The sequence below is a fragment of the Fusarium poae genome, chromosome 3, assembly GCF_019609905.1.
Source record: "Fusarium poae strain DAOMC 252244 chromosome 3, whole genome shotgun sequence".
NCBI classification, from domain to species: domain Eukaryota; kingdom Fungi; phylum Ascomycota; class Sordariomycetes; order Hypocreales; family Nectriaceae; genus Fusarium; species Fusarium poae.
Genome location: NC_058401.1, coordinates 3349932 through 3621255, shown reverse-complemented (window position 1 = coordinate 3621255; position 271324 = coordinate 3349932). Strand labels below are relative to the sequence as shown.

The window sequence follows — 271324 nt, the reverse complement described above, 5'->3', positions numbered from 1 at the left end:
CCTCTTCCAGTGCTGAAGCCTTGCCTCCCTTTCGAAGCTCCTTGTCTCGCTGAGCGCGCACTTTCTCCATATCCTCTTCGAGATGGGAAATCTCGCTCTTCAGTCGAGCTGCTGAATCCTCGAGATCGCGCTGTCGTTGTTTCTTTCCTTCGAGATCTGCTGCTGATTGGCTCAAAGAATCCTGGTATCTGAGATAATCGTACGCGACAACCACTCGGGTCAGTCTTTCGAGATCGTTTTGCGTCTGTTGGAAGTCCAGGAAAGCACGTTTTTCAGTTCGTAACTTTTCCAACTTGGGCTCGATCTCTTCCTTCAAGAGTTCCTTGAGCTCGACCAATTTTGTCTCCTTCTTAGCCATTGTTTTTAGGGCCTTGTCTCGACGATCCTCGAACATCCGGGTTCCGGCTGCTTCCTCGATCATCGCTAGAATTTCCACAGCCTTCATGTTGAGAACCTTTGTGATGCGACCTTGCATAATTAGGAAGTTGGGGCTGTTTATGTTGAGCTGAACCGACTGGAAGAGGTTCTGCACTGTTTGTTGCTGAGCGCGGTGACCGTTGATGAGGTACTTGGAAGTGCCGCCAAGAACGATCTGTCGAGTGACGCTGATTGTGGCATATTCTTCGAATCCGATCGGCGATTTCTTGGTATCTCGGTTATCGAAAACGATGGTTACGCTGGCCTTGGTAACGCCAGCTTGACCGCGCTTGTAGATCAGGTCCTATAGTGTTGAAATTTAGTGATCAAGGACAAGTAGCGAAGCGGCGGTGACTGACCTGTATGTTTTGCGCTCGAACAGTTGCCATACTGGTAATTCCAAGAACGAAACATATCGCATCCAGGATGTTTGACTTTCCACTACCGTTGAGACCGGTGATCGAGTTGAAACTCTCGTCCCTAAGAATGTCGGTTGGTTTAGGCCGTTGACTATTTTGATACACAACTTACCATCCCGAGATCACCGTTCTAACGGCATAAGACTTGAAGCCCTAGAAAAAATGTCAGAAGACAGATACTGGTATGAATACATGTGATGTAAGTACTCACGTCAATAATTACTTCAATGACCCTCATTTTGGGCGTCGTCGTCGAGCGTCTACGACTTCGTTGAATCTATTGCTTTGTTTCATCGCTCCGCACTTTCAAGGGGGGGTACGACGCGAAAGTAAACAAGAGTTGCGACCGATAAGGCGTTATCAGCACGTGCCTGGCTGTATTGAGAACGCTGCATGCGTGAAAGAGGGTACTTGTGGTTTCGTTTCTGTAGGGACGTTGACTGTTCTGCAGGTTAAACCTGATGACAATTGAGTTTTTGGAGATCGTCCAAATACAATACATGCTGTTGTGAGTATTCCAATATCATTTGTGAACATATCTCTTCACTTTGAACTGTTTGTTTCACAAGACTATACCTTGTAATTAACGAATGGCGTGAATCGAAGCTTGTGCGTGTTCCACTTCTGAACTTGGAATTCCATCAACGCTAGTCCCGATATGGCACCTGAGTAAACATCCCTCTTTGTTATTGAGTACCTAGCTCCCTCACACCTGGACTTCCCAACTTTCAAACAACATCAAACATTTCGACTTCGATCTAACACCCAACCCGATGAGTACATAACCACTATCACACGAATATAGTTGGTCTACAGCTTCTTTTCCCACTTGTACACACTCATTTATAATCGATACAATGGCGGCAATGCGAGGACCGCGCATTCCAACGGGCTCAGCAGCCTGGGTTGCTGACGAGCGCGCCTCTGCCCTTACAATTGTCGATGTGGAAGTCGATGAGTTCACATACGCGGCTCAAAATGAGTTCGAATGGCTCAATGAACACATGGCTAGTATATTCAACGAGAATGAGACGTACGCGTCCTGATCCTTTTGTTTTTGACGCGATATTGATCATTCCACAGAAACATCGCCGAAACATTCAAAACACCCGGAAAGCTTCGAGGGAAGACACCTCGTACTGCGCGCAAATTGATATCGACAGAGACAAGAATGGTGAGTTTGGCTGGTCGGTGCTTGCGAGCAATAAGTATTAACTATCAAAAGCCCTTATCCAATGTGTTTGGGGGCACACCAACGAGTTCAGCAAACCGCTTTGCACAGCACCTCTACGCGCAATCACCCCAAAGGGAGCTGTTGAATCAGGCCAAGTCATCGTCTCCCCGTCGACCTGCCCCATCGCCGAAACCAGCCCAGTCTATTTCCGATGGCCCAATTGAAAATGCAGCACAAAACCCTACCAGCGAGGCTGAGCATATTCTTTCCGACCAGGACGCACTTATGACTGTTGACGAGGAGACGGATGCTTTAACTAGTGCCAAATCTCAACCCCAAATGCAAGCCGATTCAGGCTATTTCGGAAGCCAAGACGTCAATCCCGTTGTGCCTTTTGATCCTATGGCCGAAGATGAAGAAGACGACGACGACTCACTCCTTGATCCCACCAGCTTTGACGAAGACATCGCTTTCCCTCAGCCAAGCTCTTCGCGAGTTTCGCCCGCCAAGCCGACTACGAAGTCTTCATCACCAGCCAAGAATCAGCAACCAGCGACTGATGATATTGATATGGACGATGCTGAAATAGAACCTGAGGCCACCGACGACGCGATCCCAGACGATGCTCAGTCTCAGTCCGATGGCCCCAGTCCTGTACGACCAGGGTTCCGCAACAGTCTTCAATTTGCTTCCCTCCCCGCCCGAGAGCCTCTTACAGCAGGCAAGGCTAGAGTTTCTCGCACAAGTCATATTGATCCTAAGAGGACAAGCTATCTCGCAAGAGGTAAGAGCCTGGCAAGCCATGCTGGCGAGGATGCATCAGACGAGTCAGACCAAGATGACATGGAAGTGGATGAACTACCTCCCGTACCACAATCCAAGAATGCCGAGGAACTTGCTTTGCATCATAACAAGACATACACACAGATGCTGCAAGACAAGATCAGTGTTCTTGGAAAATCGCAGCCAAGCGCAAGTCGACCGTCAAAGTCAATTCACAGTATCACCAACTCTCAACAACCACAAACAGTTTCTCAGTCTGTACCCGAACCACAATCAACGCCCCCCAGGTCGCCCAAGAAGCAAGAAACGACCAGGACTCCTGGTGCTTTCCCTCAAGATGATGAGGATGATGACGACTGGATTGTTCCCCCCACCACTCAGCCATCTGCCATCGCGCCCATTCCTACACGACCATCACTTTCTAAGAGCCGGACAGCTGATGTCATGGAAGGAATTCACGGCAAGCAAACTCTCGGATCTTTCGACTTGGACGAAGACCGCGCGAGCATTCGTTCACCTGCTCGCTCCCACTCTCAACGTGAGAGGCCCAGTTATATGGGACATTCCAAGTCTGTTTCAGTACCAGCTGTGTCGATGTTCACTGCTTCTGAACGGCAGGAGGGAAGCCCTTTGAAGAACACAGTGCCTGGTTCAGACTCTCCTCCGAGACCAGCCACTGCTGTATCGATTGTATCAGCTGTTGTTTCCTCGTCCCCATCCAAATCCCCATCAAGACTCTTTCGTGATAGTCCTTTGAAGCATCTTAAGAACAAGATGTCGTCTATTCTAAGTACTTCCAAGGGTCTTATGGCCAGCAGCGCAGCGTTAAGCGCCGAGGGCAAATCATCTCTCCTCTCTCCTTCAAGGGTCCAACTTGGAACTTTCCCTGGTGATTCCGAAGAGTCGGTCGCTCATAAGCCAAGTATGGAGTCCTTCAGGAGTGGCAGCACTGCAACCGATCAGCAGTCAAATGCGCCTCGACCAGTTGCTAAGCGCACGAGGGCATCAGTTGAGCGCGAGAAGGAAGAAAAGCGTCGCGAAAAGGAGGCTAGATACCAAGCTGAGCAGATGGACAAGCTGGAGAAGGAGCGCGAGAAGGAGAGAGAAAAGGCACGAGTTTTCAGCAAAGAACAGGAGAAGCTTGCCAATTTGGAAAAGCAGGTCGTTGCTAGGAAAGAGGCCGAACCAACCGTGCAAGCTACGCCTCAGCCTAAACGAATTAGCCCCCGGAGGACTAAGCCGCAGGAGGAATCCGACAGCAGGTTTGCTGAGCCAGAGATGGAAATGGTCGACGCCCCCAGTCTGGTTCCCCCTCCTTCTGTTTCACGATCTGCTGCCCCTAGCCAATTGTCGCGTGCAAAGGAGATCAGACGAATCGGAAAACCAGCCAGGGAGACAACTACAAAATCAAAGCCAGCGCCTACTGTCCACATAAAGGTCAACACTGGCTCGCAGTTGCACCCTAGTAGCTCTATGGCCAACGGGTACCAAGACTTTGGCGCCTCTACAAGCTCTCAGCCGCCTCAAATGCCCAGCAAGGCAAGCAAGGCGTCTATGCAACCCAAGTCATCTGCTTCAGGCTTCGCTACTTCTACGGGATCAAACGGCCGTCCTAGAGCTCTTGACTTGGTGGCACAGAAGAAGGCGCAAGACGAGCAGGCCCAACGCCGACGTGATGCAAAGGCCAAGGCGGATCGAGATGTCAAAGCAAAGAGTGAGCGGGAGCGAGCAGCTTTGAAGGAGGAAAAGAAGAAACAGGAACTGCTACGCCGTCAAGAGGAAGAACGACAGAAGCGTGAGCAGGCTGAGGCAAAGAAGCGACAAGCACTCATCGAGAAGGCCAAGAAGACCCCTGCGCCACCTCCAGCCGTTCGATCGCAGCCAAACGGCCCCCCTGATTCCATTCAGCGTGATGGTATTCCTCGTCCTCCCTCTCGCATGAATTCAGGCATCTCTAGGCCAGGAGACGACCTGGGTCGTCCCATCAACGGGTCCAAGTCTGCCATCAAGAGACCCCTTGGCCGAGATGTTAACGAGGACGGACCTTCCAGACCCCCGCCCAGCCGTGGTCCTCAGTATCAAGCGAAGGATGCCAAGCGTCGCCGAACAAGTGACGATTTTGCCGATGAGCTGGATATGGAACAGCCTCCCAACATCAAGGGACCTCCCGTTCGTCCATCCAGCGCTTTTAAGAGGGTAAGCATCGCAATAACGTTTTGTACTTTGGAAGTGACTAACAATCATCAGGACCTGCAGGTGAAGAGCTTGGCCAGCGGCTACACCCAAGCCAGTGCACAGAACCTTTTCAAGACCAACATTGCTCAAAGTCATATGAAAGGAGGCAACCCTATGGATATGGCGCAGATCCACAAGGGAACTATTCCCTTCGCTCCTAATCCCAACCCTGCAGGACCTGCATACAAGACACCGGGACGTCCTGGCCCTGTTGGTGGGCTCAAGTCTGCAGTCAAGTCTGCCACAAGATCGTCGCCACGATTCCAGAACGGCGATGCAATCGATCTCCCAGAGATTCAAACAGATGACGAAGATGAGGAGGATGACGAACCACAGCCTGGCACAGTTGCTTCTTGGGCCAATTCTCCTGCTATTCGTGCGGCTCTATTGGCACAGGAAAAAATGAATCCTGCAGCGATCTTTGGAGAACCTGGACCTATCAACATGGATGAGGTCTTCCATGCCAGCAAAGATAGGCTTCACAAGTTCCGCGCTCGAACCTCAAGCGCTAACTGGAGCGGTAACGATCGTCTGACCGAAGAAGACATCCGAAAGGATCTCGCTGCCAGAGATAGGCTTCGACGAGAGGGAGGTTGGTCTTATCAACTGGGTAGAGATATGATGTAACGAATGACCTTTGGCGATGTGTATTTGATATGAGTACTTGATGAAGTCTCAAGTGGGAGTACATGAGGACTGTGTAAGTGGTGACATTAACCACAAGATGAAAAAGGAAACGCATTGGAGCGATTGATTACTTGTGCATTTGGGCAACGGGGTGTTGGATCAACAGATTGGCTGTGCATATCTGTAATAAGCTGTATGAGTTGGCATTTTGTTTGGCGTACGGCGAAAGGAAACGGGACTACTACGGGGATGAAGTATCCCATTTGGACTTGAAGCATGCAGGACATGGCAAGTATCACTGGAGCATCGTGAAGACAGCTCAATTACACGTTATTCTTAACTGAACTTTAATTACACACGATGATGTTTGATGTCAATAACGGTGTAGCGAGCCTGTTGATAGCATACGACATGACGCAGCAATTTGGTGATTGGCTGGGTCTCCTTCTATCTTCTAGAAAATCACGGGCAATATTTCATGATTAGTGGAAGACCACTCTTACTTATTAGAACGTGGACTGAGGCTTCATCTCACGATTATGGTTCTGTAAACATCAGCCGCCATTATTGTATGGATGTTGTCAACCTCTTTTGATAGATAAACTTGATGAGGCGTCTCACTCGCTAGGTTCTCCGCCTGGAAGTTGTGTCCTATTGGAAGATCAATCTTATCAATGCATTCAAGACCCTGGCCCATGGTTTCGTATAGTTCCACATCTCAACAATTCTTTTGGTTAGTACCCGTTTTCACATGTCAAAAGTAAACTGCGGAAGGGTACGGGACTACTCATAGAAAATTGATAAGGGTCTGCAGGAAAGGCGAGGCGAGACCTCGTGCAATGATCTATTTGATGCAATTGTTTCATGACATTAACTTTTGCTTTGTTTTTTTACTCAGCTGGTCTCTTTGTCATGAGATCTTTGTAACACCATTCGGTTAAAAAGTCCAGCATCCGCACCCATCACCCTCTACCTCCTGTCCCATCATGACATGTTAAATACTCCAGATTTTTGCTCAGTCTCTCGTCATCACCACCACGCACTGCTATCCTTCTGCTTCCACAATCACGACACAATACGCTCTTAGAATATGGCGTCGTATCTCGGATCGTTTACGCCCGCCATGGACGAGGTCAAGATTGACCAAATCACCGAAAGCAGGATTTTCAACGTTGTATCCATGCTTCCGACCTCGCTTCAATCAGGACCTATTCGATTCCTAAGACGGAGTATCAGTTCTCATACACTGCGGTCTGCTGTCGCTGTCTCGGGATCACAAGCCAAGCCTCGGCCTCTATCAGAAGCTGATGCAACTGCCATGAGGCGTCCACTTCAGTCTGACATGGTAAAACACAGCAACGGATATGCAGAGTCTCAAGACTTGTGCGCTCGGCCGATGAGTAGAGTTCTTTATTCAGAACTACCAGAAGATGAGCCAGTGATGAGAGCTGCATCTGGCCTGCATTGGAAGTTTGCGCGACAGGGTAAGTGACTTTGACCAGCCATCTAATCAGTGCATACTAATAATGCAAGGTACAAACCTTATCAATATCTCAGTTGATGGCAAAGCTGCGGTAGCCGAGGAAGATGTCGCCTTTGAGAGAAAGGCTTTTGTTGACGGGTTAACATATCTTCTCAAAGCACTACCACGGGATCTTGATGAAGGCGAATTGAAACGCATCCAATCCGCGTTGCCAGATAACGTCAAGCAACAAGACTTGAGCCTCATTCAGGCAGAAAGAGACCCAGACCGGGCGACGAATAGAACCAATCAACAGCGTTCTATCATTCATCGAGGGGTTCAGATGACTGTTGTCAATCTGATCTTCTTCTTCAGCTTCCTGATGCCATATCTGCTTTTGTTAGTCAGGTATGCAGCTCGGGTTGAGCGCAAGTACAAGATATCCGAGACGATTATAGGACATGGCGTTGATCTGGCCAACTCTATTGGAAAACAGAGTGCTTCTTTAACTGAAGCAGTCGGTCAAATGAACGATGGCAAAGTTGCGCAGGCTCTGTTGGAAGTCTTTGTCTGGACAGTAGATGGTGTCACCCAAGGCATCTCGGACGGACTCGGGGAGGGTCTCTCAATAGTGGGGTCGAGACAGACACTGGAGCGCTGAAGAAACTCGAGACCCTTACAAAAAGTGGAATTAACTAGAATGAGCAGACGGATACGACTTCTCGTCTTCATTATCGACGAAAAGAAAGAAGCCGACGAATCGACGATTAAAGAATTGATTATAGAACTGCATAGAATTAGTACATAGACGATAAGTAGCATGGGAATAGACGCGAAGATACCGCATTTTTCCATAATCGCCCCTCCAAAATCCCGAGTCTTTCGGAGGAACATCCGGCTGCACACGTGACAGCGGGATCTAACTGAAGTATAGTAGCGTCGCTCTAGCCAATTACAGTAGCAGATAAGATAACATGGAGGAAAAATTTCATTTTTCCTCAAAGTTATTGATGCGCGCGACCCTTGATCGCCCACCTTTCATCCGTTCATCCTACTATCCCACCTAATTTTTTATACCCATCCATATTTTTTCTCCTAGTTGCTCTCTGTTGGCAACTCTTTCAATAGCAGAACAGCAATCTCTGCAGAGGTCATCGTTTAATTTTCGGCATCATGTTTCGATCCAGTCTCAGGCGCTGTGCCACTCAGGCCAGGACCGCCACTACGGCTGCCCTCCTCTCTCAGACTCGGGCTGCTCTGCCTGTCGTCCGCAGCCAGGCCTTGACAACCCGTCTCCCTATTGCTTCCATCAACAAGATTGCCTCTTTCCGGGCCTACAGCAGCGAGGCCGCTGCTGAGCAAACACAGCCCGCTGCAGCAGATGCTGAGCCCGAGGTCCGCTTCGCCGATCTTGAGGGCGTGGACCAAAGCTTGATTCGCACTATCATCCAGAACATGGGATACGAAACCATGACACCCGTTCAGGCAAAGACAATCAAGCCTGCTCTCAAGGGAACTGACATGTAAGTACAATGTTCAACACACGCTGCAAAACCCCATTCTAACATACGACAGCGTTGCTCAAGCCAAGACCGGTACCGGAAAGACTATGGCCTTCCTTCTGCCTCTTTTGCAAAGAATGATTGCAGAGGACCCATCTCTCGCCGGCAAAAATGCTCGTCGACAAGCCCGATCTGACGACATCCGTGGCATCGTTCTATCACCTACTCGAGAGCTCGCTGAGCAAATTGCCACAGAGGCTCGCCGACTGTGCCAAAACACTGGACTCGTTGTTCAGTGTGCCGTTGGAGGTACTGATAAGCGTAGTATGCTGAACCAGACTCGCCGACAGGGTTGTCATCTCCTTGTCGCCACTCCCGGTCGTCTCAATGATGTGCTCCAGGACCCTGGCAGCGGCATCGATGCTCCTAACCTGGCTGCTCTGGTTCTTGATGAAGCCGACCGAATGCTCGACACTGGTTTCGAGAGAGAACTCAACGAAATTGTCAACCAACTTCCCCGCCCCGAAGAAAAGGTCCGCCAGACCATGCTCGTTTCTGCCACCATTCCTGACAGTGTCATTCGTCTGGCCCGCTCCATGGTCCGAGCCGATGACTTTGAGTTTGTTCAAACTATCCCCGAGAACGAGTCTCTCACACACGACAAGGTTCCTCAGCACATCGTTCCTGTCAGCAGCTGGACCCAGGTCTTCCCCACACTCTTTGAGCTTATGGACCGTGAGCACAAGAAGTCCATCGAAGACCCCAATGAGCGCCCCTTTAAGGCTATTGTCTACTTGAACACAACAGCCCTTGTCGAACTCGGTGGCGAGTTGGGCTTTCAAATGCGACAGAACGCTCGCAACGATGGCAAGCCTTTCCTTCCATCCTACGTCCTTCAGTCCAAGATGGGCCAGAACCAGCGCCAGAGAGCTGCAGACAGATTCCGTGAGGCCAAGTCTGGTGTTCTCTACTCTTCCGATGTCACCGCTCGTGGAATGGATTTCCCCGACGTGACACACGTTATCCAGATTGATACTCCCAGAGACCGTGAATCTTACATTCACCGTCTTGGACGAACCGGTCGACAGAACAAGGAGGGTCAGGGCTGGTTGATTCTCCCTCACTCCTCTGTTCGTGTTGCTCGCAAGATGCTTCAGGGTCTTCCCATCGCACAGAACAGCTCCCTTGAGAGTGCCGAGACCGATGTGGAGGGCGGCGAGTCCACTCCTTACCACGAGTCCACCAAGGCCCTCTTCAGTGTCATTCCTAGAGATCTTCTTTCTCAAACCTACACCTCCATGTTCGGTCTTGCCACCGATAAGGTGGAAACTGCCGAAGATGTAAACAAGTGGACAAAGCACGGATGGGGTTGGGATACCCCTCCCTATGTTAGTTCCATGTGGGTTAACAAGATGGGTCTGGGACGTGCCAGTGGTATGAACGTCAGGGAAAGGGACAGCTTTTCCGATTCACGAGGTGGTGACCGTGGTGGTGACCGTGGTGGTTTCAGCAATGATCGACGTGGTTCTGCCCGACCTTCACAAAGCAGCGATCCCTTTGACAACATGGCAGCCAATGTTCGCCGAGACGACTTTGGCCGTGGCGGCAACCGAACCGGCGGCTTTGGTGGCGGTTCTCGCGGTTTCGGCGGCCGTGATAACAATGGTGGCCGTGGCCGTGGTGGTGGCGGTGGTGGTTATTCCTCCCGCGACACCCGCAATGGCAGCCGTAACACCAGCCGTTCTAGGTACTAAGTTAGGAATGTGGATTAGTGAAAAGGGTAAAATGTAACAACACAAAACACGATGGACGGATGCATGATTTGTACTTATATTGGGCACTGGTGTATTTTGGACTGTTGTAAGATACCGGAAAAGGGGTTTGTTTATAGACAATGTCTGCAGGCGTCAATTATGTGGTAATCTCCACGACTACTCTACTTAGGAAATGATGATAATCCCAATATCTACTTCGTTCTCGTGATATCTGAAATTCTTGTTTATCACTTCCCTGGTCTCTGTTGACAGTACGTGCACATTATTATAAGGTCTTGACGATGAATCAAACCAGTAGTGTTGCTATATCGGCAAGACAAAGATCGAACTATACACGCTTACTCCCAATAACGCCATTATTACAAGGCGAATCTTGATGTTATTGTATTCGCTGGCCCATTAGCATGTTGGCATCCCACAACAACACTCTCTCATCCCAGCCAACAGTAGCCACCCATCCACCCATGCCAAACAGACACCAATCGACTCCTGTAACAAATTCGGTATGTCGATTCATTACACCCATCTGAGTACCTATTGATGGAGCCATCACCGGACCCTGCGGTTGTTGCTGCTGCATCGACCCGTCATTCCACAAACGCACCGTCATGTCGTAACTAGCACTGATGAGGGTGTCGCTCGAATGGGGGCTCCACGCAAGTCGCCGAACAGCATATTCGTGGCCCTGCATGACAGAAAGCGGTCCGCCAGTTGGGTTCCTTATGTCAAAGGTCCGTAGAATTCTGTCTACGCCACCCGTAGCTATGACCGTATCCCTGTACTTGTTCCAATCATGAGTCAGGATCTCGGCTGGCGCAGAAGCTCCAGGCGACAGCTGCGGCCCTGAAGCATGGACGGGTATTGTCGCTGTGAGGTGATACTTTGCTGATGAAGGTGTTCGGAGATCGAAGATGCGTAGGTGAGAGTCGGAGGACACAGCGGATATCAAGGCGGGATTGGAAGGGCAGAAGGATGTGCTGTAAGTACAAGTACCGACAGGAAGCGTTTTTATTGAGTGGTTGCGCGTTGGCGACCACTACTAAGCGTTAGTGTTCAGACATTCGGCATGTGAAGCGTGGCTTAACGTACGATCTTGACTGTACCGTCCCAGGAACTGGAAATAAAGGTATCTTTAGTTGTAGGGTTCCAGCAGACTGAGAATGTTTCTCTCTTATGTTCATGAAAGTTCATAACTGGAAAATCATTCACGCCCAAGTCGAAGAGCTTCAGAGACCCATCACCGCAAGCGACAATCAGCTGGTTCTCGTTGATCTCGGACCAGGCCAAGTCGTAAAGCGCATCGTTTGTATCGAACCTGCAGTACAACCGAATCAGTATCTACACCGCTAGCCAACATTCCAGAATGTCGCATACGTCTTCTCAACTTCAACGCCTTGCGCCGTCAATGCCAGAGCAAATACACGACCATTGCCTACAATGCCAAAATTGGCCGACGCCGCAACGGCGATTCGCGAGTCGTAGTATGGGGAGTACTTGACGGCATAGGGATTATACCCTTGCGTTCGGTATTCTAGCATCGCAGCCATGACGCCGGGGGGGAACAGTGCTGTTAAAAGACAGTTGCGCTTATCATGAGTTGTATTATGGCTGAGCAAAGCTACAGTAGACAATTGCTTGTCTAGATCAACCAGCTTCCCCTCGAAGCTATACTGACATGTGCCTCGGTTCCGGTAATCACACCGAGGCGGCGGGGCAGAAAGAGTGTATGTGTCTAACCAGGTTCTGCGTCATGACCGGGTTTATGCAGTAATCGAATCAGCCAATGACTGTCACGTGCTTACGTGTTCTAGATTTTTGGAAACGTCGCGGTACAGACGCTGCTAGGTCTTTTCCATCAACCACAGGATATGCCGGGTACGTGAAAAGTCTTCATTGCCAGAGGAGATCGCATGACATTTAAACCATTAGTGGCTCGCGATTGAGACTATGAAGGCATTTTTGACTCGCACAAAACGGAAAGCATCTCCAGAGCCTCAAACAGAGAACGCGGAACCAGAAGAGCCAACCGAAGTCAAATTAGCATTGCTATCGTCTTTACACCCGCAGCTCGACCAAGAAGACTTGCTCGATATCTTACTGGCTCATGAAGGATCTGTATCCGAGGCATCCGCGGCCCTCAAAGTCCAGATACCCATAAAGAAGGGTCCCCGAGTTGTTGGGTATCAGCAATCATTAAAACAATTTACTTCCACAAGTGATTCTAGTTCCTTGAATAATGCACCTACTAAAAAGAAGCTAAAGTCGAAAGCGGGAAGCACACTGCATCTGTACGACCCTGAAGACATTGCTGAGCATACCCCATGTACCATCATTCACAATTTTTTACCCCCTGAGGATGCCAATCGGTTGCTAGAAGAGCTATTAGAGGAATCAAAAACTTTCGAAAAGATCACGTTCCAGCTATTCGAGAGTGTCGTTTCTAGCCCACATACATCTAGCTTCTACGTCGAAAGTTACGACGAGATACAGCGTCAGAAAACAGAGTATCACTACAACGGCGGCCGACTCACGGTAAATATTCAAACAGTAGATTCGCTATACAACATTTGATTAACTGAACTCAGGATGTTCGGCGTATTACACCTCAGCTCGTCAGCGTGAAACCAAAAGTTCAGGAGGCTGTCAACGCCGAGATTCAGAAACGAATCAAGACTCGGTATCCTGGGGGCAAGAAGTTGAAATACCAATCTCCAAACCCTTGGGTTCCGAACTCGGCCTTTGTCAATGCCTACACAGGCCCACAGCAAAATGTCGGCTGGCACAGTGATCATTTAACGTACCTTGGGCCGAGAGCAGTCATTGGGTCGATCTCTTTGGGTGTCGCTCGCGAGTTCCGTGTCAGAAGGATACTTCCCAAGGATCGCGACAGAAAAACGACCCAGGACCAAGATGCGGAGGGACAGATATCGATTCATCTTCCTCATAACTCGCTCTTGGTAATGCATGCTGAGATGCAAGAGGAATGGAAGCACAGCATTGCACCAGCGTTATCGATCGATCCTCATCCCATTTCAGGGACAACCCGTATCAACATTACGTACCGAGACTATCGCGCTAATATGCACCCAAGACTTACCCCTAGATGCCAATGTGGGCTGCCATGCGTGCTGAGGGTAGTGACAAAGAAGAAAGATAATTTTGGGAGATACTTTTGGATGTGCTATGCTAATTCTCCAGGACAGGAGAATTGTGGTTTCTTTCAGTGGGCCGAGTTTGACGATGATGGGAACCCCCAGTTCAAGAAGCAGTTGGGTAAAACATAGCGATAGATAATCAATCTGTCAAAGACAACGGCCGTAATTGCTGTCAGCATATGCAAATAGTGCGCACATAAACAATCCCGAGAGTTGCCCAGGTTGCCCAAGGTACGACAACTCCGCAAAAGTTGGCTACTCTATTTTAATCTTGAAGTACCGTTATCGTCACCGTATGTTGTATGTAATTGCGTGGTAAATACTTTAGTTGTAGGTATAATTTTGAGATGAGTTCTTTGTTAAGACGAAGATAAGTTTGACTTGGTTGCCGGCTTGACCCCGTCAAATAGAAATGTTAACCAGGAAATCAAAGCCAATCCGACAAGAACCCGAATTAAATGGAGGCGATTTCGTGTTTAAGTGTCTTTTCAGCCCAGTGGTAGCGTTGCCTCGGTGTATGTCAACGCCCATGGCAGGCTACGAGGAGCATTGTTCTTTGCTTGACCAACTTGAAACCACATCACACATTGCAAAGTGGGATTGTTTGAATTTATTGATACAAATAATCATTCATCTGAAATGGCTGCGTCTCTATTTTGCCGATGGATGTAGACTCAGTCTCCTTATGACGTTTCCAAGTATCCAAGTACCTGGCTTGCTTAGAATACATGTGAAGAGCTTGTGATTATAATATCTAAATGTGCAAACGGATAGTACTAGTAACAAGGGCTTTCATGTAATTTCTTCCGGATTATCCAATGGTTTGCTGTTAGGATACACATGCTACACGGATTCCCTTTGTCCCTACGATCAATCCCCATCTACTCGCACATTCAGCAACAAAACAACTTGTAAACACAGATTGATCTGAAAGATCAAACCCAAGAACTCGGTTCAATTGTCTTAGATGATTGATGTTTGCCCCGCAACAACCGCAGATGCCCCCATCCATGTGACTTGGTGAGCCTGGTATCTGGGCCCTCGGATCCATTTATAGCCTTTTCGGCTATTTATAGCTTCATATGCGGGTCGGCAACTTCGAAGACCTATCATAGGTTCGAAATCTTTTACTATTGGAAATTGGTGGAGAGAAGAGAGGTTTTGAATATATAACGAGGGTGATATCAGGGTATATTTGTTCAAAGGCATCGGCGTCAACCGCATCGCATCAACTCCCCAAGCAGTAATATTCTAATCGAGAGGTGAGACATCTTTTCAGCTTATTATTCTTAGCCCAGAGATCCATGTATATATAATCGACTTCTCAAGTTCTATTACAGATCGTTTGGACGATAACTGCTCATTTCTACATCCATTAAGTTGAGATAAGTGTAGCAACATTTGCATCACGGCTGACCGTTTTCTCATTACATGTCAACGTGTTCCTTATCGGTTTATACATGATATAATGATTTGTAAAGATCTCAGCCGATAGAAAATTAATAAAGAGGATGTTTCCTTCCCGCCCGTCTGCCGAAACGTATGTGGGTCGTTCCTGCCGCTGTTACACCAGATACCCGCCCATCCCTCAATCAGCCACTTGTATCTCAGGAGTGTCATCATCCTTCCCATTAGAAAAGTCAATTTCAACTTCATCTCAACCACAACTCATCACAGCCCTGTCTTATTTGTCAGTGCCTGATTAAGTTGACAAGAAACTGCAGAGCAAACTTCAAGGATTTGTGTAGCCAATTGAGAGGAACTACAAAACCTGGCGTCATCAAATACGACTTCAAGTCTCTTCCAAAAAAGAATCAATACCATGTCGGAGCTTAGCTTTTCTACGTCCTCGGCAGCCATGCTTGAGCCCAGGCTACCACCGACGACAACAAACGAAGCGTTATCGCGGCCTTTTATAACTCTTACTTTCGCCACTTCGCTAGACTCATCGCTCTCCCTGGCACCGGGTGTCCGCACTCGACTCTCTGGACCTGACTCTAAAGCTATGACACACTACCTTCGCTCGCGTCATGACGCCATTCTTATTGGCGTATCTACTCTCCTGGCAGACTCTCCAGCTCTCAATTGTCGAATTAGTGGTGCTACGAGTCAGCCTCGTCCCATCATTATTGACCCTCATCTTCGTTGGACTCCTAGTCACACGGATAAAGTCCTGGAGGTTGCACGTCTCGGGAATGGCTTGGCCCCTTTTGTTTTGACTGGGATGGATACCCAGGACATACCTACCACGAGTCTTTCAATTCTCAAAGAGCACGGCGGCAAATATATCTACGTCCCTACCACACTGGGATCCAACGGCCGTAAGCGCTTCGACTGGCGCGACGTCTTTGACGCATTACTCCGCGAGGATCTTTCCAGTGTCATGGTTGAGGGAGGAGGCCAAATTATTAACTCCCTGCTTGATCCTCGGTTTCACAATGTTATCGACTCTGTGATCGTTACTATTGCACCGACTTGGCTTGGTCAAGGAGGAGTATTGGTGTCTCCAGACCGTCTCCAAGATTCGACTGGCACTCCTATCCCTGTCGCAAGACTATCCAACGTCTCATGGCATCCTTTTGGCGAAGACGTTGTCTTGTGTGGTACTTTGAACAAATAGCGCCCGAAGCTGGGCTGCAAGCACAGTTTCGTCTCTTCCATTACTGCTCGTGCCTCTTGGCCGCCATTCCCATGGCCTTCTATCTGGTTCGGACCCTCACGTTTCTAAGCATATTTTCACGCTCCGTATCGCTTCTCTCATTATCACCATATATCACAACTGTGTCGTTCCTTGTCTTATTCACGATAGTGAAATATGCGGAAACCCATGAATCTCTTTTTATTTTAAGACCATGTCAGCAGCCAGTGTTGGCCATTCTGATATGGGTATATCAAACACGACCCATCAACTTGATCTCTAAAGCTCGAAGAGGATAATAAGCAATCCCAGTGACTACGAAAGCCGCCTCGAAGCCAACATCACCAATCCTTGCTCCTATAGGCCCAGTGAACCACGGCGTGTTCATCGAAGGAATAACCAACCCAAGGCTGATTATTGACGCACCAATAGCTGCCAGTCCAGTGGGAAGTTTTCGCCCTTGGTTCCATGATTTGGGGTCGATCAAACCGTAGTCTCTGTTTCGGAACACTACGAGCTCTTCGATGATTACAGCGTCGAAGCACCCAGCCCAGTAACCGATCATGGACAGAAAATTCACCAAAGACTTCTCCCACTGTGCGGCCGCATATATTGACATTGGGACCATGATGGCCAATGTTACGATAACGAAGACAAATCGTGGCACTTTGGTGAAAACAGGAACGAGCATCTGTAAACACAAAGCGACCGAATAGTAGGACAGCAGCATGTTTCCCACGATACTCAAGGCGAGTACGACAAGAACGAATCTACCGAACCCACCAGCTGGCTTAAGCATTTCGGCCATGACTCCACCTATTCCATAGTCATTCCAGGCTGTTTGCCACGACTCAACATTTGGAATGGCACCTCCAATAGCAGCCCCAAGGATGAGAAGAGGCGTCGAAGGGATTAAGAAGCCTAGATACACGCAGGCGAACACTTTGCGCCTACCATGATGTTAGCCTACTTTGCCACTTCTATAACGGAGTGAGAATTACTTACCTGGATTCTTCAGGGCTGTGGTATACAGTGAAATCAGAGACAGTCCCCCCGAAGGTCATAAAATACCCTGCCATCAAACTCCCATACCCAACAACATTCTTGACAGTTGCTGGTTCATGCTCAGATTGATTCATCAGGTGTTTTCCGCCACAGCCAACAGCAATGACTATTGCGATCAGGCTTGGCAGCCACTGCCACCGTTGCCACAGATGGAGCGCCTTATAGCCCAGGAATGCTAATAAGAAGCTGAGGATGCAGACGATGCCGATGCCCACATTGATGCTGATGCCCGCTTCTTTATTTACAGCCGCAATAGCTTGCCCACTCACGATTGATCCCACAACCGTGAACCCGGTTACTGTGCCAGCATTAAGAAGGAGCGGAATGACGACGAGATATAGCCTGCAGGGCTCAGAAACTCGCAGCGTCAGTGCTATCCCTCCAATGAATGTTGGTATTGAGACTCACCCAAAGGAATACCGGGCTTGCACCATCTGGCGCATTCCTGTCTTATATCCTCCTATACTCATGAACGCCGGCGGTAGGCAAGTCACTATGTTGAAGAAGATGATGATCAACGAAACATCTCGCAGACCCAGACCGTACAGAACTGTGCCGAGTGCCCCAGTAGGAATACTTCTTAGTGTCAGTTTCTAAACACAGGCTTGGCAGTTCGATGACAACTAACGGTAGGATGCACAATAGGCAGGTAAAGAAGACAGTGAATAGGTTGCTGTATTGCGTCTCTGTTCTTTCCTCTGGGGGTACTGGTCGAATGCCATTCTCCTCCACGCCTGCTTGAAGCAATAGCTTATACCATTTCGAAAAGGGACGAGTAAATCGGTTCGAAGAGGACCAGGCACCAAGCGTGTTCCTTTCTTCATCAACTGCTATCATATCGACGGGTACAACGCATTCGCGGTTCGCTTCTGGATCTTTGTGTGCCATCATTTCATTATCTGATCAGTGATTTGCACCTGGGGTATGGGGCGAAAAAAAATCGAGAGTCAGGGCTCGCAAGAATGGGTTCCCTGTGGCCTTCAAATGGAGTCAGCCAAAATGTGCCCTTTGAGCGTTCCTCTTTTCTGCAGCTCCTCTCACTCTATAGTCGTTGCACCGCAGACTCGCGGAATCACTAACAAACGTTACGGCTCGACCCTATCCCTTAGGACTCTACATTGTATCATAACAAAGGTTAAAGGTATTCTGCTAGGGCCAAGATACGAGGTTCAATTCACACTTTCGAACGACAGCTCGGGTCATGATTCGAACACAGATGTCTCAGAGATAACAACGACGGGCCAGTCCAATACAACGGCGCAACCCTGAAACGCAACAAGACTGGGTTCTGGAAATATTGGAACTAAGCTTCGATGATCTTCCAGCTCATCAGTAGCTTCGGGCGGTTGTTCATGGATGATCGCCCGATAAGACATGGTTGATTCACGCCCACGCGTGCATCAAAAACAGTGAAAGTGATTTTCAACGTAGCATTGCACACCAACACATATGGCGCCGATACTTCCCCGATTATCCCGGGCGATCATCACTTGGGCGTAGACGATGGTGATACGGCCCGCCAAGGTCAAGTGACACATGCTTAGCAATGCATTGTGGATGTGCAAAAACTCTGATACCAGTCTCTAGGGCATCCAAGAACAGAAAGCACATCGTGGTCTATTACTTTTGTGGGAACGTGCTACACTTCGCGTGTTAAACCTGGCAGGCGTCTGGGTCGTCGGCTTCTTGGGGCGAGTCAAGCCAAGTCTGATGTACAGTACTGCTAATTTTGGTATTATAGTATTGTAATACCCACCACCTAAAATTGCAATTGACATGCGCCATGACAGAGATCCATTTAATGGCTCAGACAAGCCCGGTTGTAGTCGGTTACTTGGCTTGACTCGAGTACAGCAAGACAAGCTTTTATCCTTGCCCACCACTCATTACAGTATTTCAACCACCCATCATGAAAGAAAAAAGATGTTGATAGATCTGGACACGCAGCTGGGCCATCTGCCCTGATAGCTGAGTCTCCAAAAAGAGGGTATATGTAGACCAGGTACCGTTTAAGCCCTTCATGTTGCAGGATCCTGTTGCTGGACGTCGGGCCGATGGAAGGATGAAGGCACGTATTCATTTGACACAACGCCATGACTTTCGCCTGCATGTACTCAATCACTAGCGCTAACGGCTTCTATTGGGGGTTCCAACAGTAGCTAGATGTCATGGACGCCAAGTTAATTAGTATGAGTGGGTAACTCAGTAGGAAGAGTAGAATAACGATATCAGATAATGGCTTGTTTGGGGGAAAGCCTTCAAGCTAAAATTGACAGAATCCCTGCTGGATTTGCAGACGGGAACTAGTATGCCCTGAGTTGCAATGGGGAAAGAAAGTCGATGTGTGATTACAAAAATTGCATTGTCTCCTACATATGTACATAGAGTCCCCGAGGGTTACATTGTCCTATCCCGTATTCTGAAGGGAAGATTTTGCCACGATGGAATTAGGGAGGACAATTTAAGAAGGATGGCACAAAAAAATAAGTGTACAGACGTTTATAGTATGTATCCTTGGGCTGGGGGCTGCAATAAGCAATGACTTATGACGGCGCTTGGCTGTAATAAGTTAGATGCTTTGTCAGGTCCAGAAGCGCCGGCACATAACCGACAAGGTTCATCAGCCCAGCTTGAGAAATGGTTGTGCGCGTCCTTCTAGTGTAAAAGTACTTGCATTGCAAAGATGGCTCTGCCACTGGTCTCAGCTAGCGTTGATAAGTACCGTAGCCGTCGAATTTCGCCGTCTGATGTCACAATCGAAGTGTTCTGGGTGACTGGTGTGAAGGATCGTCAGTAACCTCATCAGCCGGCCTGTTTCATGTACTTAGGAGCAAAGACAAGGGTTCAGGTCAAGGGACTGTGGGGCTCAGATAGAAGCAGCGATCAATGAGCTGCGGGAAGGGATTGACTGACCAGGTTCCACCATTGGTGAATCGGACTCGAGGCTCAATTGGTCTTCCGTCCTGGGCCACCTTCTTGCAGAAATTCAGTGTGGACAGCATTGTTGCTACCATGATCCAGACACTGTTATCCGCTAGAAACCGACCGACGCAAATCCTGGAAGCCGTCGTCAGAAACCATGGCTCGAGTTAAGCTCTGTTACGTACCGACGCCCAAACCCGAAATTGCCAACGGGATATGGCTCCCCCGCGCTGTATCTGTCAGGATTGAAGTCATGAGGAGCTTTGTAGACTCGCTCATCATGTGCTATAGCATAAGAATTTGCATAAACAACAGTTCTATAGTTTGTCAGCATTCACACTTCGTCGTCATAATGTCGATAATATCAAAGAAAGTGATCGCACCCTATCGGCTGTCAGCTGACTGTATGTACACAACATGAACATTGTGTGTATTTTATCACTGTACCTTTAGGAATAAGCATGCCCTGGTAGACATCATCGTGAAGCGATTTGTGGGGGATCCCTACGGCGTGTTAGAAGTTGGCACGGTCCCTACTCCTATGCCAATACTGGGTGGGAAATACTGACCAAGAGGAGCTAATGGTGACCATCTTTCCAAGTGTACTCCAATGTCAGTATGCGGTATACTATTATTGGGATTTTGTTTATTAATTGGAACGTACCTGTAAATCTCCTGTACAATATGCTCGATGTATGGTAAAGAGGGTCGGTCTGAGAACTCAGGTAACTTCCCGGGTCCTATTACCGCATCAAGCTCATCTTGTGCCTTTTTTTGTATCTCGGGGTGAAGAACCATGTTCAGAACGAAGATAACGCAAGTTGCCCATGTCTATGAGTCGAGTTTTCAGCTTTCGAAATCAAGTGTTATAATAAATAAACTCACAGTGTCAGCGCCTGCAATGAAAACTGCACCTGCAGCCCCTTTGATATCATCCAGCGACCACTCTTGGTTCTTGCCCTGTAATTTGTTATATTCATAAGACCGCAGTAGCTGATGTGCAAGAGATGTATTGGCAGGATCATCATTACATGACGGTTGCGAAGTTAGCATTTTGATGTGTATAGTACGCAGAGTAGCTTGTCCGCTTAAGATCAACTCACACGCTTGGCTTGTGCAGCAGTGAAGGGTACGTCGTGTAGTTTCGTGATAGCCCATCTCCATTGTCGAGCAAATTGTAAAGACCAGTCATTGACAAGCCAATCTGGGAGATAGCGAACTGGGTTCGGCCTGTTAGCAAACACACCTTGGACCCCTGCTAGGCAAGTTGTACTCTTACCAAAAGGAACTAGATCAACAACACTATTTGCAGGAACTCCACCATTACCGGTAGCATGCATGGCATCGTTAGCAATTCGGATATAGGGGTCATCGTCGCTCGGTACTTCCGTGCCATAGCTCACTTGCAAAACAATGGCTACTGCGAATCGGCGCAAAGACGTTTGCCACGTGCCAGGTCTTGCCATGATGGCTTTTACCGTACGGTGGGCCTCATTCCTTTGTAAGTCATGATGCTGGCGGATGTTGGTGTTTCTAAAATATGTCTGAAGGAGCTTTCTGTGCATTTGCCAGCTTTTTCCAAATGGCATAAAAGTCAACGTCTTTCCCCATCCCATCCTGTGAGGGCCGAATTACTTAGTATCATGTCATGTTTTTGTTTCCAGCAAGTGAGGGGCGGGGCTAGGACTTACACTTCTAATAAAGTGAACCTAGGCCGGTCACAGAAATTGGCGCCTTTCTTCTCGAGGATGTCCTTGGCAACCTCTGCGCTATGGAGAACAATTGTAGACCGGCCTAAAGACCTGACATGGATAATGTCCGAGTCTTTCGAAACGTAAGTCAGAGGTCGATTATCAGGCTCCTAAAGCAAACTCACTGTACTCTTTTGACCATCTTGAGTAAACCTTGGCAGCATTCTCCTTGGGTATAACACGGGTATGGCCGAGAAGGAATTCAGATGGTGGCCCAGGTGGCAGTGGTAGTGTAGGTTGAAAATGTTTGTGGGCCCAGAAGCTTAACAAACCTACGAGGAAAAGAGCTGGCCCGAGTATGTGCGCAAATGAGTAGTGTTCTATCATGGTAGGTAGGAGCTTCGCAAGGGCGAATCAGTCAGGCAGGTAGGTTCTTGCTGAAATTGAATCACATACACGGGGCGCTGCGCAAGGCAGGAGCAATAGATATAATCTCCAAAGGAAGAAGGCAAGTGCTTGGCTACGTATTGGGTATCCATAGTTGCTCCAGTGAAACGCTGTTCACACATGAAGCACCCTCTTCCATCAGAAAGGTTGAATTTCAACATTATCGTGGTGAAATAGCGCAGTCGCCGGTAAGAAGTGACTAGAAGCGCTTACGCAAATCATGTAACATACCAAACTACTAAGGTACCTACATACAATAGAAGTCATTCTCGTCTTATTTCCAAAGCCCTACGTAGTTGAACCATCAAGTGGATAGCCAAGACTGGATTGTCGCCTATGTTGTTCTCATCACATCACCGCCACATCTGTACAATGCTGCAATAATGCACTTTGACACAATTGATTGGGTGAAATGGTTCCCTACAGATGTCTAAAGACTCGGTTCCATCCCTTTGGGCCCAACCCCTGACTGAGCAGGTTGACAACCTGAGCCTCGACTTGTCGAGGTCAAAACACAAGCTCCCATTTTGGGTACTATTGGGAGACGCTATCCAATATGGCTTTCCTAAGGATATATCCACTGATCTTGGTTGGTCAGGCAAGGTCAGAGGGGTTGGCAAGTATCTGTAGTTTGGTCTCGATTCGTAGGCATCTCACTACCTACCTACTACCAAACTAAATCTTAGTTGCCGCATTTACCTAGTACTGTCGGTCATGCACAAGGAGCCGTTGCCTCACTGATTCATCATTAGTGAGCTCCAATTTATGTCGGATAAATGGCCTGAGACGCGCTCTTGCTCTCGGTACCGAGACTAGGAGATTGTAAACCGGCACTTGTGCATGGATCTCTGGGTCCACCTACCATTGATTGGCCCGTTGGTCTTATCAATAACGTGGGAAAATGTTTAACCGCTGTGTATCCATACCATGTTGCTTGCCTTAGTACCTGATAACTTACTACTAAGGTACCTATCTACAGCATCCTCGAATTATAAAAGCTTCAGCGTACTCCATGTCAAAAAAAAAGAACAAAAAGAAAAAGAAAAGAAAAAGAAAAAGAATAACAGCACCTATGATAGTTAGATCGCCAGAATAGCGCACACTAGTACACAGGTAGGTACTACTTGCGTAGTAGAATCCTGGCAAAATGGAACTTTCCGTCCCCACAACCAACGTGGCTGGCTCACCTTTCGTACCTTCCTGGGGCAGGTGGGGAGCATATGCCACATGACTCGGTTCCTGACGAGACGACAAGTCATGAACTCATCAATCAATAATCAATATCCATTCAAGCAAAAGCACCATCCACAATACCGACTCGACTCGACTCGACTCAACCCGGGTAGATACGCTCAGAGAAGCATCTAGTTTCTTTTGCGAGTCTGTTTTCACGTCTTCGGCCTCTTACATCATACCACCGAGGCTATCATATCCACTCACTCAGCTTTTACGTGACGCTTCACTAACAGCGTCTCCTCTCCCGTCAACTTTGTGTTGTTCTGCAAAACACTGCCACTAGGACCATCTCATTCATTTGACCACTACAAACCGTCTCGAACCCTCTGTGCGATCGTTCATCATGGCTTCTCGCGCTAGCGCTCCGCAGATTACGGTCCTGGGTTCTCTCAATATGGATCTCGTTTCCTATGTCCCACACCATCCCCTACCTGGTGAAACACTCACTTCATCCCATTTCAACACTTCGCCCGGCGGCAAAGGCGCCAACCAGGCTGTAGCATGCGGCAAGCTGTCCCGGGATTCTGACCTGACCAACCCTTCAGCCAACGTCTCCATGGTGGGCGCCGTTGGTGCTGATCCCTACGGGACTCTCTTGCTTGATAGTCTTCGCTCTTTTGGCGTTTCCGTTGACGCGGTTAGTGCTCGTCAAGACCAGAAATCCGGGATCGCCATCATTATTGTCGATGAGCCTTCGGGCCAGAACCGTATTATTGTGTCTCCTGAGGCCAACCACTCTCTTCGGCCAACTGAGTTCGAGACTCTTCCAGGCCCTCACCCTGACCTTCTCATCATGCAACTGGAAATCCCTTTCGACACCGTGATGAAGGCTTTGAAGGTTGCTAAGAGAGATGGCGTCCCCGTGCTTCTCAATCCAGCTCCCGCTCAGACCTTGCCCATGGATGCTTATGACGGGCTCGCCCACCTTGTTGTTAACGAGACTGAAGCGGCGATCCTTGCAGAGTGTGATGAGTCCGAACTTGATAGTCTTGTCGGCTTGGACCGTATTGGCAGAGTCTTCATCGACCGTGGAGTCCACAATGTCATCATCACTCTGGGAGGTCGCGGCGTCTACTTTGTTAACAAGCAAGGCCAGAGTGCATTGCTCCCTGCCACCAAGACAACCGTAGTGGACACCACAGCCGCCGGAGACACCTTTGTTGGTTCTTACTCTTTGGCCGTTGTCGCCGCTAGGGGCGGTCAATTTGACATCGAAGCCGCTGTCACCGCGGCTAATCGAGCAGCTGCCTTGACTGTTGCGCGCAAGGGCGCTCAAATCTCTATTCCCTGGAAGGATGAACTATAACAAGGTAGCAACAGCTTTTCTTTCGTAGAAGAACCAACAAAAACATTCGAATACCACTAGGTACATGGAAACTGCCTACCCCGTTCACTCTCTAGACTAAAACCACGTCGCCCATCCCCATTTGCCTGTGTCCTTTTTGCTTCTGTCATGGGCTGGCGATACCGTTCGGAGTCCATTTTCGCCCTCTGGCCGTCGGTTGGTCTCCCGATTTCGAGCCGTTGTCGACAGGACCGCCATCGACGGGAATAGTCCTCTCAGGGTCTTAGCCCCCAGTGAACGCCCCTTCCATAACGTGCTGCTGTCGGATTTGCCTGAAGAACTCCTTTGTCCTCGGGGAACGGAAATATCAGGTTTCCCGCATGAGAAATCTGTTTCCATTAATTGTGCGGAGGCTGAACTGCCTGCCCCCATGCCCCTGTTAGTGCGAGCCATCAGAACCAGCGGGTCCTCTGGGCTCTTCCTCGCTATACAGGTTGAGGCTGAACTGCCGCATCTGGATGAGTCCTCTCTTATTGCCTGTTGTGAGCGGGCGTGGGACAATGTTGCTATGTGATCAAGTCCGGCATTATCACAGCGCCGCTGGAGACTCGCGTTTCTTAAAGGGATCACAGGAGTATACCCATCATCCAAAGGGGTCTGTACTCCCGCCCTTGTCGCCTCACTTTCTGGCTGGTTTTTGGTTAGCTGGTACCTTCATGTGAACAGATATGCCTTACAGTAGCCATCCGCCTTAATACATCCCTCGCGTTCGTGACGCCCTAGTGTCTCTCGATCAGAGGAAGCAATGGGTTGGACTGAAGCACTGGCGTAGGGGACCAAAGCGACATGGCATTGTGCAATTTTACAGAGGCCGTAGCCACTGTCTCGATCTTGCTCTGTGTAGTGAACATTGCGTCACCCACATTACCAACATCCTGCCATTCGGGAAATGCTGAAGGGCGATATGACAATCGCACTGTCATATAGCTTATGGTAGAGTCTCCAAGCTCTTGCTCAAGCGCCTCTATCAGGTTATCTATCTCTTTCTGCGGACATTCTTGTCTCTCTTCTTGCATATCCTTGGCAACATGGACTCCTACTTTGACCAAAAGACATATACTGGGACCAGGGTCGAGGCGGTCGCTGTTGACTGGTCAGCTAGCGTTCTTTTCAGTTCAATGCCTATTCTACTGTACACCTACAGGGGGAAAGGCTGCTCCTGCAGGATGCGAATGATCGACGACTTTTCTGTTGGTAGGATTTGGACGTTCAAGTCACGAAGGCCGTTGGTCTCGGATTGGTTCTCAGCTGCATTCGCTGTAAGTATCAGTCCGTATAGGGGCTTTGTTTTTGCACCCACGCTCCAAATTTTCTTGGGCTAGACCAGCTAGATCCGTGAATAGATCAGGTCGCTCCTAACGGGCCCCTGGCTGGATGTTGTTCTGTGCTGTACACCAAGGAGTAGCGGATATTTCAATAGCTACCCAAAATATATTACGCCCCGCCTCAATAACAGTTACTTCCGGTATAATGCTGATTTTCGGCGCCAGGTAAGACACTGTCCTCTGACGTGGTAAGGTGGTGAGACTTTTGATCGGCGGTAGTTGCAGATTGTTGTCAGGAGGCAAAGGATACCCAGTCCAGCCTTTTGCATGAGAAATAAGCGGTAGCTCTTCTCTGTGCATAGAGTCTCTGTCGTATAGGTTGGTCAAAGGGGAGCGGGCCTTTCCAGGACGCCGCATCTCATATGCCGCCGGCAGAGTATTGATTGAGAAGGGGGATAGCGAGCGGTTCTGGTCAGGCTGTACTCTTGCGTGTGTGTGTGCTTGTCTTTTCTTCCTGACCGATAGCTGTGGCAAAGGTGTGACTCCCAAAAGTCGAGGTGGACTATCGTTTTGTGCCCAATTCCCGGGCGTATACATGTTTCGTCTGCTTCGAGTGCTCAGTGTCTGGTTGTGTTGAAATGTCCTCACGTTCTCTTTCCCCGATTGCATCTCAACCTTTCGTCTCTTGGGGACTGTGAGCAAGCCATCTCCATGAAAGCTTTGACTGTGCTTCACGCTATTGTCCTTGTATCGATTCCCTAGATATAGGGTATTTTCCCGGAAGTTCTCATTGTATGTCGCAACTCTTAATGGACTCGGCTTTTCGTCGGCGATTGCGCGCTCACAGGCATCAAGATCCGCCCAAAAGGGGGTTTCGTAGCCGGGGTTCGTCATCATGGAGTGCACAAAGGCGATTTATCACGGTTGAGTGTTGACGAAAGTAACAAGAGAGTGTGTATTGAGCAAAAGAAAACTGATATATCTGTTTGCCTCAAGCCGGTTCGCAAGAATAGCTCAGAACAGTTGAAATTGAGATACAAAGCTGGCCTACTTTATTCATACAATAAGGAGGAAGATGTTGTTAAAAGGCAAACATTCTTTCACGGCAACTATACTGAAGCTGGCGAAGGTAATATTTCAAGGGTATCAGGGTTGCTCTTGCGATTTAAGAAAACATGGAAACAACCTGAGAAGTCGCTGCCAGGCTCATTGTGGAGATTCATTCTTACCATTCTTGCCCTGGTTTACAAAGAATAAATGCTGTCAAAGGGCAACAGCCATCCCAACTAAGCTTGAGCCCCCAAGAGGGCGAAGAGCCACGTACTTGTGAAGAAAAGGTGACCGCCACAAAAGCATCAAAAGGTACCAGGATAGGTAGGCAACTATTTTGTGATCCTCGCTCCAGAGTTACGTCTGGCCAAGTGTTCGGCGGAGGTTATCCTTTACTGAATCAATGTCGTTATCCTCCATCTCAAGGAATTTGATCTACACGATTTAGCAAGAGTCCACCGTCTCGACACCAACTCAATAGAGAAAACTTACTAGGTCGTCAGATATTTTCGTCTCGCCGTACAGGACGGGCTCTGATAAGCTGGATGAAACGTTCTTCTTTACTCTGTCCTCCCACACGCCATCCCAATTCCATTCTCCAGGATGTCTGGGTGTCGCTGTAGATGTAAGTTTCGCACTCTCTGTAGGTTGTTGGTCGTTCTCTTCACTCTTTTGTACTTCTTCAACCGCTTCATCCTGTACAAACTTCCCCGTCGCTTTTCGGTGCGTCCTCCATGCATGCCATGCTCCTGGGTTTCCAGCTGCTGTGAGAGGCACCGAGTCGAGGACTGATTCGTCATCAAACGCACTGCGGATGTAGTGTAGGACCTCATAAGCCGAAACACTCTTTTGACCAGTGCGCGTATATGAAGGAACTGTCGATACTGTTGGTATTGTAGAAGTGCTAGCAGCAGCAGCATCGGGACTCGTCAATCGTTGTTGATCTGTCTGCTTCGCCTCTGCCATGGTCCGTCTGCCTCGTCCAAACCAGTCTGGGAAACCATGACGCAAGCTGAATCCACCCGGTGGTAGTCGTTCCTGGTCTGATGCACTCACAGTACCGCTTTCTTGTATGTCGGTTGTGTACATGTATGTTGTTAGAGGCGTGATGAGGGGATGGAACATGTCTGTCGTAAAGACGACCACGGGCGGAAGCTGAGGATACGAATCGGGGAAGGATATTTGGAAACGGAGTATAGCAGGACAGTAGGGGCCTATCATGAGTGGTCAGTATCGCAAGATCGGTATCGCTGTTACACCTATGGGTTACCTTTGCGAACAAAGAGCACGCCAGACCAGAGCGTGGCATCTCCTGGGGTGAGACTAACAAATATCCCTTCTGGACAAGCCTGCTTGAGTCCAGCGCTGTCATTTTGCTATTAGTCAGGTTCATCACGCAAATGTTTGTCGAACGAACAATTCTGAGAGGAGTTGCTGTTTGCGCAGCGAAGGCAATGCGCCCATATTAAGAGGCGACATCGTGGGTTCAGTCGCGGTCGTTTATCAAACTGTAAGGTTCTATAGGCGCGCAGAAGATTGAGATGTTCAGGGGAGGTCAATAAAAAGCATTGTTAAGATGGCAAGGTTGGTTAAACAGGTAGTGGTATTACACCGGCTCAAGAGCTATGATTTGCGATCTGGCAGGCGGTGAAGCTTGTAAAACAGCCGACAGCGGGGTACTCATATAGCTAAAGTCATGAGAAACTGCGACGAGACATACACTCATGAAAAGTGTTATGATATATATTCGAAACCGGTTTATTAACATTTATTCTCCGCTGGGTCAAGCCCAACGATAAACTCGTTGTAAACTGTATCATGACAGCTCTGCACAAGTTTTGTCATGACACCACTTCTGAAGAGATATTACCCTATACATTAGTACACTATCGATTCTGCCAAAGTACCTACCTATGTCTGCTACTAGCTGATAATGGCGGGGTCATGCCAGAGGGGTATCACTGCTTCAAGATCATACTCATACTCATTCACACCAAGCAAGATATTCGTCAACCAAGGTATTCAAATCTATCTCTAAAGAATACTGCATATCTTCTAGACTCGTAATCATAAATTATAGCATAGTGTTAGCTTTGGAGAAAAAGCTGCAAAGATGCTACCCATGTATAGTCTAGGTATTCCCTAAACAAGTGTTCCACCATAATAAAAACTTTTGTCATCCTTCCCTCGTACATCCTGGCTTTGGTGATGATATCTACCTAGCCTCGCAAGCATAAAATAAAATGAAAGAGAAAAAACAGGGCTCTATCGTCCAAGGCGCTGCTCGATCTTGGTCTTCTCCTGTTCACGGATAGTTGCAACATCTTCCCTTGTAGCGTTGTACGAGGCCGTGACCTGGTTGAAAGGGTTATCGGGGTGCTTCTCGAACTCCTTTCTGATTCTAGTCTTTCTCTGGTCCAGACGTAGTCCGATGCCGCTGCCGTCCTTCTTCATCTCGTCGAGTCGTCTCTCCTCGTACTTGGCGTAGGCGGCAGGGTATCGTCGCTCGGGGTGTCGGTCGACCTTGCCATCGTCCTTGTTGCCTGTCAGGGACAGGGCATCTAGGGCGTTATCGATACCAGAGGCGTTGATGGCTGAAGGCTTGTCGTCGTCGAGTTGGGAAAGGTCAAGGCCACGCGATTTCTTAACTGGAGCCTTTGACTTCTTGGGACCCTTTGATGGATTGTTGGCATCCTCCTCGGCCTCGAGAGCAGCCTTCTCAGCTCTCTTCTTCTCAGCTTCAGCAGCTTTTGCAGCAGCAGCTTCCCTACGCGCAGAAACAAAAGGTTAGCGACTTTTACGAGCTGCATTACCTCGGCGGCAAAACTCACTTCTTGGCGTTGCTCTTGGCTCCCTTGTTCCACTTGTCGGCCTCGGCGGCTTCTTGACGGGCGTCTTCAGCGGCTTGCTTCTGGGCAGCGGACTCAGCCTTGCGAGCGTTGCCCTGAGCCTTCTTGCTATTGTCGCTCTTCTTGTTGCCAGCCATTGCGAAAAGGTCCGGAATGTGGGTGATGCGAATGGTGGGGGGGGAATGAAACCGACGTCTGCAGCAAAATCAGGAGATTAGTCAACTGCGAAACGTGAGGAAAGAAGGCGAAACAGGATAGAGTAGGCCATCCCTTGGGAGCTGTTTACTTACTTTTTGTTTGGTAGGTAGTATTCAGGAAAGAGTAAAAGTTGCGATGTCGTAACTAACCTCGGAGTCAGAGTGGAGGGTGATGCCTAACCGATGACGGATTAGATCAAGATGCCTTGGAACCCTGAATATACAGTGTTGTGAGTTGATGATCTGTACTGTGTCTGGATGCGATTGCGAATGTGCTGAATCGGTTAATGACTTAGGTAGGTTATTATTGCTTCTTTATATACATGCTCAATTGAATAAGAAACCCTATTAACAGGTTGTACCAACTCATTATTTAACTAAGTTTTAATATTTGCGCAGGAAACTCTGTAGGTAGGTAGGTAATGAATGGTATTGGAGGGCATTAACATATTAAATTAACATTCGAGGGTATAGATATTTTCTTGAAGAACAGAAAACTTAGTACCTATAATGAATACACTTATAGAGGTAGGTAATAGTGTTTTTCTGCCTGCCCATTTGAACTAAACCTTTTTCATGATTCTTCAACCCAAGCTATTAATTAGACTTTGAGGGACACCCACATCAATGATTCTTCTACCTGTCCATCTTCAACACCCATGCAATGAATGTCAGTGCAATATTCGGTGCTTTCCCAATAGAGCCAAACACGCATCAGTTCCAAAAACATATTATCTGCATTCAGTGTTATAATAGCATGGGCATCAATCCCTCAAACCTCGGCAAACCAAATGGTAACTTGGAAGCTCTCATTTGACTCAGTTGTGTTACCACGGGATCACTGGTAAACCTTGGCAGTTTGAGTCTATAGTAGCATCGCAGCATCACCTCAGCGTCAGCATCAGGTACGCTGCTGCTCATCACCCTCGCTTACAACTTGTCGTCGTTCAGTTTATGATGCGAACCCCCATGGGCGAATCAAAAACCTGCATGCTGTGAGACTTGACGAGTGTCTTCAAAGGTACAACAGAGACACAATGACAATAACAGCGACGTGCATCAATAGTTGAACTAGGCAGCCAACCCTTCAGCCTCAACACAAGGACGCTTGAACATGGGGGCGTTTGTCCAGAAAGATGGCGTTACACGGCATCAGAACTCTCTTTCAATCCATTAACAAAGGCAACCGAGTTTATAGCTCAGAAGTAACTTTGTGTAACCCGCGTCACTCCAGCATCACCTACCGCTTATACCACTATGTTTGCCAATCAACTCTTGGGTTTTTAGAAACAACCATTTTCCTGCCATGCCGTGGCACAAAACCTACAGACAAACAGACAAGCCACACAGGCTTCGACCTCTATAGCTTGTGAATGACAGGTCTTATTGTCCTCGAGACGTGGTTGGCTGCAATACGGGCCGTGACAACACCATCATATCTCCTTCATTATTGTTTCTGACCATCTTTGCCTCTGTCATGCAGCTCCCGAACCGCGGGATCGGTACGCTCGACGGACCCAACCCCCCGAATGGGAACTAACGTTACCTATCCTCTGATGGGCAACCAGCTCGGGTGCTCTCCCGCAAGCCGCGACTACCTACGGCTCAATGCTCAATGCTCAATGCTCAATGCTCAATGCTCAAGGCCCAAAAGCCCAAAGCCCAAGGCTCAATCACACAGGGCTGACCAGGTTGTTTAGTCTCCTGCGAGACAACGAGACAAGATAGGCGTTGATACGGTGTCTCTCGAGCCGGGGATAATCCCCTGTATGACCCGTCTTGCGAATTTCGTCTAAAGCCACTCGGGTTTAGCCTTGACCTTCGATTGCGTCCCATAAGTTAAAGGCTGACAAGACCGCACATGCTTGTGCTGACTGCACATGGTGGTCAAGTCTGTACTGGGCATGATCGATTACAGCAGCCTGCTTGATGGTATGATATGATGGCAACTCTGTCCATATCGGCTGGGGTAAGCATCTACCATGCTTCAGCCGCTCGTGATATAGGCAACCAAGGCAGCTTGCCGTGCGGACCCTTGAACATTTGCCTCATAGAGGGACGCACCTCGGGGATAATGTGTGTTATCTTTTTTACTTGCCCCTTTGTAAGGCTCTTCTTAAAGATATGCTAGACAGCCCGGATGATGTACCCGCAGCATGAAGACCGGGAATGTCAAAGATTACAGAGTACTTACTCCCTTGAAATTTCCCGTTGAAACCCTGCCAATTTGCAACCTCGTCAAGACCGAACACGTACGGCACTCTCCTTTGTGCTCACCGACTAGCAAGGCCTTGAGATACGTCAGATTCAACAAGAACGAGGTTTCAACATCCCTGGGCCCGTCTTTCTCGATTCGGTGGGATGCATGGCTACCGAACAAGCCGTATCCGTTTGGGAAGATCCTACGAGAGCTGAAAATAGTACATGATCCTTGTATTCAGTGTATTGACAAGGGAAGTCACATCGGATTCCTTGTGCGACATCAAAAAATGTGGCTTTATTCCCGTGTTCGTTTGAATCCTGTGAGACAAGATCAGAGTAGCGTCGTAGCCAAGGGTAGTCCTCGCCTGGAAGGGTATGTCGCGAATTCATATCAGGTGGTCGATTCGTGTGGGATTCAGTACCTTACAAGTACTATAAGCAGGGTGGGTGACATGAGCCAGGTACCGCAAGTGTGAGATGCCATGTTTCAGTATAAGATGGGGGTTTGAAACATTTTATTCCCGCGTGATTCGACTCGATCAGGGGGACTGACAGGTTGGTGTTAGTGAGAAGAAGAAACGTATGAGAGGACTAATTACTATTATACATATGACTTGGAGCTCGCAACAAGATTGTCCGCACTCCCAAGGTGGTGAAGGGCATAATAGTCCAATGCTATTGAGCTCAAGGATTCACAAAGAACCTTGTTAAAGGCTGACAAGAAGTGGTAGGCGAGGTCGAGGGCGCTTAACTGAGTACTGAGTCCCGAAAGAGCCACGAATAGTATTAGAATGTGCAGTAGTACTCGTGGTTGAAAATGCAGACAGACAGATCGATACGTGCAGATTACATACATACATGCCGCCCGCAAACTCGGGTAATCCTTCGCTATACCCATATTGTAGCGTCCTGTCAAGGGTGCGTTCGGCTGTGAGACTGTGCCGTGTCTGAGCTCTAGGATTATTGGCTTCACAGCCAGGATGTCCGTATCCTGACGACTGTTTTCTCTTTGCACGCGAGACTGCATGTTGGAAGCGAGAAGTGACGAATCACTCGAGCCATATATTACTGTACCGTAATGTAATGTAATCAATGTATAGTGCCAGGTATGGAGAATCATGCCAATATATGGCAAGGTACATAAAAAATCGTGTCGTTCTTGAGTCTGTCTCAACTGCAACTGCAACTGCTGTCACCGCTGGCACAAACGTAGCTAGCATAGACGCAATATTGAGCGAGCCTTGTTGAGAAAGAACATGGTTTCCCTCACCTCTTTTTTTCTATGTTTTTTTCTATGTTTTTTTGTACCCGGACCCGGCTCATATTCTTGATCTCTATGTCTCCATTACACACGCCCATCGTGAGGGTGAGGGTGTTGATGACAGGGACATAGACAACGCCCCCATGCTGTGCAACGTTGATTCTCGATCAAGGACGTTGTTGTTTTTATGCGGGGGCCCTGCACAATTTTGATGTGCTGTTAGTGAGGAGCAAATGAGACGAAGAAGAAGAAAAAAAGTCGCAGGGCAAGGCATCTAAGTCAAAGTCAAAAGCCAAGACAAAAAAAAAAGACTCCAAAGACAGTTTGCAAGGGTCACTCAGGAATGGATCGACAGCAAGGGACCTGGGACATGACCAAGTGAGACACAACAGGGCAGGGCGAGCAGGGTAAGGAAGGGCCTCGTTTGAGTGAATAATGATACCTGCGTCAAAAAGTCAAAGCCGTTTTATGGGGAAATCTGCCATGTCTTGGTCTGGGCTGGTCGATGTAAGTTGAGTCGGTGAGGTAGATCAACCTCACCGAGTTTAAGATGGACGACATGGTAGAGCGTGGGCATGAGCATGAGCATGGGCATGGCAGCATGGTTAAAATCAAGAATGAATGAATGAATGATCTGGCCAGACCAGGTCTGGTCAGATTACTCACTGTATTGTTGTCTCCTCAAGATGAAATTGGTGTTTACTTATCTGTGTGGTTGACTATGTATTTTCTATGTAACGTCGCTCATTGGTAGTTGAGAGATGTGCAGTGCCAATTGGTGATTAAGGCTGCAGATGGGAGATTACAAAAAGATACATAGACGGAATCTACAGTCAATCAATGTATATTCTTATTCTGATGACCCGATGATCTGGGACCGCCCTACCTGCGAATGCCAGATCGTCAGCATCAGCGAGATTTTCATGTGGGAACGAAATAAAAAGAAATGATGTAAGACGTGACAGTGTTGCAAAACTAAAATAATGTATATCATTCTGATATTCTCCATCCTTACTAAGTTTACAAGGTCCTGTTGATACGGTGTAAGTCGAGTATCGTTAAGCACGAGCAGAAGCACGAGCACATCGCTTGCGGCTGTGTGAGTACAGTAGGTACATAGAAAAAAAAGTCAATGCATCCATCGGACGTCATCAAGCAAAACGGCCACCAACGAACTACTGAATTAATTAATCACCAACCATGAAGAAGCGGGGCTGAAGAGGAGTAAGTCAGGCTCAGTATCAGGCTGTAACAAAGCTGCAAAATGCATGCTGAGCTGGTGATGCGATGTTGCTGTGATGTGTTGTACCGAAAACAGGAGGAGAGTCGAGACGAAACTTTACTGGGCAATAAACATGCAGAGACCCTTACTCCAAGCTTTGTCTAGCAATTTAGTTGCATTTCCCAACATCAAATCATGAAACAAAACCGGTCAAGATGATCATTTACCCGCATGGAAAGGGTTCCACTTGAGCAATCTATCTCTTTGACTCTCTGACCCTCTCTCGCGAGAGTAAAACTCATATACTCCTCAGTGAGGAGAGGAGTCGTCACTAACTCAAACTGTGACTTGTTTGCGGGCTATTGGTAATCCAGAACATTGGTGGAGAGCAGCAAATGCAGGGAGGGAGTTGGCAACTTATTAGCATCATCATCATAGTCACCAACTTTCTGTATCATATGTATCAAATTGCATTACACGATATGAACAACCAACCACCAAGAGTATCGTATCCATACCTCCCACACACTATTGTAAAAGTAAAATAGAGTACAGAAAACTCCAAAGTACATAGAGGGAGTTGACGGTGCACATCCAATTCGTCCGGATCATCCAAGCTCTCTTCCCCGTCCAGAGCAATCCAAGGATGGCTAGCAGAATGGACGGTAAAGTTAATAATTAGAGATGAAAATGGAAATACAAAATGGAGGTTGCCGTGGTTAAAAATCATGGATGGGATCCAGAGCCGCTTCCCGGAGCAAAAAGCAAAGCACAACTAACCTACCTACCTGCAGCTGGTTAGAGGCAGCAGCTTCAGTGGACGAACAGAAGAAAAGAAAAGAAAAAACAGAGCCCGAGCTCAAGCAAGCAAAAGCAAAGAAGAGAGAGGGGAAAAAAACGAAATTACTGGCCTGTGGCTTCTCTCTTCACTAAACTCACACCCCCATACCTCTTGCCAGGAAGGAAGGGCATCCTCCCTCAAACCATCCCTCCTCCTCTCTTTCTTTGCTTCTTTTCTTGGGTCCCCACTCCACTTCCCACCACCCGCACGTTCGAGTTCACAAACCCACGCTAATCCTGACCCTGGCCCCCTTTTCGAAACCTTCGAGAATTCCAACAAGAACCGGGGCGAGCAGAGCGGTCAATTCTACCCCTGCAGGTCTATTTTTCTTTTTCTTCTTTTTCTTGTCTCTCCCTTCAGCGCCAGTCAAGGACAAGGGTTGTACGATGCCCCGGACCACCAAAGTACAGAGGCAGTACGTGCGTGTACGTGCTCAAGTGGACGCTACAGAAAGTCAAGTAACCTACGGTCGACGCCGAAGGCTTGCGGGGTTCATGGCAATCAACACGAGATGACGGATGGATCCTCTCATTTCTGCCATGATGAGCGAACAGTCAACACCACAAACGCGTGGTGTTGCACAGAGTCGACGGCTCTACATACATACATACGTACATGCAATGCAGTAGTGCTGGTGGCGGTCCGAAAACGGCGGCGACAGGTCAACAACCTTTTTTTCAACCGTCGTGCAGACGCCTGCATACTACGTATGAATTGAAGGTACTGTGATGGTTGTCAATTATGAATCAACTTCAAGAAATCAAACACCCGTGTTGCCCTCCCTGCCTCCAGCGATCCGTTTGGATCGGGCCACCCGGCCTGCTGGGTTTGACATTTTTTGCAAGCTCATCTGAAACACCTTACGAGATTTTCTTACCCTCGCTCGTCCTCTTTTACACATATGCCTGTCAGGCAGGCTTCTGCCCGCTGTCTGCCTCACTTTTTTGCTTGTGCGGGCGGGGCTCCATCTGTTGTATTATTGCGTAGGTGCAGTTCATAATACACACAGATGCAGTTGCAGTAGTCTGCGACATGGGATGGGATGGGATGGGATAGCCTTCCCCTACCGAGACTACCTCATTTGTACATACGGTACAATCGACGAGATGCATCAGATCAACCCAGCCCACCGGGTCGCTTGTCCGTCGCCCCCTTTTTCCCCTGAGGCCAACGAGTCCGGCTCTTTTTTGTGGCCACTCGGCTTCTCCCCTTGAGCGGGGCGCCATGCGACAGGCTACAAGAAAAGTAGTCTCTTGGTAGCACGAGACCTCCCGCGGCCTCTCGAGCTGTACCGGCAAACACTGCCATGATCCACTTTCTACCAGTCCGGAAGACAGGATCTCCTTCCGGACCTCACAAGGATTTCAAAAGGGAAGAGTTAGACAATGTTATTGGACAACAAGAAGCGCCCGGACTCGACGATGACGACAGTAGATGTGCAACTCATCCACGGCTGACGCGACACCTTATCGTCTGTGGGCGATAGCGAAGCCGAGGTTGCTCAACACTGGCTACAGTTGAAAGACTAGGCTGTGTGAGGCTCTTTTTGCGCAATGCAGAATCAACAAAGTTTCAGGCTTCACCGACGATATGACTCTATCTGCACTTTGACTTGCAGATGCAACGCGGATCTGACACCTACCCGGCAGGCGCCTGAAAGCGTCCACGTCGTCGGTACCCATTTCGAGTCTATTTCAATCTCCTACTGCACATCATGCATACAGATCAAAGGAGCCGCGAGCGCGTGTGAAACAGGCGAGTGATACTGCACTATGCCGCTTCTGTGAAAGCCAGCCGCGAGCGTCCAAGTGGGGGGCCAGGCCTAGATTTTAGCCACTTCTTGTGCGACAAGAGACGTAGTATTCGGGGCTTGAACAAACGCACGCTGGCGAAGCTCCGTTCTTTTTTTTTTTGCCTTTGTCCTTCCCCAGCCCGGCAGTGTCCAACTTGAACCTGGTCACAATGCCGACATTCGGTGTACCGAAGTGGATTCGGACTTGGATATGGAAGACGCGATTTCATACCGACTACAGCAAAAGGGCGGCTCCCGAGTGGTGACAAGGCGCGGGTGTACGGTACAGAAACCGCATCCAGCATCTCAACCTGCTTGCAGACTAATTAAAGACGATCTAACAAATTGTATCTGTGGAGTCGGCTACACTTCCGGCAGTCTTTGTCGTTCGGGGCTTATTACGGCCCAGCGGGTTGGGTGCGGGTGGACCGCTTGACTGACTGGCAAGCTCAAAGTCGAGTCAGAGATGGATCACAGAACAAATCACTGGCGCGGATCCGTCCTAGGAGGGAAATATACCCTACAGCTTCTACGTCCGATACCCTAACTTGAAACCATCACATTAATTGCAGCATTTTCAAGCCTCAATCACCGCCAGTTTCGTCTTGATGCCAACCATACATATGTGTGGCTTTCGCGCCGCACCGCCGATTCCACGTGCATGCGGTAGGCGAAGGGTCCGGTGCGGCATGGCGGTGACAATGTCTCGGGTTCCTGATCAGAATCTCACACCTCAACGTCCGACCCCTTGCTCGCTCATCTATCAGTAGCTCCTCTTCTTTTAACCCTACTTTATGGGGCTCTCCGGGGATGGTGATATTTGCGTTTCTACTCCAAACACACATGTTTTACGTGTTTGTTGGTGCTTCATCTCGATGACTGTGAAAGTCGTGAAAATTTCTCATTCATGTCAAGTAGCGGCCCAATATGACTGTGACTCTCTGAATGCGCACATATTTCTTCGGTCAAAGTCAGCCACGTGTCTGTCAGACCGGCCTGTCAGGCTCTGGTTGACATGCGACAAATCAAATTACGGTGTTGCCTGCCGGTTCATTTTTGACAAGGACCGTTGTCGAGAAACCTGGGATCTTTCAGTAATAGCCCCGCCTGGCTGGGGGACGATGTCTGTATCGATCACTGGAGCAAGTGGTCTCATCTGCCTACTACGTAGAGATTTCCTTGAGCTTGGCAGTACTGACACATGGACTTCTCGGCCTAGTCGTGCCCTTCTCGGCCGACTGATATTGACAAGAAGGAACACATACTCCGCGCCCCAAAGTCGACATCTCGTGGTTCAGCATTGCTTCGTAATAAGCACGAGATAGTCACAACTCGATTCACTATACCAAAACATATCACAATCAAGTCCTTGGACAACATCCTAGTAATACTGCCCTGCACACCGAATAGAAGAGGAACCTTGGCGATTCCTCGTCTTCTTCTAGGTGAGCGAGCGTCTCGAGCTCGTATGCAGTAGGCAGTGAAACATGGTTGATGTATGACAAGGCTGTGGTGTTCTGATGGTGCTGGCAATGCAGGTCGATCCCGAATGACTCCTTCATGCATGGAAGTCACCTGCTGACTATGTGATCCATCGGTCTGGAAACCCCAACAACGGTATGAGATGTTTGGTTCAGGCATGCGGAATAAACCGCCGGGCGGTGGGTGTGAGCAAACAATAAAGAATCATCAAGCGAGTAACGCATTACAAATGAAGCAAGCATCGAATACAAGGAAAACTACCATGAAACAGCCATGTTGGCGCATCTCTGCTTGATATTGGCAATATGAGCTGGCTGAGCTGGCTAAGAATGTGGGGGGCAACAACATGGACTTCTTGGAATAGACATTTACAACACCGCAACTCCTATCACAGCATACACCGAACTGATATCTTTTTGTGCTCTACCCCAAAATCGACGTCACTACGCGCTGCCAAGACTGGGATAACGGGCCATGCCATGTGCCAGGTCAATTGGTGATGGTGCTGACTGACAGACATTCGGCTCCGCTGGAATCTCAATGCTGTGCTGTACGCTAGTTATTGTGCACCGAAGAGGTGTGGTGCAGTTCCGGGAGGTCTTCCCTAGTAACATTATCGCTCCACAGCCAGGCTGAGGCGACCCCGGGGAGGATTCCCGTGTGACGAGCCCCGGAGCCGTTGCTCGCGGTTCACCGCCTCCTATCTGATATCCTGTCTTTTTGGGCAACAGTGTGTGGGTTGAACTCGTCTATTACAGCCAATGCGATAACATGGAAGTCAACTGACCGTATTTCAGGTTGCTGATGTTTTGGATGCATAAGGCAGCTTTGAAACAAGAATCAATCTGATGTCGTCGTGGCATGGCATGGCATGGCATGGCATGGCATGGTAGTCAGGACTTTTTGACGACGGGTGCACCACTCAGAGCATGCACCTAGCCACGGCGGATATACCGGAGTGCAGGCAGTAGTAAGCCGCAGCGTTTGGTTATGTTTTCTGTTTTGGCTTTATGGTTCCAGCTCCATTCGCACCCAACAATTAAGCTCGAACCCAACCGTCAGTCCAAAAGAGATTACTCGAGACACATCCCCGTGGGCTGCAAAATGCGCCCTTGCAAACCTGACGAGAGAGACTCAGATACCCCTGCAGTGGTACTTGTTGAGTACTTTCGCCTGGTCGCTCAGGGCTCACCCCGTCTCCGTCTCCCTGGGACCCAGCCCCTGCAGGCCCAAGCCCAATGTCCAGTCCGCCCTGTCTACTGTCAAACTAGGATGACTGAGGTGTGTGTCGCCCTAGGCTGGAGCCCCACTGCCCATGTCATGCCCAAGAACTGGCCTTTCGCCGCATCGCAGCGCAGTTTAGTGAGTGTACCTAGTGTCGGACACGACAGGAGATTTGCCCTTTGGCGCTCATGTCACCGCTCGTTCCAAGCTTGTGGTCTAGGTAGGGGAGAAGCACCCCCAGGTAAGGGAAGGCCTGGCAACTAATTAATCCTATCCAAAGATGATCATTGTGACATGTACATGTACCCCAGTCCTGGTCTGTGAGGGGTGCAACTACACCCACTCCATAGCTGCTTCTTATAAGTTAATACGCCCCATCTTGGGTCCTTCTTCTTTCCTTCTGCGAACCTTCTATAACCCTTTAATTAGTCTCCCTCCTCCCTCCACCACCTCGGTTCTTGCTCTGTGTTCTTTCTCTACTTGTTTATCAACTCAACCTTTTTATCTATTCAAGAAAGAAGCTTCAGCTTGTATCTTGCATTCATATACAACCGTCTTTCACCTCTAACTCGACGACAACCTCTAGCGAACTCGCTTGTCTCATGCTGTTAGATACAACGAAACGAAGCAACTCAATTGGCGAATAAGTTTGAGATATCCAATAGAGGACGACATCAATTCACCAAGAGACACCCATTGTACCGAAAAAGAAAGCTTCTAGGAGGATCACAATCAGCAAATATGGCGAGGAGTCGTCAAATGTCCGCGGCCAACCGCGATGCTAGCCGCAAGGAGAGACAGCTTCCTCCATTTCCCACAAAGCAGATGTTTGTTCTAGGTATGAGCTGAGCTTTTATGATTTTTACCCGTTAGATCTAACAATTGGCAGCCTGTTGTAGAATATGCGAACCAATCGCATTCATGTCAATCTTCCCTTACATCTACTACATGATCCAGGACTTCAACATCACCGATGACACCAATAAGATTTCAGTATACGCTGGCATGGTGACTTCTGCCTTTACGTTGGCCGAGTTCTCCACTGGTGTTCTTTGGGGACGACTCAGCGACAAGATTGGCCGAAAGCCTGTTCTTCTGTTTGGTTTGCTTGGAACTGCTTTGAGCGTCTTGGTTTTCGGTTTTGCTCCCAGCCTGCCGGTTGCTCTTTTTGCCCGTGCTCTCGGTGGTCTTCTCAATGGTAACATTGGAGTCCTACAGACCACCGTTGCCGAGCTTGTGACTGTCAAGGAACATCAGCGTAAGTTGAACCAAACCATTGAAAACGATTTGCTCTAACACTTCGACAGCACGTGCTTATACTATCATGCCCATGGTGTGGTGCATTGGGTAAGCTAATATAATGCATGTAATCATTAATAGCAAATGCTGACTGGGTTACCTCTTTAGATCTATCGTTGGGCCTATGATTGGAGGAGCTCTCGCTCGACCATGCATCAGCTACCCCGAGATCTTTGCTCGTGGAACCATCTGGGATCGATACCCTTACCTCCTCCCTAACCTTTTCAGCGCCGCCACCGTTTTCTTTGGTGTCATTATCGGACTTCTCTTCCTTGATGAGACCCATTCCGAGAAGAAGAACCAGAGAGATCGTGGACGAGAAATTGGAGACTACATCGCCAGCTGGTTCGGTGGTGTCACCAGGTGCAACGGACGAGATCGCTCTCCTGAGAAGCAGGCTCTTCTCGATGGAAAGCACCACGTTCAGTATCTTTCTGCCGCTCCCCGACCTGGCTCTGCTCATTCCGAGGATGAGGCTCTCCCTGCTTATCGAAGCCAGGAGAACTCTCCCCGACTTTCTCCTCAGGCTGACACCCAGTCTCTGGTTGATGCCCCATTGGAGCCTGTTCTCGAGCGCAAGACCAAGACTTTCACCAAGCCTGTCATCATGAACATCATCTCTTACGGTATTCTCGCATTGTAAGTTCACTTCGCACAGGAAATGTTGTTTTGTCTAACACATCTTGCAGCCACACCATGACTTTTGACCAGCTTTTCCCCGTTTTTCTCAGCACCAAGCGACCCGAGCACCCTGTACACGACCTTCCTTTCAAGTTCACCGATGGATTCGGACTCGAGACTAAGATGATCGGTGTTATCATGTCCGTTCAAGGATTGTACTCACTCTTCTCCAACTACCTCATTGTTCCACCTGTTACCCGACGACTTGGTTCTCTCCGACTTTTCCGAATGCTCGCGTTCTCGTACTTTGCGCTTTACTTGGTCACGCCCTACCTAGTGCTTCTCCCCGACTCCATGAGAATGCCAGCTATCTACCTCCTGGTCATCTGGAAGTGCACCTTCTCCACCATGGCTTACCCCAGCAACGCTATCCTGCTTGCCAACTCAGCGCCCTCTAAGCAGGTTCTTGGCACGATCAACGGTATTGCGGCCTCAACTGCCAGCTTGTGCCGAGCTCTCGGCCCCACCCTGTCTGGCCTGCTGTACTCTTGGGGTCTCCAGACTGGATACTCTGGACTGGCTTGGTGGTTTAGCGGACTTATCACCATTGTTGGAGCTTACCTTAGCTCTCAAATCACTGAGGGGGGTGCTCAGGAGGAGACAGCGCTGCCCGAGGAGGATCCCCTCTTGGACGAAAGTCTTTTCACCGACTACGACGAGGAGAACAGTGTTTAAAAGGGGGGGGGGGGGGCGGCAACAGCAGCAGCAGCAACATGCGACTCGAATTTTTCACCTGGAGTTTGAATGTTTCGAGCAAAGCGAAGAATCGGAACAAAAAATCTGGCGTCATTGCTTTCAGGGACGGATTGTATAAAGGGCACGCAAGGCCCCGGTCGAATAATACCCCCCATTTTTTTCCAGCACAGCGACGAGGCATGGAACAGGCGTTTTTATTACAACAAGACGAAAAGGAAGACGGATGAATTGGGATATCTTCTTTTTTCTCTCTCACGACACATAGACTATGGATTCAGTACAGGACGGATTCAACGACAGGTAGAAGGACATTTTGGTTTTCGGTTCTTTTTTTTTTTTTTTTGGGGACAATTCTTTGTAATGGGATTGCTATACATACGGCTGATGGCACCATTGCCCATGCAGCATCGTCTACATCGCGACCCTGGAGGTTTAGAAGGCGTTTGTCGGTATGGGCCTTTTCTTTTCTCTTCATGTCGGTGGCCCCGAATGTCTCGATAGTGTTTGTTTTTTTCCAGGCTTTTAAGAGTATGCGATTTACTCAGTTCTGGCTACCTCGCGGGGCCAAACTGGCGGTGTAAGAAAGGAACGAAAGGGAAAGGATAGGAAAGGATATGTTAGGATAGTCTCATTTGCAGTAATTTCAAGACTGCAGTCTCATTGAACAAGATTTATGCACAGAACTTTTTCTACTTTGCTCTGTTTCTTCAAGTGACATGTTGCTAGCTAGGTACATGGTGATAGATGCATGAAGCGTTGTGTGGATGCAGGGAACATGGCTCTGCAAGCGGTCAAAACACGTATATTCCCGGCGGTCAGAGAGATAGGGAGGTGTGTAATTAATTATCTCGATCGGAAATGTAGTGAGATTTGTGAAAGTTCTTGAAGCATTGAATATGCATGTCAACTGGGCATATGAAATTGGTTCTAGACCTCGTGATGAATCCCGTGTGTGCCACAGGTATGGATGGTTTGGACTGTACAAGACAAATAGACAGCCAGGATGGATGTACGCAAATTCTTTTACTGAGTAGACCACCTATGGCCCGTCCAGTCGGCAACTCAAAAAGGTATTTACAAGAGAAGAGAGTCAGCAGTCAAGAAGAAAGTGAACAAGAACAAGACTTTGGCTGCTGCAAGTGAAACCCCATGATCTGATGTCCAGGGATATGGTATATACTATACTCTCTACATGGACTTGGTAGCAAATGTTTCTTTGGAACGACGCAGAGATCACAGAATGATAGTGATCAGATTCATTATGCAGTCATATGAGTAAGTTTGGAATTAAAGGTTGTACGATTCGTGCGCTCTTGAATGTTGATGTATCGAATTGACTTGATGGATGGTGTGGAGAGACCCTTGTTATGTGAAGAATAGGTCTGTACACCTTTTCCTACAAAAGCAATATGGCTGTTTGTCAGTAATACCATGTGCTGTGCTGTGCTGTGCCGTACTGTCATGCCAAAGCCCACTCATCCACTCCCCAATGTAGTATCTGACGGCGAGCTGAGAGGTAACTTACTGTGTGTAGAACAGGGAACTGAACCGACTGTGTAGCCGGGCAGTGTTTGTTTCCTTGAGAAGCGGGGGGGAGAAGAGAAGAAAAAGAGAGAAGAGGTTTAACTTGGTAGTTTGGAAGTAAGTTGCAAGAATTGGTAATGATATGATCGAGTCTAGCTACTGAGTGTTGGTCACCTCTGCCAAGGTAATAGAGTGTCGACACTGTACTCAGAGGACCCTTGTTTGCCTTAGTACCTACATCGTGTGAAACAAGTCCATGACAAAGGTCAAAGACAAAGAACGGCCATCAACCACCGTCATCTCCACCAACTGTTGACTGTACAAGTGCAGTTAAACCTGTAAGCTCTTAAATTCGGATGCTTCTAGAGCCTATTTGCCATCCTTATCTTGTACCGTTTTCATGACTGTTATTCCTGATTATACTTACCTAGGTATGCAATGTAGTTTCGATATTGTAATGCTTGATTAACCCTTGCAAACCAACCATTGAATACACTATAGTAAACCTACAGAAAAAGACCAATCTTACAAAGGTTTGTCCATATCTTTTTTTCTTATCGCTACAACCCACGCTTTGATAGCTCTTGTCTACCTGCTAACTATACGTTAGCGGCTGCCTCGGCTCCGTCGATCCTTTCCCGCATTTATTCTTTCGGTTGTCATCTTGTCTCATTTCCATCCACATCCTCAAACCATCCCACGTCCCTCTTTCAGCCTCAGCCTCCTCCTCCTCCCGTTGGCGCTCATGTTTTCTGCTTACCGTATTCTCCGTTAATTCATGGTTCCGGCCCGGATTACTCAATCTACCGCTCCGCTTTCCGACCCCCCGTCTCCGTTCCGTTTCAAGCTCAAGCTTCAAGCTTTCCATCATCAATCAATTCCCCCAAAAGAAACCAACCCTCGACCGACGCTGCCTCTCCGATTGACACTGTGACGTCTCACCTCCGCCTTTCGCTTCCCATCTCCGTCACATAAAATAAATCTAAGCGGCGCCACCACCGGTTGCCCGCCAGGCCCGTCACAATGCCTGCGCGTGGCCCTCCGTCTCCGAGCTCGCAACCTGCAAAGCGACAGCGACAAAACTCTTTTGACGATGATTCACCGCGCAACGGCCAGTCGAGCCCCCGTAACCGTGAACGTGAACGTCTCCAGGCCGACGGCGCATCTGCCCCCGCCTCGGCATCTTCCACCACCGCCTCTCCAACAGTAACGGCCAAGGCAGGCCAGAGCAGTAACTTTCGCAACGTCAGTGCCTGTAACCGTTGTCGCCTACGTAAGAACCGTTGCGATCAGAAGCTTCCGAGCTGCGCAAGCTGCGCCAAGGCGGGAGTTGCTTGTGTTGGTTATGATCCCATTACAAAGAAGGAAATACCACGAAGGTACGATAAGGATTTTCTGACAGCGCGCGACAATCCTGACGAGCTGCGCTGCGCTTCAGCTATCAGTCATTTGTTGTCGCGCACTACGGAATTGCTGCAAGAACAAGTGAATGAATACTGACTGACCTATCGCGCAGTTATGTTTTTTATCTCGAAACTCGAGTAGAGCAGTTAGAGAACTTGCTCAATGCCAACAACATCGCCTTCCCCCCAGCCGAAAATCTCGAATTGTGTTCCAGGTTAGGTGCCGACACCGCCAGTATCAACTCAAATACAGAAACAGGGTATTCTGCAGCATCAGAAACTGGCGATCGCGGTATGGGCAGACCCCAGACTCAAGCAGTCGAATCGCTGAAAAAGAAGTCAGGCCAAGCGGGTTTCCTCAACAACATTGTGAGCCCTTCGAAACCTCGTTCTCTTGCTTCTGCATCCGGCGTCTCTTTTGCGCGGGTCGTGTATGCTGCAGTTCAATATTCGGCTGCTGGACAACCGAACTCGAATGATTCGAGAGCTCCTAGGCAACCGAGCGGAAATGGAGCTTCTCTGCGCGATTCCTTCTTTGGTCTGCATACCAGGCCTTCAATCAAGCCCGCCGCTTTCCCCAGCAAAGAGGTTGGCTTGCGACTTGTGCGATTATATTTTGAACATTCTAACCCTCAGATCCCTATTCTGCACAGGGGAGAGTTTATGCAGACATTTGAACGTATTTACGCGACTAAGGATCCGGCTCGAGGTTCGCGAGAATTGTACCTGTTGAATATGGTTTTCGCTATTGGCTGTGGTGTCATTGTGGGTGAACCAGTTAAAACAGAATCATCTGGTGATTCTGGTATGGACAACAGGAGCCGTTGTGAGCCCGAAGAGTATCATGCGAGCGCCATTGTGCACCTGGAATCGTGCTTGAGCAACAGCGGGGGAGGTTTAGAGGTGCTGCAAGCTGTGCTTCTTCTCGCCAATTTTGCTCTCCTTCGTCCCGTCCCCCCTGGTCTTTGGTATGTGCTGATTGATCGTATGTGGTATTTGGAACTTGCCTGACTAACATGGACCAGGTACATTATTGGAGTTGCTGTGCGACTCGCAGTTGATCTTGGTCTACACTATGAGGATGACCGAGAAATCGATGCTGGGCCCAACGAAACTGAACAGACTGACGGTGCTCGGGAGAATGGCGCTCAGGGTCGTGGAAAGAAATTGTGGATTCGAGATATGCGACGACGTCTCTGGTGGTGCACGTACTCTCTAGATCGCCTGGTCAGCACATGCGTTGGAAGACCATTTGGCGTGAGTGATCAGGTCATCACAACCGAGTTTCCCTCACTGTTGGACGACGACTATATTACGCCGACTGGGTTTCGGGATTCACCACCAGACCAGATCCAACCCAGCTACAAGCATGTTGCGCATCATTATTTCCGCCTGCGGCTGCTGCAGTCCGAGATTCTCCAAGTGTTGCAGTACAACCAGGCCCAGATCGCCAAAGCTGGCGTGCAAGGCAAGTATCCCGATATGCACATTCATTTGCCGTCGCCGTTTCTGGTGCAATTCGATTCGTTTCGGTCGTGGCGCATAGACATCGATCGACGGCTGTATCAATGGAAGACGTCAGCACCGTCAAAACAGGAGACTGGTGTCATGTTTTCGACGGAGTTCCTGGAGCTCAACTACTGGCAGGCCATCATCATGCTTTATCGTCAGAGTCTCAGCGTTCCAGCTATGTTTGAGGGCGAGTACAACTCATCAAACGAGGTCAACAGCCCAACGGCCTTCCAAGCAGAGCTTCGTGAAGACGAGGACCGTATTTATCTCAAGGTCGCTGAGGCAGGGCAAAAGATTCTTCGTTTGTATCGACAACTTCACCTCAGTGGGCTTGTGAGCTATACATATCTTTCCACGCATCACCTGTTCATGGCAGGAATCTCGTACCTTTATGCCATATGGCATTCGCCCATCGTACGAAGTCGCCTGGTAAGTTTAGACGAAATAAGAGTACTCGGGGAAATATACTAATAGTGGACCCAGAGCATGGATGAAGTGGACTTTACTATTCTCGCTGCCAAATCGGTTCTCACAGATATGATCGACAAGTGTCCGCCCGCCGAGACATGCCGAGATGCATTCGATCGAACGGCCAAGGCCACCATTAAGATGACCTCTTCCACAGGCGGTTTCGGTGCACAGGCGGCCCGAAGACAGCGTTCTGCATGGAACACGCCACCAGACTCGTCAAAGACGTCTGCCCAAACACGTCACCGTCCTCAGGGCTCAGACCAGGCGTCTTATCCAATCGACCTGTCCCTCTCTGACTCCCTTTCTTCTCCTAGCATGTCAGTCACCGGCGACGGAAATGCGCAGCCATCGCCGCCGATGGCACGGTCAGCTGAAGGATACTTGATACAATCACGAAGCCGGGGCGGGCCAAGTCCATCAGACTCTGGTCTCAAGCAAGAAGGATCTCCTGTAGAGTCAGGCATGGTTCCTTCACCTGTTCCTCGAAGGATGACTTCCCAGCCTTCCAATGGAGGATCATTTGCGGGACAACAGCAATTCAACGGGCAAGATTACCCAGATGCACAGACTATGGAATTCCTCCAGAATCTGGGAGCGTCTTCAAACGGTGATTTCAACCCTATGGACCAGTCACAGCTCGACATGGGACTCAGCATGAATTGGGAAGGTCTTCATCATGACTTTGGCGAGGCACCTCAGCTGAATCCCTTTGATACCTTTTTCTTTGGTGGTCCTCAAGGAGGAGGTAACCAAGACGGTGGCATGAACATGTAAGATGGTAGATTTGATGTCTGTTGGGGTTGTTTCTGTCTTTATTGCCGGCGCGAAGTCTAGATCAGATGCGAGTCTGCTCGGTGCAGTTGGGGTGGTTGATGTCATTAGCCATGTGTTAATACATCAAAAGGTGAAAGATGTGTCTTTTTTTCTTGTTGACGGCTGAAGCTCCGAAAAGTAGGTGTTGATACTTACAAGCTGGGAAAATTTAAGAGCAGGGAAATCATGATTGGTTTGTTATCAGTTTTATACCATGGCGAGGTACAAAGTCGATTTAAAGAGACGAGTCTATATCATGAATTGGAATAGTACATAGCTGAAAAAGGAAGTTGATATTGTATGTGTTTGTAATGATCGCTGGCAATCCCCTCAATGAAGTAGGTATCGTTTGTTATTGCCATTCTTGACAACAGCTGCACCACCTGATCATATTGATGAACGAAAGAACCATGACAATATTAGAGGCCCTGTTCATATAAGATTACCTCGCCAGTTGGAATTCTCTACAAATAATTTACATTGTGATACGCCATCGTCAGACCTTTGACTTTCAAATATCCAATCATCCAAGCATAGGTAAGAAGAAGAAATATGTACATGGTACATTTTTTACTGTGATTTAGCAATTAATATGTTTGGCCAAAGTTGCCGTAGATCTAGGCCTTTTAACAGACTAGACTAGGTAGTCTAGGTCGTATTGTTCAGTGGATATGTTGCTATTAGGTAGGTGGATAAAGGTGGATAAGGGACAAGTCATTACCTAGCCCGTTGACTTTGATTGTCCCCGGCAACGTCATTTAGACATTCATTTGCATCCTCCTACATAATCCATCTCAGTACTCAATCAATCAACCAACTCATTGTTGCCAGCCTCGTTTCTTCCACCACACCTCAATAATATCGAAAAACATAGCGAATACGATCGAACGAACTGATTACCTGGATAATACGTTTTTTTGCATACCGCGCCACTTTGCACCGTCGAACCACTCGCATTGGCGTCAGTCCCCGCGAACAGTTAGCTACATTAATTAGCAAACTCCAATACTCGACGATATCATCACCAAATTTAAAACACAACAAACGCATCGTTTCTCGCCCGCAGGACGGCTCAAAGCCCTTGTATATTGTCGCTCCCTCTGAGGAGCGGCGGGGATCATCATGGCGGTAGAAGAGGGCGAGTATGTATACCATGGACTCAGAAAGCAAACATAGAGCTTATCAATCATGACTCAATTATTTGCATCACCACTAACATCTTCCAGTATCTACCCAACCGAGGCCCTCATTCTAAAACAGTCGCGGAAACATTATCGTATACCTGTGCGATCACAGTACGTCGATCATGCATTCTGTTCCGGCGCCGTCATCTTCAAATAGCTAATGTCTACAGGCACTGGCAGCTACGTTCTCTGATTAGCGCCGAGAAACAAGGCATCGTATATTTTCCCGGAGGCACCGGTAGCAATCACATCCAGCGACTGAACATATCAACTCGAGAATGCGAAACTATCAAACTCCTGACTTTTGCGCCGCGATGTCTTGTTGCTGAGAAAGGATGGTTGTGCTGTGGGAGTGAAAGTGGCGACTTCGTGGCGATGCGGCTCGATGAAGGAAACGAAGACAACGAAGATCCTCTGTCTGGAATCGATCCAGAAACTCGACTGTATCTCGGCCTCGATGCTTACCCTAACGATCCCGTATTCTCTCTCATCTCGCGCGCCAGGCGATCCCAAAAGAACATGATCGCCAAAAGTATGAAGTTGGCCAAAGACAGGGTGAACTGTATCACGCTCTGGTTTCCACCCACGACAATGCTGGCTAATGCAAAAGCCTACAGGGAACCAGTAGCAGTGTTGGCCAATAACGACCGGACCGTTACCCTAGTCAGCCTACGTGATTTTGACGAGAAAGACAAGACAGAGGCGTTGGATATTATCACATATCCCGACTTTGTGAACCGATCTCTCCTATCCCCCGATGGAAGGTTCCTCATTTCCATTCTGGATGATCCATACATGTACATCCACGAGCGAGTGAGGAAGACTGCCGAATCGCCAGCAACCAAGTCGCCTGATGATGTCGCATACCAATGGGAGCAGACTCAAAGAATTCTACTCAAAAGCCAAAGAAAAGACGACAGGACTGATAGTAGGGGAAGCTTCGCGGCCTGTTTCTCGGAATCAGGAGCATACCTCGCTATCGGAACTCAACATGGTACAATTTCTATCTTCAACGCTGCTCTTCTTGCAGATCCCGATGCCGACCCCCTTATCACAACCTTTGAGTCCTCCCGACCACGCAGTGGTCCTGGTGCTATCCGAGATATGGCCTTTTGTCCTGGTCCGTACGACTTGTTAGCCTGGACAGAGGATAGAGGACACGTCGGGATCGTCGATATGCGAAGTAACTTTGTCATTCGCCAGATTGTCGATATTGAAGATCCAGTGTTTGAGCATATCAACATTCCAGACCGAAGCACCGTTGACCCGCGCAATTTAGAGAGTCGTCGCGATAGAAGAGATCAGGCGACGGGTACGAGCGCTACAGACAATCACACACGCCGTGACGTGCTTGAACATCTCAACACCCCTCTTACTGCTAGTGAGACGTTAGTGCTCGAAGCCATGCAAATGGGCCGAACCAATCGTGAGAGATTGATCCAGCGAGCTTCGGCGGCGGCAGAGGATAGGCCGATTGGGGGGCCAACCACCTTTTGGGCCCGTCGCCGGGGTCTTCCTTCTACTGCTGCTGCCATTGGCAATGCTGAGCAGTCTAATGATCGTGGAAGCAGTACCGTTGGCCGCGCCATGGGGGGTATTCTAGGCAATGGTTATCGGTTTCGTCCTGGTGGCATGATCTCGCGAGCTACACGGCCCTCAGGCCTTGCAGAGGGCGAATCCCTTGAAGACTTCGCAAGAAGAAGACGTGAAGAGGAGCGTCGGCAAGAAAGTCTTGGTGAAACCGTGGCGATGCTCAGCAGGGAACGCCAGAGACAAGACCCTTCCTACCTCCAAGTGCTTGATATCCTCCAGGCGCGAGAGCGAGACGCCGATCGCGACCTAGATGACACGACTATCATAGTACCACTTGTAAATCAAGTTGTGAACAGATGGGGGGAGGAGGATCATGGTGTTTTCGAGGTGCCGCCTTCGCCAGACAACACCGCCGGGCTGGCTTGGAGTGAAGATGGTCGTGTTCTGTAGGTGCTTCACTCTCGAAGTCTTATGAAGTTTTTGCTAACGATTTGTAGTTTTGTCGGCGCACAGAACGGCATATATGAGCTTCACGTCGACGTGCAGAGCAGAAAGTTTTGCCCCAGTATTTCGTTGAGGTGAAGTTGAGAAGAAGAAGTTGAAATTGGCGCTTGGTCGAACCTGTCTCTTAAAAAAAGGCAGGTTTTGAGAGCCCTTGGGATGGGATTGCTATCTTGCTTTGATACCAAAATGATGACCAATAATGATGGTTGTTTATACGCATTGGCACATTTCACCGGAGTATGTTGGAACTTCATGGCGTTTTCAGTTCTCATTCTAGTCGACTTCCCTGCGCTTCGTGCCGTCTACTTGACTGTTATTTCGAATACAATCCCAGAGACAGTCAAGGGGGAACGACTACTTAGTGTAATAAATTTGACATTTGCAATTCTGGGTGTCTCTTCTTTATAATGGCTTTGTAGATCCATACAGTAGATTATGCACCATTTCAGCGATGGCTAAGGAACTTGTCAACCCAGGGCTTTCAATGCCTAGAAGATTTACCCAGCCCTCATACCCTTCTTCTTTCCTGATAATAAAGTCTTGGAATCCTTTGCCCTGGCGAACAGCATCTTGACCGGCTAGTTTGGGCCTGATACCAGCATAGTCTGCTACCAAGGCCGAGGCATCGATACCCGGTAGATAACGTTGGATCTCGTTAATGGCCTGCGGCAGTCGTTCCGCATTGACGGCCAGATCACTAGGGTCATCAATCCACTCAACATCAGGGCCGAAGCGTAGACGGCCCGCAAGATCGAGCGTAAGATGGGTGCCCAAACCTGCGATGCCAGGCTCAGGCACCGGGTAAATAAGTCGTGAGATCTTGGGTTGAGATGCCGAGTATGAGAAGTAATTACCCTTGGCATAGTACAACTTCTGACGCTCATTAGAAGGTACTATCATATTGTGAATGACCGCCGCTCCAAGCCCCGCAGCATTGATGAGCGTCTCGGTCGTGATACTCGACGTCTCGCCAGTGGAAGCATCTTTGACCTCAATTTCCCAACCCTCGTTACCGGGCTTGGATCCGAGAGGAGTGATGTTCGAAGCGGGTGAATTGAGCGCCACAACACCGCCAGCGTCTTCAAACAGGCCCTGTAGACACAACATCAAGCCGTGCGAGTCCACGATGCCTGTTGTTGGACTCTCGAGCGCACACGCAGCCTGGACACCCTCACCATCCCTCTTCACCTCTTCGCCGCTGACCCACCTCGCCGGAACACCGAGCTCGTTCTTGCATAGGGCATGAAGCTTTTCAAGAATTTCTTGCTGGTCCTCGTTCTGGGCGACGATCCATTTGCCAGTGCGGCGATGGCCGATGTCATGTTTGTCACAGAGCTCATAGAGCAGATTCTTGCCGCGAATACAAAGCTTTGTCTTTAAGCTCGATGGTCCGTAGTAGATACCCGCGTGAATGACTTCGCTGTTGCGAGAACTTGTCTCTGTGCCGATGGCATCATGGCGCTCGATGAGTACGGTCGAAGTGCCATCTCTCTGTGCCAGCTGGCGGGCTACAGCAAGCCCGACGACACCGCCGCCTATTACCTGCTACATGGTTAACCCTTTTTCTTTGGTCCTTTCTGTAATATATGGTGGCGAGTCCAATGGAGTTTGGCCTCTATTATAAACCTCATGAGCTGAATGAGATCCATCAGGGAATGAACATGTTATAAGATTGACTCACAGCATGGGTGAAATCAGCACTGGTAGCTGCTGTTGAGCTGAAACTGTGCCTCTGGGAGGATAAGAAGTTGAAGGGAAATTTCCGTGTTGAAAAACGAAACATCGCTGGTGTTGTTGAGATTGAGTTGTGAATCTGCAGAGGCATTCGGCGAAGAGTACTTATACACCGAAATGCCGATGACGCAACATTAACGAGCAACGTTCACCATATGCCGACATATACTTGTGTTTTTCTATCAAGAGATGTTTTATTGTAAAGTTGAAGTGTTTTATGTCTTTTTGGCATTGTTTGGGGCGTGTAGAGAATAACCGCTCATCGTGGGATTCATACCCTAACCTAAAGTTGCTCATGTCGTCTAATGCCATACGATAACATCTCGTCACATTCAAACTGGCAAGAATACCCCATTCCCTCAAAACACTATCCGAGCTCAACATAGAAATACATAATATGTGACTTACTGACGCCATATGTATTCCTATCTGTTCCCATCCTGGGTCAAGCCCGACTTCCAGACTTGGCTTTTATCGCTAAACGCCATGATAAACCTCAATACTCTCAGTGTACTTTCTGAGCAAGGGTATGGAGGGACAAATATTTCAAGTATCCTTGCTCTCTTTAATAGAGAGCTTATCGGTCTCTTTCTCCACCACTGCAGAAGATCTCCTCGATTGTGAGTGATGGGATGCCTCGTGAGTGACAGGTGAGCCGATTCCGGTATCTGTCAGTTGTTTCTCTTGTGCATGTTAGATGAAAAGTAGACGACAAGATTTTATGTTACGCTTACCTAGTTCTCGGATGCGATTACGAAGCATCTGATTTTCACGGTTGAGCATCTGAGTCTCGGCCTGGTAAAACGCACTTTCGTCCCGGCCGCCTAGGACCCAGTCCTCGCTGTTTCCACCTATGGACGTTGAGCGAAGTCTCGGAGAAGCGCCGCTACGGCTGGGTGTTCTCGAGCGCCGGGCTAAGTCGAACGAGCTGCGAGGGTGACGATGATTGTTGGAGCGAGAGCCTGAGTCACCGGTGGGAACATGAGGAATAGACACATGAGAGCTCGAGGCGTGGGGGGTTCCATGGCCTGGCCGCTCGGCAATGGCGCTACTGTCGTCTACGGCTGAGCCTTGGTTCTGGTTGTTTGGGTTGGCAGCTTGAAGGCGCTGGAGCTCTAGTTGTTGCTGTCGGATCATGTGCAAGAGACGATTCTATAGACAAGTGGTTAGTCGCCTGTCATGATGATGAAGAGTATAGTGTCGTACCACTTGACCTTCCTGCTCCGCCTCTATAACTTGATGTATCTCACCCAGACTAGGTGCTCTGTGGTGACGAGGATCGCCTGTAAGAGGCGATCCAGAAATAGGTTGTGGACTAGCATGTGGAAGTCCAGATTGTTCGTTAGCCATCTCGCCTGATGATGGGACAGCGGGATCGTTGGGTTGCGAGTTCATTGGGATTTGCTCTTGGCCGGGTTGAGGCGCTGTTGGAGTTTGGGAGATGAAGTCACTAGAAGGTCAAGACCCTAAGTTGGGGATGCCAGAGCTTTATTGTTCTGGTTTTTGGTAGGTAGAATAGATGTTGGGAAGGTCTTGGTGGATGTTAGTGTTGGTGTCCGGCAGTCATGGTAGCTTGCAGCGATATGGAAGCTGAACGTGGGGAGCTAGCTACTTTACCTTAGTGGGTGATTCGCTGCGGGGATGCTATGACATGGATGCTTGCGTTTGGGGTTACGCATGTTTGTTGTTTGTATCATATCTTTGTAGTTTGGATTAATTCATAAAGGTAAACAATACTAATAGATTAATGGAGTAATAGAGAACTGAAGATTCTCCTGTTACGTCTCCAGCTATATGAAAGACAAGCCCGCCTTTACTCTCCCAGCTTGGGATTATAGCATAGCCAAGATGGCTACCTTTTTCGATCCAATATATATATATATATATAATATTCACCTGGACAAAGTCCAATATTTGATGTTAACTTACAGTACTAACAGGACTGTTCCTTACAACTTGTGTTTTCCTTCCTTTCCTTCATGTAGTAGACAACACCTAGTTATCCAACAATGTAAGTTAGTAGATACCTACCTGTCTACCTACCCAGGTAAGTACCTTAGTACTATCAACTTTCAGGAATACCATCATGGAGAAGATCCAAATTGTCAAGGAGGAAAGTAAAAGTACCTCGTTCTTGTTAAATGTCTATAGCCTTTTTCTAAGTTCATATTAACATCTTTTTATTTCTACCTTGTCTTATCTTTAATGTTTCCAAGAGGTTGGCAAATGACACTAGTGAGACGGTATATCCACTTCTTTTATCGATAAGAATTTGCGATCAAATTTTGGCGGGCATTTTTTGTACGTCTCTCGCAAGCCTCGATCCAACCCATATCCATCCATCTACCACATCCCTCTCAAACAGATACCCGACTTTCTTAATCAGCCATGGGTCGCGAACTCCAAAAGAAGAAGGCCAGATCAGGCCGCCAGCCCGTTAGACAGCTCAACAGATCCAAGAAGATCCTTAACCCCCGAGGCAACGATGCTATTGCGAAGAACTGGTCCGTTCCATCAATCTTTCTTTGTATCAACAGAGCAAGAACGAAGCTAATATAGAAACTTATAGGAACAAGAAGGAGACTCTTTCACAGAATTACCGTCGTCTTGGTCTCGTAGCTCGACTCAAGGCACCCGCTGGCGGAACAGAGAAGAAGCTCGGCGCAACCACAACCAGCGCCTACACCAACGACCCCTTCGCCATTGCCACGATTGAAAACGCCGTCGTCTCCGAAGCGCGCGTGGAGCGCGACGCAGACGGCAAGATCATCCGAATCATCGGATCCGCCAAGCCCAACCCTCTCAACGATCCCCTCAACGACCTTGACGAGGGAAGCGACGCTGAGGACAAGCCTACTGAGGAGTGGGGCGGTATCGCGGACAACGCCGACGAGGAGGAGACGACAGACGTCGTCAAGCAGCTCCTCGAGCAGGCCAGGCAGCCTGATCTACCCAAGAAGAGACATCAGAGTGCTCGCGAGATTGAGTGGTTGGAGAAGCTGGTCGCCAAGTACGGCGACGATACTGGTGCCATGTCTAGGGATCGCAAGTTGAACCCCATGCAGCAAACATCGGCGAACATCGCCAAGCGACTTCGCAAGATGAAGAAGGAGAACCAAGAGTAAAGAAGGAGATTAGGAGTCACTTTTCAAAAGAAGGGGGTTTTCGAGGAGAGCTTAAAAGGCTGAATCGCTATATCATCAAGTACGGAGCATCAAAACTGGCTTAGAACAGAAGGCGTTGGGAGTTGGTCTCGAGCATCTTGGGGAAAAAATGCAAAGACGTCGTATATAAGATCCTCATTTACACGACTGAACTTTCTATACTGTCAAAAAAGATACATGATAACTACAAGCACACGTATGTGCCTTGAATGTATGTGTACGTGCAAGTGCCCAACTTCATATATGCAAACAGAGGCAATTCCTCACATGCTCCCCTGTTTCTTTCTGCGCAATTCATGACATGACGCCGTTAAACGCCTCTCCTCCATGGGTATAGAGGCGTTCGCTATCCACCATAGAAAAATGTCGAGCCGCATTCCAGACGCAGACGTTTCCCAGGCTATTTCCACACCAAGCAAAACAAACACCGTTGCGTAAAAACAAAGAAACCAATCTATATCCTTTCTTTCATTTACATGCCTTTCCAAAATTTAGTGTCCCCTGTCGTAGTTGGCGGCGGGGAACTGGGCGGGCATATCCTCGTATGGGTGGCCGCCTGTAGGGTTGGCGTAGCTGGCTGGCATAGAGGGAGGGGCGCCGCCGTGGTACTGGGTATCGTTGTCGAAGAGGGTGTTGGTTCGCGGGGGGAGGGCACCAAAGCGGTCGGGATCATCGTCGTCGGCGCTGTAGGGGTTGGCATCGCCGTAGCGAGAGTTGCTGTTGTAGCTGCTGTTGTTGTAGCCACCACCACCGTAAGCGCTGCCTGAGGGCTCGTGGTCGTCCATGTCAACTCGCTCGTAAGCCTCGTCTCCGTGAGGAGCCATGGAGAAAGCAGCCTTGTCGGGGTCGATGTTGTCGCTGCCCATCTGGCGGTTGTCGTAACCGGGCAGGACATTGTTGTTATTGTAATAGTTGAGAGTGTAGAGTGAGACAAAGGTCGAGCCACCAAACAGGAGACTGCCGAGTCAGTTAGCAATAGCCTCAATTAACACAAAGTTGATCAACGTACGTTACAAGAACACCACAGCCGACAACGCCCTTGCTGATGCTGCAGGCAGTGCCACACTGGCCGGCGGCGTTATAAGAAGCCTGAGTGGCAAAGGCAGACAACCACATGATGGTGAAAGCAGCGTCAACAGCAAGCATGGCATGCGGTTGGGCGAAGCGTCGAGTGCGGCCCCATCTGGGGGTCATGATCAGGAAGATCCAAGCTGGTACTGAAAGAAAACACTATATTTCATTATTAGTTGGCCATGATACATGGTGAATCGGTCGGTGTGTGTTGACTAACCACTCCAAAGGCCCAACCATTCTTGCCCGTGACCTCGGCATCCTTTGCATTGAAGACGCCGATTTGCAAACACCATGCGACGAGGGAGAGAATGATCTGAAAAGAGTGAAGACCCAGTTTCAAGTTGGGGACGATGTCGGGATCAATGTTGAACTGCATGGCTGAAGGCTGATATGAGTGCGTGCCGTGTAGGTGAAGATGGCGAATGCAAACGCAAAGCAGAGGAGAGCTGGTAACTGCTGGGCGAGTCAAGGAGCGAGTAGACTAGGCTGCGAGTTGTATGGGATGTGTCTTGTTGGCTTTTCAGCTGAAATCGCAAGGGCTTGTTTCGTCACAGGTATATCGGGTTCCGCCGTGTCGTCTATGCTTTTTTGGAGATGAGACTCGCTAGATTGGACCAGATGAGGGTGAGAATGGCAAAATGCACCAGAACAAAGAGCGTTATCGTCAATAGAAATGTTGTTATTGTTGTTGTTGATTAAGGAAGAGACGTTGGCGTTAAGACGTTAGGTTGGGTCTGGGTTGGGTCTGGATTAAGTTCAATGGTCCTTGGAAACCCTGACGAAACAGGTTCCCTGGCCAGCGAGAGGCACTACCTATCCCACTGTCGGTGACCATGACGCTCGCTGGAACAAGCTGGAGAAAAGCCAAGCATAGGCGGGACCCACAGTGAATTGGATGGATCTCACTGGGCTGGATTGGTTAGTTAGCGCTTCCAAGTCTACGCGTTGCTAGTTGCAACAACAGGGCTGGGCTTTGTCTGTGTGGCTGTGGCTTGTCCATGAGTCAAGATGACTGACTGACTACCTACAAAATCACTCTAAAGTTAGGATCTAGACGCAATGATCAATGTCTTGATGTGACTGCCAGCACTAGTTCAGGGGTGTAATAACCCCTAAGTCAACTCTACATATTCTCTATATTCTATGCTCAAGATATACTGCCTTGCAATGGATCTGTCTGCCCTGGCTTGTCAGAGGCTTGTCATGCCGGCTGCGCCACGGGCGAAGAATTTAGGGGACCACTCCAAGACTGTTGACCAATGACAAGACACAAGATGCGAATTATATCTAAATTTATGCTTCTTCGCTTCAGCTTAGAGACTTGTCGCGGAACGTTTTATGTCATTCCCGTTGAGGTAAGAAGATCGTCTCTCATTTTTTCTTTCTTTCATTTCTCATTTCTCCAAAACTCGACAACTTCCTTGTAATTATTCCGACACTCTTTGCATTTTCTGCATTTTATATGATAAACATCTGAACAGCCACAATGATTACGCATATTTATTGTTTTCTCGGATGGTACGGGTTGCTGTGCCGCTGATGACGTTGCACTGAGACTTGCAGTGCATTAGTTCCCTTCTGAAGATATCTCATGGTAGAAGATCAAATGAAGAGTATCAAATGACTGAAACTGTCATGAACGAATTCATGCCCGCTTAAACTCCAATTAAATGCCAGGGGCTACAGCGGATACTGGGGTCCCGAACTAATCACCTCTGAAACCGTCATTCAAGCAAGGGTCTGTTCCTGTCATCATTTTCTGTGAATAGCTTCAAAGGATGAATAATTTTGGTATATTTTTCGAATTATCAAGCACGTCATAAACTCAGTCTGGGGATAAATAATACTTCTCTAAAGAGTTCTACAGCAACTTCAACTCATCACATTCTTCAAAATCCAACATACCTGACAAACAACATTACACTCCAAGACGTCAAGAATTCTTCTATGGAAACTTTTGATCGTGTTATTTGTTTCTTACTATCTACACAGTCTTATTATTATGATGCCCTCCTAAGACCCCAACCAGATCTCCATGTGGTATTTCCTATTCTGACTCCAAGAATCATGTTCTGTCTCAGTGATACTCGGCCGTGATAATCGTGACTGACAAAGAAAACGCTCCGCAAAATAAATAAATCATGCAACGCCAGCGCTGAATGCATTCCTGTAAAGTACCATCCATCCCACTCCTCGTTTTTCTTTGTTAATCTTACATTAGCAGTGCTATAGGCACAAGCAAAGCCAAGGCAATTCCAGCTGGTGGCTTTCTACCCATCGCGGCTCCATCAGCGTCCCGCGAAGATGCTATATCTCTCATCTTGGCGTAGTTTCTGATATCCTTGGATAAGCCACCAGAGCTCTTTGGTTCAGAATCAGAGTCAGAGTCGCTTCCAAGACCAAACTCGGCAAAGTTGGAGGAACTGGCTGCTTGACCATGGTACTCGATAGCCTTGTGCTCGAGAATAGTGTTCTCCAGACGTGCGGTCTTGGGGCTGTCAGAAATTTCAGTGCGCAATGTTGACGGAGACTCGAGTGAGCTATCAACTGCGGGTGTTGCTGTTGGTACGCTTTCTTGAAAAGGTGAACCGCCACGAGGATAAGTCATAGTTGCAGTGATGGGTTCATCTCCACAGTTGTTGCACGTCTCAACACCAGAAGTGAAGCCGTATGGGACAGCAGTCGGCGTAGCATCTGCTGGCATAGCAGACATGCCCCGGTATACTTCCTTGACCGAGTAAGGAAGTTGCGTGATGCCTGTTGGACCAAAGACATCTAGTGTTGTTGCATAAGTGTTGGTGTATGCACAATCTGTGCAGTCACAGTCTTGACACTCAGGCATCTCGACGGTGTAATAGTTGTCTTGGCCTTGAGTAGGTACCGCAGGACCGAAGCTTGACTGTGTGGTACTAAAGCATTCTGTCATTGTGCGGGTGGTATAAGTATATCGCTGGGCAGAGCACAAAGTGCTGAGCAGCAGCGTGATGGTGATGTGTTTCATTATAAGTGAGTCAAGAGGATTTGCACAAAGGGAAAGTCAGTAAGACAAAACGAGATTCAACTGAGACAGGATCTACGAAGGATATCTATATGCAGATCTGTTCAGGGTCCTGGAGGCGGCATAACGAATCAACGTTTCAAGGGTCCTTGTAGATGGTACCTTGCATACAACTCTATCTTCGATCTCACAGCCATATCCGGGTTCTGAGTTTTCATCTTGGTTGACCCATCACATCTCATTGTGAACCATGCTTCTGGGATCAAGATCAGGGTCGGCCGCCTCACTACAGTACCCGAGTGCTTGACAGCCACTACGTATGTTGTGAATGCAGGTTCGTCACGATCAACGGATCTGGTGCCTATCTCAGCCAACAGGCAGGCCTCAAACCTCCGTTCCAGGCGGATCTTTGGGTCCTTGTGTTACAAAGCAGAACTTTATGAAACCATCTTTACGTATCAGATATTCCCAATCGCATGCCAGAAACTAGATCATGACCGCTTTTGATGTTCATACTATGACTGAAAGTTCTCGGATGTCTCTCCGGGTGATCACTACTAGCTAACTCGACTAGGCTCCCTTTGGTTCTCATACTGTAACGGGCTGTAGATCGGCTCTATTGTTGGATAGAGGCATTTTTTAGTGAAGCCACATCCCTCCAAGGAAACTCAAAATTTACTATTGAAGGGATGTCTTGCCTGTCTATATCCGGGCGTGACAGTGAATGTGGCGCCTGTCAAGATGCCAAAGCGGAAGCTAAACAAGTGCTGGAGGAAAACAGGGCACCCGTTTCCTGGCCATAGCTTTTATTGTCCGTCCCAACCTGCTACAGACTGAACTAAACTGAAAGCATTAATTAAGCAAGACTTTTAATAGGTTCAAAGGTTCCTTCATTAGACAAGATATCCATATCACTTTCCCATGGTCTGTGGCAGCGGAGGGGAGGGGGCTTGATGCTCCCGATCCAGAATGAGTGAGTGTTCATTCATACGGGTTAGTCCAAGACGCCGATTCTATCACTTCACAGTGTCTCTTCATAGGCCAAGACAAATATGATGTGAGGATCTCCAAAGAACACGACCTGGGCGGTCTGATTTACATGATCAGCATATCAGGGACCAACACTCATCTTCAAGTCAACGCCTAGACTCAACGGATGCTGTAGTCTTGCCACTCTGTAGGGCCAACGGGATACCCTAAAGGAAATAACAGACGTTGCAAGACCGTCGTCTGTGCTTCGCACCACAAAGCGAATCACTTGACTGTTCCAGCCTGGTCTCTTTTCTGCCTCACTCTTGTCTACTGGCGTGCAGTAGGAAAGCTTATATCTGAACTAGAAGGTGTAAATAATAGCTAACCAAAGATTCCATTCATGAATTGCATACACTGTCCTAGTAATTTCGTCTCTGGGCAATCTGGTCCCCGGAGCCTTTGTGACTGAAAGAGGCACAATAGACTTTGCAACAAGCGAGAACAGAGCCTCCTTCTCGGTGAAAGCGTCCGGGTGGCGTTGAAGAAAAAAGCCATGATACAAATGTCTCAGACCTTGGACACGATCTAGGCCTTGGGACTAGTGAGCCATACCATGGGAGTTGACACAATAATTCAACATTTTCCCAAAAGTCGATAGTATACCTCAACTAAATCTGTTAGCTAGACAACCGCTGCATCTCTCTAACGACTCTGTCGGCCGCCTGTACTGTACCCAGATTTCCTGCGATGTGGCTGATTTATGAATAACCTCCGGTCAAAAATACCCGCAAGCTATCAAGGGAGCTTGGACAGCTGTTTGTAGTGTAATGATGTACTATACATCGTAATGTTTGATGCCAGGCGCAGATCCAGGCTTACGATGCAATAATGTTCATATGGCTGGGAAATTGGTGTAAACCAACTCACTGGTTCCATCTATCATGATATCAATGTCGATCTCTTGCTCTACTGGAAGTCTGTGTAACAGTAACACACGTAGATGACCTTTTCCAACCAAGAACAGCCATCCGTTTTGAGACATTAACTTTGTCACTTTCGGCGATCATTCCTTCCAGCCATTTGCTTTGTGATATCTCAAAAGGTGAAAGTGGGATGGGTCTCTGACGCCAGTATTGAATAACTACCTACCTACTAACCTAAGCAAGATGATAGATGGGGGTCTTTCCTCAGTGTAGGGGGAAACAACTTGACTCTGAAGCCAAAAGAAAAGAAAAGAAAAGGAAAAGTCCATTTCCCGCATAATGCCGGCCGAGATCAAGTTTTCGAATCATCTCTTCATGCTCTTATAAACCTAGAACTTAGAGATGCCCAAGATCGTTGTGCAGAATGCGTGATGTATGCTTTCAATATGTGTTTAAAATAAAGCAAAATTACTTTCAACTCCGTACGTCTTCCATGATTCCGATTCACAACCTGCCTGGCTCAACTCTTCATCCGCTCATCTGCCCAGATTATGTGCCTATCTTAGGAAAGGCCTTGGGTAAATCATGCAGTTTCCACATCGCCGTTGTAATATCTTCTCGTATTTGCCAAGAAAATCACCGTCTTGCAATAGTCGAGTGCAGCGTATGCTGCTTCATGAGTGATACACAAATCAGACCCAAGATTGAAAACGCCAACAGTGTCAGCCAAACACCCCTGAAAGCATCCACAAAGGAGCTAACAACTCCATCATACCATCCCTCGGGGAGATGCTTAATCTCGTCGAGATCATCTCTGATACGGCGAATCTCATCTTCAGCGCCAGGCTGGTCACCGAACCTCTCCCAAAGTCGTGCCTTGAGAATGTTTTGATAAACAGCCGACCCAATGGTGATGCCAACAGTACTGCCGAGACTGCGTGCTAGATCTAAAGATTTGTTAGTAATACTAAAACACCACCGTGTCCATGGACAGCTTACAGGTTGCGGATGTGATGACAGCTTGTTGAGAGTGATCCACCGCTGCGATACATGCCAGCAACGTTGTCGTGAGTGTGGCACCGTACCCGGAACCGATCAAAAAGAAAGAAACACCCATCAGCCACTTGGGGCTATACTGGTTCTGGACAGTGAGAACCACCACGCCTGCGATGAGGACAAGTAAGCCTGCTACTCCAAGCCTCGTGTACTTTCCGGTCTTCTTCATAATGAAGCCAGAGAAGAGGGAACCGATCGAGATACCGATCGGGGATGGCAATATCTGAACACCAGACTGCGTGGCACTGCTACCAAGAACTTGAAGGTAAAGCGGAACGTAGAAAAGGGCCCCCATGACTGCCATGGTGCAAGCCAAATTGCAAAGACAGGCATTCAGGACAGTTCGGTCGAGAAGAAGCTTTACAGGAATGATTGGCTGGCGGGCCTTGCTCTCCCAGAATAAGAATAACCCAAATGTGATGACAGCCAGAGGAATTGTGGTCAAGGGAAGAGGGTGCGTCCACGGGACAATGTTGCCGCCCGAGTTCAGGCCCAAGAGCAGCAACACCAGAAATGAGCATGTCAGGAACGCCCCGACAAAGTCTATACGGGCGAGGAATGACTTATCCGACTGCTTGGGAGGGATCCTGACCAAGAAATGAACGGCCACAGCAGAGACAAGCACAGGCGGTACCTGAATCAAGAATGCAAGTCTCCAACCTTGGGAGGTGTGGTCATTGATTAAACCACCAAAGACACCACCAAGCATTGCTCCAGAGCCATAGCAGATGTTACCAAGGCCCTGGACGATTCCTCTCTTGCGTAGAGGAACTAAATCCGAGCCCAAGAACGTGGAGATGCTCATCAAACCACCACCTCCGATACCTGCAACGACACGCCCGATAATCATAGTTGTCTGGCTGTGCGCGAGACCACAAATGAGATTACCAACTGCGAAAAATATATTGCTGAAAACGAGACCCGGTCCTCGGCCGAAGATATCCGTTAACCGGCCTGAGATGGGCTGGCACGCGGCATTGGAGATGAGATAAGCTGTCGCAAGCCACGATAGAAGACTCAGAGACTGAAACTCGCTCGAGATGGGTCCTGAAAGAGTTGCGATAATGGTGGAATCTACAGCACCTAGGAAGACGCCTATCCAGGCAGTGCCAAAGATGAGAATGAGCTTCGCAGTTGGTACCTCATCAGCAACAACAGTCGTCTCCTCTTCTTGACCTGCTGGAAGACCCTGATTTGGGTCATCCCCTTGAGCCTCACTTGCTGGCTCGGCATCTGGGTTCTGACCTTGGCCATTTGACTTGAGCAAAGGAGTTCGTTCATCGCTCAGCGGAGCGACACCGTTTTCAGCCACGGCAGAAGCCGTGCTGCCGCTCGCAGTTTCTCGCATATTGACTCTTATCAATGTAGTGGAATAAAATGACAAGATATTCGAGAAGAAGATATTTGACAACGAGGTAAGACTATATTATATGGGTAAGAATTATGTGAGATTGATGTAGGGCAAAGTGAGGTCTAGTCAATAATATCGAGATCCGATGATAAATGCCATTGGCTTCTGTCCCCAACCACCTTCCGTCATGGTTCAAGAAGGGGATAAGACATAGCACGCAAGGGACAGACGGAAACGAACCAATAACATCCATGATCTAGGGTCGTTAGTCTGGTACCACCTTGAACCGACAACGGAGATGCTGAAGTATGTATGTACAAAGGATCCATCATATCTTGTCCCCTTTACAAAATACTGAGGCAACATCATCATGGTTAGGTGACATGATTCATCATACATGTGCTCATGGAAAGGTAACATAATACCTGATGGTCTTGCTCGCCGCTCCTCATGATTGTTCCGTTTTGGGTCTAAGCCATTTCCCAGAGTAGCAAGTCTTTCATGATCATTATTCATTCAATTTTTTAATTTTTTTCATTCATTTATATGCTCATATTTTTATAGTCATGACCAAGTCCAGACAGTAGATTCGGTGAGTAAATCCATCTGCGGAGTCAATAGGGCTCCTTTTGCCATTAAATGCAACGCTATGCAAACTCATACCTGTCCATATAAGTGGATTGGAGCAGAAAATAACGGGTTCAGTTTTCCATTATGCATCATAGTGACATCTCGATCTCCATGATCTCCTTGATACCCTCCTCAATGCCCTTGGCCTGCTCTGATGTGAGACGAGGGAGGGGTCGTCGAGGGTATCCACCATAACCGTAATAACTTTGGATAGCGGACTTGGTGCCAGCGATGGCAGCCTTGGTCAGCACCCAATCGCCCTTGGAGAGCTTCTTCTGGAGAGCTTGAGCCTCGTCCTTCTTGCCCTTGACGTAAAGATCCCAAACCTTGACACAGGTCTTGGGCATGACGTTGGCACCACCAGCAATAATACCGCTACCACCACTGACTAGAGTCTGAACGGTGAAATCGGCGATACCGCCGAAAGCAAGGTAACCGGAGCCCTCTTGGAAAGGTGTCTTGGCATCGGAAGCGAGAGCGACTCGAGTGAGCTTACCAGTGCTTCCGCAGGTGAACTTTGTGCCAACAATGTTGGGGTGCTGGCCGAGCTTGATGAGGAGATCGCTGTCCATGTCAAGGCCGGCGACGGCACCGGGGTAATTGTAAAGGATAATGGGGATGGGACTTGCGTTGGCAAGGTCGATGAAGTAGTTGTAGACGGCGTCCTCGCTCATCTGAGCCTTGTAGTAAGAAGGGGGGAGAACGAGAGTGGCAGCAGCGCCAACCTCGGCGGCCATCTTGCACAGCTCAACGGTACCCTTGACGCTACCCTCTGTGGCTCCGAGGACAACAGGAATCGATTGAAAACCGGCCTCGTCCAACGCCTCTCGTGTAGCCTTGGTAACGGCAATCTTCTCCTCGCGGGTGCAGTGAACGGCCTCGCCATTAGAGCCCATAGCAACAAGGCCAGCTAAACCAGCCTCACCTAGTCGCACGGCATGCTTCTTGATGACGGGAATGTCGAGCTCCTCAGTCTCGGGATCGAAAAAGGTCATAACGGGGGCGTAGATTCCGGTAGGAAGCGAGCTGGGTGTGGCCGCGTGACCATTCTGACCATTGGTGGCACCGTTGGAAGTAGTCATGATGAGAAGTATGGGATGATTGGGGATGGAGACTTGGTAAGACGACTCACGAGGGGATCAGAGGGGACAGAGGGGACGTGAAAGAAACAAGATACAGACGCCAGCAAAACGAAAAGGCCGGAGCTTAAAAGAAACGAAAGAGGGACTTTATAACTGAAGGTACCTAGCGTAGGAAGCTCAAGGTATCATGTCGAACCGACAAGTGCATTTTTGGCAGCCAGTCCCAATCCCAGTTTGGGGGTGGATTCGTTTCGGGAAGTCAAGTGCTCCAAGACCAACGTGGGTATTGGATCGACGTCCCCCAATTGGAAGAATGCGGTCCAAGTCTGGGGTCAAGAGGACCACAAAACTGTTTAATGGTGGTACGCTACTCCGTATGTAAAGGTGGACATTGTCTGAAGTGAAGTATCAGGTTGAAAGATAAGACATCAGTCGTGATACTATCAAACCTCGACATCGTAGCCAAGAACAAGAGTCGCCAAGTCAAGTCCGCAAGGAGAATCATATCGGAATCATCGGGTTCCTGCTGCGAGCGATTGATATCTTGGCTGCTGTGTGTGTTTGTTTGCTACCTGGAATGCGAGAACGGCAGTTCAGGTCGGTTCCTTGACGAATAGTTGCGACTCGGTAGAAACTTTCAATGGACCTCCTGGCTTCTGGATGCATCCTTTTCTAGGATTAAGCACCCAGTATAGACCCTTAACCATTGATCTAGCTGGCTTTGGTGGAAGAAGCCGGCTGGACGGGAAGGCCGGTGGAAAAAGAGGCTCATCAAAAACAAAATATTGGATCGCTTAGGTTCCATGTTGGACATTCCGTGCTGGTGGTTATTAGCCGGTCGAGAGTCACCCCTTTGAGCTTTGAGCTGACCGTGCAGGGTGCAGCAAGTGAGGCAAAGTGCATGGCTGAGAAACAGGCGAGTCCGAAGTGAATAAACCCACCAGAGGTACCTGGAAGTCTGGCCTGGGCCTGAGCTGGGTGGGTGAGTTGTTTGAGTGCGTGTAAGCGGTGGTGATGTTGTTGTTGATGATGGGGGGTAATTTTCATTATGCCTTCTGTATCGTAGGGGTTCAGTGAGCGGAGAATTACTGGGTGCTGGTAACCCCCAAAGTGGCAGGTGGGATTGCTGTGATGTTGGGTTGCACAGAAGTGGCAGTCAAGACACTCGAAATTGATTTCTCCGCCACAGACAGAATTCAATAGAATAAAGACTCAATTGAACTATAGATCGACTACACAGCCAATTCCCTTGTAACTCAAGCCACCCATATTGACTGACTTACAAGCATGAGCCGGTTGTTGTAGCGGCGTGGGGGTGGGGGAACTGGACCCGACCCCGCCATTTTACCCCTCATTTGATTCTCTCAACCAAAGTAATTCACTGATTGCTCCGAGTTTGTAGTGGTGATCCATGCTTTGGGGGTCTTATTCTTGTGTTTAATGCAAAAGGTAACAGTTATTCATTACCCGCGGGGAGAATCGTCTTCCCGTGGTCTTTATACTGTGTTTTGATAAACTACTAACTAAACCCAGTGTTAGCCTCGGGTATCCGGCAGCTGTTATGATCAGTAACAAAGACCTCTTATGGGGATTGTTGATTGTTTCTCCAATGTCCCCCGCCCTTGTACAGTAGACTCCATACCTAGACCAGAGTACATAACAACGAATCACGAATATACATCACAATTCCTTGCGCTCTCACCTTTCTTAGCAGGTAGATCAATGTATCAACATCATCTCCCGCATATTCGTTCCCTCATGTTTCATTTCCCCACAGTCATATGAGCTCTTCAGTACCTGATATCTATCATGACTCCATAAGAACACTTTCCATCCCAAGCTTGAGATTGGGGGGTTTCAAGGCGGGGACTCTTTTTTCCTCCAATCGTAGACGGAGAGAACCCCGAACTGTCCCCCAGCTTCAATTAGTAGCCAAGCTCAATCTAGCTTGCGGAGACATGAGCGAGCAATTCATAAGAGAGCTCATGGTTGCACTCTAGACATCTTCTTTTGACCAGTTCAGACCTTGAATCGACTTGCGCATTCTTCCATACACTAGTCTGGAAGTCTTTTTATACCCTCATACTCTGTTTTTGGTCTCATCATAGCTTCTTTCTTCCCCGCGTTGCCCCCCCCCCCCCCCCCCCATCACATTGACAATGGATCCTTTGAACGTCTTGATGGTAAGCTGAGCCTAAATACAAAAACAAATATTATAATTCGCTAACGTCTTACTCTCAGATTGGTACTGGAGAGTACACCACCGGTTTCGTCGGTGGTGGTGCCTCTGGTTCAGACAAGAAGGTTGGCGTTGTTGGTCTCAGTCTCTTTGATTTGCGCCGTCGCGAAAAGGTCAACAAGCTGGGCATGGTCGGTGTCAATGGCAAGAAGTTCCCTGCTATCCGTACGTACTCTTATCAAGAGCAACATTTCTTCACTTATTAACGCTTCCAGGCGAACATCTCAACAAAAACATCCAACAAGTCTACAACGACCTCGACACATCCTTCGACTCCTTCCCTGCCAACGACAAGGTCGACCCTGATGCCTACAAGTCCGCCATTGACGCCCTCAGCCCAGGCGATGCCATCACAATCTTCACCCCTGACCCTACTCACTTCCCCATCGCAAAGTACGCCATTGAGCGCGGCATCCATGTCATGATCACAAAGCCCGCCGTCAAGGTCCTCGAGGAACACCAGCAGCTCGTCGACCTCGCTCAGAAGAAGGGCGTCTACGTTTACGTCGAGCACCACAAGCGCTACGATCCTGCCTACGCTGATGCTCGCGCAAAGGCTCAGAAGCTTGGCGACTTCAACTACTTCTACAGCTACATGTCTCAGCCCAAGTCACAGCTTGAGACCTTCAAGGCTTGGGCTGGTAAGGAGTCTGATATCTCATACTACCTTAACAGCCACCACATCGATATCAACGACTCTATGGTTCAGGAGCGCGGATACGTTCCCGTGAGCGTCAATGCCTCTTCCTCCAAGGGTGTTGCCGTCGAACTCGGCTGTGATCCTTGTACCGAGGACACAATCTCTCTGCTCGTCACCTGGAACAAGCAGGGCGAGCCCAGCAAGCGCGCCGTTGGTGTCTACACTGCTTCATGGACCGCGCCTCAAAAAGCCGGTGTCCACTCCAACCAGTACTTCCACTACCTCGCCGCCAATGGTGAGATCCGCGTCGACCAGGCCAAGCGAGGTTACGATGTCGCCGACGACTCCGTCGGTCAGATGATGTGGTACAACCCCTTCTACATGAAGTACGCCCCGGATGAGGATGGAAACTTTGCCGGCCAGACCGGTTACGGTTACATTTCCATTGAGAAGTTTGTCGATGGCTGCCGTGCCGTGAACTCAGGCAAGCTCAAGCCCGAGGACCTTGACGCCAAGCCTCTTCCCACACTCAAGAACACCATTGCCACAACAGCGATTCTTGAGGCCGGTCGAAGGAGTATCGATGAGAACAGGGAGATCAAGATTGTCATTGAGGATAGCAAGTGGAGATTGGAGTAATCGACTGAAACAAGAGACGGGAGGGTGAATACCATATACTGCATGTAAATATGTCTAACGGGTTACGAACAAAAGTAATGATCAAGCCTTTTTTTTTTGTTTACACTTATCAAACGTTCCCACAAGAAGTGAACTCTGTATTTATTAATGCGGGGTGGATAAAGCCGCCATGCGGGCTGTTAACTTTGTAGCTCCACCATAAACTAAACACCACGACTTGTATCGACCATTCCAATATCTTAACTCATTCATTTTTCCATCGCCAAATCACTTGGACACTCGACTAATACCACAACTACAAAACAGCCACTATGCCCGACCCTCACTTCTCAGACCTCATTCTCCCTCAAAATGAACAACCCTCCATGTCTCAGCTCATGGCCTCTCTCAAACGCACAACGATCACAATCCACAATCGTCTAACCAGCATTCAAACCGATGCAGAATTTGTAGACCGCGTGTCTCATTCGTATGCCCCACGGCCACTTGTAGCCAATGAGCGTTGTGGTAGCTGGTATATTCCTCCTGGGCGGAAAGGTGCGAGTGCGTATTTCAAGAGTACCGATGGGCACGAGAGGGCGTGGAAGTTTAGCACGAGAAGATTGAATTTGCATTTGGTAGAAATCATTGAGAAGAACGATGGGTATGTATCAAGATAATGTAGGTATTATTATCTAGAGTGAGGAGTTAATTTGTTGACAGCATCATAATCGTTGATTCTACTCGTCGTGGCAAGCGTAGGTCCTTTGTCGAACCACGTTCACATAAATACTGACTTATACAGGAATGCCTGATGCCCTATCTTCCACAATCCCTATTTGGTGCACTGTTCTTAACCTGGCCATTCTTCCCTCACACCCTTCCTCCTCTAAACTGTACCTCCCAGCTCATCTTCCCGCAACAACTCACTCACAAATATCCGCACTCATCCCCGGATTCGTCGCATCATTGAAAGCTCTCAATCTCAACCTTCCAACATGCCTCACCAAGCCACTGCGCCCATTCTGGGTAACTCCTGGCTCCAGTCTTCCCTTACCAGAAGACACAGAGTCCATATTCGAGGATTTCCGGCCTGTGATATGCTGTACGGCTAGTCGTCGTGTGATAGGCAGTGAGATGGACGAGGGCGGGTATATCCAAGGTGCAGCCGACGATACCGAAATGTGGGCACATGGTCTCGAAGCGCCTTTGTTCTGGGACAACATTGATGAGCTTCTTGAAACACCAGAAGCAGAACTGCCAAATCTCATTTCTAAGCTAGTCGATGAGCAGGCGACAAACAAGAAAGATGAAGGGTCTCAGATACAGATTGTACCTCATATATCTGTATGCGCCTTGCCCCTTCTTGCCATGCCCACCGAATGTCGCATAGTCATAACCCAAGATACGACACCAAAGGATTCGTGGTTTAATTCTAAAACATATATGCAAGCTGGCCTTGGGAAAAACAAGTTGGCTAGTCGAAATCTTCGAACTGCACTGCCTGGTATCTGCGATTTTGCTGCCAAATATCTTGTCGAGGTTGAGAAACCTGATGAACAACGAATTGTTGTGGCATGCGAGTCTGGAAAGGACTTGTCAGTTGGTGTGGCTCTTGCTATATCATGTTATCTATTCGATGACGAGGGGAGGTTCAGGGATTCGACAAAAAATGTTTCTTTTACAAAGACATTGATCAAGTCGAGATTGGGCCTCATCATGACTGCTTACCCTGGGGCGAATCCTAGTCGTGCTACGTTGCAGAGTGTCAATAGTTTCTTAATGGATTGGCGGAAATAGTAGGTGCATTATACATGAAGCGCCAATCAATTTGTTGATTAAAAAAACAATAAGACAGTTGCAATAGAATTCGATCATGACAAGTACTATGTTAACATGAAATTGAAATGAAAGCATGTCTTGGATTGGTCACCCATGTCTCATGATATGTAAACGCCAAGTATATTCATCAAAATTGTATTAGTTAGACAGATCTATGCTATCCTGTGCACCCATTTCGCTATATGACCGATATACATAATATTTTGGTATTCCTCAAAGCAGATTGTCATAACAACAAACTCTTCTCTTACCTAAACCTCACCAGCCTCAATCTTTTGCAAAGCAGTGGGGAACTCGGACCAGTCACGCATGATGACAACAGCACCGGCGTCTCTTAGAGTCTGTTCCATCTCGGCCTGCTTGTCCTCAGCATAAGGGCCGACGTAACCGATGACCTTGATTCCAGCACGGGTACCACTGAGAGTACCGCTCTTGCTGTCCTCAATGGCAACTGCCTCCTCGGCCTTCTTGCCGAGCTTGTCTAGAGCGTGGAGGTAAATGGCGGGGTCAGGCTTGCTGGTAGGCTTCTCGAGACTTGTGGCAGCAGAGAAGACAACGTCGCCAGGGAAGTACTTGTCCTGGCCAACCTTCTGGATGGAAGCACGGACTCGTCGAAGAGCCGAGGAAGAGACAACGGACATTGTGTACTTTCCGGAAGCAGCAAGCTTCTCGAGCTGCTCATCAACACCAACGCAAGGCTTGAGGGCTTCCTTGAGCTTGGCGATGACGGCGTCTTCCTCCTTTCGGACGTAGGTCTCGAGGTCCTCGGGGGAGATGTCGATGTTGTAGTTCTTTTGGAGGGTGGTGAGCATGCCACGGAAGTTTTGGCCGACAAACTCTTTAATGAGAGTCTCGCCAGTGAATCGCATGTCAACCTGGCGAGACTCGCAGATCTCGTTAATGAGACCAGCGCAAGCCTCAAAGGCGAGCTCCTCAGAGAGGACGAGGGTGTTGTCGCAGTCGAACAGGAGGGTGTTGATCTAGAGTCACATGTCAGTTGACAGCTCGAGATGTGTATTGTTGTCGGTTGTACAGAACATACCTCAGGCATTTTGGCGGATAGTAGTTGTGAGACTTTTAAGGAATGAGTAGATGTAAGCTCTGGAAAGAATTGGGCTTAATAAATTGGGGGAAAAGGTAGAATGTCGTGGAAAGACGGTGGAATGAGAGGTGGTGAGGGAAGAAGACGAGAGTGATGGAGCAAGTGTGGGGGAACGGAGGTTTTATGGAGGAGCTGCCCTTCCTTGATTGAAGATACGGAGGGAACCCAGAAGGTGACGGAAAGAGCTCATGGCACTGCAGCAAGCTGTAATTGGAACATGCAAGTGTAACTGGGGCTTCTACTAAAGTCAAGACTACGGGGGTTGCCCGGGTTGGGTCCCATTGATGGGATGTTGCTTTGGAACGTGCATCAGCCATCCAGCGTGTAAGACTGAGTACTATCTAGACAGGGTGGTTGAGAAACCCCGCGGGCATGGGGAACAACGGAAGTATCATGATGATGATGGGTCAAGTATGAATGATAGTCAGACAAGTATAATAACGTATGAATATCAAGAGCTAACAAAGTTCATAAATTCACACACTACCGATATGATGCTGATATTATTTGATCGAGTGCAACGATTGGAATCTTCATCAACGGGCACGTGCAAGTCAGACAAAACAAAACCCCTCGCGATCCCGAATCGAATCGAATGAGTAAACAAATGAACGAATAAAATGCCCCTCCCCCTCCATCCAAGCTAAGAACCGCCAAGTGTCGTCATCGCTGCACTTTGAATCCCTGTTAAGCAAGACGCTAAGAGAGGGGGACCCGTTTTCTTCCCTTTCTCTTTTGTTCCTACCGGCCCGCATCAGCGATGTTATTATTTGAGCCTCTAGTCTAACAAGCATGAGTACCTAGCATGAGCATGGACCAGGACTATTTCGAAGCAATGAGTTGGCTGGCTTAGACGAGAAAACCTCTCAGTCTGAGTACCGTACATGAGCAAGACATGTCATCCATAGACTACAGCATACATACCTTGCTGCAGTGACGGAGAATTCGAACCGACCATCCGTTTAACGTGCATATGCTGTAGTCATCACAAGTCTGCATGCAAACAGTAACTCGGCAACGGTGGACCCCAGAACATCAACCTCGCCATATTTGGCGTTTGAGGGAATTGCATCAGTCCATAGAACCAGGCCATGGCATCGCGATCGCATCAATCGAGTCCGCAACTGAAACGAACATGAGAACCAATTAGTCAAATCTTTAAATCTGTCTCAGTATTAGACAGCTATATAAGACATAATTGCTACTAATTAAACAACCATCAAATGGATATCAAATTCCACATGCTAATCAACTCCCTTTCATCCGCCTGTAGCCTTGTATTCTTGGACTAGGACCATCCATCAAACATCCACTCTTTTCATTATTCGTAAAGTCCCCAACGCCAAAACACCAATCATGTGTAACACAAGCCTTTGCAACCGAATCCTGATGTTGCTGGCTTGGATCGATTTCCAGCACACGTCTAGTATCCGGACAGAATTGCAAATGGGATCGCCCGCAGCGAGCCTCTATAGAATCTCCCTCAGCTTCTGCTTCTGGTCGGCAGTCAAACTTGATGGGAAGTTGATCTTGTACTTGACAACAAAGTCGCCTCGCTGGCCTGGTTTCTTCGAAATCGGCATGCCGAGGCCGGGATAACGCTCCTCGCTGTTGGGCTGAGTAGGGCCTCCCTTCTCTAGGTTCAGCTGTCGGCCATCGATCGTAGTCACTGTTCGTCGCCACCCGGTTAGAGCCTCCTTGAGGTCCAGGGTGACGGTATGGACGAGGTCGTTGTCCTCGCGCTTGTAGAGAGGGTGTTCCTTCTATCAAATCGTTAGTTATCGAATCATACGTAGGATTGACGTGAATTTGTGCTTACCTCTTCGACAATGAAGTGAAGATCTTGGCGACCTCCCTCAACTTGATCGCCGACTCCGTTGAACTTGATCTTGGAGCCCTTCTTCAGACCAGGCTTGATGGGGACTTCGAGAATTTGGTCGGTCTGCACCCGCTTCTGGGTAGAATCATCAAACGTCTTACGCTTAATCTTCATCTTCTTGGTAACACCATTGAACAACTCCTCGAGAGTCAGAGGTAGAGGTCGCTCAACGGTTGTGACCTCGGGCGTTGTTTCCCTGGGTCGTCCCTCAAAGCCTGATCGCGCGCGCGAAGCACGGCTGCGAGGAGCTCCGCCGAACCCGCCAAACATGCCTGCTATGTCATCATCATCAACGCCGCCATGCATACCACCGGCTCCGTTGCGCATGAACTCGGCAAAGATGTCTTCGGGGTTGCTGAAACCAAAGCCAGCGCCGCCGCCGCCGGTGTTGAAGTGGAAAGTCCGGGTGCCTCCACCAGGCATACCGCCTTCAAAGTTGAATCCGCCAGGCATACCTCCAGCGGCAAAGGGGTTGCCACCGGCACCGGCACCGCTTTCAGGTTGAGCGGTACCACCACGTAGGAGAAATTCGAGACCATATTGATCATAAATCTTGCGCTTTTCGGGGTCGGAGAGAATCTCGTATGCTTGAGAGCATTCTTTGAACTTTTCAGCCGCATCGGGGCTGTTCTTGTTCTTGTCTGGATGCCATTTCAAGGCTGCTTTCCTGTAGAATCGTGGTGATTAGCTACTGTCGTGTAGAGATGGTGTAAATACGGACTGCGCCAAGGACGACATTTGCGGCGACAAGATGCTTCATGCTTGTCGAGCCACCCGTGTGTTTAAAGGCGGTGGCATGATAAGAATCTGTGTTTACTTACTTGTATCCCTTCTTAATCTCGTCCTGAGAAGCCTCAGGCTTGACGTTAAGGGTATCGTAGAGCTTTGTCTCCTTGACCATTGTGGCTTGTGGTCAATGTTGTGCTCTTGAGAGTGTGTAAAGTTTGCGATATGGTTTAAATGTATTGAGTTGAAGTGTGAGCGGTGGGGGGAGTGGAAACTAGACTGGGAAGTATGTAGGGAGTAGTTAGGTAGTGTGTTGCTTCTTTTTTCAAAGGAAAACGAAAAGTGAAAGAGTTGGCTTGTGAATTAAGGCAAGGTGGTTAAAGAGAGGGGGGATGTGTTGGTTGCAAAAGTGAGTTTACAAAAGGTGAGGAGGATTAAGTCTCCGGGTAGGTATTGACGGGCACTGATGCTTCAAAGCTACGCCATGCGACCGTAAGATGGTTAGGTGATGGAATTTAGAGAAGCCACCGCTGGGGAATACTGGGGCCATGGGACCTTGTGGAAGCTTCCAAGGGAAAGCGGCAGCAGGCCATGGATACATGGAGACCTTGATATGGAATGGACGCTGGCTGGCTTGGGGTGGGGTGACGTCGAGTCGATCGATTTCCATTCAGAATAAAGAAAGATGTACATCTAATTACATCAGTGACTTTTTTGTTTTGTTTTGTTGTATCCAGAACTGCATGTAAATGTTCCTGTTCTCATCAACCCTTCAAAAGTCAATTCCTGCAACATGCACGTCTAAAACTCTGTCGGTCATGCTCTGCTCTGCGGTAGTCTCATGTCGGGCTGAACCCAACCTATCGATGATACCTGAACACACTCGCAGGGTAAAGTGACCTATGACGATACCTAGGTAGCCGTGGTGGAGATAGCGCCCCAGACGCCCAAAATCATCTCTGAAGCTCAAGATGGTTCCTGGAGGCTTGAGCGGGTCTTGGAGACACTCAAATCTTGGCCCTGCTACGATCTTTCCCATGTGCCACACTTTACTTTTCGTCTATGTGCTCTACGACACCTTGTACATATCTGTTGTGACCCCAAGTCTATACAACAGAAGCTGTAACTTGACGGCCCGCTTGCCCCTACTGGAGCTGCAGCTATTCCTGTCAACCCCAGCCTGCTCGTTGTCGATTGGAAGCTTCTAGAACCTTCTAAGCTATCAAATTAAGCTACAGTTGGGCTCTGCGCGGGATAAGTGCGTCGGCAAGCTGCATCCCTTGTATGTATCAAGCCTCAAATACCTTAGTACCTAGGTAGGTATCTAGATAGGTATCATAGAACTTGAAGTCTTTTGATAAAATTTCTAGGTAACTTGGACCAGACCTTTAGTAATGCATATCATTGTTACAATGAATCAGGATACACTGCTCGTGCATGCCTACACAGTGTCTATATCACCAATGCTATATCCAAATGGGCAATAGCCAAAGTCATACACAATATCATATTCACTTAGTACGTCTTTCGTCCCAGAATCATCGCATAGAAAACACTTGACGAAATACCCCATGCTATTACAAACTCACCATATACGTCTACGCAACTATCCCCGAGTCCTTGACTGCATGCCTCAAGTCTCTTTATACTCTTACAAGATAAGTGAATCCACAGCCTGTTACTGGCTACTCAAAAGTCAACCCAGACAATGGCTACTGAGTAGCAGAAGAAATGACCTCCCAAGTCTTAAGGTAAAAAAATAAGTAGTCTAAGAACCATAGACTAAGGAGCATAAAGTGCTCTATTGATTCCGTCCCTTATGCTTCCAGCGGTCAATTCTTCTGACACTCTGAGGAATGGAAGCTACGGACTACGGAGTTTTGGTTTGTTAGTTCATCAGGGAATAACGTTCCCGTTAACTTAGTAGCACGTGTAAATCAATCAGAAACGCCAAGCACTCTCTTATCTTATCGCTGTTAGTCTAGTACGTACCCCTCCGCGACCACTGGAAGTGCACGAGAAAGCTGCTCATCAATTGGTGGTCGGTCCATCTTCATTCTTCATACAACTTACACCGGGTGCGTTTCGTCAGAAGCGCCCTCTAAGCTCTCATTACCTACTTGTCTTTGACGTTTTTATTTTCCCATTGTTCCCTTCGCACGGTTCCTCTTTTAACCCGTCCTTCAAGGCAAGGTCTTTGGTTCATCGTCTCCTAGTAGTGGGAGGACCGCATCGATAGATTGAGCTTCGACAACCGAGAGGAGCTTCATACCTGCTGCTCATAAACCTCACAGCTTCACCAAACTAGCATCATGGCGTCCATGGATCCTTCTGAGGCGGAGATTGATATGGTGATTGACTTTTGCGGTCTGACCAAACCAGATCGCGACTTGGTTATACAAGCCCTGAAGGTCAGCTCAGGAAATCGTTTGCGAAGCGCCGGTTGCGGCTGACATACGTTTCTTCGATAGCTCAATAACCGCGATGCCCAAAAAGTTATTGACCAGTTTTTTAATGATGGACGGGAAAAAGTATGAATATCTCCTACACCAAGATTGGGCCCGGTAGTATACTAAAACGCTACAGTTTCGTTCAAGGTATCAAAAGATCTGGGACGACTCGGTATTCAGTGCAGATAGAGACGGCGGTACCAACAATACTGGGATTTGTCAGTCTCTTCCTTGATCACCCCCTTGGCCTTGACTAAATTCTACAGCCTTTCACGTTGAATCCTCTGATCATTCCGTTATTCAAGGCGTAACTCCTCCGCCAGAGTCTCACATATATGGTGCCCCCTCGAGACCTCCTTCCCGATCAAACAATCGATCTCCCTTGGGTACGATGGTGGACTGGACTGCGGCACATGTGCCCGGTATTCCTCTTGCCCCTTCCAACCAACAGATGCTAACTGGTACGAAGGTGTCCCAAACAGCCAGGCCCAGGAAGATGACGACATGAAACGAGCCCTTTTCGAGTCGGCGCAAGAAGCTGGCGTATCAGTACCACAACAAGAAACCGGCCTTACAGGACCCTCGGAACCTGCGCCAATCCAGTTTGGTCCAGCCAACCGCGAATCCTACAATACAGCAGACTGGGCAATGGTCCCCACCGGCCCAGCCAACAAAGAGACTTCTGTGGATGTGCCTCTAGCATCAAAAAGAAAGCGGGAGCCGGGCGCTCCCGCAATGTTGGTGGTGGGCAATACGCAGAATCATGATCACCGACTCGGCGGACTTGTCACGATCATGCATGAAATTCCCATAGCGAGAAACGTCCTGCTCAATATCGGCGACTTGTCTGCAACATACAACTACAACAAAAACTGGTGGAAAGGTGAAGAGATCTTATCGCCAGAGCTTTCGGCAAGGATGCAGACAGACGGGAGCTTGAATGATTCTAATGACGTTGGGTTTCAGGAGGAAATTCACCGTCTAATGGCATTTCTGGACTCCACCGAGCGTGGGCATGGCTCAATAGTTGTGCTGGCGGATTACATGCAATCCCATGGTCCTGGCAGGGAGAAACTGTTTTACGAGATGCTTGGCCAGAGGCACATGGAAACAATCCGACCGATCATGCAGGTGGCTTCTCTTGCATTGTTCTATGGCGACACGTTGGAAGAAGACGCCACTTTTGGTCTGCTCGAGATAGAGCACACACGTGATGAGTACAAGTGTATCAAGACCTTATATGAGGCACTTGACCATGTGATGTGGAGCGATACATTAGGGTCCGAAACGATTAACCAAGACTCCAAGGTGGCTTTTTTCAAGGAGATGGGTGAAGTTTTGGTACTCGACATCGCTGGCGACGGACCGAACGACCCAATAGAAATACCACAGGAATTATACCCAGAAAAATACATGATGTCGCGGAAAGACGAAGCCCGCCGCATCCAGTACGGTTGGCGCCAGACCAAAAAAGAAATGGTACGCCTTGAAAAGGAAAAGGAACAACTTGATCGCCTGGCCGAGACCTGGGTCATCGACAAAGCCAAGACAAAATCCGACCTCTTGAAAAGGTCAGCAGAGCAGTGGGAAGGTTATAAGAGCTATCTCGATGGGCTTGGGAAGTTCCGAGCGTTGGAGAAGTCTGGATTTGATACAAACAAGTACCCCGACTATCACCAGGCTGTTCCCGATCGTGATGACGTCGCGAAAGAACAGTACCAGACGGTTGAGGAGGTGATTCAGTACTCGAAGAAGCTGCTTGAAAGTCTTGACAAGAGGATGAAAGGTAGATTCTGTCACTCGGGTCAAACTGGAAGATGATTTACTGATGTGATTGCAGATCTTGATGCTGAAATAGAACAGGTCGAGAGGAAGCAGAGAGCACTGGGACGGCTTCTGACTATGCCAAACAAGCCAGGTCGTCTGGAGCCTATGACCTGCAAAAAGTATCTGCTGCGTGGAGTGGCCACATCTCCTCATATAATATATGTTTGTCGGCGTGAAGAAGAGGACTTGATAGAATTGGACGAAGAAGAGAGCAAGCCAACTGACCAATGGTGGAGACTAGCTTATACTCCTTATGGGGATGAATCGGCCACCAGGGCAGAGGTAGGGAAACGGAACGGGCTTAAAGCCATAGAAGAGTTGACGACTAACATCATTACAGAAGCTGGATATCGAGCAAGTGCTCAAGGAGATGTGGAACGATACCAAAAAGCCATTGCTCGTATATGCCACCGAAGAGGCCCTCAAAGCTCCCAAGCAACGCCTTCCACCTCAGCTTGAGCGATTTGTCAAGTTGGACAACAAAGCCTTTCGGCAAGAATTGGCCGAGGAAGAGTCAATGGCTGAGGTCAAGACAACACCGACCTTTGATCCCATCTCACCTTCTAAGAGAAAACACCGAGCCGACAGCGTTGGGTCAATGGACAGCAACCGTGCATCGATTGGAAGCGATGGTAGAAACGGATGGGACAACCCGTTCGAGGATCAGGATGATGGTATAGTTACTGAGATGAAGGACTATGGCGATTCGTCAGACTATATCCATAGTTCAGATCTTCTTGATAACGACCCTCCCACGCTCCCAGCTCGACCTGAGACCTCGACCGCGTCCACGACAGAGCCACCGTCGGCTACCCTGACGCCTAACACAGTTGGCGCCGACTACACGGACAGCGCTCTGTCTGTGTCAGAGGAGCCTCGAAGTCCAGAAATGCAAGAGAAGTCTAAGCTGCCCCCTTTCATGTCGATGTCGAGAACCCCATCTGAAAGAAAAGAGTCGGCCAATCTGATAGACATTGACATGGACATGTCAGATGAGAAGCTCGAGACATCCTGAAGTGGTACTTTGAGACGTAGCAAAAGGGGCGCAAGCGGTTGCATTTTGTGGTTTGGTTTATCGAAATGAAGCATGGGCGGACGACAGGTATCGCCGCTGTCTCTCGACACGACATGATTCTTGCTTTAGCATTTGAGCGTAAGGCGTTTCCTCTACCTCTGCATCCAAGGCAGGTGAGGATGGAAGCATCACGTTGAATTATTGGTTTTCGACAGCGATATTGGGTTTCTGAAAGTAGCGCTTCGCATTATGATCCGATAAAGGAATACAAAACACTGCTCACCACGATAGGGTACATCAAGGCTCAGCCTTTTACACTGTGATACTTGTTCATGTTGCCCAGACAATCGTTCCGCTATGTTATTTCTGTAATTGACAATACCACCTGATCCCGCCGGAAAAGCATCTGGTGGACATTGGGCCTCACATTCCATCTTTAGATATTGGCACCTGAACATTGCCTTGAATTTCGTATTCTGTCTATAAAGAAATTACGAATACCACACTCCTTTGCTCCTCATGACAGCATGTATAAAACAGAGAGCGCGGGTCCGTCCCCGCTTCCCGCCATGCCAAATTCCTTGCTTCGTCCTGACTGTTCTAGTCAGAACAGGCCGCGCATCTTTAACGCCCATGATAAAAGACAACCCGCTATACCGGCTATACTGCAGATGAAAAGACGAAACCGTTAAAATGCCGAGGATGAATACAGCCAACCCGCCATATTGGACCTTCCCAAGAAATGCACTATTGCGCCAGGACGTCTAATTCCGGTCTCTAACATCGTCGTCGTCTTCATCGTCGTCATCGAAATCCTCCATATCCTCCTCACTATCGCTGCCGCCAAAATCCAATTCCTCGTCGGACATGTTCCAAAAATCGGCGTCATCGTCGACTGGCTTTTGTGGTGCGGTGGTGAGTTCGGAGGCGGTGGGCATTCGGGAGCCTGCTGGTATGTCCTTCTGAGACTTATCAACGATTTCCTTTGCCCGCCTATTATAATCGGTTTTGTTGTCACGGTAGAGGACGCTCGCGTCGACGTTTGCAGGGGAGTTGATCTCGGGATCATCGAGTAGGAGCAGAACGGATCGGAGAACAGACTCGACGCCGTGAAGAACATTCCAACGCTCACTAGCCAGCTCACCTGATTGCTCATCTTCACCCGGTTTGTGGAGGATGGAAATGCAGAGGTTACCATCGGTGTAAACGTTGGGGTGGCAGATATTCCTTGTCAGGAACTTGAAAGTGGGAGGCTGGTATGGGTAATCGTTGGGGAACTTCATCTCGGCCTTGAGATAGGCACCGTGCCAGACGCTGTCGGGGTTGACGACCCAGAGGCCTAGTTTCCAGCGAAGGAGGTTTGAATCGTCGGTCTTGAATGAAACTACGTGTTAGTTCTTGCGTCTGACCAGGAAGTCCTATAAAACGCACCTCGATGTCAACCCACTTCTCCTTCTGAAGGGGCATGAGCTCTTGCATAAGTCGCTTGTGCGCCATGATGACTGGTTCAGGTTTCTATATTGGTATCGTGATGCTGGTCCTATGATAGGAATCCTCCAAATGAGCGAGCAGGTGAAAAGATCGAAACACTTGGAATTTCAAGGGAAGATGTTGGTTGCAAGTTGGTAGCTGGGAGTCAGGCTTAATTTCATAAATCAGGCCAGACACAAAAGCGAACCAAGGGCGTGGAAAGGGCGGTCGAGGAGGGGCGGGAGTAGGATGAGGAGGCCGGCGTTTGCGGCTTCGGCGATTGGCGCAAAGTGGTAGCTAGCGGCAACGACAGTGGTCTTGGTCTTGGTCTTGGTGTTTTGGGATAAAATCGAAGTGAAGTGTGAAGTGGCAGTCGTTTCGCTTTGTTGGCAAATCTGGTTTAGGTCCCGCTTACCCTTTCTTTTTTTTTTTGTAATAAAGGAAAAGAGTTATTGTGTTTGTTATGCTCTGCTTTACCTAACCTTGATGAGTGAATGCTTTCAGGGAAGGTTGGGACCGAGACAGTTTAGGCGGATGCTTAGGTAGGTAGAAGTAAGAAGCTCAAACAGGGAGAAGAAGAAGGGAAAAGGAATCACCTCCTATTACTGCTTATTCACGCACACACAGAACAAGGAAATAACTGCAGGACGACAAACGAACAATAAATGGAGAAAAAGAAGAGAAGAGAAAAGAATGTCTTATCAATCTGCCTCCGGTTAATAACTAACAATAAAATATAGAGTCATTCATCCTTCGGTCAGGCCGCCGCCGTCCCGGGACCGGGGGAGTTTACAATACCTAGGTACAGCGACCGGTCACACCTGCCATCATGCCATGTCTGACGCTGACACATGCCCTGTTTGCGCCTTCTTTGCCCCTCGTCGTGCCTGCTTTGGTGAAAAAAACTGACGTCGACGTTTTGTTGGTCCCTTAACTCTAAACTCCACTTCGGCCCCACCCTACCCCACGGATCACGCTTAGGTACGTACCCGTCTACTCCCGGTCTCTCGGGTGCCTGCATTTACCAATTTACTTGATGGGTTTGATGGGTTTGGCTCTAAATAATAAACTCTCTTAACCTCTGCAAGCATTGCAATTGGGGTTTTTTTATTTCTTTAGGTTCTTTTTGCTTTAAAAAGCCTTTGGCATGAATCTGGAACAAACTACCGTCATTTGTTTCAACTCTAAGTTTAGTATAAAGATATCTGCACAGTGAAGTAGATAAAACATTTCTCTAGGTATCATCAACGTTTCACTTTGCATTCTTATCAAAGCGCTTATAATTACCATCAAGCAAGGTTAGGATCGGATGCGAGTTGAGTTGTTTCAATTAAACATTTTTTTTTCTATATGAGTTCCAATACGAATAGACTCTACCGCAACCCATCTTCATGCAATGCTTCCAATATTCATAAGCACATAAGCAATATGTACCCTTCTATATATAGTATTTCATTGCAACACTCCAACATGTATCATGCACCTAGGTCATAGTATACACAGTTGCCTGAGCGAAAGTTGTAGAGGAACGCGTGCCGTGACCCGTTCTTCTTTTCATACGTATATCGCCAGGTGTCCAACTGGTCATGAATCTCCCGTATGTACTTCTTCTCCGTAGTTGTAACCGAGTGTTCAACCTGTCGCCAGCCATCGGGTTCCGAGAGACATGTCTCGCGCATCAGGTCCATAACCTGATCTGTTGTCTCAATAGCCAAGACCGGCCCTTCGAGGAAAGATCGCACCAGGCTGCTCGCACTGACCTGCGCTTGTTCCACAACCGTTCTGCGGTTGAACTTTTTGCTCCGCGTTTGTGCCACCAATACACGGACTTCCTGCTCAGATTCTTTGTCACCCGAGCTGGAGTCCGCAGTGCTGTTGCCTCGGAGCTTCACGACCGACCTTGAATCGCGTTCTCGAATCTCGTTACGAAGCCAAGCTAGCAATTGTGTCGTTGGTATATCCGCATCCGGCACATCCTTTCGCCCCATACTCTTGATCTTCAAGATTGAGTCCTGTTTGATGATGATGACCCAAGAATACGTTTCATCGCGGTGCTTCGACATTAAATCTTCGGGCGACCTGGCGTCTTTTGCCATCTCAGCGCTAATGTCGTGCGCCCAAAGAGTCTGGAGTATCTCAACACCTGACGATCTCAGCACAGCAGCATCGAAACTGGCGACAAGACAGTCACACTGCATAATACAATTAGTACAAGCCTTCTTCGCCTTCACTTGTAGGGGATGAACTTACTCGTCGAGTGTTGAACAGACCATTTGATTCTTCTTCGGCCTTCTTCAAAAATGAACGTCCACCAGCTTTCGGGGGTTTTGCTAAACGCTCCCACGCCAAACTGAATCCAACGGCGTGACGCTCGCCAAACTGGCTGCCAACTTTAGGTCGATGTTCTTTGATCAGTTGATCGTATCTGCCACCGGCAGCAAAAACATCCTTGACCTTCTTGTCGTAAAGACAGGAGAAAAGAACGCCCCCTGTGTAAAAGGCCTCCTTCAAACTGTTGAGAGGATTGATGTAGACCTTTGTCCCCACACTCAAGTGTTTGCAATACTCTACAACTTCTTTGAGATGAGCGATAGTTGGCGAGGCTCGCTGATACATGTCGCTACCCTCAAAGAGAGTTTTGAGTTTCGCAAATGTTTTGTTCGGTGTGTCTGTTTTGTGTCAGTTCTATCCATTGTTCGATTCCAGACACTCTTTCTTACCTCTAAAATCAAACCTTTGAAGTTCGTCCACGCTTGTAGCTGACACACCCACAGTTGGCGACCGCAGCTCGATTCTAATCTTCTGCCAAGTGTAATTGTGAATGTTCAGCTTGCTCAAGACGTCTGCCGCTCCACTTCGACTGGCGGGTTCAATTCCGCAATGCTCAAAAATAAGATGCAACAGATCCGAGTGTCCAAGATGAAAACACATAGCTGTTGTAGACAACGAAGGGAATGTGTGAATGATCTCATCAATCACCTTGAGAACTTCCGCTTCCTTCAGGGCGAGATCCAGCGTGTCTGTAGTGACAATATCAAAATCGACTTCTCCAAACATAAGCGGCTGTCCCATGTCCTGCTTGTCACGGAATACGTTGCCAAATGTGAATGTTCGTTGAACGACCGGTCCATTGGTTTGCTTGGCCATTATTCTTGCATTTCCAAGAGTCAGGTCGTAGGGAAGTTGGAGCACGTTGCCATTGGGATCCAAAAGCTGAACAGCATTATCGCCATAGTGGGTGGACTTTGGATAAATGATGCCACGAGGGGTTTCCAAAGCGCCATGGCGACGGAAGATTGACACCAGTTCTTGTTTCACTAAACCCTGGTTGAGTAACTCCTGGGGACTCATATTCGCCGAAGACATATCCCAGGCATAGTTCTTGGCAGGTTCCATTCGTTTTGCAAAGAGGGTCGAAAGCATCTTGCGATAGTAGGGCGAGCTAGGGTCTGCGAGTCCTGCAAGAGTGCGTCTGATAGTCTCACTCTCCATCTGAACCGGCAGCTTCCCGCTTTTGAGAAGATCTGTACTCGATGGCCTTTCTTTCGGATTGTGGTTTACAAGAGACAACACAATGTCGGTCTGAGCCTTCTCCGCGGGCTTGAAGTCTGATGGTAACACTGGTTGCGGCCGCCTAAGCTGACCAAGAACATCGGCTTTTTGCATGCCCATCATGGGTAGATAGCACATTTCAAAAAATATAATTCCCAAGGAATACATCTGATTTCGTTAGTTCATGGAGGAGCCGTGAGTGGCTTGATTCACTTACATCCACCTTCGTGCTGTATATACCGTTCACTGTCGACCTCACCTCAGGCGCTGAGTAATAGGCTGTGCCGATGCTTCTCGTCATATCATCTGTCTCCAGGGTGTTTGCCGTGGTGGCCTTTTCTACTGAGAACTGCCCGCTGGTGGCAAGTCCAAAATCACCAATCTTGACATTGTCAATCCCATCCGAGCTGCTACTGATGAAAACGTTTTCCGGCTTGAGATCTCGGTGAACAATGCTCAATCCATGGATGTGAGCCAAGCCCTCGAGGACCTGACGGAAAAGTCTCCAGATCTCTGCCGTATTCTTGTAAAGGTTCCTAGCGATAAGATCCCTAAGAGTCTATGGATTTCAGTAAGCAAACTGCCATCTACTAGGCAACATTGTAGCCTGGTTACTTACTCGCTTTTCACAGTACTCCATGGAAATATAGAGTATTGTTCTGTAAGAGCGCTGATAACGCGCGCGTCGCTGGAACACGGCATTCCTTTCCTTGTCTGGAGATACAACTCGATGGATAGACATTTCATCCGGTGACTCATCCTCGGAGTCTGATGTGTCCTCCTCTTCAGAATCGTCTTCGTCTTCATCTTCATCTGATTCCTCGAACCCATAATCCACACCTGCGTTGGATGATATGAAATCGAGACCTCCTGTACTAGTGGCGAACTGGATATCAATACCGGCAGACTCAGTGCCTTGAGTGTTCTCCTCTGTAAAGTAATCGGTTGAAGTATCATCCTCAGTATCACCCTGGTCTGGAATCTCCTCGACCCACGTGTTGTAGTATCGAACAACCGCAGGATGGCTAAGTTGGGACAACAAACGAACCTCTTTTAATATTTCTGTAAGGCTGGCCTGCGACCGCTGGGTGATCTTCTTGATGGCATAGATCTGTCCATCGAGCTTCTTCCTTGCTTTGACAACTTCTCCAAAACCCCCCTTTCCTAGTCTGCCTTCTTCGACAAAGTCTTCGGTGTATCTTGACAGAGAAGGTCCTCGGTGGGTAGTTGAATCGCGCCTAAATTTTGGAATGGGCTGGAAAGAAGTCGCAGGGCTACTTGACAGGATGGCGGATGTGTCATCGAAGAGAACTGGTGCATCCGTGGCCAAGAACTCGCTGGATCCAAGCTCAAAGGCTCTAGGCCTCTTTTGTTTGTCCTCCCTAAAGAATCTGCTCACTAGTTCATGTAAAGAATGAGAAAGAGTGACAGACTCCATCAGGTTCTTGGGTGACGAGTACGTTCGTAGCACGTCAAGGCCAAAGATCATCTGGACAAACACGACACCAAAGTCCCAAATATCAGTCTTGAAGGTGTACTGTGGTTTTGAAGTGCCAGCAATCTCTGGAGGCAACCAATAGGCAGACTTGGCAGTGTGTAATCCAGGAAGCCCTGACTTATGAGAGTTGATAGAGTGGATTTCCCTCTGATACCAGGCATCTGAGATTTTAGGAATGATTTCACCTGTGGCTTCTCGGAACAGAAGAATGTTCCCTGGATGGATATCTTGATGAGCAATGTTCTTGTTGTGGAGAAAGTTGAGTGCATCTAGCAAGTCCCGCGTCCAAGAACGGACTTTACCAATCTCAATTTGTCCTGCAAGCTCCAATAGTTCTTCCAAGGGACCCTTCTCTGCCAAAGGTGACAGGACACTTATCGTCCATGCATTCGCAACAGTGGGATCTGAGGCGAGCCCAGCCTGAACCCTGAAGTCCAAAACTTCAACTAGATGACGGTGATGAATTCGCTTCACAGTCTTGAGATCCTGGAGTCTGGATTCGAGACTCTGAAGTTGAAGTTTGAACTCCTTGGAGTCTTTGCTTGTGTTGCGCAAGATGGTCTCTTTTAGTGCCATAGTCAAGCTGCCTTGTCCGTTAGCCAGGACAGGCCTGACTGTATAAACGACAGACACAGGTCCTTGTCGAGGGTCGCATTTGCCGGCAACGGATTTGAAGATTATGGTATTTCCCGATTTATCCGTGGTGTTGCAAAATTGATCAAACTCGACCATCTCATCTGTTTCTGTACTAGCGGTCAGCTCCTGGTGAGAGTTGCCATTAGGGCGGCGCTTCGACTCCTTGGCCTTTTGTTTCTGTCGGTCGATTTGTTGCTGGAGCATCTCAGCCATGACACGCTCCTCTTCCTGAGTCTCTTCCATCTTCTTGAGTTCTTCCGCTTCCTTCTTCTCCTGCGCCAACTTGGCCAAGTAAGCTTCATGGCGTTCTCGTTCCTCTTCGAGGGATGGTAAGTGTTTGCCATCCGCCTTTGCTTGCGCGGCGTCCTCGAGAATATCCCGTACTCCTTCAACGATCTGATCGATCATCTCTTGTTCATCCTGCGCAAAGAGCTTCGGTTTCGTCTCCAAGAACTTCTGGATCTTAAACTGGGTGACTTCCTTAAGATCATACTTCTTCAGGGTGATAAGAGGTGGGGATTTCGGATAGGTGGCAGTCATGACAAAGCTCAACGTACAAGCAAAGTCTTCATCCTTAGATGCCTTTATCCGTATGTCAAAGTGTGGTTCGGTTTTCTATAGGGCGTGAGTTTTGGTTGCCTAGGGACATCGTGGGACTCTACCTTCCAGGCGCTTTGGGTTTCCGAATGCATAACAAAGTCGTCGCCATATATAGCCTCGAGGGCGAGGATCTCGTTCTGTTGTAACTCTTCATATTCGATTTTGTTGTTGACCTCCGGGCTCGCAGTAGGTTGGAGACCGGGGAAGCTTGAGTCATTGGTGTCGTTATTGAGAGTTAAGGGCGTCTTCCATACCCCAGGTTGTTTCCCCGCCATGTTTGCGCAGGTTCCAGAGGAGAGTCAAGTCACAGCAAAAGCCGTGACGCTCTACAGGGAAGAAGCCATGACGGCGAATGGTAGTAATGATAAATTGAAATAAATGGTTGTTATAAAGGTCATCCAGTGAATGGATGAGAGATAAGAGAAACCTCCTTCTGACGTCGAGTCGCAAAAAGTGGCGGGGTAGTTTTAATACTTTGCCCATTGCCTCCGTCCATTTCCACTTAACAACTGCCAACTCAGGTTTGCGACGCTCTAATAAAGGCGGTGTCGCTCCATCGAATTACAGGCGGCCACAGGGCTGATGAGGGGTTCGCAGCAGTTCTTATGGCGGCCAATTAGTGTTTAAAGTCACCTGTACCGCCTGGCACGCGCTGCAGGAATGCCTGATTTTGCATTAGCGCAGGTCCCTAGGCAGTGGAGGTTCTTTGGAAGGGCCGGGAGGTGGGGGACGCGCCAGGGTCTTTGTCCGCTTTTCCTTGGCCCATGATCTACGTTACAGAGCTGAAAGTAAACATAAGGAAACTGAAAGTCAACATTAACATCCAACTGCAACTGCATCCCCTCTAATCTTATTCTGCCACAACAAAACAATCAACAACATAACAATATCGCCTCAAGATAAATGCCGCTCTTCTGACTTTCAAAATCGCAGATGCGAATTCTTTTCATTCTCTAAATATCGAACAGTTTGCCCCTCGTTCACGTGCAATTCTATCACAAGATGTTGGGCTGGATGTTAAGACGCGGAGAGAACGCGCCAGAGCCAGTCAATGAAGGAGGTGCGCACCGTTAGCCCGGGAAACTACAATGGATCAAATCAACTAACGTTTACAACCAGACACAACTCAGATCGACGTGCCTGACACTCCTGCGCCCGTCTTCGCCGCCAGAGCATTCAAAAGCGCATTATTTGGAACACCAGCGCGACCTAGCAATCAACCGACAAGAGCATTAGGGAAAGGCAAGAATGCCAGGATGGATCAGGAATCCTCCCGGACACCACAGCGACCGCAGGGAATACTTCTCACTCCAGGAACGGGCACCACAAGACGAAAACGCGTATCATTCGGTCAAGATGTCAAGAAGAATGCCAATTCAAACAAAGAGCCAGAATCGCGCCAGCGCACGCGCTTGAATGAGGCTCTTGAGAAAGCTTCAAAGTCTGTGAATCAGAAGAACGAAACGCAACAAGAACAAGAACAAGACAATTCCTCAGACGAATGGGAAGAAGCCGACGACGAGGATTACTGCGCACACGACATCACGATCGACCTTAACGAGCCTCATTCGCAGTCGGGCAGATACTGGAAGGAAGAGTTTGAGAAATACCACGAGGATGCGAAAGCCGAGATGGAAAAATTGCTCAAGTACAAGCAATTGGCCAAGTCATATGCGAAACAGAAGGACGCCGAGGCGAATGAGCTTGCAGTAAAGCTCAAAGAAGAACAGCAGAAGGTGATTGAGATGGAGCAGCAGATTGCCGAAGGTGCCTCCAAAATTGCGTCAAAGCGTGGAGTGAGGTCAGACGAAAGCAGCGCTGATCTTTTGTCAACACTCACCAAGCAAACAGCCCTGGCCGTGCAATATCGAACGCGGGTGCAGGAGCTGGAGGACCAACTTGAGCAATTCCTTTGCGAACGAGAGGATGATCCAAATTGGAAAGATCATAAAGGACGGGTTACGACATCACCGAGGACTCAAAAGACCCTTCTGGAGACACAGAGTCAATTGAGACGAGCCCGTATGCAAGTTAAAGAAGTTGATGATCTTCGCGAACAAATATCCTCACTAAAAACCCAGCTCAAAGCGGCTGAAAAGCGAGCTGCCAAGGCTGAGGCAAATAGCGAGACGAAAACCAGCCCGAAAGAAAAGACCGATAACGAGCCTCTGCGTGAAGGATCGAGAGCGCAAGAGTTACGTACCCAGCTTCGCGAAGCCCGAGAAGAAAATAAGAAAAAGGATGAGGAATTGCGCGTGCTCAAGCAAGAATTTGAGGCCTATCGCAACGAAACCCAAGCCCATAATGCGGATACAAACGCAGTATTGGAACGGGCACATGCCAAGATTGCGGAACTCAAGAAGGAGGTCAAGACACTTAAAGCGGTAGATCATGCTGCTCCTGAGCAAGAAGATCATGCTGCCCGACCAAAGAGCTGGCATGTTCAGTCAGACGCTGGCCGTCTGGCAGAGGAAGGTTCGGGGTCTAGAAACGTTCAATCAAATGAAGATATCAGAGACCAGAGGCGTACTATGGCCCGACGAAGCTTCGACCTGAGTGACTTGGAAGGGGACACAATGGAGCTCAAGACTACAGACCCCAATGTTCCGTCACTGCGTCAAAAGTTCTCGGACGACGCTGTCCCAAGAACCAGTAAATCCGATGTCGGCACGTCCAACATGGTCTCGTCAAGCCTCGGTAGCAAGCCGGACATTGGGCGGCCTAGATGGCAACCGTTTGTTCCGCGATCGCCAAGAAATCGAGCGTACCTTGGCGAGGAAATTGCCAAGCGTATCGAAAACGGAGGTGAAACTCCTGGTCGACCAAAGTTTGAAGAGATTACCGTTCCTGATCTACCTGCACTTGCCAAGTCAGTTGCTCGGTCGAAACGAACCACTTCCACGGAAAAGATGGATGAAAAGATCGACTTGTTACAGGATCACTATGCACGAGTCGGAGGTCCTGATCCAAACAACAGCGTATTTACTGCCAATGCATCCAAGCTACCCCCTGAGCGCAGAGCTGCAGCAATTGCTCGAATCGAGCAGAGAATGGCAGAAAAGAAGCGTATGCGCGGAAGAAAGGGATTTGACAAGGAGAACGTTCGACCTTGAGCAAGATAATCAGTCTACTGTACATATGAGATACCAAGACTATGCTGAGCAAGGGAAGGTTAACGGATTGAGATGTTTTAACATGGTTGCTAATAATTGTATGTCGATTAGTATGGGAAAGACTGTGTTGGATTGAGCATTGGCATGGAGTTTGGGGTTGTATTTGATAAAATCCCGGCTGTTGGATTTACATGATGATGGTTGTCATGGTTTTGTTTTGATAAAGAGTCTAGGCCTTTTTAACTATCTCGATCGTCTTATCTTCCAACGAGCTATTTTGATACTCAACTCAACCTCGTAAAATAACTTGAAATCCCATAATGCCTCCCGAAATATTAATACCGACTGATGCGAATCTTATTCAAGATGAGATTTCGGAATTAGAAAAGCGTCTTCGTGATGCAAAGGCGCGTCTAAACAAAGTCCAGCCTTCACCACCCCTGTCTCCCTCACGTAAGTTGCAGCATTCCATATAGATAAGGAGTACAAACTCATATACCATAGCTCATCTTGCCGAAACAACTCATTTTCTGCTCCTTTTATCAGACTCGGCACTTCCACTGGGCTCGTTCGCCTTTAGCAGCGGTCTCGAGTCTTATCTGGCCCATGAACCTCGCGCCTCGGCATCATTCTCCTCTTTTCTTCCAGCTTCGTTGTCCTCGTTCGCTGCGACGACGCTTCCTTTTGTTCTGACAGCGCATCGCAACCCGGAAAGACTTCCTCAGTTAGATGACCAGCTTGATGCTGCCATTATATGTACTGTAGGTCGGCGTGCTAGTGTTGCGCAGGGTCGTGCGTTATTGGGAATATGGGATCGCTCGTTCCGCTCAAGTTGTCCCAACGTTGATGGGCGCGCATTGAAGGATTTTGCCGTCTTGTTAAGACAGGAGAGCCAGAATGAAGTGCCATTAGTTTCTGCTCATCTGGCGCCGTTGTTCGGAGCGGTATGCGCCCTCGTCGGATTGGGATTGCGACAGACGGCATACGTCTTCATGTTGAGTCACGTCAAGGCACTGATTTCCGCTGCGGTGAGAGCGAATGTATTTGGTCCTTACCACGCGCAAAAGGTATTAGCTGGGCAACAGGTACAGAGGATGATTGACGACATGATTGACCGAGAGTGGATGACCCCTGTGGAAGAAGCTGGCCAAACAGTGCCTGCTATGGATTTGTGGATCGGACGACACGAGATACTATATTCGAGGATATTCAACAGCTGAGTAATAACTGCTGTTCTGGTGGTATCATTATTGTTACATGGAACATCTATCTATGCATTTTTAAAGAATTAATCAAAGCGCCTTGCACCTATTCATCATCACTGTCGCTGTCGCTACCATATGCCACCAAGGGTCCTGTTGAGGCTGCGGCCTTGGGTTTCGATGCCACCGCTACCTTTGCCTTATTAAGAGCCGCAAGAGTGCTGCCTGAGAAGATGCCGCCGGTCTCTTGCTGCGGTTGTTGCTCTTCCACCTGTGCTGATCCGGTCTCTCCGTTTTCAATCATTGGTCGTTCCTGGTATTCCACTTCGAAGCCTTCTCGTCCCAAAGGATTGACCGCCTGAGCTCCTCGAGCAAAGTGAATTTCGTCAGGAGCCTCGTATCCCTCAAGACCGTAACTGCTCTCGATTTTCCGTCTCTTCCTGGCCTCTGGATCTCGACCTTCGATCTCGGCGACAAACTCTGCAGGGAGAGCTCTGCGAATCGCATCAGCGGCTTGCTCCTCAATCTTACGCGCCTCTCGCGCTTGCGCCATAGGATTGGGGTCGGCAGTTGCCCAGCGAACGTTGAGGACCTCTTCGTGGTCGAGGGACTGATGTGCCATGGCCTCTTTCGCAAATTCGGCGTTGGCCTGGTTGACGTATGTGATGAAAGCGACACCTCTGGTGTTAAGGACACGAACTATTTCAGTTAGCACCATTCCTGCCATATGAAACGGCTGGGAAACTTACTGCGCTCGACAGGGCCCCATTCTGCGAAATGTCGCGCCACGATCTCCTCAATATCATCGGTAACGTGAATCCTTCCCACGTAAACTGTTCGATTCTGCCTCATGAAACTTCCCACGCCACCCATATCATCTCGGTAGTCGGAGAACTTGTCGCGTCCGAAACAATCGACGTTGGGGTTAAAATGATCGTATGTTCCAGGGAGTCGATGAAGATAGTCGCAGTCTTGACCCTTGGGGCAAATTCCACGCGCAAAACGCAAGCAGAAAAAGCTTCCCGGTATCGCGTCGGCTTTCGTATATCCACTGTCTTTCGAGACATTGCAGCGACTCTTGGCCTTGGTCTTGGATAGATACTTGTCTTCTCTATCGCCGCCAGACCATTTGTTGTACCAGATGTTGAAGATTGTACCGGTTTGGGGAGGGGGTTCTGTTGTGAAGAAATCGGGATCGACTTGGGCTCGCGCAGGTCGCTTCTTCTTGCGGATAATCTTCTTGACGACCTTCTTTCCAGTAGGCGCCGCGACTTCGTTATTTGTTGTTGCTACTGCCATCTCCTGGTTCTCTTGCTCAGCGACCGGCGCCATCTCAACTTGTTCTGCTTCTGCTGTGTCGGCCATGATTTCGGATTTGTGAGATGAATTGTCGAAAAGTCGTTGTGGTGGCAACGCGACAAGCCTGTGCTAATGATGCAAGGCTGGCTGTAAAAGATTCTGGGGGAGAGTTAGATGTCACCTCGGAAAAGGAAAGCGGTGAGGCCGACTCTCAGCACCTGTGGAGCTTGCTATTCGAATTCTGCCACCACTTCATCAGGCCTCTCAAACCCCCCACTCATGATTTAGATCTTAGACAGGCGCAGAGGAATCGAGACTTACCTATACTCTGTTTTATTTGTCTTTCTTTTTTCAGTTGTTTCTATAGGCGCACCTGCGTCTTCAACAAACGGCAAAATGGTGAACATCACGGAAAAGATCAAGGAGTAAGTTGGTTCCTGAGGACGATGGCGGGGCATCACTGACATGGCGATAGGATTGAGGAGGAGATGAAGAAGACGCAAAGTGAGTCAGAAGCACATCTCTATGATTCTTGAAATATCAAGCTCCGTGGGAATTCTTGTTGGAATAGACTGAAGTAGAGACTCGTGGTAGTCATCCCAGACCATCATGAGATCTACGCTCAATCTGGTCTTGACCTCGCACCTCTCTTGATTCGACAAATGTTTTTCCTTCTTGTTATGAACAATTGCTAACATACTTTTAGAAAACAAGGCAACTGGTAAGTTTATGTGGATATCTCATTCCATTATGGAATAGTGTTGACGCAGTTCAGAATATCATTTGGGTCTATTAAAAGGGTAAGTTCAGATTCATCAACCTAACAGTACCGTTGGCCCTGGGATGAGCTTTTATTCTTTTCTGTTTGGCAATTCATCAAGCCATATTACTGACAATTTCAGAAAACTTGCTCGACTGAGGGCGCAGCTGCTGGAGCCTGGTCCTGGAGCTGGAGGTGGTGGAGGTTCAGGCTTCGATGTGAGCAAAAGTGGTGATGCGCGAATTGCCCTTGTTGGCTTTCCCTCGGTAGGAAAGTCGACCTTCTTATCCAAAGTCACAAAGACAAGATCAGAGGTCGCGTCTTATGCTTTCACAACCTTGACAGCTATTCCTGGTGTGCTCGAGTATGGTGGTGCGGAGATTCAGCTTCTCGATCTTCCCGGTATTATCGAGGGCGCTTCCGAAGGAAAGGGTCGAGGACGACAGGTTATCTCGGCTGCCAAAACCAGTGATCTTATTCTCATGGTTCTCGATGCTACCAAAAAGGCTGAGCAAAGAGCGTTGCTAGAGGCTGAATTGGAGGCGGTCGGTATCCGTCTCAACCGAGAGGCACCGTAAGTACTTGAACCGAGACAATTTCGAACCGCGACTAATGTGAGACTTGTAGCAACATTTATCTCAAGGTCAAGACAGCAGGTGGCATGAAAATCACATTCTCCTCCCCTCCCAAGAAACTGGACGAGAAGATGCTTTACAACATTCTGCGCGATTACAAGATCCTCAACTGCGAGGTTCTCGTACGTGATGAGAACGCCACGGTTGACGATTTCATCGATGTTATCATGAAGGACCACAGAAAGTACATCAAGTGCTTATACGTCTACAACAAGATCGATAGTGTCTCACTTGACTTCCTCGACAAGCTGGCACGTGAGGACCACACGGTCGTGATGAGTTGCGAGGACGATCTAGGCATTCAGGATGTCATCGACAGATGCTGGAAGGAGCTCAAGCTGATCCGCATCTACACCAAGCGCAAGGGTGCAGAACCCGATTTCAGCGAGGCGCTGATTGTTCGCAGCAACAGCACTATCGAAGATGTGTGTGATCGTATCCACAGGACTCTCAAGGATACGTTCAAATATGCTATGGTATGGGGTGCCAGTGCAAGACATATTCCGCAACGAGTTGGTCTGAGTCACCCCGTGGCGGATGAGGATGTTGTGTATATCTGCACTGCATGGAAAGCATAGATGTATACGCTTTTACTTAGAAATTCAACAAAAACGTTATCCTGTTCAATATCACACACATTCAGTATTTGGTATATCAAAACCCATGTTGTATTGATAAAGATCGTACATAAACCGGCCACCAGAAAAGAAGCCAAGCCAAACCCTGTCATTGCATCATGTCATTACAAGCCAAAGTGTGCAATCCTACACCACCATTGATGTACGTGCATATGTATGTGTACGTCAAGTGAACCCCAAACGCCTTAAACCAGACCTCCAGCAGTTCAGATAAACACCGTGGGCTAAAAGCCTCTAGCCAGCAGAAAGCAAAAGGAGCATTCCGAATAAGTGGGATATGCTCGAATTGAAGAAGAAACAAAACGATGCTTTACAGCTGGAAGGTACCCTTGGTTGGTGCTGGCCTTGCTCCAAAGGGGTTATCGCCTTGGAGTTTCTTAGCGCTCGCTTGGGCAAAGAGAGACTTGGGCTTGGCTCTGAAAGGGGATTGTTAGTTGGTTGATACAAGAGAATAGGGTGATGAGGAAGACGAACTTGCTGGCGTGCTTGTTTCGCAGAGCGTTGATCTTTTGGGAGCAAGGGCTCATGATGCCGTCGGATGGCGAGACGTACTTGTCACTGTTTCAATGTTAGGAACTGATACGCATCTCTTGGAGGAAAGTAACTTACGTCTCCTCGTCGGCCATCTTGGAATGAAAGGCTTGACGGTGGTACTCCATACTCTTGACATCCTTGAGGGCTGGCTGCTCAGTCATGGGAGCGTTGACGTCCTTATCGGCGAGAACCTTGGCAGACATGATGAAAGCGTTGAAAGTAGTAAGGAAGTCGAAGTGTGTATGATGAAGAGGAAATATGGTCGATTGGAGAGAGAAAGATTGACGGTTCTTTGATTCTTTGTATGTGTATGTGTATGTGTAGGTGTATGAAAGAAACAGTTGTGATGCGTTGCGAGTTCTTTATGTTAAGGGTAGTGCCGTCTATGAAATAGGTCTGCAGTGCACAACTAGCAGAAAATTAGCAGGCAAAGTAAACGGTGCCTTGCGTTGACGGGGCAACGGGCAATTAGTGAAAATTGCAAGGATACGAGGGTAGTTGCGATCGGATGACGCTGGTTGTTGCCGCGTTCTACCGTGCTAATAACTGGAATGGACGGAATACGGATACGTACAGGACAGGGCCTGTAATAGGTACCTAGACTCCACTGTGAGAAATGGCACGCTGAGGCCTATGTTTAACGCGGGCAGGCCGTGAACAGCGCACCATCACTGGGGTAATAGGAGTCCATGGCATGACTTGTGTTTAATAGCTTGAACCCTGAAGGTAGCATTCTGAAGGGGAAAGGGGTTGGGTGTTGACTCATAATAGGAGTACATAGACGATGCGTTGATATACCTACGCTAAGCAGGTTGAATGTGTGAAACAACATCCATATGACAACAGCTATATCGTTTTGTCCTAAGTACTGCTAAAAGGCCACAGTGACATGTTCAAACTAAAATAGCCTGAATTGCTGCTCCGTTCTTCTTTTGTCATTGGAAGAATTTCATGTTGGCATGCCTTTGTTACTACAACCAAGATCAGTGCGCCCTTGGGATGAAATAGGAGTCACTAGGTAGGTAGGTAGGTAGGTAGGTTAATGGAATATCGAATTGGCTGTGGTCAGAGCGCAACCTATGAAATATCATGAATTTTCAAACCAACAACTTAGATACTCTAATTATCCATGCTCAAACAAACAAACAAATACGTGGCTACTAACTCGGTCAGTCATCTGACCTTACAACTTAGCCTTGTGCTGTATCCTAGCACCGGGCTGAAGTCTCTCAACACCATAAGCCTTCAACAACTCCTCGGTCTTGGCTCTCTGTTTCTTGATCGTAGCAGTCGCCTCCGCGCTGCGCTTGTTCTCGTTACGTCCCATCTGTTGCAGATGCACCTCATCAGGTCCATCAGCAAGTCGCAATGTTCTGATACCGGCCCACATATATGCCAACGGGGTATCCTGAGAAACACCTGCACCACCGTATGCCTGGATAGCACGGTCGATGACGGTAAGCGCTGTCTGAGGAATGAGAACCTTTGCTTCAGCGATCTCCTTGAGGGCCTTCTTGGGACCTAGCTCGTCCATCTTGATGGCTGCGTTGAGGACAATGAGACGAGCTGCGTCGATTTCGATGCGGGACTTGGCGATCCATTCAATAATCACACCGTGCTCACGGAGAAGTTTGCCGAATGGCTTCTTGGACTCGTCGTTGACTCGGAGGAGCATCCAGTCAAGAGCGCGCTCAGCCTGTAGTGTTATTAGCATAGTTTTCTTCAATATGAAGCTGCCGGTAAACTTACAGCACCAATGCTGCGCATAGCATGGTGAATACGGCCAGGTCCGAGACGACCCTGAATAATTTCAAATCCACGTCCCTCTCCGAGAACAAGGTTGGAGGCAGGTACTCTCACATTGTTGAATGTCAGATGTCCGTGACCGTGAGGCGCATCATCAAAACCGTAGACCTTGAGCATACGGTTGATAGTAATACCAGGTGTCTCAGCAGGCACCAAGACAACGGACTGTTGACTGTAAGGATCCTTGTTGTCGGGATCTGTCTTGCCCATAACGATGTAGATCTTGCATCGCGGGTCACCAGCTCCGCTGGACCACCACTTCTGGCCATTGAGAACATACTCGTTACCCTCACGACGAATGCTCAGCTCAATGTTGGTGGCATCTGAGGAAGCAACCTGGGGTTCTGTCATGAGGAAAGCTGAGCGGATCTTGCCTTCCATGAGAGGTTTCAACCACTGCGCTTTCTGGGCATCATTGCCGTACTTGGCCAATACCTCCATGTTACCCGTGTCAGGGGCAGCGCAGTTACAGGCCTCAGATGCGACGTGTGAGCGTCCGAGCCACTCGGCCATGAGACCATATTCAAGGTTGGTCCAGCCAGGAGACTCCTTGTAGTGGCCCTTGGGGAGGAACATGTTCCAGAGGCCAAGCTTGCGGGCCTTTTCCTTCAAGTCCTCAATGATAGATGGGTGACCTTCCCAGCGGGCATCGCCCTCGCCAGCAAGGGCTTCTACTACAGGGTCGGCACTATTTCAAGGTAAGAATTAGGTTTCCGCGAGTGTAGGATGAGAACTGACGGAATGCATTCTTCCTCGACGAACTTGGCAACGATGTCAAGTTGCTTCTTGGCAGCATCGCTGACGCGATTGGCAGCCTAAGTCAACAACGTTAGTTATAAGTTCGTCTCAATTATCAAAGGACAGCGTCACATACAATGGCTGGGATTCGCGCAGACATGGTAATGTTCTGATGTGGACTTGTAGATAATGATTACAGTGTAGCGTAGTAAAGGGGTAACAGTCGTCACAGTGATGAGGCAGAGTATCTCAAACAGCAATGTCTTGGGAAATGAGAAAAATGAAAAGAGAAAAGGGACAGTCTAAAGATATGAAGAAACAGAGTACAAGCTATAGTAAATCAATCCTACCCCAGGTTTGTCCAGCTCCAACTTCTCCGCACATCATCGAATGTCCAGGTTCAACGGAGCCGAGGTTCGCGGCTGCTGACTACACTATTTGCACCTCTCACGGCTCGAGGAATGACAAGTGGAGACATTGAAATCCGGGGTACCTGTCGCTATCATTGGGAGCTCTCCGCAGGCCTCGGAGCTGAGTGGGTCTAATGCCTCGGACCTTGACAGCTCAAAGCTTCAGGCTTCCAGTTATGGATTAAAGCTTGACTTAGGATTGATGATGGATCGACTTTGATCAGCTAATGGCCTGATAGCTTCAATATCTCGACTATCTCCAGACATACCCGAGTTATCAGCAGTGGGACATCACCTACGCAAGGAGGCATCTTTAGATACTGCCAAGGATAAACATCAATGTCACCAAGAACTAAACATGATTTAAAAGAGAGAGAACTCGCATCCATGTATGAACACCAATGAGAAACAAAAAGACTAAACCCAGGCTGCCTCAGTATGCTACTTCCAGGCAATATCAATAATCCATCAGGGAAGTACCCTCCTCTTCAACCACCGCTGTTTGTATATTCCACTCCTTTAACAAGCACAGCCATCGCGGTCGTTTTCGATGTGGATGTTAATCGGGTCATCAAAGTCGCCGCTAAACTCTTCAGACTCTTCTTGGGCTAGAGCGTTACGGGCAATGACTACAAAATGTTAGCCTGAACAACAACGGTCAACGAAAAAGCACTCACCCTCAAAAGCCTGGTCAATGTTGATAGCCTCCTTAGCACTTGTCTCAAAGTAGGGAATGTCGCCTTTGGACTGGCAGAAAGTCATGGCTCGCTTGTTGGAAATCTTGGAAACGTTAGACCACAATCAGTATACAGACTCGGGTTGGCTTACCACTCGCTTGCTCTCCTCAACATCAATCTTGTTGCCAAGCACGACCTAAACCCTGTTAGCACGTTTCCTTCATCCAATCTGATAGACTACTAACAAATGGAAAGTTGGGAGGATCACGGGGAGAAGCTTGGATGAGGAACTCATCTCTCCAGCTGTCCAGCGCCTCGAAACTCTTGGCATTGTTGACGTCGTAGACTAGAACACAGCAGTCGGCGCCTCGGTAGAACGCAACACCGAGGGATTGGAATCGTTCTTGACCGGCGGTATCCCAAAGCTATCCACAACAATCAGTTTTTTTGTCTCAAAAGGTAGAGAGCATGTGCCTCCTTGTCCTACCTGCATAGTAACTTGTCGATCGTCGACCAGGACCTCTCGAGTCAGGAAATCGGCGCCGATAGTAGCCTTGTAGCTCGCACTGAACTTCTTGTTGACCTATCATCGCAGAATCAAGATCAGTCACGGGCGATTCCGATCAATTTCAGCTGGGGTTGCTTACATATTGGTTCATCAAGCTGGTCTTCCCAACACCGCTATCGCCCAGGATGATAACCTATTCCACTCTTGTATCAATACTTAAAGTCCCGGAAGATTCTGGACAGTTTTTCTGCTATATCGCACCTTGAGAAGAACCTTCTTTCGAGAAGACATGGTGAATGATCGTTTATGAAAAGGGATCGGTGTTCAATGACGTTATCTCAAGCCTTCGAAACGCAATTGTCGAGGCGCCGTCGGGTATCTAGCTTCTTCTGAAGCCGGAGTCCTCTATCGTTAGAGTCGCTTTGTCTATTGGTAGAATGACAGATCCTCTGCTATTGTATCTGATCTGGCACAGAAGTCCAGTCGTGAAATGTCGGATTCACAAAAGGTTGGTGTTGTTTGGAGATGGCGGCGGCAGATGACGGTGGGCGGAGGTACCAATGTCGCAGCCTCGTCGGTCGCTCGAGGTGATGTCTGTAGCGCTAGACGCTTTTTAGTTTAGCGGTATGCATAAGTCAAGAAGTGGATCCAAAGGTGGTTGGTCATTTATCTCCACGTGACATCATATGTAGCTCTATCATGCGACACCGACCAGCCATGATTAAGGGATACTTTACTTAGTACTAGTCTAGTTGCTATTTTGGTGAGCTTCAGCGATCAGCACTCCAGGCCTCATGGATGTATCACCAAAGTTAATACGGCAGAATCATGGCGGATGACGGCCTTCTTAACAAGGTCCACGCTCTGAGCGATCTCGAGCTGGCCTTACTTCTCTGTCTAATTAGTCGCGAACATTGCCTTGTTAGCACACCCTCTGAAGCTATCGACGACTTAATACAGGAACTACAACTCGTGGCCACAAAGACCTTTGGACTCAGCTGGGTTGTCATTGACTGTACTCCTTCCACGACCCTCGAAGACTTTGCCTCTGCTCTTCTCCTGGGCAATCAGGCTTCTCCCTCAAGCCACTCGCCTACAGCATTGCGCAACCCTGATTCGTACTTTACATCGAGGCCATCCACGTCGCATCCGCGCACACCGCTGAGCCCTCTTACTCCCGGCGGTGCTTTCGCGTCTCAAATAGCCAATGTCGTCCTTGCAAAAAACCTTGATCGAGCACCACAAGCCGTTCAGATTCAGGCCTTGGAACTTCTCCGAACCCGTCGTATATTCACACGAACGTCTGTACAAACTGCCCCGAAGCAATTTGTCTTTGTTCCGGTGTTACAGGCAGCCAGTGCAGGCGAGGCTCGTGTGACAGCGCACTTGAATGACTTTTTATATATAACTTATTGGCATAATCCAGAGGATGGTTTCGTTAATCTGGATGAAGCAGATGCTGGTAACGATGCAGACACCGCATCTACGGGCAGTGTTGTGAAAAGGGGCCCCGGTGAGGGAACCACCTCGACTCCACCTTTGATCGCCGAGGCTGTACGTTGCTTTCTTTCATGTTTATGGGATATACAACTAACCATTTACAGGACATAAGCTATCTTGGCACTCTGAGCAAAGAGGCCCAAGTGGATATTGAAGTTACCCGCTATCAGATGAACATTGTTTCATTCCTTCGTATGCACCGAGCCGTCGCTGGAGGCATCAGCCCTACGGCTACTAAGCACTTCGGCCAACTCATACGCTGTCTTGCTGCTTTGCATGGTCTAGACTTTGTAACGCCAGCTCTTGTTGGCCTTGCTACCTCCAAGGTTTACTTGCATCGAATCCAGTTGACGCCTCCGGAAAAGGAGAGGAGTATGCAATGGGGCAGTAGAATAGAAGCAGTAGAAGCACTACTAGAAGATATTGGTCCTGAAGACATTATAGAAGATGTCCTGGGCATGGTGACCGCGCCGGTATAAGACGGGTACCTTGTATTAAATAGTTTTATAATAATCTACACGTCATGACAAGTCGAGGACTCCAGTTCCCGCAAAAGCCAATCCGTACTTGCATTCTAGTCCATCGTAGGTTCATTATGCCGACAGCTCATTGTGATGATTTTTGCCATATCCCAAAAGTCGTTCCCGTTCGTAAAGGACTGGTCTAATAGTAAAAAGAAAAACGTTATGCATCTCCATTCAACGCCTTGTATCCTGTGGTATATCTTTAAGCAATCTGGTTGACCTTGCAAGACCAGCCAGAACCGCCTGCGAGAAGAGGCAAACTGCGAGTAATGTTAGCAAAGAAAATATTTCATTAATAGCAAAACGTACCTAGCACCAAGGCACCAACCGAGCTCGTTGCCCTTGATCTTCTTGGCGATCTTGACTTCACGATCAATAGGCATGTCGTAACCAGTGTGGAGAAGGGCCATCATGAAGTTGAGGTCCAAGCACCACTCGGGGCGGTCGTTAAGCTCCGTCATGGCCTCAGGGACGGTGGTGAAAACGTCCCAAGCAGTCTTACCCATACAAACAGTCTGGGTGAGGTCGTGCATCTCACGAAGAGTGAAGGAGTCAGGCATGCCTAGAGGCTTAGTGCGGTCGAAGAAGTAGGAGAAGATGTAGACATCCTCCTTGCTGAAGGTCTTGGACAGCAGAGGCTGGTGAATACCGTTGAAAGAGCAGGGGGCAAGGGCACACTTCTCGTCCTTCTTGAGAATCTTCTCGGCCAGGTTGCGGCACTGAGCGGGAGCAGGCTGAGAGGGTCCAGTAAATGTGACCAAAGTCAGATCCTCACTGCCATCCAGAGTGACGTTGACAGCCTTTGTCATTCCGGGGGCAATGCAAGGGTTGACAATGGGCTCCTTCAACCAGCTCTTGTCATCGCCCTTGGAAGCGGTGAGGTCCTTGATCAAAGCTCCGTGAATGGCCTTGCGGGCAGCCATCAAACCGTAACCCAAGTGAGAGTGCTGGTAAAGCTCGAAGTGACGGCCACCAAAGTCAAGGTCGTACTTGTGGTCACCGTCGGCAAGCTTCTCAGGCATACCACCATCGGCGACGCCCTTGAAAGTAGGCTCGAACACAATCTGGGTAGAACCACCACCAAGGTCGAAAGTGGCAGCGGTCTCGCTCTTATCGGGGCCGCCAATCTTGCCGAGCAGGTAGTTAGTAGTGATCCAAGCATAGACACCCTCCAGAGAGCCGTCCATGATAACAACGCCCTCGTTCTCCTTGTCGACAACAGGGAAAGGGTAGTCTTGCTCGAGATGTCGTCGGACTTCGTCGAGGATAGCATCGGCGGCTTCCTTTCCAATCATTCGGAGGCCAGCGGTGGCCTTGACGGCAACGGGAGTGCAGCCCTTGAGAGCGTTGGGAACAGTGTCCATGGCGACCTTTAGAAGAGGGTCGAGACTCTTGGCAGCGGCCACGGGGTCGCCCTTGTAGTTGCTCAGACCGCCAACTTCCTTCTCGGTCATCTTGAACTCCTCATGCTCGAGCTCGGGTGTGGGACCGCAGTTGTTGAACTTGTAGACGTGGATTCGCGAACCAGTGCTGCCGGCATCGATCATGAGAACATACTGGACGATAGGCTTATCTTTGGAGAAGGACTTGGTGCATCGCTCGGTACCGTAAGAAGAATCCGAGGGTGACTGTCCATTGTTGCTGCTGTGAGCGGGTTGGGTAACTGTCGGTTCGTTAGCATGAGATTGTTGAGACTCGGTCGACTGCTACTACTACCTCCACTCGGCGTACCTTCGTGATACACTTCAACGCCCTTGGGGGAAATAAAGTAAAAGAGGGTAACAATCGCAAAGACGATGGCGGCAGTCTTAATCCACCTCGTCCGCTGGGACTGCGTCATCCAAGATTCCTTCATCCTGCCAATAATGCCTTGCCTTTTGGGCTTGAACTTGTATCGGTCTGGTTTCTCGTGAGGATCGAAGCCTGGCAACTTTGATGAAGAGGGCGATGTGGGTGTTCTCATGAGCGCGGGTCTCGCGAGAAGGGAGATAAGATTGTCTTTAAAGGGTCTGGACTCGGTCGAGCATCGGAGGGTCCCTTTTTTCAAGTAGGGGGTAGGAATGTCAAAGCGAGGGTGACTTGGAAGACAAGGGGATTGGAGCGTGGCAAAGAGGAATTAATTTCCATCAAAAGGGGATGAGGAAATAGGTAACTTTTGACAAGCTGGCAATCAATGCTGCAGGCAGATAATGGAAAGGGAAAGGGGGGTTCGTACACTTTTTTTTATCAGACGGAAAAGGTTTGGTTTGCATCTTGTAGCCAATCTGCGTCAAGAAGCATGGACGGTCATGGCGATGGGTGTACGCCGCATCTGCATCTGTCAGGGGCTGTTCTTCCCTAAGAAAACCGATCTCCACGCCCCTGAAAGCGACCTACGAGTCGCCTAATTTTAGATGCCCCACCGCTAAATCGTCAGGACAAGACAATGTTTGATGTCATGAAGTTTGAGAAAGTCTTCATCACAGCGACAAATGATTAAAAGTCATATATTTTGGATGCATCATTCAAATCTCGCAAGTGTCTCTGTCTAGTAATAAATCTCAATATTATCACGCTTATTGTTGTCATCATCACGATGCCTGAATTTGCCTCTTGCGTAGACCTCTTCAAGTCTGCGCCTCCAGAATGTTCCAGTCGTACGCAATGTTGCCTGCTTCATTTGAGAATGATAGATAGCTCATAATCTACCAACCTATTCAATACTAAGATAATAACCACTTTTATTCTCTTCGAAAACCTTTCCTAAGCACAATACTATCAGACATCATTTCATAATTGAAACACCTACGCGCATCGGATTTATTCATCACCCACAGTTAACGACAAGAGATGGATGTGCAACTCTTTGTCTATGACCTGTCAAGAGGTTTAGCCCGTCAAATGTCCATGGGCCTTCTAGGCTTTCAACTCGATGCCATATACCACACCTCGATAGAACTCAACGGCAAAGAATACGTCTACGATGGAGGCATCATCGCGATCAGGCCAGGCTCCTCACATCTCGGTCAGCCACTGGAAAAGATTCCCCTTGGCACGACGAATCTACCTATAGATGTCATTGAAGAGTTTCTCGATTCTTTGAGACCAATCTTTACACTGGAGGTACTATCGCCATATTGCCCACTTGCGCTCATCTCTGACAGCTCATAGGCGTACGACTTATTCCACCACAACTGCAATAACTTCTCAGATTCGTTCGCAAACTTTCTCCTTGGGAAGGGTATTCCCGAGCACATCGTCAAAATGCCACAGGCTGTCCTCGATTCACCCATGGGTCGAATGTTGCTTCCTCAGCTCACTCAGGGGATCAATGCGGGTAGACAGGGCGGCTCTATCCTTGGACTGCAGGAGAGCTCTCAGGCACCAGCTGCAACGACAAGGCACGGTGTCAAGAACATTACCAACGCATCTGAATTTGATCGTTTGATGAGTGCAGCAAATAACTCATGCGCGGTCGTTTTCTTTACATCGGCCACATGCCCGCCTTGCAAAACGCTCTACCCAATTTATGACGAACTCGCGGAGGGAGTTGGTGATAAGGCGACTCTTATTAAAGTCGACATTTCACAGCCTCAGCAGCATGAAATCGGAAGTCGATATTCTATCAGAGCAACACCTACTATTGTGACATTCCTCCGTGGAGAGGAGGAAAATAGGTGGTCAGGAGCTGACCCAGCTGCTCTCCGAGGTAACGTACAGCTTCTCGTTCAGATGGCCCACCCTGTTCATCCTCATGAGCGACTACGTCTTCCTACTTTCTCAAATCCGAATGCAAAGCCAGTACTTTACACCAAGGTTCCACCGTTAGACAAACTCATGGCGAAGATGGGTTCTGAGGTTTCTGGTAAGCCTGAAGTCAAAGCTCTGAAACAGTATCTTGAAGACCGAACAAAGGACGGGCCTTCGAGTGCAGTTATCCCTGACATGGGCCATTTGTCGAGACTTGTCAAAGATTCAGTCACATCGTTGCCCATCGATATTCTCTTCACTATTGTCGACCTATTCAGATGTGCCCTATCGGACCCTAGAATCAGTGGCTTCTTTGCAGAAGAGAAGAGCCATGAAACGGTTCTAGCTGTACTAGAGTCCGTCGCTAAAAAGACAGACTGTCCTTATGCTCTGCGCCTCGTCACACTGCAGATGGCCTGCAACTTCTTCTCGACGCCCCTGTTCCCTGACGAAATCATACGGGACAGCTCGTTGCGTGCGGCAATCATTCTTCTTGTCTCATCTAGTTTCCTGGATGAGAGCCACAATAACGTGAGGGTTGCAGCTTCATCCCTGCTTTTTAATTTATCACTCGCAAACCGAAAGGCCAGGAATGGCTCAAAGCCAACTTTGTCAGGAGATGACGAACTCGAGCTCGCTGCGTCGGTAGTGGAGGCCATAGCTCTGGAGGAAAAGTCTTTGGAGGCATTACATGGAATGCTGTTGGCTTTGGGCCATTTGGTTTATGGCACGCCACTCGACGGGGAGCTGCCAGACCTTCTCCAGGCAGTTGGTGCACAGGATAGCATCTTGGCTAAAAAGTCTAAGTTTCCTGGCGAGAAACTTATTACAGAAGTTGGCACTGAACTGTTGGGTAAAGGTCTTAGGAAACCCTAGCTGGATGATGGTTCAATGATCGCATTGTTGTTTATAGACCTGCTTTTTAAATGAACGATACCACGCCAAGTCATTACTGATCGCTAACATGCAAAATTGAGCTGGTAATGTAGATTTGTAGTTGTACATATGAAATATCCCATGTTAACCAGTTATCGATAATATCTGGACTAGGTACTCGAAGGTGTCTATACCATATCATCACAAAGATGGACCTCCCTAGGCGTAACAAGTTACTACAATTCCATGCCATGTTCATAGCCACATCTCGTGTAAATTTGTCATATCCCCGGGACAACACAGCGAGACCCAAGTCTGACTGTTTCTCAACATGTTTGCTGAAGTGGATTTGTACGTAAGATGGTGGGACATATCGCTTTTCAGGTTGGCCAAAGATTATAGCATTGTCGTGATAATTCATATATTCGAAATCGTTTGCAGAAGGTATATTTCTCCAGATATAGCTAGAAGATAAAAGCAAGAATATAAAGCAAGAATGATTTCTGTGTATAATCATTCACTCCAGTACCTGAGTTTGAACGTGAAAAATCATGTCAACTTGTAGGGTAAGCTGAGAGCACTCAAGACATTCAAGTCCCGCTGTGTCCACTTCCCAACCACCCTACCTCCCTCTGACAGAAAATTTGGTGGAGCAGTCCCATAGGTGGATTTGTTGCTGAATAATCACACAGAATGCCCCGCTTGCAGATTTTTCGAGGCCTATATAAACTCGACTTTCTCCCGATCTCTTTTGTTTTTGCTCCTTAGATCAAAAAGCAATTTTTAATTGTTTTCTGAGCCGCCACGACCTTCACCCGACCTTTTAGGTTAACCTCCCACGGTGTCGCGTTGCCTTTCCCATTCAGGGAATCGCTCAGTAGATTATAACCCTTGGATATAGGAAATTCTCCGCCAGCGTCGATGTTTCGCATCGATCTCTGTAGGCGGTGTAATGCCAAGAAGGGGGGACATCTCATCATCCTGAAAGGGATTTTGATAATTTGACTACCTAGTAGTAACTTTGCGATGCGCCACTGGAATAATCCAGCGTGTTCGTTGCCGTAATTATGGTGCTTGCTGCCTTGATTGTGAAACTCTGCTTTGCGTTACTGTATGCACCCTGCCAGAGCTTGCCTATAATGCAAGGCGCAGCTCTTTCGGGCTTCACAGGAACAAGATCCATGCAGGCAAATCCTTTGCATCATTGGCAAGCTCATGTCAGACCATGAATGAGGCTCAAAGACCGTTGTCGGTGACCAGGATAATTAATCCTTGGTGCCTCTGTTGGCTTTGATCATCGCGGCACTTCTGAATGCAGCTTCACGTCAAATTAAACATCAAGCATGTGAATCATAAGATCATTCAGTCGTGTTCGCGGAAAGCCTAAATACATACGCAGCAACCTTTCCCTTGACCAATACAGTTACTCGTCATTGGACGCCTGCCCCAAAACACCTTCAATACCTTGACTTCTGTGCTGGTCCCTCACAAAGTCCTCAATCTTGTGGTCGTGATGCGGTCGCTCGGGAGGTCCTGGGGGTTTGTCTTCTTCCTTTGGCGGGCTTTGGGCAGTGGGCAAGACTTTGGCGGCTGCAGGGACATATTCCGTGACTGATGAAGTTAGTAATTGTTTATCGATACGATGTTCTCTGGAGAACCTACTCTTCTCGACAATGGGGTTGGGCTTTTGGTTCTCCATTTCGCGAGTGTTGTCCGCAGCCTTGTCGAGCTGCGTCTTGAAGGTTTCCTCCTTGATGTTGTTGTTCTCTGAAGTCATCTTTGCTGTACTATTGTGTTTCCTGAAAAAGGATGATGCTCCTAGTAAGATTATGAAACGGGAAGAGAAAGAGGCAGGTGAATAATCGTATTTATTGATGAAGTAACCTCAACTACCGTGTTTCCTTGGCTTGTATCTGGGCATTGGCATACGCAATTGGCGTAAATCAATGCGTCCTGTCCTGTCCTGTCCTGTCCTGTCCTTCTGAAACTTCAGCTTCGTCCAACCTTGCTAGTGACGTCAATTAGCAGATGGTGGGGTCATGTCCGATAAGGCCCGATAACGGTCAAAAGTCTATCTTATCGGGCCGCTCTGATGGGCTGACCATCACCCAACAATTACTGATTGTTTGTCTAATACTGAAGAGGTATTTTATCAGGAACAAAACTTTTGACATACCGTCTTCACCTTAGATAGTGTCGCAACAACAGCGAGATGCCACAAATTCCGATCACCATTGTCACGGGCTTCTTAGGCTCGGGCAAGACGACACTCATTCTCAACCTCATCCCGCAGCTTCGCGCCCAAAACCCTGACTATAAACTCGCCCTTTTAAAGAACGAATTCGGCGATCTAGCAGTCGACTCGCAACTCGCCGCAAACTCTTCCATCTCAGGGGTTCAGGAGCTTCTAAACGGATGTATCTGCTGTAACCTCGTTGGCCAGCTCGGCCCCGCGCTCAAGGAACTCGAAGACACCGTCACCCCCGACCGAATCGTTATCGAGACTAGCGGATCTGCTTTCCCTGCGACCCTCGCTCTCGAGGTGAACCGCCTTGCGCGCGAGTCTGGAAAGTACATTCTTGATGGTGTCATCAGTGTCATCGACGTTGAGAACTGGAAGGGCTACGAGGATACCAGTTACACAGCCCGTATCCAGGCGCGCTACACCGACCTCATCGTCTTTAACAAGTGGGAAAATGTCAGCATGTTGCGATACGACGAGTGTCTCGATCGAGTTGGCGATTTGGAGGTAGATGTTGCCAAAGTCAAGAGCGACAAGGGCAGAGTCCCGATGGACATAATTTTTGGTGTGGACGGGGGCTTGGCGCAAGAGTTGACAGAGTCGGATGCCGAGAAGACAAACGGTCATAGTCATGAGCACTCCAACGGTACAACAAACGGCCACTCGCACAATCATCAGAGTGAAGTTGAGGTTCTCTCAGTTGTCCTCAAGGCCGACCCCACAGCCCGCATAAATACCGAAAAACTCATCTCATTCCTTTCCTCTGCGCCTAAAGACGAGGCTTACCGCATCAAGGCTCTCGTCTCGCTATCCACCACACCAACAAACTCAGACCCTGATATTCCCAAGCCAGAGCCCAGCGCATCAGGTCGGTACATCCTCAACTGGGCGTTCGGCCGATGGACGTTCACGCCCGTTGTGGAAGCGCTGCAAGAGCACGGCTCAAGTAGTGATGTTACACTACGCATGACGATGATTTTTGCGCGCTATGAGAGCAACAAGTGGAAGAAGAGACTTGAAGCTGGTGGCTTGATAGAACTAGACGGCGGCGATTCAAGTGGATTGACCGTTACTAAAATCCTATAGCATAAATGGATAGAGAAAGAGGAAGAGCTCATATATAGATAAAGATGAGGGAAAGACGTCACGAAGAGATGAAACGGAATGTTCATGAAGAAACATAGACTCATGATTGGAAGAGATGCTTATGGCTATCTGACCAGGGATATAGAAAAAACAACCCGCTACCTAAATTTTGAAATACACACATTGTACAGTCTTTTTTTACATGGAATCCCTCTTATGTAAATTTCATATCCAGCCTGGGCCTGGGCAAACTGGGCTTGCAACGTAATGCAAATCAGGCGCCTGGCTTTCAGTCTGTTTACCAGGCCCGGCATTGAAGTTTTGTTCGTCAAAGTAGTAGTCTGCCCAGTCATCCTCATAAACATCATCTTCTAGAGTCCTAGACTTGGCCATCCAGGGATCGTCGAATGCAGGACCATCGACTGCCTGAGCTCGGCTTTCAACCTCTTCCTTGAACCGCTTGAATACTTCAGGCGTCGGGAGCGCTGACATGGGCGTTGGAGGTACAGACGGTCCGGTTGCAAGGCTCTTGACAGTCTCAGCTGTGCTGCTACTGCGTGACCCTGGTGGTGAAGCCGGTGGTGAGATCTGATTGGCTTCCGGGTCTGATGTGAGAGATGCCGAAGGACGGTGAAGTTTTGCGATGCCGTTGAGAGATTGAGAGACTAGTGGTGGAGGGCGGTTGTACTTTTTGATAGTTGGCTTATGGTGAAGTCTTGAAAAGTTGGGGCTAATCTCGACGGGAGTGGCTATCATTGAGTCATTGTCGCAGATTGAGCAGGTACCAGACCTCTCGGCGATTCCGTTATGGCATATGCGACACATTGGATCTGACAAACTATCCTGTCGAACATGGACTGGTGCGGCAGTAGATGAGTGAGTCGGGTGAGAGCTGAGTGCATCTATATGAGGTTTTGTTGAAGGGCGTCGCACAACAACTGTGTGGACAGAAGGCTTGCGCCTCTGAGAGTCCTGCGATGATGGACGGATAGCGACCATTTGTACTGATGGTTTACGCTTGGGCCATCCTGTTGATGAAGCATCGCTGGGTCGTGGTGATGAGAATGGTGAAGCGGCGGGAGTGTTGTCAATTCGTTCGACTCGTTCGAGTCTGATAGTCTTGGCCTCGCTGATCACAACCGGCGAAGCAGCTGGCCCTTTTGCCAAATTGAGGTCATCGACAGCCAGGATGCTGCTTCGGATGTCAATCGCTGGTTCTGGTACTTGTAGTCCACCCTGCGTTGCTGTAGACTCATCGTTGTCGACGTTTTCTGGTTCTTCTTGAGCCGGCGAAAGTGACCCATAAGCTGATCGGAATGGACCGTTGAAAGGACCAAATGTTAATCTCGACGGTTGATGTGCTTGAGGTTCCTCTACTTGAGGCTGTTCTGGCTGAGCTCGTGGTGACGGTGGTGGTGGCGGTTCTATCCGAGGCACCGTGATCCGGGGCACTTTTGATGTAGGCAATTTTAATGTAAATGGTTCTTCAGGTGTAGGTGTAGGTGTAGTTGTAGGTGTTGGTTCTGGTACTGGCGATAATTGATTTTGATGTTGATGGTGGTATTCATGTCTTCGATGGTGTATTTGCTCTGCAAAAGAAGCCTTTCTCATCCTCGCCAATGACTTTTTACACTCTTCGTCATTGGGAATATCGGCCTCAGTGATCCTTCTCGTAGGCCGGTCAGGATAATGCATCATGGTAAAATCTGTTTTGGCCGTTGAGTTTGTCTTTGCTACTGACTCTGAAGCTCTTCTGAAGCCCCGGAAACTCAAGTTCCGAGGCGAGAGCTGGTCCCGCCAACTACTCATCTTGTCTTCGTTGGTGATGGTCCAAGAAGGCATCGTGACGAGCGAAGTGGTTGGGGTGGGAGGATGAGAGTTCGTCTGAAGGCTCCCAAGACCAATGTCTCAGAGGTTCATAGATAAGAGAACAAGAAAACCCCAAAAACCTGATTTTGAGTGGCCCTTCAACATTCGTTTATAAGAAAACCTTGGCTATCAGTCCCCTTTTTCAGACTAAGGGTGGCAGGTTTGGCGACTGGAATGTAAGTGACTGATAGACGAGAGGGGTCCTGGATTTTGACAGGGCGTCAGCGGTCGAGCTTCTGGGGAAAAGACGGGATAAAGTTTCTCGTGGTTGAAGAACTGCAAACCTTGTTAGAGTAAATTGAAATAGTATACGCCGCGTCTTACCTATGGCGGCTCGGAGGTCCCGATGACAACGCTAAGCAGTAACTGAACTGTCATTGTGCGGGGGCAACTCAACCTTTGGAGTTTTTTGGGCTTGCGTAGCACGCACGTAGCTTGTTCGACAAGACGTCAAAGATGGTGGGAACACGGCACGGCTCACCACAAAGAGTTTGCATCCCAAGAATGCGGTTTGGGTGACACGAGGTTGTGCTTGGACCTGAGAGACACCAGCCTAGCTCAGCCCAGCCATCTCCTCCAAAGAGACAAGGAACCCGAGCAAGAGCACAAGCCCGACCAAAATCTCTCAAAATAAATCAGTCTTGTTAATCAATTCCAGTTGACGAGAGAATGGCCGAAGAGAAGTGGACGGCGTGGACAGCCATGTGGCCCATGATTCATGGCAGCAAGCCACCAAAAATTAATGCTTATCCACAACCAAGTATGTATACCAGAACATCGAGACCATTCCAGTACTATGACCCCTGAAATTCTAAGAGGTGCTGCAAGAATTCACAGAAAACTATATCGAGGTATTGGGATCAAAGGTTCAGTCTAATTTGTTGGCCGACCCTCGGTTCCTGTGCCTGAAAAGCTTTCTCAAGGCTGTTCCTGGCTAGCAACCTTTACCATCCTTTGTTGGCCATGACTCGGCTTGCGCCATCTTTGTTGGAGACATTGTCCTTGGTGTGTGTGTTTCTGTGCTATTTCGCTCACTTAGACCGTGCACATGGCCAGAGTAGTCTGACCCGATCCGTGCTAAACTAGCTGTCAATCATGGGAATATTGCGGTTTTGTTAATCCATTTCTTGCTTGCTTCAATTGATTGATTGTTGGAATATATCTAAAGATTGACAGTCACTGTCATATTGTTGCTGAGCACCAACAGTGTTGGTGGTAGCTCATTGCAAAGCACCTCGACATCAGACAAATACTGTATTGTTGCCGCATCATCCAAGCAAGTGCCCTCCGTAGGAATAGGAAGGGTGCTGAGCAGCACAGCAGTATCCTTGGAATGTTGACGTATCAATTCGTTAACAATGAGGTGTTGAGCTCTGCTTGGCAGCTCGTTGAATGACAGCTCTAAGCCCTGGGGCGTGAAACCTAGTTCCTGCGCTTCCTCCTCTAGGTGAGAGCTTAATCGATATCTTTCGAGCATTTCGGGTATTTGATCACAAGAATCGCCTCCGTACTGTGCAGACCCCCGAGAACTACGTCGTGATTGAAACCGAGAATGATTGGCCGAATATGGCTCGTAATCTGGTTGCTCTGCAAAAGAGATTTTCTTGCCATCGTTCTCGCCAGACGTTACTTGTGTGCTGGGCCGAGACTTGCTCGGATAGTTGCCTAGAGAAGACTGCCTTGAATAGCTCGGTCGATACGGCCCGGCTTTTGGTGTTTCTGAATCTGTACTAGAAGGCGGCGCAAAGCTGATCGTGGATCCTTCCGCCTCCGATGCGACAATCTTTGTCTCGGGGACCGGGCGACTAGAGAACTTCACGGCCGAGGATTGTCTTGAGAGAGTCGGTCTTCCTGGTGTTGTCGTACCACCGCGGTATGGGCGTACAGTGTCTTCACGCGAAGGGCTTGCCGGACGTGTACGAGAATATGCGGCAGTAGGTCCTAGTGAATCTCGTGAGACGAGAGAGGGAATATCTGCAGGGGCAGAGTCTGTGCTGCTTTGGTGTGGCCGCTCATCTGTTTGCTGAGAAGTTTGGGCTCCCCCAACACCCTTTACCGTTGCAGACGATGACATTGTACCGTACGATGTACCGACGGTATCTGCAACGGTGTCAGACTTGGGACGCCGGCCAAACCTTTCCCAAAAGTCACCGCGAACTCTGCCGTCCTCATCATGAGAGTCCCCACCCACCAGCAATGGTTGATGCACCGAGTCACTCGGGCCGATGCTGGCCTCGTCGTTGGCGTCGTGCTCTAACACAGAGCTGTACCCCATCTCCTCGTCTTCAATAAGATCTGTCGGGGAATCTTCTGTTTCGTCGTCCTCGCTACTTGTTTCGTCCAATGCGTCGTCTGGGAGATGGTGTGTATGGATCCCCATGCTGACACCCATCTTGGACAGCATCCGAATAGCCGGCCGTCGTGGCAGCTCGGGAACATCCGTTGTGCTTGCACGTCGACGCTCATATATCTCCTCATGGGGGTTATACAAGCCGGGTCTTCCAGATGTCGAATCATAAATCTGTTCGAGCTGGTCGAGCTCCTGAGTTGAAGACATGTTGTCTGCGCGCCCTCGGTACATCTGAACATCGTCCCACCATTCTTCATTTCGAAGTGTGTCATTTACGACGATTTCCCAGTCTATGTCATGGCTAACACCGTTGACAATGATTTCGTAAGTATTCAAATCGCCCGAAGATAAGCAGAAAACATTGACTTCTGCATCAATTCGCAGTTTTTCAAGAAGTGCCAGTACCCTAGCATGCTCTTCGTGTACTTCGCTTTCGTATTCCACAAACACCATAACTCGTAGCGTATATACTTGCTTCCAGACCTGGACGCTATGTAGAATATGCCCGAGTTGAAGAATAAGAGTGTCTATGACTGTAAGCATGGAACTGACCTTTCTAGGTATTCTACTCACATGTGTCAAAATTCGTAGTCAGCAAGCTCTTACCATCAGATGTCACTTCAGCAGACATCTGAATCGGCCACAAATCAAGGTACTTTTTGGTGTTGTTACCATCTTTTCTGGGTGTTTCTAGAGCATCGAAGCCACAACCCACTGCGATATTGAGTCGATACCGAAGGGCAAGATCTTCTAAAATAGTCAAATACTCTTTTGGCGACATCATATTCTCCGTACGAATGACATCGGTTGGGAGTATGCCCTCCATAAGTCTGGCTGATGTATCTCCTCGCCGCCTTCGAGGCCTCTCAGGAGCCTTACCGTTGGACTTTGGTGGGCGTTGCATTTGCCTCGAGAAAGAGACGGGAACATCAGGCACGCGTAGTCTCGGGTTGGACTTTCGTAATTCTTCCATGTTGTAGGAGCCAAGAACAGCAATATTTGGACGCATACCTCCGAGTCCAGCTGATAGTATCAAGTTTCGAATGCCCCAGGTGATTGTGGGAGACATTGTGAGTTGCACAAAAGCCTTGATCTTGGAGAACTCGTTGATATATTTTGTCCAGGCGTGCTGCTGGAGCCTAGCCTCGTGGACACCAGAGTTGAAATCATCGGTCACAATGACATGTCCAAGTATATATAGTGAGCCTTTCTTGAGCGAGTTGCAAAATTGAATCAACCTGGTTTGTCGACGCGGATTATTGATGAGCAGTATAATATGTGGCCTCCAGAACTTGATGTGTTCTGGCCTGAGACGTAGCAGATACTTCCTCACTTGATGATAAATTAGATTCTGGCTCACATCACCCCAGTGTTTAGGGGGGCTCAGGTAATGAATGAGCAAGAAGAGCAGGACGAGCACTGTAACAGCCACTGCGGCATAGGTTACGTCGATGAAGAACATAGCAAACCCGGACAAGATACCGGCAACAAACGCGGTCTGCCAGGTGAAGAACTTGAAGCTCGGGCGGAAGTTGGGTGCGGATCCAATTTTGAGGAGGAAGCACGCGAGGTTCATGACGAAAAATGTCATCTGGTAACCCATCGAGATGAAGGTGGCGATCTGGTTGAGATCAGCAAAGAGTGCCAGTTGTGCAATGACATAGGTTAAGAGTAAAGCATATATAGGTTCATCTCCATGCTTGGTGCCTTTGCTAAAGAACCCAAGACCAGGAAGAAGTTTGTCCCTTGAGAAAGCCTGAAACAGCTTAGAAGCACCAATGAGACCCATCAAAGCCGAGAAGAAGGTAACTGCACATTCACCTGCGAGGATCACAGGCTGAGATAGATTGATGAGTGAGATGGCATTGTCATTGGCCAAGAAGGAGTCATGGGTGGTGCTTGCAGCCAGAGAAAGGATCACGATGAAATAGATGATAAATGTTGTCAACATGGCCCATAACGTTCCGTGAGGGATCGATCTGCTAGGGTCTTTGAGATCGCCAGACATGGATGCACCTGCAAAGATACCCGAAGTAGCCCTAATCCACCATTAGTATGGATTTGAATACTGGATTGCAAGTCAGGATCTCACGGGAAGAGAATGCCAAATAGATCACGGAATGTCTCAAGGCCTTTGAAGTGAGGGCTACTTAAATGAGGGAGAAAGTTATCAGTCAGGGTATCAAGGCTGGGCCCAGTGAAGTGAATACCAAGATCCTCATCACGGAAGGGAGTCTTGAAGATAGCCGAGACGGGGATGCTGACGATGGCCAAGCTTAGGATTGCAAGCAAAGCGTTGGACGCCCTCGAAAAAGTAGCAGATCCTAGGAAGCAGAGGCCAGTGCAAAGGAGTAAAGCAGCCGTCTGGAGGAAGTAGCCAGTCCAATATCCTTCGGGGAAAGCTGGTCCCAGATTCAGTCGGATGCAGTCAATGAGACCAACAACGTTCATGCTTGCGTTGAGGACCTGAGCAAGATAGAAGAGAATGCCGATAGAACCACCAAACTCGGGACCCAGGGACCTCGAGATGAGGTAATAGGCACCACCACCTTTGACTTCGCCATTGGAAGCGATGGCAGACAGTGAGAGTGTCGTCAACAGGTCGATAGAGTAGGCAGTGACAAGCAAACCTGGGGCACAATTAAGTTAGTTCTTTGTGCCTCAACTTACAGAAGCGACTCTGTAGCTTACCGAGGATGCCCACAAACCCGATTTTCCCAATGATGAGGCCAAAGCGCAAAAACATGAGAATGCTCATGATATTGAGAAAAACAGGGATGTAAACACCTGATATGCTGCCCAACTTGTTGCTGTGGCTGTGGCGTGAGTCCATCGTGACCGAGACTCGTCTACCAGGAGACTCTGATGTGCTGTTTCGGTGACGATCTCCCCCATTGTCAACTCCCTTGACATCCGACTGGTGAGGCGTTGCCATGATGCAGTCGTGAAGAAGTCAGTCAGTCAGTCAGTCAGTCAATTAGACGAGACAAGACGAGGGGTTAGAAGTAGCGAATAATGGCCCACATGAGAGACGGTGAAGGGACTAGATAGACTAGACGAGACGGTGAGGAAGAGACAAAGTGAGGCTTTTGAGGAGAAGAACAGAACAAAATAGTCGACGTCAATGGATGATATTTTCTATTGTATTGTCCAAGGACCGTTTAGCGATTGGATAATGTGTCGTTAATCCTCTGCTTGCCAAGAGAATTCCAAGCTGAAGGCTCCCGCGTGCTGCATATTGGGTGTGGTTAGTGTGGTGATGAGTGTGGATAATACGGGGGACAACGTCCATGTTGGTCTACCATCAAGGACCAATCAGGGACGCCACAATGTTCCCAAGGGAGACATTGTTGAACAGATCTGGGGCTTCTCTTACAGAAGGGGTCACCCGGAGGCCGAAGGTGCCCGTCACTGATGAAATGGAGGTGCTGATGTTTGGGCACCTATGGACAGGTAGGTAGGTATGTTTCAAGGGTCCATCAGCACGGGTAACTACACTCTGCGCTAAGAGTCCATCCATTCCAGTGGGTCGTAAACTACTAATGTATACATAAACACAACGATTAGATATATCTATCCGATAGCAAGATAGGTCTTGTCGCTGATAATAGTGATAGTCCCTTTCATGACTCTCTTTGTGGGGAAGTCGGGATCATGTGCAGATTTGATGCAGTTGGCGTGTTTTGATGGCTTGTTAGTGAAGCACAAGTGCAGTATCGTATCGCGATAGGCGCTGCGGGTGCTACAAAATGACGTAGGCCATGGCTATTCGGAATCCACTCTTGGAATATCAAGCTTCAAGGTCTCCTCTCCTCTGTCACTTCAGAGCGGAGCAGGCGGAGTGGACGCTATGTTCACAAGATGGTATGGATGATACTGGATACCTGTAGTAAACAAGTACGGGATAAACCAGATCTGGTGATTTTAGTGCAACACCAAGAACGAGATACAGATCGAGATCCTCTAGTCGAGATATATTTAAATACCGGCATCACTTCACATGTTAAACATGCGCTTCATTCATCTGACCTTCGATTCAAAAGGGTCGTGACGCCCCCACAGAGCGTGACTGGAGAAACGTGCCCGCTCCGCCGCACCAACTGACAGGCAGGACGGGTTAAAGCCAAAAAACGATCATCGTTTGGAGGTGCAGGATCTAAGTCAAGCAAGCTGAGTAATATTTCTGGGCATTGCATTGTATCATGCAGCACGTAAGCATACATAAACATGTCTTGTCTGCAGCTCCGTCGTTATCTTCCAATACCTACCATGGTACATGGTATTGATTTTGTGCCTCAGTAAAACATATGCAGACAACAAGACGTCGATCACTATCATCAAGATACCAGCATTCTGACACGTTACATACTCATAAGCGAGTCAACGGTTGTAAGCCCGAGATGGTAGGTCGTAATACCAAAACCCTCAAACAGAGAGATAAGGATAATGTTGTAGATGGAACCTCCATTAGATTTCTATTTCAACGTGTCTACAGATATATATTTCCACCTAGAAATATTTATAGGTTACTTTATTGTTTAGTGTCTACACTCAAGTCCTCCACTAATAGCCTAGCTCCGCCTCGGCAACTGCCCTTAACCTTACTAAGTCACCAGACCTAGACCCCAGAGCCTGGGCTTTCCCTGCCTGCGTCTAAGCTTCACCGTTCAGGGCAGCTGGCGACTGGCAACAGCCTGCAGGCCCAGAGCATGCACAAGCCCTTATCTTTCCAATCCAACCCAATCCTCTTTCTCCAAACAGAAATTCCAGTACGACTGACTCAATTGAATCGAATCCGTCATCCGACCACTCGTGACTTCTTAATATAATCTCCGTCCCCGAGACTGTTTCTCCTTTTGTCGTCATTCTTTTTTCTTGCTGTTTGATTACTTCTTCAGCTATCTTATCACAGACGTCTTGTTTTGTTGCTAGGCATCTATATAGCGACTCGCACCTTGCGTCAACACCGTCCTGCGCGACACGGAACTATCATTGTCAACGCTGTACATACTATGCGATAAGGCTTGTCCCACTCTCAATCGAGTACAAGATGGCTTCCCCGTCAAGAACCCCATCGGATCAACCTCCTAGGTCCTCGTCGCCCTCGAGCTTCCGACCCCGATCGATTTCCGCCTCGGTTCCTCGAGCAGATTTGACGGCGCGTCTGGCTTCTCCCATTCCCAGCCAGTTTGGAACTACACCTCCTGTGGGAGGTACTCCTCGACCCGATGCTGCTTCGCGTACCGAGAATCTTGAGGATCTGAGCCAACTGCCTGGCACTGGCACCAGTATGCAAGGTCCTGGTGTTTCTGCTCTTGCTGCCGCTCTTTCCAACTCTCTGGGCCAGTCTCCCCCACGACATGGTACTCCTGCTGCTCGTGTCAGTACTCCTCCGATTCGCTCACAATCTCCTCTTCTGGGCGCTCGAAACCCGGGGACACCGACAAACTATGGTTCTTTCAATTCACGCTCTCAGAATGCGCTGGGTACTAGTGCGCCTTACGAGGACCCTGAGATCGTCAAGCGCCATCTGGTTCAGCCTACTGACGAGAACCCGACTTCAGAAGAGTCCTCGATCCAAGGCAACACAAAGGGCAAGCAGCCAGCCGATATTGGCGGTGCTGGTTTGAATGACGACGAATTCTCTAGTTTGCGCCTACAAGGAGGTGATGTCACCCGAGGCATCTACAAGTGGACTGAGCAAGCAGAGGCAAGAGCGAAATACAACCGCAGCAAGAGTTTCGATCTCGGACGACCCGAGCCTGAAGCCGAAGTACTCGACATCAACTCGATAAAGGTCCCTGGTGGCTTCCGAAGAAACCATCTTCGCCGGTCTGTTCAAAGCCCTGGTCCCCATGGTCATCTCGAGGATGGTCACAACTCCCCAGCACCCGGTCAGCAAAGATTGTTCACTTCGAGTTTCCTCGAGTTTTTGTCCATCTATGGGCACTTCGCCGGTGAAGAGCTTGAAGAGGATGATGAAAACCTTGGACCGAACGAGTACTTCTCATCTGGAGAAGATACCGACGAATACAATTCCGACGATGAGCGAGAGCCTATGGAAGATAGTGCCCTGTTGACACCGTCAAGACGCCGACGTAAGCGCAAGGTTCGTGGTGGTAGTGGTAACAACAGTCCCATGAACGCCGCTTTGCTGCTTCTCAAGTCGTTTGTTGGTACTGGTGTCCTCTTCCTGCCCCGTGCGTACCTCAACGGAGGTATGCTCTTTAGTAACCTGATCCTTTTCGGAGTCGCTGCCCTGAGTTACTACTGTTTCGTGCTTCTCGTCAAGACACAGCTCAAGATCGGCGGTTCTTTTGGTGATCTGGGTGGTGCCTTGTATGGCAAGAAAATGCGTACTCTTATTCTCAGCTCCATTGTCATCAGTCAAATCGGTTTCGTAGCGGCATATACTGTCTTTACGGCTGCCAACTTGCAGGCTTTCGTGCGGGCTGTTTCCGATTGCAAATCTTCCATCAGCATTCAGTGGCTCATCCTTATCCAGATGATCATATTCCTGCCTTTTGCTCTTTTGCGAGACATTGGAAAGCTGGCATTTACTGCTCTGGTCGCAGACGCCTTCATTCTGATTGGTTTGGCTTATCTTCTTTACTACGATATCTTGACCCTCAACCAAAACGGTATTGCCGACATCATCATGTTCAACAAGAAGGACTGGACTTTGTTTATCGGAACTGCTATCTTCACCTTTGAAGGAATCGGTCTCATCATTCCTGTCCAAGAGTCGATGAGACATCCGGAAAAATTCCCTCGCGTTCTTCTCATTGTCATGATCATCATCACAGTCCTTTTCATCGGCATGGGTGCCATCTCATATGCCGCATATGGATCTCACACTGAGACTGTCGTACTGCTCAACCTGCCTCAGGATAACAAGATGGTCAACGGTGTTCAGTTTCTGTACTCTGTTGCTATCTTGCTGTCTACGCCGCTGCAGATCTTCCCTGCTATCCGTATTGCCGAGACAGAGCTTTTCACTCGCAGTGGCAAGTACAACCCTTGGGTCAAGTGGCAAAAGAATGTTTTCCGTTTCTTTGTTGTGATGCTGTGCGCATCCATTGCTTGGCTCGGAGCCGACCACCTGGACAAGTTCGTTGCGCTTGTTGGTAACTTTGCTTGCATCCCTCTCGTCTTTATCTATCCTGTAAGTGAAAACAATTACCGTTTGTGTGTACTTCGCTAACCTTCTCAGCCTATGCTTCACTACAAGGCCATTGCCCGTACGAAGTTTTGGAGAGTAGCTGATATTGCGCTTTGTATCTTTGGGTTCGTCGCGATGGCCTATGCGACAACTCTTACTGCGATGAGCTGGGCCACCGCTGATCCTAAACATCCGGGATACTGCGACCAGAAGGGCGCACCGGGATTCTAAGACTTTGACTAGTTCATTGTCAGTATATGGTGTGGAGTATGTGCCGAGAGGTGAGAGAGCCGCAAGGCTTGGTATAACAGTGTTTTGAATAGGGTTTCATTGCATATTTAACTTGCATTGCGGTGTTATTGAATAGATTGTACGCAGCATTTTGAACGGGTTAGTGATGGGAGTTGGGTTGGAGGGTATTAGCCAGTTTAGTCTCGAGTTTCGTTATACAAGACATGCTTTTTCAGCGACATAAATCATTCATTCTCAACTTTATAGTCCAAGTTTTGGTTATTCATTGCATGTTATTGACTGTTAAACGTGGGGGGCCGAGTCTTCCGGAAAGTGGGGGATTAATATCTTAGGGGTCTCTGGAAAAACGATGATGATATATAGTAATACCCCGGCCGCGATATTCGGTCTATTCGTCTTCTTATTTAGTCACTCGCGGATTTAATAGCAAAGTTTCACTCACGAGATACACAACCACAATCTCATTTTGCCATATTTCTATCATGTCTTGGCGGTCGTCAATAAACCTCACACAGAGATACATCTCCAGGTTATCTCTCATACCTCGAAGAGCATACGCCCAAAGCACTAGACAAACACGACCTCCACCTCCGCCGCCATTCAACACTGTTCCAACATGTCCAGAGCCAACATGTGGTTGTGCCGAGTCCCCAAAGATGCCTGACGATCTGCCTCTAGATCGTGAGGGGCCTCTCAAAGGTGCAATCGCTGGGTATGCAGAACATGTGCTTGTGTGTACTGGAAATGCAGACTGGCCGTCAAGGATAGAGGATGACAATGATGGTGACTGTCTTGCTGCGGACCTCAAGGAGCTGTTTGGTCGAGGTGGAACTTATAGTGATGTTGGTGTCTTCTTTGCGCTACGTGTGAACCATCTTGCTAACTCATTTCAGCCATTTCATAATATTTCTGTTCTCAACTCTTCGTTTCCTAGCTCTACATCACCACGTCCTCAACTCCAGACAACGTCTGCCTATCTACTACCAAGCTTCAAATACATCCCATTCCTCCCTCGGGTGTCATTCGACAGTGTAGAAGCTCTGGCCAAGGGGTTTTTACTCCCTGAAAAGCTTCACCCCATGCACGACGGCCTCTCGCCTGTACATCGAGACCGTCTGACGCGCAAAGAGGGTTACCAGGGACTTCTCCCCGGAGTCCAAGATGTCCGCGATGTTTTGGTGCTGATATGCGGACACACTGGTCGCGATGCGCGCTGTGGCATCATGGCTCCTGTCCTAGCAACCGAATTTGAGGAGAAGTTGGAGAAGGAGGGTTTTGATGTTCTGCATGGGCCTGTGCAGGTCAGCCTCAATGACACGCAGAGAATACAAGGCGAGGCTGGTAAGGAAAAGACTGCAGCAAGAATTGGTATGATCAGCCATATTGGTGGGCACAAGTTTGCAGGCAATGTTATCATATATCTACCTCCTGATCTAAAGATGGGTAGTGAGCCGCATCCGTTGGCTGGACATGGGATATGGTATGGAAGGGTAGATCCCGAGAATGTGGAGGGTATCGTAAAAGAGACTATCTTGAAGGGAAACGTGGTTGCGGATATGTTTAGGGGAGGAATCGATGCTCAGCGAAAGATGCTGAGGATATAAGTGTAAGATAGCGTTATGCATAGATGGATAGATTATGGGCGCTGGATACCCAGATATTGTAGATATACGATAGACTGTATCAACTAGTTTTATACTTGATTGCATCTATCAAGTTATAAGACACATAATATCCCTATCTTTAGTTCAGGAGTTGTGCTCATCAATGACGATGTCAATGGTTGAGGCGGTTCAAGGACCCACGTGACCCAGTTCAGAAATTCATCTTGACTTTTTGTAACAAGAATCTCAAGAAGCCTTTCGATGTTCGATGACGGCTCGGCCATAAGGAATATATAAACTTGCCAAAAACACATATTTATGACGTTACTTTTCGGCTTCCTCTCATTTGAATCTGAACATCAGATTTTCTTAATTGCGCGAAAATAATCGCTGAGCAAAACTGGGCTTTCATTCTAGACTCAACATGATGATAGCTGCAGCAAAGATACTCCCAGGTATATCACGAACTGGAGCATATGCCGGCGGAACTCTTGCTCGGTTCGGCCAATTTCATAGGCAAATACCTGCTTCACAAACCAGGACTCTCAAATCATCACCAAACCTATGCGTCGCATCAGCCCAAAGATACGCCTCTCACAAGCCAAACCTTTCCATTCCTCTTCAAGCACGAATATTCCCCTCGTTGATATTCGTTGGAATAGTTCTCGTGAGCGGTGGCTATTATCTTCTTACACCACCCTCTCGACCGAATACTCTCAATGACATAACATTCGTTCCTTACGCCATCACAGCCCGCGAGGCCATCTCGAAAACCTCTTTCGTCATAACCGCTGTGCCTCGCACACCGAATCCTTCCTTTCCCTATCTCAACTCTTCAGATAGTCGATGGAAGAACCCTCTCTGGTCTGTTGAGTTTAAGCAGCCCGAGGTGCAAATCTCGCGACACTACACGCCTCTCCCACCACTATCCAGCGAGGATCCGACAGATGGAGCGCTGCGCTTCTACATCCGCACTGTAGGCGATGGAGAAATGTCGAATTATCTAGGCCGAAGACGGGTTGGTGATGATGTTTTCCTGCGTGGTCCTCATGTGGGCTTTGAACTTGCTGAGCGGTTGGGAGAGCACTCCCGCCTTGTCTTTCTTGCCGGTGGAACAGGTGTTGTTCCTGGTATTCAAGCAGCCAAAGCCGTGTTGGAAGCGAATGAGACTTCAAGTGTTGATTTGCTTTGGGCTGTGAGGAAGCGAGAGGAGGTTCAAAATAGTGCTCCCCCGCGCTCATCGCCGTGGAAGTTCTGGCAGGAAAAGAAGCCAACAGCATTGGGTCTCGAGGTTGAGAATCCTAGCCCTGTGACTCAACGGTTACAGGATCTCAAGAAGACTCATGGTGATCGTCTGAGAATCCAGGTCGTTATTGACGAGGAGGGAACTCGTTTCCAGGACAAGGACATCAACGGCACTATTACCACTTCGCCTGGAACTGTGGCTTCCTTTAATGCGGGCTGCCGATTCCACGACCAGGCAATGCACGTCCACGCCTCTGAGTTCGCGCTGCCTGAGGGACCTGGATGTGTCTGCGAACTGCCTCAAGGAACCAGACCTGGAAAGAATCTGTTTATCGTTTCTGGCCCAGATGGGTTCATCGAGCATTATGCCGGACCCAAGATTTGGCTAGGGGGCCAACAAACACAAGGGCCAATCGCGGGAGTAGCTGGCCACTTGCAAAGGCAAAACCCTGCTTTGGCAAGGGACTGGTTGGTTCTCAAGATGTGAGCCACTGTAGAAAACCCATGTATAATTTCTTGTAAGATTGGAAGCACGCATCAAAAGGTATAGACGTCATCTATGTATGGATGGTACAAACAAAACCCGTAATACTAGTGGTAACAGTGGTGCCGTCTACGTGATCATCCAACGCCAACACAAAACTCCAAGCCCACGACATGACGACTCAATGATTCTGAACTTTCCTGTACGACGGAGGCTTCATTGTCCTCCTAATCAACTTGCCAGCGTATGGTGGTATCAGGGAAATAGCGCCGATGGCTAGTACGCGCCAAACAAATCCCCTACAATGACGTTAGTAAGTTGTAGCTGAAGATGGAACAGAGGCAACTCACCAAGTTATCAAGAACTCGAGGTCAAAGTATCCGCCCAAGAACGGTATGGAACCAATATACAAAAGGAAAGTGCCAATTATGCTGATGATCATGATGGGATGCCAGGTGGTGATTTCGATGGCCACCATGAGAAGTTCGTTGAGGACAAGGACAGTATAACTGACAGCAACCATTTTGGGGCCATCAACTTCTGTGAGAATCTGTGACAAGCCCTGAATCATCCCGCCTTGGTAGATAGACACCAAAACCCAGACAAAGAAGGTTCTGTATGAGAGCGAGCGTCCAGTTGTGAGCTCCTTGTAAAGCTCGGGGTAAAGGTTGGCAAGGTTTTCGTCAACATCTTTGTCGAGCACAAGTGATAGGACAGGGGCTGCAGTGTAAACAGTGGCATAGCCGACAAGGAGCCAGTCCTACAGATGTTAGCCGCGCGAATAAAATAACACAACGAAATAGAACTTACCTTGTACAAACCCTCAGGTTCAAACTTGATGGCGATACTGTACATAGTTTGGCATACTGCAATGATCAGACCACGGTGGATAACAAATTGCGCAAGTTTAGCGCTTCGCTTGTAACTGTTACGACCATGCCAGACCAAGAGCTTGACCAGGTGACAAAACTGCTCGATCGAAAAGTCGGCTGCCAAACTGGCCTGTCGACCTTCCTTGCCAACAATGCCAACACCAACATCAGCAGCTTGAATCATGGAAACATCGTTGCCACCATCACCGATACAGCACACACGTTTCTTTGTGTACTCGCGGATGAGCTTAGCAACCTCGGCCTTTTGGTTTGGCGAACAACGGCAGGCAACAACAGTAGGTAGCTGAACAGCGATAGAGATGAATTCGAGACGAAAGTGAGTGAGAAAGAGGGCCAGGCTTTCGCCATCCACGAGCAGACAAGCATCCGTCTTGCTTCGGAGAAAGTCAAGATGTTCTTGAGCATTATCCTTCTTCGTGAGCTTCGAAACCGTATAGATGTATTGACCACGCGCCACAAGCTTGGAGCTAACCGCCACACATCTAGCAGTCTCTACCTTGTCACCAGTCAACATCCAGATCTTGATACCAGCATTGCGAAGAAGCTCCAGGGAGGGTTTGACATCTTTCTGGAGCTTGTCTTCGACACCGGTGACGCCGATGAGTTCAAGCTCGTTTTCAAGATAATGAGATACCACACGTTGCATGCCAGCATCGCGTCCGCTGATAGAAAGCGATGCTGTTTGGTATCGAGAAGAGAATTCCTGATACTGGCTATATGAGAGTTTCTTGCGACCAACAACAAGCGTACGCAATCCTTCACGTGCCATGTTGGCAGTCTCTTCATCAAGCCAATCGTTTGATGCAACGATAGAGCTCATGACCGTGTCAGCACCTTTCTGGAAGAACCAGATCTCACCACTTGACAGGCTAGGGTTTTTAATACTGACATCCTCGTGGAAGTGGACGATGATACCCATACGTTTTCCTTCAGAAGTGAAAGGGAAGACATCAAGAATCCGCACGCGAACCACTGGCCTTTTGTTGTTTGCGTATTCCAATATCATGCTCTTGCGATCACGGTACACAAGTCTCAGACCAACGGACTCTGTCCATTTGACGATAGCGATCTCGTCAGGCGAAGATGCTTGATATCCAGTAACCTCTTTACCATCCTCGATATCAACAGTAGGCGTGACATTGTGACAAAGAGCAAGAGCGAGCACGACATCACGAACACGAGTGCCAATCTCACGTCTTGTGCGTGTCGTGCCAGTATTTGTAGAGCTGGAATACGTAGATGAAGGGGTGATGAGCATGTTCTGGGAGGCATGATCTGTCGATGGTGGGACATAAAAGCCTTGCTTGACATATGCCGATACTTCATCCATTGCTTCGTTTGCGTAAGACACCGTTCCAACATGTATTTTCTTCATCTCCATCTCGTTCTGGGTCAATGTGCCAGTCTTATCACTGAGTAGATATTCAATGCGGCCAAGATCTTCAGGGATGGTACTTGTTCGAACGACTGCTCCAGGCATGCCGGGGTCGCGTTGAATGAACCAAGAATAAGCGCTTTTGCCCATGTCAAGGTTGACACGAAGACTGATGGGAACAATAGTAGAGAATAGAACCAAGAATCTCATGATCTTGACATACCAAACATTGTCCTTGGTATTACCGAAACCCTCAAGCGCGACAAGAATAATTGAGAGAGCCAATGTCAATGCACACAGTATCTTGGTCAACGAATTGATCTCATATTCCAGCAGGCCAGTCTTGGAACGAGAAGGGGCTGTAGAAAGGGCGGAACGTGTCTGAGGACCAGTGTACATGATGACAGCCAGGGTCGTGGCTTGGGAGGCGATGACAGTGTTAGCCCATGCCGTGTTGTCAATCGACAGAGCAGCCGTATGAGATCCATCAGACTCCCCTATCGTTGCATTATGTGCTAGAGCATCCTTCCGTGACTCGACCAGCTCAATCGTACCCAGAAACTCGTTGACCTTTCTGTCTGGCTTTCCACCAGTAACACGAAGACGGACGAACTCTTCAGTCGGTAGGTTTTGTGTGAGTGGTGAAGCAAGTCGGAGCTTCCAGTCCGTCTCACCATCCAGCTGGTCGGTTCTGATAAAGGTCTCGCCTCCTGGTCCACTTTCCGCCTCTTGCTCTGGGGCTACTTCTGCAGGCTGTTTCCCTTTTCCTTGCGGTTCCTCGCTATCGAATGCTAACAACGTCTCTTCTTCCGCAGGTTCCTCGGGAATGGGTGCAGGCGCGGGTGCTTCTGAAGATAAGCATTTCAATATGACAACATCAGCGGGTACACGTTGGCCCTTTGTAAGTTTGAGGACGTCGCCGACCTTTAAGTCCTTAGACTTGCGACTGACCTCAACCGCTCGTGAAGATGGGGGTGGCGCCTCAACATTCTCCTCTTCCAGGATATCAGAGAGGTTCTCTCGTGCGCCTTTGGATTTCTTTCTTGAATGCTTCTGCAACACCTCTGACTTGAGCAGTTTTCTCTGGCGAATTGGGGTCTGCGTTAAATCGGCATCCTGGAAGACAATGACTTTGTATTCCTCCGAGTTAGCTTCAGTATCTCTTCGCCGCCGAGCAATATCGTCAAACGCCTCCTTTCCCATGGTGATACAAAGCACAAATGCCAGCGGAGCGATGTATGTGAGTAGATAACCGATTCTCAAGGCAGGTATCGCCTGCGATAGTGCCACGAGTAGGAAGTACATATTAAAGAAGAAGGAGAATTCGTTGTAGAGAGTGATTGGGAGGAATGTCAAGGCGGTGTACTTGGCGTTCGAGATAATATTGTTCGGAAAGCGTACGGGCTGAGTTGAGCCCACGGCAACATGGCGGGATGAAGAGGGGTCATCATCTTCTCGGTCCTCCGTGTCGTTCAGGTCTGGTTTCTTGGAATTTGACATGAAACTAGGAAGTCGTATCCGTGAGGAGACTCTATCCGAGTTGATAGACCTGCGGCCTTGTGAAGGCTGGCCTCCCAGTAATGGCTGGTCATCTTCATTGTAGCCACTTCCTTCTGACCATTGGGGCGTGGTGCTGTTACGGTCGCCCAGCAATGCCTGCGAGTGCTCGTCGTTTCCATCTCTGTCCCGGCCAAGATCCCCATATCCCCGATTCCGCTTTCCAGCACGCCGCAGTCCACCCATACGCAGGTTTCTAAGGGCTATCCGCGAAGTCTCGGGCTCGGTGGAAGGATGCTCTTTATTAGCCCTTGGGGATGGTGTGGTTGATATTGGGTCGAGCTCCTGGATATCGAGATCGAGATCGGAGTCGGAGTCGGAGTCATTCGCAGGCGAATCGGGTGGGTCGGAAGGTCGATACTGTTGTGAGGGCGGCATCCCTGGCTACGCTCCTGCTGATAGGGAGGTACAGAATAGATGTTGTGTGAAAGTGGTGAAGTTATGGGAGATGGAAAGCTAGCAGTGCTCCTCAGACATGCTGTGGCGGTAATGCAACAGAGCTATAATTTTCTTTTGGTTCGTATTTGTCGTCTTTTAAGACCCTACTCCTTTGTTCTTGTTGTTGGATATGAGAATGTGATTATGTCTCTCTATTATTCGCCTATGTGTCGTTGGCGGTCGTCAATCTTTGGTATGGAGTATCTTATCTGTGTCGCATTTATTTCAGGGTCAAAGTCGCAAAGGGATCCATGGGTCGGTCGTCTCGCCGGCAAACTCGTACGGTTGATGGGTGTCGTAAGTAGTGGAATAGAATCCAAATGATTGTTTCTTTTTGTACAGCAGGTATTTGTTCGTTGAGAAAAGGTGACTCGTTGCTTGGCTCTAAGGGGACAGATCATTTCAAGACCGAGCAGCGCATTACCATTGTCGCAGCCTGAGTGCGCTATAGTTAAGCGTCATTTGGGAGGCGCAACCTTCCAAAGTGTCCCACTACCAGTTAGAGGTTCAGGTAGGTACCTCTTCAAGTACGGCAGATGCCTATTGGATGAGGTACCTGCAAGTAGCATAGTGGGGCGTGGCGGTAGCTAACACAGATGCCCGTTCCTGACCGATTACGTGGAAGCTGCCGCTAGCTATCCTGGCAGCCTGGACAACATCTAAAAGTCGTAAAATATAATAGTAATACGGCAGTTTGGATTAAGCCGACAGTTTGTTGAGCTGTAATGCATTTGATTTTTATTGTCTTTTTACCCAATATCAGAAATAAATGGTGACCCTTATCATCTTGTGACAAATGGTGACATCCAAGGGTGAAACAATACAGCATAAGAACTACATGTCTTAGGATTCTCAGAGCATCACAACTCATTGTTCTGCCACAGTTTAAATACAAAGAAATATCAAAAGTACTTAGCACATGGAAAAAAACAATAACTATCAAATACTATTAAACATTAAGTTCCAATATTATAAAGATTCCGATATTTACATACCTACCTGCAGAAAGATAACAGTCACTACAGGGTAACCACGGAGGAAATTTGCACGTGATCGTCATAGCGCGAACGCGCCTGGTATTGAGAGCTGCTCGTTGGCTCAGCTTCAGTCGCAAATATTTAGAAGCTTTCGCGACACCAACCATCACCATTATACTCAACGACCCCGCAAGAAAAACCATCCTTCTATAAACTGAACCACCGCGCCGATAAAACCGATATAATACTACACATCAGTCGATCGATTCGGCACCCGTCGGCACCATGGTCCAAATCAGCGAGGTCAAGGGCAACAAGCGAGACAACCGTACGGCTGCCCATACTCACATCAAGGGCTTGGGCTTGAAAGCAGATGGATATGCAGAGAAGCAGGCGGCCGGTTTTGTTGGCCAAGCAGGCGCGCGCGAGGTAAGGATCGCAACATGCGAATTTCACCAATCAATGCTTACGTATCTGTATTTAGTCCTGTGGCGTCGTTGTGGACTTGATTCGAGCCCAGAAGATGGCTGGCCGAGGTGTTCTGCTCGCAGGAGGTCCTGGAACCGGAAAGACAGCTTTGGCGCTCGCCATCAGTCAAGAGCTGGGCACCAAGATCCCATTCTGCCCTATCGTCGGCAGCGAAATCTACTCGACCGAAGTGAAAAAGACCGAGATGTTGATGGAGAACTTCCGAAGAGCCATTGGCCTCAAAGTCCGAGAGACGAAGGAGGTGTATGAAGGAGAGGTCACAGAACTCACACCCGAGGAGGCTGAAAACCCTCTAGGCGGTTACGGCAAGACCATCAGCACGTTGCTGATCGGACTCAAGAGCGCAAAGGGACAAAAGAAGCTTCGCCTCGATCCTAGTATCTACGAGGCGATCCAGAAGGAGAGAGTCACAGTCGGCGATGTTATCTATATCGAAGCGAACACCGGCGCCTGCAAACGAGTTGGACGATCTGACGCTTACGCTACGGAATTCGATCTCGAGGCGGAAGAGTATGTGCCCATTCCCAAGGGTGAGGTGCACAAGAAGAAGGAAATCGTGCAGGATGTTACTCTGCACGACTTGGATGTGGCCAATTCTCGCCCCCAAGGTGGCCAAGATATTATGAGCATGATGGGCCAGTTGATGAAGCCTAAGATGACGGAGATTACGGACAAGCTGCGTGGCGAGATCAACAAAGTGGTCAGCAAGTACATCGACCAGGGTGTCGCTGAGCTTGTCCCTGGTGTTTTGTTCATTGATGAGGTAAAACTTCCACCTCTCTTGTCTTACCCGAAAATGTATAGCTGACCGATATGCTTGATAGGCGCACATGCTTGATGTGGAGTGCTTCACTTACCTGAACAGAGCTCTCGAATCGCCCATCGCCCCCATTGTGGTTTTGGCTTCCAACCGGGGAATGTGCACCATCAGAGGCACCGACGACATTGTTGCAGCCCACGGAATCCCATCTGACTTTCTCGCACGAATGCTCATCATCCCCACAACGCCTTATGAAGCAGAGGAAATTAAGCGTATTGTACGGATACGATCGACAACCGAGGGTGTCTCAGTGTCAGATGCTGCCATTGACAAGATCTCTGAACACGGTGTCCGTATCAGCCTGCGGTATTGTCTGCAGCTCCTAACCCCTGCGAGGTAAGTTCAAGTCATTATGGCGAAAGGGGAGACCCTGGGTTGCGTTGATTTGAGACATGATGACTGACTGAAGAAACAGCATTCTTGCCAAGGCAAACGGCCGCTCGCAAATCGATGTGCAGGATGTTGCTGAGTGCGAGGACCTGTTCCTTGATGCGAATCGAAGCGCCGCCCTTCTTAGTAGCGAAGCCGGACGAGAATACCTCGCGTAAAATGGAAACGGCTAAAAAGTCGGAGGAAGCTGAATTTTCGGTCTGAAAGGCGCTGGGTGCGTGGGAAGACGTGTCATAATTACTATTTTTAAAGAGGGCTACGGTAGATGGGAAAATACCTGACCTCTAGCTATTGTGTACTTGATAGGGAACCATGGAATACTACTACAGAGGTTTGGCGTCGGGCTGGCTCACATTGACTGCATCGTTTACGAGAATGCCATTTGCAAACCCCTGCCTCGTTTTAGCTCCCTTTGAGCAAGTCTCCCTTGCATTACCCGCCTATTATGCTATGCTATGCTATGCTATGCTAACTAATCCTAGATTCAGACTCAGACTCAGATCAAACAACAAAGTGACCCCTCCCACAAGCCCTTTGATCTTTCACGACAGGCCAAGGAAGATGTCGGATGGGACTGGAGGACACACCCGCAGCAATCCCGCGTCACCAATCCCATCTCATTTCAGCTGCCGTCTCTAAGCCTTGAATTGTTGGTCCAGATTCTGTATTGGGTTAGCTACAAGGGTTACATATCAGTTTGCCCATCACGTGCACCGCATATCATTTCGGCGACGGCATTGTCTTTGTTTCAGTCTCCTAAGCATTCCAGACCCAGACCAAGACCAGACACAGTCCACATTCCGGTATTGCATAGCATATCACATCACAGGACAGGATAGCAGGCATATTATAGCATTGTTAAAAAGAGGCTGGGGTTAGACAAGGGGCAAGGAAGAGAGTGAGTGAGTGCCCGGGCCTGCGTAGACGGTATTCGCTCACATCATAATGACAGGACGTGCTTCACAAATGAAGACAAAAAGATTAACCAGGGAGAAAAGGGAGGAAAGGTGATATATCATGGCAAAGCCCGTGGGTAATGATTCCCTTTGTGCGTTTCTTGTCTGCTGTCCCGTTTCGTTGGGTCCTATCACATTGGCACTCACACATTCACTTTCTTTCACTCACTAAGAGACCCTGTCTCTTTCTTCGTCCTACTCTACCAGGTACCGCAATCGACTGTGGGATATACCTTGTTCCCTGCTACCGTGTATGATTCCTAGTGGATGAGTGGCTGCGGAAAGAGTTGCCGACAGATCAAACGCAGGACAAGCTTCAAACCAAACAGCAGAATACCGGAACATGCATGGGTGTTTTGCGCTATCCACTCGCTCATCAGAACATTTAATTTATTCCGATTTCGGCAGAGGGAACACCGTGGGGAAGAGCTTGGATCAAACGAAGAGAGAAAGGAAAAAAACAGCATTTTCCGCAAGAGCAGGGCTGTGAAGTGATAAGAAAAGAAAAGAAAAGAAAAGAAGAGGAGACGAGACGAGACAGATCAAAGAGAGCAAACGATAATGAAAGCGCGCCTAATTTTCCAAGTTTAGGCCGTGAAAGGAATCCAGAGAAGGCACCGGTGCAGTTTCATTGTTCTCTGGAGGCTACTGAATGGGCTGCCGTCAACACACAAAGAGCTTGGCACACTGCACAGACTACGCTCCCAACACGACGAGAACTGACTGTTTACCCATATTCTTTGAGCTAAAAGAGGGAAAAAAGAAGACGAAATTATCTTCTTGAACAAGGAGCATCATCGTGTCAACGGGGGCTTTTGCCTCATTACTTCATATAATCTGCCCTCTGCTTGGGGCTATCCGTTCGTTATATCAACTCTCGTTTCATCTCATCTCATTTTATATCAGCTTTCTGCTTGTTCGACATCACTAGACGCCACCAGGTGCACAAGGCCAGCATATCCCCAATCGACAGGTACCTTGACTTGCTTTCTTCCCGTTAGTTTGTCATATACAGACAGCCCCCAATGAAAGCAAAAATGACACAGGTCATCTCTTTGGTTACGCCGTCCCAGGCTATGACCCCGGCCCACTCCTCCCCCATGGGTTCTGATGACTACGGCAGACCCCGGTTTCGTGCCTTGCCTGATACTCCGGACTCACCTAGTCCTCGCACTTCTGGTCTGAGTAGAAAACGTGCTGCTTCCATCAACACTGTTGATGCAAGTTACGGTCGACTTGAGAGGCTCCAGTTGAGCACGCCTACCAGCATGGCCAGTAGTGAAGGGACAAGAGATATTTGTCTCTGCGCTCCAGTACCAAAGATTCCTAGACCTCGAAATGGTGAGTTGCATCTTTCTTTGTTGAGTTCATACCATCATCGCGATGTTGATTGTATGAAGTTTGTGGATAGTGTCAGCACCACTTTCATACAAACTCCTGTCTGTTCATGTTTTATGTTTACTAACACGACATGTGTAGCATTCATACTATATCGTCAGCATCATCAAGCTCAGGTTGTTGCCAGGAACCCTAATCTATCTAACCCTGACATCTCAAAGATCATCGGGGAGCAGTGGAAAGACGAGCCTCAAGAAGTCAAAGACAACTGGAAGAGTCTGGCAGACGAAGAAAAGCAACGCCATCAAAGACAGTACCCTGACTATCGTTACCAACCTAGACGTGGAAACAAGGCTCAGGGGCTCAGATCTGGCTCTCTGTCAGGAGACGACTCTGGCCGGTGCCCTAGATGTAACCTGCGTTGCATTGTGACTCCCCAAACACCTTCTACCCCGTTTCCAACATTTTCAACACCAGAAGACAAAGCTATCCCGTATCCATACACACCAGGACTACGAGGTGACGAAGCAGAGGCGGCTCGCCGTGGAAGTTATGGTAACTTGCCTGTTATGAGACAGCGTCTTCCACTGCAGCGACCTGCGTACCGAGATATGGACGACTATGAGCCCGAGACTCCAGAGATGAAGAGGCGCCGTTTCAACTCAACTGGTGGCTACCACGCTGTATCTTCACCTGGAGCACGAGCAATGTCGATGGGCGCGGCTCACCCACGGCCATATCCCGTTACTCCCCTCCCTGAGCCGCACTTTCCTCGATCAAAGTCTGGTCCAATGCCTCCCCCTCCGCGACCTGCAGCTGGAGGATCATGGTCTGACCAAGAATACCGCGGTCGAAACCCCTACGATGAGTCTCTGCGGCTCCCTCCTCTGCAGACTGCTGGACCAATGTCGCCCACCACAGCACCAGAAGTTGACATTCGCCAGTTGCAAACCCCAGTTACTGGGCTTGGGATCTCTCATCCTCGGGATCCCCAAGCTAGAAGCGTCGAGGCTATGGTTATGTCTATCCCATTCACTCGCAAGCTGGTGGTCCTTTCCAAGATCAACCACACCGCGATTGGCGCTATCGAACCTGACAGCAAGGGGGCCGAGAAGCGAGGTGCTGTGATTGCGATTGAGGGTCCAAAGCCGCGACTGTTGAAGCAGGTTGCGTCCCTGGTTGAGAGAACCCTCTTACTATCTAACGAGGTGTCACTCAAGACATGGGGCAAGGAGCTGGATGACGAGTCAAGCACTGGGCGACGGGGTTCTCGAAGCGAAGAAGAATCACTGGAGCCCGAAACCCAATTGGCATCATGTTTCGAAACCATGATTCATTGGCACAGAAAGTCACGAGAGATGGTAAAGCACATTACCGGCCGCACCGGGTCGCCGACCAGTTCCAAGGGAGAGAAGGAGAGGGAGTCCGAGTCCCCAGTTTCTCGGCGTGGCTCTATGGACGAGGACAATGCCTCCAAGGGGAGCCGAGACGATGGCGCAAAGACAAAGACACCTGTGGCACTGATCAAGGAAGGGTTCAGCCTCACTCTTTCGGACGAATTTGCCTGTACAGTGCCCATATCTGACTCGTACGCACCTGTCGACCATTGGCAATGGATGGCTACTCTTTGGCGTGGCACTATAGGTCCTGACCTTGTGGTGTACGTGAAGCCTAGTCTGGAGGAGGAGATTGTTCAACTTGGATCAGTCGAAATAAAGGATGGGCTTATGACTGCCAGAATCGCTGTGGGCAAGGACATAGATGAGGCCACTGAGAGACGCTTAGCCTTTGAAGTGGTCGAGTGGGTAAGAGGCGGCAGCTTCCGTGAGAGTCGCGACAAGACATAATGATTGTAGCGCGATAGTTTGGTGTTTTGGAGTTGGCATGAATAGGCTGGATGGATCACTTATTGTTCAAGTCGTATTAGTAACATCACAAAACATATTCTTAGATTGTCAAGGTACAAGGGGGAACCAACAATTTGCTTTATTTTAATACCACATTCCTCAATATCGGAATTAGGTATTCAGGGAGGGGACTGGAGTTGGCGGTGTCAATAAAGTCATAGTGTTTGATCAAACGGTTCCTAACGGTGATTGTTTATTAGAAACTAAGTTTGGGGTGATTCGAGCTAACATAAAAATGTAGCAACCAACAGAACTTGAGAATAAAGAAATCGTGAAGCTTTGTCCTACATCTGACGTCTTACAAGTGATGATGGTTGAAGTTATTGGCCCCCCCCCTGTAAGCCAGTGGATTGAGAGTTTCGCTACCCCTGCATACACGGTACGTACCTGAATGGATCGCTAACCGCCGGGAATGATTGCCGCCAAAGCAATTTATCCGAAGGTAAACGCGCCCCCGACTTGAGGGACCTGACGCTACGTTAACAGCTAGAGGTCCCCTCTAATCAATACGCGACTCAGGAGACTTCCATACCGTACATAACAGACCCGCAACAACAACGGCAAGGTCAACGACACCGCGACAAGAACTTTATAATAGCGGCGCCGGCACGATGCCCCACGATTTCGACAATATATCATAATGCCAGATTTCAAGCCTGGGCAGACTGTCCAGCTCAACGATGGCCGTAAAGCCATTGTCCGCTTCGCTGGAGCTACACACTTTCAGGTCGGCGAGTGGATAGGCGTCGAATTGGAGGAGAAGACGGGTAAAAACGATGGCAGCGTCCAGGGAGAGCGTTACTTCGATTGCCCCATGGGCTATGGCATGTTTGTCAAGCCTGTGATGGCCACTATTATAGCGCAAGCCCCAACACCGAAACCACCAGCTCGAAAGCCCTCAAGGCCGAGTAGCTACAACCCAGCTTCGGGAAGGGCGTCAAGCGCGGCGGGAGATGCAGGCTTGGGTAGGAGAAAGAGCCTGAATGCTCCCAGTCCGAGTCCGGTCCCTAGAGCGGCCCGGCCGACGAGTCTCACAAGGGTAGGTTCTGCTGTATACTTACTCAGTTGAAAGCTAACGCTCGACAAGTCCCCCACAAAGTCCCCTACGAAGCAACTGAGTGGCACCTCGAGTACTACAATCTCTCGGACAGGAACACCCTCGGGCGCGCGTGCCCCATCGGTAGGAGCGAAGCCGCGCGCTTCAGTTGGAGGAGGTCGTACATCTATGGGCCCTCCACCACCTATCGCTCGAACAACAAGACAACCATCCACATCTTCAACGATCTCAAGACCTGGAGCAGCGCCGACAAGGACCACTAGCAGTCGCATGTCATTGACGGCACCGTCACGTCCAGGGTCCGCTGCTAGACGAACATCTATCGATTCTCAAGCACGAAGGGGTTCCTCAGATAGAGAAGATGTTATTTCGCCTCCCCCCAAAGACAATGGAGATATTCTTTCACCACAACCCAGAAGCCCAGTTCAAGCAAGAACAAAGGCCCTCGAGAAACTTACAGCAGGACCGGCATCACGACAATCTACACCGCCCACATCCCGGAAGCCCTCGGCGACTAGCACGACTGGTGCACCACGTCCTGCCGCAAGCACGGCGGCAAGTCGAGAAATTGAGGACCTCAAGGCTAAGTTAAAGGTTTTGGAACGCAAGCGGGCTGAGGATCGGGACAAGTTAAAGCAACTCGAAACAGTGCAAAATGAGAGGGACAAATTCGAAAGCGTCATACAAAAACTGCAACAAAAGTATCAACCTCAGCAGCAAGAGAATGCCGAGTTGAAGAAGCTGTTGAGAGAAGCGGAAATGCGACTAGAGTCCATCGAAGAGTTTCAGCAAGAGCATGAGAGCATATTAGAACTAGCCACTCTCGATCGCGAGATGGCAGAGGAAACGGCAGAGGTTCTGAGAGCTGAATTAGACGCTCTCAAGGAAAAGGCGGAAGAGATGGAACTAGAAGTCGAAGTGCTGAAGGAAGAGAACGAAGAATACAGCAAAGGAATGACCCCCGAGGACCGAGCGAGTACTGGCTGGTTGCAAATGGAACGAACAAATGAACGATTACGAGAAGCATTGTTACGACTGCGCGATCTTACTCAAGCCTCCGAAGAGGAATTGAGAGACCAAATCTCGGGATTGGAGGATGATCTGAAGGAGTTCAGCACCATGAAGGAGGAATTTTCCGTCTGTCGAGAAAAGCTTGAACAGTCGGAGACTGCGGTCGAAGACCTACGCCAACAACTTGACACCGCACTTGGTGCTGAAGATATGATTGAAGATCTGACAGAGCGAAACATGAGCATGTCTGAGCAGATCGAAGAGCTAAAGGCTGTCATTGACGATCTTGAGAGCCTGAAGGAAATCAATGATGAGCTGGAGATTAACCATGTGCAGAATGAGAAAGAGATGCAGGAAGAAATGGATTTCAAGGATAGTGTCATTGCTGAGCAGGCTCGACGAGCGGGCCAGCAAGAAGAAGCACTAGAGGATATGGAGTACACTCTTTCACGATTCCGGGAGTTGGTCACGAGTCTACAGAGCGACTTGGATGATATGAGAGCCTCCCAGGCTGTCACCGAGGGCGAGTCAGAGAAGCTCAACGACCGATCTCGCGCCATGATGGATCTCAACATGAAGCTGCAGATCTCAGCATCCAAGGCACAAGTCAAGACAATTGATCTTGAGCTCCGACGATTGGAAGCACAGGAAGCCGAGCAGCACTTGGAGATCCTGAAGCTCTTCCTCCCAGACACCTACAAGGAGGATCAAGATTCTGTCCTTTCCCTGCTTCGGTTCCGTCGTGTAGCCTTCAAGGCGAACCTACTCAACAGCTTCATCCGAGAGCGACTCAACGGACAGCCCCATCCTGGACATGAGGACGATGTGTTTGCTGGTTGCGATGCTTCAGACAAGCTTGTCTGGGTGTCCAATATGTGTGATCGCTTTGTCAACGACATGACACATTGCACCATCGAACAATTCTCCAAGTACCAGAACGCTTTGCACGAACTTGAACCTGTTGAGCGCGCTCTCAACGTTTGGATCGATGGTTTGCGTCGGGATGACCTGAAGGAGAAGACATGCGCTGATGAACTTCACCGCACTATCGCCCTTCTTTCTCATCTCGGAGAGGTACACATCTCAAACAGCTTGGCCAACTATGCCGATGATATCCACATGAAGGCCAACGTCATGCAGAGCCATCTTGACTCTGCGGCCGTTGCCTTCAACACCCTTCGAGGTCTTGTCCAACGCGTGGTTCCCACAGAGGGTGACGATGAGGAGCTTGCGCAGCACTTTTCCAAGAAGTCTGAGGCTGTAATTACAAACACTCGAGGTGCCAAGGTTATCGCTGCCAAGGCTGTACGAGCTCTCCAGGACTTAAGAACTCGATCTCTGTCCTTGTTACCTGATACTAATGAGGCCTTTGACGAATGCTGTGAGGCGACCAAGGAGCTTGCTAATCTGGCACGACAAATTGGTCTTGGCCTCCACAACCTGTTCCATGCTGACGAAGGCCGAACTGAGCCCTTCACGTATACGGAGGTCCAGTCTACCGTTCACAAGACTGTTCTCTCAGTGTGCACCTCAAGCGAGTCGGATATCTTCTCTACATACCTATCCAAGCTGCGGGATGTCACCACCCAAATCTCAGATCTGGCATCACTCGCCACCGACCTTGACCAGGTTCAAGAATTCGATGTTGCTACTGCTCCCTGGCGATTGCGGTCTCAAGAACTCAAGGCTCTCAAGACCATTCCCGTTGATGCCGAAGAGGAGCTTCGCCGTCTCAAGGAGGAACACAGCGAGGCTCGTCGCACGATCGCCCAGCGTGACGAGCATCTCAGCACTGCTGTTCTCAAGATTGAGACCCTCGAGTCTAGAATGCGTGACGCTCAGGCCAACATTGACCGCATTGCCAAGCTACAGGAAGAGCTTGAGGCTTCCGGTCAAGAAATTGGAGGTCTCAAGGAGGACATCGAGAAGCAAGACCGTGAACTCAAGAACCTTGAATCAGAGCGCGACAAATGGAAGAAGATTGCCAGCGATAGTCGTGCTTATGCTGATGGTGCCGATGCTGCTGGTGCTAAGGCTGGTCAAGAACGCGCGGTTGCCACAGCACGCGAAATGGACGCCCTCAAGAAGGACATCGAGAGTCTCCAATCAGCAGTCCGATACTTGCGTGAAGATAACCGCCGCGCTCGCACATCAGAGCAGCACAAGTACGAGTGGCTGGCTGAACCACTCAAGAAGCCTACTTCTGTCACCGAGCAGCGCCGAAACATGATTGCCACTGAGGGCAAGGATGTACTTGGTGAGCTTGTCAAGATGGCATCCTCAGCATCGATGTACGACTTCTCCACCCTGCCCAAAGACAAGCTTTCTTGGAAGCCTGCTCGATCAACACCACAGTACCATGCTGCCAAGCAGATGGAAGACTATGCCGCTTGGGGAGCCTGGCAAGAGTCGGTTCTCAAGAAGGCCCAGGTCCTTCAGGGCCAGACGGCCAACGTCGAGAAGAGAAAGAGGGCACCCGCAGCAGCTCGTCTGCGTATCAAGCTGCCTGGTGCTAATGGAAAGATTGTCCCTGGATCGGGACGCGAGGTTCAAATCGTGGGATCTTCTGAGTGGGAGGCTCTGCAGGGCCGTTTGGCTGTATGATTGGTCATAGAATTACTACATACCCCTTTTGTTGGTGAATTTATTGGTTTCAATAGTTTTTGATGGATGTTGTACGTATCAGAGCGAACGAATAGCAAATCCACATAGTAGCAAGTTTTGTCAAATCATGTCCCAGGAAAGGGGATTTTTTTTTTTCAATTGAATTCTTGAATCATTTCATTGTTTTGTTCATATGTGATCATGCTAGATCCCTGGGTATATCTCTAACGTCCCAGACCGTAGCATCTCCACCCTTCTACATGCCGTAAATGTCGCTCTCTTATGCCTTTCCTTTACCCTTCTTATCTTTCTTCTTCTTGCCGCCACCGCTGCTTTCTTCACCACCGCCACCACCTGCTTGCGCACCCATAAGAGCTGACATGGGATCTCCGCCACCTTGCATCTCCTTCATCATATCCTTGAACAAGTTCTCCGAAACACCACCGCCTGTCATGGCAGCGCTAAGGTACGGCACGAGCTCACCCATCTTCCATCCTCGCGGCACAGCGGGCTTGGGGTAAGGCTTCCCGGGCTCGGGCTGCAGTTGACCACCAATGCGAACACGCAGACCGGGACTGTCTTCAGTCGTGGGGTTGTCGCGCAGATGCTCGGCAACGAGGCGGTACAGATGGTGCTTGTTCTTAACGGGGTGGCCAGACGACTTCTTCAGACCAACCTTGACACGGCCGGGGTTGGACCAGTCTTTGGGATGCACCTTTTCGGGCTCAAACAGTGTTGGCAGTCGTAGTCGTGAGCAGGCATTTGCGATCTCTCGCGCAAGAGGGTCCTTGACAGCCAATTCAGCGCTCACACGACGACCCTCGGCGCGAGACCGCGAAGCGTCAAAGTAGACGGGATAAAGGCACTGAAAATCGGCGTAGGCAGAGCGATCGGCCGAAGCAGGCATGGTGTTTCCGACGGGAGCATCGGCGGGGACGATGGCGGGTTCCCGGTGAAGAGGAGCTGAGGCAGCGGAAGCTGTTTTGGGAGCGGTTTCGGGTTCGACGCGGCGCATGATATCGGAGTCGGCGAAGTCATCGATGTCGGCCTCGGCTGGGTCAGAGTCGAAGTCGCTATCCGAGACCTCTTCTATTCTTGGGTGGGACATTTTTGCGGTTTTGATGAGTTGAAGGAGGAGGGGTAAGAAATGGGAGGAAGATTCGATCGAGGCCCTGTGGTGCACACAGTGATGGCTTCGTATGCGATGACAATCGATACCCCTTTATAAAACAATTATTGAGGTCAATGGACTCGAGTTGGTGAAGGTCGAGGCGAAGTAGAGAGAGGTATGGGGTACAAGTGGGACGTGGAAGGTGGCACTTTGATGAAGTCGAGAATGGATTGTAGGGATGAGCCTCAATGTGGGGTAACTCGCAGACAAATAAAGTGGTCTGCAGTTAGACATATCGATTTGACTGACTTTTATATAGGTAGTAAAAGAGACAATCAAAACGGCAAAGATTTATTGTATATTTTATAAATGCTGCAGCCTGACATTTTAAAAATTGATGGTAGGCATCGTATTAAATCGTTAGGACCAGGTTACTCTATCCTTTCAGAAGCATCATGCTTCTTACAACCATATCAGCCCAGCAACCGTTTGAACAGACACCTCACTATCTCGATTACTTATATCAGTAGTTTTTACATCTATAAATTAGAAGACTTCATTCAGTATTGTTTGGGAGCAAAGCCAGATGTGGTGAATCATATTCGTTTCCAGCGAGTGTATTCGACATTCGTCTACTATTAACAAAATATAGGCCAACAAAAGGGGGAAGAAAAAGGACGACCAGAGAACAAAAAGAAAAAATAAAATAAGAAAAAACACAACGAAGTCTATACGTTCCACCCGCTAAATCCCAGTGAAGCAAGATTCCCGTGATTATCACCCCTAGCAGCTAATATCGTTGTGAGGATGCCGCTTCTCCCAATACTTTTACCCAGTAAGCCTCCTTCCCTCCGGAGTCAGAGTCTTTGAAAACCGCACCTCTTACGCCGAGCCATGCAGTATAGGAGGAATCCATATAATGCCCACCCTAAGTATACCCTAGTGATTGCCCCTCTGTTAAGGACAAGTTGAAAAGACCGTACAGACAACTATAAATAAGATGTCTCTGAGTCAAATATATCGGTAGTTGATAAGGTCTGGAGTAGAACCCGTCAACAAAAATCGAGGTCATGGCACTCGAACCATTTCCCGAATTCATACAGAACTTAATTGAAGCATGAGCTCGTCCAACTTAAGCCTTCTTAGGTTTGGGGCGAGGAAGACCCTGTTCCCGACGAGTCTTCAGATCAATCTCGGCCAGACCTTGGCTGGCGTTGTAAAGCTGAACGCAGTTGATGAATTGCTTCATGAACATAAAAGGGAAGCTGATACCAGCAATGATCCAGGGCACTGTAGAGTCCATCTTGTTGGCACGAGCAAGCTCAAGAGCTGCAGGACTGAAGGGATCGGGGAAGATCTGAGCGAGGATCGAGGTGTTGACTTGGGCACCAGCTTGAAGCTCGGCACCGACAATCTCGATAGGCTTAATGAGGTATGGCGAGACGAGAGGGGACGAGAAGCAGAGAAGGTATAGCGCAATGAAGAAGAGCTCGTTGAGAGCGCAAAGGGCGAAGAGAACACCCTGGTGATGGTTAACATATGGCAATTGGGTGTAACAGTATTGGTGATACATACCTTGTTGGTGTAGTAGAGGCGAAGCAGCCAGTTCTTGCTCTCATCAATGCTCTTGTGGCTGGCATTACTGCCCGAAACTACAAGAGTAGCATACATGTGCATGTAGTGGCTGGCAAGGTCCAGAGCAATCAAACCCTGGAAAACAATAGCCCATCGAGGGAAAGCTGAGGAAAGGAAGACGATAAGACAAGCGGTGGTACAGCGATCGGTAACCATGTCGAGGACAGCGCCGAAGCGGGTTGATTGCTCGTAGATACGCGCGGCGTAGCCATCAAGAGCATCGAGAAGACATGACACACTGTAAAGGAAAGAACAGGTGCGAGGGTGGAGGGGCATGTAGTATAGAGACGCGATGGCGAGAACGATGCGCGCATATCCTAGGCAATGTTTGTTAGCAATTCTGACACGATCCTTGGAGTGGTTGAGCTTATCATACCAATAATGTTGGGGTAGAAGAGGAAGATGTTCTCGCGAGGGGCATCGTCCGAAACATCCGCGCGATGGGCAATACCGTTGCCGTTGGACTTAACTTCTGCCTCGGAATCAGAAGAAGAGGCATTCGAGGCCTTTGCAGCCTGTCGACGAGTTCGTGGGCTCATTGTGAAGGTGAGGGTTGTTTGTGTTAATTAAGTTTTTGATTCAATCAAGTTCGCGATACCAAAGTGGTGTGGCTTATCATGTATGTATCGTATTGTCTGGGTCTGGGTCTGGGTCTGGATCGAGATAACAGCAGATTCTGCGAAAGGGGCAGGGATCAGTGGCGCTGTTGAAGCTGCAGTCAAGTCAGGTAGTCGGGATCGAAAAAAGCGAAGACAAAGAAGAGGGATTCTCAAATAAAGAACCGTTGATGTTGAAAAGGAGTGGATATGAAGGAGGAGGAGGGAGGTAAAAAAACAGAGAAACCCGTAAATAGGGAGCTTCACGTTGTGGGTAAAGCAAAGTGTTAAGTTAATTACATTGAGTGTGATGACGGCAGAAGGCAGGTAAGCTTAGGTAGGCGCAAGTCAGGTTTGGAGGCTCCCTTTCCCATTTCTTTGGATGAGATGCTCACGCCAAGTGAATTACAGGGGGTTTCTCGGTAGGTTCGGACACGCTACACGGCCCGTTGAGAGCTTGGCTACGTGTTAATTGATGGCCTAGATGTGCCATTTGCCCGCTTTGACAAGGCCGAGAGCTGCTCAAATTGACACCAGTCCCCTGAAATGATATCCGCTCATGGTAAATTGTCAGCATCCATATCCTGGGAAATGGAAAGAGGGATGTACCCCACTTTCAAGACCGGTTTCCTTGCAAATCTACCAGAGAACAACTCCCAAGACGTATGATTTACCTCTGGTAATTCCAAGATTCAAGACTATTGCAATGTCGGGTATGTGCCAGAGACGTAAGTTAGCCTCGGCTTGGTAAATTGGCAGCACATGCTCTGGTGACGCGTATCATGACTTCTATTACCAATGAACAAGATCTCTAGTGTACGAAGCTAGCCCTGACACCTTGGGAGGTAATGTCCCAGAACAGATTGCAGGGCAAATCATCTGGTAAAGGATGTGTAAGCGGCTCAGTAACTATGATGGACACTACGGAAAGGTTAAGGTTATCATGACAGCTCAGGGTCATGGTATGGCACATCACAGCACGGACTAGGTACCTACAGTGTAGCATAATAGGTAGGTACTTACTACAGAAGCTAGTCTATCTAGATAACGGCAAAAATAATGTCGAGGAATGCTGGAGTTGTTTAATCCCGTACGAGAACTGCATAACCCTGTATCAAGCTGAGGCAAGTTTGAGGAAGGGTTTCATCAAAGAATACGTATCATTGCATATGGATGGGCCATGATGTGGCAGCAGGGATAGATTAGTACTATGTAGTTGGAAAATTATTTTGTCTGAGATGACTTGGCCCATTTAAAGCGAAATCACAGCCGTTGTTTCAACATCAGCTTCTGACTGTTCATGGTGCACCAATGTCGGAGAATTGTCAAAACAGAGATGCGTATTGAAACTGGAATAATGATAGTCCTTAAGATACTGACTTCATCCATCACAACGATAGTTACAATTCTAGCTGGACTCTGACCTCGCTTATGTCTTATCCTTACCACCGCTAGATATGTGCCTACAAATCAGCCATTGTAACTTGGCTTCTTTTCTGGGCAAATCGTGTACGCGGTATTCCACGATAACACGTCATAATAGACCTAGGTGAACCCTATAAGAAGTAACTCCATGGTCCTATGATTCAGTGAGGATACCATATCTAGACTTGGCTTCCGTTGTCCAGGATTGGTTGTTAATAATGACCTGCCAAGCAACATGGCCAATCTATCAAGCTAAGCAAACTCAATGTACACTGTATATTGCCTGATTGTGGCGGCGGCCTAGATTTAGCCTGCGAGAGTTTAAGTTTCAAAATAGTCAAGATAGTCACCGGCAATTGATGTGAATCCGATATGTCACTAGAGTGCCGGCCGAAGTTAGGTGGTTGGACGAGAGTGTTTATGATATCAGATAGGTGACTTGTGACGAGTATCATCAAAGTCTGAAGCTTCGGTTGGAGCTAGTAGTGGTGTCGTTTCATAGCATAAACGGGCAACCCAGATAAATACAGTCTATTCAATCCGCAGAAATCGGAAAGCTGTGCGATGTAACTAGTCAATAAAGTTGTCCGAGTATGATGTTGTACGGGAGTGCCGGAGAGTGGAGAGGGTCCTGCGGCATAGCCGAGACGCCAAACGAGTTAGTACTAGGTAGATGAGACCCTTGCGTTTGCTTTTTGGGTTTCTGCTTTAGGTCAAAGGGCTTCGAGCGCCTGTGTGGAAGTGTGATGTAGCTAGCAGCAGCAAGGGTTCACTTACACACTGCAGTTCGTTTGTGGTTGTCTCAGGCATGACGGAAGTCCGAGAATCCGTTTAGTGAAGGCCAGTGATTTTGGACAAGTAATAGGCAATAGGCATTCTTGGCTGCCTGTGGACAAATCTGCCAGAGTGTTCTTAGTACTCTGTACCTGAAGGAATGTTTGGAACTTAGGAGCTTGGTCTAACAGGGTCCCCGGTACAGCGGACTAAAGCTACAAGCAAGAGAATGACTGTTTACAGAACCCCAGACCCTGGCGACGATCCGGGACGGTCAAAAGTAAGAACCCGAGCTTGATCTTGAGCTTGATGTAGATGCTAGTGAATCTGAGGAGGGTAGAGGTGGTAGTCACCCGTTTGATATCACTAGGAGATCTTAACAAAAGCCATAAATGGCGCCTTAGTTTTATATAACTATATTGTTCACCAATACCTTAGTGGTAGTGGTAGTCGGAGGAAACGGTGGTGCCTTGCATGGGTAGTCAAGTATAGCCACGGCACTATCATTCCATTGCCGATTGATCCGTTGCAGGATGAAAACCTTCCAACATAATGCATACTATACACAGTACATGTTTGGAGATTATACCCACTGGCCTGAGAAATAAGTGTCATTGTCACTGGTTAGACAATGTGCTACCTGCCTGTCTGCCAGTCGGATGCTTACCAGACAGACAGTCAATCAGTTCAGAATTTGAGATACATGTAATTTACGCGACAGGTACCGAACCCAAAAATACGCTCTCTTGTGGTATACCGTTTACATTGTCTCCAACTCCGCCGTCTTGCCGTTGCAACATTTTGATCACGAGCCGACTTTATGCAGCGGAGTTCGAGATGGCCAGCCTGCTGTGTATGTAGATTCATGCATGTAGGCTCGACGGATCTATATGCTGCAATTATGTCAGTTGCCATACTGGATTGCTTGCCTCGTTAGCTCAGCTCGCCTTTCCTCCGGGCTGTAACGTCCGCTCGATGTCCGCGGACACGGTTGTTTGCGGCAATAGTTTGAATGCCGTGTAACAAAGCTAGATGATTACTTGGAATCTTTTACCAACACAGCGTTGTAGTAGACCCAAAGTTCCCTGAGCTCGGCAGCTAGTTGAGTCCGCCTTTGTGGATATGGGAGTGAATGGGTCCGTTGTAAGCAGAACGCTGACATTCATCTGCGCTTATTGATGGTGAAAGAGGTTACTCAGAAAGCTAGTGAGGTGCTTTAGTCTGCGTAGTGCCGTGCCATATCCGTGTTGGCATTAAAAGTGTCCTGCCTCTGGGCTGGAGTTGAACAGATCATTTAAGCCTATGCTAGCAATGATCCTCGATTTTTGGTCTGATCCCTGATCGTCGGGTTTATTAAGTGCAGCTAAAAGCCAAGACCTCGGCACTGTCCAAGTCTCGATAGAAGTCGATATATTGGAACAAGCAATATGTATTCAGAAAATCGTCCGATTTTGTTGACCCAAGCTTTCAGTCTAAGCAGCTTGTCACTGTCACTTGTCTCGTCTCGTCTCGAATCGGCTCCTCAGCTCTGTCTTTTTAGTGCCCCCCACGACACCCACGTCACTGTCACTACTGGTGGTAAAATGGATCTATGGGGCTTAGACATTGCGAAAATAGACTGGAGGCCTTAGGGTTAAGGGGAAACAAATTGAATTTCTGTCGACCTTGGGCCAATCAATGCTTCCTAGAGAGAGACAGTCTGCGCTGTTTGTGTGCCGGTCTTTCAATGTTGGCTTGGCTGAGACGAGTATTAGAAGGTGAATATGCTTACAACGTGAATCGATACACAAGGGTGGTGTCAAGTAAACATATCGGATCAATTCCGACGAGTTTTTTAATAAAGCACATATTTACTCGTCAAGTCAATTGACCGGGTTAGTGGACTGTTTGCTATTAATGCCCTGTACTGCATCTAATAGCACACACAGTAGCCGTACAATTGTGGCTCAAGTCATCCGCTCTCTAAGATCGTCGTCTATTTCATTCATCCTCCGATCACCGGCCAAAGTAGAACAAGTCAGCACCAAGCTTTCGTCTCTTTCCTCCTCAGTATGTTTTCATAAATCGTCCATGTTAGTTCCTTATTTATGTAGCGTGTTTGTTATTTATAGGTACCTGTAACGTGTTGTCTACCACGGTTAAAACAACAAACGATACTCCAACGAGACCTTGTGTTTTTCCCGGGCTCTTCTCTTGCCCTGGATTTAAGCCTCGAGCCTTAAATACCTTAGCTTCTTTCTACCTAGTACGGCAGTAGTCTTTTCGCTTGCAAAGGAAGCTAAACTATTTGTTATACACACCTCAGCAGCCACTAAACATAAAGGTCCCTGTTGTCGAAATACTAACATCTTGCCCTGTCCCAATCAATCAATCTCAGGGCCCCTGCCTGCAGTAGGTAGCCTTGTCCTGTCGGTTGTCGCCTCACAGAGACAAGTCGGCCGGGCTGTGGATCGTCACTTTTCACTTTTTTGCCTGGACCTGGACCTGGACCTTCCCTGACCCAAACGCTTACCGGTACTTGACCTTCTTCACCTCCTCCTCCGCCTCTTTTTTATTTATTTATTTATTCATTCACCTCTCTTATACCCTTCCCCTCTCTCAGAGTGTCTATTGTTCGTTCTCTACACCATCAGTCACACACTCCTCCATCGCCCTCCTTTACACCGGAAGATAAAACCCGTCAAGACCCATTCGGGCTAAGCTAATAGGATCTTCACCCCTCGTTCCTACTCGAGGCTCTTGGCTCCGTTTTTTCAATTTTCCCCCAGCTTCCCCTCCATCAAACCGCCACTTGCGCCAGTTCATTTATTGAGAAGCTCTGTGCGGATTGATCGAGAACGAGATTCGAGATAGCGGATTTCTTACGGCTCCGAGGTCTATATATCATCTGCCGTATCATCACCATCGTGCAGCCATCTTTGGTATCGGTCATATTGGTCTGATTTGATCTTCAAACTTCTGCACCATGTCGTCGCATCCGTCCCTCAAGGCGACCTTCGCCAGTCGTGCTGAGACAGCTTCTCATCCTCTCAGCCGACATCTTTACAAGCTTATGGACCTCAAGGCCTCGAACCTTTGTCTCAGCGCCGATGTCGCAACCGCCCGCGAGCTCCTCTACTTCGCCGACAAGATCGGCCCCTCTATCGTCGTCCTCAAGACTCATTATGACATGGTGGCTGGCTGGGATTTCGACCCCCGAACAGGAACTGGTGCCAAGCTCGCATCGCTAGCCCGCAAGCACGGTTTCCTCATCTTTGAAGATCGCAAGTTTGGTGACATTGGCAACACGGTCGAGCTGCAGTACACCAGTGGTGCTGCCCGTATTATTGAGTGGGCACATATTGTCAATGTGAACATGGTCCCTGGAAAGGCTTCTGTTACGTCTTTGGCTCATGCCGCCAACCGATGGCTGGAGCGATACCACTATGAGGTCAAGACATCTATCAGCATCGGAACCCCTACAGCCAGTCAACTCGATGAGGACAGTGAGCGCTCAGATGGTGAGAACCAAAAGAGCGCACCCGAAACTGGCCGCGACAACGGACGCAAAGGTAGCATCGTCTCTACCACTACCGTCACCCAGCAGTACGAGTCGGCCGATTCACCACGCCTCGTCAAGACGATCCCCGAGGGCGACGAGACAGTATTTGCCGGCATCGACGAGGCACCTATCGAGAGAGGTCTGCTCATCCTGGCACAAATGTCAAGCGAAGGCAACTTCATGAACAAGGAATATACACAAGCTTGTGTAGAGGCCGCGCGGGAACACAAGAGCTTTGTTATGGGTTTCATTTCTCAGGAGTGTCTCAACACACAACCTGACGATGATTTCATTCACATGACCCCTGGCTGCCAATTGCCTCCTGAGGGCGCGGATGAGAACGAGGCTATCAAGGGAGATGGCAAGGGTCAGCAATACAACACACCGCAGAAGATCGTTGGCATTGCAGGTGCTGATATTGCCATTGTCGGACGTGGAATTATCAAGGCGAGCGACCCAGAGGAGGAGGCTGAGCGATACCGATCCGCAGCATGGAAGGCATACACAGAACGCGTTCGTTGAGGGAGGATTCTGTGCAAAAGTCGGGTTGGCCTTGTCGTTTTTCTTCTCTTTTTTTTTTCTTTTTTGGCGCGGTAGACATGCTGGACTGGAGTTATTGAGACATCTAGCGGGGGTCTGACATGAATGCAGCACCTTTATCATGACTGCATGGGAGCAGCCATGGAAGTAACTCACCCACAAGAACAATAAGAATCTGATCCCTGAATTTGGGACATCATAAGCACTAGGCTTCCGTCCAACTGCATAAGCCTGGTTTCCACCTCGTCGCCCACGTCAATGATACCCGAGCATCATGATTTAAAGATTTTCAGTTTTAAAATAAGACACGGCATATAGCATTTGAGCTCTGGAGCTCTTCAACAACAACACCTGTATCAATTACGTTTCAACGTGCTTGGCTAATCCAGCTTATGCATGGGCCCTTTCTTCAATGGCGCTGATCCTTTCAAGAGGTACAGGCATGAAGGCGTGGCAGGGCTGAACGCCAGATTGGGTAGTCCAGACTGGCGATATGCAACCCCACCATAGGAAGTGATCATATTACTTGGAAGCTCGGACTTAAGGGAACTGAAAGCTGACCTTCTCCAAGACCTTGATCGATATTACATACGTTCTCATGCTCAACATCAAATCTCAATTTTGTTTTATAGTCTGGTACTCAATCTGTACTCTACTGATATCCTGCGCGGGCTCTTGATTATCTCCATACTATTTCCGGGATCATCATGACAGCATTTGCGACTGACGATGGTCCTCGTCTGAAGAAGAGAAGACGAATTGTCATATCGTGCACTGAATGCCATCGACGAAAGCAGCGGGTTCGTGACTCTCATAATATCCCTAAACCAAGTCCAGAAACAATATTTCGAAACTAACAGACTTGTACAGTGTGATCGTGAACTACCATGTGGTAATTGCAAATCTCGGAACAAAGAGTTGGGTTGCGTTTACGAGACAGGCGCCCCAACAGCTAAGCAGAGCCAACATGGCCATCGAACCACAGAAACTTTGCCTGCTCTACCAACAGTTCCAGCAAAGAAGACTGGGTGTTCACCGTCTGGATCTAGCGACTCGCTTGATAATGGGCCAAACGAGCCTTTGTCGTCCAAGGCTGCAGATTGGGGATACGCTCATAACGGTGCATCTACTATGGGCATCCTTAAGCGTATCGAAACACTCGGCGATGGTGAAGAGAGCGCTGTAGACTTGTATGCTAAGTCTCAAGATTCAAACGCTGGATCACATGGCAAAGAGCTTGCTTTGAAAGAGAAGTACAAAGCCATCATTCGCCAATTGCCTGCCAGGGATTACATTGACAAACTGGTGGAAATGTATCTGCACAGCTTTAACTGGCAGTACTATGCTATTGACCCTGACATATTCTATACTCAGCTGCAGAAATGGAATTCGCTACCATTCTCAATCCTCTCAGACATCGGTCCTCGCGGATTGAGTCCTGAGCTGCAAGCATTTCCAGCTGTCGTCTTTCAGATCATCGCAACCGCACTACTCCTGCTACCAGAGCGACCAGATCCAATATTCGACTCGCTCAAGTTTGCAGGCGGTATGAGCTTCGAGGATCTGGCCATTGAATACAGCGAGTCAGGACAAGAAGTTGTCGATCTTTTGGGGAAGAAGCACATTTCGTTGGCAACAGTTCAAGCACAATTTCTCCGAGCATCGTTTCACAAGTTTACAGCCAGGGTGACTGATGCGGTAAGTATCACCTGGGAGTTTGTCAAGAACGACGACTAAAGTTTTGAACAGTGGCATACGATATCTGTAGCGATCCGTGATGCTCAAGACCTGGGGATGCATCGCGACAGCCTGGATCCTAAAGCCGCGGATTCAAGCGTGGAAAGCATCTTGGAAAACCAATGGTTGATTCAGAGAAGACGAAGAATTTACCTACTACTTGCTATTTGGGACTTGAACTGCGCCATGATCCTCGGACGCCCGGGAACGGTTGACTGGAACCAGACTCTTCCCACACCTCCAGTTGATGCGCCCATACCCCAGAACCGCAACAAAACACCAGTCGTTCCTCGAGGGGAGGATGACCACCCTACACCCATAACACGACTCCTGTGGAATTATCAGCTTTGCAAGCCCTTGCGAGCTGTCCAGAATCTCGAGGTTCGGGGCTCATATCCTTTGGATTCCGAAAAGATTGATCAAATCCATCAGAGTATACAGGATCTAGACAAGACGATACCATCTTCCTTCCGTATGGACAATCCAGACACCAGATGGGATCATCTCCTCGAGGCACACTGGTACACAGCAAACAGGTACTATTTCGCAAGTTTACACGAGTTCAGCAAGATGGCTCTTCATCGACCGTTCATCTTCAATCGCGCGGAGAGTAGGGCAGAAGCCATTCATGCAAGTCTCAAAACGCTCGAAATTCAGAAAATGACCTTTGAAGGACTTGCACCAGATTCGTGGAGAAATTTTATGCTTTTCTTTGCAAGTTTTGATGCTATTGTATTGCTTGCATCTGTATATATCCTGTTTCCTCAAGAGCATGCAGAGTATACAGACAAGACGATGGAGCACTTCCAATGGACGATTGAACGTTTTTCAGCGATCCAGGAGCGTAACCCGCTGGCCAAGTCTGCTCAAGGCGTGTTGAGAGCCATCGTTGCCCGGTTCAAAAGAGCCATGTCGAAGGCCAGAGATAGTTCAGTACCATCTCTGACCGAAGGTTCTACAACAGGGTCAAGTAAGACAACTACAGGTTCTACGCCAGGCAACTCAACGCTAGGAAGTGGCGACTTTTCGAGACTGATGACTACGGATTCGACGTGGATGCTCCCATCGGTAGATGAGATGAACTCGATGGCACCTTTCTTTCCAACGGGTGATCTAGTGTACAATGACCTTACAGCAGGGCCAGATCTAGAGACGCTTCCTTTGCCAGTGACAGATGATCAGGTGGATGATTCGATGTGGCAGTTTGGGGGAGGATGGGGAGATGATACTGTTTGGCAAGTGCTGAATCAATTTTCAACTGCGACAGAAGCGGGTGCTCCTAATTTCGTCTGACGTTTTTACCCCAAATCGAGGTAAATGCTATGGAAAGGTCCTACTGTATGCTTGTTTTGGGTACGGTGTCTGAGTTTGTCCGGGATATCTAAAGATAATTGGTAGGATAGTTTGGTCTTTAAGGACAGTCGGGAGTAAGCGTTCGAGGACAAATTCCTGTTCGTACTCGGACCTACAAACAGCAAAATTGTTTCCAGAAATTCTATGCCTGAACACACATTTGTCTTCCGAGGAGTGACGAGGAAACACAGTAACTTCTATCGCTTGCTATCTAGCATGCCAGATTTGGTATGCTGCATAAACCCATTGTGCAATCTGATCGGGTCTGGAGTAATATACAGTGCAGAGCCTGATATACTGCCCAACGTAGTGGTAGATGTCACAGCAACCAATACATACAGGGTTGACTGGCGAGAGTATAAGGAATTGATCTGAGATATCATAAATCTACCTACTGGCTTTATCGCCGAGTGATTTGCTTTTTTCCATATCAAGACGTGGAGATCAGGCTTCCTGACAGTCCCCAACCATGTTCATGTCACAGATAGTTGTTGGTTCGGAATATCAGCCACTGTGCTACAAATTAACGGACGGACACTGGATACTAGGCAGGTAAGCAACTTGCCTCGCGCCTCGTCTGGGCACGGCATATTGGCAAGGCGTTCTGGGTGATGCACTCGCACGCGTACGGGAGATATAAACATTGATTGATTGGACGCGACCGTTTCGAGCAATATCTTTGACACGCGGAATATGCATCTCGCGGCGGGTCTGTAGCATGATCCGATCAGGCTGAAGGGCCTGAGGCCAAAGGTAGGCTCGTACAAAGACAATGACTAACTGGTTCTGTTGGTGTCTAGGTGGCCTCAAGAACCGATGGCGTGTTACAACGTTGGGCTCTTGTGCTACGCTACAATACAATACAATACAATACATTATATGCAACTCTCCTCAAGTCGACTCGACAACTGGCATAAAAGTATATTTGTAGTAGGCGAATAGAAATGTCGAGAATAGAGATGAAATGGACAGAGTGTGTCTTTGAATCGGATACTGTGCGTGACGGGAGTGTTTGTGATAGAGAGTTGGGTTTAATTAGAGGCGTCAGATACATGTCAGATCGGCCGTTTTAATCAATTAGTTTGTTGAGACAAAGGCAAATGGCCTATAGAATGCCTTGGAAGATATCATGCATAAAGTGTCTTCTCTGACCGAATGCCGTGTATTCATTTAGGTTTTGGTTTGTCTCGGAGCCATCCATGTACGCCCATTCAACTCGATGGCAAGGCATGACAGAAAAGTGATGACTGGCAATACAGCAAGCGAAATTGTCGAGAGAGATTGTGCTGCAATCCCGGAGTGTTTATTTTGTAGTCAAGAGGTCTTCCTTTCTGTTTGCCCACTAGATAGGTAGATAGAAGAAAGAGTGGAGTGGATCGTGCCTGAACTGGCATGGGGTCATGTGGGTTATGATAAAATCCTCCACTAAGAAGAATAGAAGATCTCGGAGATCTGACAACAACCGACTGAATACTATCTAGGAAAGGAATCAGTTGAATCATGTGGCTTTTCGGACTGTACAAAGAGAGTGTATGAAAACTAAGAACTGGGTTTGATTCTTTTGATCAAGAAACCCTGTTTTCATAAATCATTTATATGCATCCCGTATTCAATATCAGCCATTATTATTAGTATTAGCATCTTTATTTTAAGATTGATTCCCTGTCGCTTCGATATGTTCTTTCACACTTTGGCGCGCGTCTCCACTTGTGGATCTGCAAGCTGTGCATGGGCTGATGCTCGAAATCCCTGTCCCCAGGTCTATGAGCATTAAAAATGTTGACTGATAGAGAAAGAGAGGCGAAATAATTCAGACATTTCTGTGGTATCTCATGCTATATTACTCACTAAGTAATTGTTACACCCTAAATTCGAAAGTTAACTTTTCTGTTCCCCCCTTGAAACCGGGGGGGCTGCTAGCACCTTTCATCACTGACGGGAAGGATGGAGGAGCCCAGCTTCGGCTTTTGCAAGAGTTAAGACACAAGGCAAGGCAAAGTAGGCGCAGGGGGGAAACAACTTACCTCTTTCTCTCTTTCTACCTCAGGAAAAAAAAAAGTTTTTACAAAGGCCGCCCACCAAATTCTAACTTTAACCTCTTCATACCTTAACATTAAGCAATATAAAAAGCATCAACGTCATCTTTCTCATTGTTGTCTTTTTCTATCCTTCTTATTCCCTTGTCTAAATACTGGAAAAAAACTCTCTAATTCCGCAAGGGGCGCAGAGGTTGATTCGATCCATACCCTGCAAACGCGACGCGCCCAGGGCACTTTTTGTCGTCTCATCTCCCCCAAACGTGCACTTTCACCCACCAAAGAGAGGAGGGTGTGCAGCCTGCAAGTGGAAGGAACAAAGACCACCAACTGGTCTAGCCTTTTCCTTTCTTGCTTTTTTCTTCTTTTTTTCAGTTTCCTGCTAACAGGAAAAACGCTTTGTGCAGACAAGCAGCACATTAGCCAATCCACAGCAAGCCACTGGACAGAGAACCTAAAGCAAACCATTCATCCATCTGCAGCTACTAAGCTAACTACCTACCTATAATATCCACACTGCGCACCTGCAGTGCTAATCTCGACCTCTCTCATCTTTTTCACGATCGCGAATCCACCACCACCCACCAACCCACCCTGCCCATTCGCTTCTCGGTAGAAGCAAACAAACCATTCAGGATGGAAACAACTTCATTCACCGATTTTATCCAACGATATAACAATATCCAAGCTTACGAAGCTTCAAAAGACAAATTGTTACAGGTATGCGCGCACAACCGGCATCATGATTCCTTTCATCCGCCCCCTCGAGATAGCAGAACACTTGGCACCCGACATCATGCGATGTGAAACGACAGGAAAACACAAAAGGTAGACTACTGGCTTGCGCAACTGTCAACATGTGCTGCCAATTCGTCCCTTTTGCTGTCAAAAGCCAAAGTCTTCTGCTGCTTCGGTGGAACCCATCGAGTCGCAAACACTGCTAACCATTCAACAGGATGTTCTCATTTATTGCAAGGCCATAGAATCCGACTCGGATAAAGAGAACCAGAAGCTTCAAGCTCGATTGAACGAAGTAGAGCTCGATCTCAAAGCTGCGACCAAAACCAGAAGAGATTTACAGAAGAGCCTAGAGGAAGCAGAGTTACAAGTCAAATGGGTGATGCGACAAAATGATGAGATCAAGGTATATTGATGATTTGACGTGATGTTGCACAAGCGCAACCGCTAAAAGCTTCAGAATACCAACTCTTACGTTTTGATACTGATTGATGGCGATGGCCTCTTGGTACGTTTATTCAGATATGATTTGGTTGTTGTCTTGGAGCTGACCAAGCAAAGTTCGATGACAGTTTTACAAAACGAGGCCTCGAGGGCGGAACAAGCGCAGCCCGCGCACTGCGAACTGCGGTAGCGCAGCTTTGCAGTCATGAGCGTACTGGTTCATTAGAAATTATCTGTCGCGTTGTGGCCAACGTTGGGGGTCTCAGCAAGACACTCTTCAGTGAAGGCTGCATTGATAATCTTAACCAATTCAGAGATTTCACTCTTGGCTTTACACAGGCCAAGGCATCCTTCGACTTTCTTGACGTTGGCTTTGGTAAAGAGCGTGCTGATGCTAAAATCCGAGGTATGGTCTTCGCATCTATGTTAGAGGCCACCCATGGCTAACACTGTTAGAAACGGCACGTTGGCATCTGGGCAACCAGAATTGCAAACATATCCTCTTAGGTATTGGACATGATGCTGGATACGCCCCTTTCCTTAATGAAATCGTCCACGATGATGAGTCGCGCCATTGCGTGTCTTTAATCAAGGGGCCGCCCCTCGTGCGCGAGTTGGAAAGACTCCAACTCAACGTTATCGAGTTTGAAGACATCTTCCGCCCAACCAAGTTGATTTGCGACAAAACCCCGACTCTGGCAATAGGCACCCAGCGCACCCTACCGATCAAAACCCATACCTCGGCGACTACCAGCATGCCGCCAACACAGGCAGCTGTCCTGACACCTGCAACCAGTACTGCATCGTTATCGCCTCCAAATACTTCTTGGGCCAAAATTACAAAGAGCGTTACTCCACCGCCTCAACTTACTATGCCTCTGCCGCCTAAGCAAGCCAAGAGCAAGCCTACCGGCAAGACCCCAGCCCAGCCAGCTTGGAGCCCCGGACCTCGTGGTATTGACCCTACCGTTTCGGTTGCTGCAGCCGCCATGGAAAACATTAAACGACGAGCCGGAAACGAGAAGCTTTGTAACAATCACTATCTTCGTGGACCGTGCGGCAGAATGGACATTTGCCCCTTTGTCCATAATTACAAGGCCACCCAAGACGACTTACTCGCGCTTGCAATGCTGTCACGACAAAATCCTTGTACAGCTGGTCAAGAATGCGACGTAGATGATTGTATTTATGGCCATCATGTAAGTCCTTTTACTGACCTTTATCACATTATGTTACTGACCACCACAGTGCCCCAATGTCGTCAATGGCATGTGCACACGACAGTATTGCAGATTCTCGAGGGATGCACATCCACCAAACACCAAATTTATCAACAAGAATATCGATGTTAACTAGGGAATCCAGCCTTCACTCCTGAAGTCTCGAGCAACTCGTAATATAACTAGATTAGGGATAGGAATTAAGAGAACACAGGGCTCTGGGACTGCTTTTGGAACGGGATGTGTCAGACGACGAATTGAAAGTTTCATCTTGCTTCGAAACAATGCTGTTCGCGCTCCCTGAGATGGCGTGCATGCAGTTTCTCTCTTTCGACCTGGAGCAAGAACCTGCTATAGCTGGCCAGCTGTGTTTAGGTTATTGGTAGTTCAGGGCTGCAGTTCAATGAAATATTTGGGGTATCTGATAAACCTGTCCTGGCAGAGTATTTGGTGGTCCACGATTTTCAAAGTTTTGTAGTGACTTCGTCCCTCGCTCTGTAGCAAGGACGGCAGGGTATGGTATGCCGATTGTGGCAGATGGCCAATCTTGCACAAAAAATATCATGAGGACAGGGAGCATGCGTGAACAAATATGTGGTGATTACTGAGACAAAGCATACATAACCATCTAGACAACAGACCAGTGAGCACAACAAACGCCAACACACAGCCCTGTTTATTAGTGACTTCTCGCATCGCCTGTTGGTGAAACAACTGTCTCTTGAGGCCCTTTCTGAGCAGAATGCACATCTCCCGAGTCGTTTTCAACGAGTCCGGCACTAAGGGCACCAGCACTGGTTGAGTCAACTGGCGCAGAAAAACCGTACCATGCGACAACAGCGACGCCGAGAATCCCGCAGATGCAGCTGAAAACGAGTGCGACAATACCACGAGGTGTGAAGCTGTACTCCAGAGTCAGCAAACAATGATAGCAGAATTAAAAAAAGGGGGCAACTTACCCAGGAGGCAAAGACTTGGCAGGTTTGTTCTCGTCAGTAAGATCAAGAAAGTCTTCTGTGTTGGCAGCAGCGTTTCCCTTGGTGGGCATACCGGCGGCAGCGCATGCATCAAGGTGGTTCTTTGGAATCTCGATGGTTTCTTGGAGGGTGAGGGGGTCTTCTACGAAAGCAGCGATGAGACCAGAGATAACGTGCCACTCAATGTGACAATGAAACAACCAGACACCTGATACAAATGTTAGTTCATGATATCATATTGAAGCCACGGTTCAAATATACCTGGGTTATCTGCCTTGAAACGCATGACAATGTTGCCGTTGGGGTAGATGACGAGAGTGTCACGTCGCATGGGGGTTTTTGGCAGATCCTTGTCTGTGACATTGGTATCGGCCCAGATACCAGCCTCTTCCTCAGATCGATAGACAGACTGGAACGCATGGCCGTGAAGATGGAAAGGATGACGACCCGAGTCAAGGTTGTTCACCACCAGCTGAACGATCTCGTTCTTCTTGAGGACCATGGAGTGTGTATAAGTTCCGTATACAGTAGGGTCTTCGGCATCCTTCCCTGCACTAAGCGCTGTGTAGAGCGTGGGGACTTTGGCCTCGGTATATGTGATGTCGTTGAAGAAAGCGTAGTTCTTACCGTCTCTCAGGTTATCCATCTTGACATCCAGGACCACCTCCTTATCGGGCTTTCCCAGAATTTCCATCTTGTCATATGGAACAAGGGTCATGTCATCGAAAGGATCTAGTGTTTCGACAGTGGCCGGATTTGGTTTCTCGGCCTCTTTATCGTAGACCAACCAGCCGGTAGCGTTGTAGTTTAGGTCTGGGGGCAGGACGTCAAAAAGCGTCTAAAATGTTGTGAGTACTTCTCTGTGATCGTTTTAAGGGAGGCTACTCACAGTGTCCATGCTAGCAACGATTGGAAAGTTCTTAGAGGTTTCGTTCTTGGTAGTTAGGAGAAAACTGACTCGCTGAGCAGCCGAGATATAGATCATCTCTGCCTCGGCTTCTTCAGTGTAAATACCATCAACCTCGACGATTCGCATTTTGTGTCCTTCAAACCAGAGATATTGGCCAGCAAAAGCACCAACATTGATCACCCGGAACAGGTATGTATTTTCGGGCTGTACAGACATGGTGAAGTTTGTGGTTTCATTCATGAGGGCGTTCTGAGGTACAGGCTCGGCGCCTGAAGGATTTGACTTGGCCATGAATTGAGGTATGAGGGACCGCATCTCATCATGATACCAATCAGAAAGTGTCAGGACAACCTCTTCATCGTATTTCTTTTGATACGGAAAGTCTTTATCGTGGACGATAAAGGGCCCGTGTAGACCGTCTGGATATTGTGCTGCAGTGTGACTGTGATACCAGTATGTGCCGGGCTGATCAACCTATGGAAAACTTGTTATCTTGAGGATCGAAGTACTTTTTTGTGTTCTCTTACAGTGAAGTTGTATGTAAAGCTAGTTCCAGGAACGATCGGACATTGACTAACACCAGCAGGACCATCCATGTGCGTGCTGCCATTCATGTAGAGGCCATGAAAGTGTAGGGAGGTAGATTGATTTCCCAAATTGTTATGCACATCGATGATAACACGGTCGCCAATGTCAACCTCGATTGTAGGAATAGGCCATTGGCCATTGATTCCAATAACTGGGCGTTCGAAAGCATTGTCAGGATTAGCTCTGACCCAGCCAATTTCGAAATCGAACTTCCTGGTAGCAGCTTGAGCCAGTTCGGGGAGAGCAAGAAGTAACGCTGCCTTGACTGACAAGAACTTGGAGCGCATCTTGAATTTGAAAGAGCCGTCCACTCTAGAGAAATGAATTTGAGAGGGATGAGAAGTAAGTCGAGACCAGACTAAGGGGAGACAGGCTGTCGGTATGGGTAATAAGAGCTTGCGAGACGCTTGAAGGAAAAAGATTATAATGTTCTACAAAAAGTGAGAGGTGAGTGCGGAAACAGTCGAGATCAGATTGATCAGATAAGATGACAATACGGACCCTGGTGGAATGATCAAGCCATAATACAAGTTTACATGGGGGAGAGGGATGTATGTACTGTAACATCACAAGCCGGCAAGAATTTGTGTTGCACTGACGCCCACAGGAGCAGAGGGAGGTTCAGCAACCGAGAGCCGAAGTAAAGACAAGATCCCAGTGACTGTACTAAATGTCGCTAGTCTGTGATCCATGTTGATCTCTGCATACCTAGGTACATAAGACAAGAGTCTTTTCGGATGAATGACAGAGGCGATCTAATAGGCGCTAATCGAGGTTGATGCTTTTGATCAGCCCATAGGCAAAAAGTGAACCACGTCTGCGGAATTAAAGCGTTAGGATGGTTTGAATGAGCTGTAGTTGATCCATTGTGGCTTGAAGAGGCTTGAAGCTATCGAGTCTTCTGATTCTGGGTCTCTGTTGCCATCCATGTAAGTGTAAGTGGAAGGAAGTATCTTTCCTCTTCTGGTTTGGTGGGTTTTTCTTGCATGCCCCACTCAAGCTTCATCTTATCAATCGCAACCTCTTGCTCGTGTTTATCTCCCTCTCTTTCTCTGCCGCTAATCTCTTACAAGGTATGATTTGCTATGAATACCCGGTAAATAAGTTGACCTGCAGCAATTGAGTTTTCACTTTGAATAGGCGATGTCACCCTTTTCGGCACAGTCACTCCCGATTGCCTTGTCTTCTACAAGCGATGGTCCATCCAAGGGTCCAATTGCTCTGACCTGCCAAGACGGGTCACCCACAGCTATCAAACCCGCTGGAGCGTCTTGGCGATCGGCCTCTTCCTCAAAATACCGACAGAACATTCCCTTTCCTAAACCACGAGCGATCCCTGTAAATCTTACTATACCCGGTCTTGAGACTAAGACACCCTGACTGACTATTGGGGAAAAGAGGATCCCACGGCACGTCAAAGCCGGTTCGACCGCCACAAATTCACAGAAAAGACATGTTCGAGTGGACCCTTCAACGGTCGAGAAGCAATTCTATGGATGCAGCAACCAGAGAGTGGCCTGACAGCTAAACGGAAACAACGCCTTTCCGAAAGAGAGACAACACCACAAGCGAAAACAAGACTTGACCAACATACCACTTGGAATTTTCAGCTGCGGCATATTAACTATCCCTGTCTGTCTCATGTAAGTTGCCAGGTTGCCTCGGATCAGATAATGGCAACCTTCTGATCTTTTTGATATGATAACTTTGATCTTGAATCGGCAGGTCACAGCCAACCCTTACAGTCGGCCGCTTCTTCTCGTCCAGCCGATCTCTGGTGCGGCTGAACTGTCGCTGCCAATCATCAAAGCCGAGCATCGCCGCTTCAAACTCGATCCATCCATCTGATAATTCCAAATTTGCCCCGCCCAAGATGCAAAGTATTATGACATGATGCTGGTATCTTCTTGTACGACATGTCGACTACTTTCCCTGGGGCTAGCCAGGATCGCCATTGTACACACTCCATACAAGCTCAAGCAAGTCTGACTCGGCACTGGTCTTTTGACTATATCGAGGTTATGTGGGGTCGCTGTGACAAGCAAGATGAAATCTTAACATGAACTACGGCTACTTCACTCCGAAATTCAAAGGAGAAACTACGTAGTATAGTCTCTTAGAAGCCTTCTTTTTGATGTTTCACATAAGTGTAAACTTGACTCGACCAACACTAGATATCGCTCACCAGATGGATCTCGAATCTGAAAACGAGCAACTAACTAACTACCTTGTAATTTCACAGCCCGCATCGAATGAGAGGAGATTGGAGTCACACAAGGTTATCAGATTGATTGATTAAGCTCACCCCTCCTTGATCAAGGTTATAAACTAACGTCCCACGTTACGGCAATTCCTTGCCGAGCGTCAACGGGCTAATGTGACTTAGCAACAAGCCACCAACCATTCAGCAGCCCAAGCAACCCCGATCATGGCCTGTTTTCCCAGCATCGTGCGGCACTTGAGCCTGCTGGCTTCTCTGAATTTTTCTCATTCCGCGGTCTTGCTCTGCTGATCCATGTACCATCCCAAAAGTCCAGCTCGTTCAAGATACTAGCCAACTTAGGTAGCTTACAAGGTTGTGTAATAATAATGCGATCAAACCATGCCGCCTCCCAACCCCTGTTCTCGTGAAGAGTTAAACGGTTATCTGATCCGCCGCATGTGAGGTCTCGGAGGATTCACAAGCTACTCCGATTCCAAAAGGTAGCAAGTGTAACGCAGAACCCAATACTGTCCGTTGCCGCTTCCTGTTTTTTTACTTTCATATCTACCTCTATCTCTCTATTCCTTCTTCTGTACTATCAACTACTTGAGGTTGGCCAAGACAATTCTCATCTAAAGCTCAACACACCTATTTATAACGGCTGAGCATCTTCACATTGACCGACATCCACTATGGCGGTTGATGTCTTTGCGGTTCCCGTCTTCCTCGTCGTCTTTCGAGAGACTCTCGAGACAGTCATCATCGTGTCCGTCCTCCTTGCCTTCCTCAAGCAAACGCTCGACGGGCCCAATGGTGATATCAAAGTATACAAGCAACTGAAACGTCAGGTAAATACACAGAACCGCCAATGCTCACTTTAAAAAATACTGACTTGTCTTTCTAGGTTTGGCTCGGGACGGGCATTGGCTTCTCTATCTGCATGGTCGTTGCCGCCGCTCTCATCGGCGTCTTCTATACCGTCGGAAGCAACTCCTGGGATAAGCACGAATACTACTATGAGGGGGCATTCAGCCTATTCGCTTCCCTCATTATTTCTGTCATGGGCGCTGCTCTTCTCCGTATCGGCAAGATGCAGTCCAAGTGGCGCGTCAAGTTGGCAAAAGCTATCGAGTCCCCAATCAAAACTGGGAGTAAGGGCTGGTTTAAGCAGTTTGTTGAGAGATACGCCATGTTTGTCCTACCTTTTGTCACAGTCCTCCGAGAGGGCATTGAGGCCGTTGTCTTCGTTGCTGGAGTATCTTTCTCAGCTTCGGCCAAGTCCATTCCTTTACCTACTGTTGTCGGTCTCTTCGCCGGCTGCTGTGTCGGTTACCTCTTGTACAAGTAATACTTCCCCTTGCAGGCACATGGCTCTTCCAATGCTGACTATAGTTATAGGGGTGGCGCGAGTACCAAACTCCAGTTCTTCCTTGTTCTCTCCACCTGTCTCTTGTACCTCGTTGGTGCAGGCCTCTTCTCTAGGGCTGTATGGAGCTTCGAGATGGCCAAATGGAACGAGTATGTCGGTGGTGAAGCAGACGAGTTCGGTAACGGACCTGGCTCTTACGATATTGACCAGAGTGTTTGGCATGTTAATGTAAGTCATCGTTTGATTATCGAGTTCATCTTTTCAATGTTCTGATAGTCTTCAGTGTTGTACCTCTACCGATCAGATTCAGAATGGCTGGGGCATCTTCAACGCTATTTTGGGTTGGACAAATTCGGCTACATACGGCTCTGTTATTTCTTACAACCTATACTGGATTTGTGTCATGACCGGCTTCATTATCATGCGCTTCAAAGAGACACATGGCAGGTATCCGTTCGGAAAGGCAAAGGCTCATGCCAACGCTGTTGATGATGCCGAGAGTCAAGCGGCCTCTTCTCCAAGCAACGTCCCCAATGAAAAGACCACAACAGCATAATCCCTATGAGACGAAGTATAGGCAAAGACTAGGCTTATCCTGATGGAAGACTCTGTGCAATTTCATCCGCTTTACAGCGGTGTTACAAGTTTATGTTAGTCTACATCCAATTTAACAAAGTCTAATATGCCAGTCTCATCCTATCTGCTCAGCTCTCAGGTGTCCAGTCCCATTCATCTGCCAAAAACATAGCCTTTGCCATTTTATCAACATAAAGAGCTCCCTCGTAACGTAGCCTCTGATCGTTCGCAATAGCTCGTGTAAACTGAAACTTCTTGGGTGCACTGTCTCTGTCATCGGCTCCATGCTCCTTTTCGGCGAGCCACGAGATCTCAGTCGGTCGCCTCTTCCAGTCGGCATAAGGGATCGCGATGACGTTTGCTGAAAGCATGGACCGCATGTAAATCAAGATTGGTTCCAGGCGTGTTCGTAAACCACAGTTTGTATGATGTTTATCAACTTGGTAACTCGGACACTGCTGAAGTGTAGATAATAGTTCCTCGATCTCAATCATGGCAGTGTCTGGCACCATATTCAAAGACGCCGGACTATAATCCACGAGAAACAGCAGATTTTTGTTCACAAAAAACTTGAGCATTTGTCCAAGCTGATAAGAGTCGCATGCCGCACTCGAGTCATATCCTAGTTTGCATTGCCTCTCGCGAGAGGAGAACAGAGCGAGGAAGTGACGTTGGACGGAAGAAACGGTGTTGAGAATACACTCACGCCGATGTCGAAGCTCCTCTACACAATAGTCAGCCCCTGCTAATATTCGCAGTTCAACGCTAAGGGTTTTACTCACCCTCTAAACCATCTGGTAGATTCCACCACGCAGCCGTCATAGTGGTATCCTGATCATGAAACTCGCTCCAAAGACTTGATCCTCTCATGATAATTTCTCGGGTTGATTGTTGTAGACGCATGGGTTGTCCTAGTAGCCATGCGACCAGAATCTTTTGGCGCAACACTTGCTCTGTCTCTGTAGGTCGTCCATCCTCATTTCTTAGGGGTTTGTTCGACGTCAATGGCCACCTAAACTTGAGGTCTGTGTTCAAAACCCGAGCTACTGCCGCTACACAATCGAAGCGATCGGCAACGATTGCCAGAGTAGTGATGTATGGCATGGTGCCACGAGACGTTTTTGTAGGCCTCTGGTGTATGATATTGAGTATATCTTCCATGGTGTTCTCACGTCCAGCAGCTTTAGTTGCGTCATCATCGTCGGTGATTGGAATCCAGGGTAGGTCCTGGACATCGGCCTCGTTTGCGTTGATCTTCAGTTGGGCGAGCTTTTCGTGTACATCTGAGATCAGCTTGGCTTCTCTAAATTGAGAATTGGATAGAAGATTTGAGAAGTACTTTGAGTGCTTCTTTAGAGCCGCCAAATTGACTCGATATCCCACCCGGACCTTTGACTTCAGAGTTGAGCGGTCAGGGGGCTGAGTACCAGCTTTCCTACTGGCAGCAAGCTCAACTTTGCGAGTTTTGTTGAGAGTGCTGGCAGAAGTCTCAAAGGTTACATCCAAGACAATATCACCAGAAGCATCTATTTCTACCACGGGAGGCAGATCTTTCTTAGAAGCCTCTGACCCGTCCGCCTCGGCGGATGCTGCAGTCCCAGACTCGCCCATTTGCTAGGTATTTGGTGTTATTCGACATGGAGATATCAGCCTGTGTAGAGGCCCAATTGTGAATAGGCAGGTTGCCGAGAGTAGAACGATAGGATCTCAGTTGAGTAAAAGTCTTTTCATAGGGAAGACGATAAGATCTCAAGCTCCCATCTCATAGGTTGCAGGTGGGATGACGTTCAAACGAGTACGTACCTTTTTCCGAATTGATATCCCTGGCAGACCCCGCCACGGGCTTGGTTGTGACCTACGTTCCCGGGGCGGTCCAGGGGCTTCAGTCGTTAATTTTAGCGGTTACACGAGGCTTCCCGCCCCTGACTCCCGATGGGTTCCCCGCCAAATTCTCGTGGTGCAGCCTAAAGACTGGTCTTCCCATTGCTTGATTGGCCAGGTTTCGTCTAAGAGAACCCGGCTTTGGCAGATCCACCTGGGAAATCATGTCCATCCAACATCCATCGTCACTTTCCGACCACCAACAGGGCAGACCTGGATCCTCTGTCCTTCACCCACATTGATGGCGTTGTTCACTCACAAGGGCACGTTATTCACACAAATAAACTCTCTATCATCTCGTCTGCCCCCCATTCGAAAATAAACTTCAAAGCTTCGTGCGTTTTGTCTCGACGAGCGACTGGCAACAACTATACTCCGACAACCCACACAACCCTCGATAACTCGCCCGATGGCATTGCAGACTTTAGCCTGCACAGCGCTCCAGTTCTTCAAGGGACGCTGATGAGTGAGGACTGGCGAACAAAACCATATACACATTCACCACTTGACAATGGCACCGTTCACTCGCGCCGCTGTCGATTCAACACTTGCCCCTGCAGTTCAGCTCCTTAGGATCACAGCTCGACCTTCAGTGACCCCGAACCGTCTCGGTTCCCACCAGCGAAGCGACGCGCAATATGGGACATTAAATACTTTTGGCTGTCTGCGCCGACCCGTATGTTCGACAAAGTATTCAACATGCGCGAGCTGGTCCGACAAATCGCGACAGTCTCGGCTTACACGTCCGAAGTCGCAGCCCAGCCAATTATCTCTGTCGACACTCGAAACACATAATCGAAGAGAGTTTCATACTTACTTTGTGACACATCTGCCTTCGTCTTCCGTTCATCCCGATTCTCGTTCGATAGGACCCGGCCACAAGCTCCCTCGCGATGCTGCAACCCCTCACACTCCAAGTGCTGGGCCTGTCCCCGCTGTCGCCCCGCCTTACATCCCGTCAACCCGAGATTTGACTGTAGTACGAATTCCAATGCGGAGGGCAAAACATCATCTGGGAGTCGCGACAGATCGGGGAAGCCGTCCCTATAACGAAGATCGAGAACAGGCTGGCACAATCAGCCTTCCAGCCTTTGCCAAGAGGGCACCCAGGAGCGTAAAGCACAACCCAGGAGAGGCTACAGCTGCGGACAGCGCTTGGGGAGACCCTCAGATATTTTACTTTGGTGTTTTTGACGGACATGGTGGTAGCGAATGTGCTGATTTTATCCGCGATGAGTTGCCAGGGTATATTGAGAAGGCATCGGAAGAATTCGGGCTTCAGAGCAGTTTGCGCAAGAAAAAACCAAGTCGTGAAGGTATACACAGTCATCACCATGATCACAAACATAAACAGGCTCGCACATCTCAGTCAGGGCAACCTGAGAGTACTCCCTCGACGAAACGCGAGGCTCTTGATGCAGTCCACATGAAAGGACCGGAAGAGGTCAGGCACGAAATGAATGTACCTGATACAAACAGCGGTGCTATCTCTGAAAAGCCAGTGCATGGAGAGCGAATACACAGTGCAACATCACCGCCCGCCGAAGTCTCAGACCTTGCAAAAGCAATACGTATGGAGAAGAACTTGGTCAAGGAATACAGAGACACTGTCGGCGGTTACTTCAGGCGCTTTCACCCCGAACACTTTGTTCTCTCACGAGATGAATTCGCTGTAGAAGGACGCAAGATTACGATCGAATCGGTGCTTGCGTATGCCTTCTTACGTGCGGATCTGGATTTTGTATCAGCCCAAGCACGAAAGGTCGACCCCGAAGATGCGAAAGGATCCGATGATACCCCTGTCAACAACGACGAGGTCTTTGGCCACCCGTCTACGCCCTCTGGTCATGGCATAGGAGGTCCGGCAAGATTCAAAGGAGGTTCTACGGCCTCGATAGCCCTCATTTCTACACCAACGCCCGCCCCCTTTTGGCATCCAGCAGCCCAGAGCACGTTACTTTGCGCGCATGTTGGAGATAGCCGTATACTTCTTTGCGACACCGCTACTGGCTTAGCTCAGCCTTTGACATCCGATCACCATCCCAGTAGCCCGACCGAGAGTCGACGGTTACGACGATATGCACCTGCTGGATCAATGGTTTCTGGCGATAGTTTCGGCGAGGAACGCATTGCCGGCTTGGCCAATAGTCGCGCTTTCGGAGATATGAAAAGCAAGCGCATTGGTGTCTCGGCTGAACCAGAGCTTACGCGGGTTGAGATGGGCCCTGCACAATACTCTTTCCTTGTCCTAATGACGGATGGTATTTCAGGAACTCTTAGCGATCAGGAGATCGTCGACGTTGTTAAAGAGGCTCGCACGCCTGAGGATGGCGCTCGTAACATCGTCAAGTATGCCACCGAAGTTTCCTCCGACGGCGATAATGCGACATGCCAAGTGGTACGCCTGGGCGGCTGGGAGCGTCGATCTGAAGGTGGACTGGGAAGTCTTGGGACCAAGGAGGTCCGTGATGCCCGCATTGCAGAAGCTCAAGATCCACGACGAGGGAAGAGGTGATTGACTTGAACTATCAAGTGATCAGACTGATATTACTTGGATAAAGGATGCTGGAGCCTTGAAAGTGGAACGATCTGGAGGGAAGACAGTTGTTCATGTTTTTATACTAGGAACACTCTACTATTGCTTTTGGTGGTATTTGTATTGCATGGAATCAGGAGTTCTCTGGAGTAACAGACAGCGACATAGCATGCGCTAAGGGGGTCATCCGCACTGAGACCACAGTCGAGGCTGTGGCATATGTAGCGCTGTATTGACAAGCATGTGCGATAGTTCCTTATCATCGAAGAATAAAATACGTCTTGACTAGTCTAAGTCTGTTACCTTTCCCTTTCCCTCCTGGGTATCCAGTATCAAAGCGGCCGTTACACATCCATTCCAGCCATTGTCCTTGGCCAATCCTCAGGATTTTTATCCAATACCAGTAGTTCCGTGGTCTCATATATATAGCACGCCCTTATTTACCATCATGTCTCCTTTAGTAACCGTGACGTGAGCCGGGATACTGTCCCCAGCCAGGAGGAGGCTGGTTGCCAGGAGGAGGTCCGCCGTAGCCTGGCTGGCCGTATGGAGGGTACTGAGGAGGGGGTGCTCCATAACCCGGACCTCCATATTGCTGAGGAGGAGGCGCTCCATATTGGGGACCACCATAATGTCCTGGGGGAGGAGCTCCGTACTGAGGCTGAGGAGGTCCGCCATAGCCACCGCCGTATGATTGTTGCGGTGGGGGAGCGTTGTAGCCACCTTGCTGGGAGTACCCAGAGTTTGATCCTGCGTAGTTGGGGTTCTGTCCATATTCGAACGAGGTCTGGCTAGGCGGGGCAGGCGAGTTGGACATGTATCCTGTCGCTGGATTTCCATCTTTACCCTCCATAGAGTCAAGGTCGCGAGTCTTGACTTGAGACCACAAGGAACCTGCAACCTTACCATGTCCTGCATTGGCCATGTCGCCGAATGTGCCATGGTTACAGCCACCACCACCGACACTGCGGCTTGAGCCTGAGACCTGGTTAAGGATGTGGTTCTTGTGGTTCCTGACAGACTCGGAAGAGAGAAGGTGGGCAAGCTCATGGCGACGAGGGTGCTCATCAGCCCAGTTTTTCATGGTCTTGAACATATCTCGCTGAATTTCGACATGGTCGTCGCGAGCAGCAGGATGGTGGAATGCTCGGAGGACATCATCGACAACCTCATCCACGGAAACACCAGTGTTCTCCCATGCATACAAAACTCGCCTGTGGATTTTAGTTAATAATTGAATATTTGCTTCCAGGTGTCAACTTACGGGACTGTGTATTGTAGAATGGTGGCGGCAATGCGACCAGCACATGAGTTGAGGATGTTTGTGAAATGATCCTTGGACAACATGGAGTGAGTAGGATCGGAGCATGAAGGGTTGTCCCAAGGCTCATACTGAGACTTGGCGCTGGCAGTAATGACACTGGACGAACCGTCCTTGAGGACCTTCGACACCTGTTGGATGATGGGTCGGATGAAGGGGGCGAGAAGGCCCAAGATGAAAGCAGTAAGAGTCTCACTGATCTTCTCAAGAAGCTTCTCCAGTCCAGGGACCTTGGAAATACCACGGCTGATGGCTTTGACGATCTTGTCACGGAACTCAAGGATAGGGTAAATCTTGCGTGCGGTTTCAACGGGGTCGAAGTCAGGGCTCATACCAGGGACTTGGTTGGCGCTATCGCGAGTCAAATCACCGCGGCTCTGCTGATAGCTTCGGTTACGCTGCTCTTGAGCCTCGGAGCTGGCCTTGAGGTCCCTAGCCTGAGAGGCGAATCCATCACCAACACCAGGGAGTTTCGATACCAGACCGATAAAGTCACCAGGCGTAGACTTGATTCCAAGGAAACTTCCAAGGAGTGAGCGTTCGCCACCACCACTGGATCGGTTGGCAGATCCTCCCTCGGCGTTTTTGAGGGCAACGTCAACCTCGTCGACTTCAGACTGAGTGAAGTGGTCCGAAGCTTCTCCAATAACGGAGTGTAGAAAATCGACGGCTCCAAAAGTACCAGTCACAAGGGGGTATACTCGCTTACCGTGAAGCTTAATCTCGGTATGCGCACCGCAGTGTGGGAACACAGAGTGATATCCAAGCTCACGAAGGGCAAGCTCACAGTAGTTGCTGTGGGCACTAAAATCTTCCAAAGTGTGCAATGATTGCCCCAGGCATCTCAACGCCTCGCAAAGGTCGTCCTCGTTTCCTTTGCTTGAGCCGCTGGTGTAAAGACGGCCATAGTGAATGCTTCGGGCCAAACTGTATCGCAGGTAGGCTGCACTGGTCGCCCAGCCACCATGTTCGTTGGCGATATAGTTTTTCATACCCGTGCGAGGATCTATTTCGGTTTCTACCGGCTCGACTGGACCTCGCAATCGTTTGTCAAAAGTGCGTGCATCAAGTCCATCTCCATAGCCGAGAGGATTGTCGATATGTTCCTCTGGACGATAGACACCGAGTCTATCTGCGGTGACCTCGAATTCGCCAGTGGCGTAACCGTGAGCCATAAACGAAAGAACCCAAACCTATTAATGCCAGTAAGCACTGTGAATCGCATGGGGTAATGAAGCAGTAAATTTATACCAGAACGCGGATTGTCTCGGCATTGACGCCCTTTAAACTACCGATATCAACGGCTTGGGAGTAGTCGCGCAACCAGTTTCCAAAGTAGACACGCTTGATCAGCATGGAGGACCATTTCTTTCCATGAAGAAACGCGATGGTTTCGAGCATATCCTCAATGTCTAGATATTAGGTGAGCAACAGAATGCGACGGAATTGATGGAGGGGCAGCTTACCTCCATGACGCCAGTTGTGACCCTCGACCTATGCGCATGTTAATAGAAGGTCTGGGTGAGCCTTGTATCTACGAATCTCGTAACTAACTTGAGCAATTGAGGGGATATTTCCAGCACCAAAAGCCTCAGCTTTGCCAGGAAGGAGAATCAGGCAAACTGCGATCAGCAGCAGCCATGAGCCCCGCGGCATGGAAAATGACGGCATGGCGAATTAGCGACGCAGCCCTATGGCGGGGTTACAGCAGGGAGTACACGATAAGAGGTAGTATATAAGGTAGTAGGTGAAAAAGCTTATCCAAAGTATAGTACGTGGACGAGGTGGAAGAAAAAAGGTTGAAGTAATGGTATCAGAAAAGGTCAAGAGGAGGTTTAAAAAAAACTTGATCTGCCAAGGGAAGGGTGAGTTGATACCTTAGTAGTGTACCTATCTGGACGAGGTCACACTGATGACGGGATTTAATGTGGCTGGGCACTTCCAGCATCCGTCAGCTCTCAGGTTTGATGTTCATGTGGCGCTCATCGGACTGGTCAGACTGCTTTCAGGCACTTGTATGTTAGTACTAAGACCATTTACTAAACCCTGTCTCGTGCTTGGATTGGTAGATTGGGTATAAAGGTCGTTAGTGTTGGGCACAACAGCTACCAGATCTCAGCTTGAGAGGCCTCTCAAACCCATTGCTTTCTTGGAGATGATTGCGAAGCCGTACCCACAACTCGTGGCTTGGCAATGGAATCTGAGGCGGTACATGAACAAGCCTTGGCGCTCTATAGTATAGGTTGGAGACATGTGAATGTAGAAGTGAGAGGGAACGAGAGCGAGCATGTTGTCGTTGGTAGTTACACTCTTACTTATCAACATGAACAGATACATGCGTGTATATGAAAGATTAAAAACTAATTTACTTGGGCTGGCTGAAAAGGAGAGGGAGGGAGCTCTACATTGTTCTATAGATATGTCTAGTAGCTTGTGTACATAGTAAGTCGACAAATGCGAATTACCTGCTGCAAGCTCTGCTATAACTATAGACATCATCTCAAACCAGATTCCTTTCTCTCATTGAGATTCTGGTGAATAGACATTTTATGCTTTAAATTGCTGCAGAGAAAACAGATTACAGGCACTATAAAATCTGATGCTGGTGGAGCTCAATTGTTTGTAAAGGAGATCCGGCTTCCTCGGAGAATAACCCCTGCCATTAGAAAGCTCGATCGGAGCATACGGAGCACTGAAATTCCGATGTTATGTGTATATCCAAAAGTCTGGATCTACCGGCATCCATGGATAAGTCCATTGATCGGCTGATCGATAAATTAGTTAGCCCCAGATTATCAAGGAGAGAAACATAGCATCAACGACTGACACGATACTTGAATGCTGCTGACATTGACAACGGTACTGGCTGATACAAATATTATGTGCCAGCTACTAATTCAAGAACACCATTGTTTTCAGCTGTTAGGTGTTCATGTGCAACTTTGAAGTGTAAATCTCGATTGTCCCATGGCATTAACAACTAGCTGTCCCTTATAAGATTAAACTCTGTGTTAGTCACTGTTCCCAACAGTATCAATGTAAATCCCGTTCTTCTACCTCGGCCACGAGAATGAATCGTCCACCGCCAATTTAGTAAATAAATTACAACTGTTTAACTTTAGAGATCAGGTTCTGTATCCTGAACTTGTGGCATGTTTTGTGGTCATTGTAACGCCACTCTGTTGTTAACGCGGAACGGGGATCCTCATTAAAAAAATATCCCCTGGATGGACCCCTGTGCGGCGACTCTAACTCGCCGCCCGCGCCGCCCTTTTGCTAGGTCCGTCCCTTTGACTGTCTGGTTTGGATATTAATTAAACCTTCAACCCTTTTCTCTAGGTTTCAACTTTTTCCGCTTTTTCTTATCCTACACTCTCCTTGGGTTTCCATCCTTTTTCTCTTCTCTCGGTCGTCCACAAGGAGCACTCCTGCTCGTGCACCCTCCTCACCTGTGGTCTTACAGTCGCCTTCTCGAGTCGACTCTAATCCTCCGACCGCTGCTTCAATAAGATGCCTGGACGTACGCTTCCAACCTTCACCCGTGCTGAGGTCGAAGAGCACAATTCGGGGGACTCTTGCTATGTCACCATTGGCAACAAGGTCTACGATATCACCGATTTCATTGAGGACCATCCTGGCGGTCCCGAATACGTTCTCGAATATGCCGGCCGCGATATTGAAAAGATCCTCAAAGATTCTGATTCGCACACACATTCTGACTCTGCCTACGAAATCCTCGATGAGAGCCTAGTCGGATTTCTCGTATCCGAAAAGTCCGTCAACGGACATGCCAACGGCAATGGCAATGCGAAACTGTCCAACGGGGATGCCAATGCCACAGTCCACCCTCGGACCGGAATGTCCTGCGAGGAGGATTTGAGCAAGGAAACAGATTACAACATGGACTATAAGAAGAACAAGTTTCTGGACTTGAACCGCCCTCTTTTTCCTCAGCTTTGGTTCGGTGGATTCACTAAAGAATTCTACCTGGATCAAGTCCATCGTCCTAGACATTACAAGGGCGGCCAATCCGCACCGCTGTTTGGAAACTTTCTTGAACCTCTTTCCAAGACAGCTTGGTATGTGGTTCCTCTTATTTGGCTGCCATGCATTGCATATGGCACCAACGTTGCTGCTCAAGGCTTTGACAACCAACTGTACACTCTTGGTTACTGGGTCTTTGGTGTCTTCTTCTGGACTATTATTGAATACGTTCTGCACCGCTTCTTGTTCCACCTTGACTAGTAAGTTTCTCCAGTCATTCTTACCGAACTTTGTGTACTAATTCTACCAGTTACCTGCCTGATAACCGCGTAGGAATATGTCTTCACTTTGTCCTCCATGGTATCCACCATTATCTACCAATGGATAGATACCGTCTTGTTATGCCACCCACTCTCTTCGCTGCTCTGGCTGCTCCTTTCTGGTGGGTGGCTCACAGCATCCTTTGCCACAACTGGTATGCTGCTGTAGCAGCCTACTGTGGAGGCGTCTTTGGATATGTCTGCTACGATCTGACGCACTACTTCCTTCACCACCAAGACTTGCCTCTGTGGTACAAGGACCTCAAGAAGTACCATCTTGCTCATCACTTTCTCGACTACGAGCTTGGTTTCGGCGTCACCAGTAGATTCTGGGACACCATTTTCGGCACTGAGCTTATTTACGACACCAAGAAGACAAAATAAGCTCACTATAATGCGCGCAATTTTCTGCCTGGCGTGCATGTTGTAAATCCAAGCCGGCACACTGTATATATGTCTTGCTATCAAGTGCTTGGCGCACACTGGGTTGTACGGAGCAGTCATGATTAATGGATGGTAATGAACATGGTGGGCCTTGGCATTAATGGATCGAATCAGCATAAATACCTAGTTTTAATGGTTGGGACTGGTACGCCTGACATTCTTCTTTGGACAGAGTCGCTTTTTAATAATATATCTTGTATAAAAATCAACCTCCTGTGCTCTCATTGTCCGTTCACTTATCACTACGTGACGAGAGCAAAATACGCATCTACCTAGACCCAGGCACTCGCCACGTGTCATGTCACGTGCACCTGAGACTGTTTGGACGTGGTACGTCTAGCCAAAAGCTTGACCCATCAGGACTTTTCAAGGCAACCTTCTTTCAACAAACCTCTCATCTAACCAAAGCAAATATCGATTTACACACCAGGAAGCTGTATAAAGATATCTGCTGATATTAGATCACGTTACAAGTCACAAATTCAGCAGACGCCCATTGATAAATCTAACACGCAGACATCATGGCTACCTTGGATGTGGAAGCACTCCTTGACGCCACCGCGAAGGACACCGCCGAGCACAAGACTAAGAGCCCTATAGATGATAGAACAAGGGATGAGCCTGAGCGAAGAGAACGCGATCGTGGTGGCCGTGATCGAGATGGAAGCCGACATCGCGACCGTGACCATGGTCGACGCCGAGACCGTAGAGACAGCCAAAATCGAAGCCGCAAAGGCACCCCCGACGTAGGAACACCTCGAAGCGATGCTGGGAGCCACAAAAGTAGGAGAAGAAGCCGCAGCCGCGACAGTGATCGCCGTCACACGCGCCGAAACAGGGACGGTGATTACTACCGTGGTGGACGACGCTCACGTTCACGATCTCGTTCCCCTTACCGCCATTATCGACCTCGCGATGACCGGGAGCCTCGTGAACGAAGAGATCGTGGCGACCGACGCAACCGGGACTTTGGGCGTGGTCGAGATGACGACCGTCGGGAAACAAAGCGCGAAGAAGGCAACCCGCAGCTTACCGAGGACGAACGAGATCGCCGTACTGTGTTTGTCCAGCAGCTTGCTGCTCGTCTCCGCACGCGTGAGCTGAAGGAATTCTTCGAAAAAGTTGGACCTGTCAACGAGGCCCAAATTGTCAAAGACCGTATCAGCCAAAGATCCAAGGGGTAAGACAACTCACATCCATCAACGAGAACAGCTGCTAACAAACGATAGAGTCGGTTATGTCGAATTCAAGAACGAGGAATCTGTTACCCAAGCACTTCAACTTACTGGGCAAAAACTCCTAGGTATCCCCGTCATTGTGCAAGTGACAGAAGCCGAGAAGAACCGACAAGCACGAAACCCTGAAGCTTCAGGTCCTCACCCCAATTCTATTCCATTCCACCGTCTTTACGTCGGCAACATCCATTTCAACGTTACCGAACAAGACTTGCAGGCCGTCTTTGAACCCTTCGGCGAGCTCGAGTTCGTGCAGCTCCAAAAAGATGAGAATGGCCGCAGCCGTGGCTATGGCTTTGTCCAGTGAGTATACCTCTTTTGAATCATATCAGTCGCTAACTTGATAAGGTTCCGTGATGCTGGCCAGGCACGAGAGGCACTGGAGAAGATGAATGGCTTTGACTTGGCCGGACGTCCTATTCGTGTTGGACTCGGAAACGATAAGTTTACCCCTGAGAGTACTGCCAACATGTTGCAGAGATTTTCCGGTCAGAACCAGCAAAACCCTAACTTCCAGGGCTCTGCGTTCTCTGGTTCTGGCGGACGTGGTCCTCAAAACTCTACTTTCGACCGAGCCGGTGGTCGAGATAACGAGAAGACAGGAGGTGCTAGTGCTCTCGATGATACCGATGTTGCTGGTGTCAATTTTAATAACTATAGTCGCGATGCATTGATGAGGAAGCTTGCCAGAACAGATGATTCCGCCACCACCAATGGCCACGAAGAACGACAAGTCCTCAAGCCCAAGACTGAGACGAAGCCATTGCCTGTTAATGTCAACATGGCTAGTCGCTGCGTGGTTTTGCATAACATGTTCGACCCCGAAGAGTACGTTGCAACCCATATTATGATTGTGCTTGACAGTTGCTAACAATTTGCAGAGAAGAAGGCACCGACTGGGTCAAGGAGCTTGAGGACGATGTTCGTCAAGAAGCCGAGAGTAAATATGGACATGTCGTTCACATCTCGGTTGATCCGAACTCCAAGGGTGACATCTATCTCAAATTTGACAAAGTCCAGGGCGGCGAAAATGCCATCAAGGGCCTCAACGGCCGATACTTCGGCGGACGAATGATCGACGCGTCACCTGTTGTAGATGCCGTCTACAGCAGTTTGTTCTCTCGTACCCGGGCAATTTAAAGCTAATGTTTGGCTTGTCAACAATGCTCTCTAGGACTCTCGCAGGTTAGCAGAGTCCACATGAACTGGCTGAAGAGCATCACTAAGAGTTTGGTCATCAACAGACTTGAAGTCTCCGCTTCTTTCAGAAATTCCCCGTTGTCGTCGCTCTCACACACGTTTCGGCGCGATACATTCGCCATCACCGCCAAACTTTTCACGACTCGCATTACATGCATCAAGGTTCCCAAAATTCAGCATCGCATATCTTTTTAACCATCACGGTGTCGCAGGTTATTCGTCCCTTAGTCCCGGCCGACCTCGTCTGGAAGACTCGACGCGCACGCGCCCCTATTAGGATCAATTATCGATCTCCAGGTTCAGCACTCGTTCAGTCGCAAGGACCAATACTGATGTCTTGTACCCTAGGATGGCCCTTCCCCTTGAACCAAGGGGCAGCACCCCAGACCTGCGCCTTTGTTTATTATATGAATAGTTTGTTCCAAATATAGAATATGTTGAAAGTAGTAATCGCCTTTCTGTGACTATGTTTGATGATTGAGAGGTAGGGAACGTCATGAAACTTATTCTTCACGTTGCTAATTACGCTCAGGTCTGTCAAGCACAACTGTGCTCATACCCGTTGGTTTCGAGCTTGTGATCAGCCGTACGCCCTTTACAGGATATCGGTCTCAAATGTTGATGTTGTTTATTGGATTGCCTTCCAAGATTTTTGAGTAGAATACAATATACTTATGCCATGTTAGTTAGATACACGATGAGAGTGAAATGTCATCATGCATCGCAACTTTGTATTGCTACAGATTGATTTGTATTTCTTGTTATCATTTAGTGGCGAATACGGAGGCCCCTGTTGTTCTCTTTCTTCTCAATCTTTGGTTCAGCTCATCTAGCTGCTTCATCGCTGTTACTTATGGGAAATGAATCAACTCCTGAACTTGTCATATTTCGAGAGTACACTCACCATTCAGGTACCCTTTTTTCTCGTTTCCAACTCTGGCAGGACTTTATATCAATGACCTACTATTCGCCTGTCTAGGTGAAGTACCTAGAGGTATTCATCGTTCATTAATTGGGGCTTGATTGATGTGAGGGTGTGCAAGTGGGAGTCACATCGGTTTGTCGGCTGCTTGCCAGTGCGAGGCAGCTGGCCGAATGGTTCCCGTCAGCAGCTTCTACCTCGCTAATCGAGTAGGAGAATATGTTTCACCCTTCTGCCTTATCTCTTGATCTCCTCAGCTACCTCTCAAATCATTCTTTGCTCATTTGTGGTTGCTACGTAAACGCATTTCGATATCTTTCAACAGGAGCGTTTAGGAGCATCTTTTCCTTTCTTTTTTACCATTTTTCGTGCGGTTGGCAAGCAAATAGGTATTCGACCCGAGCCAGTGCAAACACAGAGCAAGAATTATACCAAAAGTTTTGTCTCGGGGTTGTTTTTAGTGTTTGTTTTGCTCTTTTCGCAACACCTACATACCCTCCCTGCCCTAATTCTTCCTACCACTCTCACCTCTCCCCAAACTGCGATTTTCCATTATCATCACGAGGCTTCGCTCTGTATATGATGACACACGAGAGCATCGCATCTTCTACCGGTAGCTATTTCTCGCAAAGTCAATTCGCATCGAGGTGGTCTTCCGGCAGCGAGAGTCACGATACCAAGCCTACCAACACCATGTTGAGCATCAACTTCTCGACTCCCCTTGCGGGAGCTGCTCGATCCGAGAGAATCAAGCAGATGACCAATAACCACGTAAGTCATCAATTCCTTGGGCGTTGTCTACTCCGCGCCCCTACTTGTTGTCTTCCGCCGAGACGCTGCGCCCACTCCCGACCAAAACACTGACTTATTCCTTTTTCCGTAGCCTGCTTTTGAAAAGTCTCGCCAGTCTCAGGAGATTCTTGTCAAAATCCAAACCTCTCTGCGCCGCATGCCTGGTGTCTCTTCCAAGGAGTCCAACGAGATCATCGGTCAACTCCAGGAAGTCGGGCAGATTGTCAGCACCGAAACGAGCCAGCTCGTCGACGCGCTCATGAATTTGACTCTTGACCAGGAAGATACTGACAAGGCGATCGCGCGCATGAGTATCGAGGCCAATCTTGCCAAGGCAGAGGCCGATGATCAGGCTCATACCCTGAGCACCATTCGTGCCGACCTCGCAAATGAGAAGAGCAAGCGTCAAGAGGCCGAAGCCGAGGTCGCCAAGGTCATGGAAGAACTCCAAAAGCTCTCCCGCGAAATCAACTCGCTCAAAGGGAAGGGCAACGACGCCAGTTCTGATGATGCCAAGTCGTCTCCCGATCGCGACATCTTGATCAAGGTAAGCAACTGGTTTCAAATTGCTACAGAATCAAATGGCTAACTTCTCCAGCAACTCGGGGAATCAATCCAGCACCTTGAGGAACAGGTCAATTCTCGTCGATCCCTTTGGCTCATGAAGAACCCGAGCCCTGAGTCGGTGGCTCGTGCTGTTGATACCATCACCGAGTCTTGCTCTGACAAAGACGCAGTCCAGAAGAGCCTCACGTCGCGCCGCTTTGGCAGCGACGAGGAGACCAACTCGCGTGATAGCAAGCCCTCTGGTCCCAGCGAAGTCGCTGTTGCTGTTCACTCCCAGCGTCCTCCGTCTGCTGCACGCTTTGGGTCGCACATTGTGCCTGGTCCTTCTCGTCCGACATCAACTGCACCAAACGAGCGTCGATTCAGCCAGTGGAGACCTCCTACCCCTTCGCAGCCTCAGTCTCGATTTGGAACCCCTTCTTCAAGCGGTACTGGTCCTCAATCCATCTATGGACGCAACGCTCCCCGTCGCAGCTTCGCCAACGGCAGTTATCGTCCCAATGCTCCCGAGTTTTTCCCCCGGTCCTACGGAAATCCTGACAAGAATGTCACATCTCCCAGCAATGGAGGACATAGTCAACCTCGACAATACTATCCCCCTACTCCCTCGGGCGGGCGTAACAAGTACAGCCGATTCCGTGATCCTGTCCCTGTTCCTGACTACGAAGGCCCGTCTGGTGCGCTGACTACTCGGCCTCCTTTCCCTGGACCTCCTATCCATATCACTGATATGACTATCCACGCTTGGCACGACCAATTCACTGAACTCTATACATCCATCCGCGGTTTTGTTGCCCGTCATGCTAACCAGGCTACTTTTGTCAACCCTATGGATCTCTCCACCACTCGTCTGTGGACTGTCCTCTTGGCAACCTACCATCCTCTTTCTGAGCATGAGGCCGTTTCCTACCTTGACTACCACCTCAAGGAAACTAGCGCGAAATCCTGCTTGGTCACTCGTGTCGTTATCGACTACATTGTCAACCGCGTTTGGGTTCCTCGTGCCTGGATGGGTGCAGAGACTGGTGCTACCCACGGCCTTATTGAGGTTGAGAAGGATCTTGAACGAACTCAAGGTATGTTGCTGGTGTTGTGTATATCAACAATCTGGGGGCTAACAAACTTGTAGGTCAGCCAGCTACTCGCCGTCAGCAGTTCCTTGATCGCCAGGCAAGCATCATTGATTCCATCCTCAAGCTGGATTCGTACCAGGAGTTCAGCAAGGTCCGCTGCCAGGAGATCTCGGATGTCATTCTCAACATGATCGAGCCTCTCCTCAACCCTGAAGCCGACCCTGAGACTATCTACAAGGAACTGGAGAGTGTCGCTTCAGCCGCTTGGGCTTTGTCAAGCCGCGTCCTCAGCAGCCGACTAACCTTTGACTTCCGCTTTCCCGAGATTGGGAGCCGCTACTCTTCCCAGTCCATGCTGCCAATCTGGCCCGATTACGATCCCCAGGATCTTCAGGCTGAGCATTGGCGTGTCGCCCTTGTCACCACCCCTGTTGTGACTTGCCGCAACGACACTGGCTCAAACATCTCTGCACACTCGGTCTGTGTAGCTGATGTCGTCTGCATGCGATAAATAAATGGCAACAGTTGTCCTCGCTGCCGTTAGTTCATTGGGACAACGTATGAGGAGAGGAGAAATACATTCTTCTACAAGGCAGCGAGACTATGACGAGTATGGTACCAAACCAACATGTGCCATTATGTCATTCTAATTTTGACCACGAATTCACGTTGCGACAACACGTTGACACCCAGAGAAGGAACATCTCCTCCAGTCGACACATCTCCTCCAGTCGACACATCTCAGATATAGCCGCCCATATCAATCGGGCGATTAGGCGTTTTGTTATTTGATACTACGGGTATTTGTTTTCTTTACACATGCCGCATTTTCTGCATGCACAACGGCAATTGGGTTTTCATTCATGGAAAAGGATACACCATATGCAGTCACATTTCCCTTCTGGAGATTGAACGGTGATCTATCCTACGCATATGGGTTTGTTTCTTTGCGATTTATTTTTCTTTTCCGTTCTGGGGAAACTAGGAAAAACAGTACAAGGGTGTTCTTGGCGCTTGAGGAAGAGGTCAGTCTTCGGGGAACACTACTACTATGGGGGTTACGACAAGTCGTGGGAAACGTCCTGGGATACACACTGCCTTCGGCAGGAGAGAGAGGCGAAGATATCCAAGAGAGACGTCAAGATGAGTCATTACATGTAATAATAATTAATTTTTTTTGGTACACTAAAAAGGCAGTGAAGCCTGTGATTTGAATCTCGTGAGAGTATGTTTCCAGTACTGTTGACCTGGCTCACCATCTAAACTTCTAAGTTCCAGAAACTCCGTGGTATCAAGTAAAAGCAACATACCACCCCATAGTAATACATACAAAAGAAAGAATTTACGTTGAAGGTTAAAGAGCCGCGTCGCTAGAAATAGAAAGCTTAGTAACCGCGGCCTTGAGGAGAGCCACGAGTGGCCCGACGATCGAGACGTCGCACAACTGCACCAAGAACAACCTTTAGAATACCCTCTGCAGACAAGGTCTGGCTGTTGTTCAAAGTAGTAGAGTTCCACGTGGCTGTATCAACCATATCACGAATACCCTGCTCAGCAAGATCATCGTCCAACTCGCGGAGTGCCTTTGTGGCGCCAAGCTCGTTTCCGACCTGGAAGAACTGGATTCCAACCTGGTGAGGAGGTGCCTCGATCTGGTCGAGCTTCCTGGCGTGGTGAACAATGATGCTCTCCGGATCATCAGTGGGGCATCCGTCGGTGATCATGATGATGTTGACCGGCTTGGTCGAGTCGATGTTCTCGGCGCGACGAGCGATGTGCGAGACGTAGGGCTTGAGGATGCTGTGCAGACGAGCTCCAGTGGGTGTAGAACCGCATGGTCGAACAGATTTGAAAAGGTGCTCAACTTGCTTGGCGTCACGGATGTTGTAGTATCCTCCGGGGGCTTGCGTGCCAGATCCAACGGCGGATGAGCGGTGGTTCAGGAAGTAAACGTCGATACCGTCAGGGTCGTGTGATGTACAGATTGGTGCGATTGCGCTGAGCGCTTCACGGACTTCTCTCCATGATCGACCGGCCATAGACCCAGAGTCGTCAATGATGAAGACGGTATCAAAGGTTGAAAGGAAAGCATATTTATCCTCTGCACTTGTTACACTGGAGAGGCTGGGTGCTGGAGAAGCACCTCGACGAGGGATGTCGAGATTAGAAGGTTTGGTGGTTGATTCATAAGCAGGGGGTGCCTCATCGGCTGCAAGAGATGTTAGTCGTGAGGACAACGAAGCTGAGGAGTGTGACTTACGGGTATTGAGGAAGGGATTAGTGTAACCATGTCTGGGGGTTGTGTTTGAGTTGCCCATATTCATGTCGCTCTTCATGTCTGTTGATGACTTCTTTGTGGAGAATTTATCTTTGATACGGTTGAACATTCTGGGTGAGGAGGAAGTTGCGTGCGGCATTGGGAGAAAGAAGTGGCCTCTTTTATTTTATGTGAGTTTTGTTGGAAGGAGCAATGATTAACTTTTATTTGGCTTGTGGCAGTGACAAATTCTAAAAGTCGGACCGGTTGGTTGTGTATAAGCTCTTTGTTGCTGGTGTTTGCTATTACTGTGTGAAGTAAGCTTGTTTATTGATAGAATGATGATGATTTCTAGTAATGTTGAACATTGTTGATGGTCTCTATATAGTACCTAGACTAGGTATCTATCAAAATCACTAGGCATACAAGGCATATCACACAAATTTCGCTATTCGCGTCTTGTGGCCAAACAACGTTAACGAAGATTTCATTTCCGATGTTTGCGTTTCTCTAGTGGTGTTGTTGTTACTTCCATGATCAATGCCCCCAGAGGCGCAGTCGCCTCACAGGTCGCATGGCGGCGATAGACTCGAATGGTTCGCCTGAACAGTCTGTAGGTAGATAATTTTCAGGCAGCCTAACAAGGCATTTTTCGTTCATGTCTGACAGCCCCTCTCTAACTAAATTACGTGCATTAGTGGCACACACTCAGCCCCGGGCTGCCATCCTAGCACAGCCCGGCCTGGCAATAGGAATCCAATGTGATGTGACCAATGGTAAATCCTGTACGTCGCCGCTTGAGCTCGGTACCATTCCCTTGGAACCTCTTGTCCTGTTTGATCCTTTGGTTTCTTTGCTTTTTTCTGAGTCTGCTGGTTTCAGACAGGCGATTGATACCAATAGTGACTACCCCTGAATGCGGAAGATTGTGCAAACGGCTCCTGACATGACGCCCATGTAGTAGACAGAAATCACAAAATCAGACAGCACCGTCTTGTCATTAGGTGGTTTTCTGTCAGCCGTAACTGCGGCCTATACATGTGCACCCACTAATTATCTCGTGTAAATGGCACAGTAGCCTTATCAATCAACCTTGTAATGACCTTGTGTCCTTCAATCTAGGCATTTCTATCAAGTGCATTGAGTATATTGGGAACAGCCACGTCCTTTTTGTGTTTACAGATTGAGCCAACATTGATAATTGTAACTGTGTAAAGAAATATAGTGCATATATTTCAATGCCTTGCGCAACTGCGAGACACAAGTCATAAGCTGACATAAAGTGCAAGTATTTGAACCCTTCAAAAAGGCAACCGCAGGTGGGATGATTATCTATATGAGGCCCCTCCCAGCCTTACAACGTGCCAAGCAGGGAGAGAAACAGAGCCTCATTGCTTCTGGGGTTTTTATACACTAAGAGTTTCAAGGTGTCTAGACTTGTTCTTCTTTGGACCTACATGAACAGCGTTGGCTTAATCTTTCCCCTCTCTCATGAAAGCGGATTGTATGTTCTCCCTCAAGGTATTGTGATAGTTGGCCGCAAGAAGGTGAGAAATGATACCGCCAAGTCGGACCATCAGACTCTGGTTGTTTATTCATATCCAAAGCTTCGAGGGCAACTTTACTATCATCTACTGGATCTTCTAGAATGAGGTTATTAAGGCTAATCGGAAATACGGATACTCACTCAGCAAATGGCGTATCATGATAAGCCTTTAGTAATTGTCCCCACTTATTAGACACACCATCACCTTGGTCAGCGTTAGCAAACCATCTCAGTCCCCCAACTTATAGTGGCTATAAGCGGTAAAACCTCAATCTAGCTGCTGATGTAACATTTACTAAACATCGCCAATACCTCCACAATCCTCTAGATCTGACCCAATGGCTCAACTTAATATTCCATCTATTTCTGCTGATTTGTCGTTGCTTGCAAAATCATTTCCTCATTCAACTCCCGATCATCGTAGTATATAAATCCCTCTACCCATCCGTCCTCTCTTGTCATGACACTTTTCCGAAGCATCTTCATCTCAGCATTCATCGCTTTATCTGCCATTGCTTTATTTCAGACTCGTTTCAAGGACACAGCGACTTCTACCTTTGAAGTGTTAAAGACTCTTACGCCTCTATCATATATCTACAGCGACAAGATTACCGACCAGCAAAAGGACACTCATCACCTCTACGCCACCGAAATGTCTGTTCACCGAGCTATTCGCAAGGTCTTCCTTGCTGTTGAGCAATCCGAAGGTGCTGGTGCTCGCGTTCGTCGATCAATTGGTACTCCTCAATTGCGCAACTTTTCTCCTTTCCTCATGCTTGATCACTTTTCTGTCAAGCCTGGTGCTGGATTCCCTGATCACCCTCATCGTGGTCAAGAGACCATTACCTACCTTCTTGAGGGTGGTATGGACCATGAGGATTTTGCTGGTAACCGAGGCACCCTCTCCGCTGGAGATCTTCAGTTCATGACTGCTGGAAAAGGTATGTACTTTTCCTTTTACTCAATCTCGCATTGAAATTTCCGGACTTACTAACATTGTTTCCCAGGTATCGTGCATGCAGAGATGCCCCAGCAAAATGCCGACGGCAGCGCCAACATCGGTCTCCAACTCTGGGTTGATCTCCCCAAGGAGCTCAAGGCCTGTGAACCTCGTTACCGCGATCTCAAGGGCTCAGAGATCCCCATCGCCAAGGTTGACGACGACAAGGTCACCGTAAAGGTCATCTCTGGCCAGAGCCATGGCATCGACTCAGTCAAGGACCTCGCCTATACACCCGTCTGGTTCCTCGACATTGAGATCCAACCTGGTGGCAAGATCACCCAGCCTCTACCCCCTAACTGGAATGCATTTGCCTACACTCTTGAGGGACAGGTCATTGTTGGCAGCGATGACCAGAAGCGCGTTGTCGAGCAGTATCACAACATTGTTTTTGAGCCTCAGGGTGACGTTGTTCACTTTGAGGTTGACGCAGGTGCCACCAAGTCCGCTCGAGTAGCCATCATTGCTGGTACACCCTTGGATCAACCTGTTATTCAGTACGGTCCCTTTGTCCTTACTTCCAAGGAGGACGTTGCCAAGGCTCTGTTTGACTACCAGACACACTCCAACGGTTTTGAACGAGCTGAGGACTGGCAGAGTGAGATTGGAAAATCCATGATGGGCTAATCGAGAATTTGGACATATGTTTATCGTTGTGGCGTTAATTGGGAAATTTTCTCTTACGTGTTTGAAGAATCAAAATTGGGAGCGTTTGGTTTGGCCACTTGGTTACAAAATGATTAGCTAGCATATAAGAATCATGTCTAAAATGAAAATACATGTCGTGTTGAGAATCTTTCTTCATACTACGATGCATTGTTGCACGTCCTTGGTTTGCGTATGAGACAAGGTAAAACTATTTGAGTCGATGCTACCCTATATTTTTACTGCGTCGTTCTGTGACGAAAAGTAAGTGGCCTTGGCGTGTAAGTCCTTTCGAATGGCTATAAAGATTGTACTAGGATATTGCGCGAATAACGCAAACAGTTCCCGTGCACCTTGTCTATGCAACGGCGATGCCGTCCCGTTCCGCGGCGTAGTTGAGTTGAGCACGGTGAACATAGGAGTCCATTCTCAAGTCTCGCCGTATACAGAACGTCCCACACAGAGTCCAAGTAACGTGTATGTCTCATGATTCGCCAGCCTCTTTAACCAAAGACCCTTGAGATCGGGACCAACCGGACGTGTTCCCTGGCCGATATCATGTCAAGACAGTTCTTTCCAGGGTGTTCTAGCGAGATTCTAGGGTATTTCAGTTTCGGGTTCATACCGAGCTTCCTTTTCTAGAGATGCGCGACATTTCACTCGGTGAAGAGTTATCAATAGTTTAATGGCTACGGGTTTGATAGTTGATATTGGACGGCGAGTCTAGGTTGAGATCGGACCGGATGAGTTGAATGGATGGAGGCATTGTGGGTAAGGGGAGAAACGAACTTGGCAGGGTTAGAGGTTTTAGGTAACGATATCTCAAAGATCGTCACTACCTATGCCATTCTACAATGCGGGTCCTGTTCGGGACATGTCAGTCCGATCGGGTCGATATTGGGCAAAATGAGCGAGTTTGAAGCTAAAATATTGGGAAAAAATACTTGATTCGGGGAATACAACAGATTGTAAAGTCGTTTATTTCTGGCACTATAGTCAAAGACGAATTCAGGGTGGTTATAGGGCAGACGAATGATTGGACAAAGCTGGTACGCCTGAAGATGTACTGTAACTGTATCTGGTATTTGTAAGAGAAGCGTCTCGACTCCAAAACAAACCTGACAAGTCGTATCAGCATTTGCCCAAGGGGAAAGGGTAAGGGGGACCATTTCTTTTTACTGTACCCCAGGATTAGCATTGCATTGTCATAGCGGGAACGTTGATGTCTGTAACATTCGGTGTGAGCTATTATGGAGCTTGAGGCGATTCAGAGCTACTCGCCTCATTACGCAAGACGACAATTATTCCTGTCAAATGGTTGCTCCAAAAAAGATGCCGTTTTCCGTCAATGTCCAATGCATGATGCATACATCCAATACAATCCTTTGAGGAGATAGTCAGCTCAATCCAATCGCATTCCTCCTTTACCTCTCAGGTCAGGTCAATGCTAACTCACAGACCATGCTCGATGCTGAATGGCTTTTGTTTCTACCATTTCTTCTCCCTTGCTGGTGATACACATACATACAAGGCATTCTGGTAGGGAGTAGTCTACAGTACCTGGAAGTTCCAGCCTGAGCAAACCTGGGTCCCACCCTAATTCTTTTGGTGGCCGGTTTGATCCATCATGTCGTAGGTAGGTAGGTACTAAGCCTTACACTTATAATATATTGCAATCACCCCGTAAATTCATCCACCTTGTTTTTTTTCTCTCTCGTCCTTTCTTTCTTCTCTACCTCACCGATTATTTTTTCCGTTCCATCTCGCACTATCGCGACTACTACTGCGATTTGACTTGCATGACTGGACGTCACTACCTACTAAAGCTAGAGCTCCATTGACTAAGAACCTCCCCCCAAAAATCTAGCGGGGACCTTGCAACCAACGTAGGACTCCTACTCTATTCCTACTCAGCATCATCATCATTTGGTTTGAAGCCATAGAACCAAATATTCTCCAAACTCCTGCGCAAACAACTCCTATCCTAGACCGAAGCGCCATCCTACTACCGCCCATCATGTCGTTTAGTGGACGCAAGTTCTCTATCAACCGCCATACTGGTGAACCCAAGCCCAAGGTGCTTGCCCGCCGTTTCAGTACCACCGAGCCTTCGACCAACGGTACGTGTTTATGTCTCTCCTTGCCCTGACGCTGTCTCATGACGGCTTTGGTGTGTCTTGGGATTCTGAGACCTCGCTTTGAGCTGCATCTCTTCGTCTTGAACTTTGCGTTCTGTCACTCCCACACCAGCCAAAACCCTCATCTACCTTCCTACTCTCCTCACCGTTTTCTCACCTCCCCTCACCGTCCCGCCTTTTGACTACCGGCACCAATGGGGCGTTGGATTGCTGTGCATTACTTTTCTGGGCTGGCTTTTCCCCTCTTCGATCCCTGTCGTTCATGGTTGCCCCTCCATGTCCACCTATGTACAGTCAGTCCCCTGACCTTAGTTACCCCTCCAAACCCGCCTTACCTGGAGCTGTCCACGGAGCTTGGCTGCAGTACCCCACAACTTCAATACCAACTAAAATCGCAACGCAGCTTCAAGACCATAATTCTAATATCAGAGTACTAATTGGACTATTACAGAATTCCAATCCAAGGTTCATCGTCAGTTCCGAAGCGCTCATGAAGGCCACATGCCCCATGCTGGTCTCGATGCCAGCCGATCATCCACTGGTGTTATCTGGTGTACAGAGCGAGCCTCCGAGTATGGCTACCTTGAGAACCCCGATTCATGGGCCAACCTTGGCCAGGGTGCTCCCGAGGTAGAGGACGATATCGAGGGCTGCTTCCCCCGACCCGAGACCATCAACATCTCCATGGCTGGCCGTGAGTACGGCCCTACAGCTGGTATCAAGCCCCTGAGAGAGGCTGTTGCCAAGCTCTACAACGAGGCCCACCGAAAAGGAAAGGAGAGCCAGTATACTTGGGAGAATGTTGCCATTGTCCCCGGTGGTCGTGCCGGTCTGATCCGTATCGCTGCCGTTCTGGGTAACTCATACCTGTCCTTCTTCTTGCCAGACTACACGGCCTACAATGAAATGCTGAGTCTCTTCAAGAATGTGAGTCTTTAAACGGGCGAAAACCGCCATATCTGATAATGGTCGGGTGCTGATAAATTTCCTAGTTCGCCGCTATTCCCGTGCCCCTATCTGAGGAGGACGGCTACCACATTCATCCTGACAAGATTGCTGAGGAAATTGCTCGTGGTACTTCCGTTATTCTGACCTCAAACCCTCGTAATCCCACTGGTCGGGTTATCCAAAATCCCGAGTTGGCCGAAATCCAGGACCTCTGCCGAGAGAGGGCAACCTTCATCTCAGACGAGTTCTACTCTGGATATAACTACACTTCTAACTGCGATGGCACCACTATCAGCGCAGCCGAGAACGTGGAAGACGTGGATGAAGACGACGTTCTGATTATTGATGGTCTCACCAAGCGCTTCCGTTTGCCAGGATGGAGAATCGCCTGGATCCTGGGACCCAAGGGTAAGCAAATCCACCACAAAACAAGCAAGACAATGAAAACGACGCTAACAATATTCATTCAGAGTACATTAATGCGTGAGTTATGACCCAATTCCTTGAAATGTCACCTTGGACCGGTTTTTGGTGTTTTGACTTTTGCATGGACAAGCACAACTAACACGGCAATAGCATTGGCTCATGTGGTTCTTACCTCGACGGTGGTGCTTCTCATCCTTTCCAGGAAGCCGCTATTCCTATGCTCGAGCCAAGCCTCGTTCAGAATGAGATGATTCATCTTCAATCTCACTTCCGGGTACGTATTCGCCAGCCGTGACCTATGAGAATTGGCCTTGCTAACAATTTCACAGGACAAGCGTGATTACGTCGTTCGACGTCTTCGCGAGATGGGTTTCATCATCAAGTATGTGCCCGACTCGACCTTCTATCTGTAAGTAATACCCGTGACAAGAAGTCGATAGGCACCCGCTAATCACCATGCAGCTGGCTCAACCTCGAGGGTCTCCCCGAAACCATCGCCGACGGTCTCAACTTCTTCCAGGCCTGTCTGGAGGAGAAGGTCATTGTGGTTCCTGGTATCTTCTTTGATCTCAACCCTTCACGTCGTCGTGATCTTTTCGACTCCCCTTGCCATCACTTTGTGAGACTCTCATACGGTCCTCGCATGGATGTCCTCAAGATGGGAATGGACGCCATTGAGCGCGTTGTTCAGAAGTAAGTGTTGGCGAAATTTGCGGATTTCTCTAGGATACAAAGCTAACATAACATAGGCACCGCAAGCTTAACTAAACAATAACCGAAAGCTGGCGAAGGTTGTAAGCACAGAACAGTTGGATGTGTGAGGACGTCTCTTATGTAGTATCACGACCGTCATGCGTTGAAGATGTATGGCTTAGACCAATAAGTCGAGAGAGAATCACAACCTAAAGTTAAAGTAAATACCTCCTTATAGGCGGTTAGCTCTATTGTGAGCATTCCAGTACCTTATACAAGAATCGCAACGCAACTAATTTTCGTCACCTCGATGCCCTGAGAGAAAGCTCCATCGGCTTTTGTACTTAGTTAATACTGTCTACTGTAATAACTATAGCAAGTCCTACAACGGATAAGATCCAGATCTCGGCGATATGCATCCTTCCCACTGCTAAAGGTTAAGAATTCACCTTGCCAGTTCCCGTTGGTTCGGTCGCAAGCTGGATTTCCATATTCTCTGAACTTAGGAAAGGCTTTACCATCTCCCTTCCCTTTGCTAAGATATTGAAAGCAAATGGTACAGCGCAGCAGGTCAGGGTCATCGTTTTGGCCCTCTGTACCTTTAATATATCGGAAGTGTCCGTTGTAGTTGTTGCTGGTGTTACTACATGTTGGATTCCCGCATGTATGCCCAGCTGCACCAAGACCTTCAGATATAGTGGGAAGCTCACGTCGCCCAGCACAAATGTCGCAATTGAAACCGCCACCCTCAACCGGTGTCCATGTGAAAGGGATGGCATAATGGCCACAAGTACTGCTGCTTATGGCGTTAAAGCGATGACGGAGACGGGTTGAGGAGGGCAGTGTCAAGTTTGAAGTCCTTGTCGAGTCCTTCGGGAATCTCGAGGCCAAATAGCGCCCACGCCCAGTCACAAACGAGACAACGCCAGACATTCTCCTTGATGTTTCTGATAAATCTGAAGAATCCTGTGTTTGCAGGAAACTTTCTCTGGCAGCTTGGGTTGCTGCATCGACCGAGTGTATCGGAGTGCGTAGGACACATCTTCCTTCGAGAATTGAAACAACAGCGGGCTTGATCACAATCACAGCAAAGGATTTCAGAATCCCATTTGTAGCGATGAGGCCCGCACTTCAAATGACACATAGAGCATTCGTTTCATTCCTCCTCATCATTGAATACAGTATCCCCGCCCCACTCCTTAAAGTTGGAACGTCGGTACTGATCCCAACGGAAACAGCGATTCCCCTCGGCATATCCATAAAGGAATGCATTCTTAGGAATATTTCACTCGCAATTATAGCATTTTCGAGGGTTTCCGTCAGCAAACCATTTCTTATTTACTGCTGAGTGACGAGTCTCACGCAGTCTCCCGTGAGGATTCCCTTCTCGCGTGGAAGATTGCCTTTTTTTTTTCTCATAGTAGCCAATATAAGGCTTGCAATACCGAGGGCCAGAGGATCTTCACGGTGTAGAGGTAAAAGAAATCGAGATTTCACTACACCAGGCACGGCACCTTTTGTCGACTTACCGCAGCATCCGTTGGCACATTGACTTGCCTGGATCATTGATCCAGGACAACCCTGAACCAGTGGCCAGGCCCGGTTTAGCCCAGACTATCCCAGCCGTGGTAGTTCCAGGCCTTCTCTGAGCATGCGATCAAGTTCAAAAGAGGCACTTGGTCGATACGGGTGTGGTACATTCCTTGACTGTGGGTTGCCACTGTACATGTCTAGATATGTGATCATAAGGCCCTCACATAATACAGGAATTGGCCTCAGCATGTCTTGCGGGTTTCCGCCAGACAGCCAAGGATTATCCCAAATTCCTATCACGCGGAAATTTGGAATTACATCGGCTTGCTTAAAGAGATGGTAATGGGCGTCCTCTGACTCGGAGTCCATAGCTTCTGCCTTATACCATTCGGTGCGGTGAGTTGAATAGGGCCTTAGGGGGTACACGAGGTCTTTAGACCAGTCTTAGGATATCAAGCAGGTAAGTAGCAGCGGACCTAATATGGCATAAAATGGTCAAATCGATTTGCCTCTTAAGAAAGCTGTATCAAGTTTTCTGTGGCCTCGAAGCTCTTTTGCAGGGTGGGACTAAGCGGCTGATATGCGGTGGCTCTATAAATAGGGCCTTATAGATAACTTGGTCAGGTAGGTTCGGGACCGAAGCAAGTCGGCATCGTCGTCTCTGGTCGAGTATTCTTCATCGATGCGCGAAACGTACTCTTGTACTCTTGGGAAGGGGGTTAGGATGTGTTTCATTTGTGATTGGTTTGCTCTTCCGGGGCTGAGTTACTTATTTCCTTGCTGGCGGTATCCATCGCTTTCATCGTCGTCGGTAATTCCTTTTTCGTCCGTTTTCTCGTCACTGCTATCTTCGTTGTTGTGGCCGGGCCAGCCAGCATGCCTACTCCGCGAAGACTCAGCCAGGCAACGAGTAGAAATAGCAATATCAAGACGCCAAGGATATGAGGCGAGAGTCACAGGCATTGCGGAGCTCTCGATTGCAAGCGGGTGTGACAAACGTGATGTTCTCTGCAAGTTCCTCCAGAGTATGGGTTACGCCAGCCTAAGGTAAAGGAAAGGTTAGTGGCGGTTGATCAGCAAATTGAAGTTTACATACCAAAGTGAAATTATCTTCACGGTCTGCATATATTTGGGTCACCATCTCGTATGACCTGTGATGGGGGTGATGGTAAGTGAGAGAGGGGAGCTTAGCAGGATAGAGCACAATAGTATGCATCGGTGGAGTTTTGAATCTGGCGAGGCAGGCACCTACAGGATGGCAGGAAACTTGGGGTTTAGTTAGGACACAGCAAATCAATAATCCAAGAGCGAAAATAACATGTCATAAAAGCACTGCCTAAGATAATATTTTATCTCTTTTGCAAGTAGTATTATCAAGTTTCTAACCCCGAGGCCTGTGCATACGCAGCTGGGCTGTGTTAAATATATGGAAAGCTGAAGTTTAGAATGAAAGCTGGTTATTCTGCCGATTTCACACAAGTTTAATAACGTACTGAACCAGTTTTTACAATTAGTAGATCAGTAAACACCGTCATCGCTTGGAATATTTTAGAGTCATCAGTTGATGCAGTTCGATATTCCGGTTTCCTTGTTTATGCGGTTGGTGAGTATCGCGGCTAGGTACCTAGTTCTAGAACAAACACACAGGGGCCCCATTCTTAGTGGTTAGCCTCACAACTGCACCATCAGCTTCCATTTTTTTCCATCATGGTCTTAACAAATCCTACCAATCGCTCTACTGAATAAACACTTACAACCTCTCACTTTCTCAATATAACTAAACCTCATAAGCAATCCAAGACTCATTGAATCTATAAACTTGAGGCTATTCCCAGTGAGAGCTTTTGTATCTCTGCTGGTATCTGCCAAACACATTCACTCAATTCAACGAGTGAAGCCATATACAACACAAGCCAAACCACATTATGCTCAAGCGGTTCCCGCGCTTTGCCATCACACGTCTAAACAAATACAACCGCCACACACCATCATCAGCCTTTCGCTTCTCTAGCACAATGTCCAGCGACGATCAGCAGCAGCCTGCCCAGGCAGAGACCAATGGCAACAAGAACCCCCTCCCACTCCCAGCCCCAGGCTCAGACACCGCCTCCTCCAACAGCAGGGGAGATGGCGTGACGGAGCTACGTGTTGGAGAGTCCGTCGCGCTCGACTCCATGGGGCCCCTCGTGGTCAACAGAGACGGTACTATGGGCAGAATTGGAAACTGGGCGGGCATGACAGAGCATGAAAGAGCGCAGACCTTGAGATTGTTGGGAAAGAGAAATAAGGAACGGCTGGACATCCTTAAAGCGAAAAAGGCAGCAGCAGAGGAGGAGCAGAAGTGAAAGTGAGATACATATTCATAAGGGGCAATTCTGGTTAATAAGAAGAAGCAAAAGATATATGGTTACGGCATGAATGAAAGCGGTAGGCAGTTTTGGATGTGAGAAGAGTTCTATTATTAACTCAATAGACACTGCCTTTTTTTTAATAAAAAAAAGCATGGTTTCTTCGGACCAAAGAGTGTTGAACATGGAATAAGAAACTAGGTACGGAAACGATTTATCGTATACCCGTTGATATCATGACAAGTAAAACAAAAACCTCCACCCAGTCTCTCGTGTCGACCGAACCCAAAGACTGGTTTCTATCAATTGCTTTAAGCAACCGTATATGTATACCCGCCTCTCCCACCCCCTCGCTATACCCCGTGAATTTTAATGTTGTGTATGTGCCGTGCTGGGCAGCCTTGATAGCCATACCCAATGTATCATCATCATGCTCCTTATACCCCCAGATATTGTTGAAAAGATCAGAAATAACGCCACATAGCCCCCACTAGATGCAAACCGAGTCAGAAGAAACGCCGTCGGCCTTCTTCACAAAGGTCGTCCCAAGATTTTGCTTCACTTTTATATATTTGTTGGATCACCTTGTTTCATCCTTGACGGACGACTTGGCTTTTGACTCGGGCTTGCTGGTAGCCTTGGATGCGAAAAACTCCTTCCACAGAGCAATGATCTCGTCGTTGCCCTCGTTCTTGTCAACCAAGAGGTTCTTGAGCCACTTGTTCTCGGTCTCGAGTTGTGACACCTTGCTCTCCAGGACAGACACCTTTTCAGACATCTCCTTAGCAGACTTCTCAAGGGCTTGCTCGCGCTGCTTCTTCTTGATACGGAAGCGAGCACTGGCGGCAGTGTTGCGTCTTCGCTTGTCCTCCTCAGCGGCATGGCGGGATGCTTCTTCAAAGTTCAGGGATCCGCGTCCGGAACTGCCGGCACTCTCAGAGTTGCGCTTCTCGAGTGAAGGCTGGGGGGCAGCAGGCTGAGCAAATTGGGGAGCTTGCTGCTGCTGTGTCACAGGTTGGTAGTTGGCAGGAGCACTAGGCTGCAGAGGAGCGAAGTTCTGAGCGCCATCGGCAAAGGCGGTCATGGGGGTTGATGGATAAGGACCTGCGAAGTCGGGGAAGCTGAAGTCGCCTGCCATGGTATGGTCAGTTGATGTCGAGAAGAGTCAAGTATCATGACTGAAGTAGAGGAAGAGATAATAGGCTTGTGGAGTTGATGAGTAGTCATTATCTTGCAGAGACACTCGAGGTCTGGGGAAGAGGCTATCCCAACTTGGGAAGTGGTAGTGAGGTGCAGGGATGCATGGTGATGTCGTGATTAGTATCGGCAAATCACGAGATATTGCGCCATAGTCACCATCGTCCATATAGCCACTAGTGTCCAGCTTGAGACCCTAGACCTCTGCCGCACTCACGCAGACCTGCATAGAGGGACAACTTGTCCCAATGATCCAAGGGCGCTATGCAGGCACACAGCTTGGGACAAAGGTCCCCAAGAAGGGTGGGGTAAGTAGAGCTGAATGCTGGTATAGCGGTAAGACGCTCTTCATTGCCCATTCGAGGGCTTCACGCAAGGGTCCTGGCTATCCGCTTGGACTGTGGCCATGTGCATGGTGAAGTGAAGAGAGCAGCATAAGCGATAGAAGTACTGCTTCAATATCAAGTCTCGGCCACTCGTAATAGCCCAGAAGAAGGTGGTCAGAGGAAACCTCCGTCTTCTGCGATAAAACGCAATGGCACTGATGCTCTGTCTTGACGCAGATCCCTCTACCTCAAGTGCTCCGTCTTCTCGATCCAAATCCCGGCATCATTCTGAGGTAGGAAATGTCGTATAACACAGAAAAGTTGAGAACTCACCCTGCATGAAATCAAAGTTGCCAGCAGCGATATCACCCACGACAGAGGGAGCCGGGGTCATTCCGTCCGAAGGAGAAGTGCTTTGGGAAGCCTCCATGTCGACCTTGGCAGGATGAGCCTGATAGTCGGTATTCTGTCCAGTCTCAAAATCAAAGAATTGAGTGTTGGTAAAGAGAGCGAGATCCTCCTCCATGTTGAAAGGCTCATCGTGAGCATTCTCCTGACGGTTGATGGCGTTGAGGTCACGGAGATACTGCGACACGTTGGGGCCGCGACGGCCGTTGAAGTTTGACATTTTTATGGATTACAACGAGACCAATGACTCCTCCTTCAATTGATTTTCAAAGCAGTAACTGCTTCTTTGTCGTTCCTATAGTCAATCGATGGTCGTTTGATGTTTCAATGTAGGTCGAGTCCGGAAACGGCTCAGCCTATGGGCGGGGTCTGTGCAGACAAATTTGCCAACGGCTGGAGATGACTCAATAATGACAGACAGTCACAATTCGATGGCCGCGTATTCGGTAGGAAATTCGAGCGTTCGTGGTCGTATCTATCCCAGAGTGGTAGATATGGACAATGAGTTTATTCCGAGGTCGATTCTGGAGGTTTGGGGATGGAAGTGGAGGAAAGGAAGAAGTGCGCTGGGGTCAAGGCAAGTCAAGTTGGTTTTCTGAAAGTGGGTGCAACTTGCAAGGCCGATTGACGCCGAAGCCACTACGCATATGGGTTTAGTGGAGTGGGTTCCATGATGTTTGGGGAGTCCGTGGGCGGTGGGTTAGTGGGTAGTGAACCGAGCACAGTGACTGGATGTGAAGGACCCTCCCTGGGAAGGCTTAGTTGTAACGAGACCCAACCTTTTCGACGACGGTGGCCTAGAACATGGGGGCATCTCCGCGAATGAGGAGGAGAGCAAATAGCCGTGAATGTCGCAATGTTAATGTCAACATGATCTTGTGATTATGTTTGTTGATGTTCTTTGTTCGTACCCATCTCAATTTACTGGTCTGTCTGCATTTGTCGCTGAATTTCCTCTTTCGCAACTCAATAGAGGTTTTGTGATGGACAACAAGACCAGAAAATTTTGCTTACCAAGCCCCCGACTCGGATCAGGATGACCTGCATATGGGCCGGCATTTTGCTGAATAATTCAAATCATCAGCCGGAACTTGAACCGTCATTGACTTTCAAGTCCCTCGCGTCAAACCATGACACCCACCCGCCCCACGTTAATGACCACTAGAGTTACAGCAAGACCCTGCGTTGTGCTGTTTTTACCACAATCGGTCATTCGAACAGGCGCCGTAAGCAGCGGGCCTGGAGAGCAAAAGGCCGCTGATGTTATGTGCTAGGTATGGATTATAAGAGAGATGTGATTTGCTTTGCAGATTAAAGATATCATGCAGCCAAGTCGAAGGATGCAGCTTCTCTTTGACAAGCAATTCTTACATAGGTACATATATCACCAGGACCATGCACTCACTCATTCACTGTGTTCAATTGTGTGGTTAAAATTCCAACTCCCCGCCCCCTGTATAGGTAGGTAGGTATCGGGCGGGTGTGGATATCGCTTATTTCATGGGTACTTTCTTCGTCTCTAGGTTTCCAATATTCACCAAGTGTCCTTTACCATTCATATGAGTGATTATTCTGCCAGAGTCTAGGATTGCCAGCCAACGTGGGTCGGTTCGTTTCAATCGGTGATGATTTCTCATGCGGCAAGGTATAGCGGATAAAGAGCCTCAATACCCCCCACTTGCACATGCCTCTTAATTTGGAGTGGCACATAAGACGACGTGCTTCATTCGTTCATGAAGGAAAATCGAAACTGGGTGGACGCCACGGAACGTGGGCGATGGTCACACAACCACCCGAACCCTTTCCCTGCAGAGGCGTATTCGGACAGCTTCGGGGAGTTTGTTCAATTCCGTATTCTGCCATGCCATGGGACTCAGGACTGACCCCATCATTATAAGACTTTGTCTTTGATTTTCGCTAACTCTAGCTTCTTGCGTTGGGTCGAAAAATCGGTGTAAATAATCCGCGCACAAATGAGTTTTCGCTAGTGACACTCGGTAGATGAAAAGCCTTATTTCTCGACAGGTTGGACTTGGAAAAAGATTCCCCTCTCGTCAAAATCCAAGAGTCACTCTTAAGATCAGCGGCTCTGAAAGGCCGATCTATAGCCATCGTAACACATTGAACCACTCGACTCGCCCCCCACTCATATATGTGCATGGTCGACAATTAATCACATTTTCGTCTCGACCATGTCCAGGGTCAACCAAGACATGTTCTTTCTGTCGTCGTGCATAGATTAGGCCCAGCCTCGTGGGACTCTCCCACGGCTTGTACTGGCTGCCATGCGGCACAGCTGATTTTTAATGGATTCTCAAGTGGCCAAACGGACTTATTTCTCTTACGCGCCTAAGTAAGATGATCCAAGGCAAAACTATTGGCCATTTTGTTGGTTAATAGTCTCTGAAGCTATTAACCCAAACTCCAAAATTGTCTCCACCCGGAACCATCGAGCTTTCACCCGCACATCTTCCGTGAACTCCCCGTTGGAGGTGGAGCCACCGCACAAACTCCAACAAAGAAAGTGTCCCCGGTTTGAAAAATAACCCGCTCGCCTACGGCCCCAGATCACTAAAGGGAATTCCTGACACATATTTTCGAGGATCTGAGTGATAAGCTGCCTTACTTCGGATCTATTTATTCTATCGAGGATACCTCGCGAAATTGCTTCGTTCCCACAGTCCATTTTGGTGGCCTTGAAATCTGCCGGACTGGATCTGCAGTGCAAGCCAAGTCAGAACGTCATACCCCCTGTTCATGGCTTACGTGGGGGCCTCTGAGGTCCTACAAAGCCAATGCAAAGAGAGCCCTGAACCGTTGCAGAAAATCAATTCCTAGGGCGGACCGCAGTGTCGTCAATAATTTGCCTCCGTCAGGTCAAGGTCAGGTTCAAGTTCAACGGTAACGTTCATCAGACTAACAGTGGAGGCTCTTCGGAATGCTGTCCCTTTAGTGGTGGAACCGTCTTATCTGGTCTTTGACAAGAGCAATGAGGCATTGAAAACTCCCAACCAATCAGTTGAGTTCAATCGCATCTCCGAATCCGTCCATACTCACCTCCGAGTCCACTCATTGAAAACCGAGCTTCAGCCTCAACTCCTTTTTTCATGGTGAGATTGTTATCCCGAAGAAAAGCGGAAGATGAAACAAGATGGTTCTGAGGGACGATACCCTTTGCCATAGTCGGCGACCAGATTTGATGGACCTCACTGTGACGGCCCTTTTGCTCCAGGAAGTGTTTGTATCATGTGCTTGGCTATCACGTGAGCGGCTCCGGAGAGACAATCCGTTGGACAAGACTTATGGCCCGTGCATGCTGCTATTCCTTGTTGGTCTGGTAAGAAACGCGACTCTATAGTGAATGTATCGCGTCCCATGAGTGAATCTATAAGCAGGTTATCAGGTTCATTCTATTCTAAGAGATCAATAAACTACCCTGGTTCAACTCAGCACCAGTCAGGAAAAGAGACTTGTGGCTTAGCCTTGTGTATGCATCATTTTGTATTCCCAACTCCAGTCTTTGTGACTGAGTTGATATAAAACAAAACAAACAACAAAACAATGGCCCGTTTCGCAATTCCAACAACAGCCAGGCTACCATCCTCATTACGAGTCGATGCATCCAATCCTGCTGTTACCAAGAGCCTCAGTCGACTATCGCGAGAGTCACTTATTTCCTTGGCATTAGACTGGCTCGACGATGAGAGTCTACCCAATGCGGTACCCTATATCGAAAGGAGGAATGAGGATGATGATGAAGAAAGCGATGACCTCTACCCTCCCTGCCAATCAGTTGACGACTTGCATCAACTTTACATTGACATGCAACACCAAAAAGGGTCAAAAAGAGACGTCGTTAGCAGAATTGTTGAAGGTGACTGGAGGATTGGCCTGACGCTATACCAATTGGCCATGGTAGACATGGCCTATTTCGAACAGAATCCAACATCTCAAAGATGGACGGCATATTCGATTCTGCCCCTGAAGCAGCCATCTCAAGCTGCTGGCGAAGACCAAGTGCTCAAGGTCGATCAAGAGAACCTGACAATTCCACGATTTCATCCCTCAACATTCCTACAAAACCTTCAGACTCATGTGTTACCGGACGTCAAGGCACATTATCACTTTCACAGACCAAAAGATATACCTGTCTTGCTCTTACGGATATTTGTCGTTGACTCCCCTTACAATACCGACTTTGCCCTGTCAGGTCGAGACGCTGCTGGCACTGCGACCAACTTCGACTCGTCAAGAACTGTGTACATTGCTTTTCCAGACGGATCACCTTCACTCTACATTACAAAATCCCAGGCCACTGGTTCTGTCGCTTCGGGTGATCTGAAGAGTCTGCAAAGCTTGATCGTCGATGGAGTTCCCAAAGCCCTCTCACGTCCTCGTGAACGATACACCCTCAAAGCAGGCAACCTTTCCAGCAAGAACCTGGAAGCCTTATTGGAAAAGAACGGGTCTGGTCGCGCAAACGCTGCAGGAGGTGGCTGGAGCATCTATTATAGCGAATCAACAAAAGTGTCGCCATTGGACACCGTTCTTCCAAGTCCACCATTGTCTCGAGAATCGTCATTCAACAACCTCAAGCGTGGAGCGCCATTGACTCAATCACAACAAGCATCGAAAAAGGCAAGGCTTACTGCAAAAGCTCGATTTGGTGATTCGGCTATTGTTACGGATGGAAAGGGAGTGGAAAAGGTTGACGTTGTCATACAAGATCCATTTCCTTCTACAGGTGTGGACTTGAGCGAACCAGAAGGCGAAGAGAATGAGCAGGGCAACACAGAACACGGCAGCAAAAACCGACGGAAGAGCAAGATTACCGCAGTCATTCAGGAGGCAAATGCTACAACAGAAGAGGACAACAGAAACGATGCAACCCCATCTCAACGATGGACGCCCACAGTCAAAGTCACATTCTCAGGAACTCACGTCTGGGCAGGTGTGCGACAACTTGTCGAGGCTGGGATAATTGATGGGGAACGGATGCCTGGGTGGATGACGGGCGAGGAGGGTGTGACGACAGGACTTGTGAGGCATGGACGGATACGTGGGTACAAAGGCTCTGGCATATGAAAAGGTGTTGGATCTATATGGTGCTTGGTCTATGTCTTTCTTCTCTATTTGATACCCCCAAGACAAATCAACATGTCAAAAAGTTTCTAGTTCTCCTCGAGTCCAAAGACCTTTACTGTGTTTTTCCACGCCGCTTCGCAAACCTCTTCGATACTGACCTCCTTGATTCCCGCAATGATCTTGGCGACCCGTTCAATGTTGCAAGGCTCGTTGCGTCCCTTGACCATGGCTCCATCTTCCCACTTCTCTTTCTTGACGATCTTGTATCTTTCTGGCACCTCGGGCTGTTTCTTCTGGTTCTTTTTGGACTGCTTTTGAGGTTTCTGCGTAGGCTCAGTGGAAGCTGTTCCGTTCTGTTCATTCTCAGGGGCATCTTTCTTCTTCTCGATCAGGTATTTGTAACCCTCGTGACTTGGTCGAACCTCGCACCAGGGTCCATCAGTTTCGATCATGAGACGGTCGAGGTGGACCTCCTTGACGACAGCGCAGTTCTCGACAGTCTTGAAGCTGCACCCGTTAATACCAATGTACAATCCCAAGTCCATCAGCTCGCGCATCTCCTCGGCTGTACCAGTGAAACTATGCACCACGCCGCCCTTCTCTAACTTCTCCAGCTTTTCGCCAAAAGCCTCCTTCAAGAGCCGGACAAAGTCCTCGTGAGCGGCGCGGGAATGCAAGAACAGTGGGAGCTGCGGAGATATCGAAGCAGCGACTTTGAGTTGGGCAGCAAATGAGTGAAGCTGGATAGTCTTGGAACAATAGTGCAGACGGTCATAGTCCAGACCAAACTCGCCCATGGCAACAAGGCTCTTCTGGCCTGAGGCCTGTGCCTCTGTAACAAGAGACGTAAGGTCTGAAATGAGCTTCTCGGTCTTTGTTGAACAAGGAGGGTGCTCTTCCGAGACCGGAGCTGAAGGATCAGGGTCGCATGGCGTTGTGTGCTCAGACTCGCGAGAAGGGCCCGCTTCGCTGAAGACGGCACTGCTGCAGGGATGGATGCCTGCAGTCCCAAAGATGGTCCCGGCTGTTGACGAGATTTAGTCAGATTATCTGATTGATAAACAGGGGTAGAAACATACGATAATCTTTGGCAAGGGTAAGGGCATCTCGGGAATTGGCCAGATCTGAGCCAGTCACTATGAGTTTTGTACAGCCAACTTCACGAGCTCTTCCGATAATGGCATCGAGATCATCAGGATGTCTCTCTTTGCCATGGTATTTTCCTCGAAAAATGGGGTCGGTAAGATTGATGCCAATCTACTAGTAAACCATGTGTTAACGAGATCTAATATCAAATGTATAAAACCAGTGGTGATGGATATTGTAGAGACAGTGAGTATTAAACATACATCAATGTATCTGGGTTCGTAACTAGAGCCATTAACGGGCTGAACTGCTGTAGATGAAGCCATTTTGCGAAAGTTGGAGGCTTGGATCCTGAGACTTGAAGTCCTGAAACAACTGGTGACTGAAGACTGAAAACAATTAAAAAGACGCCTCGATGTCATTGACTTTGAATGTCTTTTGTCGACTCAATGGTGAGTCACTGAGTATCTTGTTGTCTTGCAACTTAATCTCTAGATGCCTTTTTTTAGATCAGAGCGTAGGTAGCCAACAAGGCAGGTAGTTTCGGTTCACGTTGTTGATTGGTAGATGAGTCTACGCTTTCATCCAAGGTCTCATCCTCCAGTCAACCTGTAATGTCCAAGCTCAGTTAGTTAGTTGGTTGTAGGTAATTTCACCGCTTGCTTACAGAGCCAACATGCAATTAATAATTTGAAGTGCTTTCACGTGACTTCGCGCCGGCCATTGACCCCTCTGAAACCCCACCAATGCTCTGGCAACGCAAAATGACACGGGAAGATATGAGAAAGCGATATCGGAAAGAGAAGGAGGGATGATAACACTTTGAGGGTTCAAATGCATGAAATTGTGCTATACCACAGTTCCGAAGTGCTCAAGGTATCCAATGAGACTAATAAACCCATTGTTTTCATGTAAGTCATAGTTTTGAAAAGTCTTTGTCTACCTCAAATGGGGCGTTGCCTTAGGTTTCAGGCGGGGTCTTTGTTAATGGATTGTTGCGTCCCTGTCGCTGTCTTACGCGCTAAGAACTTGGCGTCGCGTCTGGAGGACGCGCTCTCCTTAAAACCACCTCCATCATCCACCCAAATTTGAATTTCTCATCTCCTCAACAACCACAAACCAAACACACCCGAAACTCTTGTAATAATTCTCACGTTCCCTTTCAACAAAGTGTCAACTGTTCTGGACGCTTTTCAGTCCTTTCACTGCTTCAATCTGCAGGAACAGAGCCTGCACCAATCTCATACTGACCTCCCCGCCTTTTTCTCCCACCGCCATCATGTTTGTCAGAAAGAGAGGTATGTATGATCTAGCCACGCAACGGCTTATGGTGACCATGCAAGGACTCTCGATAGCTAACATTCATCTCAGATGGACGTCAAGAGCGTGTTCAGTTCGACAAGATCACTGCTCGTGTCTCGAGACTGTGTTACGGTCTCGACATGAACCACGTTGACCCCGTTGCTATCACCCAAAAGGTCATTTCCGGTGTCTATGGCGGTGTCACAACTATCCAATTGGACGATCTTGTAAGTGGCGGGTGTACCATGACCGTTACAACCTCAGCTAACCCGGTTTTCGCAGGCTGCAGAGACTGCTGCGTACATGACTGTTACGCACCCTGACTACGCCATCCTCGCAGCCCGTATTGCTGTCTCCAACCTTCACAAGCAGACCAAGAAGCAATGGTCCGCTGTTGTGAGCGACCTTTACCATTGGGTCAACCCCAAGAACGGCCGGGCATCGCCCATGATCTCCAAGGAGACTTACGAGTGTGTTATGCGACATAAGGAGGAATTTGACGGTGCTATTGTTTATGAAAGGGACTTGTAAGTTTCTGGCGTATGCATCATGACCGTTATAACCTCAGCTAACCCGATTCGAGTCAATACAACTACTTCGGTTTCCGAACCTTGTCTAGGTACGTTATTGGGATATTTTTTGCGATTTTTAAAGCCTAATACTAACCGACCCAGGTCCTATTTATTGAATATTGACGGCAAAATTGCTGAGCGTCCTCAGCATATGATCATGCGTGTTGCTGTTGGTATCTGGGGTGACGATGTCGATCGTGTCTTGGAGACATACAACCTCATGTCCAGCAAGTTCTTCACTCATGCTTCCCCCACACTATTCAACGCTGGTACCCCTCAGCCTCAGCTGTCCTCATGCTTCCTTGTTGATATGAAGGAGGATAGCATTGACGGTATCTACGATACCCTCAAGACTTGTGCCATGATTTCTAAGATGGCTGGTGGTATTGGCTTGAACGTTCACCGAATCCGTGCCACTGGCTCTTACATCGCCGGAACCAACGGTACTTCTAACGGTGTTGTTCCCATGCTACGTGTCTTCAATAACACTGCTCGTTATGTCGACCAGGGTGGTAACAAGCGACCTGGTGCATTCGCTATCTACCTTGAGCCTTGGCACGCCGATGTCTTCGAGTTCCTTGATCTCCGAAAGAATCACGGTAAGGAAGAGGTCCGCGCTCGTGACCTGTTCCTGGCTCTTTGGATCCCTGATCTTTTTATGAAGCGTGTCGAGAAGAACGGCGAATGGACTCTCATGTGCCCCAACGAGTGCCCTGGCCTGGCTGACTGCTACGGTGACGAGTTTGAGGCTCTGTACGAGAAGTACGAGAGAGAGGGTAAGGGTCGCAAGTCTATCAAGGCCCAGAAGCTTTGGTACGCCATCCTTGAGGCCCAGACAGAGACCGGAAACCCTTTCATGCTCTACAAGGATCACTGCAACCGCAAGAGCAACCAAAAGAACCTTGGTACCATTCGAAGCTCCAACCTTTGCACCGAGATCATTGAGTACTGCGCCCCTGATGAGGTTGCTGTTTGCAACCTTGCCTCCTTGTCTCTGCCTTCTTTCATTAATTATGAAGATGCTTGTTACGACTTCAAGAAGCTTCACGATGTCACTCAAGTCGTTGTCCGCAACTTGAACAAGATTATCGATGTAAACCACTACCCTGTGCAAGAGGCTCGCAACAGCAACATGCGTCACCGACCCATTGGTCTTGGTGTTCAAGGTCTTGCTGATGCCTTCCTTGCACTCCGCATGCCCTTTGAGTCTCCTGAGGCTCGTGAGCTGAACAAGCAAATCTTCGAGACCATCTACCACGCTGCTCTTACCACCTCTGTGCAGCTCGCCAAGGAGGAGGGCCCCTACTCCACTTTCAAGGGCTCTCCTGCCTCGGAGGGTATTCTCCAGTTTGACATGTGGAATGTCAAACCCTCTGACCTTTGGGACTGGGAATCCCTCCGGGAGGATGTTAAGACGCACGGTATCCGCAACAGTCTACTCGTTGCTCCTATGCCTACTGCCAGCACGTCGCAGATTCTTGGCAACAACGAGTGCTTCGAGCCCTACACCTCCAACATCTACCAACGCCGAGTCCTTGCTGGCGAATTCCAGGTTGTCAACCCCTGGCTTCTGAAGGATCTTGTCGACATGGGTCTTTGGTCCGATGCTATGAAGAACCGCATCATTGCTGATAACGGTTCTATCCAGAACATCCCCAACATCCCTGCCGATGTCAAAGCTCTGTACAAGACTGTGTGGGAGATTTCTCAGCGACAGGTTGTGCAAATGGCTGCGGACCGTGGTGCCTTTATTGATCAGTCCCAATCTCTCAACATTCACATGAAGGACCCTACCATGGGTAAGATCACCAGTATGCACTTCGCTGGCTGGAAGCTCGGTCTCAAGACTGGCATGTACTACCTCCGTACACAGGCTGCTGCTGCTCCTATCCAGTTCACTGTCGATCAGGAGGCTCTCAAGATTGCTGATACCAGCGCTGCTTCGATTAAGCCCCTGGGCAAGCGCGCTCCTCCTGCTGGGTCAAGCTATTCGATGTCATCACCTGTTGCTATGGGTCAGAGTGGCCTCAATGGCAACAGGACCGGCTCTCAGGACAACGGAGTAAACGGCGATTCCGCCAACGGCGTGAATGGCAGCACATCTATTCCTGGTCGTGCCCCCGTTATCAAGGCTGACGTCGCCGAGGGTGACAGCCCCAAGGCCCTTCCCACTGAGCCTGCTGAGAAGGTCCAAGAGGAAGAGCTTGGAATGAAAAAGAACCCTCAGTCTGAAGACCAGGGCGAGGACAACGAGGATCGCGAACGCGATATCTACTCAGACGCTGTCTTGCAATGTAGCATTGAGGATCCCGAGTCCTGCATCATGTGCAGTGGTTAGATGTCAGCATAACGTACTTTGCATGTGTTTTTACGACAATGGATGAGGTGAATGTTTTGGGGGACATGATACGATAAAGCGAGGAAAGGTAATGTGGCTTAGAATTTGATGTTTGGTCATGTATGGTTATGTCGGGCGGCAATGATCCTGTTGGACATGCTTGTTATGGAGTACGTTGTTAGGTTTTTGATACTTGAGACCCTGGCGGCTCACTCGCTTAGTTGTCGCAATTGCTATAGATAGTTTACGCTGATGCTTGTGCATTGCTCTAAATAATTGTTATTTTGACATGTCCTTTTCCTTTTAAACATATTTATGTGCTCGCGATCTGTAGAATCAATGTATCGTTATCGTATGTACAGTATTTGGCAGTTATACGTGATTTGCAAGGCCTAATACTGACTTCGTCCTCATTCTGTAACTCAGAGTTATGATAGGTAAAGTTCAAGGAGCAATTTTATTCACACATACAAGCGTTGAAAGACTTCCTTCAACACAACTTGAGAAATATTTGAGCGAAATACCATCACATGTTCAATATAAAAACAAGATGCTTGGTACACCGTATGTCAAAGGCGGGATATCTTGCTTAATTGCTTAGTTATCTTTTATTGTAGTTATTATATCGGACGAAGGTAAAGAAAGATAACTGTATTATCGTAGATTCTTTCTATATATTTATTCTAATATTAAGTTTTTACTAAATCTTATTAAATTATATAGCCTTATGGCCTTACTGCCCTTTTTATTATTCCCCCTTATTATTCCTATATTAGGTTTATTAAGAAAGTTATTCCTCTCTTAAGTTATATTAACTTTTAAAGACTGGCATAATAACTGCATGATCATAAAAACAAGATTCAGACGTCTTGTTCCTGTTGTATTGATCATGGACCGCAGAGTTTCCCAAAAGTACCATATCGATGACTTTGTCAGAAGAATTAGTAGTCATAAATAGGTACTCTAAACCACTGTTGAGGTACTCATGCAACAGACAAGTTAGACTCTGGATTATACAGAGCAAGAAAACGAGCCGCCTGAGAACTTGGTCCAAAGTGGCCTAAACTGATATACTAATTCTGCCTTCTTTGCTCCACGGTTGAGTTTTATACTTTTTTGTGGTAGCATGTTCACCGGCCCGCCCGGTTCAACGTGGTGATCAATAGTCAGCCACCAAAGTCAATGCCAACGATCATATATCAATACAGACAATTTCACATCTTATCGAACCCTATTTCATGATCTTTGAATTTGAAAAGCAAGAGAGACAAATTCAGGAGGTAAAAACACGATCCAGGGAAGGGCCAAAACTTGGTCACCCTAGAGCGCAAGTGTGTAAACTGCTGTATGCTTAGTTACACAGTTCGTAATGCACATGAATGAAACCAACACCTGATGAACAATCCGGTTTCAGAGTATGCACCAGCCTCGCAATTAGACTACAAATTACCTGATTGAAAGGGAGGGTTGGCGACATGTCAGATCTGTCGAATGAGATTGTTGGAGAACTGGACATTGCGACAAAAAGGGAGAATCAGCCACGATGTGACCTGCAAGTCAGATGGTGGCTGGAAAGAGCAACATGTCTCAGCTATGAAATGCTATGATCGGAGCGACGTTCCGGGCTCTTTTGCAGACAGTGTTTGCTGTCATTTTCGACACAAACATCTCTGTGTAAGATCAACAATCAACCATGATGGAGATCATGAACAGATCATGTTTATCACACGATCGGAAAAGAAACATGAAACGACAAACTGCCAGCTGGCAGGATTGTCATGATGACGGGACGGAAACGTTGTATTACTTTGTATTGCGTTGAGATGAAGATGAAACTGGGGAGGCCTGAGGGTGGTGAGTGACGTTGAGATGGAGGTCCAGGCTTTACACTACAAGGTCCAGGCCAGGTCGGTCCAGCTCGACAAGGTCCCCTCACCGTGATAGAAGCTAAAGAGGTTAAGCTTGGGCCACACGCGAGAGAGAAAAAAAAACCGATGATGATGCGGATGACATCAAAGGCCCATAATTTGGCAGGTCCCCTGGTCTGCTTGGCTCTCGATTTGTGGCTTGAGTGGCTTGGCCCGCTGCGTGGCCAGTCTGGGCACAGTTCATCAGAGCCAGCTGAACAGGGAACTGAGCATAACAGAGCTCGATTGAACGTTGAGATGGATTGCATGGGATGTTTATGGGTACAGTGCAAGTGGAACGATAGAGTGAGTGACTTGGCTCGAGTGGGGCTGGCCTCCAGAAGATCAAGAATGAGTGCATTTTTCCTTTAGCAAATGCGATGGATGGATGTTGTGGAAGTCGAGCGAAAACCTGATATAAGACAATAATGCGAAATGAAAACTGGGATATTCGGCATGACTGTACGGATTCTGACAAATGGCAATCAGACATAATGATATTGGGCACAAATTGACCTTGTCTGTGTTATCTGTTCCTGAGACATGTACGCACCCTTTCATCACTAGCATCACCATATCTCTAACCCATCCCATCTCAATCGAGAAAAAGTTCCCCAGGAAAAAGAGAAGAACATGATTCCGTCTCCCGGTTGCCAGGGGATCGAGAGGGCTAGTGCAGCAAGTTGATTTGAACTTGTTTTTGGGGGATTGCCAAGGACAGACTGGCGCAGGGGTAATTGACGAATCGGAGTCAATCATAGCACCACTGGCCTAACGACAATTGACCTCACTAAGGTGTCGAAGATTGGGTACTTCGTACAGAGTACGCGATATCACACGTATTATGGGCTAACCGCCAAGTACTTGTGATCGAAGTCCAGGGCAACGAAACTGTGATTGCTTGGTAGGTAGGTAGTAGTAGGTAGAGATCACGGTTTCTGTGACAGGAACACAGCACAACATGACTTTTGGTAGGCGCAGCACAGAAGTCAGGCAAGTACCCCAGATTGGCAATCGTCATGCCCGCTTCTTTCCTTCATGCCTGCTCACAATTCTGTCTGTCTGAGGCCGTGATTCCGGCTCGGCATACGAGGTCTTTCTTGCCTGTTTTGATGTATTAGATCGTTTTCTACCGTCTCTCTGGGAAGGTGTACGCAGATACTTCCGTCATAGACCAGAGATAATATCCAGTTTTTTCGTGGCTCGTCAGCTTCAGCTCTGTCTTTGCCTCTTGTTAGTGGTAGGACCGACTCAACTGTGCGCGACACGAAGCTTTGGCTAGCCTGTACAGCGTTCAAGTACACTTAAGTTTGGGTTATTCAGGTGGACTAGCACATTAGCAAACAGGTTAGGCCAAACGAGGACATCGAGTTTCGGGTTGAACAGGCAGACTACATGCGAATATTACCTACTTTGTCAATCGTGTTTTGCGAGGTATCCCAAAGCTCTGTGCGCCATGAAGTGGGTGTCGATGCGGGTGGTTGGCGATCTAGCGTGGCAGCCCGTCTGCTCCCCAGCAGGTACCCAAGTTAGTAGGTCCCAGCAACCACCCACCCACCTATTGGGGGCTTTTCTTCTTCTTCTTTTCCTTGTTACTTCTCCGACTGCTCCTTGATAATGTGTGTGATCTAATACTGAAACCTTTTTTCAATCGCATCAAGCACATTGCATTCGCTTATTAGGATATCGATACTTTGTTGGCGGAGCAAAGGATCCACGCAAAGTTCCAGAGTCTCCAAAATGCCAGCTACTGTAAGCACCTTAACTAGGAGACCGCCGCAAAGACTTACAACATCAACTTCACTGACGTGGTCAAGTATCGTTGACAAGGGTAAACCAAGTATGTACATACTCTGTACTGTGCTGTGCAGCCCATTACATCCAATGGTCTGACCTCATCGTTTACCTCAAGACTGCATTGACGTCTGATTCTGAACATGAGTTGCTCGCATTGACTCAATTTCCATTGCGGAGGCCTGGATCAAAAAAGAAAAACAATTGTAATTGACTTGGCTCATCACAATGTCCTTCTGTCATTGATGAGATAGCATCATAACCTACCAGGGGGCCTCCGTCCGTGTCTTTGGCGGTCCGGGCAGTCTAGTTTAGCGGTGCTGTAGGTACCCAGCGAAGTGGACCTCTAGCTCCGGTTACTAGGGTTCTGTTAGCGTGGGCCCCTCCCGCACGCTGGGTCGCTCCAAGCCAACCAGCAAGGTTAGGTACGTTAGTACTTTGCAGATTTACGCTTCAATTTGTGATGGAAGTTTCCTCTCAATGCAAGATGGGCGTAGACGTCGACAGAACCCCAGGGAGGTTGGCCAGGCCAAATCGTGCCGTGCTTTCCCTGCCAGACCGCCAATGCCAAGTTGGGAGCCGTACTTTTTAGGCAGGGGAGCTAAGCTTGCCTGCCTTGTAATTGCTCTTGCCTTAGGTACGGATACCACCAACGCAGCACAGCTCGCACCTGCCAGCTTAACGTCAACAACCGTCACGCCAAGATCAAGATTCTGGTTCCCACCTCCCACTTTTTACTTCTGCCTGCCCTTATTAAAGCAACAACATCTCCCTCTCGTTCCAGATCAATATCAGTCAAGATTCTTCATTCCAACACCTCACACATCCTCTCTCCAGAAACTTCAGGCCAGTCTCACTTCGTCTCACTCTCACACGAGATCGATCGCCTTCGTTGTCACATATTACTGTAAGTTACCATCACTTGATTTCTGTTCCAGATATCCTTCTCCTCCCGCTTCGTTGGCGCCTTCTTTGGTTGCCTGCAAGATTCCTTCATTCCAACTCTGCGTTTGTGTAATTCGGCACCGGAACGCAAGCACCGGAAATCACATTGCGAGGCGCTCAGGGCTACACACGTTGCACTCGGCTCTTCCATACCTCGAGTGATACACACGTCTCCTTGTGTCTCACGCAAACATCACTCGTGTGCCTCAGGTACATGCCTCCTGGGCTCGCACTTCATTTATTCACAGGGTCGCCGCCCTTGCTTGCAGTGATTCACTACCCATCTTCCTCTTGCTCCCCTACTCGCCTGCTTCGCTCGCAAACCCACCTTCGTTACCATCGCCTTCTTTCTGTCGCTACAAAAATCGCTCCAGTTCTTAACTAACTCACCGTTCAGACTCCGATTCAATCAATCAAAATCGTCAAGATGAAGTCTTCTCTCCTCACCGTTTTCGGCCTGGTTGCTGCCGCCGCTGCCCAGAGCTCCAGCGACCTCCCTCAGTGTGGTGTAAGTCAAGATATCGAATGCTCAATAACGCACCTCTAACTCGCCACAGCAAACTTGTGCTAGCAACATGGTCAGCGCTGCCAAGTCCTCGGAGCTTGGATGTGATGCCGGTGACGTTAGCTGCCTTTGCACCAACCAGGACTTCATCTACGGTCTCCGTGACTGCTCCGCTGCTATCTGCAACGACGAGCAGGCCGCTGCTGTTGTCGCCTACGGCCTTGCCCTCTGCCGCCAAGCTGGTGTCCAGATTACTACTGGTAGTGCTGGATCCGTTTCGGCCTCTGCTACTGGCACTGGTGCCGTTCGAACTGTTCTCAGCACCCTCGTTCAGAGTGATACCACCATCACCTCCGCTGTCTCCACCATCAGCGGTACTGCCACTGACGGCAGCGAGGATGACCTCTCCGTCAGCACCTACACCAGTGTTTTCACCAACTCTGAGGGTGATGAAGTTACCAGCACCATCAAGGAGATCCTCGGCGGCGTTGCTCTGACCACCTACACCTCTGGTGGATCCACCATCATCGAGCCTGTCGAGACTGCCTCCGCCTCCGCCTCCGCCTCTGACGAGACAGAGTCCGCCCAGGTCACTACCTTCACCACTGACGGCACTGCTGTCGTCCGAACTCTCGTCACCGAGACTGCTTCCACTGACTCCGCCGACTCTGCTGAGGTCACCACATTCACCACTGATGGTACCGAGGTCATCCGAACTCTCACTACCGTTACCACCGGTACTGAGTCCGAGTCCGAGTCCGGATCTGTTTCGGAGACTGTTACTGACGCCTCCACCGTCACCGAGGGCTCTGACACTGCTACCGGCACTGATGCTGAGGCCAGTGCCACCTCTACTGAAGCTGACAACGCTGTAAGTTGACATAGACATACACTCACAACATCTACTAACGGTCCATAGGCTGTCGCTCAGATGACCGGTGCCCCTATCGGCGTCATCGCCGCTGCTGGTATTGCTATGCTCCTCCTTTAAATGAAGGATGGACTAGATTTTGACGTTTAATGCTTTTACGTTGCACATGTTTGTTACATAATTCACGCCTGTACCTCGATCTTTTGGGACCCTTAGCATATTTCCTCGGTGCAAGGAGTCGGTTTGCGGGAGAATCTTCACATTATGGAGAAATCGAAATGAGGTGAATGGACATGACAGGTCAGGTTTTTCGAGGCTTTAATGACGCATACGGCTTATCTCTCCTTTAATGGACACGACAAGAAATGTTAGAGAACGGATGGGATCTTTGATGTTGTTTGTGAGGCGAGGAGGTGGTGTGACATGGACGACGACGACGGGAGGCGGCATGCGCGTGCTGCCGTCACACAATGCCCGTGTCGTCTTTCATGGTTACATGGGTTCTGGGATGGTGGTGATACCCGGCCTACGGCCTGACTTCGGGGGTGGACTTTGCTTCTCGCATTCATTGAGAATTAGTAATAGATAATCTTCTTCACAACCATGTGCCTTTTTTAAATTTCCTGACTTAATTGTGAAACGAGAAAATACCGCTTCTTCAAACAGACTGACTACTTGCTCTTTCTTCAAAAGTTGCACTGACTGAGTTGGTCGAGGCAATCGCAGGTTTGCATATGTGTCGCCTCAGTCTTGCAGAGCAACCGCATCCGGCACCTTGTTCTGTGTAGTACTATCGTCGATTCATATGAATAAAGACTGCTTGTATACTTCATAGAGATAAAGGTAGCTGAAAGAAACGAAAAGTGAAACTGTTTTCGTATGTGTTGGTTTGATGTCCACTCAGGTTACAGTGCTTTGGTTGAGGTTTTAGATTCGCAATGGTGGAGGCGAGGCCTCTCTGTAATCGTGTATGCTCAAGTGTAGGTTTGTGTAGCTTTGAGATGATGGAGGCAAGATCAGTAGGCACTTATTGAGACTTTGAGATGTCTCATTGAGTTCTTTAGAACCCCCCCCCCCCGGTGGTTATGAATTGGTTCAACCACAGCGGCGGTTTGGTTTCGAAGCCATGATACAGTTCCATTGATATATGATCACTGTATGCTCCCCAACCGATGTGGATGACATCTCATCATGAATTTACTTTCGTAGATACTTTAGGGGGGAGCGATTGTTTAGAACGCAAGTGGCAATAATGGAGAGTCTGTTTAAGCATTTATATCAGACTTAACAAACCCGGGAGTACTTAGTAACGGAGTGGGAATCGAAGCCACAACTCTAGACAGGAAGTTCTGGACACAATACTGACGTTTGGGAAGTGAACTTTACTTTACCTTGATGGACATTGGGGCTCTTCCTTGCCCTTAACAGTACATTGAAGGATAGGTGGCGAATTCCTAAATTATAATTGCAGTTTGCAAATGTGCCCAAGTAGTATATAAGCACATCCATGCCATCTATTGCTTCTCACCTCTCTCATTATCGTTAGTTGATTGGGTCGAGCAGTACCTGGCAGTTACCACTGTTTTGTCATGAGGATTCCATCAGCGATCACTTTGTAGAGAAGGTCAGAGCAGCTATCCAAACACGAACTAGGTTTGCTTCTCAGTGAGGACAGTTGTTCAAAACTCATGTTAACTCTGCCAAATAGTGTTGTTGTAGATGGGGATAAAATCGAGTATAGCAGTTAGTGGTCGCTATTTACTATTGTATCATGATCATCTTGCGCAGTTTGAATAATTCTACGCGTACTCTCAAATGGCGACTCAGTCAGACATCGAAGACATCACACATGACTTGATGCTGACGAACTATTATATAAATGTTGTCTTAAACGATTGTTTTTAAATTTTTAATACTCGTTTCCAGCTGTGAAAACACTTCTTCGTCTGGCTGTACACCATCAATCCTGATAAAAATGAAAAGGGGCAGTGACTTCGGTAGCATTATACCAGTAGTAAGAACAGCTGTAGATCATCCCCGTAGATCTGGCAATATTTTCATATGGGAAATGTTCAGATGAGAGACATTCTTATGAGTTTAGTAGCCCATCTTAAATGGCTTATTCATCGGGGACCATTGCTACATTGCATCCTTGACCTACACCATCCGAAGCCTTGGGGAACGTTTCGTAGAAGTTTTCGGAAGGTCACGGTAGTTACAGAAGTTGTGATAAACTTAAACTTGAGACAGGGTGGTATGCTAACAGTGATAGTCACGAGTTCGGCTGGCTGTATAGTGATCAAGTGCGAAACTAAGCTTCATAGGAACTCGACAGAATCCCCGACTACATAGTGAATTGAAAATGGTAGACTAGTTCCTTCATACTCTATCCCGTCTTAAAATAATGTAAAGGTTATTACTTTGCACAACCATAAGCAGGAGACTCCTGTATACGTAAATCGAGGCTGTTGATGCACCCCGCGCTATGCAGAGAAAGTCGAGCGCAGAAAAGCAAGATCGGGGATACATCAATGCATTACAGACGCTTGACAAAGTCCGGGTATCATGAATACATGCCCCAGCTAAAGAGCGAGGCGCAGACATGTAGGTTCTTACAGTTCCTCACTCACCCCATCATCGATAAGTCCGCGGTCACGGAACAACCGCACCGTCTTCGATTGCTGGGGATCGCAGAGCAAAACTCCGTGATCTTCAAGATACGCGGTAACCTTGTCGTAGACTTCCTCAGATCCAATCTTGGGGGTGGACAGCTCAATCTCCATGAGGTGCAATTTTCCAGCTACCACATCATCAAGCTTGGCTTTGTGTCCCAAGATCTTCAACTTCCATTTGCCATCGGGGAAAGGCCCATAAGGAACAAGACCATCCCAGTCAATGTCGTCGTACTTCTCTGCAAAGCGAACCTGATCTTCACTCCAGATCTCCTTCGTCTTGTCACTCAGCAGATACCGCGCCCCACACGTATAAGGGATATAGTCTCCATATCGATCCCAAACACAATCTGCGCCAGGAGGCGGGCGTGCGGGCTTCTCGTCAAAGCGAACCTTGATGACAGAAAAAGGGTCACCTTTGTTTACTTTTGTGCGAAACATCACGCCTTGCTGCGCGTGTGTTGGCGGCATCGTATCGAAGTAGGTGATCGGATTTTGTTTGTAAGGCGCGCGAACTTCCTCGCCTAGCTTTTGCAGGACAGCTTCTGCGTCTTGGTCACATAGCGACCATTGAAGATGGATATTTTTGTCCTTCTGAAGACAAAAAGACGGACTGATAGCGAATGCCAATGCGGCAAGACTGTAGGACTTCATGGTAGTGATATGATAATGATATAGTATCCAAAGGTAACACGATCTGACCCTTCACAGCGCACAAATGAGGAGAAACAACAAATAGAGAGATTTGAGAAATGTGTTTGGAGTGAGATACAGCAACTAATATACCCGTTTGTTTGTTCCAAGAACTTTGGTGACGCACATTCAATATTTGTGGTGGCACATGTGATGCACCGAATATGCGGTAACCACTGACACGGAAGCATCATGGCGATCCATCACAGCGTGCAGCTCAATAATCCATAATTTTCGCACCTGACAGTAATACAGCCAGCCACAGATTGCCGGCTAAAGCGATGCGCGCCCACTTGGACTCTGATGCGAGAAGCCGACATATTTGATGCGTAGGGCATGTCCTTCTTCAACTGAATGTTGATATAGATATGACGACTGTGGGTGCTCAACTGAGACACTAGAAGATCTTCATGGGGACGCGGCGGTAAACTCCATCTGTGCGTATTATGCGGTCTGATACGTCATGTCAGCGCTGTACTATACGAACTGGTTAGTTGACGAGGCTGTTGTCAGCCGCCAAGTCACCTCGATAATAAACGAGATATTCCTTTACAATACCCTCAAAAGAAATAGCTTGATTTGATAGATTGTCATCAACTTTAAATGGAACGAATGAGTTGGCAAGCTGTAGGAAGCGCGGGGGAAAAGGATCTGCACGTTCTTGGGCAAAGGTCGAAGGAACGAGTAAAATGTTTCCAGGCGCTCGCAAAGCTTTGCCGTGAAGATGCCCGGCAAATTCAGTGAGGGCCATGAACCGTCATTGCGGTAAAGACGGCAGAGGTGGGGAGAGCCTCGTGTATATCCACAGACAACAGGCTTTTGATCCCAGAACAACCAAGATGGCCGGTTCCTAAAGATATCAATAAGGAAAGGAACAGCATATAAGTTATGTAGGGCTGTCAGCTAACGTTAGCTTGAGATGTGATGCAAGGTGCAGACGAGACCCACATCTCCCGAGAAGTCAAAAGATGTCCTGTCGGGTCCAATTGCCGTTATCACGACGGGAATAGCGACATGAAGATCACTCAACCTCAACCATGTGGGTTTTAGGGGTTCAATACCCTCATATATCGAGTTTTTGGACATTCGTCGCCTAACAAGTTGCGAAGTAATGGACCGACCTCACAGAAAGTCAAGTTATCGTGATATGCCGAAAAGACGTGAAGTTAGCTGGAGAGCTTCTCATTACAGTTAACAAGAGACACTGCAAAATTCCGATATGGCGCAATTATCCAACAGCTACCATATGCCGTCGAACAACAACTGCCAAAAGTCTCCGTTGTCAAGAGAGGAATGCTGGCGCAGTAGATTAGTGCCACCTAGAAGATGGCAATATCCTGTGTTTTTGACATTGTCCAATATGTGCAATAAGATGCTGGATACAAGGTCGATCAGGGTTACATGGGCGGCTCGTCTAGTCGACTTGGGACTTTGAAGGGGGCTCTCGTGTCTAATCATTGACGAATTCGCAGACCGTACATACGGATAACCAACCCAATGTTGGATCTCTGACATGTGAAAGTGGCTGCGAGTGGGCCGTGGGAGGACTTCAGTGACAGGGAATAAGAAGTGCATGCCTGCCACGTAGCAGGGGGGTTCGGTTCGGGCATCGAGCAAGGGATCCTTGGGGCTCTGAGCCAGCTGATCGGTCGATAAGGTAATAAAAGAGATTCCATTAACGTGATGCGACGAGGGACGCATGTTCGAAAGAGGAATCAAGTTCGTGGCCATGGGACTCGACCGTGCTGGGACAGAGCCGCTTTTCTGGAAACAACCTCGATTATTTTAGCTTGGCTTCCGAGGCCATCCGTCAAGCTCGTGTCTGATACCGGACTGAGCCGCGGCAGGTTGAACAACATCAGCCATGTTGGTCAACAGGACGGTTGGTCTCTTATCAATACCTTTGGATTTCCTTAAGCACAAACGCTCCGTAGGGCGGCCGCACCAACTGTGCAACATATGTGCCCCTCGTGTGCGTGGATTGTTACTATGCGACAAGCAAGGTTTAGTGGCAATGAGCTGATAGTGTTTGGTTGAAACTGATGATGCGGACCAGGGATTCCAGTTCCGAGCTGGTTGCTATTACTACCCAGACTGCCGTGTTGTAGCTTAATAGACTTCGAGATAAGCCTCAGTCGGGGATTACGGCCGACGGCGGAGCGCTTGTAGACGCATGCGAGAGGACGCGGATTTGGATAGGCGTCGTGTATAACGGCATCATGACGAGGGAATTGTATTATCTGCTTGTGCATTGCATTGCATTGTGTGGTATCAGTAGTGTACAGTAAGTACTCCATGGAATTTCCGACTTGTTAACTCCGTCTATTCATCTTCATGTGCCAATGGAGCTTATTAACGATACTGATAAGCTTGTATGTGTATGAGACTGTGGATCAGATGGATCTCAAGTTCTCGGGATACCCAAAGCGAACACAGCTTTGTTTTTGTCAATTGCAGTTGCTTTTTGTTTCATTTATGATCAACGCCAAGAATTCATGGCGTTGATGCTGGTGCGATGATTGTCTTGTCATAGATGTCAGCAACGAAGTAACTTGGCGAGATAATTTGTTGAGGAGCTTGAACTCGAATTGAGCATCTTGATTTGATGTTTGAAAAAAGGGAAGCGTTATTGCTAGTGTGAGCACCTATGAAAGTGAGTGTGGGGGGAGGGGCAGGGGAAAGGGAAGGGAAGGTGGGAGCCACTATCACATGTAAACCACTTCAACCTGCACCTGCGTTTATTTTATTGCATGGCGGGGACGACGCGAGTAATACCCAAATACGTAACTTCTCGATTAATCACATCAGAGAAAAGTGAAACGAGGAATGAGCACTCGAGATCCAGGGCATGCGGCTGAGTCGACCCATCATGTTGAGCTTTGGTGGTGTCACAAAAGACCAACAGTCCATCAACAGTAGGTAGGGACCCCACTACTAACTAACCTACCAGGTACAGACAGACTTGATGATATTGGAGCTGATGAGCAATTATCATGAGATAGATAAGAAGAATATCAGTTGAACTCGTGGCTGAGATGTCATTTAGAGTGCAATGCGTAGGATGATAGCCTCCTTCCCTTTATCTGTCTATCTCTTGTCCTTTCGGGTCAAAAAGGGAGACTCGTGAGAAACAAATGATTCAAGGCATGGAATCAGCCACAGATTGCCAAAGTACAACCCATTAAAGCTACGTCAAGTACCCCACTCACCTAAAATAGCTCTAGGAGATACCTGGTCTAGTACAAGCACATGTTTGCTCTAGCACATGCAAACCTGGACATCATCTCCAACTGCTTGCGATGGCGAAAAAAAAAAAAGCTACAACAATTGGACCTTGACGTTTTCGTGAGGGTGGGTTACTTTCCGGCCTTGTTAACCCCCCTACTTCCCTGGGTAGGTAGTATCTATCCATCGGCGCATTTATTAAGTACTAGACGGAACCCTTTCCATCTTGTTCCTCTTCTTCTTCTTCCTAGTGCCTGACCTGACTCTAGACCATCACCAAACCTCTATGTAAGTGTCAAACTAATATTCTTTCTGTGGCGTCCCACCAACCATCTCTCAATTCCATACTCCTCCCTCAGATGCATCCACAAGACGCACACCCTTCTTCATAAGCCTTCCTGAATCCTTCTCTCAGCTGTCTCCTCCTCGTCATCTCTTTCCAGACGGCTGCTTTTTAGTCTCTGCAGGTCCCCTTCAATTGCTACCATCCTGCTTCCCCTCCTCACCAAACTTCTTCCACCTTGCACCAACTTACCTACCTATCTAAAGCTCTGTCTTCTTATATAATCCGGTTTCTAACTTGGTTTCAAGCTTACCTGCCTTGCGTTGTTCGATTGTCCTCTCAATTTGACCTTATCTCGAACCTTGGAACCTCTTGTCACCCTTTCGACTTATACCAACCGCAAACTTCACCATGTCTCACCAAGTCAACGGCGACGTGAGCCCCGCTCAGTACTCTGCTTTCATCCAAGTAAGTAAAACCAGTGGTACTTTTCTGCAATGTGAGCTAACACTCTTGCAGCATCTCCTCAACTATCCTGTTATCAGCGACGGCGTCCACACCTTCAAGTCAAACGAACTCGGTCAGCGCTCCATCAGACTTAGTGACGCTGCCTACCAGACCTTTGCGGCTCCCGTCGTTCCCTACTTCTCCAAAGGTTATCAATATGTCTCGCCGTATGTCCAGAAGGTCGACAACCTAGGCGACAAGACCCTCGATCGCATCGACGAGAAGTTTCCTGCTGTCAAGAAGCCCACCGACGAGCTCTACCAAGACACTCGCGCTCTCATCATGTTTCCTCTCCAGAAGGGTCTCGAGGGCAAGGACCACGTCTTCCAGGTCTACAACTCTGAAATCAAGAAGGTTGAGCAGGGAGGTCTCGTCGCCCATGGAAAGGCTGCCGTTACCACCGTTCTCGTCGTTAGCAACGAGACTCTCTCTTGGTTGAGCTCTTTCTTGCACCAGAAGAAGGCCGACACCACCAACACCATCAACGAGAAGATCAACCAGTAAGCATCTCGCTCAAACGACTACGGCGCCATTAGTTTGATGACTGCAGTCACCGCAAGCACATTTATACCCTCCTTGTTTCTTTTTAATTATGGGATCGGTTTTTTTTTTTTGAAAATACGGTGTTTCTCGTTGTATTACTCCTTGTTGCTTCCCGGAGTTCTGGATGCCAGGAGAGTCCAGAATAGTGTGTCTAGACCTGTCACTCTTGGTATCACATCATGCGCCTCTCTCGGCTTGTATCCCAGATATAGCCTTGCTCAAGATGCATCAATGCGAAACCCAGCTTCAAGCCTTGTTCTTTCGTGCATCCCATCAGCGCGCTGGGAGGTCATCATGGTGTCCTCTATTGAAAGAGATGGGTGATACGGGTGATCGGCCAAAGCATGTCATGGTTGGGGTAGGTGTGCCCTCAAGATCTACATGTGAAGGATACGTTTGTGGTGGAAAGGAGTGGTGTTATTGAAGGAACGTTGAGAGGGACGTTGACTTTGGAAGACTTAAAATGAGCTAATAGATTTTTCTTTATTTTTATGAAACTCGGTATTTGATTGCTGTCAACAAACCATAGTCGAGAAATCTGAAGGTAAAAGACCAAACTCCTAGTGTAAAATATAGGTAGATGTCAGATGTCTTGTTAGGTCGTGTAAATTTAATACTCGAATGAAATGTACTTAAGCCATGGAGTTCCTCATATGTCGGAACTCATGTCTCAAGATGATCGATGACCCGAACTACTCTATTCTACATGTTGTGTTCCATGTGGTTGGGAATCTTCAAGCCTGTCTTTACTGAACGCAACTTCGCGCTAGATATATAGGAAGCCTTACGATGTAGTATATCCTCTAGACATCGCAAATCTTTTCAGAAATATTTCTATACCCTAGCTTTCGGTGGGAAAATGCGAGACATATCAATGGTTAGGTCAATCTCAGGAACACCTGGATTGCGATAATAGGGTAGGTTATAGTGATAGGAAACATATTAGACCGACAGTGGGAACTCGACGATAACGCGCGCATACAGGGCATTGAATAAAGTCTGGATAGATCACAAGATCAAAAGCCCTTTGTATAAAGTATCAGGAGGTCCTTGAAGTGGATGAGATGTGTTGACTGGATGAAAGATGAAGTTTTGAAATACAGTTCTCCTTCGTCGACAAGCCGCAGCAAATCATCTGACCTCTGAAGTCAAAATTCCAACTTTGCAAGACCAAAATACTCTTTCTAATTTCAATACTCTATTATGAGTCACCAGACTGGTGTCCTTTTCTGAAACAGTCTTGTATTCACTCGTGCGTATTGTTCTTTCATTCATATACGACAAACGGATTTGTTGAATGGGAAAAAGAGTGTCAATAGCTTCAGTAGATTCTTATTACCTTCATCAGGGTTATTACCAGGTACTTATAAGTAAATATCAGTCTGTAGCTTGAAAATGTATTTCTCTCCGAGATCGAATGTGCCGGTACTGGTATATAGACCTGCCTACAAGCAACAAGAAATTTGGTTCGAAAACAAAGCATGAAGCGCTTTCAATGCATAAATTAGTCTCAACGCTACATTTAGCAATCTTCTTATGTCCTCATAGAGTTTCAAGTGTATATGAATTTGTCGTCTAAGTTTCGAAATGGAGATTGTGGACAGCAACCGAAAGGTTATTTGCCGACTCGTAGACGAAGCTTTCTGGAGAATATATACAAATAAGAAGAAGCCTGTTATTTGCTATGCTCAACTTCTCGACCTTACTAACTTCTCGCAACTCTTCAAACTCTCGAGTTACACATCCTGTGCCAGCGCTCTTCTCCATCTACCCCATTACAACAACTACAACCCCGACAACGATACATCATGGTCACCACGCCCTCGAACAACCCCCGGCTATCTAGGAGCCTATTTCCCACGCCCAAGGGCAGGGTGGTGATCCTCAATGGAGCCTCGGCCTCAACAAAGGCCGCCGTCCTTGGGGCCCTTGAGCCACAGCTTGTCGACAGCAAAACTCAGATAGTCGACAGTTACATCATGACCAATACAGCCAGCTTGGATCTGATCGAAAGGGAACTGCGGTCAGTTTATATGGAGCAGGTGTTAAAGTCGGCAGATCAAGGCCAGACGATACTGCTGGTAGCCTGCCTATTGAACAACTCTGATGGTCGGCGAGATCTTGATAATATCTTGTCAACCTTCCGTGGCAAGCAGGTCCCCCTAGCCTGGGTTGATGCCGACTTTGAACCCAGAGACTCGGCACACGGCTGCAGCCATACAGCAGGTCACCGGGATACACGGACAAGACCGGACACCAGGAGAACCGTACTCCCTTCAAGAACAAGAAACGACTTGGGGGGCATTGAATTGGTCACTCGAACGCTCACTACAACACACAGCACGCAGGAAGCTGTACAGGAACTCTTGGGCCTCATGGGTCTAACCAGGTGACCTGTGAAACATGCCGAATTCTATATGGCGTCGTCCTTGTGCTTGGCGAATCAATGAATGCGGGGTTTGGCAAAGAATGATACTATTTTGTTTATATTGCGGGTAGTTTGATGGTTTGGCATGTAGACAGAAAAGAGTCACAAGTCACGAACTTGTTGGTTGGTTGCACTGCATGTTTGCAATACCATTTAGGCAGTTTCCCTGGAGTGACATTCCTGGATGGGACAATATCACATTATTAATATCCTTGTTTTGTCTCATGTTCGGAAACAACGGAACTTGACTGCAGCTCGATGCGGCGAGTCAAACATATGCGGCGCATTGTGAGCACTGTAATTTGTTTGCAAAGCACATGAGAGGCACAGGCGATAAAACATGGCTTGTGTTTTATACATGTACATGTACATAAATTCAAGCCAAGACAAAAGTGTTTACACACAGGCATTGTATGACACTGTAGTCTCTTATACGGAAAGCAAACAAGGCTTCTTGCAGTGTGACCGACCGACAGGGAAAAACTGATCCGGAATGGATATCTGATACTTATAATTAGGTCTCACGCTCAAGTCCGAATGTCCACAAAGGCCAAGACATTCGACGCCATAAAACATGAGGTGTCGAATTTTCCTCGAGTCGGTAGCGAGAGGAGGATCGGCAAGTAAGTGCTATTTAGCTGATGACGAGACGAGACCGAGCGGCGGGCCCCATTAACAATCTCTCGCCTCGATTAGGGGTCAAGCCACGGAGAAACTATGGACCAGCATCACGGTGTCTGTGTAGCTTTGGCAGGCCGGGATCAAGATACTATGCGAGGCTTATAGTCCACGTGGGCAAGCGCATCAAAGGGAACGAATGGATATAATCGTCATGACGAGTGAGGGATTTGGGGAAAGGGAGAGGGCAATGGAAAATGGTTGATAAGAATATGATGAACATGGTGCTTTAATTAAACGGGGATCAGGAGGACGGGAAAGGAGAACAGGGTCCGGGGCAAAGGACCAGACTTGGCGTAGACCGTTGGTTAATCACACCTTGAAAGGAAGAAAAGAAGCAAAGCTCGTTAGTTAGCCAAGGATGGTACCCTCAAATGATCAGTAAGAATGAGAATGAATACATACATACATACATACATACACAGGTGACCTGTATAATACGAGATGATAGGTAATATCAAGCCCATAACAAAGTGCAGTATTGCCTGAGCGCCCTTTTACTTGAGCCCAGAGGCGTAATATCACAAGGTGGAACAATAAAGGGTATCTTCAGCCGGTAGTTAAAGAGATCGACAGCATTAGACTGGAGAAAGAGATTTTGAGCGAATTATCCATGGTAAGATGGAGAATTGGGTTTTGGAGCTTTGCATTAGGTATGCAAAGACATTGCCTGTTGTTGGTTCGTGAATGAGGCCATCTGGGGGGACACTTGAAACGCTCGGCGGACTCGATAGCGTATTGAAAAGAGTAGAGCGTGGACCTAGACATAGTCCTAGTCCTAGCCTAGCAGTAGTCCATGGTCGCCCGGTAGTTTGGTAGTTGCTGAAGAGGAACGGTAATTACGTACTGTTCTTTAGCGAGATAATAGTGTCGGTACCGGTACATGCTATGATTAGAAGATGCCCGACCTACCAACAAGTTGATATCCATCGCCAATACCACAAAACAAACAGGTGAAAGCAATGCATGCGATAGACCGTCGCCAAGAGTATAATTCTGGTATTATTACATACATAGTCTATATGCAGCTTTCAGCTCAAACCAACAGGGGGGTTGCTTGATATACAAAGTTTATCTTCATGAACCAGTGGCGGTAGCGTTAACAAAATCTGTTATTATTGCTGGTGCATATCAATCAATATACATCCAACAGTTGTCTCCAAAACTGACGGCTCGCTTCGTATCCGACCCTTGTCTATCTTCTGACTCCTGTCATTGCATTGCATAAGACTCCATTCATAGGAACCACCACTTGCCACTCCTCTATCTGAAACAAATCTGCAGCATTCGATGATCTTGTTATTTATTGGAGAAACTATATTTTAGAAAGCAGATCATCAATTGCTCGCCACCTGTCTATATCGCTTCATTCGTTGAGCGTTTGTATTTGCGTGCCCGTGCGCAGGCAAATGCACCTCCAAAGGTGGAACTTTGGTACATACTGACCTATCCGTACTAACTTACATACATGAATTATCCGTGCTTCGATGAATATGCAAGCATCATCAGGTAAGCCGTACAGAAGCGAAAAGCACGAGCAGGGGATAAACTAAAAGTGACTGGCATTGCATACTCACTTGGTGTCAAGCTGAGAAAATAATATCAAAAAGTTATCCCTACCGATTATCAACGACTCTGTTCTTAACAGCTTCACCTATTGCCTTGGATTGACCTCGTTTACAGCACCGCGGCTCACCTACAATAGCTCACCAAATGATGCCAACGGCCGCCGCATAGATTTCCTGTTTCGTTTCTAGGCCTGGGGTTATCCCTGTCGATCGTTTCCGCGCCTGGTCACATCGCCTGTTAAAGTCTCCCATATGTTGTACAGAGGAGGTCAAGCTTCGGAACAGCTGTAAGATTGACATGATAGTAAATGGGTAGGAAAAGCATGGCTGATTAGACTGATTAAACTAGCTAGACTACTGAGATAGAGTTGGCACAATAAGCGATTACGACAGATTGTTTCGAGGTACCTGTACGAGGCTTGGTGCCTTGTCCATGATTTCCTTAATTAGTCTGAGCGTTGTACATACAACAAAGCCAGCCACCACAAGGTAACCCGAGGACTTGTGTGAGCGCGTTGTGCTCGCATCTTCTTCTACTTACACGGCAGATCAACTCATGGTGGCGGTTCTCTTGCTCATCTAGAAGACGTTTTGCTTTGCTTTTTCTCCCTTTATCTTGATCCGTGAGAGACATGCAGACAGTAGTTTTGGACACTGCAGCAAGAACAGAGCCACTTAAAACCCAAAATCCATTCAACATGAACAATGAACAAAGACAATTTCCCAGGTAGGGGGTCCAGAACTCACCTCCCTTGCTTATTATTGGTTCTACTGTCCTTTTTGAGCTGGGATTTGCTTTACTGAGTGGGGGGTTGATCATCTTTGGTGGCAGCAGTGGGACACGCGCTATGGAAATATCTGGACACAAAATGACAGAGAGTTAAGACCTAGACGGAGCTTTAAAGCCGCAGCAGGAATTGAGGTTTGTCATGTTGCAGTGATGGTGATGCTCAGGCTTTACCTTGGAGGAATGAGGTTAGTATCTAAAGAAACAGACAACCGGTTACATGTTGCTGACAGGAGATGTATCCTAGGTAACGAATTTTCAACTGGACTTCCCCCCACTTATCATCAAGACTTTACTATGGAAACTGACATTGTCATCATCTGGTGACATCGTCTGAATTGCCAGAGGAACATCGTCTAGACTCCTGCCCAGAACCATGGGACACCGCAACAGAGAAGAGATAGTGGGACCACATGTATGCACAATTACAAGAACGTTCCCTTGTATCGGAGACTGGTAGTTATATGACCGGATAGTATTATATCAAGTACCCACTACTTGGCGAGGTTATGCATGCATGCATGTATGCTACCTACCCAGGTATGTTTCCCTAGATCTTTCAATTCTTTCTTTTCTTTTCTTTCGCAACAACAGAAAGAAAGAGAATAACGAGGAAAAGGGGCGGCTGGCCTTTGTTGGATGCTGTTTCTCCTTCTGTCGTGAGTCAGTTTTAGTTAAAAATATGAGACCCTCAAGACGTTAGTTGTGACACGTCAAGAAGTCCGAACGAGAACAAAGCAAATAAATCAGCAAGAATTGTCGTCAGACTGCATACTCTCAACTACGGCAAGTCTATTAGTCTATTATCTGTAGCTTCGGGATTCAAAAGAGCCGGACTGATATTACAGTTACAGCCAGGTATAGGTACAAAGATATTGACCAGCCAAGACAAACCATCATGCCTTCGGGTTTCTCTGTGGTTGCTGTTCTATTCTTCCTATCATCATCCATCGCTTCAAGCGCTGAGAATGCAAAGAAAACCAGTCTCCTCCCCCCATGTACCCGGAATCAATTTGGGCCCAAGCCTAGGAGAAGGTTCAGGGGCCCCTGCAGAAAGCGTGCAGGTCGAGCTAACACCTACAACCTTGCACCTTGTGGTTCTCCCCCTGACAGCCCCAGCATCTTGGCCCCTCAATGGGTGAATGGGGATTGGCTTATGCTGCTCCTCATCTTGCCCCTAATGTAGGTACAGTACATACATCCTTGACCCAAGCCGAAAGCTGACGGGGACTTGTCTGCTTCTCCTCTCTTGGTCACAACCAAATAGTTTTTGTTCGCAATCAAGATTATCATTGTCGTCTGTTGTTAGTAAACGCCATGGCGGTTTGATGATTGCAGTCAGTCACTCACTCACATACAGAAACATACCTAGGTACATACATACATACAAGTTACACATTAATGAATCACATCACACATTTCTTGCACCGCATAATCATGTCCATAAACAGCCAATGTAGGTAGTCAGTCTGGTCGCCTCGGACAAGGGTCAAAGCCCACGTCCTAGCCCATTCAGTTCTTGTCCTGCCTACCAGCCGCTCTCTGTCTCATATTTTTGCCCGCTCAGAGGCCTTTCGTCGACCTTTTTTCAGGGCCATTCATGCCGTCCGTCCCTGCTTTAGTAACAGGTTAACAGGTACCGGTACCGTTAGTCTGTAACGGACAACGGGAGCTCCCACTGAATAGAGAAGCGAAGACCCCAAAAAGTATAGGTACCTTCATGACCATTCCCTTCCTCAACTGGTGTCGTACTTGTTTCGCTTGCTGAGGTGGGCGTTGCTCCTGCTGCATCCATGGATCCATGAATGAATGGAGCTCTCTCCACACGCCCACCCCCTAGGGACCTACCTCCTAACTGTACACCCCCCGTTCAATTGTTTCTCTTGCCTCTTCTCCCTTTACTTTATACATTTGACCCATCTCCCTCTCGTTTCTGGAGTTTTATTCTTTTCCTCTCTCCTTCTTCCTTGCTTTTCCATTCAAAGCCCGGTTGACTCGAGCCTTTGAATGAAGTCTTGAGCACGGAGCGGAGCCCCTCAAGTAAAACGGGCAACGACGCGATCATCGAGGACTGATCAAAAGCCTGCTAGTCAGTTAACGCCAACTCGACAATAAACCAAACGGGCAGCAGTTGCGGATACAGCAACAGCTTTATTACATCTCTGATCAATTCGACGACGACTATTATTCTGATACCCAATTTGACGAAAGATACGAGGGACCGATTCGCTTTACCACCGCCATTATGCCTCCTTCGCTCAATACCCATTCCTCCTTTACCCGTCCTCGGACTAGCGACCGCGATGGCAGGCCCAGCACCCGCGATCAGGGCCCAGACCAAAACCTGCTGATCCCTAGTCGAACTTCTTCGCTGCATTCGCGCATTACGCAACCTATTCCTTCAACTCTCAACATGAAGCCTCAGCAGCGAACACCAAAGACTTTGACCCATGCGTATATGGTCTGCGGTGTCGGCCGCGAACCTTCGCAATGGGTCAAGGCTCCTACTCCGGCCCAAGGAAAGATTGGCCACATGAAGGGTGCCGTTGGTCAGTTTTGGTTGCCCGAAATTTTGGGCAGCAGTCCTCGCCTTGAGCAAGACAATGAGATCGCTCGCGCGCTTCACTCTGCGATGAGGGTGCGTAATTTTTTTTTTTTTGCTTCTTCAATTGATTGAATTCGTCCAGCTAATTGGCGATTAGGCTTGTTTCCCTCATGATGTTGAGATTTGCACAGGCCGTAGCCAGCCTCACTGTGTTCACCACTCCTTTGTTCTCCAGCAGGATTCCTCTCACACTCTGTACGGTATCTGTCTGCGAGTTTGGTCACGAGCAGATGAGAAGAGGGCCGAGACAATTCGTGAGCTCCGTAAGAGAACTGAGAGCGACTACTACGACAACCCTGATGAGACTTACTGGATTCCCTACTGCTTGTCGTTCCTCTCCCGCTATCCTTTGTATAATCTTTTGGGAGATTATCTTCGAGGTATGTGGATTCACTGGAACAAGGCTACCAACCTGTTCCATGCCGAGGAGGTTTCCCGCATTCTCAGCTTCCCTGCTCCTCGCCTGAACGACTTGGTCCGCATCGACATGAAGGACTATGCTCTCTGCTACCAGTTCCCATCCTCGCCTACCGGATTCCAAAACTTCGCCATGTGGCCTCTGTTCAACTGTTTATCAATTCCCAACATTGTCGGCGTCATCGAAGCAGCCATCTCTCCTACCCGCCGAATCATCTTTGTCAGCCACTACCCTGCTATGCTCACCATGGCTGCCGAGACTGTTCGATACTGCGTCCGAGTTTATGAATGGAGTGGCCTTTACGTTCCCGTTGTCCACGCTCGCCATGCCAAGGAGTTGGTCCAGGAGCCTGGTCCTTACATCCTAGGTATCACCGTCGAGTGCCGCTCTCTCTTCACAGCACCCACCGATGCTCTGGTCGTCGACCTTGATCGCAACTTTGTTCTCACATCCAGCCCTCCTACCGCTCTAAGTCCCGGCCAGCGTAACAAGTTCGTTACCCGACTCACTCAAGCTTTGAACGGTGACGTCACTCCCTCTGGAGTTCCTCAGCATCTCCGATCCGCCTATGGTGGTGGTAAGCTTGTCCCTGCTGGGCAAATTATCGTGATGCGCGGAGAGGTCGAGTCTATCCAGGACCCTGAGTGGTGGAACCAGGACGCCGTCATGGCTGTCATGGATCACGTTTGTGAGAAGCTTGGTCGCAACACTGGCATTAAGGCTGTCTTTGGTGGATCGGTCAAGAAGCCCCTCATGACCAAGGTATCTATGCGACACCTCAACGAGCTTGTCCGGGAGAGAAACCAGTACTCGCGCGATGCTCTTGAGGCCTGGCAGGACTTCATCAACCTCAAGGGTCGCATGGACACTGAGCTCAGCAAGGTTAACAAGCGCAACAACTACCTTGTGGAGGAACTTGAGAGCTGGAAGCAGCAATTCCTCAAGTTTCAGGCCTTTGCTGAGACCCTCACCAAGGAGACACAAGATCTCAAGGTCAAGATTGACACACACAAGAGGGAGAACCGCCGTCTTGCTGGTCTCATTGATCAGCAGAAGGACGACAACGCCCGTCTCTCTGTTCGTCTTACTGGCACTGAGAAGCAGCGTGACGACGCTCTCGAGGCCCTTGTCCTTCAGCAGGAGATTGCTGAGGAGCTTGAGCGTGAGCGTAAGAGAAACAAGAAGGAGCTCTCTCAGCTTCAGCACACCAACGTGACTATCATGCGCCAGCGTGACGAGGCCCGAAGAGTCGTTCTTCACCTTCGCAGTCTCATTGGTGGCCAAAGCCACCACATGGAGCATCTCATTCAGTCTCTCACCAAGCCTGATGACCTAGCTCAGGAGATCGAGGAGGGTTACGATGAGACTGAGGAGGACACTCAGTCCAGCGAGCCCAGCCGTCTCACACCCAGCCCCAGCCCTACTACTTCCACTAGCAGCCGAAGCAAGCGATATTCTTCAGCAAGCTTCAACGATGTGGCCGACCGCCACCTCAAGGACAAGACTGATGCCATTGCACACATTGTGCGCAATATTGCTGAGCAATGCCAGGCTGCTGTCGAGGGCCTGCAGTTGGCACATGATGCCGAACTAGGGAGTTCTAGTAGAAGGAATTCGAGGCACTCTACCGTCCAGAGCGATGACGGCCACTCCGCCGCCACTTCCGAGACCGGGGACGAATCCCTCCTGGCGCCGCGGTCCGGGAGGGCGTCCAGTATCCCTCCCACCCCGGATCTCATCCCCAACAGGAGCAGCACAGCAATGTCCTTTGCCTCTACAGCTACTACTCCCGAGCGATCGTCGCAGCAGTATAGCCTCAGAGACGAGATCCCCACAAAGATTGTCGAGGATGACGAAGAGGACTTCGAGGAGAATCGATCCGATAACGGGACAGTCTCACACGAGACATCTGTCGTATCTAAGCATCAGCTCCAGCACCAACAGTCCCTGATGCACAGGCCATCTGGCGCCAGGATCAGTGCTCTTGGTGGTACACGCTGAATGTGTTAAATTTTGCGCGTCATCTATCAATATCTGATATCCTATTTAATTGCGTTGTATTTGGCGGTATGCTTGGATCAAAACCTGCGGGCCACGGCGTTTAATGTCTCCTTTTCGACTTTTCTATTACAACCATTTACTGTCTCATTTGATGAGCAGCTTTCGCTCATATACCTGGGCTTGACGGCCATTTTTCCATTATGTTAGAGTATTCTTCTGAGAAGCGGTGTTTATTTACTGCGTCGCTCCGTTATTTGATCTAACGGTCGTCACAACAATGAAACACATTTTAACGTTAAATGAATGACCTATGCAACTTATATGTGACAAGTTCACTCTATGTATGTGTTTCGCATGTGATATGTCAAATGATAGACTTGTTCTCTGGTATCAACCAACGCGTTTACCATGCAGCAACGTAATTCGGCTGTTCTTTCACATAGTGCCTTTGTCGAACCAGCTGAGCGGACCGATTTCTTTACACCAGTAAATGACTTACCCTACAACCTGACACAAGCACTCGAAGGCATGTAAAGCCAGCATTTACTCTATCACCTTGGATATCCCTTCTAACATTGTATAATATCTAACTTCTGTGCTACCTCCAACACAAATGCGACAATTGCCTGATGGACCTATTTTTTCTAACAGGAAGCTCTTGGTGTAAGAGATTTACGCATCGACAATTTGATGTTTGCTGTTAGTTCACCACTTGAACGAGTATTGGAATCCATTCAATCAATGCAACAAGGTAATATGGACTGCTCTCTTAAAGGTCTCGGGTCCAACCTGGACTTCAAATCCATAAACTACCTATATCCCCAAGGTTGATCTAACAAATTTGGACCAAGTTTTGAGACTCTTATTCCAACACTGGCTAGGTACCTGGTACCAAGTATGACTGCCTACCTAGGTATGATAAGATAAGCATAAAGAAAGACCCATAAAAAAGTTTCCCTTAGCTGCATCTGCGTATTCAATCGCGGCGCATTATTCTTTCCTCTAATCAATTCCTTCATCGTATATCCATTTTCCCTCATCATGTCTGACCCTCTCCTCACATCTCTATGTGGAATTTGTCATATCTCAGTACCTAAATACAAGTGCCCACGATGTGGCGCTCGAACCTGCTCACTCGGATGTATAAAAAAACATAAAGCTTGGTCTGAATGCTCTGGCGAACGCGATGCGACAGCCTACGTTGCCCCCTCGAAGCTTCGCACACCCGCTGGTGTCGACCACGACTACAATTTCCTTCATGGGATCGAACTTTCCGTCGAACGCTCCGAGAAGCTTCTTGTAGAAGAGCGCCAGATCGTACAAGAAGAAGAATTGCGCCCCATGACGATTCAAGAGGTCAAATGGAAACCCGGACGAGATGGGCGCAAGCGCAAAGTTCTTGTTACTAGAGTTTTGCGAGAAGCTAAAGGTCGATCATTTGAGCGACATTTGGCTGCGCGACTGAAGAAGCTTAACACCACCATCATGTGTGTGCCCACAGGCATGGCCAGGCAGCGAGCGAATAATACGACACTCAACAGGCGGACGATGAGGGTCAATTGGCAGGTGGAGTGGATGACCTTCGAGGATCCGGCAGAAACGGAGTCGAAGAAAATAAGGGTTTTATCCAAGGTTATGGATGACACGCCTCTATACCAAGCCTACCATACGTCGTTGTCGGAGCAGCAGCGGGCGAAAGGAAAACAATCCAAGAAGATCCCATGGGCGGGCCTGGATGGACAATTGCAGGATTCGACAAATTCGACATGGTCGTCTGGGTCATTCGCACTTCAGGACCCATTCTCACAGACTTGGATGAATTATCACGACACAGAGCCAGGCATGTGGCCATCCGAAAAGGACCAGACTCAAAAACAACAGTTCCAGTACCTCCTGGTCAACCACAGCTCACCTCCAGACAAACCCGTCGTCACGAAGCTTGAACCGGAGGATTGTCTCCGCGAAATTCTCAAGAACACACGCGTTCTCGAATTTCCGACGATATGTATTCTCGACCATGATCAAAACCTCCCCTCAAATTTTACGCTGGGACCTAAAGATACTGTTTCAGAAGCCGGCAACAAGAGAAAGAACCCATTCGGCAAGAAAGGTCCTATGAAGCCGAACAAGAGGAGAAACAAGGGCAAGGACAGGGATATAGAAGAAGGGGAGGTTAACAGTGATGATGAAGGGGACCAGTCTGATGATAATGCCGTTGGGTTTGAGGCAGGTGATGTTATTGCCGAGCAGAGTCTTGGGGAGGAGGACGACGACGACAGCGACGATACGAGTAGCTCAGGGAGCGACAGTGAATGATTTTAGAGGAACGCGGAGTATTTGACGGTGTTTGGAACGCACCGAAATCTAGAGTCCCATAATGAATTGCTTGGATACATACGATCGGACTCTAGATAGTTACAAGTCTGAGATAACAATAGAACTAATTCCTACTGTTTTGCCAGGTTCCGTGAGTAAATATCTGCCTTGGATATACTATTTGAGTCATGCTTGTAATTGAAACTCGCATTGATATACCTAGTGAAATGACACCAGAAATGTATAAAAAGACATTCTTCTGTTGAGTTATGAGTGCATGTTTCTACTGCAGCATTTTGCTGAGCTTCCTTCAAGAAAGTGGCTGTGCTTAGCTGTCAGCCACACGATGGAATGTCGACCACCTATTAATCTAGGGGAAGGACAGTGATAGCTCCCCGCGACATTAGACATCCCACTCTCCTTGCTGTACAGACACATCGACGCTCGCTTCAACTCCAATCCTCGCTATCGCCTGACGATTCCAAACTTCTGCCACGAACCCACAGCAATACTTCCCCACATCATGGTTTGATTGGGCGCCGTACCCTTCCTCGACGCCGACGCCGCAACAATGGACGATACACCTGCGCCCAAGCTCTCAGAGCTGCTGCGGCATCCCGACGATCTGGACAAGATACCTGCGCTCAAGCTGGAATTTTCAAGAAAAAAGGGCGCGGTAGATGGACAACTTCGCAGTGGTCTGCGAGAGCAGCTCGAGACAACCCAATCTGGCATGACAGGTCTAAACGACGGCCAAAAGACAGTCCAGATGATCAAGGAAGAAATGATCAAGATCGATAAGCTGTGCTCCGAGTCACAGAACATGATAAAGGACTTTGCAAGCATCAATTTGGTGTCGCAAGCACACCGCAACTTCGGCGCCGTCGAGACGATGCGTCGCAATCTGGAGACGTTTAACGATCGCATATCGCGTGTTGAGGTTATGCTAAGGGAGGACGACGAAGATAATGACAACATGCCCAACCTACTGCCGTGCCACTACGAGCTCACCCAACTAAGAAATATTCGCGACGATGCCATGGAGCAAATACAACGGGCAGATGACGACAGTCTCGAGCCGACATTAATTGACTACTTTGCGCGATTGGACGATACGATCGACTGGTTCGACGAGCATGTCGGTATTATCGCTCTGAATCTCATCAACCTCGTTGTACAGGACAACAACGGACTCGTGGTACGATTCGCGGTGGTGATGGAAGCTGAGGAATCGAGCGACCAAAGGGTGCTGGCACTGCAGGAAGCTTTGAAGGACCACAAGGAGATGGCTACACGGTTCCAGAGTATCACAGACGGTGCGAAGAAGGTCCGAGGCTACAAAGACAAGTTTATACAAGCCATTCGACTCAGCGCCGAGCAGCAATTCGAGGGAGCAAAGGAGGAGTTTCTCGACGACCCGAGCAAGCTTGACAAGATTATGAAGTGGTACTTTAACGATCTGAATGTTGTCAAGGTCGGAATGTCGCATCTTATGCCCAAGAAGTGGAATATCGTAAAGACATACGCAGGTGTCTACCACCAGCTCATGCATGACTTTCTGGTCGGCATGGTAGATGGCGATGAGGCATCATCGGCACACACGCTAGAGATTGTGGGCTTCCCAGAGAAGTACTACCGGAAGATGGCAAAGATTGGGCTCAAGCAAGAAGAGCTCATACCACAAGTCATCGATAACCGTGAAGCAGAGCTCGTACGTGACTTCCGTGAACTTATCATCAAGTTCCTCGACGAATGGATCGACCGAATATTTGCGCAGGAGAAGCGTGACCTGGCAGAACGCAACGTCGAGGGCTCCAACCTGGATCAGGATGAGTATGGCTATTTCCGAACAAAGAACTTTGTCGCTCTATGGCGTATGTTACGCGAGCAAGTAGACGCCGCTGCTAATTCACAGCGCGCCGATGTTGTCGAAGGCGTTATTGACGCAATGTTTGCTCGCCTACGCACTCGGCAACAGTCGTGGCAGGCTATGCTTGAAGACGAGGCTATCCCCTACGAAGAGGGTAAAATCCCCGAGCTCGAGGGTTTCCAGGCTCTCCAAGATTGGCTTGTGGCTACGGCCAACGACCAGATTGCATCTATCGACGACAACGAAGACGAGGGTCGCCTGGCTTATCTCTCCAGCTTCCGTCGTCTGGTTGAGCAGCATGTTTCGCCTGCATACCTTGAACGTATCGATTCTGAGGTCAACATGTTGCGTGACGGCTACGTCGACTTCAGTACATGGTGTATCACCCGCTTCGCACAACTCGTCTTCACTGTCGATTTCGGCACAGTCATGCCTGACTTCTTCACACCCCGCTGGTACACAAGTAATGCTATGAAACAGATGGTGGTGACATTCGAAGAGTACGTCAATGACTATCGCCAGGTACTGCACCACTCTCTTGTAGACATCTTTATTGAGATCTTTGCCGAGGAGCTGCTTGTCCGGTACTTATCCGCTGTGCGAAACAAGGGCGCAAAGTTCCGTCGTACCGATCCCTTCCAGGACAAGCTGTTCAACGACATCTCTACTGCATTTGAGTGCTTCAGCACTCTGCCATCGCCTGACGTCGGAGCATCCATCAAGGATACCTGGCGTGTCACAGAGCACTTCCTGCGCCTACTATCTGCCGACCGCGATGCCATCGTTGACACTTACGTCGCCTTCAAGACGGCTTACTGGGATCTGAGCGTTCAATGGGTCGAGGTTGTACTGAGGTCGAGAGACGATTTTGAGAGGTCCATGATAGCAGCAGTCAAGAAGGAGGCTGCCAATATCGATATCGAACGTGGACCGGAGACTATCATGAGTAGAGTCAAGTAACAATTGGACGAGTCATGATTCAGGTTTGCACGAGAAAAGAGGAAGGGCATTACGGGAAATCTGTATGATAGGCATTATTTCGTGCCCACTTAGCGACAATGATATTTAAACTTGTTTATATAGCCTCACCGTTGCGACTCGTTTGTGCTCACTCCATCCTGAGCATTAAGTCGACAACGCAACACGAAACAGTATATCTCTACAGCTGAAGACTCAAAGCATGTGACGTACAAGAGGAACCCAAAACATGCTCCAATCAATGACTCAAACAAACAAGCAATCTTCACGATACTACAATGTGTGGGCAGATAATGAAACAACACCTTCTCCAATGGGATAAAACGCATAAGGAAAATTCGCTGCCGGGGAAGCTATTCAACAAAAGAACCATGATGATGGGGACAAGAAGAAAGTACTAAGGAAACCAAGTATGCAGCGTAGCATTAAGCCCTCCCGTTATGCGAGGATATAGGATACAACATGGTAGTTGCATGTCATTATGAGCGACTAGCCAGGTAGTTCGCAGCCTGAGATGTGTTAGTCATGTTATAAACGGGGATTCCCAACAAAACTTACCTTGTCAAGATCATAGTCATATTTTTCAAGAGCCTCGAGAGCTTCGGAGCGCTTATAACCCATTCCGGTAAGACTCTTGAGGATTGGGTCATCGTGCTCAGACTCGGTTGAAAACGTGCGGTTCAAAGCCTGCTGACCAGGGTGAGACTCGGCACCCTCTGGCTTCTCAGCAGCAGCAGGCTGCGCAGCAGCAGCACTGGGCGAGTCCAGGCCGGAGAAAATAGCATCCCAGTCGTGAGCCTCGGGAGCCTTTTGCTGCTGAGCCCCAGCAGCTGGCTGAGTAGGCCCAGTTGAGCTGGCAGATACGAAGTCGAAGCTCTCGTTGCCGAAAGCGGTAGACTCCGTCTTGGCCTGGCTTCCCGGTGGGCTGCTGTCAAAGACGGGGTTGAAGTCATCCAATCCAGAGCGAGAGATGTTGGCAAAATCTTCGTCGGCGGAGCCCTCCTTAGCATCCTCTAAGCCTTCAAAATCACTATCGAGATCTTCGAACCCGCCCTTGGCCTGAGGAGGGTTGGATGGAGCTGCTTGTTGCGATGCAGGGGCAGTTCCAGTGGCAGCTGCACCAAATATGTCGTCGACAGATGACTTTTGTGCGTTGGTCTCAGTAATGGTAGCGGGCGATGAGGGTTGCTCGGCGCTAGTTTCTATTAGCCATTGTTTCTAATTTCGAAAGCAGATTGGTAAGCACTTACCTAGCAGCCTTTGGTTCTTCGGGAGAGTTGGCCTCCTGAGCGGGCTGTGGGGAAGTGCTGGCAGGGGCTGCGTGTGTTAATTCAGGCGAGCCTTCAGTTGCAGGCTTAGCAGGAGGAGAGGCCGGTGTGAAGTTATCATCGAAACCTCCGTTGTCACTGCTGGAGTCCGAGTCTTCATCCTCGTCACGCTCAAGCTCTGAGATGGGAGGGAACTCAGAATCGAAAGCCGACGACTTGTTCGCCTCAGGAGATGGCTTGCTTTGGGTCTTAGCAGTCGTAAAGGCGGCGAAAGCGTTCTCAAAGTCAGCCTTGGCCTTGGCCTCGTCGTTACCACCGAAAGGATCGGCAGAGTCAGCAGGCTTCGACTCATCGTCCTTAGTAGCCTCACGAGGAGCGTCGTTTGGGGCAGACAGCGTGTCCCTGCTTTCAGACTTATCCAGGTCCTCGCCAGGGAAAGCACCGGGGACACTACCGACGCTGTCTGATGATTTGAAGTCGCCAGGAACAGGTGTGATAGAACCGTGAAGAGGATCATCGAGACGCGAAGCGGGAGGAGACACTTGGCGAGAAGACGAGAGAGACTCAGTGTGGTCAGGGAAGGGCAAAAAACTAGAGCTGATTTGTCTCGACTCTGGAGGAGCGGGAGGATCGGCAGCGAGGGTCGCTTGACGGCTCATGACAGGAGAACCCTGGACAGGAGGAGTGTTGTATGAGCCTGCACTGGCGTTTGAGGCACCGGTGTGCTGGGGCTTAAAGAACCCAGATTGAGCAGCAGGGGGAGGCGTGGCCGAAGAACTAGGTGGGAATGCGGGTCCGAAGAGGTCATCGAAAGACTTATCAGAGGCATTCTTGGTGGGAGGAGGAGATGCAAATGCACCCATGATATCGGTGCTTGCAGTTCGGCGGAAGAAGGGGTTGTTAGCGCTGGACACGGAAGCAGCTGGGCTTGCAATTTGGGCGGATACCGATGCTGGTGAGCCGGTGTTAGCTTGACGCAGGTCATCAATGCTCTTGGTGAGATCTTCCGCCTCCGTCTTGAGCTTGTCACGTTCACCCTCTGTCGTAGACAGTTGCTTCTTGTTGATGGCGACCAGTCCCTTTTGTTGGCGAGCCTCGGACTTGAGCTTCTCAATCTGAGGCTTGAGCTGTGCAATCTCTCCATTGACTACACGGATTCGCTCCCTGAGATTTGTGTTCTCCTGCTTGTCTGCCTGGAGAGCTTGAAGTGTTTGCTGATGTTGAGCTTGGGTATCTCGGTAAGTACCTTCAAGTGTCATACATTCAGCTTGGAGCTTGGAGGTCTCCTTTCGAGCGTTGCTGAGCTGCTCCTCCAGGGCACGGGTATCTTGCGCCTCCTTCTCATAGAGTGAGCGCAACTGGGCGAGGCGCTGCTCAAAGTTTTGCTTCTGAGACGTGGCCTGGTTAAGCTCATTCTGGGTTGTAGTCCTCTTGGCCTGGACATCCTGAGTTTGCTTAGACAGGGAAGAAATCTGGTTTGAGAGGTTCGCGAGCTCAGTGGTTTCTTCTGAGATGTTCTTACTAGCCTCATCGTTGTCTGACAGCAAATCTTCGGACGCTGAGGGTGCGGAAAGCTTCTGCCCCGAGCCGGTCGAGCCACCAGTAGGGTGTTGGGTCAATCCCCTGCCGAAGGAAGATGAAGGGACAAATGGCTTAAAGTTTGAGCCGCTATTTCCTGTCAAAGCTGGCTTCGCAGGCGAAGTGGGAGTGAAGGAAGATCCGCCAGCAAAGGGATCGTTAGCATTAGAACCTCCTGTTGACATAGGAGCCTGCGCAGGAGGTGGAGGAGCAGGGGTTGAGCTGCCCGAGTCAAGGCCGAACAAATCATCGAGAGCAGACTTTGGTTGAGGGGGAGCTTGTATCACAGGCGCAGGAGGGGGATCGAATGCGGATGTAGCAGTATGCGGGCGAACCTGGCTACGAAGGCTAGGAGGAATCAGGTTGGCGGGTAGGGTAGTAGGCAGAGGAACCGAACGACCAGTCCTCTGCTGTCTGATCAGGTACATAGCAACGGCAAACTGCTCGCGTGAAAGCTGGCCCTGGGAGTTGGTGTCGGCAAGATCCCAGATCTGAGCCAGAGAGTCTTCAGGTAGGTTGGACTGGCTAAAAAAGGGGACAGCCTCTTCTCCTGTAATGTAGCCCTTGTTACCCTTGTCGAGGTCGGCATAGATCTGATCGAATCGAGCCTTATCAGCGGGTGTCACAGCCCAGTCACTAGCACCGCTCTGTTGGGGGGACATGGGAGGTCGGCCAAGGGGGCTGTTTGTGCGAACTTGTGCCGTCCCGCTGAGTTGCCGAGGAATAGCAGAGATGCCGGGACCAGTGGAAGATTGGCGTGGAACGGGACCACGGCGCGAGGCAGCTTCGTAAAGACCAGGAGGAAGCACATTAGGGAGAGATCGTAGAGCTCCGGTCTTCATAGAGGTAAGCAGGTGCATGGCAATGATAAACTCCGTCAAGACAAGAGCTCCACGCTGCTCAGTATCGGCAAGTTGCCATATTCTACCTAGTGCCTCGTTGGGCAGACCAGATTTCTCGAAAATACCTCGAGCTTGATCACCGGGGAGCTGGCCATTCTGAAGAGGCTGTCGTTCGAATAGACCGGTATATTGCGTGACCTTTTCGGGAGTCAGGGGTGGGATGCGGATCGGGCCGCCAGTGCTTTGGGCTTGAAGAGCAGCGGGAGGAGGCGGCGAGCTGACGGGGACAGGCGGAGGCGGAGGAATACCGCCGGTGGGTTGAGGTGCGATGCCATCGAATCGAGGAAGAGGAGCTTGTTGAAGGGCAATCTCGGGTGAAGGCTCGCGCCCAGCTTGTGCGTGTCCGATGAGTCGTAAAGCGATGCCGAAGCCAGCTGGTGTCAAGAAGCCCCGATTCTCCTTATCGGCGATTTGCCATATCTATAGAGTGTAAGCAAGCCTAAGGTTGGTGGTTGAAAGATGTGACGGTAGACATACTTCGCCAAGAATACGGGAGTCGAGGCCTGTTTTGTGGAAGAACCTAACAGCAATTTCGCCAACCACAACACCAACACTCTCGGAATCGGCTTGTCGGAAGAGTTGACCATATGTCCGTTTCTCATCAGGAGAAAGGTTCAGGTTTGGCGCTGATGATGAGTTAGCTTACGTACCAGAAGTCGAGATGCCATGAGAGTGCCAAATACCTTCATCAGCCGCCATTATCACGTATGCAAGCTACAACGAGCTCAGGACGGGAGAGACGGACGACGGGTCGCGATAGCGCCAGGAGATGTTGGAGTTGATGCTTGTCGGTTTAGCGATAGATATGGACCGCGGCTATCGATGATAAAGTCGATAGAGCGATCGATGATAAAGCTCGATATAACGGGCGTAGTAGAACGAACCGTTGTTGAGGAGGTTGAATTCTGGTGCTTTCAAGATGGAGATGAGATTGGATTGGATTGGATCGTCAGCCTGGCCTGGGTCCAGTCTGGGTCTGGGTCTGGCGTTTGGGCGATTATGGGGGGTTGGTCGGTGCTGCTATGGACCTCTAGAGCAAATGAGAGATGACGACAGGGGACATGATAACCAATCAGAAGTTGTTGAGAGCTACAGGGGATAGGGGCCCGGGACCTTGACAGAAGCAATTATCTTTATCCGCTAAAGACGCACTGAAGCGAGTCTCACAGTCGGGCTACGTAAGGGTTTAAGCCATGGAGCTTGTGGAAGCTGTCAATATCCAGCTACAGAAGCGAAGCTCCACCCACTGAACGTCATACCTCGAAAAAGATGTTTCTAAAAGAAACAATAAAGTTTAATACATTATCGTGCTGTGGTGTTGTGTTCTATATGTGATTTGATGATTTACATATTAATATGTTTATTGACCATCTCATGTAACGTGGCCATAAATGAATCAACGACCAAGTTGACTATATCTGCATGAACGTGACTTTCATCACAGATACCATAAACTGCATGCATGGCCATGATTTATTCTGTGTTTCAAATGAGCTCATGTGCAGACTCGCGTTGGCCCGAGGTTACTGAGACCTGCAGTGTGTCGCTATAGCTGCGTGTGCATGCATATGCGTGGGCTGCATGATGTCCGAGGGATACATGGTCTGCAGTCATCTTGGTGGAAAGTAGGTACTTTTAATCATGGTACAGCTTTCCAACATTCTATATAAACACATATGGCTATGCCTGTGTGTAATACTAGGGGCCATCTCTGCTTACACAATTTACCTGGAGATACTTCTTCTCTTTGTCATCAACCTCGGCTGAATAGATTGCAACTACCTACGGTTGTATTGGTTTGTGACTGGGTCAAGTACTTGACAATATATAAACAAAGATGAGGAATTATAATTCCAGAAATATGATTCCACATTTTGTTTATCTGATTTGAAACTTGACACCCTCAAAGGGACTCTTCAACAAAGTCCCCGGTCCTGTAGCCAACCGCAACCCCTCATAAGCTTGTCTTTCTATATTTGCCGCTAACGGGAACGGATGGAAGTGGTGGAACTCTCTAGACCCCGTAGATCAAATCAAATAAAATAAAAAAGTCATCATCAAGCTGCAAGTGGATTTCAAATCGTTCTCTTGTTTCTTCAGCTCGTCATTGAAATCAGCCAATCCAAACCCAAAGTTCAGATCGGTTTGCTTACTCAGTTCTCCGATAATCGTCTTAATAACCAATTCTCTCATATCAAATCAATTCCGTCCAATCCGCTTCTATTACTCTCTCTACCACAATAACCCCGCCACAACCACACCTGCCTTTCGTGCTTTTGCTGTCCCATCGCATATTGTATCTTCTCGTCGTCTATTTAAAAGACGTCATTCCCCTCCCACCTCTCTTTCACTCTCTTTGTACCAATTCATAAAGGTCAAGCCTCGGTGCAGCCTTTGTCCATGCAAGCTCTCGCCCACTCTCTACGCTCATCAACACTATCTTCGTCTTCGAGAACAACCCCACTGCGAATAGCTTCAATTACCCGACACCTGTCTACATCTGCGCGCAATATGGCTCCCGTTACTAAGGAGACCGATTACCTCGTCATTGGCGGTGGTAGCGGAGGACTTGCTTCTGCACGCATGGCCAGCAACAAGTTTGGCGTCAAGGCTACAATTGTCGAGAACAAGCGACTCGGTGGAACTTGTGTCAATGTTGGGTGCGTATCCCATGGAAGTTTATACCAAACCATAAAACTAATGTGTTGTTTAGTTGTGTGCCAAAGAAGGTTACCTACAACGCTGCCGCCCTTGCCGAGGCCATCCACGATTCCAAGGCCTATGGCTTCTCCGTTGAGGAGACAGCTCCCTTCGACTGGTCCACCTTCAAGACCAAGCGCGACGCTTACATCAAGCGCCTGAACGGCATCTACGAACGAAATCTCAACAACGACAAGGTCGATTACGTACACGGTTGGGCTCGCCTTACCTCTAAGAACCAGGCTGAGGTCACACTCGACGACAACTCCAAGGTCCTCATCAACGCCAAGAAGATTCTTGTCGCTGTTGGAGGCAAGCCCACCATTCCTCCCGAGATTCCCGGCTCCGAGTACGGTACCAACAGCGATGGTTTCTTCGACATCTCCACACAACCCAAGAAGGTCGCCATTGTCGGTGCAGGTTATATTGCTGTCGAGTTCGCTGGCATGTTTAACGCTCTTGGCACGGAGACTCACCTCTTCATCCGCCATGACACCTTCCTCCGCAACTTCGACCCCATGATTCAAGAGGCAGTTACCAACGAGTACGAGAGACTCGGCGTTAAGCTGCACAAGCGTTCGCAAGCTAGCAAGATCGAGAAGGACTCTAACGGGAAGCTTACCGTCACATACAAGGACGACCAAGGCAACGAGAGCGTTGTCAGCGATGTTGATAACCTGATCTGGGCTATCGGCCGAACCCCTGAGACCAAGGGCATTGGTCTGGAGGAGGCGGGAGTTAAGCTTGCCAAGTCAGGACATATTATTGTCGATGAATACCAAAACACCGATGTCGACAGCATCTACGCTCTCGGTGACGTCACCGGAGAAGTTGAGTTGACACCTGTTGCCATTGCTGCTGGACGCCGTCTCGCGCACCGTCTGTTCGGTGGCCCCGAGTTTTCCACCCTTAAGCTTGACTACAACAATATCCCCTCCGTTGTATTCTCCCACCCCGAGGTCGGCAGCATCGGCTTGACAGAGCCCCAGGCTATCGAGAAGTACGGCAAGGATAACATCAAGGTCTACAAGACAAGCTTCACAGCCATGTACTACGCCATGATGGATCCTGAGCAGAAGGGCCCTACCAACTACAAGCTTATTACAACTGGCCCCGAGGAGAAGGTCGTTGGTCTACACATTATGGGAATTGGTAGTGGTGAGATGCTGCAGGGCTTTGGCGTCGCTGTCAAGATGGGCGCCACAAAGGCCGACTTTGATAGCTGCGTTGCTATTCATCCTACCAGCGCCGAAGAGCTTGTGACATTGAAATAGAGAAAGAGGAAATAGACATTTACGACTACAAGCGTTAATATAAGAACATTTGAAATAGAAGGAATTGTTTTTTATGGCATATACTGTTGTGTATGTATGACAGGTGACTTGTGTGCGAAAAGTGATGATATCACGAAAGGGGTTGGTTTCTGAGGATTAGTGATCAAACAGATATCAAATTCTCTTTTACTCTAGGCTTACATCATGATCAGACATAATATCTTTCGTCCGATTTGAACTCCGAAGAAGCCAAGGCCCTGTTGAGATTTCATCATATCCCCTATTCTTCAAGCTTTCACACGTCAAGTACTGAATCACGATAAGTGTGCTACTGGAGAACGTATACTTATTAATTCTCTTATTCGAGAATGTCTGAATCGAATCAAGTCCGTTACTATTACTCATTCTACTCTCAAGCCCTTTCATATCGTCATCTGTCTGAGTGAAGCAAAACACAACTCAAATCTGACTTTCGTTAGCATTATCGCAAACAATAATACGATATCCACGTATCAGTCAGAAATACAATTCTTGGCTCCCAGGTTTAAACTGCATTGTTATACAATATTAGAAATCGGCATTCTTGCAACACTATGAAAGAAACAAGCGGCTATCGGCGACCGGTAGCCACTTATCGGGATCCGATTGACATAGATCAGTTATATTCCCTCTTGACTCACTTACACTACATACTACACATATCCTTACGTCAACAACAAGAAATACCGATGTCTCTTTCAAACCGCGCCTACGAAGCAGAGGAGGCCATCAAGGGCATGGATCTCTGGGAGGTCATCCCCAATCTCTTCGACCAAGAGACCAATCCCGATGGTATCGTGAGTTTGGGCGTTGCCGAGAATACCCTCATGCACGATGTTCTCCGGAAGCACATCCACGATAACTTAGCCTTGTCGAACCCGGCCTTCACTTATGGAGACGGGACAACTGGTACGAAGCAGGTCAAGAGGACTGTATCACGGTTTTTGAACAGGCATCTCAAGCCGTTCAAGGCTATTGAGCCGGCGCACATCACCATGACCAATGGATGCAGTGCTGCTATCGAGCATTTGTCATGGGCTGTTGCGAACCCTGGAGACGGCATTCTTCTGGGGAAACCTTACTATGGCACCTTTGTCCCGGATCTCACAGCCCGTTTCGGAGCAAAGCTTCTCCCAGTTGCTTTTGGCGAGGTTGATCCCCTCAGCGAGGACGCAGTGGCCGAGTATGAGAAAGTGATTCTTGAAGCTCAAGCTCAGGGGACCAGAGTTGCAGGCCTGGTCATTAGTCACCCGCATAACCCTCTGGGGCGTTGCTACTCTCGCAGTGTTCTTGTTGCATTTATGAAGCTGTGTCAGAAGTACAAACTGCACTTTATCAGCGATGAGATCTATGCACTGTCTATCTGGACCAACACTGTTGACCAACACCCTCCATCCATTCCCTTCGAATCTGCTCTTTCAATCGATACCGCAGGCATCATCGATGCTGATCGTGTGCATGTTCTTTGGGGTATGTCTAAAGATTTTGGCGCCAACGGTATCCGAGTTGGCACGATTGTTTCCCAGGCCAACATGTCCTTGCACGCTTCTATAGTAGCAGTGGGACTGTACAGCTCAGTGTCATCCATCTCAGACCATGTCACAGTCAACATACTGGAAGATGATGCCTTTGTCGAGTCATATATTGCCGAGAATCAAAGAAGGCTATCAGCTCAATACACCCATGTTGTCTCATGGGCCCGCAGGAACCAGATCGACTACGCTCCGGGCGTCAATGCTGCCTTTTTCCTGTGGGTTGATCTGGGCAAGTATTATATGGCAAAACACCCTGGGTTAGAAACTAATGATATTACGGATCTTGTCATGAGCAAGTTGATGGAGAAGAAGGTCTTCCTGGCATCTGGAAACGCGTTTGGTTCAGAGAAGCCTGGCTGGTTTAGAATTGTGTTCTCGCACGATGACGCATATCTTGATCTGGGTCTTGAACGGGTAATTGATGCACTATTATAGTGCTGATTTATGAAAGAAACAAGAAGACGATCATAGTATACTCCATTTTGGCAATGTGTTCAAATTATCAAGATTAACAAGTGTCTTTTGAGTGCTGAGTGAAGCTAAGCAATAAGATGTTCATTCAAGTCCGAGAGTGTGTATTGCCAAGGAGTAATTGTTGTTTGATATACCTTGCGAGGTCATGAGCGCTTCCCCTGGAACTCAACTTTGTGAAAGGACAGGATAAGCTATTGAGTTGTGTCACTTGTATATGAGAATTGTAAGTACCTACTACAGGTTGAGGTCAAAGGCACTTGGTGGTATCTCTCGTAGCATAAACCAGAGGCACTGGTTCTCTCGAACTATCAGATGCCAGAAATTTAGTAAGAGGGAATTGAAATCTTGGGCCAGTGGACATCAAGACAGCCTTAAGATAGTTATCACTACGAGGCATGAGGTTTTTGGTATATTTCTGCAGCTATCAGGGCAACCTGGTCACTGAAAGCACAAGAAACAGAATCCAAGCTTATGCCCTATTAAATTAGATTTCTATGTCATTTTTCTATATGCTATACAGGTTTGAGGCTATCCTGTCTGATGTCTTTTACTGTCAGGTACTCCACCGACTGTATACATTAGACTTGCCCAATACCCTTCAATCGCTCGTGACATATAATCTAAGGAAAATGCTGCCCTTATTTCTTGCACTCCCCACTGACAGAGACGCTACTACTGATACGCAAATTTGAACATCCGGCACGGGCACCGCGATGGAGGCTCTTTGCGAAGCTATCTTTAGAAAAGGACGTTGAAGCCGGCGCCGTCTCGTGGTCCACTGTTAGGGTCCTCTCTCGTTCAAGGTGTGAAGTCGGCTTATACAGACGGAGAGTCCTGTAGTTAGTGTATGTATGTAGATATCCACGTTCAAAGAGACTGAACTGCTCCAACCGGATCAGACCGGGCCAGTTTCAAGCAAGATTTTAACTCCATCTCAGGGTCTCGCCCGCACCCCCGGGGGAATAGAAATGGATACAACAAGCCGGATTGAGTGAAATCAAGCACGGTCCTTTCCGGTAGGGAACTTGGTGTGTTGTACGACAGACCGGTCTTACAGCACATTAGGCATTAGTTGGTTTCGCCAGTGGGCAGGTAAAGAGAGAGAGAGAGAGAAAACTCTGCCGTCTGACAAGGACAGGGCAAGGATGAGCCATGACAGCAAAGACAAGACAGCACTTCGGCGACCAGTCCGGCGGTCCGTTAGAACGGGTAGATCCCTTCCGGAGGCCGGTAACCCAATCGGAAGAGAGATTTCAAGCCCGGTGTACCCAATTATTTTTAAAGTGCAGATGCCATCCAACGGCCCTTGAAACCCCAGCAAAACAACTTGACGGACCGATTTTATATTATATGGGGTCCATTCGGGGAACCAAACCGTTTGACCAAAAAATCTAGACTTGCAGGCTACTGCCATCCGATGGGTATCTCTGTTTACTCTAGTAAGGGTTTGGTTTGGTCCCCTATGAACTAGAATCCTTTGGAGATGGTAGGTGGATGCTCTGTTAGGTCAACTGATCTGTAAACTAACGGAATAAGCTGAGATGTCAGCCAGCTTAGAAACAAAGATAGGCGAAAGCGGAATTTCACGATAGCACAAAAAAAAAACACAAAGACTACGCCGCACCAGTGCAGATACATACTACATCAAATTGGCGCAAAAAAGTAGAGTGGCAATATCATTAGTCTATTACCTAAAGATAAAGACATCAAAAAAGAGTCAGGTACGGCTGCTATTCACTGTTGGGTTGATTCGTGTACACGTCAGGCAATTTTGACCTGAAAATACCCAAACAAAAGATATGCATCCTTGAATGGTGTGTATGTATGTACACACACAAAGTATCTTGGCTGTGCCTGAACTGAACTGAACTGAACTGAACTGAACTGAACTGAACTGAACTGAACTGAACTGAACTGAACTGAACTGAACTGAACTGAACTGAACTGAACCCTGGAATGCTATACCGATACCCGAACAGAATCTTACTGACGGGCTGACGGGCTGACAGCCTTACTGTAACCCCCCTGCCATATCAATGTATCATAGAGATCCTGCACAAGAGGACAAGAGCCCATTTCACTGGATGCTGATAGACAAGATGTACTCAGACATGCATTTCAATGACGGGAGAATTGCGATAATTCCATCCAAGCACGTTTACTTTTTGTCAATCTTTACTGAGAAGAACAATGTAAGCTGAGCTGATAAAATACGGGTACGTACCAAACTGACGGGACATTAATAATAAACTCGCTAAAACTGTCGCTGTCAAAACCCCAAATCGCGGGCTGAAAAGAATTTTCGTACAGGGGTTGGTTTGAGTACTAATGTACCAAGGTCCAACTGTACATAGACAGACCTACATACACCAATAGATCCATCACACGGATATCATCAGCCTCGATAGTTTCATTGTCTAGACACTCATGTCACATCACACTAGGAGTAATTTCAGGCATCCCTGAAGAGAGAAAATTTTCATTCTATTCTAGGTAGGCAGGGCACAGAAAAGCAAACACTGCGAGAATGAGAACAAGGACAAGGGCCTCAGGGTATCAGAAAAATTGGCCGCTGGAAGCATAAGAGACGAAATTAGTGGGCCACTTTATGCTCCTCAGCCTATAGCTCTTAGACTAGTTATTTTTGTAACCTAAGACTTGGGAGGTCATTTTTTCTGCTACCCACTAGAAGGGCCAAGGCAAAGATCTCTCTCGGGATATCGAACAATAGTGCAAACTCTAGATCTCCCCCCATCCCTCCCCAGATCCTGCAAGCGTCCACTCTTTTTTACTCAATGAGCCAAGCTTTATGACGATCGTTACCAACGTCTTACTAGAGAAATTTTGGTTCCAGGGGAAAGACTGAGATGGTGGTGAGGAGAACCGGAGGAACCGTCTGGTTTGGGTTTGGATTTCTCTCTTTGAATGACCTCCTCATCGGCTCTACCTTTGTTGGCCTTTTCGCCTCCCGCTATTTGGGAGTCTGAGTGGTCGATTGATTTCAAGGTTTGGAGCTTACGAAGCCCTCCCCGCGATAACCGGTCCCTCATCGTTATTCCAAGAGGGAAAGGCCAAAGCCTGTTTGGCTCGCGCTGAATGCGGATGTGACCCTACAATGTCGACATTATGAAGAATTAAGGACCTTACTAGTAAGTCTTGGGGAAAAGCCAAAGCCTCGTCACGCCAGGAACATCGACTCTATACCCAATTCTGGGAGGGAGTTTTCGTATGAAGCTATCCACCACCCGGGATGTGAATGAATCAACAAAACTAAAAGAAATGAGGCCGTTGGGTCTGAGTCTAGACAGAGAGAGACATCATCGAGTAGACGCCTCAATTTGCCTCTTTGCAACACAAAGAGTAACAGCCATTTGATGATGCCGTCTTCATCCGTGGACACTGGACATCATGTAAAAGACTCCGCAAAATCGGGGTCGACCGGTCCTACGCGGGGAACAGGAGCTGGGGAAAGCTCCTTAGTTAGTCAAGTCTACTTTAATGTCTTGGTTCGTGACTGTCCGGCTCTTGACGACAATAACCGATGACGGAGAGACTATGAACCTGTCTCAGTTGAGCCGACAGTTCTTCTCTCAGTAGGTGTTTCCGAAATCCAGTCAGCCCTTCGTACATATGTACAGCATGGGATATCTATTCATATGCAGAGAAACAAAAAGGAAATCAGAAACACACCCAATCGCCTCGAGCCCCCTTGTTGTTACCGGCTGCCTCCCCCGGTTGCTGGTGCTGAGATACTCGCGTTACACAACTTCGAAACTCCCAAGACAAAGAAAGAAGCGGCTATAGGTCCGAGAGACAAGACGTTCAAAAATAAATAAAATAAAAAGAAATTGTCATTAAAGAGGCGGAGATAACAAGGTAACAAGATTCCTTGCGTTTGCAGCAAACATCCCTTCATTCAGCCTTCAGCCTCCAGCCTCCAGCCTCCAACCTCCCTGGCCCAATAAACGATTGTTGTTCCACAAAGTTTCTCGAAGCTCCAGGATCTCGATGATTGACTGAGCTGCTGGGAACAAAGATAAGAAGACATTTTATGGCTTTAATCCATTCCAGACGTGTCTTAAACCAGCCACATGTGCGTTCAAACCAAAATCTACAGGGAGAGACAGAGAGATGTGCACCATGCATTTTGCCTACAGCCATGTTTATGCTCATGCTCAAAATACCAGGTCTCAAGATACACCAAGTTAGGTTCCTGAGCCCTCAAGTGCAACGTGATCTACCAACACAAGGCGTATCGCCATTGAATCTTGTGCAATGTTTAGTACTTCTACCAATCCGAATCAATAAGAAACCAACACCTTCGGATGAACCGGCTAGTTTGAGGCTTGCGCATGTTTCGGGGCTCTTTCTACGTAGAAGAAATCTGGCGAGACAAGTATTTCTGGGCTGACGTGCCGGGCTGGTTATCACGTCCCAGCTCTACGGACGACAAGACACTAACTTCAACACTACACAGGCTAGCGAATTGGATAGAGCAAACATCAATTGGAATTCATGGCTTGAAGTCGCGAACGCAGTGGAACATTTGCTTTAAGAGACATGGCTGACTTTGAACCCCGTGTCAATAGGTCACACCCTTTTGAAAGAGGGTGTCTCATAGAAAGAAGTCTTGTATTGCCTTCTGTAGGCGAGATAACCGTAATGGTGTCAGAACTTACATTCGTTTGGAATTTGGGGATTGATTGGAGCGCCATTTGCATGGCGTAAAGAGGCAAGACGGTACATCATTGTCATCAACAGTGAGGCAATTGGTCTTGGTAAGAGAAGCAAAAAAAAAAAGAAGAAGAAAAGGGCTATTATTGTCAATACGAACGAGAATTGTGTCAGACGGATTAACCCATGTTAGCCGTATCTTCCGTTACTGGGCAGTGCAAAGACAGAATCAATAACCAGCGATGCATGTAGTCAGAAAATAGGTATAGTACCAGTGCTGTGTATAGATACGAGGGAACTTATTACCTGCTCGGCATAAACGGGCGATCCGCCCTTCTGAAACGGCCTTTGTATGTGTCAAAGCGAGAGCCTATCGAAGTAGAAGATGACGATCAAATCAGAGTTGAGAACAACAATAATAAGGCATCAGTCTGGTTGAATGCGGTTGTATCAGTCAATATCAGAGATGTCTATTCGGCCTTTGAGCCGCAGTTGGTTGTGGAGGGTAGGATTCCACGTGGTGTAACCACACCATAGGGACAAGATCCGACCCGTCAATTGTTGAGCATGGATATCATACTTACAGTACATACATTGCAGTATTGCGTATATGCCGCAGCAATGTGCGGCATATAAGGGATATTCAAGGGTGCCTGTGTACTCGATCCGACTCGCTCGTCGAGTTGACAACTCCCTCCTTTGTAGCAGATAGAGAGGCTGGCGGATGAATCTTACCGTCTGTCCGTATGTATGTACCTACATGTGTGTAATATCCTCTTTTGGCCAGAGGCATAAGTATGTACTCGTACAACGTTTCACGGCACTCGCATGGATGAATGGATGTCCAAGTGTCACAACCGCCCTGCCTTTCCTTTGTCCTACATCCATCTCTCGAGTAACACAACAGGAACCGGATCACAAGCGACGAACCGGAAGACATTGTAATTAGCATAAAATAAGAGATACATACATCAATAGGGAAAAAGTGGTCCTTTGGAATGATTACATCGAGAATAGCAATGAAATGTCTAGCCATTGTTTTGTTTCCGCACATTTCACCTTGCAATGGTAGTTACATGATTGATTGGACAAGTTCAGCCAGCCTCCTCTTGAGTCGAGACATGTAAGAGCCTCAGAATCCAATTACCGAACTGACACCCGGCAGTGGGGGTCTTTTTCTTTTCTCTAATCCAATTGGTTAAGCAGTTGTTGGGAGGGAAAAGCAATTACTAGAGACATATTGTTCATTGATGAACATGTTACAGAGTGCAAATGCCGTACATAGTACCTTGATTGTTAATACTACAAAAAGCCACCATGGATAATTGTAACCCTGTAATCAATTTACAATGCACAATTCATTATCCAGGTTTACACAAAGATGGATATTCGCAGCGGGTCCTGCAGGCCGAAACTGAGTTCAAACTCAAATCAACTCAATTCGACTCTCACACTCTCTCTGTCCAGGATCAGGGAAGTTCCAAACTTGTTCCTTGAACCAGGCCAAGGCAAGAATCATAAGTAAGCGGTAATAATAACATGGGTCGTGGAAAACGCCGACGTCACCCAGCGGTCCATGCTACTAAATGGAAGCGACGAAGTTCAAGGTGAGTCTCTGGAAGCACAACCATTCCATTCACAGCGTAACGCAACCTCCGGGCCGTCCCCGCCGATCAATTAGAACAAGTTTTCTTTCCCCTTTTTCATCTGCTTCCAATAGCTAACTACAGGGTTTGGTATGGCATGATAGAGACATAAGAGAGGTTGCCACGTAGGTTGGTAGTGGATATACATACTACTATAATGTACATGACAACTCAAAACAAGGACGAGAGAAAAAAAAGGCCAAAGAAGATTCATTTAGTGAAACATCCTAAAAAAAGACGATCGATCGATTGAAGCCAGAGTGAATGCGTAAGCCAAACGAAACAGCCTTATCCAGGAACATCCCTCTGCGCAGATTTGCTGTTGAAGCATAACATAACCCCATAGTCCCGAAACAAGCCACGAACCCACTTTTGCTCTCGCAATGTACTTGATCCTGATGCAAAACAATGCAAAGCAAAACGCAGATGCAGATGTAAATGCAAAAAAGGAAGAACCGGAATCTTGGGGTTTCACTGCCGGTGGAAGCGAGGCGAGGCGGAACGGAGAGGATCCATCTGCCGATGGAGATGGAAAACAGCCCATCTCAACATCGTCCCATGTTTTAAACGGAGTAATATTGCAGTACAGTACGGATACTCGCTCAGTTTCGGATATCAGAGGGTAGAAATGGGCAGATTATCATATGTATGTGTATTGGTCTAGCGTACGATCCATCACCCGGAGAACATAGATGGAGATCTGGCCATGATTTCATCATGTAGTAATTTATTTAATTATTTTTTGTTTCTCAAGAGGGAGAAAAAACTGGGCTTGTCTCCTTACATAAAGTTACGTACATTGAAAAAAACTCCACGTCTAAAGACTCACGATGGTCGGGCCCTGCCGAGGGGGATGATGTCGATCTCGGTCGACAATCCCGTAGGTACGTACTTTTCTCGGCATTGAACCTTTTACTCTGAGCTATGCACCATCTCTGCTTTGGTTGGAGGAGAGAGAAAGAAGAGAGATGCCCTTGTTCAATGTTCAATATCTGGTTGGGTCCTTTACACGCCCATCTAACTACTCCATCACCACCCCAAAACCTTGGAATGGTCCAACAACAGAGATGAAAAATTCCACTCGTCAATGCAAAGAAAGAAAGAAAAGAAAAGACCCCTGAAAAGAATTCCAAGGTCCCCTGATCTGATAATCGCCAAAGGCCAAGCTCTTTCTCATCCACCAAAAATCCACTCGTGAAATTTTTCTGTCAGACACGTGCGAAACCATCGTGTTAGCTCTGATCAACCAATTCAGTTGAGCATCGCCGATGATGACATAGAAACAAGAACCAAGCGGATGCGCTGGCACACACAGACAGTCCACCTTTGTTAGTACTAACTAGTAACCAGACGATCGCCTCAACATGGACTACAAAGTTACGGCCCGCATGACGTTCAGACAGCCAATCCCATTGACGAACCCCTTTGCTAGATGGGTCCCTGTACCTTTATTAGCTACCAGGTTTTCGGGTGAGGCTAAAGAAAAATCTTGTTTGCGGTTACGGATACAGTTACGTTGCGGAACATGGAAGAAATAACTCGATCATTCAGATGACACTGACAAAAATGACACTGAGGCTTTCCACCTCCACTCTGTATAGGCGATGCCCGAATATTCTTGTCATGTCGTCTGTGCATTGACTGAAATTTCGATTATTTACATCCACAGAGGGGGGCAGAGGGGCGTGGAAGGGGACCACCGTCCCTACTTGCATGCTCCATTGACGTCTGATGGGAAGAAGCTTTTGCACTCAGTAACTAGTTAGACTGCCATGTATGTATGAGAATCATCCAATATTACTCCCTTATCCCTATCAAGGGGTGCGCGCGCACCAAGGGGGCAAAAGTTAACGAAGGCCTGAACCACTAAACACAGCACATACCACCAACAAAAACAAGCGGATACACATAGAGTTTGACGCCGATTAACTTGGCTTACACATTGTCAATGCCTTCGGTATACCATGGTAGGAGATGGATACTATCGGGTACAACATACTACGCTTAGTACGTAGATGACTCTTTCTTTCTCGCTTTGTAAAGGCGGTGGAAGCATAAAAACATAAACTTGGATGAATAACAAATAGACAGCACACGTTTCGGGTACCAACCTCAACGACGTCTGTCTAACAAAGTCTCTCTGTTTGACTGTCATTTTTTAAGACCCGTATGACACAGACACAGGCACAAGTACGTACACACACAAAGAGTTAGTTATACAATTACAGCACAAAGTTGCGAATCTCGGTTTAGACAAAAGTAAAAAAAGAAGTTCCCCCGTTATCGGCAAGCAAATCCAAGAAAACAAGATTGAATTGAATCAGAGGATATACTTTATTACCAAAAGGTCACTCTTATTACTTGTTTCAAGTTGTATTCTATTAGTCAGTTGTTCAATCAATGTCTCCATTCTACTTGTCAGGAAGCGTCGTGCCCATCCATCCTGTTGGATCTGAACTTGAGCTGGTACTTAGTCGCCGGAGATCGGAGCTGATCACTACAGGTATGGATGGCTCACAGCAAGTAGTCTAACCTTCTTGGCCAAGCTTCAAGTCTGGGGAACGAAGCTGAAAAGGCATTTTCCTTTGACAGGCAAGTCGTAATCCATCCTGTCCTGTCCTATTCTCAATCCAGTTCTGTCTATTATACTGTCCCACCCCTGTTAGAGACCGGCCCGGAACTCTCAAGTTGGTGAACTGTAGACCTTTTAATCCTTGCCGGTCCTGAAGCACATCAGTTTAGCTCGAAATTATGCGAAAAAGAGCCTCGCTGTGATTTTTCCTGTCGTCTGCTTGGGGTCTCCCTGTTAACTAGTTAAGCGTTGAGAGTGAGATGCATATGTATGTATGTATACGTGGATCCGAAAAATGTAAGAGACGCAAAAAAAAAGTCGATGCACATTTTTGGCCTGCCTATCCCAGTCGAGCGGCCTGGCGGTGACTGTCCGCTTGGTTGTAAATCCCCCGAGAAAAAGCAAACAAACCCACTTGGTATGTAAGAAGGCTCAAGAATGCCCAATGGTAGTAGGTTATGCCCTTTGAGACAAAAGGTGACAAGGGACGATGACAGCTCAGACAGAAAGAAAGAAAGAAAGAGACTGGATAGAAACACATAGAATTTGTGCAGATTTCACATTCAAGAAAGAAAACTTGGCTTGCTTTGTTTGGAGGGAGAACGAAAAAAGATCTCTTTGGCTATAGTATGCTATGGTATCCAATCATGTGCTATGCTGTGCAGTGTAGTGCAGTCTTCCCGCAGTTCCTGTCGATGCCCAGTTGCCCCGTAGTCAAAAGCGCAAGTTATACCTCCCAATAGAATCATCGACCGGCTTCTTGCCTGGTCGGTCCTGTACGCCTGACCCAAATGTCCCCAGCCGTCGTATCCCGGTATCATGAAAACCTCCCGTGCTCCCGTAATCCATGCTCTGAAACTTCATGTGATATCAATCCGCCCTGTATTTGGTACAAGATATCCCTTCTTGCTTGGGGTTCGTATATCCGTGAACCCCAATGGACAAAAGAACCGCCCCAAATGATCCCCACCCATAAAAGGCTGGTTGACATGATGAAAAGAAATCGTCATGGATCCATGTTAAAACAAACTTTTTTTTAATGCAGTGCTCCGGTATAATGCCCTTCTTTGGTACAAAATAGATTCTTCGACAAGATAAGGAAAAGTGAAGGCGTTGAGGTGTGAGTTGAGTTGAGGTGTTGTGTTGTGTTGATGCGATGATGTTTGAGTTGTTGAATAAGTTGTGTGTTGAATGAGTTGCGTGGTAATATGTTTTTAGGTGTTATTTCGTGTGTATGATGTCGTGTTATTGTTGAGTAGAAGTAGTGAAGTGCTTAGTAGGATCGTCGTCGCTGCGTCCTCACGTTGTCAAAAGATACGGCGTACGCTCGGAGTTCCTTCCTCGCCTTGTCGGACAGTTGACTTTGCTCTCCTGTTGTTGAGGTGCTCTGCATGGAGCACAGGCTGCTGTGGGAGCTGGAGGGAGTGAGGGATCGGTGGTTGGCAGTCGACTCAGTGCCGTAGGGCTTGAAGGTGGGTTGGCTCATGTGCCTTGATCCGTATGGCTTTGCGTTGGAGAAATCGTAGGCGGGGGAGAGGTAGAAGCCCGAGCTAGAGGATTTCGATGACCATTGGCAGGAAGGAGAAGTGAGGCCGGGTGAGCTGGCTTGAGAACTTGTTGTTGATGTCTTCTCAAAGTCGGCCAGTCTGCATGACTCGGAGCAGTAGGCATCAGAAGATGATTGCACTTGCTTGTCGCAGGCAAGGCAGAAAGAGTGAGCCCAAGAATCGAAGTCCATGGCTGCGGTGATGTGTGTGGTTGTATGAGTGTGGTAGAAAGTAGTGTTTGTAGGGTTAACCCAAGAAAGTGTCGACTTGTACTCCTTTGTGTTCAAGTATTATCGAGTAAAGTATTGCAACAGTTTGATATAGTAGAGAGAGCAATTGAAGGATCGCAAGTGAGAGAGTCGAGATGATGGTGAAGGAGATCTGAGTTGAGAGGTTCGAGGGGGAGGGTTATGTATATTCTTGGTCAGTGGCCCAGGCACAGCCTTGGTCGATGATCAGTTGCACGACCAGGATTGCGCTAGAGGTACACTTGCTAGGAATTCGTGGAGGAGGGTACCAAGGCACACCTCTTCTCCACCAGGAAAGAGTACGTATCAGTGGAGTGTTGGACTTTGGTGGGGGCGCCTTGCCGCTCTCAATGCCCTGCAGACAGAGGTTAGGCCGGTACGTACTGCTTCATGCTGAGAAAAATTGGTCCACATCGCTCAGTGATGGGACGCCCGCCGGGCGTGGGTTGTGCTCGTTCCAACTGGGTGTGTGGTGTGCACACCACGCCAGGGCGTCTCACACCTCCCATACACAGGGAGTGTTGGAGGAGGAGGGAGTGCCAGCCAGGATGAGCTTTGGCAAGTGGAGTTTACATCTCAGTGAGCTTCCACTGCTTTTCAGGGACCGTACGGACGTACCTAACTGAGAGTCTGTTGCAGGGCAGAGGAGGACAAGACAAGCCTCCACGACAAAGGACCCAACCAAGACATTCAGACACCAGACAAAGGCGTGTGATTTTTGCTGGCTGGCTGGCTGGTACTGCACTGCACTGCACTGCGCTTCTTTTACTACTTGGCTGACTGAACTGAACTGTGCTGCGCCTGAGCCCTGACCAAGCCAAGCCGTGTTTTATTCTTTTCCTCTGTTCCATCCTGGCCAACGCTATTACTGTACGAGATTGCGACGGATAGCCGAAAATTTTTCAATGATTGCATTACGGCCGGTTCATGTCCACGAGAACAATCACCTATATCGCAAGCTCGATGAGGTGACTCAGATGGGTTATTAGATGGGGACCTTGAGAGGGTCCCCGGATCCCACCGCAGAGGCATCAGCCGAGATTTTTCGCTGGCTGGGCAGAGGGTAGCGACACCGGAGGTGGGCAATGGGCTGTTGGTCGTTCAGTTCGTTCAGGTCGCCTCTGGTTTTCCGTTAGCTACCGTGCAATTCTGCACGGTTCTGCCCGCTGGCTCGAGGTTTCGGAGTGCCCCAAGTGCCCCCTCCCCACAAAGATCAGAGGATGTGTGCATCTCATCGGGTCTCCGTGGTGTGAGGTGAGGCCATTCAAGATTTGACATGGTCAATTGTGCTTGTCTTATGGGAATTTGTTGCTGGCATTCTGTCAAGATTTCTTCTTGGCCTGGTGATGGATGTCCCCGCTCGTTGAATGGCCAATTGATCCATTGTGAGATTAGATCGAGTCCAATGGAGGGGTGTTACAGGTTACAGGCGAACCCTCTGTGCTTTCGCCCTCTGTAATGTAAGCTGCATTGCTGTAACTGCTGTAACTCAGCGTTGCGGCGTAGCGTAATCTGCTTGACGGTTGATTTAGTTTGATATCCATTCATTGCTTGACCCACAGGAACGGGACGGATAGAAGGACTGTTGTTGCCTGAGGCAAAAACATGGACAGATTCGATCTGCGCCCGCAAGAGCAACGCAATGAGCTTAGTGCCTCACAGCTCTAGTCTTTCCAGGGCATAGCGCCTATCAATGCCTCCCCTTCCCCCACATCCCTGTCTGCCGTCCGTCTCTATCTCCATCGCTCTCCACCTTTATTTCAACTCTGGCTACATACTGCTTCACTTCGTTCTCCACTTTGAGCACGCAAAATAACCATTGATTTCAACAACGTGCTTCAGTTTAATGCTCCGTTCAGGTCGGTCAGGTCAGGTTCAGGAGGTTCAGGAGGTTCAGGGTTCAGGATCAACATACCCTCCAACAGATACGGAGTAGTATAGTTACTCTCCGATATACTGCCGGAAATAGGAGAATTCTTTTGAGTTATCACAAAGCAGTTGTATCCGATTGTACATGTAGTTGCACAAATGGTATAGATAATCCCAAGAGACCAAATTAAGAAACAGACTCGGTCGTTGATAACAACATTGTACATACTATACTGTATCTTTGTTTTCGTAATGGCGACGATCTCGCTTCCTGGTCATTGTATCAAATTGAGGGTAGTACTATCATAATTCTGTGTCTACTAAACCAGACGTATCTGATATCATTTGCCGCTCAGTACATATCGTCAAGAAGAACACAACCTTACCCAACATGACACAACAGTAGACCACCTGACTCTTGACTCTAGCTGTCTATTGACGCCATAGCTATAGCCATAGGTCTAGACTTTGCCGAAGCAGACGCGCAATCGAAGTTTGTGAGACGCTCGAAACGCTCATCGCAACAGCAAGTGACGCCATATTCCGCAACTGTGTTGCCGAATTGCATGTCTGTTCTGCCCAGTCCAGACAATGTGCTCATCCATCTACTGTATCAAACCATACAAAGCCCCTCTACCGGGTTTATGGATGCTCTACTGCACTGCGCTGCACCGTACCGTCTACTGCACAGTATTATCTGCAGCAATAACCAGTTTCGACTGCCGCTCTGCCACTATCAAAAGGATGCGCTAGGCCCATCACACCTTGATAGCCAACAAGCCAATGGCCATCAAGCTCCTCACCACAATCCTTCAGTTTTCACTCACTTGTCACAAAGTTCTGCTCTATTTTTCGCCTTCATATAAACTAAATTAACTCAAGTAGGCACTATACACTAGGAGGCGACCGTTGCTGAAACCACAAAGTCTCTACTAATACTGAACTAAACCAACACCGTCCAACTGTTGGGTTGCAGTAGACCCAGACCCAAAAACATATCAACCACAATCACAATCCGCGCATTATGCTTAGGTATGTTCGCCACCAAGCAATAGTTTAGTTTACTTTTTCATGGTGGTGTTAGTGTTTGCAACCAACCCCAACCCAAACACAGATCACCAGTGAGAGATCAACCATCCTTCAGGAACATACCTGGACCCTGGATTTGCATTATTGTAGATTCTGCAATAGAAACAAGATCAAAATTCTTCATCTCGTCGCCACAAGCCACATTCTGACGCATATTGATCTCATCGAGGCTTACTTTTTTTCTTTTATTTTCTTTTTCCCTTCCTATTCACATAAAATGCCCGAACGGTTATCGTGCAGCGCAGCTCATTGTCTCACCCATAGCACAGGAATCGCCTCCAGTTGAATGTCACTCAGGGCCCAGTAGGAAGGAGTAAGAGATATGGGAAGATCACAGATCACACAGCAGCAGTGCCTATTGAACAAGAGAGACCAACCAGGTACTCGGTTCTCTCGAAGCAAACCCCGCTTATAACCAAGTACTACTAACCTCTAGACTCTTTACTTTGGAGCATTGTCCATCATGAATGACCCCTCTTTCTATCACGTCTCATCTCCTGAAGTAACTAGTGCTTGTGTCAGTTGAAGCGTCGATGACATGAACGGACCTTTTGCGAGTCAAACTAGTTAGGTTGCGCATTGGACATCTTTATTTACCCCAGGTTCTCGCCGGGGAATTGCGCGCTATCCTGTCATGTCAGTCGGAGGATTGATTTGAAATGGAAAAAAGTGGTCGCGACTGTATCGTGATCGTCATCAACTAATAGTTAGTAACTAAAACTACGGAGGCAGTAAACTGCAAAATGCAGTGCTGATCCCCTTTGGACACTGTCGCTGCGCAGTTCTACAAACCCATTCCATTTTTGATCAAGACTGCGTCTGGGGGCGGAGACAGACAAGGGACGGGGGGCTTTTCAGAGCGAATCATTTGTGAGTTTTGATCTGCAACCTCCATCCAACTGCATCCCCGGTCCTGATACTGCCGCCTGACCACATATTCCAACCTCTCTTTGAAAACAACAAGGTCGCATCGTGTGCAAGTAGCACGCCCTCTGATGCCGTAGTCCCAGTACAATGCAGCGGGTCAATACTCTCAGTTTCTCTCTGGGGTGCATAGACAGGCGCTGTTGAAGAGAATGATCGCTTATTACAGTAACTCCTGTCCCATGCTAGGCTTGACGAGTTTCTGATACCACATAACTACTTCCCCGGATTCTTGTGGAATAGGCCATTCAGGGCCTTGTCACGATACTAGCGAGCATGCATAATCAGTTCGGTCATAGTACGCATATTCCCGCACTCCCAGAAATATCTACCTCCTGTCACGTCTTATCTTGTCATGTCTCGGGGCAGACAGTGAATCCCCACTGAGCAACATCAACCCTAGGTAGTCCGATGATGCTGATACTGAGACTGAAGACGCAATGAAACGCAATTTATCCAGGATAACCAATCTTATGGCAGACAGTGGGCATATTAATTAGCATTTGCCAATCATCAGGTTTTTGCTCGGCATACCGCGGCACTCAGACGGGGTTTCATTCGGCTTTTCCATGGTTATAGGGCCTCAAAAGTTATTCCCCTCAAACCAAGGTTTTTCTACCAATTGATCCTTGAGGTTTTTTTCTTCTTCTTTTGTTTGCGTCGTTGATGCCCATAACAATTAACAATTTGGGTCTTTTCGCCCGAAAGTCTAATTCATATGCATTACGTTCTAATGAGGAGTCCAACGTCAATTCATGATCGAATCACAATTTCACACAACAGTCAATTGCTGATCTTACAACGCGTCTTGTCTCCAGCACGTTGACGATCAGGCATGAATCAATAAATCAATGGATCAAGATGAAGTTTGAGAGTCAGGATCAGAGACGGAGTCATTTATCACTTTAATTCCACTTGTATCGCGACGGTTGGATGGAGCCAAGTTGATTATTAGTCAGTCGCGATAATTCTCCACGTTAGTAGTTAATTGATTCATTGATTAAAAGATAGCTCGGGTTACATCAGTCATGACGGCTTCTCCAGATGGAGATTTAACGCCCGCAAACACTATCATCAGCAAAAGATATAGCGCATATTAACAAAATGTGCCTGTATTCTCGATAAGATAGACAACCGAGAAGAGAGGGTCCTAAAGGTTTTCCCCCCACGATTTCCCATCGTTACCTTGGTTTAGCTCGTCGGACAAAGTGACGAGATAGGAAACATGGCCCTTTCTACGGCTGCGGTTGAAGCCGCTCGCGCAATCCCCCTGCCAGGACCTGAACTCTATTTTCGCTGTAAGTTGAAATCTGGAGTCTAGACCGATGATGATTTTCCCCTGGTTCATCGTCAACGCCGAGAATCGTTATCCGATTATCGTGGGAGTTTTTTTATCGTCGTCGTCGGCCTTGACGTATGTAGTCTCTGCTTACACATACATGACAGCAGGCCTAAAAACTTACGCTAACTTGTTACTGCTGATTATAATTACAGGGACAGGGCTTGATGCACTGGCCACGCGGGAGCTGGGGGGAGCTCTCTCCACTAACTCGAAAAGATTCCGGCGCTGAAGGGTTCAAATCTTGGCGTGTACGGGACGGGAGGTATGAACGAACAATGAACAAGTTCAAGGCGATCACGACTCTTCCCTGGCAATTTTTGCTGGTTACTTAGTAGGTACTAAGTCTGTGCAGAAGCAGGACCATCTTCAGTACAGGACAACTTGCATGTAGTTAGTACGAAGACTGTTGCTGCCAATGTCACACGGATCTAATACCAGCCCATCTCGTGTAAGCCAATATCCGAAAAGATGTATTACTGATAATCAATTCGTCCACAGGTAACCCTGGTCTATCATAATTCCCAAACGAGATTACCGCACAAACATGTCAGCAATGTATTTCCCAGTCGAGTCTCTGTGGCGTTTATTCTCTTTCCAAAAATGAAAAGAATGCGCAGCCTCAACCACGGTTTCTGTCCAACCATTTCGACCCAAGACATGCAGAGTCACATCGTCAAGTCGAAAAATGCAGCGCATCACCGGAATAGGGGACGAACTATCTCAGCTGAGGGTGTTCGAACTACTACAAGGATTGATGACCTTCACCTGAGGGAAACATCTCAGGATTGGGCGTGATCTGCCACTACTGGTTGGATCACTGATCACCTCACCCTCTGATCAGGCTGACCAGCTTGACCAAGAAGCTTCTAGCTTAGCTTATCAGCCTGCCAGCCCCTATATTGAAGAGCAAGACGGACAAGAACAAAGTCCGTGCTTAGCCTGATGGTGGACTTTGTCGAGTAGAGATAGGATCGTGGTCCAGCCCGGCTAACTAGCTAAAAAGCAGGCTGCTGCAGATAAATATCCCTTCAATTGGATTCATCAAGTGGAAGAACAATTCCACTGGTCTCAACGCTAAGGCTGTCGGACAAGTGACTGATACAGCGCTACAGAGTACAATTCTCGATCTACGAAAAAGAAACGACTAACTTCACAGATCGCTCGCCTAGGATGACGCGAGAGCAACCGTACCGCACCGCACCGCACCGCCGCAGACGGCGGCATCGCATCGTCAAGGTCAAGGGTAAGGGTCTAAGAGGGAGGGCTTGGGCAGAAAACTAGGGCAATGTCGGTTGTTCAGAAGACCTAATATACACAAGATTACTCTGTACTATTCATCGCCTGGATAAGGTTATCCCGATAATAGCTTGAAGCTTTTTTTTTTTTTTGTTATTGTTCATCTGCCGATAATACAGCGTCGGCTTGAGTCGGTTCCTGTTACAGTTTTCGTGCCGAGGAAGCAAGTACTACTCTACTCTACGCACAACCTGTGCCTTGCAGCATCAGCCATGGAAAAGGGTCTTGTCGGGTGCTACTCCGAAATCTCTCATGCATGTCAATATTGCGGGCTTTAGAAGAGGCAACCAACAGACTTGCAGTGCGGGCTCAAAACAGCCAGCCGCATCCTGGAATTGTGCGATAAGACCCGATTCTTCAGGGTGGTGGTGTGTTGGTGGTGTGGTATGACTGTGATTGATGGTGTGGCCTCGTGCACCAAGGGTAACATAAGAAAAGGGCCAGGTGAGCCATCTCATTCGTTGAATAACCACCATGATCTGAGAGCAACTGAGATTGAGCCTTAGATTGATTACATTTTTTTTAACATCTTGTCCGAAAATTTTCAAGTCTCCTGAGGCTAAGTCCCTCCCCTGTCCCGTGTCTCTGAAGCCTGGCGGGACATCTGATCCTCTGTACGGGTATTGTTAGCCTTTTGATGGCATCCATCGGGCTACGCCAAGAGATATCCCCAGAGTTGCCTGCACTTAACAAGGCATCAGGGTTCCCTGACAGATAGGATAGGGGACCGGGATGACAGGAATAGCTTGGACAGAGACTTCTGCCAAGTTGGGCATGATCTGCGATACCCTATCGCTCGCTACCTTGCCTTTCCAAGGTTAGAGCGGCAGGTTGCTGTCTAATGCCACACCACGACTAAGAGACAGACTGCAGTAGGCTCCAAAGTCCAAGGCTTTAAATCAAGAGGTGGCTTTTATTGGTGTTTTCACAGTCTTTGTAACTGACTACTGAATTCCCGATTTCATCTGTCTCCTCTTATTAGCCATGGTATCTCTCATGGTTGGTTGACTGATTGCTTTTTCCCACAGTTTCGTCCCTTTTTTTGCTGGCTACTGTAACTAGGTAGGCAAGGCTTGACCCAGAATGTGAAGGCGTCTTTTGTCCGAGAATGCCAAGCTTCATCTCCACTGGAATTGGGGGATTGGGATGACCAGATCGACCGATTGCTTGCATGACGACATTACTTGAACCTTTTTTTTTTCTCTTCTTCGTCTTTGTTCCCCTTTCGCTTGGACCTATCCTGCTTTGTCCTTGGGCTTGAGGCTCAGCCCGGACCCTCGTGAGCTGATGCCATCGTGAGATTGGGTTGTGCAATGAGATGGAATTCCACTGGAGTGGAGAGTTTTACTGGAGACTTGGGAAAGTTTTTTTTTTATCTCTCTAATCCCCAGTTACACCATCGTGACTGTATTCAGGAACAATTGCGTCACTCTTGTCGCATCAATGAGGGTCCCTTTGTTTTAATTTTTCCCGATTTATATCATGACTGTTACAATGGTTGACATAACGACTTCTGCTTAATAATTGTGGATAGAATTAAAACGTCTTCAGTAAAAGGAACTTGTTTTGGGTCTGATCAAGTCATTCATCAGCACGTTTCGCATACTGACGCGTGCCTGTCAATCACTTGTTTGAGGTGACTGATTCATTGTTAGTTTCTGACTGTGACTGTACTGTGACTGTGATTGTGACTGTAAGAGGTGGATCTTGTTCTTTTTTTTCTTCTCTTTTTTTTTCACTATCTAGACAACTTCTCAAATGTGACCTCTCCTTGCCTTGTCCCTGTCCTTGATTGACTTTGATCACCCTTGGACCTTGATTGATCCTTGGTTTACTTACATTAGTACTTAGCAGTCGCTCAGGTCCGAGTCGGACTAAAAACCCGCCCGCTCTTCCCGCTGAAAGTTACAATTTATAAGGGGGTGTGCGTGTGTATGTTCTTTTGATTGGCTTACAACGCGCGCCCTCCAGTGCCGTGTCATTCGAAGATTGGTCGCATGGGCCAAAAAGAGCTTCTTGTTGGTTACCTGACCGAAATCAAGATTATTTCCTTATTATTACTCTTACTCGGGTATTAATGAAAAGTTTTCTTTCCATCTTGAAAACTTTTTCCACCTTGATTAATTGATTCCCGGTTTTCTGGAAGCGACATTATACTCTTTTCTTTTGCGCGTGGTTCCTCAGGCTGACTGTGTCTGCTGATGATGGCATGGGCTCTCTCAAGCAAGGGCAAGGGCTGAGTCATGAGAATCATCTAGAACAGGTTTCAAATGTTTGAGTTAGCCATCGTGAAAGAGAGACACGGAACGGAGCAAAAGTCTAAAGGCGTCTGTCTGTTCGTATGTCATCCACAAGGCTCATCTCAACTCAACGGCGGCCCCACGACAGGAACTCGCTCATTCATTCCAACAGTGACATTCTGATAACGGCTGTCAAGGTTGTATGCTGATAGATTTGTAGTTCCAACCCCTGACATGGCTTGCCATGTTACAGTATCCCCATAGCGTAGTATCTCATGGCGGCAGGCAGAGACCCCGAAGCCAAGTCCAAGCCAAACCTCAGAACCTTTTTTTTTGTTTTTTTTTTTTTTGCCATCTGATTATTCCTATACAATGCGCAATTCTCACGTCGAGTCTGGTGTTGAATGTCTGGTCCTGCAGCGAGCCGCATGTTTTGCTGATGCTACTGACGTCGCTGTATTCGAGTCTCCAGCTTCTTTGGACAAGCGAGATGAGAAACTGTTACCAATTCGACCTATCATATCAACTCGCACTTGCAGCATCATCCCTTGCGTCTGCCGTTTGGTGTTTCTAATGCAGACACGTTTTTCAGAGACATTTCAAGGCAGGGACACATGGCTTTCAGAAAAGCCGTTATTTTTACCCTTCAGAAAAGTTCCTTTTTTTATTGCCTCGTCCTTGTATGCATTGTCTTTGACTGATGGTGGCTTGGTCTAGGCTCTAACCTGGAGCGTTGCGTTGCGTTGCATTGTGCCCTGTCTTGCTTACTACTAGTAAAAGGCAGATCTGACAGATCACATTCAACGTGCGTTCCCCCGCATTCTTTCATGTACACTCGTATCTTTTGTCGAACCGGGGTTTTTGTCGAACCAAAAACTCGGCTGGGCTAGGCGCAAATTTGCATCAAAGGAGCTTGTCACTTTGTCAGGGCCCGTCCTCCACGCTGCCTCCACTGCAGGTTCTGCTACAACCAGCAAGGATACGCGTTCTTATGGTCTCTGCTGATGGTTACGTAGTGGCACAGTCAGATTGGAAATGGTATTCTCAAATAGGTATCCTCTGGAACAGTTTCTACTTCCTTTCTCAGCTTAATTCTTCAAGTGAAGGGGCATCATCAAAGAAGGGATACAAAATTGGCCACTCGGCCGATTTCTGACAAACAAATACATGTTTCCGTCCTCGAGCATCTCCAGCTTTTACGTCTGTGCGATGCCTGCTCTTGGTATTGTCTTGCCGCTATTCCGTCCTGTCCTGTTCTATCCCGTCCCGTTCAAATACAAAGACCAACCAGCGCCTGGGGTCAAATTCCTATCAGACTGCTGCAGCTGCACGTTTTTGGACAAAAGTAAGCCTGCCGTCGTGTCTTATCAGGGGGTTTTTTCGACCTTGCCGTGCAATCCCCGTGCCTGTGCTGAGTGGACAATTAGGACATGGGGGTCGCACACAACTCAAAGCAGGCTATCATGAGCGCTCCAAGGGTTCGTTCAAGTGCCCGTCACCTTTGAAACCCGCAGCGTAACGGTACACACATAATCGACAAGGTCTGCGCCGGGACCATCGAAGATCCCCTTTCGGCCGCCTCGCTTGGAGGCAGAGGAGAGGCAAAGAGTCAAGGCGGCTTGGGGTCGGATGCTGGCGGCTCAAAAAGAGACTGACCAGACGAGATACCTCATTCGTAAGACACGAGGCGAATGTTTCTTTTCTGTACGGCAAAAGTCCTAGAAGAGACTTGTCAGGTTGCACTAGACGTGAGCTTTTAGGAGAAACATAAACAGCCGTGCGTGGCGAGACCACGGCAGACAGAGACTGGTGATTGCAAAGGAGGCGAATCGAAATCGGGATACTGCTGCATTGCATTGAGTTGCCTCTTCTGCTATAGGGGTTTCAAGGAGAATGTGGCTGTCCAGAAGTCTGCCCACTACTGACTGCTGTCAGTCTTCACGATGACTCTCATTTGCAGGACGAGGATAGAACCGATGCAGCACCTCTGGCAGCTGAGATCGCCACGCGGTTGCATTTCTTTGTACGCAACAGTTTGAGGCTGTGATCCAATCACCTCTGAGCCACCCCGGACTCTTGTGCTACGCCTCTGGACGTGGGGAACTTTGGACGTTTGGCTGACTGTTGGAGAGAATGAACCCGACTTGTCGTATATTTTGGTGGACGTTGAGTTGCGGGGGGAGATGAGATGCCTGTGCTGTAGCTGCACCTTGCTAAGCTACTAACCTATGGACGCGGCGTCTTTATTTGCGGCTGCCTGCAGTGCAGTCCTAGAGTAGGTAATTGTCATGAATGGCATTCCATGTCCGACGTCCCAATTACAATTCTCTGAATTATCATCTTTACCTGTCATTTTGTGGTTTCGCTGTAGCATGTTGCATGGTCTGATAGCTAACCGAGAAGAGCTTGTCACATCGTGCCATGTTGCACTGAACTAAACTGAGAGTTGAGGTCTTGGCAGAACAGAGACCCCCTCTTTTGAGTCTCCGGACTTTTGACCCTCGTCAGTCGTTTAATCAACACGCTATACGACTTACCCCGGATTTCTCCAGGCTTTCTTGGACTCGGCATCGTCGGTGGCTGGAGTCGCCCCGTCCACAGCGGTTTATCAAACTTTACCACTGTCGGTAAGTCAGGAGGTAGCCGCTACGGATACTCCGTGGAATAATTTAAAATAGCATCTACGTAGAGCATTACGAGTCCATGGGCTATCATCTCTTTGTTTGTTCCAGTAGGCGCTTACGCTCGGAATGGATGGCGTGAACCATAACCCTGGGGCTGTCTGTGCTGGACAGCAAAGCCCGTACGTCCATCCAGTGGACAGATAAGACGTTGGCAGCTGTTGGTGGCTGACAGAGGCAAGCAAGCAAACATAATCCCTCCGTGACACTCTGAGGTATTAGTCGCTCATCAAGATCCGACTGCTTGGGCCCCAGTCTGCAGTCTGCGGCAAAGCTCTGACGACATCCATCCATTATCTTGAGCCTCCTGCAGGAGGGCACAATACGTGAAGGGATCTTATTGCATGAAAGGGATATTACCAAAACAGCCTCTGAGTCTCTGCTACGCTATTCTATTCATGCATGCATGTTTGCTTTCCAATTTCATTTAGTCGAAACGCAACTATTCAGACCACTATGCCTGGTAGAGGGATAGCCTAACGATAGAGTCATGATAGTATATGTTAATTCAACTCGAGTTAGAAGGTCACACCCCCTCTCTCGTGACCTCTCAGGTCCCCCAAGCCATGGAAATATGTGATGCCATCAGAGTCTTCGCAACTTATTCTACGTTTTCCGTTAGGTCGGTTTGACTTTGGTGCTGTGATCATCTTGCCTGATTACACTCTAGTGCACCAAAGGGAACGCTGCACAGAACAACTCTGCTCTACAGCGATCAAATAGGAGGGTGTCTAAATTGCGGAGGTGGCGCCTTAGTTGTGATGTGATGTCTTAGTATCAACCTGCAATGAATGTGCCATGTGACCTTTCGTGTGACGAAGTAGCATCCGTATTCTCTCAAACTCTTGCTGCAGGAACTCGCCTTCTTTCCGGACCCTGGCCAATATTGTCAATGACTCAATGACATACTTGACAGGAGAAAAGGGCGCGTTCTGGCCCTTGGCTCGAGCAATGGCACAGTAGAAGCGAGAAGAAAAGTGAGGGGTGGGTGTGCTGACCTCTCACGGGACAATAGTGATGATCTTGGTGATGTTCCATTTCCGTGGGGGACCTCAGGGTATCAGAAAAATTGGCCGCTGTAAGCCTAAGAGACGAAATTAGTGGGCCACTTGATGCTTCTTAGACTATAGCTCTTAGACTACTTATTTTTGTAACCTAAGACTTAGGAGGTCATTTTTTCTGCTACCCACTAGGGGGATAATGAAGATCTGCGATAGGGGAGCTGGTCTAGGGTAGTGATAACGGAGTTGATGCTCCACGTTTTGGCTCAAGACTGAGGACGAAGTCGATCTTGATGAACTACTTGAATCAAGTGTTTGATAATAAAAGATGACAGCGTATAATGCGCCTACAAATGAGGGTTTTTCCTGTTCTGTTACAAGATTGGTCGCTGCATTTGCCAAGGTCTACAATGATCCAGACTCCATCTTGACCTCACCTTACCTCAGACACTAACATCTCACTAACCTCACTTGAAAACCTTCCAACCGAGATTCCAATACATCATCAGAAACAACATTGAAAGTGGGTTATGTCATGTCATGGCATGCAATTTACCCAAATATGCCAAATTTCCCCTCTTCACTGCACTTACCCGTCTTCCCACTTGGAGGGAAGCTTCTGCGCCCAAACTAAACTAAACACGACGAAGACCATGCGATTGCTGTTTCTACCCGAAACCCGCCATGCAACCTGATACCGATCCAGCACATTCACGTATTGTGCATTTCTACCACTTACACTAGGGGATGTAAGCTGTAGGCTTCCGCACCGGTCCGGATGGCCGCATTACACCGAGCTGGACGACTACCGTGGCGGCAGATCAAAATGGATCTAGAAGTGGATTTCACGATTGACCGAAGAGGGTCTCGGTATGGAGTTTCGACTGCAACAACACCAACAATA

The 271324-nt window shown here is 48.3% G+C and overlaps 86 protein-coding genes across 86 annotated transcripts in view; 47 read left to right on the top strand and 39 right to left on the bottom strand.

Moving 5' to 3' along the window:
* Positions 1–1074, bottom strand: part of FPOAC1_008593 (uncharacterized protein) — a gene marked incomplete at both ends in the record, with an annotated part of 3763 nt that extends 2689 nt beyond the window's left edge. Inside the window, 4 exons of the mRNA XM_044853034.1 lie at positions 1–721; positions 777–897; positions 949–989; positions 1048–1074. The exon at positions 1–721 is cut by the window's left edge and continues 2368 nt beyond it. Coding sequence (XP_044705704.1) covers positions 1–721; positions 777–897; positions 949–989; positions 1048–1074 — 910 coding nt within the window. The remainder of the gene's footprint in view (positions 722–776; positions 898–948; positions 990–1047) is intronic.
* Positions 1075–1693: 619 nt separating this feature from the next.
* Positions 1694–5655, top strand: FPOAC1_008592 (uncharacterized protein; the record flags this gene model as incomplete). Its single annotated transcript, XM_044853033.1, has 4 exons — positions 1694–1869; positions 1920–2010; positions 2062–4989; positions 5041–5655. 4 exons carry the CDS (start codon positions 1694–1696, stop codon positions 5653–5655), a joined length of 3810 nt encoding a protein of 1269 aa, XP_044705703.1.
* A 1090-nt stretch (positions 5656–6745) lies between these two features.
* On the top strand, positions 6746–7778 carry FPOAC1_008591 (uncharacterized protein; the record flags this gene model as incomplete). Its single annotated transcript, XM_044853032.1, has 2 exons — positions 6746–7139; positions 7189–7778. 2 exons carry the CDS (start codon positions 6746–6748, stop codon positions 7776–7778), a joined length of 984 nt encoding a protein of 327 aa, XP_044705702.1.
* A 512-nt stretch (positions 7779–8290) lies between these two features.
* Positions 8291–10373, top strand: FPOAC1_008590 (uncharacterized protein; the record flags this gene model as incomplete). Its single annotated transcript, XM_044853031.1, has 2 exons — positions 8291–8640; positions 8693–10373. 2 exons carry the CDS (start codon positions 8291–8293, stop codon positions 10371–10373), a joined length of 2031 nt encoding a protein of 676 aa, XP_044705701.1.
* Positions 10374–10773: 400 nt separating this feature from the next.
* On the bottom strand, positions 10774–11941 carry FPOAC1_008589 (uncharacterized protein; the record flags this gene model as incomplete). The annotated part of the gene is made up of 3 exons (XM_044853030.1): positions 10774–11430; positions 11484–11709; positions 11769–11941. 3 exons carry the CDS (start codon positions 11939–11941, stop codon positions 10774–10776), a joined length of 1056 nt encoding a protein of 351 aa, XP_044705700.1.
* A 400-nt stretch (positions 11942–12341) lies between these two features.
* FPOAC1_008588 (uncharacterized protein) lies at positions 12342–13678 on the top strand (the record flags this gene model as incomplete). The annotated part of the gene is made up of 2 exons (XM_044853029.1): positions 12342–12926; positions 12980–13678. The coding sequence occupies 2 exons, from the start codon at positions 12342–12344 to the stop codon at positions 13676–13678; spliced, it is 1284 nt and encodes a 427-aa protein (XP_044705699.1).
* A 1693-nt stretch (positions 13679–15371) lies between these two features.
* Positions 15372–16169, top strand: FPOAC1_008587 (uncharacterized protein; the record flags this gene model as incomplete). The annotated part of the gene is made up of 1 exon (XM_044853028.1): positions 15372–16169. The coding sequence occupies one exon, from the start codon at positions 15372–15374 to the stop codon at positions 16167–16169; it is 798 nt and encodes a 265-aa protein (XP_044705698.1).
* A 271-nt stretch (positions 16170–16440) lies between these two features.
* Positions 16441–17289, bottom strand: FPOAC1_008586 (uncharacterized protein; the record flags this gene model as incomplete). Its single annotated transcript, XM_044853027.1, has 3 exons — positions 16441–17137; positions 17193–17207; positions 17285–17289. 3 exons carry the CDS (start codon positions 17287–17289, stop codon positions 16441–16443), a joined length of 717 nt encoding a protein of 238 aa, XP_044705697.1.
* A 2713-nt stretch (positions 17290–20002) lies between these two features.
* FPOAC1_008585 (uncharacterized protein) lies at positions 20003–22252 on the bottom strand (the record flags this gene model as incomplete). Its single annotated transcript, XM_044853026.1, has 12 exons — positions 20003–20063; positions 20166–20309; positions 20360–20491; positions 20515–20558; positions 20617–20678; positions 20744–20766; positions 20839–21005; positions 21060–21134; positions 21278–21393; positions 21454–21671; positions 21866–21998; positions 22051–22252. The coding sequence occupies 12 exons, from the start codon at positions 22250–22252 to the stop codon at positions 20003–20005; spliced, it is 1377 nt and encodes a 458-aa protein (XP_044705696.1).
* Positions 22253–23891: 1639 nt separating this feature from the next.
* FPOAC1_008584 (uncharacterized protein) lies at positions 23892–24854 on the top strand (the record flags this gene model as incomplete). The annotated part of the gene is made up of 1 exon (XM_044853025.1): positions 23892–24854. The coding sequence occupies one exon, from the start codon at positions 23892–23894 to the stop codon at positions 24852–24854; it is 963 nt and encodes a 320-aa protein (XP_044705695.1).
* Positions 24855–25612: 758 nt separating this feature from the next.
* Positions 25613–27052, bottom strand: FPOAC1_008583 (uncharacterized protein; the record flags this gene model as incomplete). The annotated part of the gene is made up of 3 exons (XM_044853024.1): positions 25613–25976; positions 26036–26141; positions 26404–27052. 3 exons carry the CDS (start codon positions 27050–27052, stop codon positions 25613–25615), a joined length of 1119 nt encoding a protein of 372 aa, XP_044705694.1.
* Positions 27053–27565: 513 nt separating this feature from the next.
* FPOAC1_008582 (uncharacterized protein) lies at positions 27566–28687 on the bottom strand (the record flags this gene model as incomplete). Its single annotated transcript, XM_044853023.1, has 4 exons — positions 27566–27643; positions 27701–28422; positions 28479–28573; positions 28626–28687. The coding sequence occupies 4 exons, from the start codon at positions 28685–28687 to the stop codon at positions 27566–27568; spliced, it is 957 nt and encodes a 318-aa protein (XP_044705693.1).
* Positions 28688–29473: 786 nt separating this feature from the next.
* FPOAC1_008581 (uncharacterized protein) lies at positions 29474–30194 on the bottom strand (the record flags this gene model as incomplete). The annotated part of the gene is made up of 2 exons (XM_044853022.1): positions 29474–29975; positions 30040–30194. The coding sequence occupies 2 exons, from the start codon at positions 30192–30194 to the stop codon at positions 29474–29476; spliced, it is 657 nt and encodes a 218-aa protein (XP_044705692.1).
* Positions 30195–38787: 8593 nt separating this feature from the next.
* FPOAC1_008580 (uncharacterized protein) lies at positions 38788–39213 on the bottom strand (the record flags this gene model as incomplete). The annotated part of the gene is made up of 1 exon (XM_044853021.1): positions 38788–39213. The coding sequence occupies one exon, from the start codon at positions 39211–39213 to the stop codon at positions 38788–38790; it is 426 nt and encodes a 141-aa protein (XP_044705691.1).
* A 1806-nt stretch (positions 39214–41019) lies between these two features.
* FPOAC1_008579 (uncharacterized protein) lies at positions 41020–42933 on the top strand (the record flags this gene model as incomplete). Its single annotated transcript, XM_044853020.1, has 5 exons — positions 41020–41116; positions 41168–41536; positions 41586–41625; positions 41686–42216; positions 42267–42933. 5 exons carry the CDS (start codon positions 41020–41022, stop codon positions 42931–42933), a joined length of 1704 nt encoding a protein of 567 aa, XP_044705690.1.
* Positions 42934–45501: 2568 nt separating this feature from the next.
* FPOAC1_008578 (uncharacterized protein) lies at positions 45502–51976 on the top strand (the record flags this gene model as incomplete). Its single annotated transcript, XM_044853019.1, has 7 exons — positions 45502–45857; positions 45995–46849; positions 46907–47822; positions 47877–48634; positions 49904–49972; positions 50032–51840; positions 51892–51976. 7 exons carry the CDS (start codon positions 45502–45504, stop codon positions 51974–51976), a joined length of 4848 nt encoding a protein of 1615 aa, XP_044705689.1.
* A 324-nt stretch (positions 51977–52300) lies between these two features.
* FPOAC1_008577 (uncharacterized protein) lies at positions 52301–55027 on the bottom strand (the record flags this gene model as incomplete). The annotated part of the gene is made up of 3 exons (XM_044853018.1): positions 52301–53433; positions 54367–54784; positions 54839–55027. The coding sequence occupies 3 exons, from the start codon at positions 55025–55027 to the stop codon at positions 52301–52303; spliced, it is 1740 nt and encodes a 579-aa protein (XP_044705688.1).
* A 993-nt stretch (positions 55028–56020) lies between these two features.
* On the top strand, positions 56021–56757 carry FPOAC1_008576 (uncharacterized protein; the record flags this gene model as incomplete). Its single annotated transcript, XM_044853017.1, has 2 exons — positions 56021–56136; positions 56202–56757. 2 exons carry the CDS (start codon positions 56021–56023, stop codon positions 56755–56757), a joined length of 672 nt encoding a protein of 223 aa, XP_044705687.1.
* Positions 56758–57287: 530 nt separating this feature from the next.
* On the bottom strand, positions 57288–58246 carry FPOAC1_008575 (uncharacterized protein; the record flags this gene model as incomplete). The annotated part of the gene is made up of 3 exons (XM_044853016.1): positions 57288–57753; positions 57806–58026; positions 58088–58246. 3 exons carry the CDS (start codon positions 58244–58246, stop codon positions 57288–57290), a joined length of 846 nt encoding a protein of 281 aa, XP_044705686.1.
* A 1836-nt stretch (positions 58247–60082) lies between these two features.
* FPOAC1_008574 (uncharacterized protein) lies at positions 60083–60796 on the bottom strand (the record flags this gene model as incomplete). The annotated part of the gene is made up of 1 exon (XM_044853015.1): positions 60083–60796. One exon carries the CDS (start codon positions 60794–60796, stop codon positions 60083–60085), a length of 714 nt encoding a protein of 237 aa, XP_044705685.1.
* A 2603-nt stretch (positions 60797–63399) lies between these two features.
* FPOAC1_008573 (uncharacterized protein) lies at positions 63400–65167 on the bottom strand (the record flags this gene model as incomplete). Its single annotated transcript, XM_044853014.1, has 2 exons — positions 63400–63710; positions 63763–65167. 2 exons carry the CDS (start codon positions 65165–65167, stop codon positions 63400–63402), a joined length of 1716 nt encoding a protein of 571 aa, XP_044705684.1.
* A 722-nt stretch (positions 65168–65889) lies between these two features.
* On the bottom strand, positions 65890–66882 carry LGA1 (L-threo-3-deoxy-hexylosonate aldolase; the record flags this gene model as incomplete). Its single annotated transcript, XM_044853013.1, has 1 exon — positions 65890–66882. The coding sequence occupies one exon, from the start codon at positions 66880–66882 to the stop codon at positions 65890–65892; it is 993 nt and encodes a 330-aa protein (XP_044705683.1).
* A 2159-nt stretch (positions 66883–69041) lies between these two features.
* Positions 69042–70400, top strand: FPOAC1_008571 (uncharacterized protein; the record flags this gene model as incomplete). Its single annotated transcript, XM_044853012.1, has 3 exons — positions 69042–69065; positions 69124–69286; positions 69337–70400. 3 exons carry the CDS (start codon positions 69042–69044, stop codon positions 70398–70400), a joined length of 1251 nt encoding a protein of 416 aa, XP_044705682.1.
* A 311-nt stretch (positions 70401–70711) lies between these two features.
* FPOAC1_008570 (uncharacterized protein) lies at positions 70712–72179 on the top strand (the record flags this gene model as incomplete). Its single annotated transcript, XM_044853011.1, has 3 exons — positions 70712–71043; positions 71103–71137; positions 71185–72179. 3 exons carry the CDS (start codon positions 70712–70714, stop codon positions 72177–72179), a joined length of 1362 nt encoding a protein of 453 aa, XP_044705681.1.
* Positions 72180–72472: 293 nt separating this feature from the next.
* Positions 72473–73272, bottom strand: FPOAC1_008569 (uncharacterized protein; the record flags this gene model as incomplete). Its single annotated transcript, XM_044853010.1, has 2 exons — positions 72473–73201; positions 73264–73272. 2 exons carry the CDS (start codon positions 73270–73272, stop codon positions 72473–72475), a joined length of 738 nt encoding a protein of 245 aa, XP_044705680.1.
* Positions 73273–74792: 1520 nt separating this feature from the next.
* Positions 74793–76103, bottom strand: FPOAC1_008568 (uncharacterized protein; the record flags this gene model as incomplete). The annotated part of the gene is made up of 3 exons (XM_044853009.1): positions 74793–75086; positions 75143–75869; positions 76024–76103. The coding sequence occupies 3 exons, from the start codon at positions 76101–76103 to the stop codon at positions 74793–74795; spliced, it is 1101 nt and encodes a 366-aa protein (XP_044705679.1).
* A 2137-nt stretch (positions 76104–78240) lies between these two features.
* FPOAC1_008567 (uncharacterized protein) lies at positions 78241–81220 on the top strand (the record flags this gene model as incomplete). Its single annotated transcript, XM_044853008.1, has 7 exons — positions 78241–78339; positions 78400–78459; positions 78515–78596; positions 78645–78800; positions 78848–80164; positions 80219–80487; positions 80546–81220. The coding sequence occupies 7 exons, from the start codon at positions 78241–78243 to the stop codon at positions 81218–81220; spliced, it is 2658 nt and encodes an 885-aa protein (XP_044705678.1).
* A 764-nt stretch (positions 81221–81984) lies between these two features.
* On the bottom strand, positions 81985–82717 carry FPOAC1_008566 (uncharacterized protein; the record flags this gene model as incomplete). The annotated part of the gene is made up of 2 exons (XM_044853007.1): positions 81985–82593; positions 82652–82717. 2 exons carry the CDS (start codon positions 82715–82717, stop codon positions 81985–81987), a joined length of 675 nt encoding a protein of 224 aa, XP_044705677.1.
* Positions 82718–84165: 1448 nt separating this feature from the next.
* Positions 84166–89251, bottom strand: FPOAC1_008565 (uncharacterized protein; the record flags this gene model as incomplete). The annotated part of the gene is made up of 6 exons (XM_044853006.1): positions 84166–84882; positions 84941–85359; positions 85411–86410; positions 86460–86801; positions 86862–88991; positions 89039–89251. The coding sequence occupies 6 exons, from the start codon at positions 89249–89251 to the stop codon at positions 84166–84168; spliced, it is 4821 nt and encodes a 1606-aa protein (XP_044705676.1).
* A 727-nt stretch (positions 89252–89978) lies between these two features.
* FPOAC1_008564 (uncharacterized protein) lies at positions 89979–92089 on the top strand (the record flags this gene model as incomplete). Its single annotated transcript, XM_044853005.1, has 2 exons — positions 89979–90036; positions 90096–92089. The coding sequence occupies 2 exons, from the start codon at positions 89979–89981 to the stop codon at positions 92087–92089; spliced, it is 2052 nt and encodes a 683-aa protein (XP_044705675.1).
* Positions 92090–92409: 320 nt separating this feature from the next.
* FPOAC1_008563 (uncharacterized protein) lies at positions 92410–93309 on the top strand (the record flags this gene model as incomplete). The annotated part of the gene is made up of 2 exons (XM_044853004.1): positions 92410–92542; positions 92594–93309. 2 exons carry the CDS (start codon positions 92410–92412, stop codon positions 93307–93309), a joined length of 849 nt encoding a protein of 282 aa, XP_044705674.1.
* Positions 93310–93397: 88 nt separating this feature from the next.
* CWC2 (Pre-mRNA-splicing factor) lies at positions 93398–94656 on the bottom strand (the record flags this gene model as incomplete). Its single annotated transcript, XM_044853003.1, has 2 exons — positions 93398–93990; positions 94041–94656. The coding sequence occupies 2 exons, from the start codon at positions 94654–94656 to the stop codon at positions 93398–93400; spliced, it is 1209 nt and encodes a 402-aa protein (XP_044705673.1).
* A 330-nt stretch (positions 94657–94986) lies between these two features.
* RBG2 (Ribosome-interacting GTPase 2) lies at positions 94987–96563 on the top strand (the record flags this gene model as incomplete). The annotated part of the gene is made up of 6 exons (XM_044853002.1): positions 94987–95015; positions 95066–95094; positions 95297–95311; positions 95366–95390; positions 95493–95924; positions 95978–96563. The coding sequence occupies 6 exons, from the start codon at positions 94987–94989 to the stop codon at positions 96561–96563; spliced, it is 1116 nt and encodes a 371-aa protein (XP_044705672.1).
* A 370-nt stretch (positions 96564–96933) lies between these two features.
* Positions 96934–97360, bottom strand: FPOAC1_008560 (uncharacterized protein; the record flags this gene model as incomplete). Its single annotated transcript, XM_044853001.1, has 3 exons — positions 96934–97039; positions 97098–97181; positions 97233–97360. 3 exons carry the CDS (start codon positions 97358–97360, stop codon positions 96934–96936), a joined length of 318 nt encoding a protein of 105 aa, XP_044705671.1.
* Positions 97361–98340: 980 nt separating this feature from the next.
* On the bottom strand, positions 98341–99861 carry FPOAC1_008559 (uncharacterized protein; the record flags this gene model as incomplete). The annotated part of the gene is made up of 4 exons (XM_044853000.1): positions 98341–98853; positions 98907–99651; positions 99702–99778; positions 99838–99861. The coding sequence occupies 4 exons, from the start codon at positions 99859–99861 to the stop codon at positions 98341–98343; spliced, it is 1359 nt and encodes a 452-aa protein (XP_044705670.1).
* Positions 99862–100630: 769 nt separating this feature from the next.
* Positions 100631–101587, bottom strand: FPOAC1_008558 (uncharacterized protein; the record flags this gene model as incomplete). Its single annotated transcript, XM_044852999.1, has 7 exons — positions 100631–100740; positions 100789–100891; positions 100940–100984; positions 101034–101213; positions 101276–101371; positions 101436–101489; positions 101558–101587. The coding sequence occupies 7 exons, from the start codon at positions 101585–101587 to the stop codon at positions 100631–100633; spliced, it is 618 nt and encodes a 205-aa protein (XP_044705669.1).
* Positions 101588–102124: 537 nt separating this feature from the next.
* Positions 102125–103275, top strand: FPOAC1_008557 (uncharacterized protein; the record flags this gene model as incomplete). Its single annotated transcript, XM_044852998.1, has 3 exons — positions 102125–102668; positions 102723–102850; positions 102901–103275. 3 exons carry the CDS (start codon positions 102125–102127, stop codon positions 103273–103275), a joined length of 1047 nt encoding a protein of 348 aa, XP_044705668.1.
* Positions 103276–103522: 247 nt separating this feature from the next.
* On the bottom strand, positions 103523–105283 carry GDA1 (Guanosine-diphosphatase; the record flags this gene model as incomplete). Its single annotated transcript, XM_044852997.1, has 3 exons — positions 103523–103580; positions 103630–104983; positions 105052–105283. 3 exons carry the CDS (start codon positions 105281–105283, stop codon positions 103523–103525), a joined length of 1644 nt encoding a protein of 547 aa, XP_044705667.1.
* A 917-nt stretch (positions 105284–106200) lies between these two features.
* On the top strand, positions 106201–107925 carry FPOAC1_008555 (uncharacterized protein; the record flags this gene model as incomplete). Its single annotated transcript, XM_044852996.1, has 2 exons — positions 106201–106422; positions 106471–107925. 2 exons carry the CDS (start codon positions 106201–106203, stop codon positions 107923–107925), a joined length of 1677 nt encoding a protein of 558 aa, XP_044705666.1.
* A 1423-nt stretch (positions 107926–109348) lies between these two features.
* FPOAC1_008554 (uncharacterized protein) lies at positions 109349–109702 on the bottom strand (the record flags this gene model as incomplete). The annotated part of the gene is made up of 2 exons (XM_044852995.1): positions 109349–109536; positions 109588–109702. 2 exons carry the CDS (start codon positions 109700–109702, stop codon positions 109349–109351), a joined length of 303 nt encoding a protein of 100 aa, XP_044705665.1.
* A 435-nt stretch (positions 109703–110137) lies between these two features.
* FPOAC1_008553 (uncharacterized protein) lies at positions 110138–111253 on the top strand (the record flags this gene model as incomplete). The annotated part of the gene is made up of 1 exon (XM_044852994.1): positions 110138–111253. The coding sequence occupies one exon, from the start codon at positions 110138–110140 to the stop codon at positions 111251–111253; it is 1116 nt and encodes a 371-aa protein (XP_044705664.1).
* Positions 111254–111478: 225 nt separating this feature from the next.
* FPOAC1_008552 (uncharacterized protein) lies at positions 111479–113095 on the bottom strand (the record flags this gene model as incomplete). The annotated part of the gene is made up of 1 exon (XM_044852993.1): positions 111479–113095. One exon carries the CDS (start codon positions 113093–113095, stop codon positions 111479–111481), a length of 1617 nt encoding a protein of 538 aa, XP_044705663.1.
* A 1189-nt stretch (positions 113096–114284) lies between these two features.
* Positions 114285–118407, bottom strand: FPOAC1_008551 (uncharacterized protein; the record flags this gene model as incomplete). Its single annotated transcript, XM_044852992.1, has 4 exons — positions 114285–115999; positions 116046–117511; positions 117565–118102; positions 118164–118407. The coding sequence occupies 4 exons, from the start codon at positions 118405–118407 to the stop codon at positions 114285–114287; spliced, it is 3963 nt and encodes a 1320-aa protein (XP_044705662.1).
* Positions 118408–120522: 2115 nt separating this feature from the next.
* Positions 120523–122865, top strand: FPOAC1_008550 (uncharacterized protein; the record flags this gene model as incomplete). The annotated part of the gene is made up of 2 exons (XM_044852991.1): positions 120523–122637; positions 122686–122865. 2 exons carry the CDS (start codon positions 120523–120525, stop codon positions 122863–122865), a joined length of 2295 nt encoding a protein of 764 aa, XP_044705661.1.
* Positions 122866–123368: 503 nt separating this feature from the next.
* On the top strand, positions 123369–124490 carry FPOAC1_008549 (uncharacterized protein; the record flags this gene model as incomplete). Its single annotated transcript, XM_044852990.1, has 2 exons — positions 123369–123728; positions 123780–124490. The coding sequence occupies 2 exons, from the start codon at positions 123369–123371 to the stop codon at positions 124488–124490; spliced, it is 1071 nt and encodes a 356-aa protein (XP_044705660.1).
* Positions 124491–124914: 424 nt separating this feature from the next.
* FPOAC1_008548 (uncharacterized protein) lies at positions 124915–126222 on the top strand (the record flags this gene model as incomplete). Its single annotated transcript, XM_044852989.1, has 1 exon — positions 124915–126222. One exon carries the CDS (start codon positions 124915–124917, stop codon positions 126220–126222), a length of 1308 nt encoding a protein of 435 aa, XP_044705659.1.
* A 178-nt stretch (positions 126223–126400) lies between these two features.
* On the bottom strand, positions 126401–130422 carry FPOAC1_008547 (uncharacterized protein; the record flags this gene model as incomplete). Its single annotated transcript, XM_044852988.1, has 3 exons — positions 126401–126518; positions 126570–126979; positions 127030–130422. 3 exons carry the CDS (start codon positions 130420–130422, stop codon positions 126401–126403), a joined length of 3921 nt encoding a protein of 1306 aa, XP_044705658.1.
* Positions 130423–131744: 1322 nt separating this feature from the next.
* RVB1 (RuvB ATP-dependent DNA helicase pontin) lies at positions 131745–133316 on the top strand (the record flags this gene model as incomplete). Its single annotated transcript, XM_044852987.1, has 4 exons — positions 131745–131888; positions 131944–132711; positions 132773–133104; positions 133184–133316. The coding sequence occupies 4 exons, from the start codon at positions 131745–131747 to the stop codon at positions 133314–133316; spliced, it is 1377 nt and encodes a 458-aa protein (XP_044705657.1).
* A 1835-nt stretch (positions 133317–135151) lies between these two features.
* FPOAC1_008545 (uncharacterized protein) lies at positions 135152–137299 on the top strand (the record flags this gene model as incomplete). The annotated part of the gene is made up of 2 exons (XM_044852986.1): positions 135152–135455; positions 135594–137299. 2 exons carry the CDS (start codon positions 135152–135154, stop codon positions 137297–137299), a joined length of 2010 nt encoding a protein of 669 aa, XP_044705656.1.
* A 700-nt stretch (positions 137300–137999) lies between these two features.
* FPOAC1_008544 (uncharacterized protein) lies at positions 138000–142031 on the top strand (the record flags this gene model as incomplete). Its single annotated transcript, XM_044852985.1, has 2 exons — positions 138000–138398; positions 138447–142031. The coding sequence occupies 2 exons, from the start codon at positions 138000–138002 to the stop codon at positions 142029–142031; spliced, it is 3984 nt and encodes a 1327-aa protein (XP_044705655.1).
* A 280-nt stretch (positions 142032–142311) lies between these two features.
* On the bottom strand, positions 142312–143139 carry FPOAC1_008543 (uncharacterized protein; the record flags this gene model as incomplete). Its single annotated transcript, XM_044852984.1, has 1 exon — positions 142312–143139. One exon carries the CDS (start codon positions 143137–143139, stop codon positions 142312–142314), a length of 828 nt encoding a protein of 275 aa, XP_044705654.1.
* Positions 143140–144274: 1135 nt separating this feature from the next.
* FPOAC1_008542 (uncharacterized protein) lies at positions 144275–145316 on the bottom strand (the record flags this gene model as incomplete). The annotated part of the gene is made up of 3 exons (XM_044852983.1): positions 144275–144664; positions 144718–145094; positions 145154–145316. 3 exons carry the CDS (start codon positions 145314–145316, stop codon positions 144275–144277), a joined length of 930 nt encoding a protein of 309 aa, XP_044705653.1.
* A 5221-nt stretch (positions 145317–150537) lies between these two features.
* Positions 150538–151635, top strand: PYR4 (Dihydroorotate dehydrogenase (fumarate); the record flags this gene model as incomplete). The annotated part of the gene is made up of 1 exon (XM_044852982.1): positions 150538–151635. One exon carries the CDS (start codon positions 150538–150540, stop codon positions 151633–151635), a length of 1098 nt encoding a protein of 365 aa, XP_044705652.1.
* Positions 151636–152360: 725 nt separating this feature from the next.
* Positions 152361–154683, top strand: FPOAC1_008540 (uncharacterized protein; the record flags this gene model as incomplete). The annotated part of the gene is made up of 3 exons (XM_044852981.1): positions 152361–152453; positions 152524–153351; positions 153403–154683. 3 exons carry the CDS (start codon positions 152361–152363, stop codon positions 154681–154683), a joined length of 2202 nt encoding a protein of 733 aa, XP_044705651.1.
* A 2732-nt stretch (positions 154684–157415) lies between these two features.
* On the top strand, positions 157416–159317 carry FPOAC1_008539 (uncharacterized protein; the record flags this gene model as incomplete). The annotated part of the gene is made up of 6 exons (XM_044852980.1): positions 157416–157499; positions 157735–157923; positions 157978–158025; positions 158079–158367; positions 158418–159160; positions 159210–159317. 6 exons carry the CDS (start codon positions 157416–157418, stop codon positions 159315–159317), a joined length of 1461 nt encoding a protein of 486 aa, XP_044705650.1.
* Positions 159318–159860: 543 nt separating this feature from the next.
* FET3 (ferroxidase fet3) lies at positions 159861–161943 on the bottom strand (the record flags this gene model as incomplete). The annotated part of the gene is made up of 5 exons (XM_044852979.1): positions 159861–160083; positions 160141–160366; positions 160420–160996; positions 161048–161542; positions 161596–161943. 5 exons carry the CDS (start codon positions 161941–161943, stop codon positions 159861–159863), a joined length of 1869 nt encoding a protein of 622 aa, XP_044705649.1.
* Positions 161944–164551: 2608 nt separating this feature from the next.
* FPOAC1_008537 (uncharacterized protein) lies at positions 164552–165784 on the top strand (the record flags this gene model as incomplete). Its single annotated transcript, XM_044852978.1, has 4 exons — positions 164552–164707; positions 164764–165203; positions 165258–165456; positions 165512–165784. The coding sequence occupies 4 exons, from the start codon at positions 164552–164554 to the stop codon at positions 165782–165784; spliced, it is 1068 nt and encodes a 355-aa protein (XP_044705648.1).
* Positions 165785–165932: 148 nt separating this feature from the next.
* FPOAC1_008536 (uncharacterized protein) lies at positions 165933–167415 on the bottom strand (the record flags this gene model as incomplete). Its single annotated transcript, XM_044852977.1, has 2 exons — positions 165933–166528; positions 166587–167415. The coding sequence occupies 2 exons, from the start codon at positions 167413–167415 to the stop codon at positions 165933–165935; spliced, it is 1425 nt and encodes a 474-aa protein (XP_044705647.1).
* A 781-nt stretch (positions 167416–168196) lies between these two features.
* On the top strand, positions 168197–170200 carry FPOAC1_008535 (uncharacterized protein; the record flags this gene model as incomplete). Its single annotated transcript, XM_044852976.1, has 3 exons — positions 168197–168361; positions 168416–169001; positions 169059–170200. The coding sequence occupies 3 exons, from the start codon at positions 168197–168199 to the stop codon at positions 170198–170200; spliced, it is 1893 nt and encodes a 630-aa protein (XP_044705646.1).
* A 478-nt stretch (positions 170201–170678) lies between these two features.
* On the bottom strand, positions 170679–173213 carry FPOAC1_008534 (uncharacterized protein; the record flags this gene model as incomplete). The annotated part of the gene is made up of 5 exons (XM_044852975.1): positions 170679–171435; positions 171486–172735; positions 172794–172954; positions 173009–173036; positions 173097–173213. 5 exons carry the CDS (start codon positions 173211–173213, stop codon positions 170679–170681), a joined length of 2313 nt encoding a protein of 770 aa, XP_044705645.1.
* A 1839-nt stretch (positions 173214–175052) lies between these two features.
* Positions 175053–176230, top strand: FPOAC1_008533 (uncharacterized protein; the record flags this gene model as incomplete). Its single annotated transcript, XM_044852974.1, has 2 exons — positions 175053–175786; positions 175837–176230. 2 exons carry the CDS (start codon positions 175053–175055, stop codon positions 176228–176230), a joined length of 1128 nt encoding a protein of 375 aa, XP_044705644.1.
* Positions 176231–176811: 581 nt separating this feature from the next.
* On the top strand, positions 176812–178665 carry FPOAC1_008532 (uncharacterized protein; the record flags this gene model as incomplete). Its single annotated transcript, XM_044852973.1, has 4 exons — positions 176812–177470; positions 177520–177828; positions 177874–178353; positions 178407–178665. The coding sequence occupies 4 exons, from the start codon at positions 176812–176814 to the stop codon at positions 178663–178665; spliced, it is 1707 nt and encodes a 568-aa protein (XP_044705643.1).
* Positions 178666–178688: 23 nt separating this feature from the next.
* On the top strand, positions 178689–179002 carry FPOAC1_008531 (uncharacterized protein; the record flags this gene model as incomplete). The annotated part of the gene is made up of 2 exons (XM_044852972.1): positions 178689–178710; positions 178770–179002. 2 exons carry the CDS (start codon positions 178689–178691, stop codon positions 179000–179002), a joined length of 255 nt encoding a protein of 84 aa, XP_044705642.1.
* A 1224-nt stretch (positions 179003–180226) lies between these two features.
* On the top strand, positions 180227–182590 carry FPOAC1_008530 (uncharacterized protein; the record flags this gene model as incomplete). The annotated part of the gene is made up of 4 exons (XM_044852971.1): positions 180227–180418; positions 180531–180986; positions 181038–182082; positions 182136–182590. 4 exons carry the CDS (start codon positions 180227–180229, stop codon positions 182588–182590), a joined length of 2148 nt encoding a protein of 715 aa, XP_044705641.1.
* An 874-nt stretch (positions 182591–183464) lies between these two features.
* Positions 183465–184496, bottom strand: FPOAC1_008529 (uncharacterized protein; the record flags this gene model as incomplete). Its single annotated transcript, XM_044852970.1, has 2 exons — positions 183465–184288; positions 184340–184496. The coding sequence occupies 2 exons, from the start codon at positions 184494–184496 to the stop codon at positions 183465–183467; spliced, it is 981 nt and encodes a 326-aa protein (XP_044705640.1).
* A 1846-nt stretch (positions 184497–186342) lies between these two features.
* On the top strand, positions 186343–187509 carry FPOAC1_008528 (uncharacterized protein; the record flags this gene model as incomplete). The annotated part of the gene is made up of 2 exons (XM_044852969.1): positions 186343–186823; positions 186890–187509. The coding sequence occupies 2 exons, from the start codon at positions 186343–186345 to the stop codon at positions 187507–187509; spliced, it is 1101 nt and encodes a 366-aa protein (XP_044705639.1).
* Positions 187510–189544: 2035 nt separating this feature from the next.
* FPOAC1_008527 (uncharacterized protein) lies at positions 189545–191807 on the top strand (the record flags this gene model as incomplete). The annotated part of the gene is made up of 8 exons (XM_044852968.1): positions 189545–189647; positions 190117–190592; positions 190658–191021; positions 191084–191096; positions 191190–191313; positions 191369–191448; positions 191502–191732; positions 191789–191807. 8 exons carry the CDS (start codon positions 189545–189547, stop codon positions 191805–191807), a joined length of 1410 nt encoding a protein of 469 aa, XP_044705638.1.
* Positions 191808–193856: 2049 nt separating this feature from the next.
* FPOAC1_008526 (uncharacterized protein) lies at positions 193857–194228 on the bottom strand (the record flags this gene model as incomplete). The annotated part of the gene is made up of 2 exons (XM_044852967.1): positions 193857–193971; positions 194035–194228. The coding sequence occupies 2 exons, from the start codon at positions 194226–194228 to the stop codon at positions 193857–193859; spliced, it is 309 nt and encodes a 102-aa protein (XP_044705637.1).
* Positions 194229–195190: 962 nt separating this feature from the next.
* On the top strand, positions 195191–195610 carry FPOAC1_008525 (uncharacterized protein; the record flags this gene model as incomplete). The annotated part of the gene is made up of 1 exon (XM_044852966.1): positions 195191–195610. One exon carries the CDS (start codon positions 195191–195193, stop codon positions 195608–195610), a length of 420 nt encoding a protein of 139 aa, XP_044705636.1.
* Positions 195611–196193: 583 nt separating this feature from the next.
* On the bottom strand, positions 196194–197764 carry FPOAC1_008524 (uncharacterized protein; the record flags this gene model as incomplete). Its single annotated transcript, XM_044852965.1, has 2 exons — positions 196194–196744; positions 197470–197764. 2 exons carry the CDS (start codon positions 197762–197764, stop codon positions 196194–196196), a joined length of 846 nt encoding a protein of 281 aa, XP_044705635.1.
* Positions 197765–201105: 3341 nt separating this feature from the next.
* FPOAC1_008523 (uncharacterized protein) lies at positions 201106–202629 on the top strand (the record flags this gene model as incomplete). Its single annotated transcript, XM_044852964.1, has 1 exon — positions 201106–202629. One exon carries the CDS (start codon positions 201106–201108, stop codon positions 202627–202629), a length of 1524 nt encoding a protein of 507 aa, XP_044705634.1.
* Positions 202630–202715: 86 nt separating this feature from the next.
* Positions 202716–204041, bottom strand: FPOAC1_008522 (uncharacterized protein; the record flags this gene model as incomplete). The annotated part of the gene is made up of 3 exons (XM_044852963.1): positions 202716–203653; positions 203709–203886; positions 203979–204041. 3 exons carry the CDS (start codon positions 204039–204041, stop codon positions 202716–202718), a joined length of 1179 nt encoding a protein of 392 aa, XP_044705633.1.
* Positions 204042–204994: 953 nt separating this feature from the next.
* Positions 204995–207927, top strand: RNR1 (ribonucleotide-diphosphate reductase subunit rnr1; the record flags this gene model as incomplete). The annotated part of the gene is made up of 5 exons (XM_044852962.1): positions 204995–205013; positions 205087–205244; positions 205300–205544; positions 205601–205636; positions 205692–207927. The coding sequence occupies 5 exons, from the start codon at positions 204995–204997 to the stop codon at positions 207925–207927; spliced, it is 2694 nt and encodes an 897-aa protein (XP_044705632.1).
* Positions 207928–211574: 3647 nt separating this feature from the next.
* Positions 211575–214069, top strand: FPOAC1_008520 (uncharacterized protein; the record flags this gene model as incomplete). The annotated part of the gene is made up of 5 exons (XM_044852961.1): positions 211575–211586; positions 212413–212535; positions 212971–213081; positions 213131–213949; positions 213998–214069. 5 exons carry the CDS (start codon positions 211575–211577, stop codon positions 214067–214069), a joined length of 1137 nt encoding a protein of 378 aa, XP_044705631.1.
* Positions 214070–216561: 2492 nt separating this feature from the next.
* On the bottom strand, positions 216562–217275 carry FPOAC1_008519 (uncharacterized protein; the record flags this gene model as incomplete). Its single annotated transcript, XM_044852960.1, has 1 exon — positions 216562–217275. The coding sequence occupies one exon, from the start codon at positions 217273–217275 to the stop codon at positions 216562–216564; it is 714 nt and encodes a 237-aa protein (XP_044705630.1).
* Positions 217276–217758: 483 nt separating this feature from the next.
* FPOAC1_008518 (uncharacterized protein) lies at positions 217759–218400 on the bottom strand (the record flags this gene model as incomplete). The annotated part of the gene is made up of 3 exons (XM_044852959.1): positions 217759–217791; positions 217873–218217; positions 218263–218400. The coding sequence occupies 3 exons, from the start codon at positions 218398–218400 to the stop codon at positions 217759–217761; spliced, it is 516 nt and encodes a 171-aa protein (XP_044705629.1).
* A 2833-nt stretch (positions 218401–221233) lies between these two features.
* On the top strand, positions 221234–221833 carry FPOAC1_008517 (uncharacterized protein; the record flags this gene model as incomplete). The annotated part of the gene is made up of 2 exons (XM_044852958.1): positions 221234–221290; positions 221342–221833. The coding sequence occupies 2 exons, from the start codon at positions 221234–221236 to the stop codon at positions 221831–221833; spliced, it is 549 nt and encodes a 182-aa protein (XP_044705628.1).
* Positions 221834–223680: 1847 nt separating this feature from the next.
* FPOAC1_008516 (uncharacterized protein) lies at positions 223681–225045 on the top strand (the record flags this gene model as incomplete). The annotated part of the gene is made up of 3 exons (XM_044852957.1): positions 223681–223895; positions 224819–224923; positions 224997–225045. 3 exons carry the CDS (start codon positions 223681–223683, stop codon positions 225043–225045), a joined length of 369 nt encoding a protein of 122 aa, XP_044705627.1.
* A 4533-nt stretch (positions 225046–229578) lies between these two features.
* Positions 229579–232357, top strand: FPOAC1_008515 (uncharacterized protein; the record flags this gene model as incomplete). The annotated part of the gene is made up of 2 exons (XM_044852956.1): positions 229579–229971; positions 230036–232357. 2 exons carry the CDS (start codon positions 229579–229581, stop codon positions 232355–232357), a joined length of 2715 nt encoding a protein of 904 aa, XP_044705626.1.
* A 1041-nt stretch (positions 232358–233398) lies between these two features.
* FPOAC1_008514 (uncharacterized protein) lies at positions 233399–234673 on the top strand (the record flags this gene model as incomplete). Its single annotated transcript, XM_044852955.1, has 1 exon — positions 233399–234673. The coding sequence occupies one exon, from the start codon at positions 233399–233401 to the stop codon at positions 234671–234673; it is 1275 nt and encodes a 424-aa protein (XP_044705625.1).
* Positions 234674–235244: 571 nt separating this feature from the next.
* Positions 235245–237503, top strand: FPOAC1_008513 (uncharacterized protein; the record flags this gene model as incomplete). Its single annotated transcript, XM_044852954.1, has 1 exon — positions 235245–237503. One exon carries the CDS (start codon positions 235245–235247, stop codon positions 237501–237503), a length of 2259 nt encoding a protein of 752 aa, XP_044705624.1.
* A 497-nt stretch (positions 237504–238000) lies between these two features.
* On the bottom strand, positions 238001–241968 carry FPOAC1_008512 (uncharacterized protein; the record flags this gene model as incomplete). Its single annotated transcript, XM_044852953.1, has 5 exons — positions 238001–238030; positions 238080–238716; positions 238772–241689; positions 241747–241895; positions 241953–241968. 5 exons carry the CDS (start codon positions 241966–241968, stop codon positions 238001–238003), a joined length of 3750 nt encoding a protein of 1249 aa, XP_044705623.1.
* A 1812-nt stretch (positions 241969–243780) lies between these two features.
* Positions 243781–245243, top strand: GTR1 (GTP-binding protein gtr1; the record flags this gene model as incomplete). Its single annotated transcript, XM_044852952.1, has 2 exons — positions 243781–243929; positions 243983–245243. The coding sequence occupies 2 exons, from the start codon at positions 243781–243783 to the stop codon at positions 245241–245243; spliced, it is 1410 nt and encodes a 469-aa protein (XP_044705622.1).
* A 728-nt stretch (positions 245244–245971) lies between these two features.
* Positions 245972–247252, top strand: FPOAC1_008510 (uncharacterized protein; the record flags this gene model as incomplete). Its single annotated transcript, XM_044852951.1, has 1 exon — positions 245972–247252. The coding sequence occupies one exon, from the start codon at positions 245972–245974 to the stop codon at positions 247250–247252; it is 1281 nt and encodes a 426-aa protein (XP_044705621.1).
* A 10204-nt stretch (positions 247253–257456) lies between these two features.
* Positions 257457–257921, bottom strand: FPOAC1_008509 (uncharacterized protein; the record flags this gene model as incomplete). Its single annotated transcript, XM_044852950.1, has 1 exon — positions 257457–257921. One exon carries the CDS (start codon positions 257919–257921, stop codon positions 257457–257459), a length of 465 nt encoding a protein of 154 aa, XP_044705620.1.
* A 5696-nt stretch (positions 257922–263617) lies between these two features.
* FPOAC1_008508 (uncharacterized protein) lies at positions 263618–264483 on the top strand (the record flags this gene model as incomplete). The annotated part of the gene is made up of 4 exons (XM_044852949.1): positions 263618–263650; positions 263701–263748; positions 264044–264128; positions 264359–264483. The coding sequence occupies 4 exons, from the start codon at positions 263618–263620 to the stop codon at positions 264481–264483; spliced, it is 291 nt and encodes a 96-aa protein (XP_044705619.1).
* Between the last annotated feature and the right edge of the window lie 6841 nt (positions 264484–271324).